At 42.3% G+C, this 288,358-nt stretch overlaps 1 protein-coding gene across 1 annotated transcript; it reads right to left on the bottom strand.

The window, feature by feature from the left end:
- Positions 1-53,095: 53,095 nt before the first annotated feature.
- Positions 53,096-209,230, bottom strand: adgra3 (adhesion G protein-coupled receptor A3). Its single transcript, XM_067989256.1, has 19 exons — positions 207,793-209,230; positions 150,961-151,032; positions 103,114-103,185; positions 99,362-99,433; positions 99,146-99,217; positions 97,733-97,893; positions 94,726-94,939; positions 93,794-93,958; positions 90,414-90,615; positions 87,973-88,122; positions 83,539-83,700; positions 83,110-83,322; positions 80,119-80,326; positions 78,337-78,545; positions 71,861-71,985; positions 70,059-70,182; positions 64,361-64,506; positions 58,884-58,979; positions 53,096-54,850 (listed from the first exon to the last, which is right to left on the bottom strand). The coding sequence occupies exons 1-19, from the start codon at positions 208,047-208,049 to the stop codon at positions 53,590-53,592; spliced, it is 3,981 nt and encodes a 1,326-aa protein (XP_067845357.1). The 5' UTR covers positions 208,050-209,230; the 3' UTR covers positions 53,096-53,589.
- Positions 209,231-288,358: the final 79,128 nt, after the last annotated feature.

The following is a 288,358-nucleotide window of genomic DNA, read 5'->3' as shown; positions in this document are numbered from 1 at the left end:
GGTATTCTGAGAGATAGGATCTACAGGCATTTGGAGAGGCAGAGACTGATTAGGAACAGTCAGCATGGTTTTGTGAGAGGAAAATCATGTCTCACAAATTTGATTGAGTTTTTTGAAGGGGTAACCAAGAAGATAGATGAGTGCTGTGCAGTAGACGTGGTCTACATGGACTTTAGCAAAGCCTTTGACAAGGTACCGCATGGTAGGTTGTTACATAAGGTTAAATCTCACGGGATCCAAGGTGAGGTAGCCAATTGGATACAAAATTGGCTTGACGACAGAAGACAGAGGGTGGTTGTCGAGGGTTGTTTTTCAGACTGGAGGCCTGTGACCAGCGGTGTGCCTCAGGGATCGGTGCTGGGTCCGCTGTTATTTGTTATTTATATTAATGATTTGGATGAGAATTTAGGAGGCATGGTTAGTAAGTTTGCAGATGACACCAAGATTGGTGGCATTGTGGACAGTGAAGAAGGTTATCTAGGATTGCAACGGGATCTTGATAAATTGGGCCAGTGGGCCGATGAATGGCAGATGGAGTTTAATTTAGATAAATGTGAGGTGATGCATTTTGGTAGATTGAATCGGACCAGGACCTACTCCGTTAATGGTAGGGCGTTGGGGAGAGTTATAGACAAAGAGATCTAGGAGTACAGGTTCATAGCTCCTTGAAAGTGGAGTCACAGGTGGATAGGGTGGTGAAGAAGGCATTCGGCATGCTTGGTTTCATTGGTCAGAACATTGAATACAGGAGTTGGGATGTCTTGTTGAAGTTGTACAAGACATTAGTAAGGCCACACTTGGAATACTGTGTACAGTTCTGGTCACCCTACTATAGAATGGATATTATTAAACTAGAAAGAGTGCAGAAAAGATTTACTAGGATGCTACCGGGACTTGATGGTTTGACTTATAGGGAGAGGTTAGATAGACTGGGACTTTTTTCCCTGGAGAGTAGGAGGTTTAGGGGTGATCTTATAGAAGTCTATAAAATAATGAGGGGCATAGATAAGGTAGATAGTCAAAATCTTTTCCCAAAGGTAGGGGAGTCTATAACGAGGGGGCATAGATTTAAGGTGAGAAGGGAGAGATACAAAAGGGTCCAGAGGGGCAATTTTTTCACTCAAAGGGTGGTGAGTGTCTGGAACGAACTGCCAGAGGCAGTAGTAGAGGCGGGAACAATTTTGTCTTTTAAAAAGCATTTGGACAGTTACATGGGTAAGATGGGTATAGAGGGATATGGGCCAAGTGCAGGCAATTGGGACTAGCTTAGGGGTATAAACTGGGCGACATGGACATGTTGGGCCGAAGGGCCTGTTTCCATGTTGTAAACTTCTATGATTCTATGGAACCTTGATGAGGTTATCACATTCCACTAAAGATAATTCAGCAAAACATCATGTGGTCTGCATTCACCAAGCTTTCTGACCATGTAATCTTGCCAACGATTTTGCTGTGAGGTTGTCCCAGTGTTTGATGTTCCAATCATTCAACTGCTAGCTCCATAAGTGCTGGCACTAGAAAAGCCATTATTGGTATCATCACTATGCTGTCTGTGGCAGCAATAGTTCATTCTCCCACAGTGTACTGTCACTCAGTTGGTTAGGATATTCTATGTCTCGCTCGATCACTTCTCTGTCTTCACATGACTTACAGACCTCTGATTCTCTTCTATTTTCCCACATTTGAAACTGGCTTGCGTGCTGACATTTCATTTTTGCTTTACAGAAAACAGCCTTCAAGTGAGTCATCAATTTAAAGTTGGCAATGTGATATTGAGGAGTTGTTACAGCATGGAATGCTTTGCCATGGGGAATAGCTGAGGTAGAGATCAGTGCTTTTAAAGCAAATACCTTTTTAAAGCAGAGGAAGATGTAGCACTACACGGACAGAGCACGGCATGGGGATTTGCTTTGGACTATTCTAGCAATGAGCAGGCACTGACGAGATGGGCCGAATAACTCCTATTGTTTTATAGTTCTATTTATGACCCAGAGGAGAGCTCATGACCATGGAGAACAGCTCAGGTTCTGGAGGAGAACTCAGATCAGGATCAGAAATGGATCTGAATGGGAGCTTGAGATGTGAGGCAATTCTGTTTGGAAGGTTGGGATATGGAGGAGGCCAGCAGAGGAGCTATAGACCTTGAGGGGGAGGGGGGAATGGGTGTTCCCTCACAGCTCATAGTCACTCACTATTAAGAAAATATTCTGAAGTGACTTTCTTGGATCCAAAGTGGATGACCTCACACGTTCCCACATTGAACTCCATCTGCTGTGATTTTGCCAACTCACTTAATCTGTCTATGTCAGAGGAACATAGGAACAGGAGTAGAACATTTAGCCCCTCAAACCTGTTGCGCCATACAATGAGATCATGGCTGATCTGTGACCTAACTCCATATACCTGCCTTAGCCCCATATCCCTTAATACCTTTGGTTAACAAAAATCTATCAATTTCAGATTCAAAATTAACAATTGAGCTAGTATCAACCACTTGTCTGCTTTGGTCCAGCGCATGGTACTGGGAGATATTCAGAACTTACTGTGCCTCCTAGCTTAGTGTTATCTGCATAGTTGGAAAACAACTCTCTATTCCTTTATCCAAGACATTAATATATATGATAAAAAGTTTAGGCGCCATTACAGATTCTTGGGGAACACCACTTCTCACATCCCACCAATCAAAGTAGATTCCCTTTATCCCTACACTCTGTACATATTGTTCTCGAAAACTGTCCCAAATACATTCTAAAAATGAATTACCTTTTACAACTTGAGCTGTTCTGCTTCTCCCATTATAACCACATTTTTTTTGCTACATGTTTACCTGATCTCCGTATTTATGCAATCCCATGTTGTATCACTATTATCTCAAGGTCTGTTGTCTACTTCCACCAGAGCCTTGCATCCTTTGCTATTCCTTAACTCTACCCATACTGTTTCAATTGCCCGATCACCCTTACTGAAATCCCTTCCTCCTACTGCTGAGATTGTGTCTTTTATCAATATTGCTACTCTCCAACTTTCCCAATTTCACCGTCCTTTCTAAAGATCCTATAGTATTGAATATTTAGTCCCTAATAATGCCCAACTTGTAGCTAGTTCTCTGTAATGGCTACTACATCATATTCTTTAAGCAGAATTTGTGCTTCCATCTCACGTTTTATTCCTTATGCTTTGTGCAGTTGTGCACAGAACTTTTATTCCCCACCTTGCCCATATTTCCTCCTGGCCTATTTCTCACACCTTTTGACCTACTATGTGTATTTTCCCCTCCCAGCCCCCTAACCAGTTTAAATATTTTCCCAATGCCCTATTTACCCTTTCCACAAGGACAGTGATGCCTCTCTGCTTCAGTTGAGGACATCCCATCTGCAGAGCCTTCTGATATTTCTCTCCTTGTCTGGTCCACCACATGGTACTGAGAGTTATTCAGAGATTGCTACCCTAGAGGTTCATAGAATCATAGAAGTTTACAACATGGAAACAGGCCCTTCGGCCCAACATGTCCATGTCGCCCAGTTTATACCACTAAGCTAGTCCCAGTTGCCTGCACTTGGCCCATAAAAGTCAGTGAGAAGGCGGGCATCGATCCCGCTACTTCTCGCATGCCAAGCGAGCGCTCTACCATTTGAGCTAATTCCCCAATTCTGCTATTTAATTTAGAATTTAACTCCTTGAAATCCTTCAAACTTACTCCTGTCTGTCATTGGTTCCCATATGAATCATGAGGGCTGCTGACCCTCCCATTCCAGAGCCTTTTGTATTTGTTGCGTGATATGCATGCCAGGAGCATACCTAAAAATGAGGTGCCAACCTGATGAAGCTACAACACAGGACTACATGCATGCTAAACAGCGGAAGCAACATGCCACAGACACAGCTAAGCGATTCCACAACCAGCGGATCAGATCAAAGCTCTGCAGTCCTGCCACATCCAGTCATGAATGGTGGTGGACAATAACCAACTAACGGGAGGAGGAGGCTCCATGAACATCCCCATCCTTAATGATGGCGGAGTCCAGCACATGAGTGCAAAAGACAAGGCTGAAGCATTTGCAACCATCTTCAGCCAGAAGTGCCGAGTGGATGATCCATCTCGACCTCCTCTCGACATCCCCACCATCACAGAAGCCGGTCTTCAGCCAATTCGATTCACTCCACGTGATATCAAGAAACGGCAGAGTGCACTGGATACAGCAAAGGCTATGGGCCCTGACAACATCCTGGGTGTATGCTGAAGACTTGTGCTCCAGAAATATCCACGCTCTAGCCAAGCTATTCCAGTACAGCTACAACACTGGCATTTACCCAACAATGTGGAAAATTGCCCAGTTATGTCCTGTCCACAAAAAGTAGGATAAATTCAATCCGGCCAATTACTGCCCCATCAGTCTACTCGCAATCATCAGCAAAGTGATGGAAGGTGTCATCGACAGTGCTATCAAGCGGCACTTACTCAACAATAACCTGCTCACCGATGCTCAGTTTGGGTTCAGCCAGGACCACTCGGCTCCAGACCTCATTACAGCCTTGGTCCAAACATGGACAAAAGAGCTGAATTCCAGAGGTGAGGTGAGAGTGACTGCCCTTGACATCAAGGCAGCATTTGACTGAGTGTGGCACCAAGGAGGCCTAGTAAAATTGAAGTCAGTGGGAATTGGGAAAAACTCTCCAGTGGCTGGAGTCATACATTCACGCCAGGCAATGACCATCTCCAACAAGAGAGAGTCTAACCACCTCCCCTTGACATTCAACAGCATTACCATCGCCGAATCCCCCACCATCAACATCCTGGGGATCACCATTGACCAGAAACTTAACTGGACTAGCCACATAAATACTGTGGCTACAAGAGCAGGTCTGAGGCTGGGTGTTGTGCGGCGAGTGACTCACCTCCTGATTCCCCGAAGCCTTTCCACCATCTACAAAGCACAAGTCAGGAGTGTGATGGAATACTCTCCACTTGCCTGGATGAGTGCAGCTCCAACAACACTCAAGAAGCTTGACACCAACCATGACAAAGCAGCCCACTTGATTGGCACCCCATCCCCCATTCTAAACATTCACTCCTTTCACCACCAGCGCACCGTGGCTGCAGTGTGTACCAAGTGCAGGATGCACTGCAGCAACTCGCCAAGGCTTCTTCGACAGCACCTCCCAAACCCGCGACCTCTACCACCTAGAAGGACAAGGGCAGCAGGCACATGGGAACAACACCACCTGCACGTTCCCCTCCAAGTCACACACCATCCCGACTTGGAAATATATTGCCATTCCTTCATTGTTGCTGGATCAAAATCCTGGAACTCCCTACCTAACAGCACTGTGGGAGAACCTTCACCATACGGACTGCAGCGGTTCAAGAAGGCAACTCGCCACCCCCTTCGCAATGAGGGATGGGCAATAAATGCTGGCCTTACCAGTGACGCTCACATCCCATGAATGAATCAGAAAAAAAATCCCTAGCCCTGGCACTTGGTAAGCAACATATCAAGGACTCCAGATCACGTTTACAAACCTTCCCCCGCCCAGACTATAGAATACTTCACAATCACCGCTCACCTGTTCTTACTATCTGTACTGTTTCCCCCATGTTTAACCACATTTTCCTCAGTACCCTGTAGGCGTTTCCTCTGTGTCATTGTTTTTGTCCACATCACTGATACCAAAATAGATATACAAACTTTCCCCCCCCCCCGAAATGTTGCTGAGAGTGTCCAGTTGACTCATGAGCTGTGGAACTTTCTGCTTGAGGAGTACTATCCTTATACAATTCGTGTATTTGTATTCACCCTGCATGGTACGCAAGTCCAGGCATGCCCACATAGTGCAAGTTACACACATCAGTCTAGAATCTGATCCTGCCATACCTATTTATATGTGTAACTCAACAGCAACAACTTGCTCTTTTATATAGGGCCTTTAACATAGTAAAACGTCCCAAGGCGCTTCACAGAAGCGTTATCAAACAAAATTTGACGCCATGCCACATAAACCGATATTAGGACAGGTGACCAAAAGCTTGGTCAAAGAGGTAGATTTTAAGGAGTGTCTTAAAGGAGGAGAAAGAGATGGAGAGGATTAGGGAGGGAATTCCAGAGCTATAGTCTAGGCAGCTGAAGGCAAGGCCACCAAAAGTGGGATGATTAAAATCAGGGATGCGCAAAAGGCTAGAATTGGAGGAGCGCAGAAATCTCGGAGGGCTGTCGGGCTGTATGAAGTTACACAGATAGGGAGGGGCGAGGCCACGGAGGGAATTGAAAACTTAATAATTTTAAAATTGAGGGGTTGCTGGACCAGGAGCCAATATAGGTCAGCGAGCACAAGGGCGATGAGTGAACGGAACTTGGTGCGAGTTATGATACGGGCAGAGTTTTGGATGAGCTCAAGTTTATGGAGGCTGCAAGATGGGAGGCCAGCCAGGAGAGCGATCGAATAGACAAGTCTAGGGAGTTTCAGCAGCAGATGAGCTGAGGCAACGGCGGAGACAGGCGATGTTATGGAGGTGGACGTAGGCAGCCTTGGTGATGGAGCAGATATGTGGTTGGAAGTTCATCTCAGGGTCAGGGTTGGGAATGGTCTGTTTCAGCCTCAGGCAGTGGTCAGAGAGAGGGATGGAGCTGGTGGCTAGAGAAGGGAGTTTGTGGCAGGGACTAAAAACAATGGCTTCGGTCTTCCCAATATTTAGTTGGAGATGTTCCTTTTAAGTTATTGTTTATTGAATAATTTCTATTTACTCACTCTAAATTTTTATGTTTACTTAAACATAATGGCAATAGAAAAAAGGGACACAAATAATATTAAGATAGAAACATAATCCATATGGATTGAGACAAAGGATAAGAAGGGATCGATCATGTTAATAGGAATATTCTACAGACCATCTAATAGTGGAAGGGAAGTGGAGGAAGAAATGTGTAGGCAAATCTATGAAATGAGTAAAAAAACATCGAATAATAATCATGGGAGATTTCAGCTACCCCCAAATAAACTGGCAAGAAGAGGTGGGAAAGGGGAATGGAGTTTTTACAGTGTATACATGACTCCTTTCTTATCCAGTATGTGAGAAGCCCAACAAGAGGGGTATCACTGCTGGGTAATGGGAAATGAACCAGAGCAGATAAGAGAAGTAAGCATAGGGGAACACCAAGGCAATAGCGATCATAACATAATAAAGTTTAAAATAATGATTGAGAAAGACATAAGTAAGACAAGGACCAAAGTAATAGATTGGAAAAAAATCTAATTTTGAGCAGATGAGAATGGAACTAGGGAAGGTAAACTGGAAAAAAATTTGATAGACAAAGAAATAGAACAACAGTGGGAAATATTTAAAATGATGTGAATTATCTATTTTGCGGTTCTAGTCTTTAAGCAAAAAGGCTGCAAGGTGTTTTGTTCCAAAGTATAATAGCTTCATTTAGAAGTTCTAAGTAACAAAGACATCAAGATACAAGAGTACAATTAAACATACTAGTAAGATGGATACAACCTGACAAAATTTATCACTGTCCAAGGCCTCGAAATGCACTTTCGAAGCTCTTGATTGGTTGAGCCGTCCAGCCTCGCTCCGAAAACGTTCTCATCAATAGCTGTACCCAACTTCTATACATTTTAAGACACTCTAAGGGTTAAATTAACCCACTCCCGGTCGTTGAGATGCAGGCAGCACATAACATTCGTGCTGCCTGCTGTTTTACATGACTGCTGCGTGCAGCCAGCCCTACCTGCACTGTTGAATGGCTGCTGATCAGCAGGGGGCCCAGATATCGCGAGTGGCCTGCCCCTCTTAAAGAGAAGGTGCACTGTGGCTGCAGGAAGTGGTGGATATCAATGGTGAAGTGAATCTGTGCTGCAATATAGTGAAGCATGGAGATTATGGGAACTCTGGAATTTTTAATGAGCAACTACTTGGCTGTTCAAAGTTTGCGGGACTCTTATTTTTTCAAAATATAAGATAAGGGTCTGAATGGAGTCTGAACGGAGACCAGAAATTACATATGTAAAACACAGCTGCAGGTCCCATCCTTATATTTAAAAACTATTCAGTTCTTTCAAAACATTGAATAAAGGTTGCTCAGCATGACACGTCCCATCACCCACCTACCAACAAACTCTTTCCATCAGTACTCAACTCTTCCAATCAGATACTTTCTGTCACCCTCACACATTACCACCGTTGCAAGCCACACACCCACAACTCACAGGTCACACACACTGGCAGCTATTCAACAATGACAACCACATCACCCAAACATCTTGCAGGACACTCACCGACACGCTTCCCGCTTTCTGGCAGGAGAAGTTGGTGCATAACAGGAGGCAGCAAGTGGTATGGAAGCTGCTGCCCTCTCTCAGGATGACAACATTCCTGCCACTCCGCCAGTGCCCTCGCTGTTGCCTGTCAGCTGTCCAAACCATTCCCTGTAGAGTACTGAAACTTTATTATAGGAACATAGGAACAGGAATAGGCCATTTCGCCCCTTGAGTCTGTTCTACCATTTAATGAGATCATGGCTGATCTGCAACCTAACTCCATATACCTGCCTTAGCCCCATATCCGTTAGTACCTTTAGTTAACAAAAATCTATCAATCTCAGATTTAAAATTAACAATTGAGCTAGCACCAACTGCGGCTTGCAGAAGAGAGTTCCAAATTTCTACCACCCTTTGCATGTAGAAGTGTTTCTAACTTCACTCCTGAAAGTCCTGGCTCAGTTTTTAGGCTATGTCCCCTCATCCTGGTATTCAAGTATAGGAGATCTCCAAAAACAGGTACAAATGCATCAGCGGCCAGAAGCAATAATTCAGCAACTAACCTGTAACTCCTGCATGATCCCTTCAAATAGCACTTGTGGGGGGCACTCCGTGCCGTTTAAGTCCTGTTCAGCTGTGCAAGGTTAAGATAGCGCATCGGCTGGACCGTGGAGTTCCAAAATCGCATCTGTCCCTTTAAATCAATGTTACACACTGATCTACCACATAATCTCCCTACTTTACATGCTGCCAGTGCTCATTAGGTGCACGTGCACAAACGCCTTTACCAATATGGCGTCCTGTGCACATCATGCCAGAAGTGTGCAACTGCACCTTGGATGCCATTTTGGGTCTTCAGGAATCTGCATAGCGCCTACACAACAGGCGCTACACAGCTCAATTTAGCCCACAGCAGCTCCAGATGGGCCATGTGCAAACATCAATAGCTTTCTCTGTCTCCAAGCTATGACTCAGTTATTAAACATTTGTTATTCACATTACTTGAAACCCCTTTATCAAAACTGCTTTCAAAGACTCCCAGGACATCTCAGATAGCAGAATAGCTGACTTTGTTAGCTTCATTTACGATTAGTTGTCTCAGAGTTATCAAGAACTCTTGTCTTTACCCAAACTAGAGACAACACCCCTTGCACATCTTATGAACAGGAGACCAGAATGACACCAGATGCTCATTTCTCAGGGAGGCCCTCTCTGCACAAGGCCATAAAAAGCTTGTTTTGGATAAACAGAAAGCCTTTGTTCACAGGGAAAACTAACAATGCTTTTCCTAACAAGCTTAACAATATTATATAGAAAGCTTGTATAACAAAAGGCATCAAGGGGTATGGGGAGAGAGCGGGAATATGGTATTGAGATAGAGGATCAGCCATGATCATATTGAATGGTGGAGCAGGCTCGAAGGGCCGAATGGCCTACTCCTAGTCCTATTTTCTATGTTTCTATGTAATGCTTTTCTTACATTCCCTTCTTTTGGGCCTACAGGGGAAATCCTTTAGGCTCACATTCCCATCCCATCCTTAGTTCACAGGTCAGCAGCACAATATATCCATTTGCACATTCAGCTTTTATACATTGAGTATACTAAACAGAGGTTAAAACCTGTGAGGGAATTCTAGCCCAAGGATGTTGTCCTACATTCTATACTGTTTCCCACCATGCATGCTCAAAGGTAGATGTCCCCTTTTCAATGTCAGCATTACGTTGTTTCATTTCAGTCTTTCAATCTTAATTTCCACAGCCCCTGGTGACTTCACATGGTCTTATCGAACGTTCTCATCTTGTCAGCATCACATACTTATCTGAGCCATTTGCTCTTCTGGTCTAAGTGGGCTGTGGACTCCTGACTGCCCCGAGAGCTCTAACTTTTGGGTGCAGAGTGCCCTATCTTTATACCATTCGGCTGTTGGGGCTGCACGTATGCATCTCTGATCTTATCTCCTACTCGTAAATTATCCCACCCCCATGCTGACTCTGTGCAAAATAACTTCAGGTCAACCATACCACGTAACATGACTATCTCATGCTTACAAGCTGCTTTTGTTCACACAGAGACAGCAACTTTGTCTCCCCCAGTACCGCCCTCTTGCTAAATGCCTTGACGCTATCTGAGATGGGATACATAATTATGCTCAGTTTAAACCATGTTCTTACATCTCCCTCCCTTTGAACCTGGGTGAAACCACTCTGGGTCAATTTTCACTTTATCCTGTAACTTTCTTCTCGGTCCTGTCTACGATCACCTTGAGTTACATTTTATTAGCATGTTTACATAAACACACATAGACATATATATATATTGCTTCTAAGTTTCATTTGCTTAATATTATACATCGTGATATAGACAGAGAAAGTGGACTTGAGGTCGAAGATCAGCCATGATCTTATTGAATGGCGGAGCAGGCACGAGGGGCCGTATGGCCTACTCCTGCTCTTATTTCTTATGTTCTAAAATCATAATACACTGTACAGAAAACTACAGTGTACCATATTATCAAGAAATCAATGGACGTAAAAGAATCTCCAGCTCTCCTTTTACTAATCTCCATCTTGTAGATATTTTTGCTAAGTATTATTTCTCCCTAGCCCTCAGTTGTCTCAATTTCATTGTTAACCCAAAGGAATCTAACCCTGAATTTTGGAAATCCAAATTTCTATGTCCTCTACTTCAATTTCAATCCTTCTGATAGGTATCAGTGTTTAACTCTGTCCTGATTGTTTCATTAATTAGTCGGTTTCTCTATGGAGCATGTGTCAGTGCCTTGCTTAAAAGGTTTTCTCACTCTCCTGTGCCACATTAACCATTTCATGTTGTGCTGTTATCAAGTAACTGAGCATGTCTGGGACACGTTCTTCATTGCATCTTCATCATGTATTTCCGCATACTAGTTGCCTCACAGGCAACATTTCACAGTTTTGATTTCCTCATGATATTGGCGAATGTGTTTTCCATGGCACACTTCATATGTCCAGTAAGATTCAATCCTGTAAGATCAACTATTCTGTTTGAAGAGTGGTTCCAATTGCTCACCAGGCCGCAGTCCTTTGTAATCATGGTCTTCATCCTGCTCTCCGTTTCCAATTGATGGCAACATACATTTATCTCTTTCATGTCCACCGTAGCCATTCTTGGGCTTTCAGGTTATCTTATCAAAAGATCGGGGGGTGTCTGGAGGTCTTTGCTTCTCTCCCCCTACAGGGTCCTGATGTCTCAGGTAGTGGCCAGGGTATCAAAAATACCATTTTCTCAGTATAGGCAAGGACACAACATCTCCGAGAGAAAGCTATCAATTAACTATTCTCAACTGCACTTCCCTGACTTTCATTAGATTGTACCAGATTGATTTCTATAGTAACTCATACCCAGGTGATCTGTGTTACTCATGGATACACTCGCACATCTTTCCCTAACCCCTTTGGTTTGGTTCCTGAAATTCACCCATAATCACCGAGGGCAATGACCTTAGAAAAATTCCCATTTGGTGGTGTAATTTCCCTTTTCTATCTTAAATCCTCAATCACTTCCTCTCATCCAATTTTACCCATCCCTTAATATATTATTTCATCTCATTTATGAGCCCTGGAGGAACTTTACTGTCCAATACAATATTTACAGTCTGGTCCAATATCAATACTTTTTTTGGTTTATTTTACTTAAATTCTTCTTGGAGCACTTTTCATTTCCTAAAATATCCTGCTACATTATGCCTGAGTCCATTCCATCATTTCAAAATGATTCCAATTCCAGAGAGCAGTATTTTTGGACTGATAGGACTTGTCAACGTACAATTTTATTCCCTCCCCAAAATACTTTCTTCCTTGATACACAGCATTGGGCAGGAACCACTTAGTTTAATATAAAAGCAGTTGAGTCTATCATTTGATTATCCCCTTAAACCACAGGCAAATTTTCCCTTCTCGAGCGCTTGAACAGCAACTCATATCAATTTATCTTATCAATTTCAATTTCAGAAACAAATTATGTCCAGGCTTTGTGGTTTTGCAGCAGAGACATAGTGCTTGTAATTACTTTTGGATTATATCTTCCCTCTCCTTTAAGCACTCTGTCTTGGAAAATAAATGGGTTAAAGCAAAACAAATCAAAACGTTTTCAAAAGAGTTTTCTTAAGTTCTTATGTTCTTATCTTATGTTCTTATGAAAGCAACTTGGATCAAGGCTGATGATTGCTTTTCCTTCTCTATGTAATTTAGAATTTTTGAAATCCAAGACTTAATCCAAAACATCACCATGCTGTGACATTTGATATCTGCCAGTGTCTGCAGATAAGGTCATAAATTCTTAACACCACTGGATCGCTCTGTAACTTTTATGTCAAAGAACTACTCTTGGTAATCCTGCACCATCAACACTCATGCAGTCCCTAAAACCATAGTCCCCTGCTTTAAAAGGAAAGAAAAACAGAAAATCTATTGTGGCTCTTCTTGAGAGCCCAAGGGGTTAATTATTCAATTCAATTTAAGGAATAATCCCTTTAACCGAAATAAATCCAGAAAAACAAAACATGAGAGAAACTGCCTACCTTCTCTGTCCTATCTTTCTCCCTCTCTGGAGCTCACAGCCTGTCTGAAATTAACCCTGTCTATCCCACACACAGATGTATGTAGGACAGCTGACTTCGAAATTTCCAACTCCAAGTCCTTCTCTTTGTGTTTTTGATTGTTTTCATCTATTCCCTCAGATAAGGAGGGTTCAGAATGTTCGAACTCCCACTCATCTTCCCATGTTATTAAAGGCCCAAAGCCTGGGAAAGTCCTTCTGGAGTCGGTGGAGGCGGTCTCGTCCTCCTTAGCTTGCACATTGTCATTGTCCATAAGCCATAAAAAGATTATAGGAACGATGAAATGTACCTTTCTGGTATCCTGTCCCTGCCACTTGTTTATTTAGTTACTATGTACCCACCTATCCTTTTTATCACCTTGAATCTTGTACACATTACGACTCAATTTGTCTATTACTGAGAAGGGTCCTTCAAATCTCTTTGCCCGCTTTCCTGTCACATTGTTCAGTTTCACCATCACCTTGTTCCCCACTTCAAGACCATTAACATAAGGACCAAACTAGTGCCAGCACTTATTATTGTGGCCAATTGATAGGCTGGAACTTAGGTACACTTGTCGTAAATGAGCGTGTGTATGTGTCCATATACACATATTAAGAACATAAGAGCAGGAGTAGGCCAATCGGCCCCTCGAGCCTGCTCCGCCATTCAATAAGATCATGGCTGATCTGATCCTAACCTCAAATCTAAATTCATGTCCAATTTCCTGCCCGCTCCCCGTAACCCCTAATTCCCTTTACTTCTAGGAAACTGCCTATGTCTGTTTTAAATTTATTTAATGATGTAGCTTCCACAGCTTCCTGGGGCAGCAAATTCCACAGACCTACTACCCTCTGAGTGAAGAAGTTTCTCCTCATCTCTGTTTTGAAAGAGCAGCCCCTTATTCTAAGATTATGCCCCCTAGTTCTAGTTTCACCCATCCTTGGGAACATCCTTACCACATCCACCTGACAAGCCCCTTCACAATCTTTTATGTTTCAATAAGATTGCCTCTCATTCTTCTGAACTCCAATGAGTGGAGTCCCAATCTACTCAACCTCTCCTCATATGTCCACCCCCTCATCCCCGTGATTAGCCGAGTGAACCTTCTTTGTACTGCCTGGAGAGCAAGTATGTCTTTTCTTAAGTATGGAGACCAAAACTGTATGCAGTATTCCAGGTGCAGTCTCACCAATACCTTATATAACTGCAGCAATACCTCCCTGTTTTTATATTCTATCCCCCTAGCAATAAAAGCCAACATTCCATTGGCCTTCTTGATCACCTGCTGCACCTGCATACTAACTTTTGATTTTCTTGCACTAGGACCCCCAGATCCCTTTGTACTGCAGTACTTTCCAGTTTCTCACCATTAAGATAATAACTTGCTCTCTGATTTTTCCTGCCAAAGTGCAAAACCTCACATTTTCCAATATTGTATTGCATCTGCCAAATCTCCGCCCACTCACCCAGCCTGTCTATATCCCCTTGTTGGTTTTTTATGTCCTCCTCACTCTCTACTTTCCCTCCCATCTTTGTATCATCTGCAAACTTTGATATGTTACACTCGGTCCCCTCCTCCAATCGTTAATATAGATTGTAAAGAGTTGGGGACCCAGCACCGACCCCTGCGGAACACCACTGGCTACTGGTTGCCAGTCCGAGAATGTACCATTTATCCCAACTCTCTGCTTCCTGTTAGATAACCAATCCTCCACCCATGCCAGAATATTACCCCCAATCCAGTGATTCTTTATCTTGAGCAATAATCTTTTATGTGGCACCTTGTCGAATGCCTTCTGGAAGTCTAAATACACTACGTTCACTGGTTCCCCTTTATCCACCCTGCATGTTATGTCCTCAAAGAACTCAAGCAAATCTGTCAGACATGACTTCCCCTTCATAAAGCCATGCTGACTTTGTCCTATTAAATTATGTTTATCCAAATGTTCTGCTACTGTCTCCTTAATAATAGACTCCAAAATTTTACCCACCACAGATGTTAGGCTAACTGGTCTATAATTTCCAGCCTTCTGCCTACTACCCTTTTTAAATAAGGGTGTTACATTAGCAGTTTTCCAATCTGCCGGGACCTTTGCTGAGTCCAGAGAATTTTGGAAAATTATTGCCAAAGCATCCACAATCCCTACTGCCACTTCCCTCAAGACCCTCGGATGTAAGCCATCAGGTCCAGGGGATTTATCCGCCTTGCGTCCCATTAATTTACTGAGTACCAATTCCTTAGTGATTTTAATCGTATTTAGCTCCTCCCCCCCTCGAGCCCCCTGTTTGTCCAGTGTTGGGATATTTTTAGTGTCCTCTACCGTTAAGACTGAAACAAAATATTTGTTCAGCATTTTTGCCATCTACATGTTTCCCACCATTAATTTCCCGGTCTCATCCGCTGAGGGACCTACGTTTGCCTTAGCCACCCTTTTTCTTTTTATATAACTATAGAAACTCTTGCTATCTGTTTTTATATTTTTTGCTAATTTATTTTCATAACCTATCTTCCCTTTCTTAATCAATCCTTTAGTTACTTTTTGCTGTCTTTTGAAGACTTCCCAATCTTCTATCCTCCCACTAAGTTTGGCTACCTTATATGTCCTTGTTTTTAGTCGGATACTATCCTTAATTTCTTTATTTAGCCACGGATGGCTGTCATTTCTTTTACACCCTTTTTTCCTCAGTGGAATATTTTTTTTTTGAAAGTTGTAAAATAACTCCTTAAATGAACACCACTGCTCATGTACCGTCTTACCCTGTAATCTATTTTCCCAGTCCATTTTAATCAATTCCGCTCTCATACCATCATAGTCTCCTTTATTCAAGCTCAGTACGCTCAGTATGCTCCATATATGTGTCCATGGTCACACTTTTGTTGAGGTCCAGAGAGGGCGCCGCCTAGCCAAAGCTCTAGCGACCACATCTGGCATCCAGTAATGACCTTGAACAGAGTATGTCCGTCTCTCGGGAGGGGGTACCCCGAAACATCCCAAGCCATACCAGCCACTCCCACTGCCTTTATAACTCGCGGCTTAAGGGTACGATTCATACACTCGACCATCCCAGTTGCCTGAGAGGTATATGGAATGTGAACTTTTTGCCTGATTCCTAGGAGAATTAATGTCTACTTCATGAGCAGTCCCCAGTGAGTGAAAACATGCTTAAAAAGTACCTTTGCAGTTTGGGTAGCTGCGGCTTGTCTCACAGGGATAGCCTCAATCCATTTGAATCCTCTGAAACAGGCCAATGTAATCAATCTGCAAATTTCTCCACGGGCCATCAGATGCTGTGACATGGCTAGAGGGCATTTTAATTCTGGGCCCAAGGTCATATTGGGCACACATGAGGCAGTCATTAATAATGGCATTCACGGTATGATCCATACAAGGCCACCACATCTGCTGTCTTCTGTACTGTAAAATTGTCCCTTCAGTTAAAGGCATCTTTGGGCCATGACCTTTGATGGCCACCTGGACTGATTTAATCCAAGGGTCTTTACCATGCATCCCTGAAGAAAGGGGATATTTCATTTTGAACTTTTCGAAAATCATGTTTTTGTCAAGAAACAATGAAACTGTTTATACAGTAACTGCTTTTTCCACTTCAGAAAGCTATGACTCATCAGGTTGAAATGCTGGAAGGTCAAAAGGTGTCAGACCAACTTCTTAAAATAACTCGTACAGTCTAAATACTTAACTTCCGCAACACAGAAGTAATTAATTACTTCTTGCTTGTCAAAACCTTTGTTGTGGGGGTGGGGGGGTCGGGGAGGAGTCAATCACAAAAGCACAAAGTGCTTTGAAGAAGTTCAAATTGATTTACAACCAGAGACCATCCTGCAACTGTAATTTGTAATTCTTTAAAGCTGCATTTTATCTTTTTTTTAACAATTAAATTCTGCATAATAAAATCTGTTAAAACAAGCAGTCATTTCAGTCATCACATTTTAAAGTATTTAGCATTTATTTAAGAGGTATCCAAAATTTATTGACTCTTAGATAGTCCAACTACAAGACATCTCCAGCTTGTATCATATTCATTCCTTTCTTTGGTCACTTTTTTTCTGACCACAGTCAATCACAAGATCAAAAGGGATGCTGTCAGTTTGCTAACAGCTATCACATTCCAGTACAACCAATATCATTAAACCAATGTCAAAATGTTAAGACATCAATTCACACTCACTGTTAACATTACACAAAAGAGAAAAACACATAACAAGTACTAAAAAGGGGGCGTAGCCTGCAACAGCGAAAAGAAAGCACTCGCAATTAGAACAGGATCTTTAAAGGGACATTACACAAAACAAAAGAACTGACTTACGACATGTACCATCCCCCTGTGGGATTTAAATTGTTCTTTAAGCTTTTCTATCTCTTTATTACATCTATCATGATGGGGTCCCTTTTGGGTTGCCTCTTTCTCTTTTCTCTTAATATCGGCCATAGTTTTAGTGGCCGCAGTCAATTCATTTGTTTTAGCCTGAGCTTTTTCTAACTTATATTTAAGTTCCTCTGACTCCGCCTGCCTTTGAGTAGTCTCATATGTTTTGCTTGCTACCTGCGTTTGCATGTATGCCACCGATCCTTGCAGCATTTCTGTGTATTTTCTGTTTCCATTGTCAGTCTTGCTACGCTCCTCCTCCTCTTTCTGTGCTTTATCTTTCTGCATTTTATTCTCAGCCTGAGCCGCTTGCAATTCATCCTTTAACCTTTCCACCTCCTGAAACTGAAACAGTAGTACCCCTGCTTTCCAATTATTACCTTTGATCTTTTTCTCCTTAGTCTGCTGAAAGTTGTCAACCATCTCCTTCAAAGACACTAAAACTTGTTGTTCATTTGTTATCACCTGAGACAGTATAAATGAGCCGTACATACTGCATGTAATCTCTTTGGAGATGTCATTGTGTCGCTTATTACTTCATTTATTTTCTCCTGAATATATTTTTTTGTTTTATCCACCAGAGTTTTTATTGGCTTTCCTTCCATCTTCCCACTACTATTAATCTCATCTGCCACGGCTGAACACTCCCCTTTTAAAAATAAAATTAAAATAAACCGTGAGCCCGTGCAAGGATATCTCTTGCCACGTTAACTAACCCACCCATCAAAAATCGTGAGTCCATGTGAGGATATAATCTCTCACCACGTTGAACAACCAACACGGTACCGCTTCTGGACTATTACACAGGTCTCCCATGACCCAAGATGCGGTGATCCCAACTTTGCTCGTTTAACATGTACAACAACCCAATTACTTATACATTGTACAAAACTATACCTTGCGCCCCATGTTGGGTGCCAATATGTGAGTTATCTCTCTTCCGGTTATCTTTTTAAGCAAAAAGGCTGCAAGGTGTTTCGTTCCAAAGTATATCAGCTTTATTAAGAAGTTATAAGTAACAAATATGTTAAGACACAAAAGAACAATTAAACATATTAGTAAGATGCATACAACCTAACAAAGTTTATCACTGTCCAAGGCCTTGAAGTACACTTTTGAAGGTCTTGATTAGATGAGCAGTCCAACCTCACTGCGAGAACGTTCGAATCACTACGAAGTTGTATCCAACTTATATATATTTTAAGATACGTTAACTGTATATGTGCCATGTGCAAACATCAATAGCTTTATCTGTCTCCAAGCTATGACTCAGTCTTTAAACGTTTGTCATTCACATTACTCAAACCTCTTATCAAAACTGCTCAGGGTCTGTGCATACGAAGACTCCATGGACAGCTCAGAAAAAAGAATACCTGACATCTTTAGCCTTCCTTATGATTAGTTGCCTCAGAGTTATCAAGAACTCTTATCTTTACCCAAACTAGAGACAACTTCCCTTACCCATCTTATGAACAGGAGACCAGAATGACACTAGATGCTCATTACTCAAAATTGCTCTGCACGAGGTCATAAAAAGCATGCTTTGGATAGACAAAAAGCCTTTATTCACAGGGAAAATTAACATAATGCTTTCCCCTAACAAGATGTGGAGATGCCGGTGATGGACTGGGGTTGACAATTGTAAACAATTTTACAACACCAAGTTATAGTCCAGCAATTTTATTTTAAATTCACAAGCTTTCGGAGGCTACCTCCTTCCTCAGGTGAACGATGTGGAAACATCGATTTTCCACATCGTTCACCTGAGGAAGGAGGTAGCCTCCGAAAGCTTGTGAATTTAAAATAAAATTGCTGGACTATAACTTGGTGTTGTAAAATTGTTTACAATTCCCCTAACAAGGTTAACAATATTATATAGAAAGCTTGCATAATGCTTTTCTTACAATCGTTGATCAATAGAGTTCAGGAGAAATATATTCCTCTAAAAAACAAGAACAAACTAGCCAATAATGAAACACCATGGATGAATAAAGAGATGAGTAAAATTGAAACTAATAAAAAGGCATACACTAATTACACAGACAATATAGGAGAGGATGGCAAAAGGGAACATGAAGGATGTTAAAAAACAATTAGGAAAGCAAAGAGGAACTACGAAATTAAATTATCAAGGAATATAAAAAGAAATAGTAAAGTATTCTGCAGACACATAAATAACAAAAGAAAAATCAGGATAGGAATAGGGCCACTAAAGGATGCACAAGATAAACTCACAGGTAATGACAGCGAAATGGCTGAAATATTGAATAGTTACTTTGCATCAGTATTTTCCAGGGAGTCTAACAAGGTGTGTATGACATTAGAAGAAGAGATCAAAAAAGGTATAAAGATATTTAAGATAGAAAGAGGGGATATAATTGATAATCAAACTTATGCATCCACGCATATTAAAAGTTAGGGAAGAAATAGCACAGGCACTATTATGTATATATAAAAATTCATTCAAAAAGAGAACAGGGAATAGTGCCAGAGGATTGGTGGACAGCTAATGTTATTCCTATATTTAAAGAGGGACACAGAACAAGTCCAGGGAACTATAGACCAGTTAGCTTAATGTTGGTGGTAGGAAAGATAATGGAATCTTTACTCAAAGATGTAATGGAAAGACATCTTGAGAATGAAAATATAATAAAGAAGAGTCAGCACGGATTTCAAAAGGGAAAATCATGCTTGACCAACCTTACTGAATTCTTTGAAGAAGTAACAGAAAGAGTAGACAAGAGTAATGCAGTAGCTGTAATATATTTGATTTTCAAAAGACCTTCAATAAGGTGCTGCATTGTAAACTCATGACTAAGGTCAGAGCATGTGGAGTCAGGGGACAGGTAGCAGAATGGATAGCAAGCTGGCTACAAAACGGAAAACAGAGTAGACATTAAGGGTAGCTACTCAAAAGGTGGGAAGTGGTGTTCCACCGGGAACAGTGCTGGGACCACTGTTGTTCACAATTTACATTAGCGATTTGGGCTCGGGAATGTGGATGACACGAAATTGGGGGTGTAGTTAATACAAAGGAAGAATGCGTCAAAATGCAAGGAGGCAATAATAAATTTGCAGAATGGGCGTGTAATTGGCAAATGAATTTCAATATAGATAAATGTGAGGTGGTGCATTTTGGTAGGAAGAATAAGGAGGCCACATATTGCTTAGATAATAAGAGTCTAAATGGATTAGAGGAACAAAGGGATTTGGGGGTTCAGATACACAAATCACTAAAAGTAGCAATGCAGGTTAATAAGGCCATTAAAAAGGCAAACCAAGCACTGGGGTTTATTTCTAGAGGGATAGAATTGAAAAGCAGAGAAGTTATGTTAAACTTGTATAGAAACCTTGGTTGGACCACAGTTGGAGTGCTGTGCACAGTTCCATATTATAAAAAGGATGTAGGGGCGTTAGAGAAGGTCCAAAACAGATTCACAAGGATGATAGCAGAACTGAGAGGATATACCTGTCAGGAAAGACTAAACAGGCTGGGAGTCTTTTCTCTAGAAAAGAGAAGGCTGAGGGGTGACCTGATAGAGCTCTTTAAGATAATGAAAGGGTTTAATAGGGTAGACGTAGAGAAGATGTTTCCAATTGTTAGGGAGTCCAAAATTAGAGGTCATCAATATGGTAGTCGCTAATAAATCCAATAGGGAATTCAGGAGAAACGCCTTTACCGAAAGAGTGGTAAGAATGTGGAACGCGCTACCACAAGGAGTAGTTGAGGCAAATAGCATAGATGCATTTAAGGGGAAGCTAGATAAGCACTTGAAGGAGAAAGGAATAGAAAGGCATGCTGATAGGGGTGGATGAAGTTGGGAGGGAGGAGGCTTGTGTGGAGCATTAACGCCGACATACACCAGTTGGGCCGAATGACTTGTTTCTATGCTGTAGGCACGTGTAACTTGATATGTAATTTAGAGTTCAGGTGAATAATTACTTAAATAAATACTTAGCTCTTTCTGGCCACCAGCACTCCTCACATGTAGGTTTTTGGATTTTTTCGGTGGTTGTAATAAAAACAATCCTGTAATGGATTATTGAGGTTTTTACTATGAAAAAGGTGGCTGACATACCCGTGAGCACTTCTAAGACGTGGTGACACCGTATACAAATTCCACGTCAACGATTCACTTTATCCTAATGAGTAAATCCAAGTATTAGGAAAAAATCTCAGCATTCATCCACTCTGAACAGGGTATAATTGTTGAAAAGTTTACAATAAAATGATCATAAAGCAGTCCAATTTTGTAAAAATCGCTAAAACTACAGTCATTTAGGGTGACTATCACAATAAATCTTAATTTATTGGAATCTTCAGGGTTGTTTTGGTATGCAGCTTTACACCTCCTGCAAATTCTTGTGATGCCTCAGATGAGGCAATTTCCATTGAAATAATGAAGTGAAAACCCTGGAACTACCTTATACAGGGTCCAATTTTGATTACTTCATTTGTGATGAGGTAATTTGAACTAGATTCTGGATTGTTTCGATTGGTAGCTGATATAAGCATACATTTTGCTCTTTTACTTCACTATGACAAAGTAAGTAGGATTTATTGTAGCTATTGTTTGCATGATGAATCAACTTATTAAAATAACTCCCAATTTACATAATCAGTTTAGCAGTTAGCTCATCAGCATTGTGTCCATGTCTCTCTGTACATAATGCAGTCTGTCTTTTTATTGAAAAAACCTTTCTTTCGAGAGATGATATAACCCAATTATTCAAGTTGTAATTTTCAGATTGCACAGTTATTATGTACTTCAATACCACTTCAATTAATATTTGAAAATGTACTTCAAGCTATTTTTTTCCTAAAGTTCTTTCCTAGACATTAATGAAGGCACCTTTGGAAAAAAAAAGAGATTTTACATAGTTTGGATAAACTAAACAGTAAGTTAATTGCCTGCTAAGTATTTCTTGTCTTTGGCAATTCATTTGTACTATTTAAAATATGTTAGAAGTATTGCACATTAATACACTAGTAAGAAATGTACAATTATTTTTATTGGTAATGTAACACCACAGGACTGTTCCCGACATAGCAGGTGTTCTAGTGAAAACAACAATCATATCAAAAGTAGAATTAGCATAATATGCCACTGCAGCAACACAAGGTATTTATGGGACATTTCTAGTGTAGCATGGTTTTAAGAAAGATATTCACACAAAATTAGATTAACTTCTTTACTCACTAGATTATTAATTAGGATATTTTAAAATTCTGTAAATATCAGTTTTACTCTGTCCCCGAGACCCAATTGCATAAATTTAAATTCATTTTTAATAACAGCAGCACTCACATTGGGTGAAAAATATTGAAGCAGAGATAAACAAATTATTGTAATAGATGCAGAATTGTTTGAAACGTATAAACTCTATGCAGAACTAGGATCAACAATTTACTAAACTCTTAAGACGCTGTCCTTCAACATACAAGTACTCTTAGATAGCATAATGGGTGAAAACCATCACCTCTCATGATTTAATATTTTCCCTACAGTTCAGAAAATATTGAAAAGATTACAAGCTGGCACAATTATTTTATTTTTGTTAACTATCTTTAAAATCATGCACAACACAGCCAACAGGACCTGGGACTGTTGTACATTTTAAGAGAAATGCTACTCATTAGCAATATACTTCCAGTTACTATGTCATACCCATTCATATTTATTAGCTATTGATTTATGGTCCCTTGATTCTACCCTCAGGTGGTATCTTCCCATAGCTAAAATTATTTCATTAGTGTGGTCATGGGTACTTTATTGGCTGTAGTATCCTTCATTAATACTGCATTTATCAAAAAAGTTGTTTTAAAACCATTTTCTGATATCAAAAAATAAACTCCAAAGTTGTGAGGCTCTGCTTGTAGTGTAGGCTTTGATATGAGACTGGGTCAGGATTTTAGGTGTGTGCACTCAACTCCCTTTGAGGTGGGCAAAAAAGGAAACTAAAGGGAGGCTGTACTGACAACAACTGTTGTTGGTTCCATGTAAAGGAGGATTTATGATATTGAAGTCTTGTACCAAAATTCATGCTGTTTGGGTGAGTTATACCACCAGTGCTCAGTTCATACAAAATGGGTGAATGTCTAATCCATTGGCATGGCCTACTAAATGTTTAATTCTTAAAGTTAGGTTACCATCCCTAAATTACATTTAAACATTTTTTGCAAGAAGCATTGGTATTTAGTTGCATCTTGCTCTTTCAAAATGTTTGTCAATCCTTCCTCAGTAAAACTTATTCCATCTCTGAAACTATCATCCCATATTCAACTTTGCCTTTCTTTCTAAGGTCCTGGAATGCATTATTACCTTGCACCCATGCTTCCACCGCTCCATCATTTCCTGCTGGAAGCCTCCCAATCAGGCTTCCATCCTGCCTTCAGCAGTGGTCAAAGTCACCAATGACATCTTAGGTCACTGACTGCAGCACATTATCCCACATTAACCTCTGGAACTCTGTTCCGCAGCATCTTCATTTACCACCTTCCTGCTTACTTTCAAGTATTGTCTTGACACAACTTCTCTTTGACCATGTTCTTGTCTCCTCCTGACCCTCTTCCCTTTTTTCGCCCTGCCAGTCAGTACCACTTGCCATCCACAACCCCGTATAGCTTTTAGAAATTCCTTGTATATAATGAATGCTAAAAGTCTTTTTGCTGTTGGTATCTGTGTAGGAAATAGGGCACATATTTAAAGATTGCTTCATATCCTAAGCCAACAGAATGAGGAAGGCGCAGATGGAAGGGTATCAGGACAAGGACAATAGGAAACAGAACAATGGCTCGGATGGTGAAGCGGAAAATTTATTCAGAGACTAGGAACATCTTTTTCAGGAGATAGATCCTAAAGCAGCAGTTAAAAATGTTGTTGGGGATGTTAAGAATGGACAAAAGGGAGATAAACTTGGGATTACTTTGGTTGGAGAGGGAAGGGCATCTGGCGAAGGATTAAAAGGGGATGTCAGATGACTTGCAATTTGAGAGAGGAATTGCTTTACTACAAGATGAGAAACAGATACCGTTAGAGGTACTTGAAAATGTTTTTATTTGTAAACATTGGAGGAGTCCTCTGAGGAATAGGAGACTATGGAAAGCTAAAATCATGAGAAGATAAAGGGAAGTTTAGAGAGGTTAAAGTGTAGAATTGAGTGGTGTGGAAGGTAAAGTAGTGAGACTGGGGCAGGAGACAATATGCAGATAGTAGCAGTCCCTTCAGTTGAAAAGGTGGAATTGTTGGATTCATACTGCGATCTGCAGATGCTGCCCTTTTTAAAAAAAACAATATAGATGCGTAACAACAGGGTAAAAGACATGAAAGAGATTTTGAAAGACATTTGGGAGGGTTAGTTGAGCAACCAATAGTCACAGTCAATGTACAAGAGAATAGAGTCCAGCTAAAATAATATTGGTAGGACTGAGGGAGAGGTCTTGTACAGTGAATACAAACAGTTCAGAAGCTGAAAAGCAAGATATCAAGTCTAGTATTTTCAGGACTACCTGTACCAGACAAGCAGAGGAAGATTAAGCAGCTGAAAGTGTAGTTGGATGTAAGAGGGAAGCATTCAAGTTTGTAGGCAAATGGGAAGCAAGTTTGGAAATGGAGATGCCAGTAAAGAATGGGTGCACTCCACTGAATTAAACTGGTGGTAATGTCCTAGCACCGGGAGTAGATACAGTTCTGGGTATGAGGTTAAATTTGTAATCTTGGAGGTCAAAGCCACTCACATTAAAGCAGATGGGAAAAGGGCTTAGAATAAATGTACTGAAGAAGCAAAGCAGTATAAAAGGGTATGCTCGAAGAGTAAATATGGATAGACTAATCTCAGGGCAGATAAGAAAAAAGTTAAGAAGGATAGTAAAGGAAAGGATAAGAGAAAAATAGAAGGGAAAAAGATATTGAGGAGTATGAATGGGTTAGGGTTGAAATATTTATATGCAAATATTCAAAGCATTGGAAATAGTCAGTGAACTAAAGGCACTAATTGGTATGGAGGGATGTGATGTCGTTTTGATGCAAATTTGACTTCAACTGGGATTTGGAATTAAATACTCAGAAATAAAATTTTCAGGAGAGGCAGAGAAGGAAAAAATAGAGGTTGTTAACTAAGGCTGCAATTACAGTCATATAAAGGATTTTTTTTTTATAAAAAGGTTATGATGCACAAATTGAGTTACCTGGATTAAGAAATAAGGGATTTTTTTTACCATATTGACTATACTTATAGCCCACTGAACAGTGGCAAGGAAATCAAGGGTAAGATTCATAGACAATGAAGTAATTTTGAAGTGTAGTCACTGTTGTAATGTAGGGAAATGCGACAACCAAGTTGCGCACATGGGGCTCGATTTTACCAGCGGGTTTCGTGTGCGTTTCCAGCGGGGGGCCCCGAAAATCCCGATATCCAGGCACGTGACCGGATCGCGCCACGATCCCGCCCACTTCCGGGTTCCCCGATGACGTGCGGGGGTGCGAGCGCAGCCCCCGCTGGTGGGAATCCCGCAGGCAATTAAAGCCAGCGGGATGCCACTTGAGTGTATTTATTTTGCTTGTTCAGGTCATTAACTGACCTGATTAAGGGACTGTGTGTGATTTTGGAGAAACATGGGACTGTTTCACACACTGGGGGAAACAGTCCTAGTTGAACTGGACGTGTTGCAGCCATCAGCCTGTGGCAGCTGCAAAGGTCCATTTGACAGGTGGGGTGGGGGGAGACCCTCAGCCATTGCAGGAGGCTGCTCTGTCACTTGGGACAAAGTGTGGCCTCCACCACCCCACTCCTGACGGTCAAAGTCACCAACCTGCACACTCACCCCGGGGTCCGGAGACATGTGCCTACCTTGCGGACCCCCTCAGATGTACATATTGCGGATGGGGGCCACCGTAGCTGCAGTCATGACCTCCTCGGAGGGCGCACAACATCGCCAGCCTCACCATCCACGCCGTCCACCTCTGACACGTGGAGCTCCACAACAGAGTGCTGTGACACATCCACCTGTACAGCAGGAGGGAGGGCTACCGCAGAGAGAGGCGCGTCGCAGAGGGCACTACCCTCGCCACAGGGTCCACAGACCGAGGCGCAGCTCCCCGGACCTCTCTGAGCAGCAGTGCACACGGAGGCGCAGATTCACTCGACATGTAGTCGTGGACATCTGCAGCCTCTTTCATGCCGAGCTGCTCCTGGCTGGCCCCAGCACCATCTGCTTACCTGTCACTGCCAAAGTCACCACTGCCCTCCACAACTTCTCCTCCGCATCCTTCCAGGGTGCAGCCGGGTACACCGCCGATGTCTCTCAGTCGTCTGCGCGGAAGAGCCCTGCAAATACACCTGCACCTACTCTGCAGTAACACAATGGGTGGCATCAGTGGTGGGTCCTCATAGTGATACCCAGGAGCGGGCATCATTGCACAAAACAGACAGGATTCGCGGAGACATGGCAGTGGTGGTGCCAATATAATGTGTGATGTGAGTTGTTCTGAAATTCAATATAGGTAACACCCATGACAAACCCTCAAACACCCTTGTGTATCCCCTTCATGCTCACGACACGTTTGCCTTACGCTGCCTACTGCACATATGTGATGCATGCCCTGTGGCTGTAGCACAGGTGGTGGCAGGTTGAGTGAGGCTGGCCGTGAGGGAGATGCACGAGAGGGTGCGTATGGGATAGAGCCATGAGATTATATGAGGATTGGGTTGCGTGTTAGTGGTGGGGTGAGTACTCGCGAGGTGAGTAGGTGCAGGTAAGATGAGGATGGGGTTTGAGTGGGTATGAGGGGTGATGTGACAGAGTGGTGTTGGCGGTGCCGAAGGAGATGTGGGGTGGGGGCAGTGTTGTGGCAGACGGAGTGTAGGGGAAAGACTACGTGTTCTCACTGTGGCTGACCTACTGCGGTCATTGCAGCGCCTCCTGCACTGTATGCAGGTGGGCGATATGTTGGTGGTGCAGGTGACTTCCTCTGCCACCTCGAGCCAGGCCTTCTTGGTGGCAGAGGCAGGCCGCTTCCTCCCGCCCGCCGGGTGGAAGAGCTCTGTCCTCCCCCTCCTCCTCACCCCATCTGATGATACCTGGGGTGAGGCATCATTAAACTGGGAGCAGCCTTCCCCCTAGGCTGCTCCATGCTGTAATGTGTTCTATTGGTTGCAGCATCTGTCAGTGGAGGACTGCCCCTTTAACTAGAGAGCCTCCAGCTGACAGATCGTACTGCACATGCGCAGCCCGCCCGACACGCAGACCAGCAGCGCGGAGCCCAGAAGAGCAGGTAAGTGGATCCAATTAGTGTGTTGCCTGCTACGATCGCGCGGGCAACCCACTAATTTCACCGAGCGTGTTGACCACGCTCCCGAAACCCAACCCGCCGGAAACCCGCAGGCCTGGTAAAATCGGGCCCATGGTCCCACAAACAGCAATGAGATAAATGACCAGGTTATCTGTTTTAGTGATGTTGGTTAGGGAATAACTATTGGTCAAGACACCTGCTTTTAATAGCGCCATGGGATTTGTCCACCTGAGAGGGCAGGTGGGGCCTCAATTTAACGTCTTATCTAAACCAACAGCACAGCACTCCCTCGGTACTGAACTGAAGTGTTAGCTTAGATTATATGCTCAAGTCTGTAGCGTGGGTCTTGAACCCACGAACTTCAGACTCAGAGGCAAGAGTGCTACCACCGAGTCAAGGCTGATGGGATAGATTTTCCAAGTACTTCACCCACCATCAGCGCAGATCGGAAAATCATAGGCAATACAATTGCACAGTGAAGACATGTAAGCAACACTGCTCCCATTGATGCTATAGAGTTGGAAGTGCTGCTGTAAGAGGTGCAGCAAAGGAAGGTTGTCCTGAAGAGCCATGTGCTTAAATGCAAATGAGGAAGAAGTGCAATGGTACCAGGACCAAGCCAAATAATGCGTGCTCCTCATTTTTGCATACATTTCTTATCCGGTCCATCAAGCATGGTACAAATCAAAGCTGGGAACTCTCGACTTCTCTGGAGGTACCATTTTAAACATTGTGCATGACCATTGCCTTTGTTCACATATACTTTTAAGCTAGATGGCACACTTTTTTTTGAAGGTGGAGATGGCAGCTGAGGAACAGCAAACAGATGCTGCGGTACCCAGGCCAAGATTTGCTTCTGCTGTTAGGTGCTTTCCTCAAGGGCATCAGCAACCTTGGGTGCAGGGGATAATTCACTTCTAATGGTCACCCACAGTATCATAGTAGATACAGCACAGGAGGAGGCCATTCAGCCCAGCTTGCCTGTGCCGGCTCTTTGAAGGAGCTATCCATTTAGTCCCATTCCCCTGCTCTTTACCCATAGCCGTGTAAATTTTTTCCCTTCAAGTATTTATCCAATTCCTTTTTGAAAGTTACTATTGAATCTGCTTCCACCACCCTTTCAGGCAGTGCATTCCAGATCATTACAACTCATTGCGTAAAAAAATGTTTCCTCATGTCGCCTCTGCCTCTTTTGCCGATTGCCTTAAATCGTGTCCTCTGGTTACCGACCTTTCTGTCACAGTTTCTCCTTATTTACCCTGTCAAAACTGTTCATGATTTTGAACGCCTCTATCAAATCTCCCCTTAACCTTCTCTGTTCTATTTAAAATAAAATTGCTGGACTATAACTTGGTGTTGTAAAATTGTTTACAATTCTCTGTTCTAAGGAGAACAACCCCAGCTTCTCCAGTCTTTCCACATAACTGAAGTCTCTCATCCCTGGTACCATTCCAGTAAATCTCTTCTGCACCCTCTCCAAGACCTTGACATCCTTCCTAATGTATGGTGCCCAGAATTGAACACAGTACTCCAGCTGAGGCCTAATCAGTGTTTTATAAAGGTTTTGCATAACTTCCTTGCTAATGTACACTATGCTCCTATTAATAAAGCCCAGGAACCCATATGCTTTTTTAAAAGCCTGCTCAATTTGTCCTGCCACCTTCTAAGATTTGTGTATGTGCACCCCCAGGTCTCTCTGTTCTTGCACCCCCTTTAAAATTGTACCATAAAGTTGTACTATAAAATTTTACCTCATTCTTCCTACCAAAATGCATCACTTCACACTTCTCTGCATTAAATTTCATCTGCCATATGTCTGCCCATTTCACCAGTCTGTCTATGTCCTCCTGAAGTCTGTTACTATCCTCCACATTGTTTACTACATTTCCGAGTTTTGTTTCATCTGCAAACTTTGAAATGATACCCTTTATACCCAAGTCCAGGTCATTAATATATACCAAAAAGAGCAGTGGTTCTAATACAGACCCCTGGGGAACACCACAGTGTACTCCCCTCCAGTCTGAGGCATAAAGTATTTCTTATTCTTCAAATAATGCAGGCATCTTGAAATGTGCACAATGAAGGCAACCTGACTACTTCCTGGATAACAGCCACTGATGTGCATGATTTTGTGGCCAGAACATTAATGAATGGGAACCCTATCTTTTCATGAGGCCTTGGGGTTGATATGAAAAGTCCTGATGTATCTTGTGAGACATTTTGCATTCGAGCAAACCCTGCCACCATTTGTAAGCTCTGTGCCCTGTCCAGCTTATGCCTCCTTTCCACAGGAAAAGTAATGAAGATGTTGCTCCTTTCAAACACAGTGTTCATTATTTGCTTGATATATGTGCACGCCAGATACTACATAAGGGGGCAAACATCACCTTGGGTTACTTAGAAGCATCCAGTAGCAAAAAAGCTTCACGTTGTGGTAACCTTCACTTCTAAGGAAGGGGAGTGCGTGATCCAGATGTTTTCTGCAGGTTATTGTGTAGCAGATGGCACAATTCTGTAATGACCTGCCTTGTGAAGCAGGCCTCTGACATGTCCAGGTACATGTGAAGAGGGTCTATGAGTGCACATCCAGTGGTAACAACTGGTGTGGCCAAAATGCCTCAGGGGCTGTTTCATCTGCATTTGTACATCCTCATGAACTCCTCTTTCCAATAGTTGTGTAGTATGTTGATATCCCTCAAAGGAATACCTATCCTCACATCTTTTTAAGATGCAATATCAAAGTCAGTAGCAACCAAGAATAATGAAGCAATCAATATTCTGGTTAGGGAAAATTAAAAATGCAAAAATGAGGGACTACACACAAAAAAGAGATCAATTAAGGCATGAAGCAAAATGCAAGAAAAAACAACGTTTATCGAAAAACCATTCTATCTTTCTTTAGGAAGCCTGCTTGAGCAAGCCAGGTTCTAGGAATCCATTGTGCTCAGTTTTTAACAGACTGTGGACAAAGCCTCATCCAAGGATGTGAAACATGGTCTGGAATCCTTCTAAATTGAATTTAAATATTAAAATGAGGCTCCACATGCCAATAGTGGGCATTGAGTGATTGAAGCATTGCTTAGGCGTTCCTGCCACGTTATTTAGCTTGCCCTTAATTGAATAAATGTTGGAGCCTTGAGCTTTGCACTTGGATCTACGCTGTTGGCAATGAACACATTGGATGTTGAGTAGGATCAGGCATCAGCACCCAATAATGCATGATGCCAATGCCAGGCCGTTGCATCTAATTGTTCACTAAGGGCATGGTATCTCCTAGTTATTGTATCCATTTTCATAGAATCATAGAAAATTTACGGCACAGAAGGAGGCCATTTGGCCCATCGTGTCCGCACCGGCTGAGAAACGAGCCACCCAGCCTAATCCCACTTTCTCGCATTTGGTCTGTAGTCCTGCAGGTCACGGCTCTTCAGGTGCACATCAAGGGTATTTTTTAAATGAGTTGTGGGTTTCTCTCTCCACCACCCTCTCAGGCAGTGAGTTCCAGACCCCCACCACCCTCTGGGTGAAAAAATCTTTCCTCATTTCCGCTCTAATCCTTCTACAATCACTTTAAATCTATACCCCCTGGTTATTGACCCCTCCGATCCACTCTATCTGGCCCCTCATAATTTTGTACACCTCAATTAAATCTCCCCTCAGCCTCCTCTGTTCCAACGAAAACAACCCCAGCCTACCCAATCTGTCATCATAGCTAAAATTCTCCAGTCCTGGCAACATCCTCATAAATCTCCTCTGCAACCTCTGTAGTGCAATTACATCCTTCCTGTAATGTGGTGACCAGAACTGTGCGCAGTACTCAAGCTGTGGCCTAACTAGTGTTTTATACAGTTCTAGGATAATATCCCTGCTTTTACATTCTATGCCTCGGCTAATAAAGGAAAGCATTCCATATGCTTTCTTAACCACCTTATCTACCTGTCCTGCTAGCTTCAGGGATCTGTGGACATGCACACCAAGGTCCCTCACTTCCTCTACACCTCTCAGTATCCTCCCATTTATTGTGTAGTCCCTTGTCTTGTTTGCTCTCCCCAAATGCATTACCTCACACTTCTCCGGATTGAACTCCATTTGCCACTTTTTTGCCCATCTGACCAGTCCATTGATATCTTCCTGCAGTGTCTACAGCTTTCCTCCTCACTATCAACCACACGGCCTATCTTTGTGTCATCCGCAAATTTCTTAATCATGCCCGCTACGTTTAAGTCCAAATCGTTAATGTATACCACAATAAGCAAAGGACCTAGTACCGAGCCCTGCGGCACCCCACTGGAAACAGCCTTCCAGTCGCAAAAACACCCATTGACCATTACCCTTTGCTTTCTGCCACTGAGCCAATTTTGGATCCAATTTGCCACATTCCCTTGGATCCCATGGGCCTTTACTTTTTTGACCAATTTGCCATGTGGGACCTCATCAAAAGCCTTGCTAAAACCCATGTAGACTACATCAATTATGCTACCCTCATTGATCATCCTTGTTACCTCCTCGAAAAATTCAATCAAGTTAGTCAGACGTGACCTCCCCTTAACAAATCCGTGCTGACTGTCCTTGATTAGTTTGTGCCTTTCTAAGTGACAGTTTATCCTGTCCCTCAGAATTGATTCCAATAATTTGCCCACCACCGAGGTTAGGCTGACTGGCCTGTAATTACTTGGTCTATCCTTCATTCCCTTTTTAAATGGTACAACGTTAGCAGTCCTCCAAACCCCCGGCACTATGTCTGTATCCAGTGAAGTTTGGAAAGTGATTGTTAAAGCCTCCGCTATTTCCTCCCTGGTTTCTTTTAACAGCCTGGGATACATTTCATCCGGCCCTGGTGATTTATCCACTTTCAGAGGTGCTAATCCCCTTAATACTTCCTCTCTCACTATGTTTATCACGTCCAAAATTTCACACTCCTCCTTAACTTCAATCTGTGTATCATCCCTCTCCTTTGTGAAGACGGATGCAAAGTATTCATTAAGAATCATACCCACATCTTCCGCCTCCACACATAGTTTACCTTTTTGGTCTCTAATAGGCCCTACTCTTTCCCTAGTTATCCTCTTGTTCATAAAGAGTGAGGGCTTGTTTATAAAGTGGACTTTTGAAGTAATCATGAGTGAAAAAAATATTAGGAGAGCTCTGATTCCTAACAGAAGATTTAGAACAAATGCTACAAAGAGGGCTGTGGATTACTGATGAAGTTTTGAAACCGGTGCAATGATCCGCTCAACCACAGTAACTGGTGGACCAGGGCCTGGTTAGATTGTAAGTTAAATGATGCCGTCAGAAGTAGCATTAATAAACACAAGCAGTTCAGTTGCCACACTGACAGTTTCCCATCTATATATTCTGCAGAACTGGAGTCTTAAATCACACATTATCTCCAAACTCTGTGAATTGCTTAGAATAATATATAAATACAAGTTATATAAATGCAAGTTGTTGTTGTTGAATAACACTGTACTATGTAGAATTGTGTACAGAGTCCAAGCATAACCAGAAGTAAGCAGTGAAAAACGTCCATGGGAAACAACTGTCTTCACAGTAGAAGTCACAAAAAATTATACCAGAAATGGTGGGGAACCGAGAGTCTAATGAGAGTGAGGAACTTAAAATAATTACTATTAGTAAAGAAAAAGTACTGGAGAAATTAATGGGACTAAAATCTGATAAATCTCCTGGACTTGATGGCCAACATCAGAGGGTTCCAAAAGAGGTGGCTGTAGAGATAGATAGTGGATGTATTGGTTATGATCTTCCAAAATTCCCTAGATTCTAGAACAGTCCCAGCAGCTTGGAAGGTCACAAATGTAACCCTGATATTCAAGAAAGGAGGGAGAGAGAAAACAGGGAACTACAGGCCAGTTAGCCTGACATCAGTTGGTGAAAAAATGCTGCAATCCATTATTAGGGAAGTGGTAACAGGACACTTAGAAAATCATAATATGAATAGGCAGAGTCAACATGGCTTTATGAAAGGAAAATAGTGTTTGACAAATATATTAGAGTTTTGTGAGGATATAACTAGCCGGGTAGATAAAAGGGAACCAGTGGATGTGGTATATTTGGATTTTCAAAAGGTATTCAATAAGGTGCCACATGAAAGGTTGTTACACAAGATAAGGGGTTGGAGGTAATATGTTAGCATGGATAGAGCATTGGTTGAAGGACAGAAAACTGAGAGTGGGAATAAATGGGTCATTTTCAGGTTGGCAGGCTGTACCAGTGGGATGCCACTAGGATCAGTGCTGGGGCCTCAGCTATTTACAATCTATATTAATGACTCAGATGAAGGGACTGAGTTTTTTTTAATTCATTGAAGGGATGTGGGCATCACTGGCAAGGCCAGTATTTATTGCCCGTTCTTAATTGCCCTTGAGAAGGTGATGGTGAGCTGCTGCCTTGAACTGCTGCAGTCGGTGTGGTGAAGGTTCTCCCGCAGTGCTGTTAGGAAGGGAGTTCCAGAATTTTGACTCAGCGACAGTGAAGAAACGGCGAAATATTTCCAAGTCGGGATGGTGTGTGACTTGGAGGGGAACGTGCAGGTGGTGTTGTTCCCATGCTTCTGCTGCCCTTGTCCTTCTAGGTGGTAGAGGTCGCGGGTTTGGGAGATGCCGTCGAAGAAGCCTTGGCGAGTTGCTGCATTGCATCTTGTAGATGGTACACACTGCAGCCACGGAGAGCCTGTGGTTGAGCGAGTGAATGTTTAAGTGGTGGATGGGCTGCCCTGTCTGGATGGTGTCGAGCTTCTTGAGTGCTGTTGGAGCTGCACTCATCCAGGCAAGTGGAGAGTATTCCATCACACTCCTGACTTGTGCCTTGTAGATGGTGGAAAGGCTTTGGGGAGTCAGGAGGTGAGTCACTTACCACAGAATATCCAGCCTCTGACCTGCTCTTGTAATCACAGTAGTTACGTGGCTGGTCCAGTTAGGTTTCTGGTCAATGGTGCCTCCCATGATGTTGATGGTGGGGGATTCAGCGATGGTAATGCTATTGAATGTCAAGGAGAGGTGGTTAGAATCTCTCTTGTTGGAGATGGTCATTGCCTGGCACTTGTCTGGCGTGAATGTTACTTGCCACTTATCAGCCCAAGCCTGGATGTTGTCCAGGTCTTGCTGCAGCGGGCACGGATTGCTTCATCATCTGAGGGGTTGCGAATAGAAACATAGAAAATAGGAGCAAGAGTAGGCCATTCGGCCCTTCGAGCCTGCTCCACCATTCAATATGATCATGGCTGATCCTCTATCTCAAAACCATATTCCCGCTCTCTCCCCATACCCCTTGATGCCTTTTGTGTCTAGAAATCTATCTTGCTCCTTCTTAAATATATTCAGTGACTTGGCCTCCACAGCCTTCCGTGGTAGAGAATTCCACAAGTTCACCACCCTCTGAGTGAAGAAATTTCTCCTCATCTCAGTCCTAAATGTCCTACCCCGTTACCTGAGACTGTGACCCCTCGTTCTGGACCCCCCCCCCCCAGCCAGGGGAAACATCCTCCCTGCATCCAGTCTGTCTAGCCCTGTCAAAATTTTATATATTTCAATGAGATCCCCTCTCATTCTTCTAAACTCTAGTGAATACAGGCCAAGCCGACCCAATCTCTCCTCATATGACAGTCCTGCCATCCCAGGGATCAGTCTGGTGAACCTTCGCTGCACTCCCTCTATGGCAAGTATATCCTTTCTTAGGTAAGGAGACTAAAACTACACACAATACTCCAGGTGTGGTCTCACCAAGGCCCTGTATAACTGCAGTAAGACATCCTTGCTCCTGTACACAATTCCTCTTGCAATGAAGGCCAACATACCGTTTGCTTTCCTAACTGCTTGCTGCACCTGCATGTTTGCTTTCAGTGACTGGTGTACAAGGACAACCAGGTCCCTTTGTACATCAACATTCCCCAATCTATCACCATTTCAATAATACTCTGCCTTTCTGTTTTTCCTTCTGAAGTGGATAACTTCACATTTAGCCACATTATACTGCATCTGCCATGTATTTGCCCACTCACTCAACTTGTCTAAATCGCCTTGAAGCCTTTTTGCATCCTCCTCACATATATTGTGAATAGCTGGGGCCCAAGCACTGATCCCTGCGGTACCCCACTAGTCACTGCCTGCCACCCCGAATAAGACCCATTTATTCCCACTTTCTGTTTCCTGTTTGTTAATCAATTTTCAATCCATGCCAGTATATTACCACCATTCCCATGTTCTTTAATTTTGCACACTAACCTCTTATGTGGGACTTTATCAAAGGCCTTCTGAAAATCCAAATAAACCACATCCACTGGTTCTCCTTTATTTATTCTACCAGTTACATCCTCAAAAAACTCCAGTAAGCTTGTCAAACATGATTTCCCTTTCATAAATCCATGTTGACTTTGTCTAATGCCGTTGATATTTTCTAAGTGTCCTGTTATCACATCCTTTATGATAGACTCGAGCATTTTCCCTACTACTGATGTTAGGCTAACCGGTCTGTAGTTCCCTGTTTTCTCTCTCCCCCCTAGTGGGGTTATATTTGCCACCCTCCAATCTGCAGGAACTGTTCCATAATCTAGAATTTTCAAAGATGACATCTAATGCATCCACTATTTCCATAGCTACCTCTTCTAGTGCTCTGGGATGCAGATTATCAGGTCCTGGGGATTTATTGGCTTTCAGTCCAATTAATTTCTCCAGCACTTTTTTTTTACTAATACTAATTACCTTTAATTCCTACTTCTCACTAGTCCCTTGGTTCCCTAGCATTTCTGGGAAGTTATTTGTGTCCTCTTCCCTGAAGACAGAACCAAAGTATTTCTTCAATTGTTCTGCCATTTCTCTGTTCCCCATTATAAATTCTCCCGTTTCTGACTGTAAGGGACCTACATTTGTCTTCACTAATCTTTTTCTTTTTACATGTTTTCTTGTAGAAGCTATTACAGTCCACTTTTATGTTCCTTGCAAGTTTATTTCATACTCTATTTTTCCCGTCTTAATCAATCTATTGGTCTTTTTTTGCTGAATTTTATCTGCTCCCAATCCTCAGGCTTGCTATTTTTTCTGGCAACTTTATATGACTCCTCTTTGGATCCAATACTATCCTTAATTTCTTTTGTTAGCCATGGTTGGGCCGCATTTCCCTTTGTTTTTTTGTGCCAGAAAGGAATGTATAATTGTTGCAATTCTTGCATTCGTTCCTTAAATGTTAGCCATTGCCTATCCACTGTCGTGCCTTGTAATGAAGCTTCCCAATCTATCATAGCCAACTCATTCCTCATACCTTCGTAGTTTCCTTTGTTTAGATTTAGGACCCTGGTTTCGGATTGGACTATTTCACTTTCCATCTTAATGAAGAATTCTATCATGTTATGGTCACTCTTCCCTAAAGGACCTCGTACAACAAGATCATTAATTAACCCCTTCTCATTGCACAATACCCAATCTAGGATAGCCTGTTCCCTGGTTGGCTCCTCAACGTATTGGTCTAAAAAACCATCTCATACACACTCCACAAATTCATCCTCCACAATATTATTGCTAATTTGGTTTGACCAGTCTATATGCAGATTAAAGTCACCCATGATTACTGTAGTACCCTTGTTACATGTATTTCTAATTTCCTGTTTGATACCATCCCCTACAACTCCCCTATAGACAACTCCCGCCAATGTTTTCTGCCCCTTGGGCTTCTTAACTCCACCCAGACTGATTCTACATCTTGATTTTCTGAGCCAATATCCTTTCTCACTATTGTTCTGATTTCATCTTTTACTAACAACACCACCCCACCTCCTTTTCCTTTTCACCTGTACTTCCTAAATATCGAATACCCTTGGATATTCAGCTCCCAGCCTTGGTCAACCTGCAGCCATGTCTCTGTAATTGCTATTATATCATATCCGTTTACATCTATTTGCAATGTTAATTCGTCGACCTTATTACAAATAAAGTGCCTTTAGATTTGTCTTTTTAACATTTTTAGACATCTTAACATTTTTTTGTACTATGGCCCTATTTGTCTTATTACCATTTTTTCTTACCCGGACCCTATTGTCTTTTGTTTGTACGCTCTGTCCCTTCCTGACACAATCTGGTTATCCTTACCCCAATCACTTTCCTGCACTGCTTTTTTGTCTTTTCTCTTTAGCATTCTAGATTTCTCTCCACCGGGACCCTCCCCCCCCCCCCCCCCGCCTTATTTAGTTTAAAGCCCTATCTACCTCCCTAGTTATTTGATTCGCTAGAACTCTTGTCCCAGCATGGTTCGGGTGTAGTCCATCCCAACGGACGGGCTCGCTCTTTCCCCAGTACTGGTGCCAGTGCCCCATGAATCGAAATCCACTTCTCCCACACTAGTCTTTGAGCCACGCATTCATCTCCCTGATTCTATTGACCCTATGCCAATTTTCTCGTGGCTGAGGAAATAATCCGGAGATTATTACCTTTCTGGTTCTGCTTTTTAATTTAGTCCCTAGCTGCTCAAACTCTCTCAGCAGAACCTTTTTCTTAGTCCTACCTATTTCATTGGTACCTACGTAGACCACGACAACTGGATCCTCCCCCTCCCACTCCAAGATCTTCTCCAGCCTGGAAGAGATGTCCTTAACCCTGGCACCGGGTAGGCAACATAGCCTTCGGGACTCATGCTCCTGGCTGCAGAGAACAGTGTCTCTCCCCCTAACTATTCTGTAGCCTACTACAACCCCCTTCCTTTTCACTCCCCCCACTTGAACAGCTTCCTGTACCATGGTGCCGTGGTCAGTTTGCTCGTCCTCCCCACAGTCCCCGTACTTGTCCACAGGGGTTGCAAGAACCTCAAATCTATTGGACAAGTGCAGGGACTGAGGCTCCTGCAATACTACGTCCTGGATCCCCGTACCTGCCTCACTCGCAGTCACACCCTCCTGTCCCTGACCACCTGTCAATTCTAAAGTATTTAATCCAAGGAGTGTGGCTGCCTCCTGGAGCAAAATATCCAGGTAGCTTTCTTCCTCCCTGATGTCTCACAATGTCCGCAACTCAAACTCCAGCTCCTCAACGCAGAGCCGAAGTTCCTTGGAATGGAACTGAACACTGTGCAATCATCAGCAAACATCCCCATTTCTGACCTTATGATGGAGAGAACGTCATTGATGAAGCAGCTAAAGATGTTTGGGCCTAGGACACTGCCCTGAAGAACTCCTGCAGCAATGTCCTGGGGCTGGGATGATTGCCCTCTAACAACCACTACCTTCTTCCTTTGTGCTAGGTATGACTCCAGCCACTGGAGAGTTTTTTCCCCGATTCCCATTGACTTCAATTCCACTAGGGCTCCTTAGTGCCACACTCGGTCAAATGCTGCTATGATGTCAAGGGCAGTCACTCTCACCTCACCGTTGGAATTCAGTTCTTTTGTCCATGTTTGGACCAAGGTTGTAAGAAGGTCTGAAGCTGAGTGGTCCTGGCGGAACCCAAACTAAGCATCAGAGAGCACATTATTGGCAAGTACCACTTGATAGCAGTGTCGACAACACCTTCCATCACTGCTGATGATTGAGAGTAGACTGATGGGGACAGTAATTGGCCGGATTGGATTTGTCCTGCTTTTTGTGGACAGGACCTATCTGGGCAATTTTCCACTTTGTGGGGTAGATGCTAGTGTTGTAGCTGCACTGGTACAGCTTGGTGCGGCTCGTTCTGGAGCACAAGTTTTCAGTACTACAGCCAGGATGTTGTCGGGGCTCATAACCAGTGCACTCAGCCGTTTCTTGATATCACGTGGAATGAATCAAATTGGCTGAAGACTGGCTTCTATGATGGTGGGGATTTCGGGAGGAGGCCGAGATGGATTATCCACTCGGCCGTCGTGGCTGAAGATGGTTACAAAGGCTTCAGCCTTGACTTTTGCACTCACGTGCTGGGGATGTTCATGGAGCCTCCTCCTCCCGTTAGTTGTTTATTATTTACCACCATTCATGACTGGATGTGGCAGGACTGCAGAGCTTTGATCTGATCTGTTGGTTATGGGAGCACTTAGTCGCTTAGCTCTGTCTATAGCATGTTGCTTCCGCTGTTTAGCATGCATGTAGGCCTGTGTTCTAGCTTCACCAGGTTGGCATCTCATTTTAGGTACACCCAACGCTGCTCCTGGCATGCTCTTCTACACTCCACATTGAACCAGGGTTGATCCCCTGGCTTGTTGGTAATGGTAAAGTGAGGGATATGCCGGGCCATGAGGTTACAGGTGGTGGTGGAATACAATTCTGTTGCTGCTGATGGCCCACAACATCTCATGGATGTCCAGTTTTGAGCTACTAGATCTGTTCTGAGTCTATCCCATTTAGCACAGTGGTAGTGCCACACAACACATTGGATGGTGTCCTCAGTGTGAAGACAGGACTTTGTCTCCACAAGGACTGTGCAGTGGTCACTACTACCAATACTGTCATGGACAGATGTATCTGCGACAGGTAGATTGGTGAAGACGAGGTCAAGTAGGTTTTTCCCTCGTGTTGGTTCGCTCACCACCTGCCGCAGACCCAGTCTGGCAGCTATGTCGTTTAGGACTCGGCCAGAAGTGGTGCTACCCAGCCACTCTTGGTAATGGACATTGAAGTCCCCCACCCAGGGTATATTCTGTGCCCTTGCTACCTTCAGTTCTTCCTCCAAGTGGTGTTCAACATGGAGGAGTACTGATTCATCAGCTGAGGGAGGGCAGTAGGTTGCAAGCAGCAGGTCCCCAGATGTTAGTGAGGAGGACTTTGCAGGGTGGACTGGGCTTGGTTTGCCTTTGTCGTGTACAATGCCTAGTGGTCCGATGCTGGGTGGTCTGTCCGATTTTATTCTATTTTTTGTAGCAGGATTGTACAACAGAGTGACTTGCTAGGCCATTTCAGAGGGCGATTAATAATCAACCATGTTGCTGTGGGTCCAGAGTCACACATAGGCCCGACTGGGTAAGGGCGGCAGGTTTCCTTCCCTAAAGGACATTAGTGAACCAGAGGGGTTTTTAATGACAATCTGGTAGTTTTATGGTCACCTTGACTGGCACTAGCTTTATATTTCACATTTTAAAAACATTTTAATTAACTGAATTTAAATTCCCCAGCTGCTGTGGTGGGATTTGAACTCATGTCTCCAGATTATTAGTCCAGGCCTAATAATGTATCCAAGTTTGCTGACAATACAAAGCTAGGTGGGAAAGTTAACTGTGAGGAAGACACAAAGAGTGCAAAGTTGATAGAGACAGATTAAGTGAGTGGGCAAGAAGGTGGTGGAAGGAATATAATATGGGGAAATGTGAGGTTATTCACTTAATAGGAAGCATAAAAAAGCAGAATTGTTTTAAATGGTGAGACACTATTAAATGTTGGTCTCATTGTACACAAAACACAAAAATTAGGAAGGCAAATGTATGTTGGCCTTTATTGGAAGGGGATTGGTGTACAAAAGTAAGGAAGTCTTGCTACAATTGTACAGGGCTTTGGTGAGACCACACCTTTGTGTACAGTTTTGGTCTCCTTACCTTAGAGGCGGTGCAGTGAAGGTTCACTAGATTAATTTCTGGGATGAGAGAGTTGTTCTATGAGGAGAGATTGAGTAAAATGGGCCTATACTGTCTGGAGTTTAGAAGAATGAGAGGTGATCTTATTGAAACACAAGATTCTGAGAGGGCTTGAAAGGGTAGATGCTGAGAGGCTGTTTCCCCTGGCTGGAGAGTGTAGAACTAGGGGGCATAGTCTCAGGCTAAGGTGTCCGCCCTTTAGGACTGAGATGAGGAGGAACTTCTTCACTCAGAGGGTTGTGAATCTTTGGCATTCTCTACTCCAGAGGGCTGTGGATGCTCAGTCGTTGAGTATATTAAAGGCTGAGATCGATATATTTTTGGACTCTAAGGGAATCAAGGAATATGGGGATCGGGCGGGAAAGTGGAGTTGAGGTCGAAGATCAGCCATGATCTTTTGAATGGCAGAGCAGGCGCAAGGGCCGTATGACCTATTCGTAAGATAAGAACATAAGAAATAGGAGCAGGAGTAGGCCAATCGGCCCCTCGAGCCTGCTCCGACATTCTATAAGATCATGGCAGATCTGATCCTAACCTCAAATCTAAAGAACACAAGAAGTAGGAGCAGGACCCGGCCACTCAGCCCCTGGGCCCGCTCCGCCACCCACAGGGCCTTGACCGATCCGAACTCAGCTTCATGTCCAATTTCCTACTCGCTCCCCGTAACCCCTAATTTCCTTTACTTCTAGGAAACTGTCTATTTCTGTTTTAAATTTATTTAATGATGTAGCTTCCACAGCTTCCTGGGGCAGCAAATTCCACAGACGTACTACCCTCTGAGTGAAGAAGTTTCTCCTCATCTCTGTTTTGAAAGAGCAGCCCCTTATTCTAAGATTATGCCCCCTAGTTCTAGTTTCACCCATCCTTGGGAACATCCTTACCGCATCCACCCGATCAAGCCCCTTCACAATCTTATATCATTTTTTCATCTGTAGCTAACTCCCCTCCAACCCATCTCAAAGACATTTAACAGATTCCTTATTCTGCCCTCCAACACACATGCAAGTCTCATCTTTCCTCTATATCTTATCGCGGTCACATTCTCTGTCTCACCTCTCAAAATCTTCTAACACAGTATTTCAATTGTTCCGAGAATTTGTTTTTCCTGATGATGTGAAATCAAGATTGAGCCTACCCACATGCATATGCAAATACATACCTCATATCAAATGATTCTCCTCGAAAGGAGCATTACTTAAAAAAAAAAGTCAAAGCAAGATCATAAGGTGAACTTCCAAGAAACTTTTGGGTATGAAATGACAAAACTCAGGTATATACTTAATATAACTTTTTCTCGATGAAAGCAGCTCCTAAAAATGCAACTGACACTCATTTAAAATAGCGGAATGTCTTCAAACTAAACTATGAAACAGATCGTATATCAGAACTTGTGAAATATTAAAGAACTTTCTTAGCTAAGCGTTGGCCAAGATGGGGGAGGGGGCTCCTGACATCTCTGCTTTCCTAGTCAACTGTTTGAAAATATTTTGTGCTGTGACACCGACCCACAGTATGGTGGTGAGGGTAGAATAGTGTAGAATTATCCCAACCTACATTTTTAAAAGATGAACAGTAGAAATATAGAATCTGGAAATCTGTCATAATACTGTGCTACACCATGCTATGCTAATGAGCTTATGTTTCAGTATTAATTTACAATACATTAAATATGCTTTTCTCTGTGAAACAAAGACTATTACTGTATATACTGATATAAGGTAACCCCGTCTATAGGCAACCTTCAAAATTCCACCCAAAAAAATCAACGACCATCATATAAAATTAGAAAGCTTCTATTCACCAAAATTCTCAACTTCATATTGACTGTTGCCCAGAAATATATTTTCTTTCTCATTTCAACCAGCCCATTCCTTTCCTCTGTTGTTTTACTTTCCTCCAGGTGCCACTCTCCCTACAACTTGCATTTATATGACACCTTTAACGTAGTAAAACGTTCCAAGGTGCTTCACAGGCGTGTTATCAAACAAAGTTTTGACACCGAGCCACTGAGAGATATTAGGACAGATGATCAAAAGCTTGGTTAAAGAGGTAGGTTTTAAGGAGCAACTTAAAAGGAGGAGAGGTAGAGAGGCGGAGAGGTTTGTTGTCCAGCGCATACCATACAGCGAGCAGCCTTTCACTGGGTGTTGATATCCAACATGATGGCCTTGGACCTTCTGACATGCCTTGAGCAATGCACCCGGAGCACGAGAAGATTATGGAAATAAGCTGACCGTGCATTATCCAATGAGGACAGCATTGCACCATTGGCACTGCAGTGGGGTGAATTATTGGCCTCTTCATGTAAATTTGTGAATCAAAACCTCTCACAGCACATATCTACAATAATCTAACCAGCAGTGCATTCTATATTCTTAACACAAAATTGATTTTGTCCATGTCCCTATCCGATAGGAGCTCAGAGACAGGCAGGGGAGTGGCTGGATTGAAGATATAGAAATTTATCTATTTTAAATAAACATTTTTTTTTTAAACTCACTTCAGGGATAAGGGTGAGTCAGTACCATCAAAACCAAACCTTAGAACTGAGTTCTGGTGAAGGGCTCACCCAATCATTAATCTGCTTTCTGTATTCGATGCTGATGAACCGGCTGCACATAAGCATATAAAACCTTAAAATTTGAGCCCAGAGACTGTTGCTGGTAATAAAGAGAAGAAATGCTTAATGTTTTTGTATGACATCTCTGTGTGCTATCACCTCCATTAAAATGGTGGACAAATTGACCGTTTACATCTGCGGTGTCTGCAGCTCGAGGAACTTCGGCTCCGAGTTGAGGAGCTGGAGTCCGAGCTGCAGACATCCCGATGCATCAGGGAGGGAGAAAGTTACCTGGACACTTTGATCCAGGAGGCAGTCACGCACCTTAGACTAAATACTGTAGAATTGGCATGTGGTCTGAGGCAAGAGGGTGTGACTGTGAGTGAGGCAGGTACGGGGATCCAGGAGGTCGCATTACAGGAGCCTCAGCCTCTGACTTGTCCAATAGGTACGAGGTTCTTGCAGCCCTTGTGGACGAGTGCAGGGACTGCAGGCAGGATGAGCAAACTGGCCACGGCACCGCGGTTCAGGGGGCCATTCAAGTGGAGGGAGTAAAAAGGAATGTGGTTGTAGTAGGCGACAGTATAGTTAGAGGGATAGACACCGTTCTCTGCAGCCAAGAGCGAGAGTTCCAAAGGCTGTGTTGCCTACTCGGTGCCAGGGTTAAGGACATCTCCTCAGGGCTGGAGAGAAACTTGGAGTGGGAGGGGGAGGATCCAGTTGTCGTGGTCCACATCGGTACCAACGACATAGGTAGGACTAAGAGATTCTGCTGAGGGAGTTTGTGCAGCTAGGGACTAAATTAAAAAGCAGAACCACAAAGGTGATAATCTCCAGATTATTACGTGAGCCACAAGCAAATTGGCACAGCGTAAATCAGATCAGAGAGATGACTGCGTGGCTCAAAGATTGGTGTGGGAGAAGTGGATTTCGATTCATGGGGCACTGGCACTAGTACTGGGGAAAGAGCGAGCTGTTCCGTTGGGACCGGCTTCTCCTGAACCATGCTGGGACCAGTGTTCTGGCAAACCGAATAACTAGGGCAGTTGAGAAGGCTTTAAACGAAATAGAGGGGGGGGGGGGGCGGGGAGGGCTCAGGTGGGGCAAAGTTTAGATTGATAAAGAGAAAAGACTAGTACAGGAAAGTGATGGGGGTAATGATAAACAGAGTGTGTCATGAAGGAACAGAGCGTACAAACATAAGAGTGCACTAGCAAATGGGGCCGGGGTAGGAAAGAACGGTAAAAAGACAAAATTAAAAGGTTCTTTATCTGAATGCGGGCAGCATTCGTAAGATAGATGAATTGACGGCACAAATAGAAACAAATGAGTATGATCTCGTGGCCATTACAGAGACATGGTTGCAGGGTGGCGAAGGTTGGGAGCTAAATATTCAGGGCTATTTAACATTTCGGAAGGATAGGAATAAAGGTAAAGGTGGTGGGGTAGCTCTGTTAATGAAGGATGAAATTGGTATAAAAGTGAGAAATGATCTTGGCTCAGAAGATCAAGATGTCTAATCAATTAGGGTGGAGGTAAGAAATAGCAAGGGAAAGAAATCACTGATGGGAGTAGTTTATAGGTCCCCTATCGTGGGTCTGAAACTACTGAATTCCTTTATAAGGGCAATTATAAAGGAATGAGGGCAGAATTGGCTAAAGTGGACTGGGTAAACAGATTAGATGGTATGATGGCAGATAAGCAGCGACAAACATTTAAAAAGATATCTTATGACTCGCAACGAAAATATATCCCTTTGAGGAAAGTCTCCACAAAAAGGTTGAACCAACCATAGCTAACTAAGGAAGTCAAGGATGGTATCAGGTTAAAAGAAAAAGCATACAACATGGCAAAGATTACTGGTAAGCCCGAAGATTGGGAAAACTTTAAAAACCAGCAAAGGATGAGTAAAAGAATAATAAAGAAAGAGAAAATAAATTAATGAGAGTAAACTAGCAAGAAATATAAAAACTGACAGTAAAAGCTTCAACAAGTATAGAAAAAGGAAGAAGGTAGCTAAAGTAAACATTGGTCCCTTAGAGGATGAGACTGGGGAAATAATAATGGAAAACAAGGAAATGGCAGAGGAATTGAACAGATATTTGGTATCTGTCTTCACAGTAGAAGACACTAATAACATACCAAAAATAGTAGAAAATCAAGGGGCAAAGGGGAGGGAGGAACTAAAAACAATCACTATCACTGGAGAAAAAGTACTAGGTAAACCAATGGGTCTAAAGGCTGACAAGACCCCTGAACCTGATGGCTTGCATCCGAGGGTCTTAAAGGAAGTGGCTACAGAGATAGTGGATGCATTGGTTGTAATCTTCCAGAATTCACCAGATTCTGGAAAGGTCCCAGCGGATTGGATAATCGCAAACGTAACACCCCTATTCAAGAAGGGAGTGAGACAGAAAGCAGGTAATTATAGACCAGTTAGCCCAACATCTGTCATTGGGAAAATGCTAGAATCTATAATTAAGGAAGTAGCAGCAGGACATTTGGTGACTCATAGTACAATCAAGGAGAATCAACATGGTTTTATGGAGGGGAAATCGTGTCTGACAAATTTATTAGAGTTCTTTGAGGAAGTAACGGGCAGGGTGGATAAAGGGGAACCAATGGATGCAGTATATTTGGATTTCCAAAAGGCATTTGATGAGGTGCCACATAAAAGATTGCTGCACAAGGTAAGAGCTCATGGTGTTGGGGGTAATATACTGGCATGGATAGAGGATTGGCTAACTAACAGAAAACAAAGAGTCGAGATAAAAGGGTCATTTTCAAAATGGCAATCTGTAACTAGTGGGGTGCCGCAGGGATCAGTGCTGGGGCCTCAACTATTTACAATATATATCAATGACTTGGATGAAGGAACATAGTGTCTTGTGGCCAAATTTGCTGATGATACAAAGATAGGTGGAAAAGCAAGTTGCGATGAGGACACAAAGTGTCTGCAAAGGGATATTGACAGGTTAAACGAATGGGCAAAAATTTGGCAGATAGAATATCATGTGGGAAAATGTGAAGTCATCCACTTTGGGAAGAAAAATAAAAAAGCAAAATATTATTTGAATGGAGAAATACTACAACATCATGCGGTACAGAGGGATGGGTATTCTCAGACATGAAACACAAAAAGTCAACCTGCAGGTGCAACAGATAATCCGGAAGGCAAACAGAATATTGGCCTTTATTTCTAGGGGGATGGTGTATAAAAGCAGGGAAGTCATGCTACAAATGTACAGGGTACTGGTGAGACCACACCTGGAGTACTTCATACAGTTCTGGTGCCCTTATTTAAGGAAGGACATACTTGCATTAGAGGCAGTTCAGAGAAGGTTCACTAGGCTGATTCCAGGTATGGAAGGGTTGGAGGAAAGATTGAACAGGTTGGATCTATACTCATTGGAGTTTAGAAGAATGAGAGGAGATCTTATTGAAACATACAAGATTCTGAGGGGACTCGATAGGGTCGATGCTGAGAGGATGTTACCCCTCATGGGGGACTTTAAAAATAGGGGGCATAGTTTCAGAATAAGGGGTCACCCGTTCAAGACAGAAATGAGGAGGAATTTCTTCTCCCAGAGGGTCGTGAATCTTTGGAATTCTTTACCCCAAAAAGCTGTGGAGGCTAAGTCATTGAATACATTCAAGGCTGAGTTAGACAAATTTTTGATCAGCAAGGGAGTCAAAGGATATGGGGAAAGGGCGGGAAAGTGGAGTTGAGGTGAAAATCAGATCAGCCACGATCTCATTAAATGGCGGAGCAGGCTCAAGGGGCCGAATGGCCTACTCCTGCTCCTATCTCTTATTGTCTTATTTATCAGCTATAACAGTAATTTCTCGCCTTTATACTCTTTTGACCCAACCTATCCTGGATATAAAAATCAAAGGCATGAGCAGTGGCATAGAGTGCTGAGAAAAGATAGAAAGTGGAGATGATCTAGCCCTGAGAGTCAGAGACAGGTGGAAGATAAAAGAAGTTGATCCCAAGAGAGGCAGAAAGTTACAAACTACTCTGGTCAGATATCTGTAATGAGAAAAAAAAATCCAAGCTCACACTAGGGGTACGTTACAGGCCACAAGCTCAGCATAAGGAGGCTAGTTTGCTCTATGAAGAGTTAATGAGGCAAATGGGCAAGTTTAATTAACCAACTACAAACTTGGAAAACCCAAGAACCTTATGTCAGAATTGGTAAATAACCGTTCAGTCATGACTGCTTCACAGGAGCAGTGTTTGCCTTGCCTCTGCATTTTAATGGACAATGATACTAAATACTACCTACTACATCTGGTGTCAAATCTGCACTCTCACCATCATAAAAATATGTTTGCAATACGTAAAGATTATCGTCAAAATGATCAGGGATCAGCTATTACTATTGCACAGACGTCCTTTCACTGGATCTGCTCGGGGCCCCGTGCACTTGCACGGTCCTAATGCTGCCTTCGCAGCTTCATGACCCAGTGCATCATGAAAGCAACGAGGTAGCACTCATAAGAACGCAAGACCTAGGAGCAGCAATAGGCCATATGGCCCCTCAAGCCTGCTCCACCAATCAATCAGATCATGGTTGATCTTCGACCTAAACTCCACTTACCTGCCTGATCCCCACATCCCTTGATTCCACTAGAGTCCAGAAATCTGTCTATCTCAGTCTTGAATATATTCAATGACTCAGCATCCACAGCCCTCTGGGGTAGAGAATTCCAAAGATTCACAACCCTGAGTGAAGAAATGCCTCATCTCAGTATTAAACAGCTGAACCCTTATCCTGTGACTACGCCCCCCTGGTTCTAGACTCTCCAGCCATGGGAAACAACCTCTCAGCATCTACCTTGTCAAGCCCCCTCAGAATCTTGTATGTTTCAATTAGATCACCTCTCATTCTTCTGAACTCCAGATAGTATAGGCCCATTCTACTGAACTTCACCTCATAGGTCAACCCTCTCATCCAGGAATTAATCTCGTGAACCTTCGCTGCACCGCCTCTAAGGCAAGTATATCCTTCCTTAGATAAGGAGACCAAAACTGTACACAGTACTCCAGGTGAGGTCTCACCAAAGCCCTGTACAATTGTAGTAAGACCTCCTTACTTTTGTACTTCAACCCCATTGCAATAAAGGCCAACATTCCATTTGCTTTCCTAATTGCTTGCAGTACCTGCATGTTAACTTTATGTGTTTCTTGTACAAGGACACCCAAGTCTCTCTGAACACCAACTTTTAATAGTTTCTCACCATTTAAAAAATATTCTGTTTTTCTATTCTTCCTACCAAAGTGAATAACCTCATATTTCCCCACATTATACTCCATCTGCCACCTTCTTGCCCACTCACTTCACCTGTCCATATCCCTTTGCAGACTGTGTCCTCCTCACAGCTTACTTTCCCACCTAGCTTTGTATCATCAGCAAACTTGAATACATCACACTCGGTCCGCACGTCTAAGTCATTAATATAGATTGTAAATAGCTGAGGCCCAAGCACCGATCCATGCGGCACCCCACTAGTTACAGCCTGCCAGCCTGAAAATGACCCGTTTATCCCAACATTCTGTTTTCTGTCCGTTAACCAATCCTCTATCCATGCTAATATGTTACCCCCAACCCCATGAGCCCTTATCTTGTGTAACAACCTTTTATATGGCACCTTATCGAATGCCTTTTGAAAATCCAAATATACGACATCCACTGGTTCCCCTTTATCTACCCTTATAGTTACCCTCAGAAAACTCTAATAGGTTTGTCAAACACAATTTCCCTTTCATAAAGCTATGATGACTCTGCCTAATCATATTATGATTTTCTAAGTGCCCTGTTTCCAGCATTTTCCTGACGACTGATGTCAGGCTAACTGGCCTGTAGTACCCTGTTTTCTTGAATAGCAGGGTCACATTTGCTACTTTCCAATCTGCTGGGACCCTTCTAGAATCTAGGGAATTTTGGAAGATCATAACCAATGCATCCACTATCTGTCGCCTCCTCTTTCAGATCCCTCGGAAGTTGGCCATCAGGTCCAGGGCATTCATCAGCTTTTAGTCCCATTAGTTTCTCAAGTACTTTTTCTCCACTGATATTAGTTACTTTAAGTTCCTCACTCTCACTAGACCCTTGGTTCTCCACTAGTTCTGAAATGTTTTTTGTGTCTTCTACTACGAAGACAGATACAAAATATTTGTTGAACGCATCTGCCATTTCCTGATTCCCCTTATAATTTCTCCTGTCTCAGCCTCTAAGGGACCAACGTTTACTTTTGCTACTCTCTTCCTTTTTACATACTTGTGGAAGCTCTTACAATCCGTTCTTATATTTCTTGTTTACTTTCATTTTCTATTTTCTCTCATCAAATTTTTAGTCGTCCTTTGCTGGATTCTAAAACTCTTCCAATCCTCAGGCTTACTACTCTTCTTAGCAACATTATAAGCCTCTTCTTTTAATTTAATACTATCCTTAACTTCTTTAGTTACCCACTTTTCCCGTGGAGTTTTTATTTCTCAATGGATTGTATATTCGTTGAGAATATTGAAATATATCTTTAAATGTTTGCCATTGCTTTTCAACCGTCATACCCTTTAATTTGGTTTTCCAATCTACCTTAACCAACTTGCCCCTCATACCTAAGTAATTGGCTTTATTTAAGACTCTAGTTTCGGACTTAAGTACGTCACTTTCAAACTCAACACAAAATTCTATCATATGATGATCACTCTTCCCCAGAGGATCTCTTACTGTGAGATTACTAATTAACCCTGTCTCATTACATAATCAGATCTAAAATAGCCTGTTTCCTGGTTGGTTCCATGACATATTGCTCTAGGAATCCATCTCCTAGATTGAATTCCTAGAGCAATATGTCATGGAACCAACCAGACATATTACTCTAGGAATATGTCTGATTGGTTTCATGAATTCATCCTCCAAACTACCTTTGCCAATTTGATTTGCCCAGTCTATACGAAGATTTGACTTATTAGTCTTAAATGACCCAGGCAAAGTACAGGAAATGGAAGTCATGGCACTCTTTGGGGACAGCGACCACAGAATGATCAAATTCAATATGATCTGGGATCAGATTAGAAGGATGAAATTCAAAGAATATACCTAGCATTGGCAAACCGACTAAAACAGCATGACCCTAAATACATTTTTTTTTAAATTAAAAGGGAAATAAAGAGGAACGGAGCAAATATATGAACATGCAGAAACACATCGAAGATAGAGAGAGCTTATGGCAAAAACATAATAGTAAGAAATTCCTACGGTACTTCAACAGTAAGAGGGCGACAGAAGAGATATCAGAACCAAAAAACATGCAAATGGACTTGAAACAGAAGATGAGCAGAAGACAGTAAACATTTTGAATGTTTACTTCCTCCAAATATTCACAAGGGTGACATGATCCACTCAAGCAGAGATAATCAAAGCATAATTAATGAATTCAATGTAAATACAATGGAAGTCATGGGTACATAAAAATGGCTCAATGTAAGATGTTAAGCATTCAGTAAAAACACATTTTAAAAAGACTGGCTCAAGCACCCTGATCTGTGTAGGTTCCTGGATTAGCCAGCAGATGGTGAGCACTTGCATAACTACAAACACCAGCCGTATAACAGAAGCTGGAAAGTTTGGCACAGCTGCCTTCGCAAGAGGGGAATTGGAGGGAGGGGTCCCTGGCCCAAACAAGTCATAGGTGTGGCCACTGACCCCTTCCTAAGGAGACTGCTTAATTTTATTTTTAAAAAAGTGTTTACAAACCTGTCGGGATCAAAGCCACATTCACATTCTGGACCCCAGGTGGCTCAACAACCTGTCTGTTATCAACACTGACCATACACCAAGATCTTGAACAGGCCTGAAGTGTGGGAACTTAGATGCTTGGAGTCCCCGCCTCCTTATGACAGTGGTTTTACAAAGGGCAGGTGTAGACAGTAAACCCTAGATTAGGGAGTATGTGCTTCCATAAATCAGCATCCAGCAGCTGTCATCAAAGCCTCCGTGTTTCCCCATTTAAAGGACATCTATATTCATCATGATGTAAGGACCTGTGGAGGATGTACTGTCTACAGCGATTTGGTTGCAGAAATAAGTTGTTGTTCCAACTAGTGGAACCAATGTCCATACGGATTTGGTGTGTGCCTATGCTGTGGTCTGGAGCATGGTGAGTGATGCTACTCAAGAGCAGTTTCTGGTGCTTGTTATTAGATAATCATTAGTCAACTGAATCTTCCTGGGGATGGGGTGAGTAAGTGGGTTTATTTGGGATAAATCTGATTCCAAAATGATATGCTTGAAGATGGGAGTTTGGAACAGAGTCAATCCTTGGTGGCAGACCTAGTAATCCAATACTGCAGCCAGGTGAGTGTGCAGTACTCTAGGGTACTGCTGACAATTGCCCAGCCTGGCTCATTGATGTGACTGGTGGGATAGAATGGTCAGTGGGTGCTGGAGTTCTTCCTACTTGGTTCCAACCAATAACCTAGGAGGTAGGATGATCCAAGCTAAACAAGCGCATCAGTGCTCAATGGTGTTTAAGTTCTGGTCTTAAACATGGGTGATGAGTTTGTGTGTGTTAGACACCCTGCTGACCAATAAAAAGGTAATCGGATAAATGTGTTCAGCCTTGGTGAAAGGTCATTTAATGCACCAGGCTATCTGAAATAATATCTTGTTATCAAATAGAAAGGTAGGATTCTTTCTTGCATTTCATAAAGTTTCAGTACTCAAGTCCAATAAGAGAGAGAAAAGCATCAGAAAATACAAGTGTTAAACTTTGTTCAAACTCAGTTGAGAGGAGTGCAACAGTGGTTGTGACAGTTGAAACACTAAGTGTGTGCAAGGAACCTAAAGCAGTGGTATGAGTGGAAAGATGTGGGTTGTCACTCCCCAACTCCCCACTCAGATTTCTGATCTCAGCTGTGCCATTATCAAGAACCTCTAAGCAGAAGTACAAGCTTCCAAATGATCTGAGAGGTGTAGAAAGGAAAGAGAAAATAGACATGTGTGTTCAACTTTGGTTTTATAGCTCTTTGCACAACCTTGCGTGTGATCCATCTTCTCTATCCCTATTTAGTGGATGCTCACTTACGCTGGGATATGGTTCCATCCTCTAGTAACTTACTCAAGTGGCCATTTATGTGTTGGCAGGCTATTTGTCCATGAGGGAACATAATGGCTGACCTGAATTTGGATCACATCAGATGTGTTCAAATGCAAACCTTCTGAAAGTGCTGAGGGAGTAATGGTTGGTTGCAGGAATCCAACTAATTCTTCCCTTTTTCAGCTTGGAGGGGGGGGCGGCGTATTTAAATCAATTTCAAGACCACCACTGCTAATTTGGCTGATTTCAGCTCTCTCAGTAATAACATGGGACCTTTCTGGTCTTTGCCTCAGAACCACTGCATACATACATTGATCCACAAAATCATCAGGTAAACACGAGACACAAAAAACTATAAAATACCCAGAGCATACATGTTTGTCAAATGTATCTGTAATGTTACAAATTGAGAGCAATGCAATAAAAATAAATGCTGAATCAATTTGATTTTCTCAAACATGTTGTAACTCATACCCATGTCACAAGGCAAACCTTTTATTACGTAGAAAATTACATGCCCAGAATGTTGATATTACCCAATGCTTCTGAGCTCCATTATTCATGCAATTTTATGTATAAGTTTAAGAACATCCAGTACTGTGTAACAAAACAGGACTAAATGCTACAAAAATAGAAACTGTGAAACTGTTTTCATTGCATTTTCACACAAATGATTGAGAGATTTGGGTCACTTAAAAAGGTATAAAATAAGATACAAGAAAATTAAAGCTTCACATATCAGATATTAGACTGTACCTTCAGTTTCATTACACAATGTAAAACAATCTTGTAAACATTTTTACAATAATTTTAAACTGAAAAGGAATGCATATCACAGTTTTGTTTTTTTTTAAATTGGAGTTTTTGCAAACTACACAGTAGTTTCATTTCTCCAAAATCCAGTTCTGATGTTTCCAGTGCTGTCTGCATTTAGCAAGGGAACATCTTGCCCACTGCCTTTCAGCAGTCCATTTTGACTAGCCAAATTAAGGCCATAAGATTTATGGTTCTCAAGTTCAACCACTATGGGCTGTGGCAAGCTGTCTTTACTGCTACTGATTCCATCCTTTACTATATTTTGATTGCATTGGGTCAGTGTGTAACTTACATCACTACTGTCAGGTTGGCTGTGGCTTTGATGACGTTCTCTAAAAGCAGAGCGAGACCTTCTGCTCCCATGATGACTCTCGTGGTTACTGTGTCTACTCCTTGGCTGGCTATTGTGAACACTTCCTTCCACACTTGTAGGAACATCATATGCATATTCTCTTAACACAGTCAGCCTGCTGTGTCGATGAGCTTGGTGTGCCCTAGTCCGGTTTTTATGATGCCTGTTCACTTGTCCATTCGAACGGTATGGCACTTCCACAGGAGCAACATGCATCTTCAGATCATTGTCCAATGAATGTTCTGTAAGGCTGTTGTCAAGCTGCGTTGGTCTGTTACTTGCCAAAGGAACAATCTGGTTCTGTACTGCTGCAGCGTGAATATTAGTCAGCTTACATCCTTGGGACAGTTTGTTGTTGCTGGATGCAGTCTTATTTGTACAGGAGGACTCTGCGCTACTGTTGGCGAGTTTTGGGGTTTCTCCATTAGCATGACTTGAATCAGTGGGCTGAACATTAACCTGCATAGAGTAAGCACTCCTTCCTGGACAGCATGTCGTCATCCAACATCGTCGTACGTCTTCTCTGCCAATGCAATGGTGAAGTACAAGAAATGCACCCAGACTCAAAGCTGTGGCCCCAAATAGACAGCTAAAAATAAGATCCATAGGATAGTACTGGGAAACTGCTAATGCGCCAGATACCCACAGGGCAATATACATAAACAAAGACAGACATGCACCAAGCAGCTGTGCTTGAAATGTGTGCTCATTCTCCAGTGCAGAGGATGAAACTACAGAACAATTTGCCTGTGACGTCGAGGCTGAATCATTAACGTGAGACTCTCCATGGTCTGTGCTTGCCAAACACTGCTGTTCTTCTGCTGCTTCCTTCAGTTCATATTTGCGTTCTGGATGTTGTTTAAGTTGCACAAATATGCTAAGAAAGTAAATGCAGTTTATGAAGATGATGAAACCCACAGGTCCATAAAATGCCCCTAAACTTGGTTCCCAAGCCATCCAACAGCTGGAAAACAAAAACATGAAACATAATTCTGTTAGAATAGGAGTTCAATTGAATTCAAATGCATATCATAATCCAGCAAAAGGATTTGGATTAACTCTCAAAACAATGCACTACCAAAAAGGACAAAATCTTAGTTTAAGATTATCAAAATTGGAGAAACAAGTTATTTTAAAACTGAAAATTCAATGATATCTGACTTTGGTTTGTCTTGCCAGCCAGATTTTCTGAAATGAGTTTCAGCAAGAATTATTAAAAAATCAGGTCACTTATCCAGTTTCAATTTTGATACAGGATTTCATTTTTAAAAAGTTTTCCAATAAATCCAAATCTTTCATATGAAAAAACTGAAGTGATCGAGAAACTTAAGATAATATGGAACTGGGAAAGAATAGCAGTTGGTCTCTAACTTTGAAAAGAAAATGTTTTTTTTCTGATTGACAACCCCCATCTCAAGTTAAATATTCATACAGGAACAAGTTATGTGCCAAAATATGATACATTTGGGAGCTTTGGAACAGATGCAATCACAGTGACACTGATCCTTTATCTTTGCAATCTGTAATTCAGAATGGAGCTAAGATAGTCTTGAGGGAAGAGTGTTATTTTGTCTATGAATAATCAGTACTGTATCCGTACTTGTTATCTATTGAAAAGTTTGCCAACTGCTAGAAAAAGGGAAATGCATCCAAAAACAGTAGATTAGTACATTATTGATTTATAATATGGGGAAGCAATGAGAAAATAACCCAGATGCATTGTATACATTTTTCATAATGGCAACCAGGTCCTCCAAAAATAATTCTGGATCGTCCTGATTCTTTGAACATGGTCCAGTGTCCATCTGCGAACAGGACCATCACTATCTTTATTGATGTGTATGTGGGATGGGGGGGTTGGAGGCTGGAAAAGAGATCACATGGAGATAAATTTTGTGCCTTGTATACCAATCACTCAAAGGTCTACAATCCCCTTCTGGTCATAACTTCACTTCCTTCAGTTAGAGGGGGCAGCAACAAGACTACAACTGCACCATACCACCAAAGAGATAGAGGCATGTTTAAATTTTAATAGCTCCAACAGCCCTAGGTGTTTATAGAGATGTGACTATGTTCAAAGATGAGGAAGACCATTCTTACAGCAGGCAATCCAGCACTTTATCTTTTAAACTTTAAAAATTATGGGATTTCTGCTTACATTAATATCTTTTTATTTCAGAATTAAAATTAGATCTGACAGAATAAGTTACAAACTGTTACAACATTTTTGAAAGAAAATACAATTGTTTTACTGCAAGGCAATTTAAAATTTAATTCCGTCATTCCCCTCATATTAAAATGACTAGCCTCGTTAAATCCGTTCATAAAGTTAATATGATTTGTGCAGTATACTTTGATCACCACTAGATGATGCAAGTTCGCCTTGTAAAAATTCTGAACTATGCTCAGACATCTAATGGTACAATAAAAATGGTTATTATTCAAGTGTAAGCCTGAATAGTGTGTTGGCAGCTATTTCTGCATGAGGGCATCACTCAATGTCTACATTGGCACTCTCCTCAGACCATGTGGCACTAAGACACTTATACATGCCTTCATCACCTGCAGACTTGTTGATCTCTTTGCCAAACTCCATCATTCATAAACTCCAGTTCTTCTAAAACTCTGCTGCTTGTATTGTATCCCATACCAACTCCTGGTTGCCAATCAATCAATTCCTTGTTGGCTTACATTGGCTCACATTGGCTCCCAGTCCCCCAGCACTTCAATTAAAATTCTAATCCTCATCTTTAAATCCATCCATGACCTCATCCTCCCTATCTCAGTAACCTCCTCCAGCCCTACAATATCCCTCCCTAAATTCATCATTCCTCTTAACTCCAGCCTCTTGTGCATCTCCGTCACTTCACCTCACTATCGGTGACCGTGCCTTCAGCCACCTAGGTCTCATTCTCTGGAATTACCTCCCTAAACCACCCTGCTGCTTCACGACCCTCCTTAAAACAACTTATTTGACCAAGCTTTTGGTAACGCCTGCTAATCTTTGGCAACATTCATTTTTCTTCATGTCACTGTGAGGTGCCTTGGGATATTTTTCTATATTCAAGGTGCGCTATATTCAAGGTTCTTAATATGAATTACTGTTGTTGCAGTAGAAGTCAAGGGGACGCGAGGAATCTTGGTTGATATATTTCTCAAAAGCCAGAGGAGTGGAACCGAATTATAACGTCATGCTATCTGTCTGGTGGAAATCATAGAATCGTAGAAAAGTTACAGCACAGAAGGAGGCCATTAAGCCCATCGAGTCTGCACCGGCTCTATGCAAGAGCAATCCAGCTGGTCCCACTCCCCCGCCCTTTCCCCGTAGCCATGCAAATTTTTTCCTTTCAAGTACTTATCCAGTTCCCCTTTGAAGGCCATGATTGAATCTGCCTCCACCACTCCCTCGGGGAGTGCATTCCAAATCCTAACCAATCAGCTAGCTCAGTTTGTGTTGAGGACAGAACTTGGGACCTTCCTGGTCTGCACAGCTTAGTACAACACTAGGTAGTGCATTCATCAAAAATGCTTTTTTTTAGTTCACATACAATGTCAAAGCAAACACAGATATTACAATAATAAAGCTACTCAAATGTCAGTAGTAGCTTTATTACTGTAACATTAACCACTTTGTTACAAATCAAAATTTCTCTTTCCTTCTCCCTCTATTTTAACTGAGTTTATTTCTATGTAATGCAACCAATTCTCTCTTTCATAGATTTTTGTTTAAAAAGAGGTGAGAGCCAAATGCAGAAAAACCTAGTTTTTGAGTGGCTGAAAACCAGCTCTGAAGGCCGACAGTTTCATTAGTGAGGCCTACAAAGTTGACCTTACTGCATCATACACACAGCCAAGTCAATGTTAAATGCCAATTGTCACAGTTTGTGATTTTACCATTTTTTTCCCCATGAAACCCAGAAATGAGGGGGCCAGTTTTCATGGCCTTCACCCGACAGGAACAGGGCGAAAATGGCAGCGCGCCACTTACCGCCCCATTCCTGGTATGGCTGCCACATCTAGTTCAGGGCCTTCAATGGGACGGTCCATATCTGTAATATGCAAATCGGGTTCCTACACCGGTTGTAAGACTCCCATGCAGTTCTGAGGTACTGATGGGTGGAGTGCACACTACACACACTTCAATCATTGGTACCAGGCATTGAGCAGCCTAACCAGCTGTCCTTAAAGGGACCACCACATGAAGCTCAGAAAAAGGTACGTTTTTTAAAAAATTGTTTGGCCAGGATAATGATTTCAATATTCAAGCCTTACTGAATATAGGAAATCCTTTCTACATTCTTATTAGTAGTACTTACCTCGCAACTTAAACACCTCTTTACCCTTACAAGTCAAAACTAGAGATTTTTTAAAAATCTATTGTTGGGATGTGAGCAATCTATATTGCCCACCACTAGTTGCCCTAAGGTCATGAAGAGTCAACCACATCTTGTGCAGTCATGCACAAATCGGGTAGGGGTAGCAGATTCCCTTCCCTTGGAAACAAGTTGGGTTTAATGACAAAATAGCAGCTTCCATGGTCACTTAATCTAGATCTAGCCCACAAATCCAGATTTACTGAATTCAATTTTAAGCTTGCCATGGTGGAACTTAAACTTATTACTTCTGAGTTGCCAGTCCAGTAACATAACCACTACAATACCATGATATTAGAATTGAAATAAGCAGTTTTGGGATTCTACTCATCCCTAGATTTTAGTTTTAAAGGGATTTCTAATAAGTTTGCCAAACACTCTACAGAAGTAAAAAGCAGCTCACAAAGTAATGGTAAGTATTAAATTGACTCCCTGAGCTCATAACAGACTCGAATAAGCTATGTTCTGTTTGATACAGCATTTATCCACATCTGAGAGGTCCCACTTAAACCTTTAGGGATTTTTTTTTCATCTCTTCCCAACTCTGACCAATTCCACCAAACACCACCTACTTAGCACAATTACCTCAGCCATAAATCTGAAAAATGAGTACAGTGTACTTACTATGGTGCATTTATTTTACTTCCATAATTTTTAATATTAGCTGCTGCTGTGATGCCGCACACAATGATAGGAATTCCTCCACCAATGAGATAGAACCTTTAAAGACATGATCACAAGGAAAGGTGTTAAACAAAATGCGTGTCTGGCTTCCTTACGGTAGTTAGGTTGACCGTTGTACAAGATTTTTAAAAAACTAGTCAGTGATATGGTATACACATTTATTTTGGATAGTCCAAATCAGATTTCACCACATAATGGTAACATTTTAATTGCTGCTCGACATATAATGAAATTCTCCTTGGTCTCTGCTCATTAAGCGAGTAATGGACATACATTAACCCAAATTTCAACCAACCTGTGGTTCAATCAATTTGTAGGTAGCATGTTACTTTACAAAACACTAAATATACATTTAAAAGGGAGATTACAATATTTTAAGATTGTTTAGTATACATTATTCTAATTCTTAAGTGGCATCAAAATAATTACTATCTACACATTTTTACACTAGAAGCCTGTATCCAGCCCACTTATTGTTTGTATGGATAAAGAAAATGCTGGAAATCTGAAATAAAATTAGGTAAAGCTCAAATACAAGTTAGAACTGAAGATGATTCAAATCCAAAATGTTAATCTTTCTTCATTCCCTTTCAAAGTGATGAGCCTGTGAGACATTTTCTACATGTTGAGTTTCTTTTCTAAAATGTATTCATTTTCCAGCTACACTTAACCTTAGGTTAGATCATCCATCTTGCATTTAGTATTTTATTACAAAATTACATTTTTTTTCACATATTTCCAATCCTTTAAGTCATTTAATACTGTACTTCATTTAACAGAAGCAAAGTTTGAACCCCCTTTAGAACCAGTTTGAGGGCATCGCTTAAAGTTAAAAGTGTGATCTTTGACTTCCACCCGAACAGGCACAAAGTCGGCAGAGTGGCTGTGCTGGCATGAGGCCAGAGCTATCACAAGGCCTGGGCCTCATTAACATGCTGCCAACAAGCTGCGGCCATCCTGCTGCAGCTTGTGGTTGTGGGAGGGCGGGAAATCGTAGGCTCCGATGCTGAGCCGGCCTGCAGGGAGGTTCTGGGGTGGGGGGGAATCTCGAATGGGCCGGCACTCCTGCTTCTCCCACCAAAAAATGTTTTCATTTTCTTGGGGCTTTTTTTTTGCCTGGCCACCAGCGGTCTCTTTAAAGACAGCTGGTTAGGCTGCTCAATGCCCGGTACAAATGCATGGAGCATGCACCCTCTGCAGATATTTACCTGAAAATTGCAATCAAGGTTCTACAACCAGCATAGGATCCTGATTTTCATATTTAAGCAGCCTCCCAATTGTTTCAGGTGGGCTATCCAGAATGAGTGACAAATTTCTGAGCACATAATATATGCTACTTCATACAGCCAAGGAATTGACATCCAAGGTGCACTGTGGAAGCAGGCGAGCAAGAGGAGACTCGAGGGTTTTTATACTTAGGTGCTAGACACAACTTTACATTTTCCATAGGTGTTGCTGGGGAGGCTGTTAATGCTCAAGATGAGTGATCTTGGATGCATAATATAAAATGATGCCGACTGAACAAAGTATATTTAAAAGTGCATTTTTTGGGTCAGAATAATGAAAATAAGATAGTTTTGAAAGTTGTGTATAACATTAAATGTTGGCTTTAGTTTATAGTCTGCATATTTTAGTGGCTTTAAATTGAAAATATTCCACATTATCAATATAACATAGATGCTTTGAAAATCACAGTCCAACAAGCTCTTCAATATTGATTATAAAATCAATCCTGGGAACAGATGGTAAATCTAAAAAAAAGTTCAAAACCACAAGCCATAGTTATGAACATACAAATTAAGAGCAGGAGTAGGCCATTCGGCCCCTCGAGCCTGCTCTGCCATTTCATAAGATCATGGCTGATCTGATTGTGACCTCAACCCTACTTTCCTGTCCACTTACTATAACCTTTGACTCCCTTGTTAATCAGGAATCTATCCAACTCTGCCTTACAAATATTCAATCACCCGGTCTTCACCGCGCTCTGGGGAAGGGAGTTCCACAGACTCACGACCCTCAGAGAAAACATTTCTCCTCATCTCTGTCTTAAATGGGAGACCCCTTATTTTTAAACTGTAGCCCCTAGTTCTAGTCCCTCCCACAAGGGGAAACATCCACTCAGCATCTACCCCTTCTAGTCCCCTCAGGATCTTATATGTTTCAATAAGATCACCTCTCATTCTTCTAAACTCCAATGTATACAGGCCCAACTTGTCCAACCTTTCCTCATAAGATAACCCCCTCATCCCAGGAATCAGTCGAGTGAACCTTCTCTGAACTGCCTCCAAAGCAATTATGTCCTTTCTTAAATAAGGAGACCAAAACTGCGCATAGTATTCTAGATGTGGTCTCACCAATGCCCTGTACAATTGTAGCATCTCTACTTTTATATTCCATTCCCCTTGCAATAAATGACAACATTCCATTTGCCTTCCTAATCACTTGCTGTACCTGCATACTAAGTTTTTGTGATTCATGTACTAGGACACCCAGATCCCTCTGTACCTCAGGGTTCTGCAATCTCTCTTCATTTAAATATATTGCTTTTCTATTCCTCCTGCCAAAGTGGACAAGTTCACATTTTCCCACAATATACCCCATCTGCCAAATTTTTGCCCACTCACTTAACCTACCTATATCCCTTTGCAGACTCCTTATGTCCTCTTCACAACTTACTTTCCTACCTACCTTTGTGTCATCAGCAAATTTAGCAACCATACATTCAGTCCCTTCATCCAAGTCATTGATATGGATTGTAAATAGCTGAGGCCCAAAGCACTGATCCCTGTGGCTCTCCACTCGTTATATCTTGCCAACCTGAAAATTACCCATTTATGCCTACTCTTTGTTTCCTGTTAGCTAACCAATCCTTTATCCATGCCAATATGTTACCCTCTACATCATGAGCTCTTATTTTGTGTAGTAGCCTTTGATGTGGCACCTTGTCAAAAGCCTTCTGGAAATCCAAGTACACCACATCCACAGGATCCCTTTTATCCATGTTGCTTGTTACTTCCTCAAAGAACTCTAATAAATTAGTCAAACACGATTTCCCTTTCACAAAGCTATGTTGACTGCCTGATTGCATAGAGATTTTTTAAGTGCCCTGCTATAATCTCCTTAATATAGATTCTAGCATTTTCCCTATGACAGATGTTAAGCTAACTGGCCTGTAGTTTCCTGCTTTCTGTCTCCCTCCTTTCCTGAATAGAGGAGTTACATTCGCTATTTTCCAATCTGATGGGACCCTTCCAGAATCTAGGGAATTTTGGAAAATACCAATGCATCTACTATCTCTGTTAAGACTCTAGGATGAAGTCCGTCAGGACCTGGGGACTTGTCAGCTTTTAGTTCTAATATTTTTTTCAGAACCCTTTCCCTGGTGATTGTAAATGTTTTAAGTTCCTCCCTCCCTTTCAGCTCTTGATTCACAATTATTTCCGGCATGTTACTTGTATCCTCTACAGTGAAGACGGATGCAAAATCTCTGTCCAATTCATCCGCCATTTCTTTATTATTAATTCTCCATTATTAATTCTCCAGACTCTCTCTCTAGAGGACCAACGCTCACTTTACTTACTCTTTTTCTTTTTAAATACCTTTAGAAACTCTTACTATCTGTTTTTATATTTCTAGCAAGTTTTCTCTCATACTCTAATTTCTCCCTCCTTATTATCCTTTTAGTCATTCTTTGCTGTTTTTTTTAATATTCTGTCCAATCTTCTGACCTGCCACTAATCTTCACGGAATTGTATGCTTTTTCTTTCAATTTGATACTGTCTTTAACTTTCTTAGTTAGACACAGATGGTACCCCAGAGTCTTTCTTTCTCACTGGAATGTATCTCTGCTAAGTGTTATGAAATATCTCATTAAATGTCTGCCACTGCATCTCTACTGATCTATCCCTTAACCTAATTTCCCAGTTCACTTTAGCCAGCTCTGTCTTCATGCCCTCATAATTGCCCTTATTTAAGTTTAAAACACTAGTCTTAGACTTACTCTTCTCTCCCTCAAACTGAAAGCAAAATTCAATCATATTGTGATCACTGCTACCTAGAGGCTCCTTTACCAGGAGGTTATTAATTAATCCTGCCTCATTACACATTACCAGATCTAGAATAGCCTGCTCTCTGGTTGGCTCTAGGACGTGCTGCTCCAAGAAACTGTCCTGAAAGCACTCTATGAACTCATCTTCCAGGCTACCTTTGCCAATCAGATTCTTCCAACCTATATGTAGATTAAAATCACCCATGATTATCGCTGTTCCTTTCTCACAAGCCCCCATTATTTCTTCCTGTATATCCTGTCCTACAGTGTGGTTAGTTAGGGGGCCTATAAACTACTCCCATAAGTGACTTCTTGCCTTTACTATTTCTCATCTCCAGCCAAACTGATTCTACATCTTGGACTTTAGAACTAAGGTCATTTCTCTCTATTATACTCATGTCATCCTTAATTATCAGAACTACCCCTCCACCTTTTCCTAGCTTCCTATCCTTCCGAAATGTCAAGTACCCTTGAATATGCAGGTTCCAGCCTTTATCATCTTGCAGCCATGTCTCTGTAATGGCTATCAGATCGTACATATTTATTTCTATTTGAGCAATCAATTCATCCATTTTATTATGAATGCTATGCGCATTACGAATTAATAATTAATTTTTAAAATAGAAACAGACAGGTGCTATGATGTCTCAACATTGAACGAGACATCAAAAGCAACATCCTTACATTTAATGTGCAAATGTTGTCCTACATTATTAATGAACTATATGCTGAGTATATAATATTGAAAATAGTTTGTAGGCTCCTCTGTATACAGGACCTATTTTATTAGAATGTCCATGCTTACAAAAAATTTTTTTTTAAATATACATAACCACATATTAAAAGAATATATTTTCTCCTGATTATCCACAGTATCATGTTTTGTTGATTTTCTCCTTTTCATATTTTCTTCAAGTCATTAGCTATCAAAGGATTTACAAATTTATTTTTGATCTATATCTTACCCCGGTCTCATCCTCAGTCTCCTCTCTCAAAACTGAGCTCAATATCTTCTAACATAGTATTCCAATGGTTCTGAGAATTTGTTTTACTGATGTGAAATCAAGATTGAGCCTACCCACATGCATATGCAGACTCATACCTCATATCAAATGATTTTCCTTGAAAACAGCATTACTTAAAAAGAAAGTCAAGGCAAGATCATAATGTGAACTCCAAAAAACTTTATGGTATGAAATGACAAAACTCATATATACTTAATGTACCTTTCCTCATTGAAAGCATCCCCTGAAAATACATTTGACTCATTTAATATAATGGAACATCTTCAAACTTCTGTATGATCCAGTACTAAACTATGAAACCAATTCATACTTCACAAGTACTGATGTACAAAGAACTTTCTCACCTGAGCATTGGCCGAGGTGGGGGAGGGGGCTCCTCGGGGTCCTGACATCTCTTTGCTTTCCTGGTCAACTGTTTGAAAATATTTCGTGCTGTGACACCGACCCACAGGATGGTGGCGAGGGTAGAATAGTGTAGAATTATTCCAACCTACATTTTAAAAGATTAAAAGGTGAGGAACTATAGAAATATAGAATCTGGAAGTCTGTCATAATACTGTGGTGCTTATGTTTCAGTATTAATTTACAATACATATTAAAGATGCTTCTCTCTGCAACAGTGAAATGAACACTATTTACTGTACATACTTGTATATAATTTAACCAGTCCACAGGCAACCCTCAAAATTTCACCCAAAATTCAAAAGACCCTCATATAAAATTAAACAACTTCTAGTCATCAAAATTCTCATCTTCATATTGACTGTTAATCAGAAATACATTTTCTCTGCTCTTTGCCATTTCAACCAACCCATTTCCATCTACTGCTATATTTTTCTCTTCCAGCTCTGATATTTAAATTGCAACTCTCCCTCCTGATTTTAAATCCTAGCTTTAAATAATTTTTCCCTGCATCCAATCAATACGCTGCCTGATTTTAAATCAACAGCCTGGAGTGAGGTCAGAAGTAGGAGTTGCCATTGAATTATTGCAGCATTTAAGCAGCAGAGTGGATCGCATTCCTATCAGCTGTCACTCCTTCACCACTGTGGTACTTAAATGGGCATTCTTTCCCAACTCTCAACTTCAGATCAGGGCCCCACTGATTATTTAAAATCAGAGACATTCCAGCAGCATAGATATACTAAGGAGAAATTTAAAATCATCAGCAGGACCCAGCACAGATGTCCAGAAGAGGAGCTGCCATTTAAATGTCAGACCCCTGGAGGTGTGAAGCCGATCAGAACAATAGCTGATGGGAAGTGGATCCACGCTTTTGTAGAAATTGCTCGACTAGGTGGGAAACTGGAAGGAATATATGACCTGTTGATAAGATGACTCTTCACCCATTTTGAACTTCAAATAAGGACATACTTTTCCCATCTTATGTACTGGTATATAGGGTGCTAATGTTATTAAACAATGCAATATCACTTCAGTTCAAATGACGTGATTCAGTTTCAAAAGGTTGAGTTAACAAACTGATTATCAATGCACTATAGAAAATTTGCATGCATGCCAATCTGTTTCTTGTGCTACTGCTAATTTAATGCCTCAAGCTCCTCCCACAGCTATCACTGCTAGTTATAGCCCTGTAACCACTAATACTTCACCCAACTGTTAACTAGCTCAAAATGCTCTCTCCAAAACAAATCACGTTTTAAAGAACAACTTCTATACTTGTGCTGCATATGGTAAAAAAATGTTATACCCCAGCATTGTGCTTTACTGAATTCCCAGTGGGAACATTGTGATTGCACGAAAACAGCACATGCTTGCCATTACATGTTACTGAAATCCTGCAATGCAATGGGAGTTTATGTTCACTACTGTTTGCATAAACACCAGCTAATGATAAAGTCCCGCATAGAACTTACTGAAACCACCCAATCAAACTCCACCTGAATGTATTTTACAAACACATCTTGCAATGCATTTCATGGAAGTAACAGATTTTAGAATGAATTTGGTATCGATAAACTGATTCTCACAGTTTATCATCACAAACTTCATATGTGCTACCTTGAGTGTTATCTTGACTGCTTTACCTGTGTGGTTTTTTTTGGATCGATACATATTTACAAAAGCATTACATTCCAGTTCTACACAGTATCGTGTGCACTCTTCTGAGTGTTAACGCACTCATATTTTATCGTTGTTCAAGGCTAGCCAAGATTGTGCTCTGATGAGGTGTCATCTAGAGTACTGTGTACACTTCTAGTCACCACAATACAAGAGGCCATCCAGGCTTAAAGGTGGCGCAGAGGAGAGTGATCACTGATATTAGAAGAATGAGCCCTGAGGAGCAATTAGGTAAGCTGGGGCTCTTCACCCTCAGAAGCAAATGTCTTAGAGGGGACCTAATATTTAAGATACCTAACAGGATGGAAAAGTAAACCCAGAAATGTTTCAAAATTCTCAACGAATATATATTCCATTGAGAAATGAAAACTCCACGGAAAAGTGATCCATCTGTGGATAACTAAAGAAGTTAAGGATAGTATTAGATTAAAAGAGGTGGCTTATAATGTTGTGAAGAAGAGTAGTAAGCCTGAGGATTGAGATGGTTTTAGAAACCAGCAAAGGATGACCATAAAACTGATATAGGGAGAAAATAGAATGAGAGTAAATGAGCAAGAAATATAAAAACAGATTGTAAGAGCTTCTACAAGTATGTAAAAAGGAAGAGAGTAGCAAAAGTAAACGTTGGTCCCTTAGAAGCTGAGGCAGGAGAAATTAAAATGGGAAATAAGGAAATGGCAGAGATGTTAAATCAAATATTTTGTATCTGTCTTCACAGTAGCAGACACAAAAAATGTACTCGAAATAGTGGGGAACCAACAGGCTAACGAAAGTGAGGAACTTAAAGTAATTAATATCAAGAGAGAAAAATTACTAAAGAAACTAATGAGACCAAAAGCCGACAAATACCCTGGACCTGATGGCCTACATCCTAGGGTTCTAAAAGAGGTGGCTGCAGAGATAGTGGAGGCATTGGTTGTGATCTTCCAAAATTCCCTAGATTCTAGAACGGTCCCAGCGGATTGGAAGGTAGAAATGTAACCCTGCTATTTAAGAAAGGAGGGAGGGAGAAAACAGGGAACTACAGGCTAGTTAGCCTGACATCAGTCATCGGGAAAATGCTGGAATCCATTATTAAGGAACTGGTAACAGGGCACTTGGAAAATCATAACATGATTAGGCAGAGTCAACATGGTTTTATGATAAGGAATCGTGTTTGACTAATCTATTACAGATTTTTGAGGATGTAACTAGCAGGGTAGATAAAGGGAAACCAGTGGATATTGTATATTTGGATTTTCAAAAGGCATTCGATAAGGTGCCACATAAAAGGTTGTTACACAAGATTAGGGCTCATAGGGTTGGGGTTAATGTATTAGCATGGATAGAGGATTGGTAATGGACAGAAAACAGAATGTCGGGATAAACATCTAATTTTCAGGTTGGCAGGCTGTAACTAGTGGGGTGCCGCAAGGATCAGTGCTTGGGCCTCAGCTATTTACAATCTATATTAATGACTTAGATGAAGGGATCGACTTTAATGTATCCAAGTTTGCTGACAATACAAAGCTAGGTGGGAAAGTAAGCCGTGCGGAGGGCATAAAGAGTCGGCAAAGGGATATGGACAGGTTAAGTGAATGTGCAAGAAGGTGGCAGATGGAGTATAATGTGGGGAAATGTGAGGTTATTCACTTTGGCAGGAAGAATACAAAAAGAGAATATTTTTTAAAATGGCGAGAACTATTAAATGTTGGCATTGAGAGATTTGGGTGTCCTCGTACAGGAAACATAAGAAAAGCCATTTAGGAATGCAAACGGCATGTTGGCACTTATTACAAGGGGGTTGGAGTACAAGAAGGAAGTCTTGCTACAATTGTACAGGGCTTTAGTGAGACCATACCTGGAGTACTGTTACATTTTTGATCTCCTTACCTAAGGAAGGATATACTTGCCTTTAGAGGCGGTGCAACGAAGGTTCACTAGATTGATTCCTGGGATGAGAGGGTTGTCCTATGAGGAGAGACTGAGTAGAATGGGCCTATAGTCTCTGGAGCTTAGAAGAATGAGAGGTGATCTCATTGAAACATACAAGATTCTGAGGGGGCTTGACAGGGTAAATACTGAGATATTGTTTCCCGTGGCTGGAGAGTCTAGAACTAGGAGGCATAGTCTAAGGTTAAGGGGTCGGCCATTTAAGACTGAGATGAGGAGGAATTTCTTCACTCAGAGGTTGTGAATCTTTGGAATTCTCTACCCTAGAAGGCCGTCAGTCGTTGAGTATATTCAAGGCTGAGATAGATACATTTTTGGACTCTATGGAATCAAGGGATATGGGTATTAGGCAGGGAAGTGGAGATGAGGTCAAAGATCAGCCACGATCTTATTGAATGACTGAGCAGGCTCAAGGGGCCGTAAGGCCTACTCTTGCTCCTATTTCTTATGTTCTTATGTTCAGAGTAATACTTTCAGATAAGGCAGAACAGCAGGACACAGATGCAAGGTTATGAAGTGAATATTTAGAATAAATGTCAGCAAGTATTTTTTCCACAAAGGGTGCTAAACAGCCAAAACAGGTCAACGAGAACAATGATTAAGGCTCATTTCAGAAACAACGTAATGTTTAATGGGTAGATGGAAGGGTTGGTACTCTGGAAGGACAAGATCACAAGGCCTCTTCACCCAAACCCATCTTGTGACTGATACCACAAGTTGAATACAGGTAGTACTTCACATCATTAACAATGAAAGTACATAATTTATTTTAATAATTTTGTTTGTATGCAGTACTGTTCAGAGCATATGAAAAATACAGTTGCCATGAATTTCCTCAGGTATTCTCCCTGTCCTCCACCATAAGTTTGGCAGAAACTCTGGGGGTAACTTTCAACTTTGCTGGGGATGGAAAACTGGTGGTATCAGGTTGGCCGCCCTATCAGGTGCAGAGTATAACAGATGGCCAATCCAATCCCGCCAAACGTACAGTGGCGGAACTGGGGAAGGCCAGAGGAAATTCAACCCCCTTGTTTTCCAAAAATTCTAATGGATGAAATTCAATGTGTGTGCGCCAATGTCTTGCACATTGAAAGAAAACCGACTCAAATTGTGTCAAACCAGCTAGGGCAGAAGCTGAATGAAGTTTAGGAGGGATAGTAAACTCAACAGTGACCATGTCCAATCACTGCAGAGTATCAATAAACAAAGCAAACAGGGAATGCCAACTCTGTACAGGAACATCACCCTCCATATCCCAAACTATCCATGAGCAATATCATGGGAGATCTACAATAGAAAGTGTTCTCCACTTAGTGGATGCTGTTTGTCCAGACAATTGGTCAAACAGCACCTACCCAAACCCTTGACATACAAGTTATTTTACTTGGATTTTAATATACCCCAGGCTGATGGGATTAAAATATCTCTACCAAGTGAGATCATTTTAGGTATTCCTAGTTTCCAGTGGGTGAAAGTCCACATCACAAAATTACCAAATTAGGGCTCTTTCTTAGAGGTCGCAAAGAGAATTTGACAGAGTATTGGAACATTTCATGATGGTGCTGCAATTGTTACTTTTTTTTAGGTTGGGGTCAAACCATGTTTTGAGGTACAGCTTCATTCTATATGCAACTTGTACTTTACCAGATTTAGGAGTGCTGATTCTCACACTGACATCTTATACTAAAACTGGAAAAATGTTCTGTTTACCAGAACTGACAACCCTCATTTTAATGAGCACAAAATAATTTTCACCAAGCATTGTGCTGCTCACACAGCTGATCTCCAATGTCTGTGGTGATAAGACCCCATTACACCTAACTATTTTTAACCAAGTTCAATTATCCGAAATCAAAAATGAGTATGTGCTCCAATCAATTACCCTTCAGAGATGTCTAGTTTAAGTAGTATTGTTTTTTAATCTGGAATTTCTCCACTGGTATTAACAAATATTCCTATTGCAAAGTGTTACTTTAAAAAAAATCCCATTATATAGCGCCTATAAAGAGATGAGAAATTTTTGCTTACCGCTTGGCAAACACTAATGTTCCTCGTCCGATTGATGCCGCCTACAAACACTGCACACGTCAGGAAAACGTGAAAGCAGAAGTTAACCAACATGTGCCAGCTCTTTCGGCTGATCCGGACCGCACTGTCAAACCAGAACAAATCAACAGAATTGTTACCAAATGATCACAAATCAATTTAAATAACATTTGTAACTCTTCTTTTCCACTTTTCCTCCCACGTTGGTCAGCTCAGCAGAACTGCAGTTTGCTTCAACAGCAACAGTTTTCCAAGGGGCAGTCATTCTGCTCAATGACACGTGTAACTTGCCTTTACGATATAGTATTGAATAAATTTATTCCATCTTTGGATTCCCATTGCATTGAGTTCACTATTATTTGCTAAGGGACAGTACATTTTTGGAAAGTCACTGATTTAGGGGTTAAGTTTGTTATTATCCTGCATAAATACAAAGTTCCCATTAAGGTTTTTTTTTGGTTAAAGTGCAAAGCAATTATAAATTTGATTACAATGTAATGAAGTGTTTTAACTTGTTGAGCTTATAACTCATTGGATGGCAGAACAGGCTTGAGGGGCTGAATGGCCTACTCCTGTTCCTATGTGTCCATGATCAGCCAGTAGGAAGTGCTGAAGTGCAACCAACACCTTAACCTCTGCCAATTCTTTTCTCTTCTCATCTCATCTCATCTCCTTCTCCAACCACCCCCCCCCCACCCCCCACACACCCCTGTCACCCTTTCAGGATAGTCAACTCATTCAACTGAAATTAGCCACATGCTGTCTTGGGATAGTCCACCTGCAAACTTTACCTGAGATTCACCTTGTGTCTATGTCTATTGGGTGGCAGACAAACATCTTGTGGCATGGAGCATTTTTAATATATTAACACATGTCACAAATGTGCGGATAGCTTGATTTTGCCAATTGTCAACAGAACCCTGTGTTTGACATAGGGAAGCCGTAGGAAAGATTTATGAAACTTCCAACATGATCAAGTATTTAAGTTATTGAAGTGAAAAATTAGGGTTTATAGACAAACTGCCATACCTCTTTCCTCCTCACCCCCCCCCCCCCACCGCCATTGTAACATGAGTGAGTTTAATACATGGCAACAGATGTATTAAGCAAATGTTCTGTCACAACATATTTTACCCTTTATTTGTATCTAATCACTTTATATTTACAAAACAGTATTAAAAAGTAATGGAGTGCTGAAAGAAGTACATTACAGAACAAAACATGACAGAAATCGTTTTTTTTTTATTTTATAAACAGGCCTGGCAAGTGAAGTGGGTTACAAAACTGTGCTTTCACCTCTGGCTCTTGAATTCAAGTCCAGCCCAGTCTCCTCTCAATCAACTATGAGGGTCTTAAGTGAAATATGTTTTGCACAATCTCACTCTGATTTCTAGTGGGCATTACTTCATGACATAATCTGGCTCTCAGAAGCCAAAATGTTCACTGGTGTGGAAAGCAGATTGGCTTGTTTATAGTCTAGGTACTTTTCTGAGCTTAGCACATCATTGGGCTGCATTAAGGTGCCTTTCCCCACTTCTAGCTCATGTCATGCCAAATCTGAGCAAACTTGATACCATTACGGAGTATCGAAACTGGAAACCCAGTAGTGCTATCCCCCACCTTGCTGAGCACATATTTTAAATAGTGTATTTCAAATTCTACTGCAAGTGAGTTTGGGTTGAGTTTAAATGATAGAATTATTTTTGCCAAAAAAAAGTATCATTTGCATTACTTCAGACCAATGCCATGATTGGTTCATAGCATTAAATAAGAAAAGGCATTACCTGTGGTAGTATATGTAGCTGGCAATGATTATGACCAAACAAGTAAGCAATACTGCTGCAGCAACATAAACTACTGGATGCAAGAGGTCTACAGATTGCAGAAGGAAATCAGCACCAGTCAGATCCTGATGGGCACAAAAAACAGTCAAGCATGGATTAAATGTAGAAAATAGTGCAGATTTATCGGGGGAAAAGTGATGGCCAAAAATAGCAAAAGTGTTTCCACAAGTAGGGCAGTTAGGCAGTTCACAAGAGAGAAGCTGTAGCAAGTTACCCATCTAACCAAATCTACCTGAACAAGCATATGGAGGTCTTGATTTAATATTTCGTTGAAAAGTTGCACTACCAAAAATGCAACATTCTCTTAGTAATGCACCAAAGTGTCAGCCTAGATTATGTGCTCAAGTCTTGGAGTTGGATTTGAACTCAACCTTCTTACTCAGGAGCCCCTTGCACTTGGTTTTAGAGGTGAGTGTGGGAGGCATCTGGGATGTAGGTTTGAGAAGGCAATTTCGCAGAGAAAAGGAGTCATAGATTGCTCCCGCCTTCCATGGTAATCCTGGAGTATTAGAAGGATTTGATTATGGAGAGTAAAGTGCAATAATGCTCGACATGCTCCAGCCAAACATGGCATTGGCCAACCAGCTGTGTGCCAGGTGCACTCAAGTCTGTGGCATTCAAACTTAAGGGTGAGGAAGGTGGGAGCTATACTAGGGAAATGAAGGGGTGAGATGACGAGTAACTTGGTGGGGATGACAGTACTGAACGCAGAAGTGAGGGAGCTGTTTAGAAAGTTAACAGCACCAATAGCGTCATGGTGGATCAGTGGTAACAGGGGAGTTGGGAGTTAGAGTGAATTGGTGAGGAAGCTGGGGAGGCAATTGTTTTTTCAGGGATGAAGGACAAGGGCAGGGAGATGATGCTAGTAAGGAAGAGGTTGAAGATGGCCAGATAGTGATAAAGATCTTAAAAGTGGCAAGGCCATGTGGGATGATAAAGTCAAGAGGTGCGGATAGGAGAGTTGGTGTGAAGGGTGAAGGACATAGTGAAGATAATAGCATATGTAATTAAGGAGAATGAAGCCACAAGATAGAGAGACATGGGTGAAGGGCAGAAAGCAATGGTAGGGGCAAAAGCAAATTTCTCGGACTGGAAAAATGTGAGTTTTGTTCAGGAATCTGTATTGGGGCTGCTCATATTTATTATAACCATAACAGATCTGAAATAGAGTGATCAATATTGAAATATGCTGATCATAAAGTGAGGGGGATGTTAAATTGGGATGAGGAATGTGAAAGACTGCAGGACGACATAGTTAGGACAGATAAGTGGCCGATGCAGTTTCAGTGTATAAAAATGTTATGTAATACATGTTGATATTAATAAGGGAACAAAATGCACCTTAAATAGTAAAACTTTCAATGGAGTAGAGGAGAAGATAAACAGGTTATTTTAAAGGGGCGGGGCATTTAGTAATATAAAAAGGCAAACAAAATCCTTGGTTTTGTATCTAGAAGCAAAAAATATAAAAGGTTGAACCTGTACAAGAGTTAGACAACAACTGGAGTACTGTGTTCAGTTTTGGACACCCTAGCATAGCAATGATATTAAAACAATATAAAGAGCACAGTGTAGTTTCACTAGGATGTTACCAGGGATAAGGCATTACAGTTATGCAGAAAACCTTGAAGTTGGGGCTTTATATATTAGAGCTGAGACAGTTAAGGGATGACCCGATAGAGGTCTTTAAGATCATGATTGATTATGATAAAGCTAAACAGTGATAGACTGTTTTCACTGGTCGGTAAGACAATAATGGGGGGACATAAATTTAAGATAACCACAAAAATAATTAAAGGAGGTTAGAAAAAAATTTATTTAAGAAACAAAGAACAATCTTGCATTTATATATCACCTTTCACGTCCTCAGGATGCCTGAAAACACTTCATGGCTAATGAAATACTTTTGTAATGTGGGAAATGCAGCAGCCAATTTGCAAACAGCAAAGTCCCACAAACAGCAATGAGATAATAACCAGGTAATCTGTTCTAATAACGTTGGTTGAGGGATAAATGTTGGCCAGGACAACTCCCCTGTTCTTCTTCGAAAAGTGCCATGGGATCTTTAACGTCCACCCAAGAGGGCAGAAGGGGCCTCAGTTTAAAGTCTAATTTTAAAAAGACAGTATGACATTCCCAGTGCTGCACTGAAGTCGCAGCCTAGATTACATGTTCAAGTTTCTGGAGTGAGGCTGTATCTTTCAACCTTCTGGCGCAAAGGCAAAATTGCTGCCACTGAGCCTAGGCTGACACAGAGGATGGTTAAAATGTGAAATTCTCCACAACAAACCATTGTTGAATCAGATTCTATAAATTCTTTTAAAAAGGAATTAGATAATTTCCAGAAAAAGGGAAACATTGAATGGTATTGGGAGTGAGCAGAGGAGTGTGATTAGACACCTGTGGAGAAAAGTACATGCACAGATGTACCAGGTACGGTAGCATAGTGGTTATGTTACTGGGCTAGTAATCCTGAGTCATGAATTCAAATCCCACCACGGCAGCTGGGGAATTTAAATTCAATTAATTAAATAAAACCTGGAATTTTAAAAAAAATAGCATCAGTAATGGTGGCCACGAAACTACCAGATTGTCGTAAAATCTCATCTGGTTCACGAATGTCCTTTAGGAAGGAAACCTGCCATCCTTACCCGGTCTGGCCTATACGTGACTCCAGACCCACAGCAATGTGGTTGATTCTTAATCACCCTCTGAAATGGCCAACTCAGTTGTACAATCTTGCGAAAAAGTCATAAGAAGAATAAAACCGGACGGACCACCCGGTATTGGACCACTAGGCACCGGACACGACAAAGGCAAAACACCAAGCCCAGTCGAACCTGCAAAGTCCTCCTTATTAACATCTGGGGACTTGTGCCAAAATTGGGAGAGCTGTCCCACAGACAAGCCAAGCAACAGCCTGACTTGGCCGTACTCACAGAATCATACCTTTCAGCTAACGTCCCAGACTCTTCCATCACCATCCCTGGATGTCCTGTCCCACCGGCAGGACAGACCGACCAGAGGTGGCGGTACAGTGATATACAGTCAGGAGGGAGTGGCCCTGGGAGTCCTCAACATTGACTCCGGACTCCATGAAATCTCATAGCGTCAGGTCAAACATGGGCAAGGAAACCTCCTGCTGATTACCACCTACTGTCTGAATCAGTCCTCCTTCATGTTGAGCACCACTTGGAGCACCACTGAGGGTAGCAAGGGCACAGAATGTACTCTGGGTGGGGGACTTCAATGTCCATCACCAAGAGTGGCTCGGTAGCATGACTATCGATCGAGCTGGCCGGGTCCAGAGGACACCATCCAACGTGTTGTGTGGCACTATCACCATGCTAAATGGGATAGATTCAGAGCAGATCTAGCAGTTCAAAACTGGGCATCCATGAAGTGTTGTGGGGCATCAGCAGCAGAATTGTATTCCAGCACAATCTGTAACCTCATGGCCCAGCATATTCCTCACTCTACCATTACCAACAAGCCAGGGGATCAACCCTGGTTCAATGAGGAGTGTAGAAGAGCATGCCAGGAGCAGCACCAGGCATATCTAAAAATGAGGTGCCAACCTGGTGAAGCTACAACTCAGGACTACATGCATGCTAAACAGTGGAAAATTAAACAACTAACGGGAGGAGGAGGCTCTGCAAACATCCCCATCCTCAATGATGGCGGAGTCCAGCACTTGAGTGCAAAAGACAAGGCTGAAGCATTTGCAACCATCTTCAGCCAGAAGTGCCGAGTAGATGATCCATCTCGACCTCCTCCCAATATCCCCACCATCACAGAAGTCGGTCTTCAGCTAATTCGATTCACTCCACATGATATCAAGAAACAGCTGAGTGCACTGGATACAGCAAAGGCTATGGGCCCCGACAACATCCCGGCTGTAGTGCTGAAGGCTTGTGCTCCAGAACTAGCCAAACTGTTCCAGTACAGCTACAACACTGGCATCTACCCGACAATGTGGAAAATTGCCCAGGTATGTCCTGTCCACAAAAAGCAGGACAAATCCAATCCGCCCCATCTGTCTACTCTCAATCATCAGCAAAGTGATGCAAGGTGTCGTTGACAGTGCTATCAAGCGGCACTTACTCACCAATAACCTGCTCACCGATGTTCAGTTTGGGGTCTACCAAGACCACTCGGCTCCAGACCTCATTACAACCTTGGTCCAAACATGGACAAAAGAACTGAATTCCAGAGGTGAGGCGAGAGTGACTGCCCTCGACATCAAGGCAGCATTTGACCAAGTGTGGCACCAAGGAGCCCTAGTAAAATTGAAGTCAATGGGAATCAGGGGAAAACTCTCCAGTGGCTGGAGTCATACCTAGCACAAAGGAAGATGGTAGTGGTTGCTGGAGGCCAATCATCTCAGCCCCAGGACATTGTTGCAGGAGCTCCTCAGGGCAGTGACCTAGGCCCAGCCATCTTCAGCTGCTTAATCACTGACCTTCCCTCCATCATAAGGTCAGAAATGGGGATGTTCGCTGATGACTGCACAGTGTTCAGTTCCATTCGTTACCCCTCAGATAATGAAGCAGTCCGTGCCCGCATGCAGCAAGACCTGGACAACATCCAGGCTTGGGCTGATAAGTGACAAGTAACATTCGTGCCAGACAAGTGCCAGGCAATGACCATCTCCAACAAGAGAGAGTCTAACCACCTCCCCTTTACATTCAATGGCATTACCATTGCCGAATCCCCCACCATCAACATCCTGGGGGTCACCATTGACCAGAAAGTTAACTGGACCAGCCATATAAATACTGTGGCTGCAAGAGCAGGTCAGAGGCTGGGTATTCTGCGGCAAGCGATTCACCTCCTGACTCCCCAAAACCTTTCCACCATCTACAAGGCACAAGTCAGGAGTGTGATGGAATACTCTCCACTTGCCTGGATGAGTGCAGCTCCAACAACATTCAAGAAGCTCGACACCATCCAGGACAAAGCAGCCCACTTGATTGGCACCCCATCCACCACTCTAAACATTCACTCCCTTCACCACCGGCGCACCATGGCTGCAGTGTGTACCATCCACAGGATCCACTGCAGCAACTCATCGAGGCTTCTTCGACAGGACCTCCCAAACCCTCGACCTCTACCACCTCGAAGGACAAGGGCAGCAGGCACATGGGAACAAAACCACCTGCACGATCCCCTCCAAGTCACACACCATCCTGACTTGGAAATATATCACTGTTCCTTCATTGTCGCTGGTTCAAAATCCTGGAACTCCCTACCTAACAGCACTGTGGGAGAACCTTCACCACACGGACTGCAGCGGTTTAAGGCGGCTCACCACCACCTTCTCAAGGGCAATTAGGGATGGGCAATAAATGCTGGCCTTGCCAGCGACGCCCACATCCCATGAACGAATAAAAATGACTTGATGGGGCTGAATAGCCTGTAACATTCTATGATTCAACAGCTACACTCCCCTCTTGGTTCTCCCACAAAGTTGCACCTTACCCCTGCGCCCCCACCCCCCATTCCCATGCCATACTATCCCGACTGCGAAACCTTGGCCTCCCAAATACAACAATACCCAGGGCTCCACCCCACTATTCCTGAATCCGTCACGCCATTGCTCCAAGATCTCAACCACCAGTGTCCCCACACTTCCAATACTACCAAAGTCAAGACCAACTGTAGTCTTCAGGTGAAGAGTGATTACAGGATACAGGGTAATTGGACCAAGGTGCATAGATGTAATTCAGTCAGTTTTGAAATATAATTGCTTTTCTTTTTACAGCAAATTTTGATTTTATAATATTTATAATGAAATAGCAAAACTTGCTTCAATTTGGGAAGCAGAGAAGTACAACTGGTTAGAACATAGAAGTTTCTCTGCAATACAGGCTGAGAAGTTGAATATAGCAAAACTGTGGCACTACAGAGACTGGCAGTAGGTTGTAATTACAGTGTGACACATCTACATAAGCAGTTTCCATTATAAGTTAATAATGGAAACTGCTTAACACTGAAGTGTGACAAAACAACATGACAACAGGAATTAAGGTTTTGTAGACAGGAATATATTTATGTATATATATTCAACCATCACATGCTCACAATCTGATTTTACAGGGTTTTTTTAATAAATAAAATTGAAAAACTGTGCAAGTACAAGATCCATAGTGTGCAGGACACCACTAAGTTTGAAAAGAGTGACAAAGTAAATTGGGAAGTGGTGATCAGGTAACACTGTCCTTGGGTAACTTGTAGCTTGTAATAGGAAGGGAAGACTGAGGCCAATAGAGTTCCCCAATTTTGAGGTCAATGGTAACAATGAGCTATGTAGGAATGCTTTCAACAAGGATAGAGGGGTTGAAGAGTATGTAGGTTGGTTTATTTCTGGTTTAGAAGGAATTCTGAAGTACTGAATTGTTGTATCTGTAGCTTACCATCAGCACTGCATAGTTGTTCAGCGAGTAACACTGCATTGTGGTGACATTCTCATCCGATGTGACAATCTGGCAGCCATCAGATAGCCATCCTCCATAACCATTCAGAAGGTTGAAGTCCCAGTATGCTGCAACAGCATCTACCCCATGTGAAATACGACGCAGCGCAACAGTGATGGGTTGACTGAGAGAATACAGACTGTTGCCATCTTTTAAAGAAAGTCAAAGCAATATTACAAGGATCAGAAAACAATAATAAGTAACACATGGATAAACATGTACATTATAAACAAGCTGCACTGACTTTTCTCACTGTTGGCTTTTAAAAAAAAAGTGTTATTCTCCCACACAACTGGAAATAGCACTAACAATTCTTATCTTCGACAAGATTGTGTGGTCTGATCTGCTAGGACATTGCACGTAAATAATGGTGAGCACCATTAGCTGTCTGCCTCACCACTGAAATGCATTGAATGGTGTGAAGTTGCTGTATTTACACGGTTCATACGAACTAAACTGGCCACAGAAAGTCAAGTCTTGTCCATTTCAGTCCAAGTACCCTTTTAACAACATGATGAGAGTTAATTACTGCCAGTCAACCCCTCTGACACTGAAACTGAATTATTACAACTGTGGAGTCTCATTCCTTCAGGTTTTAATTGTTGTTGGAGACTTTAAAAATGTAAAGTTTTATATTTTAATTTTTTTTAAAAACTTTTCCTTTCTGTCTCTTTTTTTCTCTTTTAATCCAATTATTCTTTCCCTCTCTGTATCTGATTTGACATTAAATTCACCCACTCTAATTTATACTTCCTTCTCAGTCCTTGCACTGCTAATTTCATAATCTTTCAATCTGATAGGCTAAGGAGACACACAGTTGCTTGCCCTGTTCATTCAGGTCCCAGATTCCCTGTGCCCCTCGCTGCAACATTATCAGCTCACACTTTCAGCAACTTGCCACACAAAAAATTTAAAAACCTAAACATGTACGGGCAAGTATAACTAACAGCAGAAGCCATTAGATGCCCTGCTACAGCAAATTATGGCTCGTCATAATTGCCCAACAGGCAACAAGAGTTATTGGAGTAGTAAAAAGAGAAAATGCTGGAAAAGCTCAAGCAAGTGAGGCAGCATCTGTGGAGAAAGAAACTCACTTGCTGAGCTTTTCCAGCATTTTCTGTTTTTATTTTGGATTTCCAGCATCCATAGTATTTTGCTTTTGATTGATTGATTGAAGAGTGGTATAGGCGGAGCCATACACAACAAACTGACAGAAGATGAAGGTCAAAACAAAAATACAGAATTTCATCAATAAAGAGAGAAAGACATCAATTTAAGAAAATAAAGCATTTGAGAAAATGCTGTTTTGAACTGTTCAAAACATCTGCTTGCACACCATGACCAGTTGTATTGCTTTCAAATATCAAGACTGTAAAGTGAAGCTGCTTGGGCAGAAACTAAGATGACCAGAATCAGAAGGTGGAAGCTTTTGTAATAGTATCTATGTCCCCTGTACTTCTATCTTAAGATCCGTTATTGCAAACTTTTCAATTTAAATCATAGTAAAATAACTGCAAGATATCTATGCGGATGGTAATTTTTAAAAAATGCAAGTACAAACAATGCTGTGAACTAAGTCTCTTCTCTGTCTGCCGCTCCAGTGCTTTATTCTTTGTCATCTGAAGTACATCATTCATTATTAGTGCTCTAAAATATTTGATGAAAACAAAAATGAAAAAAATGGCACTTAGACATTTTGAATGCACACTCCCAGATTCCTACCTATCTTCGTATAGATGACCGGAGAGGCCACAGTCCGTCTCTTTCCATCATCTGCCAAATTTGTAGAATTCCCAGTGCTTGGAAAAAGTTTGCCATTCCGGAAAGCAATAAGCTGCAACTTGTAGACTGCATCTTCCATTTGGGTTGGTACAGGATTATGGGCAAACAAGGATGGTGGCAACTGAACAGATGCCTCTGCAACAGTGTTCTATAGGGTGTTTAAAATAAATAGTTTGAGAAGTGTCACACAGAATATGCTGCAATTAGTCATAGGCTACAAACAACAGCCGTGTGTTTTTTTAAAAATTCATGGTATTGCCCTATAAAGGGAAGTGGCATATCATATCATTTTACTTTCCAGCCAAACATAAGGGCATTGGATGAAGTTTAAAAGGAAACCAGCACTGAAGAAAGTGGATATTGAGTATTGTACCTGACAATTACATGAGATGCTGCAGTCAGTCTCCTACTCCACTTATTAGTGGGAGAATGATCACACCATTGATCAACCTCCACTCTATCCAGTGCTAGTTACCCAACGTCCGTCTCCGATTCCACTTTATACTTACATATAGAGGTACCTCCCTGCTATAGGTGAGTGTGTGAGGTACACTGAAGCACAAATATTTCAGGACAATCAGTTATCTATTTTATGAGTACCACTGATTCAACATTCAGACTATGTACAAAATTAAACTGTTCAGTTGTCGAAGACAAAATTATGGTAACCTTGAAGAATTTCAAACTGATCCTTCTGTACTAATTAGAGGCAGAAAAATTCAGATTAGAACTTTGCTCATTCATTTTACAATATATTAAATGTCTATTAATGTCAGAAGAGCTAATCAAGATTGACAAGAGCAGCAGTTTTTCCCCATCAATTAGCACTTCTAAAACTAGCACTACATAAAATCATCCTACAATTGATATTAAGTAGCACTAGCTACTATTGAAGGCATCTATTAGAGGAGTTCACTAACTGACATTGCCCATGTACAATCATGAAATCTTTTAAAAGAGCCATAATCTTCACCAGGCAGAACACATCAGATTGATTAATTCTGATGGAGCAAGGAATATTGATTTTGTGCAATGGTATGGTCTCTTGTGCAGGTTGATATCACCTTTTACAAGACTTTTTTCACCATTGTAAGGCACACTACATGGCCAAGTTTCACACTGTTGTAACTTTCCTCTATAGCTACAAAGCAGTCACCCCAACATCGCTGTACTAAAGACATGGAATTATATTAAAACTCAAAGTCATATGCTCTGTAGTGAAGACATTTAAAAATATCACATTCCAACCCAGAGCTCTCAGACATTTTGTTTCTAAAGTCAACCAAGTCCTCACACAATACCTGACTGCCATAAACAGAACTGCTAAGTTCCAGCCCCAGACTCCTTGGCCAGCCATGATTTCTGCAACACATGTTGACTAAATTGCCAGTATATAGTCTGGATCATTGCATGCAACAGGTATTCCTTTACAATCCTTAAATTTACTATTTTTCTGTTATATATATATATATATTTCTAAATTTCAACTCACATTAGTTGCTATTATATTAACAGACCAACACACAGGTCCTGGTCCAATATGAAATATTTACACACAATTAGAACTTTGCTACCTGCATCATAGTTGGGCCCTTTTATTGGACAAATGGAATCCATCCAGAATTTCCATTCTTTTTCTCGAAAAGCAAATATTTAATATAACTAAGTGCTGCTAAGTGCATAAGTATCTTGCCAAAAAAAGTTACACTCAGTTCAGATTACAGCTGATAAATCATTATTTCTGTAAGCTCACCTTTAACAATATCTAAGGCATATAGTCTTTTGTGCTTCAACACTCAAATCTAAAGCTGCAGGTGACCAGATATTTTACTGTTTTCTCTCTCAAATATATTAATTAAAATAATAATGAATTCCTACAAAAGATACTGATCAAAGCTTTGGCATAATGTCAACAGCGGAAAAAATTTAAAATAATATAAAATACAATCAGATTTTATTCAGGATTACAACACGTTTTGTATAAGGCTGAATTGAAACCATATGCTTGTGCATAGTCATAAATCATTCTTCAACATAAGCAGTTGGGTTCTGCAATCAGCTTTCATTCTTGGACTGAATACAATTAAGTTTCCCTGCATCCAACATAGATGCAGTCAATTGATCCATAAATAAAATAAATTAAAATTTCACATCAACATTTTTACTCAGTTTTTAATAAACTTATTTACGGTATTCTGTGTTCACAGAGCAAGCAATGTCTGTGCTGACCAATGGAACACTTTTCTGCTTTAATCAACATAAAGCACTTCCAGGCTAGGTATAGAGCAGGTAGAGGCAGAGTAAAGCTCCCTCTACTTTGAGCTAACAAAGTGTCTTGATAATAACTTCTAAAGAACAGCCCCACTGTACAAGTGTGGTGTTTTCCATTTCCCATAACAGCCATCCTTACAATCTCGGAGATTTCCAACGTAGTTCCAGTTAACACTAAATTAACTGTAGATTTTATGTAAAGGATCTTAACAGCCAGCAGAGTGAGGAATCTGGAATGGATTCAGAAAGTTCTACAGGTGAAAAACAGTGTAATAACTCCAGAACCACTTAGTTCTCTTCCTGCTCCCCTAGAAGTTTATTACAGTATTTTAACAAAAGCACTCAACAATAAACGGAAAAGTTGATGCATTCATACATGTTGCTGAAAGGGCGGAACACACAAATGTCTTACCAATAATTACGGACAACCTAAGGAAGTTGACGGATTATTTGGTCAACCTCCATGAACATTCTTTTAGTTTAGAAAAGCTCACAATTTCAGTGTTGTTAGATAATTGCCTTACTTCGCAAAACCTCTTCTTGAGCATTAATCAAGACAGTGTTACCAGAACAATTACATTCCAAATACACCGCAATTAAAACTTAATATAAAATAATAAGTTGTAAAGGCATTTTACTCACCCCTAATTACTTGCTTACCTTGATTACAAAACTGGAAAGTGTGTTACTAATATTGCCAGGGCTGCATTTAAAACTGAACTGTTTGTCCAGGTTGCCATCAGGGTCTCGTCGCCCGAAGTCAGCAAGTCCTGTTCGGTCTGCCATGGCTACCTTCTGGAATACAGTGCAAGTCATTCCAGTAAAGCCATTGGCCTTCACCACAGAAGCTTCCATTGCAATATTTGGCGAATACTGTAGAAACATTAGACAAGTTGTCAGCAGACACACCTACACAATGATAAACATATTTATTTAGGGGGAAAATCTTTAACAATGAAACTTGATGGTTTAGCAAAAATGATTGAGCAAGGCTCGTGGAGGCACGGAAGGAATGCAATATTTTACAGCTTTGTTTAACAGGTACTAAAATTGCAACAGCTACAAAATATTTTAAAACCCTCTTCTTACTGTGGAATAAATCTGGGCTCCACTGGCTAGCCTGTAAGTAGCAATGCGTTGTAAACACTGAACAATTCGAGTGCAGGCTTTTGCTTCCCATTGAGCCATCCAGAGAACATGTTCATCTGCTAACATGATATTACTAGCAATATCCACCATGACGTCCCCAAGCTAAAAGAAAAACATATTTTTAATTAAAATCATTTACAGCCGTAATAAAAAATGTAATCCTTTGACAGAAAAATTATTCTGCACCATTAAAACCCAAGTTGGGTCAAAACTGACAAACAAACAAAATACAAACAGTGACATTATTTTTGTTTGAAAACATTGAGTCCAAAATACCCACTGTACTGTCACACTGCATTTTCTTTCACAAATGGGATGTTCATATCAAAACTGGCATTTTTTTTTAATAAAAGTTCTCCTGCCAGAAATGCAATACAATCTTTATGATGCCATACAGATTTCATGAATTCCATTCAATGCGTGTTCTTGCCAGGTCTCAAAACATTAACCAATATTAATCTGTCAGTTACAAAATGATCTGTTGTCTGTTAGCTAATTGGACAAGCAGCAATATTTAACTAGTCTCTTAACTGAAATGGAACTCAAGTATCTTATCGGCCCATACCCAATACCCTCCCTCCAAACAATCAGATTATGTTTTTACAGTTGTTAATTCATAACTCACTTTTTATGGTGTGGATTCCAACTGTTTTATATCAGCCAGGATTACATTGACCCATCAATGGAAATCACAAAACAATAAAAACAAAGCAGAGCACTGGGGTTGAAGGTGGTTTCTCAGACTGGCGGAAGGTGAGAAGTGGTGTTCCACATGGATCGGTGCTGGGACTACTATTGTTCACCATTTACATAAACAATTTGGACTTGGGAATCTGAAGTCCAATTTCAAAATTTGCAGACACCACCAAATTGGGGGAGTATAGTTAATATTGAGGAAGATTGCGACAAAATACAAGATGTTAACAAACTTGTAGACTTGGCATGTAAATGGCAAATGAATTTCAATATAGACAAGGGTGAGGAGATGCATTTCAGTGGGAGGAATAAGTCGGCCATATACTCCTTGGAAAATAAGAGTCTAAACGGCGTAGAAGAGCAAAGAAATCTAGGGGTACAGATTCACAAATCATTAAAAGTAGCAATACAAGTTAACAAGGCCGTAAAAAAAAAAGCAAACAAAGCACTGGGGTTCATTTCTAGAGGGATAGAATTGAAAAGCAGAGAAGTTATGTTAAACTTGTATAGAACCTTGGTTAGACCACAGTTGGAGTACTGTGAACAGCTCTGGTTTCCATATTGTAAAAAGGATATGCAGGCATTGGAGAAGGTGCAAAAAAGATTCACAAGGATGATATCAGAACTGAGAGGATATACTTATCAGGAAAGACTAAACATCTAGGGCTCTTTTCTCTTGAAAAGAAAAGGCAGAGGGGAAGATCTAATAGAGGTCTTTAAAATTATGATGGGTTTGGTAGGGTAGGCGCAAAGAAAATATTTCCGCATGTGGGGGAATCCAAAACTAGGGGTCATAATTATACAATAGTCACTAATAAATCCATTAAGGAATTCAGGAGAAACTTCTTTACCCAGAGAATGGACCTTGCTACTATATGGTGTAGTTAAGGCGAATAACAGATGCATTTACGGGGAAGCTAGATAAGTACATGGGGGAGAAAGGGAGGGGTATCCTGATGGGGTTGGGGGCAGGTGGGAGGTTAAAATAGCTTTTTGGAGTGGCACCCCACTTAAAGCTGGCAGGCCGATACTTAAAGGGGCAATGTACCTTATTGAAATAGCTGAGGTACTTAATTTTTTTGTGTATTACAACTTTATTGCACTGCTTGTGGGCCAGGAGGAGCAGGAGTGCTTCATCCAGCCCCAACAAGCTCACCTGATGCAACATGACCCCACGATTGGCTGACCTTCTCTTCTCCCTCCCCCCCCCCCCCCCCCCCCCCAAACCCCGATGCTGGACCCCTCAATCTTCCGTAGCTGGACCCCCGATCTTCCAATACTGGACTCCCTCAGCTTCAAGGTGCACCCGATGGCAGCATTCTGGCTGCCTGATGCATAGGTAACCCAGAAAGTCAAATACATACCTTCAACGGAGTTGTGATCGCAGATTGCGACACGCTCGTTTGGCTTCTGGATTCCCTAGGTGAATATCTACCGATGCGCTGGGTTCCCGGCTCCCAGCTCAAATCATGCCCATAATCTAGGCTGACACCTCAGTGCAATACGGAGGTGGCGCTGCACTGTCAGAGGTGTCAACTTTCGGATGAGAAGCTAAACCGAGGGCCCATATATCTTCTCAGGTGAGGGTAAAGGATCCTGTGGCATTGTTTGAAGAAGAGCAGTGGAGTTCTGCTGGGATCCTGGCCAACAGTTATCCCTCAACCAATGCCTAATACTTCATTGCTGATCATGGGACCTTGCTATGTGCAAATTGGCTGCTGCATTTGCTTCATTATAAGTGACTACACTTCAAAAGTACTTCATTGTCTGTAAAGTGCTTTGGGGCGTCCTGAAGTCATGAAAGGTGTCATATAAATGCAGGTTCTCTCTTTCTTAGATTTCAATTCTTATTCTCTTCAATTATTCTGCTTTATCTTCCTTATTGTATTTTTGTCTACCAGCTCTTTTATCCATCTTCCTAAGTCTTTTATTACCTAACTGAAAACTAAAAGGAAAAGTATGCTTGCATTGGATGGAGGAAACTTGTTCCAGCTGCACTCCTAATGTGCAAAATAAAAATCCTGGTACTGCTGTGTTAGATTGCAACTTTGGTTTCATTTTGGAAATACAAATATCAGGGCTACTAATATAACACATTAAATTAAAGTAGATAATTCAGCCTAATAAGTCACTCCTTCCACACACCATATTCAATTTGTCCTTTTGTAGATCCTGCCCCTTAATTTAATCGCCCTTGGGAAACTTCTGAAGGACTTCTCACCGACCCACATGAAATGAAAATTTAGAATAATTATCTCCACATCTGGTTGCCACAAATCTTGACAGCAAGTTATTTATCAAAGATTTAATATTTGTTTGACAAATAGAATATCGCAAAACTCTGAAAACGAAACTATTCTATGGGAAATAATGTTATATGTATTAGCTCCTCAGCAGATGCTACAAAAGCCTACTAGGTAAGTTGGTTAGCAATCACAACTAGTAATAAAGAGCTCCACAACTTCCATATCAAGTTGTGCTACCTATATGAAAAACAGAATTAGATTTCTGCAATTGTAAATGGTTAAAATAATTTTATTAGCTAGTATGACACTTAATAAATTACAATAACCTGTACTAAAGCACTAGACTTACTGTCCGATCACAATAGGAAGCCAAGCATTTAAACAATTTTTTTCAAGGACTCTTGTCTAAGAAAAACTGACAGCCTCTGAATTGCTAAGCTGAGTAGAGCTCAAAGTAAAAATGAACCACATTTCATTCAGGCACCACTGATCAATAGAACACAATCTAAATGACTTTGCCTGACAATATGCATTTCCAGACACTGCACACAAGTAAACCAATGCATAATCAAAAAGTTCAGATGGAACAGATCTATTTTCCCTTAATGGAATTTCTTGCTTGTCGATTTTCTAGAGGATTATTTATGTAAAAATAAACACAGAGAGATGCAAGAGATTTTAAAGTTAAGAAATTTAAAATGTTGTGGTAAGATTGCAAAGCTAGGTAATAAAAGATTGCAAAGCTATCTTACATGTAGATGGAAACAAAGATACAAATACTTTTACCATCCTTAATTCTGAATGTGACTTTCATCCTAATATATAACACACACACGCGACTTAGACACACACGTGATTTTGGCACTCATCTGTCTTTTAACGATGCTACTTTTAATGCTTTATTTTCTGCAGCTCATTACATACATTTAAGATGGTTTTACATTTAATTAAAACACATTTGTAGGCATAGCTAAGTGACATGTTTTTTCACATCTCCAGGTATCCTCTCTGTATAATACAAGAGTTCTTGATCCAACTTCTACAGGATACAGACAGTCACCTAAAATTCAACAGAGGTCGTCAATCTCATTCAAGGTCGTCAATCTCATTCAAAGAGACTGAGGACAGCAAGAAATAGAAAAATTCATACTGGTGCAGCAAGAAGTCTTCATCTGTGGTTGGGGTTAAGGTAAATTGGTGGGACAGAGCAGAAAGACTTTTACTCAACAACTTGCCATTCTGTATCTGATTTAGAAGTGCTTCATATTTGTATCAAGTGATTCATATATAAAAAAGTAGAAACATGGCCCATTCTACAGACAAAAGATACCTCACTTTTATCAACAATAATAATTGCAAGAATTTTATATGTACATTATGCATAAATATTTACAGGTGACTTACTGATAATGAATAATCACAAACAACTCACCTCTTTGTATTTCTCTGCAAATCTGCCAAACTTTTCAATCATTTCAGCCACAAAGATGACATCCATCTTATCTGAAAAGTTTGAAGCTTCCACAGTGTAGGCCAGAAGTTGTCGTGCTGTTGCCACAGCATTTGTAAGATTCAAAGGCATCTGTTTATTTAAAACCAAAAGAAAATAGTACTGCTATAATACTCAGTGCCAGAAAGTTTGTTGTAGCCAATGGATTAACCCAGATAAACAATTCACCAAGATTTTGCATAAAACCACATTTTACATTTTATATTGCATTCACCACCCTTAATATAAAACACCCAAACCAGAAAACTCCTAACTGTTGTGTTAACGGCACTAACAAAAATACATCAGGAGAAACGTTCCAAGAATGCATTGTACCAGCTCATAGATTCATCGTGCATCCTAAAAGAAATACTTGTATTTATATGGTGCCTTACCACACTGCCAGAATATCTAAGTGGTTTGCACAATGAACTATTGCAGTGCAGTGAGCGTGCAAACAAATGCCACAGCCATTCTTACAAACATCAATGAAATGCATTTTTGGTGGTATTGATTGGGGTCTGGATTATGTGCTCAAATCCTGGTGTAGTGTCTAAACCCACAACCTTTAGAACCAGAGATAAGAATAATACCTGGAAAGTCAAGCTGACACACAATCTACAACATGCAATAATAAATGGAGCTTAGCAATGACAAACTGTTGTTCAACTACAAAAAAGTATCCTACGTATCACATTTTTCTAATGTCGCTGTATTATCAGTGACTACCATGAACATTGTAGAATCATAGAAAGGTTACAGCATGGAAGGAGGCCATTCGGCCTCTGAAGTCCCTTTAGTTTATATTGCCTCTCCTCATTCTTCCTACCGAAATGTATCACCTTGCATTTTTGTGTTAAATTTCATCTGCCACATGTCCGCCCATGCCACCAGCCTATCTATATCCTCTTGAAGTCTATCACTATCCTCCTCACTGTTTACTAGACTTCCAAGTTTTGTGTCATCTGCAAATTTGGAAATTGTGCACTGTATACCCAAGTCCAAGTCATTAATATATATCAAGAAAAGCAGTGGTCCTAGTACCAAACCCTGGGGAACACCATTGTACACCTCCCTCCAGTCCAAAAAACAACTGACCACTACTGTTTCCTGTTACTTAGCCAATTCTGTATCTATGCTGCTACTGCCCCTTTTATCCCATGGGCTTCAATCTTGATGACAAGTCTATTATGCGGCATTTTATCAAATGCCTTTTGAAAGTCCATATACACGACATCAACTGCATTGCCCTCATCTACCCACTTTGTGACCTCATCAAAAAACTATCTGGTTAGTTAAACACGATTTGCCTTTAATAAATCCGTGCTGGCTTTCCCTAATCAATCCACACTAGTCCAAGACACTGCTAATTCTGTCCCAGATTATCGTTTCTAAAAATTTCCCCACCACCGAGGTTAAACTGACTGGCCTGTAGTTGCTGGGTTTATCCTTACACCCTTTTTTGAACAAGGGTGTAAACATTTGCAATTCTCCAGTCCTCTGGCACCACCCCCGTATCTAAGGACGTTTGGAAGATTATGGCCAGTACCTCCGCAATTTCCACCCTTACTTCCCTCAGCAATCTAGGATGCATCCCATTCGGACCAAGTGACTTATCTACTTTAAGTACAGCTAGCCTTTCTAGTACCTACTCCATCAATTTTTAGCCCATCCACCATCTCAACTACATCTTCTGGCAGCATCTTCCTTGGTAAACACAGATGCAAAGTACTCATTTAGTACCTTGGCCATGTCCTCTGCCTCATGAGTCGATCTCCTTTTTGGTCCCTAATCGGCCCCACCCCTCCTTTTACTACCTGTTTATATGCTTGTAGAAGACTTTTGGATTCCCTTTTATGTTGGCTGCCAGTCTATTCTCATACTCTCTCTTTGCCCCTCTTATTTCCTTTTTCACTTCCCCTCTGAACTTTCTATATTCAGCCTGGTTCTCACTTGTATTATCAACCTGACATCTGTCATACGCCCCTTTTTTCTGCTTCATCTTACTCGCTATCTCTTTCGTCATCCAGGGAGCTGTGGTTTTAGTTGCCCTACCTTTCCCCCTTGTGGGAATGTACCCGAATAATCATCTCCTTAGAGGCCACCCATTGTTCAATTACAGTTTTGCCTGCCAATCTTTGATTCCAATTTACCTGGGCCAGATGAGTTTTCATCCTACTGAAAATGGCCCTCCTCCAATTGAGTATTTTTACTTTGGAGTGGTCCATGTCCTTTTCCATAGCTATTCTAAACCTTATGATACTATGATCGCTGATCAGATTTTCATTGTTATGTTTATTTTCTAAGTGAATTTACTATATAAATTTAAGTATATACTTATAGAGCATGAGGTAATTTCAAATAAGCGAGCACACATTATGTACCTGGTTAAACATGTAAAGCACCCGTGTAACATCATTTGCATACTGACATCGAGAATAGTTGTCATCGGACCAAAATCCTCCTCGGTCACACTTGCGCCAAGCCTTCCTTTCATCCTGAGAGCCACCAGGATATATACCAGTGCCTGCAGAGTAACGGGTACAGAGCAGGTAGGCAGTGATGCCAGCCAGTGTACGAGGCCACCTGTATGTAATAAAATTCTTCCATTTACTCAAAATTAAGCTCAAAAAAGAAATTTAAGATTAGTTTTTTGCTTGTTATGAAAACTTAAGTTTATTTTAAATCAACAAGGGGTTAACAGTTCTAAGCCTATCTAGTCTATGACAATTTTGAACATTTGTTGAAAGCTCTTCAATTTGAAAAAAACTCACGATTCCTTCACCTATAGAATTGTAAGGGAATTAGTGGAAAGTTTCTACAACATTACTTACTGCATTACACTAGAATTGAAATGTTAAACTGACTGGTGCTGGTAAGCCTATAGCTGAAGAAATAGAAAACCAATCAATTTGCACCTTAATTTTAACATGATGCAATATTACATATCTACTGAAATAATAATGTCATCGTTTTTAAGTATTGTGGAGCTCATAACTATGTACAGTGTAGCTGGGTTAAATTAAATCCCACTGTTTACAAACTGGAAGCTACATAGGACTTTATGACCTAACATCACCCATTCTTTTCAAATTCTGTAACAGTCGACCACTCAAAGCCACCACACAAAATCATGACTTTTGTTCGGTATATAGCTATTGCTATGGGACAGAATTGGAGGAAAAAATGCTACTCAAGCAGCAGCAAAAGTATGAAATCAAAAATACAGATCAGAAATTAGAATGCAAGAAGTTAGAGTTACAGGAAAACAGCACAAATAGAATGAATGGGAGAGGGACGAATAAATATGCCACAGTCTAAATCTCTTTAGCAGCATAAGGACCAGCACTGCATTTTTTAATATTCTGGGATCAAGTTGACACAACATAGTGTACAGTGTAGGAGACCGTTTAAAATTATATAGTAAAATGTACCAATGATCCAGGATGTAAGGGGGGGAACTCTTGTGTCGACTTTTATAATGAACACAGTACTGGAGCTGGTACTTTATTAAACAGCTTCAAAATTTACAGCCTAAACGGAAGGTCTCATTGTGTGGTGACCAGAGCAGAATTTCACAGATTGGACCTGCTTAGGAAATTGGAGCTTTTTTGCTTCACCAATTTTCTCCTCTCCTCTTCTGCAGGTATTGACTCCTTGCTGGTGTACAATAACACAGGCATCAGGTGCCCTATGGTCCCTCACCTGAGTGGCCATTATTTACACGAGTTTTGCCAGCAAATACTGACCAGCTATTCTAACATGAGGCCTCACAGTCAAGCCCAATTCTCACCTCCGGTGTTCAGACATGCATTCGTCCAGCTCTTCCTGCCTAGTGTGACCGATTGTAATACCCCTCTTACCCTCATGGGTGAGATGTGCTATTTCAGTACAAATCAAAAATTGAACAAGGGGAAATCCTAGTTTGGATGACTCAGCTACTGGAACTTAGGATATTTGCGTATGCAAGAGAAGTAAATATTTATTAGTAGATCTCTTGTGGCATTGCTCATGATTCAGAGGATACACCATTTTATAACAATAGAGGCTCAATATATGAAATGCACAATGAAAGCCTCCCATCTTCCACCCTCCATAAACTTGAGCTCATCCAAAACTCTGCTCCTCATATCCAAACTCATACCAAGTCCCATTCACCCATCCTCACTAACCTACATTGGCTCCCGGTCCACCAACGCCCCAAATTTAAAATTCTCATCCTTATGTTCAAATTCCTCCATGGCCTCCCCCCTCCCTACCTCTAACCTCTTCCAGCCCTACAACCCTCCAAGAAGTCTGTGTTCCTCCAACTCTGGCCTCCTGTACTTCCCCCATTTCCTTTGCTCCACCATTGGCAGCCATACCATCAAGGCCCTAAGCTCTGGCGAGGCAGAGGCTGAACATTAAAATATAGCCAGTCAACTTTTACCGCTAGATGTTGACCAGTAATGAACAAAACTCAAAAAAGTGAACACTGTGCCTGCCATATGGGTCAGTACAGCATGTTTTTATTGCTTTACATATTACAGGAAGCGTTATAGAAGAAGTTGAAGTCTGGAAGTACCATTTTGTTCAGTTCAAAATTAACCAGCTTCCTGATTTAACATTGAACCCAAATTTCCTGTCAAAATAATGGAGAGGCTAATGGCGCTCACTATTATTTATGCGTAAATGGTACAGCAACTTCAGATGAGGAGCAGATGCACGGTGAAACATGGAAATCCAAAAGTTGCTGTCCGAGTTGCACTGCTCCGCCGTTAGCTTCGTGAAAATGGTATTTTGTTGTCTGCCTCACCGTTGACATGCATTGAATGTCATGAAGTTGTTGTATTTGCGCTGTAGGTATGAACTAAACCATCCACAGATATTTAGGGCAGATGCCGTTAGATGCCCCGCCACAACAAAATCTGGCCCGTTAATTACCCTGGTGAGCGAAAGTTATCAGTTCCACCTACCAGAAGTTTGGCTAGGCATACAAGGCACATGCAAAGGGTATGCAAAGATAGAGTTCATTTCAAAAGGGAGCTCTATCCTTACAACCCAGCTCACGTTATTGTATAATTAGATACTGGGCTGTATGCAAGAACTCCTGAACGTAATGCACCACTCCTTCAGTACTGTACTCAAGTATCAGCCCAGATCACGTGCTCAAGTCCTGAAGTAGGGCTTGAACCCACAATCTTCTGACATAGACCAGAGTTCTACTAACTCAGCCAAGCTGAAACAAAATTCTGTACTGTAACCCAAGAGCATTACACCATTGCAATGTCTACTCGAAGAACTACTGTCCTACCTTTTTTACTGCCATTATCTATGTATATTTAGAAACTTAGCACTTATTGGTCATTTAGATAACTGATTACATGTGCCCAGAAGAAAAATTATCTTCAACTTAACCAAGTTACTGTAGAATAACTACACACAGCTTAAACTATCTTCAAGCTTTAGCTGCTTAAATTCTTAAGACCCCATTCCAGTACACATTGACAATTTTTTTTTGTCGAAACTCATTTTTAGTGAAGGTCACACATATTTTGAGGCTAGTTTTCAAATATGCAGTATCTCAATAATGCCTTACAGCCAGCAATTCTATCATTGCAAACTCATTAACTGTAATCAATAGTGTGATGAGCTACATTATGTCTAGTTATAAAGAAAGCACTTCAGCTCCAGACAATAGGGCTATTGAGAAAAGGACTCCACCGCAGATATGAAACCTTCTGCCAGTCTTTCATGAAAAGGCTCTTTTGTGCAAGTTCATTACCTGAAATCCCCTTTGTTATTCATCACCATCTCTGGTGGGCAGTACTTAGCTGAACTCTCCAAGACAACTATGTCAACTTGTTTTGTGTTGTTTCCACGTTTGGTTTGGACATGACATTTCCAGTTTCCAGTGGAACCCATTTGGATATTTGAGATAGTTAGGGCACTGCATTTAGAAACAGTTACATTACCATTCAACAGAAACATAGGAAGGAATACTCAAAGTTTGGACATAACTGCACTTTGAAAAACAGAATACTTCATCTTAGTGTAAATATCCACAGCTGCAGGACGTATTAAGTGCAAGCATACCATGTTCAATAACCATGAACTCAATTTTGAATTGGTTCAGTGCTTTAAACAGTATTATTTTATGCTGAAAAGAGAGAATATAACTTTGAAGCAGTGTAAAATCTTTAAGGATCTTAACCCAATGAGCACAAAATGTATACTTTTCTAAAAATCCAGTGTTTTGCAATAAATGTTTGCTGGAGTCCAAAAATAATACTGAATTCCTGGCAATTTAATCTGCATTTACAGGACACTTTCATAGAGACCTGAAAAAGCTTCTCATTGGAGCATTACAATGTAGTAAGATCATATCTTCTGCTTTTGAGCAAATTTTGAGATTTATGAATGGTACAAAAACTACGCTAAGCAGTGTGCAAATGGTGGCATCATATCCAGATTTAATGTTCTGAAATATAATAACTCAATGAAGTGGACTAGAAAGACAATTTAAAAAAACACTAAACTGATCTTCATAAAACCAAAAGCTGCATGTTTTATGAAAATAATAGAATGTTTTACAGCCTTGAAGATCTATTTTAAATATAAGGAAAGAGACCTTTATCCATGACTAAGATGATACATATTGAGTAAAGACTCTCTCTCTGAATTCTAAGATGTAAATTACATAAGTTAATTTCTTACCTTGCAATGAAGGAACAATTATGGATCATATTTTTTTCAACAAAAATTCCTTGGGACTCATCAGTTTCCACCATCTTTCCATCCTGATACCAGAGCACTTGCATGTCCTGGTCAATGTAAGAAGCCATACACTGGAAAGGGAGACTGTCTCCCTCAAAGACTACCTGACGATGGGAAGGGGTCAGCTGAAAGGATGGCAACTCAAGAGGAGCATCTGCAATAACGACAAAGATTTGTTAAAAATAAAACCCATTCCACACAAACTTCAGTTAGCTTACATAATATAATTACATTTATAAAATACAAAATAAAATTCACAAAAAACACTAATGTGCTAAATCCAGTAAGTGACTTGGAACCATAGGACCTGAGCCTATTCATTGTAGCTCTGTAGGACATGTGTTCCAGCATCACCAATTTGAAACTAGTAACAAATTGTATATGAACTGCAAATGAAGCAAAGTTTGGGAAACAAACTCATTTAATAGACAACTGAAAAACCAAAAGAAAATCTAAAAGATCAGCGATGTACAATGCAATTATGGAAAAATTAATTTTTTTTAGCTGCAAAGACTAGAAGTGCTCAAAGTATTCTTGATTCTTGTAATTAAGTGTTACTCCACATACACTGGTAATAACTCAAAGTCAGCGAAGCCCATGAGAAAATACATTTTCCGAATAGGTGTTCCAGGATTTAGACAGGAAACATATTTATGTCTCTTACCTTGTGACCGCCCCCCCCCCCCCCCCACCTCCATATCCCTAAAAGTGATTGCCATGCATTACACAATGGCCCGGAAATTGCGCTGAGTGGCGAACGAATGTCGCTCGTTAGTTATAAACTCACCCACAAGCTATTCGTGGGCTTTAGTGTGGGAACGTCCTCTAATGGTGAGCTGCAAAAAGTGCAGCATCCTTTCCTGGGCTTCGAGCTGCGACAGCAGGGACAAGATCTCTCTCCCCACAACCAATCAGCTTGAAGCAACCTTGACAAGTGTCAGAAGTTAGAACTTCCTGGTTCAGCCAGAGTCCGAACCAGGAAGTGAAAGTTACAACAGTAAATTCAATGTGAAATCAGTTAGAGAAAGCGAAATAAAGAGAGGGTAAGAAATACTGAATTAAAAGACAGACAGGCAGAAAAAGGAAAAAAATGTTTTAATTTAAAAATTGTTTTTTTATAAATGTCCAACAACAATTAAAATTGGAAGTAATGAGACTCCACATTTTTAAATGTTAATTTTCAGTGGCAGGGAGGTTGTTTGACAGTCATTAAGACTTACTACACCTGTAAAACCTAGTTTAGATCTAAAAAATCCTGCGTACCTTTTTTTTTTAAATGGAAAGATTAGTTTGTTTCCAGCTGGTCCATTCATTCAGCCGGTGAGCTGAACTTCCGGCACAGCTTTCAAAGGAGCAGGGTAAATGGTAGTGCAATTTCCGGATTTACGCGTTTGATTGCACATGTGCGCTCGCTGGAACTTGCTCTTCCATTTGCCCTGAAATAACGGTGAGCCCTGTTTGCATCACCATTATTTTATGAGCAATTTCCAGGCCAATGTATTTTTCTTATACATGTTACTTTCCCTATTCTATCAAAAACAGAAGTCAGAATTTTTGAATGGCCTCAGGCATGTAACTGCAAGTCTTTACACAGAGAGAGGAATGCAACAGCAAAGATAAGGACTGAGTGGCACGTTAGTGTCAAGCACTCTCAGCTGTTGTGCTACTTACCGCATTCTCCCACTCAGCATCAGAGAATTTTTCTGAAATGAATTTGGGAGGAGGGAAAAACAAGTTTGGTGCTTTATAGTATTCTGCAGTGCACTAATGAGAGCTGCAACTGAAGGAATATAAATCTTACTGAAGAATAACACAATCATTAATGAAAGCAAGCCATCTGAAGAACCTGAATTGCAGCAGCATCATCATTAACATCTGCAGAACGAGCAAAATCTCCATGTAACTTCAGCCAGTGCTCAGTAAAAGATTTCCATATAACTCATTCAAGTTGGATTTTCAGATGCCTCGAGTGCAGTCCACTAGTGACTGTGCTGCTCTTAAGTAACATTAACATTACTTCTTTATAGCTCAGCTTCAGAACGTAACTGGTCCAACTTCCAGCTCAATATAATTAACAATCTCTCAGAGATCGAGTTGGAGTGTGCCACTTCTTAGTATAGTGCTCACAGTGCCATCTTTACCCACTTGGTAATATTACATAACTGATACCCATGATCTGCTCCGGTGCCTAGCCCCTAATGTTGGATGACCAAAACATGGCCCATGAGCCAATGTCCAGCCCCTAATGCCTCAGTTATTTCTTATTTGTGCGCATAACTTTCTTTTGCTATTGGCTTGAGAATTTTGAACCTCCCGGGCATGGGGGATTGGAAAAGGTGACTTCCTCATTGGTGGATCTAGACCAATGATGGAGTAGCCTTTATCTATCCTTTGGACCGGGAAGTTCAAAAAGCATCTTTGTACCTTCGGAGAGCAGACAGTGACAGAGATCATAGAGGTGGCAAGTAGAGTGGGCAACGTAGGAGCAGACCATGCCAGGAAGTGCACCAGCAGCATTATTGGAATTTATTTAAGTGAATAATGGAGAACAACATAACGTGTGTGTACATAAAAATATGATGCTTTGCTCAGTTACGTGTCATTTAAAACAGAATATTCCTATGAGGATACATAAAAGGTACATTTAACTGGATAAACTAAGATTATGCAAGATGTTGGAGTCTAATAAAATTTATTATTCCTTAATGTTAGTTCCATGGCAGTCCAAGTTTCAGAGATCGAACTTACAGATTTGCATTATTGGGGAAACACAATTTTGGAATTAACCAAACTGATCATAATTAATGTCATTCCTAATGATTTAAGAATTAGTTGTTCCAAGTTTTGTAAAGTAAGACGTCTTCCCTCCTTTAATTGCCTTATTACACAGGTAAAGAGAAGAGTTACATTAAGACTACTTGTACAGAGCTTAATCTTGAATTCTTACCACAAGTCAGAAGTTCTTCCATAACACTTGTCACAAGCTGACCTTGCAGAGACTTTGGGTAGGCACATTTAGTTTCTCGTACAGTTATATTTTTAGTCTTTGTCCACTGAATCATCCAAAGCAAGTTGCAATCGCACAAAAGATAGTCTGTCTGAAATTCTCTAACAATGACAAAATTAAATGCAATGTTTTTAAAACAGCTTTTAGTTTACAACAGTCGCTCTCTCAAGATACTCAAGTTACAAAAACCCCCTAGATCAACTCGATTGATAAAGGGCACCGAAAACATGTTTGATGGACCCACAGAGCAGGTATTTAAATTAATTTTTTGTTTATCAATGTTTTCTAACAGTATCATGTGATATTTTCCAATTTTATTGTCTGGAATTATGCAGTTCTGTCAGAATGAGATAGCCAATAAAGACTTTTTCTGGTATGCAATTAGTAGTTGCAAAATATTCAAGTCAACGATAAAATTAAACTACGTTAAAACTTGTGACGATTTGAGAAATTGACAAAATCAAATATTATTTACTGTTGTGACCGTTACAATATGTAATTTAGTGGCCAATGCAATGGTTAAAGTGGAATTTGTTAAGAGGGGGTACATAAACCCTGTTGGCCTTTCAGACCCTTTAACCCCATCTTTTGTCATCAGTTTTTTTCCTCATGCGAGGTAAAGATTCTGTCCTCCCCTGTATCAGTCAATACTATATTACTGGAGGGGAAAGAAATGTAAACATTTTAAAGAGAGAATCCTTCCTTTTCGATTGATTTGCTCAATGCCAAATATGGGATGCAGTCCCTGACCTTTGATATACACAGGGAGGCAGATTTGTCCAGCAGTTCTCCCGATCTTTCAAAGTAACTCCGGTGGAAGGCCGGAGAAATGACCATAAACGGCCATTTGCGCCTTTTCTTTAGGAGTTCCGCTGATCTTCTGCCAAGGTTAGTGGTAGATCTGGAGAACCCCCACGGAAATTCTACCCCAGGTTTCAATCCCTATTTACCACTAGGGCATACATTTTTTTTTAAATGCAAAAGTAGTGAATTTTTCCTTGCTCTGTGGAACAGTGCAGAACACATTACATATACATCTCCTTATTTAATAACTTTGTACATGAATTGTACAAAATTATTCAACATAATTTATAATTAGCCATATTAAATTCAACACTTCAGTTTAACCATTACTTTTCTCTCTGGAATATAAAATAAATACATGGGTTAACAGTGAATGTTTTAACACTATTAGGGAGAAACATATTATTTAAATAGAATGGTTATCGCACACCTGATAAGTTTCTTGTCACACCATGATGCAAACATTACAGTAAGTGGAAAAATCAAGATATAGATACAACTTTAAGTGAGAAACAACCAAGAAATAAGTAAACTCAGTTTATCACTTACATGTATTTCAGCGACAGAAAGTTCTCAAATGTCCCTTTAGACAATGTAGAAAACAGGTTTCCTGAAAGGTTTCTGAAAAAAGAAAATCAGTTCAAAAAAATTAACTGTGCTGTTTCATTAAGTGCACAAAACACATAGAATGTCAGGATCAAAACAAAATCAAATTATATACTATTTTAGAAGCAAAATTTGAATAGATTCAAACTGATCACTTACAGTCGGACAAGATTTGACAAGCCTCTGAACATTTCCCCATTTAGACAGCCTATCCTGTTGTTAGATAAATCCCTGCAAGAAAAAAAAAATCACCCAGGTTATGTCAGTTAACTTACGTAATCGGAGAGGCTTTTTTCCTTTTTGTAGCGTGTCTAATCTTATGAAGGCACACACCCATGCATCACCTTTCCCTCCTTTGTTGGATTCTCCTCTCCTAGCACACACAGTTCCACCACCGGCCAGCTGCCAAGAGGCATCCAACAGCATGTTGGTGTAGATTCCCATCGAACTTTCCCCTTCTCCAATGCAGTAATATTTGAACTCTCTTCAGCAAGGCAGCTAAGATCAAAAGCTCAGGGCAACTGAGCCTGTGACCAACAACTCTCTGACCACCACGCCAGTTACGAAGGCCATTCATAAGCTAATGTGTTCTCCACTATAAATACTATTAGCAGTTATTTACGAACAAGCATTAGTTTCACTCAGATGGTAGCACTCGCATCTGAGATAGAGTGGGTTTAAGCCTCACTTCAGAACAGGAGCATATAATTAAGTTAACACTTCAGTGGCGTACTGAGGGAATGCTGCAGTGTTGGAAGTGCCATCTTGAGGATGAAATGTTAAACTGAGGCCCCATCTACCTGTACAGGTAAATATAAAATATCTTATGGCACTACTCAAAGAAGAGCAGGCAGTTTGCCCACCGTCTTGGCCAAAATTCATTCTTCAACCAAAACCCCCCAAAAAAGCCAGATTAACTGGTTCATTCATTTCATTCGCTGTTTGCGAATCCTTGCTATATGCAACTGCCTGCTGCATTTGCCTACATTACAGTACCTACTCTTCAAAAGCAATTCAGTGGTGTGAAGCACAAAGACACATCATGAGGACATGATAAAATGCTATATAAATGCAAGTTATTTTTTAATATTACCTGAACAGAAGGATCAGAGCTAAAGCTAGTTTATATTTGTCCTCACCTTTGATGCAGTAACTTAAAAATCAGCTGTAGTGGGGGCAGGAAAGGTCATCCCCTGATCCCCGTGCGTGCATGTGTGCAGGAGAATGTCAAAGAATAATCCATAACATAATGAAATCTGGTGTGTGCAGACTTGCAATAACCTGCATATTAAGTTAAGTTTCCCTGATAGCCCAGTATGAAATTGAGCCACACAGTCCAGAAAGCCCCAAGTTCAATCTCCAATCTGTAATTAGCTGATCAAAACTAGGGCAGCAGTACCTGTGCTACCGGTGGCCTCAGTAATGCTGGGTTTGGGCAGAAGAACTATCAACGTTCTCACTCCTAATCATTATCCAGTCATCTATCGCCGGAAAATCCATATGTGGATAGGATCTGACTCAGAGTATTTGTGGAAGGTATCAAGGAATGGTCTGCATCGACAGAAACTATATCCTTGCAAGGCGCAGTAGCATCAGAAAAAAAGAGGAGCAACATATGAAGCCAAAACAACAACTTGTGTATTAAGCTTTTTTGGGGGGGGGGGGGGGGGGTGGTGGTGGTGAAGGAAGGAAGGGAAGATTGGAACGTTAGTCAGTTTTTTCTTCTATGATAAAAGAGGTAACTCATGGACAAAAAATGTTTTTCTCCCTCCTCCTCTCTGATAGGTTGCCACTCTCCAATTCTTTGCATGTCTCCCTCTATTTTTCTCTCTCAGTTCAATTTTAATTTGCTGAAATTGGCGTTAATGGGACGGTAACGGCCTCAAAATGGCGTGGTTAGACTTACCGCCCCATTAACGCCGATGATCGGCCCACTGCCACTTTCAGAGGGGCCTACCACTGCCAGAGCCTGCCTGTTTCAGGTGGTAGGCCCCATATAATATGTAAATCAAGGTCTTCTGACGTACATACGATCCTGATTGCCATTTTAGGATAGAATTGGTTGCAGCGTACGCCGTGCACGGTGAAAAGTTTCACTGGCGATAGAGCCAAAAAGGCATTGAAAAGGTAAGATTCAAATCATTTCTGTGGAGCCAGGAGGAGCAGGAGTACTTCTCCGTGCCCCACAATATAATCTAGGCCACTGCCACTCCACAATCGCAAACCCCCCCTCCCGCTGCCAGGCCATCAGCCTCTGAACATGCCGATGTTGGGCTGGCTTGAATCCAACAAGGTTCTTTGGGATGCCAATTTAGTAGCTGGTTCTATTTAAGTGAGGCCGAGGCCGAGGCCTTAAAATAGCTCCAACCTCTTCACCCATGGAATGGGCGGATGCCAGCGTGCTCCACTGGCCAGCTGCCCAGAAGTTAACCCCTCTTTCTGTATGGCTCTCACACACTTTCTCTTGTTATCATCTTCATATCTATATATCCCCATTTTCTCACTTTTGTTATCCCTCATTCTGCAAGTCTTTTTTCTTTTGGACTCCTCTTGCTTTTTGTACACGTCTCACTCTTTATATGTTTCTTAGTTTCTTTCTCTCTGTATGCTTCTCACACATTATACTCTACATGTTTCTTTCTTTAGATCTCTTCCTTCTTTTCCCTTTCGGAGACCCAGAGGCAGACCTGAGGCTTCAGACCTTCCGACAGTCAAAAAAATGATCTCCTCCCTCTGTACAAAATCGTGGCTCTTCTCCTGTGCATTCTCAAACTCCATTAGAACAGTCTAACCACTACAGAAACATTAGAGTCAAATAATTTACTAGAAGCTCCCATCACTATTGCAGGCTACCTCTCCTGATCCCAGCTTTTACATTTTTTTTTAGAAAAACTGGGAGACTGCTTGCAAAAGGCAAAGGAAGAGTTAAATCCTGATGTAGCACTTGGCCCAGATATCTCTTTTGATAAACCGTTCCCAGGAAGTTCATAATGCCAAACAGTTTAAAAGTAAGCAGCACTCAGTATCTCACATCCACCTGCTGCAACATGCGCACAAAGAGAAACAAAGGATCTGAGAGAAACAGAGGCTGGGGCTTGGGGGTGGAAGTGAACAGGGTATCAGAATGGAACGTGTGAATGGCAGGCAGAAGTGGTGGAAAATAGCAGTATACTAATAATAGCTCACAACTTAGGCTGTCAACCAATGAATTCTAAAGAAATCATGTTGAAATTAAGGATGGAAAGGCTGATGAATGAATGCAGTTTTTAAAGATCTTAGTAGCCATGTCACATATTGAATTAACAAACCTGCTCAATACAAACCTCCTGTTATAATTAACTTGAATCTACAGTATCACTTCTCTTTTAAGTTCATATTGGAAAGTACTCACTTTGGTTAGACAAATACCATTAAATAAACAACTGAATTTTGTAGCTCTACTTTTACTTATTGGCACCTCAGTCTTCTAAGTTGGTGGAAAGTGCCAGGTTTGGACTGTACCAGCAGCAAGGATGACAATCTGGGAAAATTCATACTTTAGGTTCAAAGCCCTAATATTTTGGTGACAGTATACAACTCAAGATGCATTTTTACTCTAGGTCCTAAGCTAAACCCAGACCAAATGAAACGTTGGGTGGAACTTCCAACTTTGTTGGGGGTGTAAAATGGGCGATATGAGATCGGCTGCCCATTATTCCAAGCCATTGAAGTCAATGGAAATGAAAATCGGGTGGACTTATAATGGGCGACAGGTCTGATAACACCTATTTTACACCCCCACCAAAGTTGAAAGATCCAGCGCTTGAAACTTGCTCCAAAGCAGCACTTTTCTGTTCATGATACCAACTATAGAAACCACAATAGGTTGTTTCTACCTCATACTTGCATGCATCAAGTATTTCAATACTCACAGTCTTTTCAGTGCTGAAAGACCCCAGAAAGCACCTGATTCTATATTACTGACTAGGTTGTTCCTCACGTCTCTGCAAGAAAAAACAATTATTAATTGTAATAGTTTAAATTCCAATTAGTTAGAACACAAGGACTGTCCCGTCCTTTCTGAATGACCCAGTACTAAAAATCCAGAACTCTCACTTGCTAAAAGTAAAGTACAAAATATCAATGAGAGAGCATGTTTCATCTAATAGCTCCTCTTTCAGGGATGGATAGCTGGCTCAGAATATACGTGCCAATCAATAAAAGTGTTTTACTCATGTAATTTATTGATAACATTTTGTTAAAGATTTAGATGTGTGGCTAAATTACAATTATGGTTACTATGGTCAAACACTAAATGTAATGAAATAATCCAAAATCTTTTTTAAAGTGGCTTTTAAGGGGAGTACAATTAATGAGACTCAGATATATTTTTATCAATGTATTTAAAGAAAACACATATCAGAAAGACCACAGGAAAAAAAAGTGTGCACCTGCCACTTAAAATCACAACAGTAAAAATGTGGAAAATAATGTAAATAGTTACCTTGTTTTAACAATATGGCATCTTATATGTTATTAGTGCTCTGATTACTGGTTTACTGAATGAAGCAAATTTCTTCACATTTTGGAGCCACATTCAAAAAAAACTTCAATAGCAACTGTGCTCAAAAGAGAAGCAAGTAGTCTGGAACATGCATTGCCCAGTTGATTAGATTCAGAGGCAAGAAAAAAAAATATTTTCTTGCTATTTTGGAAATGTATGATCATTTCACAAAAAATAACCTAGATTTATTGCAAAATATGCATTTTCTGGATGAGTTTAGCTCTTACTTTGTTCTGCAAACTGGTATCTTATCCAAACAAAAATAATTGGCAGACCATTTTCAACACTGAACTCAGTCATGATGAAAGTACATGAATTCTAAATGAATAAAATCAATCTAATGTTCCTTCTCTCACAAAATAAACAGAAGCCAAAAGGATGATAAAAGAAATGAGACTGAAGGAACTGTAGTAATAACAAAAATCACAAGTTGACTGACCAACTTAGTGGAGACTGGGGAAACTCTTTTGTCAAGCATAAATTGATAAATTAGCCCAGTTTATTAATTTACACTATTACAGCACTGTAACTGCTTGATACGGCAGCCAATGATTTTAAAAGGCCCCCTCCTACCCTTTCTCTCCCCACCTAGTCCTAGAAACAAATTGAAGCTTGCCTCAATGATGGGAACCATATGGTCTGAAAGTGAACATTTCTGCTTATTATACACTAAAAATTTGTATCCAGCATAAAACCTATATCTGTATTTGAACAACCAAAAAAATGATTTTCCATTGCATTTTTAAAAGTACTATGGGAGGTTCTGATTTTTCCTGCTTAGCTAAGTGCACTTTCAGCTCTACATTTCTCTTCATTCAGGAATTTGAATACAAACTTCAGGTTACTTGTTGGGGTTACCAGGCCGTGGAAAAGGGGGGGGGGGGGAAAGAGAAAAAGAGAGAGAACTTGGATGGTATGCACATAAATGTGACCTCCCCCTCCCTCCCCCATGGAACATTGAGGCTTCAAAAGAGAAAAGGGGAAACAAAGTGCTTACAAAGAATCCAAAATTTGCACAGCTCTCAAATTTATCATCTTCTACTACCACCTAAGTGCATGCGACAAAAATAAAACATGGCACTTCATTTTACACGTGTTTAGACCCAAAAACTGAAGTCATTTTACATTTGAGACCATCTCTCACAAAAATGGAAACTCTTTACATTAACTGCTGCCACTTCTCCATTTTTTGCCTCATATTTTAGCCTGATGATAAATTCTTCAAAAATTCACAGCAGAGTGTCAAGAGGCCATGATGCAAACACAAACATATCACTGAAAAGCAATCTCTTTGATGGCCTGTGCTGTACACTGCAGCGTAATCCCAGAGTGGCAAACTTCATTGTAAAAATGTAAGCACTTCATTTTATCTTGTTAAGACATGCCAAATCGTACACATTTCCAAAATATGATAGCTGCTGAAAATGTCAAAACTTAGATAAAAGTACTGGAATGTGGAGACAAAACAGTCTCAAAATGCTGGCATTTAGCTCTTGACACTGTAATTGAGAACAACAGAACACTGGATGAATTGTAGGTACCAGAAGTTTACGAGGTCATTTATACCATAAAATAAAACTATTGTTTTAAAACAGAAGAGACAAAATAAGACAAGATATTACTTTGAAAATGTTTTATTTTTAAAATCTTTTCTGAACTCTTTAAAGTAGAAAAGCCGCATCTATTACAGTGTATACAGCAAAGCAAAATGAACTCCATCAGAAAGGGAAAAGAGCCACACGTTATTTTCATCATGCTGTCAATCGTAAGCAACTTGGATGATGTTTGGAACATGGTAACCTGCCGGCTGCTCTGTTGTTCACCTGGTGAAATACTGAGAAAAGGAAGGTCTGCAGGGGAAGCACTGGTTCAGTAGGTTCTGCTGAAGTGATCACTTAAATTCAAGCATTGGAAAAAATAATGATAGCTGCTGCCATCAGATCTGAAATTCTCAAATAATCTTTCACTAGGATCCATAATCCTTACTTTAAAAGGAGATATCAGATTCATAAAAACTGTAAACTGGTCTGAAGGCAGAAGAATGTGATCTGGACAAAAATCTCTAGCTCCTGCTGAGGTTGTAGTTGGAGATTCCCATAATAGACTGAATCCCAGCCATCGTATTGAATCATAGAAAATTTACGGCACAGAAGGAGGCCATCCGGCCCATCGTGTCAGTGCCGGCCGAAAATGAGCCACCCAGCCTAATCCCACTTTTTCCAGCACTTGGTCTGTAGCCTTGTAGGTCACGGCACTTCAGGTGCACATCCAGGTACTTTTTAAATGAGTTGAGGGTTTCTGCCTCTACACAGGAACAGGAGGAGGCCATTCAGCCCCTCGAGCATGTTCTGCCATTCAACGAGATCATAGCTGATCTGCGTCCTAGCTCCATCCACCCACCTTGGCTCCGCATCCCTTAATACCCTCGGCTGGCAAAAATCTATCAAACTCAGATTTTAAATTATTAATTGAGTGAACAGCTTTTGTGGGAGAGAGTTCTACATTTCTACCACCCTTTGCATGAAGAAATGTTTCCTAACTTCTCTCCTAACAGCCCTGGCTGATTCTGTCCCCCTTGTCCTAGGCTCCACCCACCAGCGAAAAAAGTTTCTCTCTATCTACCCTATCAATTCTTTTCAAAATCTGCTGCAGGAATCTGCTGGTTGACTTCAGGCAAGGCTCTAATAAGCCAATCATCCAGGTACAAATTTAGGTGGAAAAACTGCATCCCAAGATACCCAATGATAGGAACAGGTATTTTCTGTAAACAATGGGTGCTGAGGGGAGGCCTAAGACAAATACCTTATACTGGTCAATCTACCCCTTAACATTGAATTGGAATAACTTTCAGTGGCTTTTCCATGAGAACATGGAAGTATGCATCTTTTAGGTCTAAGGCAGCTAACCAGTCCCTCTGGAATACTGCCTAGATAATCCGTGCATAGTGCGGTATGTCCAGGTTGAATTTCTCCCATTTTAGGATTTGATTGACTACTTCATGATCTAATTTGGGCTTTTGGGGGACTTCAAAGCGCCCGGGTAGAAACCTGCTCTCACCTATTCAAGGTGAACTCTTTTTAAATCCATGCTAATACAATAAGTTCGTCTAGCTCAGTTAACAATTAAAGGGGGTGCAGGAACAGAGAGACCTGGGGGTTCACATACACAAATCTTTGAGAGTGGCAGGACAAGTTGATAAGGCTATTAAAAAGGCATATGGGATCCTTGACTTTATAAATAGAGGCATAGAGTACAAAAACAAGTTAGTTATGGTGAATCTTTATAAATCACTGGTTAGGCCTCAGCTAGAGTATTGTCAAATTATGGGCATCACACTTTAGGAAGGATGTCAAGGCCTTGGAGAGGGTACAGAGGAGATTTACTAGAATGGTACCAGGGATGAGGGTCTCCAGTTATGTGGCGAGACTAGAAAATTGTTCTCCTTAAGGAGAAGGGGAGATTTAATAGAGATGTTCAAAATTATGAGTGGTTTTGAGAGAGTAGACAGGGAGAAACTGTTTCTATTGGCAGGAGAGTCGGTAACCAAAGGACATAGGTTTAAGATAATTGACAAATGATCCCGGGGGGGGGGGGGGGGGGGCAGGGATAATGAGGAGAATTTTTTCTTTTACACAGCGAATTGTTACGATCTAGAATGCACTACCTGAAAGGGTAGTGCAAGCAGATTCAATAATAACTTTCAAAAGGGAATTGGATATATACTTGAAAAGGAGAAATTTGCAGGGCTGTGGGGAAAGAGCAGGAGAGTGGGACTGTTTGAAAGAGCTAACCAAAGACCCGGCACAGATGCGATGGATCGAATGGCCTCCTTCTGTGTTGTATGATTCTATGCTTCAATTATGCTACTATGTTACAGTGCCACTGATCTGATGAACCCACAAAGTCTCAGACATGTGCTTGTGAAATGAAGCAGGTAACCCTCTTGATTCTCTCTAGGACCCATACATCAGTAGTCATGCAGTTATTGCCACAAATTTCTGCAGGTGACCACAGACTCAGATCTCAAGACAGAGGAGAATATCCAGTACGATACATGGTGATCAGGATTCAAAGATGCAAAAACGAGGGGATGCTGTATGTATTTTGTTATGGACAGCCAGTGGAACAAAAAGAGGCTATGGCTTAGCAAAGCTTTACCACAGACTAAAGGAGGATTCTTAAGAGGGATCTTAGATTTCCTAACCAACTTTGTCACAGCATGCAAATTAAGCTGATTTTTCTTAAGATTCTTGCAATTCCTCTACCTATCCTGCAAAAATACAAAAATACTTTTCCTGTCAAATGGTGATTGTAATGGCTGCTGCTATAACTCCCATGAGACTGTCTCTAAATGCAGCCTTAACAGTTTGGTGAGCAACACACCAAAAGCCATAGATCTTGCTCTCAAATCCAGGTGCAGACTGCTTTCTCCTGCTCTAGTACAATACCTGTATTTGATCCTACAATGTGTGGAGGATGAAGAATGAAGAGCAATTACCATTGAAATTAAAAGACACTGCTGTGTCTTTGTGACTGCTGTATATATTTTAAAGACTGAAATTAGTGAAGTACTTGACAGGTTAATTTGTCAATTATATTATATTCCCACTGATCCAAAGTTATTAAATAGATCTACTTACCAGAGGTCTTCATAAATTTACCATTTTATTTCTGTGTCCACACACTGATGGACAAAAAGTCATAATTCAAATTTACACATAATTGAAGAATAAGTCTCACCATAGTACATGTAACTGGAAGCTTGCTGCTGTAGCATGCTTTTGCTTGACCTGCACATACATGACCTAGCTTTTTCCCCATAAATATGCTTACATTTTTGATATAGAACAAATGTACAGTACATTAGCGCTGAATTTCAAATTAGTGTAACTGCACTGCCACCAGCTTTGCAGTCACATTGTGCTGACTCTAGTATAACAGCAGCATTAAGTAGCAAAGGCGATTTCTGTAGACGCTAATATTTTTGGATTATAAAAACAAAAACAGCACATATTTACATAATTCTACAATTGATGGATTGGTCCAGTATTCTTCAGCTAACTGCACCCACATCTCCCTCGTTGGCAACTTAAAATTTCAGTCCACAATCTTTTTGAACATCTTCTAAGTAAGAGCCATTTTTCAACAAAGAATTTTGCGCAAGTTGTCCGATACAAAAACAAAAATCACGCAACTGTAATTCTTCAGTGGCAGTTTCCTGTCTATTATCTGGTCTCCTTTTCTAAGGGAGGATATACTTGCCTTGGAGGTGGTGCAACGAAGATTCACTACATTGATTCCTGGAATGAGAGGGTTGTCCCATGAGGAGAGATTAAGCCTATACTCTCTGGAGTTAGAAGAATGAGAGGTGATCTCATTCAAACATATAAGATTCTGAGGGGGCTTGACAAGGTAGATACTGAGAGGTTGTTTCCCCTGGCTGGTGAGTCTTGAACTAGGGGGCATAGTCTCAGGACAAGGGATCAGCCATTTAAGATGAGTTGAGGAGGAATTTCTTCACTCAGAGGGTTGGGAATCTTTGGAATTCTCTACCCCAGAGGGCTGTAGATGCTAAGTCGTTGAGTATATTCAAGACTAAGATAGATTTTTGGATTCTAGGGGAAATCAAGGGATTTGGGGATCGGACGGGAAAGTGGAGTTGAGGTCGAAGATCAGCCATGATCTTATTGAATGGCGGAGCAGGTTCAAGGGGCCGTATGGCTTACTCCTGCTCCTGATTCTTATGTTCTTATTTTCTTCAGTACTCAACTTGTGTGTGTGTTTCTGGATCAGCAGTGAAAACAGACAGTCCTAAGCAAAAGTAGCAGCAGAGTCCAGTAGTGCAGTCCTGTGCAAGCTTCATCGTTGCACACAATCAAAGGTGCCTTTTTTTTTTATTCGTTCACGGGATGTGGGCGTCGCTGGCAAGGCCGGCATTTATTGCCCATCCCAAATTGCCCTTGAGAAGGTGGTGGTGAGCCGCCTTCTTGAACCGCTGCAGTCCGTGTGGTGACGGTTCTCCCACAGTGCTGTTAGGAAGGGAGTTCCAGGATTTTGACCCAGCAACAATAAAGGAACGGCGATATATTTCCAAGTCAGGATGGTGTGTGACTTGGAGGGGAACGTGCAGGTGGTGTTGTTCCCATGCGCCTGCTGCCCTTGTCCTTCTAGGTGGTAGAGGTCGCGGGTTAGGGAGGTGCTGTCGAAGAAGCCTTGGCGAGTTGCTGCAGTGCATCCTGTGGATGGTGCACACTGCAGCCACAGTGCGCCGGTGGTGAAGGGAGTGAACGTTTAGGGTGGTGGATGGGGTGCCAATCAAGCGGGCTGCTTTATCTTGGATGGTGTCGAGCTTCTTGAGTGTTGTTGGAGCTGCACTCATCCAGGCAAGTGGAGAGTATTCCATCACACTCCTGACTTGTGCCTTGTAGATGGTGGAAAGGCTTTGGGGAGTCAGGAGGTGAGTCACTCGCCGCAGAATACCCAGCCTCTGACCTGCTCTCGTAGCCACAGTATTTATATGGCTGGTCCAGTTAAGTTTCTGGTCAATGGTGACCCCCAGGATGTTGATGGTGGGGGATTCGGCGATGGTAATGCCGTTGAATGTCAAGGGGAGGTGGTTAGACTCTCTCTTGTTGGAGGTGGTCATTGCCTGGCACTTATCTGGCGCGAATGTTACTTGCCACTTATCAGCCCAAGTCTGGATGTTGTCCAGGTCTTGCTGCATGCGGGCTCGGACTGCTTCATTATCTGAGGGGTTGCGAATGGAACTGAACACTGTGCAGTCATCAGCGAACATCCCCATTTCTGACCTTATGATGGAGGGAAGGTCATTGATGAAGCAGCTGAAGATGGTTGGGCCTAGGACACTGCCCTGAGGAACTCCTGCAGCAATGCCCTGGGGCTGAGATGCTTGGCCTCCAACAACCACTACCATCTTCCTTTGTGCTAGGTATGACTCCAGCCACTGGAGAGTTTTCCCCCTGATTCCCATTGACTTCAATTTTACTAGGGCTCCTTGGTGCCACACTCGGTCAAATGCTGCCTTCATGTCAAGGGCAGTCACTCTCACCTCACCTCTGGAATTCAGCTCTTTTGTCCATGTTTGGACCAAGGTTGTAATGAGGTCTGGAGCCGAGTGGTCCTGGCGGAACCCAAACTGAGCATCGGTGAGCAGGTTATTGGTGAGCAAGTGCCGCTTGATAGCACTGTCGACGACACCTTCCATCACTTTGCTGATGATTGAGAGGAGACTGATGGGGCGGTAATTGGCCGGATTGGATTTGTCCTGCTTTTTGTGGACAGGACATACCTGGGCAATTTTCCACATTGTCGGGTGGATGCCAGTGTTGTAGCTGTACTGGAACAGCTTGGCTAGAGGCGCAGCTAGTTCTGGAGCACAAGTCTTCAGCACTACAGCTGGGATGTTCTCGGGGCCCATAGCCTTTGCTGTATCCAGTGCACTCAGCCGTTTCTTGATATCACGTGGAGTGAATCGAATTGGCCGAAGACTGGCTTCCGTGATGGTGGGGATATCGGGAGGAGGCTGAGATGGATTATCCACTCGGCACTTCTGGCTGAAGATGGTTGCAAACGCTTCAGCCTTGTCTTTTGCACTCACGTGCTGGACTCCGCCATCATTGAGAATGGGGATGTTTGCAGAACCTCCTCCTCCCGTTAGTTGTTTAATTGTCCACCACCATTCACGACTGGATGTGGCAGGACTGCAGAGCTTTGATCTGATCCGTTGGTTGTGGAATCGCTTAGCTCTGTCTATAGCATGTTGCTTCCACTGTTTAGCATGCATGTAGTCCTGAGTTGTAGCTTCACCAGGTTGGCACCTCATTTTTCGGTACGCCTGGTGCTGCTCCTGGCATGCTCTTCTACACTCCTCATTGAACCAGGGTTGATCCCCTGGCTTGTTGGTAATGGTAGAGTGAGGAATATGCCGGGCCATGAGGTTACAGATTGTGCTGGAATACAATTCTGCTGCTGCTGATGGCCCACAGTGCCTCATGGATGCCCAGTTTTGAGCTGCGAGATCTGTTCTGAATCTATCCCATTGAGCACGGTGGTAGTGCCACACAACACGTTGGATGGTGTCCTCAGTGCGAAGACGGGATTTCATCTCCACGAGGACTGTGCGGTTGTCACTCCTACCAATACTGTCATGGACAGATGCATTTGCGACAGGTAGATTGGTGAGGACGAGGTCAAGTAAGTTTTTCCCTCGTGTTGGTTCGCTCACCACCTGCCGCAGGCCCAGTCTAGCAGCTATGTCCTTCAGGACTCGGCCAGCTCGGTCAGTAGTGGTGCTACCGAGCTTGCTACAGTGCACATGGTTTGTGGACTCAACAAATTTGATAATTTTGCTCATAAAATTGTCTTTCTTGCTCTTTTCAGCATGGAGAAAGATAATTCATACATATAAACTTCCAAAAATAGTTACAATAAAATGACAGAATAAATTGCACACGTTCTTCAAATAAAAAGGGGGGGTGGGGGGGGTTAAAAAATTAAATTGAAGTACCAGGAGAATGTACAACAATGCTGGGCAATTTCATTTCCTTGCCCATGGACAATTGGTGGCAGCAGGACAGAACTGCAATTTTACAATGTGGCAAGGTTTCCCAAGGTCCAAGAAGTCAATGTTGCCACCTCCATCAATAGGAAAGGATTCCAATCTCCATGTGCAGCTCATTTGTGACCAGCTTTCCAGGAAGCTATGATGCCTTCATGTTTGCAATCTTCCATCCCAAAAAAGGTCGCTCCTGGGAGAATGAGGTTATCCTCCGCAATCATAACTGACGACACCTATGCAACATCTCAGGACAAGATGAGCATTGGTACAATGAGGTCCATGCAGCTACCATGGTCATAACTGAACACCTCATTGGCATGTTATAGGTGCTTTTTATGCACTTGGATCAACCTGGAGACCATGCAATACAGTTCTGCAAGGTTCTCAGTAATCGTGGTTTTGTGCTGCTTTCTGCACAAACTTACCTAACAAAGAATGCTCTTCATGGATGCCCCGGAGGAGAAAGGCACAGCAGGAAACTAGTTAGAGGATCAACAGCCTTAAATGGATGTGGTGGAGACTCATTGCTGGCTGCAAGAGACATTTGTTCCACTGATATAGGAAGCCTTCACTTAACTTCCATATCTGGCCAATGTATTAACAGTCCTGTCGAGATCTTGCCCCTTTCCTCCACAAAGTGCCACCATCTGCAGCCACTTTTTTGTGCCAAACTTTCTAAATTTTTATTCATGCTACCTAACGAAAGCAACTAAAAGAACCTTTATAAAATACTGGTTCGGCCACACCTGGAGTATTGAGCCCAATTCTGGGCACTGCATTTAGGAAGGATGTGAAGGCCTTAGAGAGGGTACAGAAGAGATTTACTAGAATAGTTCTAGGGCTGAAGGACTTCAGTTATGTGGATAGACTGGAGAAGCTAAGGTTGTTCTCCTTGGAGCAGAGAAGGTTGCGAGGAGATTTGATAGAGGTACTCAATCATGAAGGGTCTAGACAGAGCAGATAGAGAGAAACTGTTCCCATTGGTGGAAATGTCAAGAACCAGAGGACATAGATTTAAGGTGATTGGCAAAAGAACCAAAGGTGACATGAGGAGAAACTTTTTTAACAACACAGCGAGTGGTTATGATCTGGAATGCACTGCCTGAAAGGGTGGTGGAGGCAGATTCAATCATGGCTTTCAAAAAGGAAATTGGATAAGTACTTGAAGGGAAAAAATTTGCAGGGCTACAGGGAAAGGATAGGGGAGTGGTACTAGCTGAATTGCTCCTGCGAAGAGCTGGCACAGACTTGATGGGCCCAATGGCCTCCTTCCGTGCTGTAACCATTCTATGATTCCAACCACCACATTTTTCCAAAAACAAATTCTGCATGCAAAACAATTTTTGTACCTCCATAATTTTATTGTCAATTCACACTGGCTGTATATGTTCCTAGTCCTTCTCATCACTGTACTTCTCTAGGTGCTTGTGGTGTGAAGTATGCAAGAGACAGCACCATCATCTGAACGTGTGCCTGCCATGCTACTAGCACTGGACACTGGGTCTACATGGCAACAGATCTGCAGGAAAGCAGACCCAATGGTACCATTGAGATCAGTGAAGCCCTGCCTCAGCATTGTCTGCAGCCATGTGCCAAGCGTTTTGAAGCTGGAAGAGATAGCCTTTTCCACTCTGGTACCCCAGACCCCTATGGCAGCAGTTCCATCACCCATTGAGGAAGCACAGGCTGCCAAGAGTGTCTGCTGAAGATGTCCAAATGCTCCAAGGTAGATTGCAATGCTGTTTATTTGTTCTCCAATGTTCTGCACTTCCTGCTACTGCACTCCTCCACTTAACCCACCATTTGCAGCACACTGTTCAATATATTCCCTAATGCCTGCACCAATGCTTGATGCTCTACCAGCAGCGTTCTTTAAAAAGCAAGATTCAAGAGATCCAGATTACCAGGCTCTTTAGCCAAGTGGACATCTCCTGACTTTCTGGCAGCAACATCTTCCTCCACATGTGCTACCATCAGCTGCTCTTGCTCATTTGCACCCGTCAGTCAGCCGGCAGTAGTGATCTTTTCACTATTGTTATTGATTGACAGATTACTGGTAGTCCTGGCACAGAGATCAGAGAGAGGGGACAACGGAATATAGTCAGCCAGAAAGGAACAAGACACAACCAATAGACAAATCAGACAGTGGAGTCAGAAACCCAGGATAGACAAAACACCTATGCATTAATTCTGGATGTTGTCTCTGTCTGCAAATGCCCTATAACTAAGCACCTTAAAATAAGTATTTCCTATAATTACCCAAGTGCCACAATAATTGGATTTTGTCTTTCATGTTATTAAAACAAGACTAACCATATTTTTTATAATATATATATATATATATATTTATTTTTTCAGTACATTTCAAACATGTAGACTACCAAAATATTTAAAATTGGGAAATAACTACCAATCAATACACTAGTTGCTTTGTTGACTGAACCAGTGAAAATGTTTAAGTCCAAAAGGCGACGGAGTGTGAAACTGAATGCTCTTCCCGTAACCTGAAGCTTCAAAAAGTACTGAAGGATGTAGAAGTCCTGCTTAAAATGGATAAAACTCACCCCACAGGCGGGTGAGTGAGTGATGTGCCCAAGACTCAGAACTACAAGTTTTAGAAGTGCCCAGAGGCAATTAATAGGAAAAGTTTGTTTAAAAACTTGTTGCAACGTGTACATAGCATATACTGTACAGCACTTCAAGAAAATCTGTATGTAGCTAATTTTCAACTTAAAATATTGACTGTTTTGTTTCTGCAATGTATGCCTTTTATGTAGGTAAAGCATGCAAATGCTTTCAAAACAGCAGTATTCTTGATCAAACTTTCCATTCCTCTGCACGTGCTCTGAAAATTCATCTCAAGAATGGAGTCTAGTATACAATTGGTGCTTGTGATTTAACTTAACCATTGTAAACAATTTTACAACACCAAGTTATAGTCCAGCAATTTTATTTTAAATTCACAAGCTTTCGGAGATTTTCTCCTTCCTCAGGCAAATGTTTCAAGATCTCCTTGAAGCCTACGCATTTATACATATTGAACAATAATAAATGGTGTTTACAGACTGCCTCTGCAACTGCCCGTTGCCAAGGCAATCACCGTGTTCAGACAGAGAGGTGTTACCTGCAGAACCTCCGAATACACATTCAATAAAAAAACAAACAGGGAAAAAAAAAACAGAGAAAAAAAACACAGAGAGAGGCAGAAACATCCGGAAGGCAGAGAGAGCCAGCAAATGACCCATTATATTAAAAACAGATAACATTTGTTCGCTGGTGGGGTAACGTGTAGCGTGACATGAACCCAAGATCCCGGTTGAGGCCGTCCTCATGGGTGCGGAACTTGGCTATCAATTTCTGCTCGACGATTTTGCGTTGTCGTGTGTCTCGAAGGCCGCCTTGGAGTACGCTTACCCGAAGGTCGGTGGATGAATGTCCATGACTGCTGAAGTGTTCCCCGACTGGGAGGGAACCCTCCTGTTTGGCGATTGTTGCGCGGTGTCCGTTCATCCGTTGTCGCAGCGTCTGCATGGTCTCGCCAATGTACCATGCTCTGGGGCATCCTTTCCTGCAACGTATGAGGTAGACAACGTTGGCTGAGTCACAGGAGTATGAACCATGCACCTGGTGGGTGGTGTCATCTCGTGTGATGTTGGTATCTGTGTCGATGATCTGGCATGTCTTGCAGAGGTTACCGTGGCAGGGTTGTGTGGCGTCGTGGACGCTGTTCTCTTGAAAGCTAGGTAGTTTGCTGCGAACGATGGTCTGTTTGAGGTTGGGTGGCTGTTTAAAGGCGAGTAGTGGAGGTGTGGGGATGGCCATAGCGAGGTGTTTGTCCTCATTGATGACATGTTGAAGGCTGCGGAGAACATGGCGTAGTTTCTCCGCTCCGGGGAAGTACTGGACGACAAAGGGTACTCTGTTGGTTGCGTCCCGTGTTAGTCTCCTGAGGAGGTCTATGCGATTTTTTGCTGTGGCCCGTCGGAACTGTCGATCGATGAGTCGAGCGTCATATCCCGTTCTTACTAGGGCGTCTTTCAGCGTCTGTAGGTGTCCATCGCGTTCCTCCTCGTCTGAGCAGACCCTGTGTATTCGCAGGGCCTGTCCATAGGGGATGGCCTCTTTGACGTGGTTAGGGTGGAAGCTGGAAAAGTGGAGCATCGTGAGGTTGTCCGTGGGCTTGCGGTAGAGTGAGGTGCTGAGGTGCCCGTCTTTGATGGAGATTCGTGTGTCCAAGAAAGAAACTGATTCTGAGGAGTAGTCCATGGTGAGCTTGATGGTGGGATGGAACTTGTTGATGTTATCGTGTAGTCTCTTTAGTGATTCCTTGCCGTGGGTCCATAGAAAGAAAATGTCGTCGATGTATCTGGTGTATAGTGTTGGTTGGAGGTCTTGTGCAGTGAAGAAGTCCTGCTCGAACTTGTGCATGAAAATGTTGGCGTATTGGGGTGCGAATTTGGTCCCCATGGCTGTTCCGTGTGTTTGGGTAAAGAACTGGTTATCGAAGGTGAAGACATTGTGATCCAGGATGAAGCGGATGAGTTGTAGGATGGCTTCCGGAGATTGGCTGTTGTTGGTGTTGAGTATTGATGCTGTCGCAGCGATGCCGTCATCGTGGGGGATACTGGTGTATAGTATCCCCCACGATGACGGCATCGCTGCGACAGCATCAATACTCAACACCAACAACAGCCAATCTCCGGAAGCCATCCTACAACTCATCCGCTTCATCCTGGATCACAATGTCTTCACCTTCGATAACCAGTTCTTTACCCAAACACACGGAACAGCCATGGGGACCAAATTCGCACCCCAATACGCCAACATTTTCATGCACAAGTTCGAGCAGGACTTCTTCACTGCACAAGACCTCCAACCAACACTATACACCAGATACATCGACGACATTTTCTTTCTATGGACCCACGGCAAGGAATCACTAAAGAGACTACACGATAACATCAACAAGTTCCATCCCACCATCAAGCTCACCATGGACTACTCCTCAGAATCAGTTTCTTTCTTGGACACACGAATCTCCATCAAAGACGGGCACCTCAGCACCTCACTCTACCGCAAGCCCACGGACAACCTCACGATGCTCCACTTTTCCAGCTTCCACCCTAACCACGTCAAAGAGGCCATCCCCTATGGACAGGCCCTGCGAATACACAGGGTCTGCTCAGACGAGGAGGAACGCGATGGACACCTACAGACGCTGAAAGACGCCCTAGTAAGAACGGGATATGACGCTCGACTCATCGATCGACAGTTCCGACGGGCCACAGCAAAAAATCGCATAGACCTCCTCAGGAGACTAACACGGGACGCAACCAACAGAGTACCCTTTGTCGTCCAGTACTTCCCCGGAGCGGAGAAACTACGCCATGTTCTCCGCAGCCTTCAACATGTCATCAATGAGGACAAACACCTCGCTATGGCCATCCCCACACCTCCACTACTCGCCTTTAAACAGCCACCCAACCTCAAACAGACCATCGTTCGCAGCAAACTACCTAGCTTTCAAGAGAACAGCGTCCACGACGCCACACAACCCTGCCACGGTAACCTCTGCAAGACATGCCAGATCATCGACACAGATACCAACATCACACGAGATGACACCACCCACCAGGTGCATGGTTCATACTCCTGTGACTCAGCCAACGTTGTCTACCTCATACGTTGCAGGAAAGGATGCCCCAGAGCATGGTACATTGGCGAGACCATGCAGACGCTGCGACAACGGATGAACGGACACCGCGCAACAATCGCCAAACAGGAGGGTTCCCTCCCAGTCGGGGAACACTTCAGCAGTCATGGACATTCATCCACCGACCTTCGGGTAAGCGTACTCCAAGGCGGCCTTCGAGACACACGACAACGCAAAATCGTCGAGCAGAAATTGATAGCCAAGTTCCGCACCCATGAGGACGGCCTCAACCGGGATCTTGGGTTCATGTCACGCTACACGTTACCCCACCAGCGAACAAATGTTATCTGTTTTTAATATAATGGGTCATTTGCTGGCTCTCTCTGCCTTCCGGATGTTTCTGCCTCTCTCTGTGTTTTTTTTCTCTGTTTTTTTTTTCCCTGTTTGTTTTTTTATTGAATGTGTATTCGGAGGTTCTGCAGGTAACACCTCTCTGTCTGAACACGGTGATTGCCTTGGCAACGGGCAGTTGCAGAGGCAGTCTGTAAACACCATTTATTATTGTTCAATATGTATAAATGCGTAGGCTTCAAGGAGATCTTGAAACATTTGCCTGAGGAAGGAGAAAATCTCCGAAAGCTTGTGAATTTAAAATAAAATTGCTGGACTATAACTTGGTGTTGTAAAATTGTTTACAATTGTCAACCCCAGTCCATCACCGGCATCTCCACATCATAACTTAACCATGACAGACATGAATAGCTTATGCTCCATTAAACATAAATCCCCAATGTGCATTCTATTCGGAAAAACACAGATTATTAGTTTTAAAAAATCGAATTTAGTTTAGGTTAGATTTCTTTCCTTCCCTTGATTTCAGCCAGAAATATTGGAGCAGATTTAATGAAATTTGGGAAGGAAGATGGAATGGGGCAAAATTATTAAAAGGAAGGTTTTAAATTACAAAGATGTTAACATAAAAAGGATACAGATTGTGTCAGCTTTTAAAAAAAATTCTGGTGGGAGACCAATGGAGATGTAAATCAAGTACAAACCAAAAGTCTTTATCAAACCTTTTGACGGCAAATACAATACAAAACAAAAATGTTCCACAGTATCTTTCAGACATATGTAATTTGTTCTCTTAAAATTTCTCGTGACCCTGCTCAGCCACTTAACCTATCAGATCATCCTGTGCGTTTGGTTCTTTAATCTTTTCTTGATTTATAACCCTTGTAATGACAACTTTAAGTGAGTTAAAAATACAGAAGAATGACTGTGGTATAGTCAGGGTGCACAGCCTGTCCTATCTTAAAAGACAATTCCAAGGGCATATCAGTTAAGTTTGCACCCAGAACAGTGTTAAGTTTAGAAACAATGAGAGGTTAATTCTCATATAAAGAGTAATAACACTTTTTAAATTGTACAGTGCAGATAATCTTTTGTGAAGTTATTGGTTTGGAGATTATACTGGGTGGGCAACAAGGCCTTTGCATCACCAGTAAACCATTAAGTTTATATTGTAGCATTCACCACTCCAATGGCAAAACCCCCCTTTAAATATTTTAATATTCTATCGACAGTTCGTCATGATGTGCTTGGATTAGTTTTTTGCTTCCCCACTCTCGGGAATGTATTTAACAAAATTATGATTATGCGTACACAAGGGATACAATATTTGCACCAACTATAAAATGCACAAGCAATCAACTGTGAATGTTAAGTCCAGTTGTTACTTGTTATATAAACACATTACACTGGAGTTTGGATGGAATTTAGCTTATGCAATGACTAAATGGCTGATATTTTTTCCCTTTAATACAGTGAAAACCGATTTTCCCCAATGAACTGATCAAGTTGCCTGTCAGGAGTCGCAGCGGAGTGTTTTGTACACCTCCCTGTTTCAGCGGTATCCTAGCCCATTATCTGTTGCCATTTGTTAGCTGTTCCAGCAACATGCAAGTTGAGATAAGGCTATGAAAGATCGAGATTTTTTTTTGGCAGGGAGGCATACAATCTATTCTTTGTCCACTGCACTGCAAATCCCTTTGAGACATTTCTCTGCACTTGTTGTTGTAAAATATAAACCAAATTCTACCCCACTCATAGCTCAGCTATTAGACCAGGAGTGAACTTGTACAGAAGGTTGGTTAGACCACACGGAGTAATGTGAACAGTTCTGGTCTCCATATTATAAAAAGGATATAGAGGCACTGGATAAGGTGTGAAAAAGATTTACTAGGATGACACCAGAACTGAGAGGTTTACCTATTAGGAAAGATTGAATAGGCTGGGGCTCTTTTCTCTCGAAAAAAAACTGAGGGGTGACCTGATAAGAGCTCAAAGATTATGAAAGGGTTTCACAGAGTAGATGTAGATAAGATGTTTCCACTTGCGGGGAGACCAGAATTAGCGGCCATAAATATAAGATAGTCACTAATAAATCCAAAAGGGAATTCGGGAGAAACTTCTTTAACCAGAGTGTTTAGAATGTGGAACTCGCTATCACAAGGAGTAGTTGAGGCGACCAGCATAGATGCATTTAAGCGGAAGCTAGATAAACACATGAGGGAGAAAGGAATAGAAGGATACGCTGCTAGGGTTAGATGAAGTAGGGAGGGAGGAGGCTCGTGTGGAGCATAAACACTGGCATGGACCTGATAGAACATAAAAACATAAGAAATAGGAGCAGAAGTCGGCCATCTGGCCCCTCGAGCCTGCTCCACCATTCAACAAGATCATTGTTGATATTCTACCTCAGTGCCATTTTCCTGCACTATCCCCATATCTCTTGATGCCTTTACTATCTAGAAATCTATCAATCTCTGTTTTGAATGTACTCAATGCCTCCACAGCCCTCTGGGGGAGAGAATTCCAAAGATTCACCACCCTCAGTGAAGAAATTTCTCTGCATCTCAGGTCTAAATGGCCTACCCTTTATTCTGAGACCGTAACTCCTGGTTCTAGACTCCCCAGCCAGGGGAAACATCCTCATGGCATCTACCCTGTCGAGCCTGTAAGAATTTTGTATGTTTCAATGAGATCACCTCTCATTCTTCTAAACTCTAGAGATTACAGGCCTCGTCTACTCAATCTCTACTCAAACAACAATTTCGCCATCCCAGGAATCAGTCTGGTGAACCTTTGTTGCACTCCTATGGCAAGTATATCCTCACTTAGGTAAGGAGACCAAAATTGTACACAATACTCCTTGTGCGGTCTCACAAGGCCCGAAATAATTGCAGTAAGACATCTTTACTCTTGTACTCAAATTCTCTTGTAATAAAAGGCCAACATACCATTTGCCTTCCTAACTGCTTGCTGCACCTGCATGTTAGCTTTCAGTGATTCATGTACAAGAACACCTTTGAACATTATATTTCCCAGTCTCACCATTTAAAAAATACTCTGCATTTCTGTTCCTTCTACAAAAGTGGATAACTTCACATTTTTGCCCATTATATTCCATCTGCCATGTTCTTGCCCACTCACTTAGCCTGTCTATATACCCTTGAAGCCTCTTTGCATCCTCCTCACAACTCACATTCCCACGTAGTTTTTTTTGTCATCAGCAAACTTGGAAATATTACATTTGGTCCCCTCATCTAAATCATTGCTATAGATTGCGAATAGCTGGGGCCCAAGCACCGATCCCTGCGGTACCCCACAGTCACAGTCTGCCAACCTGAAAAAGACCCGTTTATTCCTACTCTCTGTTTTCAGTCTGTAAACCAATTCTCGATCCATGCCAGTATATTACTCCCTATTCCACATGCTTTAACTTTGTTCACCAACCTCCTGTGTGGGACCTTATTGAAAGCCTTCTGAAAATCCAAACACATCACATCCACTGGTTCCCCCTTATCTATTCTACTAATTACATCCTCAAAGAACTCCAATATGTTTGTCAAACATGATTTCCCTTCCATAAATCCATGTTGACTCTGCCAAATCCTATTATTATTTTCTAAGTGTCCTGCTTTCACATCCTTTATAATAGATTCTAGCATTTTCCCTACTATATATATCAGGCTAACAGGTCTGTAGCTCCCCATTTTCTCTCTCCCTCCTTTCTTAAATAGTGGGGTTACATTTGCTACCCTCCAATCTGGAGGAACCATTCCAAAATCAAAAGAATTTGGAAGATGACAACCAATGCATCCACTATCTCGAGAGCCACCTCTTTCAAAACCCTGGGATGTAGATCATCAGATCCTTGGGATTTATTGACTTTCAGTCCCATTAATTTCTCTAACTACTAATTTTTTTTTTACCAATACTAATTTCATTCAGTTCCTCATTCTCGCCAGACCCTTGGTTCTCTAGTATTTCTGGGAGGTTTTTTGTGTCTTCTTCCGTGAAGACCGATACAAAGGGCTCGATTTTCGCACCCTAGATCGGGTGTGTTCGTGGCGGGGGGGCTGCGAAAATCAGGGATTCCCGGGGCGGGTATGGAGCCCGGCTCCAACCCGCCCATTTCCGGGTTCCCCAGTGACGCGCGGACATGCGCGCGCAGCCCCCACGTGTGGAACTCCTGCCGGCAATTAAAGCTAGCGGGGTGCCACTTAAAGTACTTAAGCAAGTACTTCAGGTTGTTTACAGACCTGATTGATCTGATATTTTAGGAGGGCTGGGATTTTGAAATTAACGGAGACTGTTTCCCGTACTGGGGGAAACACTCCCAGTTCAAATGGACGTGTTGCAGCCATCAGCCTAAGGCAGCTGCAAAGGTCCATTACAGAAGGTCACTCTGTCACTTTGGACAAAGTTCAGCCTCCACCACCCTCCTCCTAACAATCAAATTCACCAACTTGCACACTTACCCCGGTGTCCAGACACATGTACCTTGCGGACCCCCTCAGATGTACATCTTCCGGATGAGGGCCGGCCACGCCGTCCAACTCTGACACGTGGAGCTCCACAACACAGTGCTGTGACACATCCACCTGCACAGCAGGAGGGAGGGCAACGGCAGAGAGAGATGCGTCACAGAGGGCACTACCCTCAGCACAGGGTCCACAGACCAAGGCTCAGCTTCCTGGACCTCTGAGCAGCAGTGCACATGGAGGCTCAGAGTCACTCGACATGTAGTCGTGGACATCTGCAGCCTCCTTCATGCCGAGCTGTTCCCGGCTGGCCCGAGCATCATCATCTTACCTGTCGCTGTCAAAGTCACCAATGCCCTCAACAACTTCTCCTCTGCATCCTTCCAGGATGACACCGGGGACATTGCCGACGTCTCTCAGTCGTCTGCACAAAAGAGCCCTGCAAATACACCTACACCCACTCTGCAGTGACACAATGGGTGGCATCAGGTGTGGGTCTTCAAGGTGATCCTCAGGAAAAGGCATTATTGCACAAACCAGACAAGATTTGCAAAGACGTGGCAGTAGTGGTGACAATATAATGTGTTGTGAGTTGATCAGAAATTAAATATAGGTAAACACCATGACAAACCCTCAAACACCCTTGTGCATCCCCTTCATGCTCACGACACGTTAGCCTTAAGCTGCCTATGGCACATATGTGATACATGCCCTGTGGCTGCAGCACAAGTAGTGGCAGGTTGAGCGCGGCTGACCGTGAAAGAGATGCATGAGAGGGTGAGTATGAGATAAAGCCATGAGATTGTATGAGGATTGGGTTGAGTGGTAGTGGCGGGATGAGTACTGGCGAGGTGAGTAAGTGCAGGTAAGATGAGGATGAGCTTTGAGTGGGTGTGAGGAGTGATGTGATAGATTAGTGTTGGCAGTGCAGAAGGAGATGTCGGGTGGGGGCGGTGATGTGGCAGACGGAGTGTAGGGGAATGAGTAAATGTACTCACTTCGGCTGACCTATTTAGGTGATTGAAGCGCCTCCTGCACTGTATGCAGGTGGGTGATATGTTGGTGGTGCAGATGACCTTCTCTGCCACCTCGAGCCAGGCCACTTCCTCCCGCCCGTCGGGGGGGGGGGGGGGAAGATCTCGGTCCTCCACCTCCTCCTCACCCCATCCAATAAGACCTGGAGTGAGGCATCATAAAACCTGGGAGCAGCCTTCCCCCTGGGCTGCTCCATGCTGTAATTTTGCGTATTTTCTGCAGCGTCAGTGGAGGACTGCCCCTTTAAATAGGGCTCCTCCAGCTGACAGCTTATGCTGCGCATACGCAGTCCGCCCGCTGTGCAGCTTACCAGCGGGAAACCCAGAAGCACAGGTAAGTGGCTCCAATCAAGCTGCAATCGCGTGCAGAGCACCCCGATTTCACTGGGTGTGTTACCCATGCGTCCAGTCGGCCCCCCGCTGCGAACCCGCCGCCCTCCTAATATCGAGCCCAAAGTATTTGTTTAATTTCTCTGCCATTTCCTTATTCCCCATTATAAATTCTCCCGTCTGCCTGTAAGGGACCCACATTTGCCTTCGCCAGTCTTTTCTTTTTTACATACCTTTAGAAGCTTTTACAGTCCGTTTTTATCTTTCTCGCTCGTTTACTCTCATATTCTATTTTCCCTTTCTTTATCAATTTCTTGGTCCTCCTTTGCTGAATTCTAAAATGCTTCTAATCTTCAGGCTTACTGCTTTTTCTGGCAACTTTATATGCCACTTCCTTTGATTTAATACTATCTTTAATTTCTCGTTAGCCACAGTTGGACCACTTTTCCTGTTGGGTTTTTGTGCCTTAAAGGAATATATATTTGTTGCAAATTATGTATTAATTCTTTACATCCTAGCCATTGCCTGTCTACCGTCATACCTTTTAATGCAGTTCCCCAATCAATCACAGCCAACTTGTGCCTCATACCTTCGTAGTTCCCTTTGTTTAGATTTAAGGCCCTAGTTTCAGATTGAACTACATCACTTTCAAACTTAAATGAAGAATTCTATCAATTTACGGTCACTCTTCCCTAAGGGCTCCTTTACAACATTATTAATTAACCCTTTCTCATTGCACAATACTAGATCTAAAATAGCCTGTGTTCCCTAGTTGGTTCCTCAACATACTGATCGAGAAAACCATCTCGTATACATTCCAGGAATTCGTTCTCCACAGTATTAGTGATAATTTGGTTTGCCCAATCGATATGTAGATTAATGTCCCCCATGATTACTGTATTACCCTTGTTACATGCACTTTTAATTTCCTGCTTTATACAGTGCCTTACATTACCACTACTGTTTGGTGGCCTTGAAACAACTCCACTAATGTTTTCTACCCCTTGCTGTTTCTTAGCTCCACCCAAATTGATTCTACATCTTGATCTTCTGAGCCAAGATCCTTTCTCACTATTGTACTGATCTCATCCTTTATTAACAGCACTACCCGACCTCCTTTTCCTTTTTGCCTGTCCTTCCTAAATGCCGAATATCTTGAATATTCAGTTACCAGCCTTGGTCACCCTGCAGCCACGTCTCCATAATGGCAATGAGATCATATCCATTTATTTCTATTTGTGCCGTCAATTCATCTACCTTGTTGCGAATGCTGTGTGTGCATTCAGATAAAGTTCCTTTAATTTTGCCTTTTTAACATTTTTTCCTATTTTGACTTTATTTGCTGCTGGTCTTTGTTTCTGCTGCCTTCCAATTTCACTTACTACTTTTCTGCCTTCCACTTCCAACTTTGTTACTCTCCCTTCCGAATCTCCTCAGGTTCCCATCCCTCTGCCAAGTTAATTTAAACCCTCCCCAACAGCACTAGCAAACCGCCCCGCAAGGATATTGGTCCCAGTCCTGTTGAGGTGCAACCTGTCCAGCTTGTACAGGTCCCACCTCCCGCAGAACCAGTCCCAATGCCCTGGGAATCTAAAGCCCTCCCTCCTGCACCATCTCTCCAACCACGTATTCATCTGCTCCATCCTCCCATTTCTATACTCACTGGCGCATGGCACTGGGAGTAATCCGGAGATTACGACCCTTGAGGTCCTGCTTGTTAATCTCTTTCCTAACTCCTTAAAATTTGCCTGCAGGACCTCATCCCTCTTTCTACCTATGTCATTGGTACTGATATGGACCTCCCCCCGCCCCCCAGAATGTTCTGTAGCCGCTCAGCGACATCCTTGACCCTGGCACCAGGGAGGCAACATACCATCCTGGAATCATGTCTGCTGCTGCAGAAACGTCTGACTGCTCCCCTAACTATGGAATCCCCCATCACTATTGCTTTCCTGACCTTTCTCCTCCCCGATCCTGTACATCTGGGCCACCCATGGTGCTATGGTCTTGGCTCTGGCTACACTCCACAGAAAAACCCTCTCCCTCACCTGAATACTGGTTGGAGGGCGAGATGTCCTCAGGGGACTCCTGCTCTACCTGCCTGCTCCTCCTGGTCTGTCTGGCAGTCACCCAGTCCCTCAAGCTGCAGCGTGACCACCTCCTAAAATGTGCTATCCACGTAGTTCGTCACTGCAGAGCATCTGCGCGGTTGCCAGCTGTTGCTCAAGCTCCAAAACCTGGAGCTCGAGCTCCTCTAGCTGACGACACTTCCTGCCCCTGTGGTTGTCCAGGACAGGGAAGCGTGTTGGGCCAAATAGAATGTACAACACAGAAACAGGCTATGCAATTCTATGTAAAGCGATCCAGGTTTGATTCCTGGTCTGTGCTGAGTTGCTTGATTTCTACTGGGCTGCAGTACAAATGCAGTAATTAATGCTAGTGCCCCTGGGTTTGGGGAGGGGGTGAGGGAAAGGAAGAAGTTGACCAGAGTTCCCAACCCCAAAATTAGAGTAGACAGCTCCATTTGAGCCAGCACCATGATGATGATTCACGTGGCCTCCTTCTGTGCAGTAATTTCTCTGATACAGAAGTCAGTGAGAGACTCATCTCTATATGTGCACCAGTAGAATAGCTAAGTTTCCCAGTTAGCAGAAAGGAGATTGGTCATAATTTTTTTCAATTCTCCTTAAATATGTAAATTTTGCCATGAGTCTGGAGAGTAGCTGATGTAACACCCTTGTTCAAGAAGGGGAAGAAGGATAAACCAGTAACAATAAGCCAGTTAGTTTAAAGTCAGCTGTAACAAAATCTTAGAATCCATCATTTGAAATAAAATTAGTGAGCATTTAAAAAATGCATGGGTTCATTCAGGACAGCCATAGATTTGTTAAAAGCAAGTCTTCTTTGACAAATTTAATACGGTTTTTTTTGAAGAAATGACTGATTACATCTATTGCATTCCTTTTATCTAGGCAATCTATATAAATTATTTGGCTGAGGGGACCAAATGTAATATTTCCAAGTTTGCTGATGGCACAAAACTAGGTGGGAATGAGAGTTGTGAGGAGGATGCAAAGAGGCTTCAAGGGGATACAGACATGCTAAGTGAGTGGGCAAGAACATGGCAGATGGAATATATGTGCAAAAATGTGAAGTTATCCACTTTTGTAGGAAGAACAGAAATGCAGAGTATTTTTTAAATGGTGAGAGACTGAGAAATGTTTATGTTCAAAGGGACCTGGGTGTCCTTGTACATGAGTCACTGAAAGCAAACATGCAGGTGCAGCATGCAATTAGGAAGGCAAATGGTATGTTGACCTTTAATACAAGAGGATGTGAGTACAGGAGTAAAGATGTCTTATTGCAATTATACAGGGCCTTGGTGAGACCGCACCAGGAGCATTGTGTACAATTTTGGTCTCCTTACTTAAGAAAGGATATACTTGCCATAGAGGGAGTGCAACGAAGGTTCATCAGACTGATTCCTGGGATGGCGGGATTGTCGTATGAGGAGTGATTGAGTAGACTAGGCCTGTATTCTCTAGAGTTTAGAAGAATGAGAGGTGATCTCATTGAAACATACAAAATTCTTACAGGCTCGACAAGGTAGATGCCAGGAGGATGTTTCTCCTGGCTGGGGAATCTAGAACCAGGGGTCACAGTCTTAAAATAAAGGATAGGCCATTTAGGACTGAGATGAGGAGAAATTTCTTCAGAGGGTATTGAATCTTTGGAATTCTCTATCCCAGAGGGCTGTGGAGGCTCAGTCATTGAATACATTCAAAACAGAGATTGATAGATTTCTAGATATTAAAGGCATCAAAGGATATGGGGATAGTGCAGGAAAATAGCATTGAGGTAGAATATCAGCCATGATCTTGTAGAATGGTGGAGCAGGCTTGAGGGGCCAGATGGCCTACTCCTGCTCCTATTTCTTATGTTCTTATGTAATGCATATGGATTTTTAGAAAGCATTTGATATCATAAATATAAGACAGTCACTAATAAATGCAATAAGGAATTCAGGAGAAACTTGTTTACTCAGAGTGGTGAGAATGTGGATATCTTAATAGGGTGAGATGAAGTAAGGTGGGAGGAGGCTTGTGTGGAGCATGAACACCAGCATAGACCTGTTGGGTCAAATGGCCTGTTTCTGTGCTGTAAATTTCTATCTAATTTCCATGTGAGGTGTCTCTCAGGAGTCCGAATGACCTCCTTCTGTGCAGTAATTGCTCTGAAACAGAAGTCAATGTGGGACTCAGCTCTGTTTATGCACCCGCAGAATAGCGGAGTTTCCCAGTTAATTGCTCTGTTTGGCAATGATCTCTCAAGCATCAACTGGTATTTCACTCAGTTGAGACACAACTTTCTACTGGCGGTCAAACAGAGCTGATAAAAAGATCACAACATTTTATCAGGACTCAGAGGTCATGCCACCTAACTAGAAGGATAAAATTTGGTTGTCCTGCTAAATCAGAGGGTTCAGCCACAGAATGCATTAAGGGAAATAGGTTTCCAAATATAAAGCAGGCATCCAACTTAAGTGGTTTCTACTTTAATGCAAATGCAGATTTAGATTTCTGTGCTGAGCAACAAAAGGACTTAAGAACTACATAAGGTTAAGCAATTGCTATTTAGTTAATTTCACAGGAGTTCCCAAGCTCTATAGATATTCTAGAAACTGTTGTGGAACATAAGCCTGGAAACACAGGTTGGATGTTTCTTTTGAATGTTTACTGACAGTGAATTGTAACACACTGTGATGTGGCACACGGCACCTTAAGGAAAATTAACATTATTTTTGATCCATTGATTGAGCTCTATGTTCCAAGTCCCGCATCTCTAATTATCAACTTTATTGCAAAACTGTTTTTTCCTTTTTCAATTTTTTCCTGAAAGTGCTGACTTATGCTAGTTTCACAGGAGCTTGTTTCCCTTCAGTTACCTTGTCAAGTAATCACACTTCATGTGTCAGCCTAAGCAACAATAGCTGCAGGTTATTTAACTACAGAAGGCATCGCAGGAGTCTGATCCTGTTTGCTCACATTTTCTAGCACAGGTTCACTGGTAGTAATCAAGAGAGCAAACCAAGGCTGATGTTCCCTGCCCTAGTCCATAGGCACCAAAGCCAACTGTAATCTCCTTGCAGTCAAACTAGTTGAAATCAGCTAACTCAGCACAGACTGGGAACTGAACCAAATACCATCATCAAGTCTACATGGTTCAGTTACATGCTGGCTTTATAACTCAACCATCTTGGGTACATTTATGAACTCTTCACTTCTGCTATTCAGCAATATTAGTGTTAGGCACAATGTAATGGTTACAATTTTATTTCAATTGAATTACAAAACAGCAACACCCTTGGACGGCTGACTAATGCACACAGATGGGTACTCAGGGATTTACCTTTTTCTAAATTAATTGCTCCAATGCATATATTTGCAGCTTTATTTAAAAAAAAATTGAAAACCCAGAAAATTAATTGAATTCACAAAAATTTCTGAAGAAACTGACTTTTCTTATGTCAAATGTTTGTATCATTTATTTTGTTAAGTTCAAGGCTGTGCTAGATAGATTTTTGGACTCTAGGGGAAATCAAGGGATGTGGGGATTAGTAAGAAAGTGGAGTTGAGGTCGAAGATCAGCCATGATCTTACTGAATGGCAGAGCAGGCTTGAGGGGCCCTATGGTCTACTCCTATTTCTTATGTGCTTATATGTTACATCATTATGTGGTTCAGAAATTAAATCACATGACAAAAGAGCAGATGGAATTAAATCTGCAAAAATTCAATTGCTTAAAGCAGATAAGAAATGTAACTCTGAAAGTCCACCCAGAAGAAATAACACAAACTGGGGTAATAGTGCAAAGCTCTGAGGTGGCCTCTGGAATGTTTGTTACGTTAGTCGCACCTGCAGTGTCAAGGAACCTTAAAGAAACAGCCATATGTCTCGTTCCTGCAGTCAGCGTCGAGACATTCCATTAAAATAAACCAACTCTGGAAATTAGGTTTCTGAAATTTGTACTTTTGCTGCAGCATCAGGCACCTCTTGTTTTGACGTGAGTGGGCTAAGCACTCAGCTACTCATACAAGTTAGCAATATGATTTCTTTAATCACTGGTCTTAAGTACCTTCCTCGGGCATCAGGGAGAGCCCATTAACAACTTGGATTTCTGTAACACCTTTAACGTAGTAAAAATGTCCCAAGTTGCTTCACAGGAGTGTTATCAAACAAAATTTGACACCGAGCCTTAGCACATATGACCAAAAGCTTGGTCAAAGCAGCAGGTGTTAAGGAGCAACTTAAAGGAGAAGGGAGAGGTAGAAAGGGAATTCCAGAGCTTAGGGCCTAGGCAGCTGAAGGCACAGCCACCAATGGTGCAGCAATGAAAACTGGGAATGTGCAAGAGACCAGAATTGGAGGAGTGCAGAGACCTTGGAGGGTTGTAGGGCTGGAGAAGGTTACAGAGATAGGGAGGGGCGAGGCCATGGAGGGATTTGAACGCATGGATCAGAATTTTTTTAAATCGAGGTGTTGCCGGACCGTGAGCCAACGTAGGTCAGCGAGCACAGAGGTGATGGGTGAATTAGGATACGGGCAGCAGAGTTTTGGATAAGCTCAAGTTTACGGAGAGAAAATAAAGTTGTGAATTGAAGTTTTCAAACTAGATGCACAGAAGGCTGTACATGCTTAGTTCTTTGTTCCTCCAATGCTATAACATCCAATTGAGCAATGAAAATTGGGTATTACAGAACTGCTTCTATTTGAACCATTTCTATAATATGAGCAGGTCCTGGCAATGGTCCCTATAGTTTTGCTGCAAAGTTTAATATCTTTAGTTTTAGTTTCTCTCAGAAAACATTATCCAACAGTTTAAAAACAAAATTTTAATTAATATAAATATGTTTCATCACCACCACCAAATATCAACAAGATGCTAAGGAAACATCAGCCTTACCACAGGGAGTAGAGAATTTATGCCTGTCTGACATACGTGGCCCGTGTTACTAATACATCATGGGTTGTTTTAGAAATGTAAGGAGTCGCACAACACCAGGTTATAGTCCAACAGCTTTATTTGAAATCACAAGCTTTCGGAGCTTTGCTCCTTCGTCACTCACCTGACGAAGGAGCAAAGCTCCGAAAGCTTGTGATTTCAAGTAAAGCTGTTGGACTATAACCTGGTGTTGTGCGACTCCTTACATTTGTCCACCCCAATCCATCACCGGCATCTCCACATCATGTTTTAGAAATGGCTGCTGACATAGCTCAGGCATAAGTCGTGCCTCTGCTCAAATAGAGATAATTAACTTCTCTAGTGCATATGGTACATTCTTATCACAGAACAATTCTCAAATTCAATTATCTTCTGTATGACTAACCTAGTGCAAGCTGTCTCAAGTTATATCTGTTCAAACCTGTTAAAATACTAATTATCTGGACTCGCTATATGTCCATTTAAAAATTAACTGAGGATATATTTAAAGCAGCTGCACTGCTGAACTGATGTCGCAATACAGTATAACGCAATACAGACCTAGCCTAAAACAAATGTTAAAAAACATTCTGAGACATCCAGTCTTGACCTGCAAGCACATATCTCAGTCATCATTAATAGAGGAAAGATGAAAGAATTTGCATTTATATAGCACCTGGTCACACCTTTGGGACATCTCACGTTATCTCCCATGCAATTAATTAGCTTTTTGAAGTGTAATCACTGTTATTATGTAGGGACTCCTGGCAGCCAATTTGTGCACAACAAGCAGCGATTAAACTGTCTTCTGTGGTGTTGGTTGGACACAGAGAAATCTCTGCTGTTCTTTAAATAGTACCGTTGGGATCTTTTACGTGCACCTTAACAGATAGATGGAGCCTCGGTTTAATATCTCACCCATAAGATGACACCTCCGACAATGCAACACTCCCTCAGTAATGCACTGCAGTATCAGTCTAGATAATGCATTGAAGTCCTTGGGTGGAGCTTGAATTCGTGATTTTAAGACTCGTAGGAATATAGGAACAGGAGTAGGGCATTCTGCCCCTCGAGCCTGTTCCGCCATTCAATGAGATAATGTCTCATCCGTACCCGAACTCCATTCACCTGCCTTGGCTCCATATCCCTTAATACCCTTGGTGGCTAGCAAAAATCTATCGATCACAGATTTAAAATTATTAATTGAGCTAGCATTTACTGCTTTTTGTGGGAGAGCTCCACACTTCTACCACCCTATGCATGAAGAAATGTATCCTAACTTCTCGCCTGAATGGCCTCTGATTTTAAGGTTATGTTCCCTTATCCTAGACTTGCCCCACCACCAGAAAAAGTTTCTCTCTATCTACCCTATCAATTCCTTTCAAAATCCTGAAAACTTCAATCAAATTTCCCCTCTATATTCCAGGGAATTGAAGCCTAGTTCATGTAATCTCTCCTCATAATCTAACCCTTGGAGACAAAATCATCAACTGAGCAAAGTCAACACTAGTGAAACTTTCACTAAGTGCTCCAAACATAAAACCATCACCTCAATATCCAAAATATGCACACACCACAAAGGTTATTCTGGAAGCCACTTTAGCTCAAAGCACAAAAACAACACCAACAAAAGTTAGCAATTCAAATTCCCTATAGAAGTCAATAGTCTAGTAGTTGTAAATTTTGCCTGTAAAATGCCACAGTACAGAAGGAGTGGACTACAGATCCAGATTTTCAACTAACACATCTGCAATTCCCTAGTACAGTTACATGCCACAGAGAAGGAAAGAAATCAAATCTAACCGATGGTAGTGTTAGAAGGTAAAATAGTGCCATTATCTCTGGAATTCCAAGTATCACCTAAATAAATGGCTTTTTCTGGTGCAGGAGGCTGGAGTGTTATCAGGTATTCATTTCAAAGTCAATTTATTGCAATTTTCATCATCTGACTCACACGATTGCGTAATACCTTCCAACCAACGTTTTGGTTCTGTATACACACACACAAAACCGAACACTGTGCTGTATCCCAGCTTATAGTTTTATACATGCAGGATAACTAAATATTGAATGGCTCTCAGTAAATTTAGAGGCTTTGATAGTGAATAATTATTGTTGGAACTTTCCTCTTATGGAATATGAAGTTTCTCAACTGGATGACAGTCTTGTAATTTGTTAACCATCCAGTATACTTTAGTTTCCAAGTAAGCACCACGGGTTCACAATAATACCACTATAAAAAGGTCAACCAATCTCTCGAGTCTATTCCTACCCATTTCTACTGTATTCCTACTATTCCTAACTAGCTTCTCAACCAGATTAGACTATAACTTTAAAAAGCCAACAAATAAAATATTAACATGAATGCGCTTCAAGAATGCAACACATCTTGGCATTGAAATTTCTGTATAATATTCCTCCCTTAAACTCGGTCTTCTCAAACTACCACCTCATCCCCCAACCTTTCTTTTCTTTTTATTATGTGTCCACCTCTCATCACTCCCTTTTCAAATTCCTTCAGTCCAGTTTCCATTCTGGCCATAGTTAACAACAAAATCCTTTCTAATTGTGACCGTGGTGCCTTACCCTCCTTGAACTAAGCAGCATTTGTCCTGGTTAATCATTTCATCCTTCTCCTGGTGTCTCCTTTGTGAGCCACCTCCTCAGCACCAATCTACGTGTCCCAACAAAGTCATCAATTCATATTGTCAATGGCTTCTCTTGTGCCCATTTGGTCACATCCGGTATGCTCCAAAGTTCCATCCTTGTTCCATTCCCACTTTCATTCCTCAGCTATATGCTGCTTTTCTGGGACATCACCTGTAATCAGGTCAACTTCCATATGTACATCGATGGTATCCAACTTACCTCTTCACTGCCACCTTTGATTTTATGACTACTGCTGGGCTGTGAGACTGATTAAATGATATCAAGTACTGAATAGACAAACTTTCTTCAGTGCAACAATGACAAGCCCAAAGCATGATGTTCAACTTTGCCTGAAAGTTTGTACCTTGAACATCCATTCCATCTCCCATCCAGCTGTTGATCATCTGAACTCAGATACATAATCTCCATTTCCTGTTTGACTCTGAGCTCAACTTCAAGCCCACATCCAGCATGAAGACCACTTACTTGCACTTCAGAACATCAGCCACCTATGCCCCTCACCCAAGCGACACTTTCATCACCTCAATACTCAAATACTCCAGGGCATTCCTCACCAACCTCCCCAACTTCAGTTTGTATTAATTCCAGCTCATTCAGAAACATGCAGCCAGTATCCTATCCTATTTTAAGTTACTTCTATTGTTGCTGATCTCCATTGGCTCTTTGTCATCCAGCATATCGGCTTTAAAATCCTGGTCTTTACCTTCAAATCTCTCCATGGCCTTGCCCCTTCCCATCTCTGCAATCCTACATCCCAACTTGCACCTTAGCAACTTTTCCCTCCTATTTATTTGATTGTACTTTCTGTTACCTTGCTAAAATATTCTCTGCCATCCTGTTCATTATGGTGTCAGCCTTGGCCAAATAGTAGCACTCTCACCTCCAAGTCTGAAGGTTGAGGGTTCAAGTTCCACTCCAGAGATTTGAGCAAATAATCTAGGCTGACACTTTAGCGCAGTACTGAGGGAGTGCTGCACTGTCAGTGGTGCCATCTTTCAGATGAGATGTTAAACCAAGACCCCATCTGTCCTCTCAGGTAGATGTAAAAGATCCCATGGCACTATTGGAAGAAGAGCAAGGGAGTTCTCCCCAGAGTCCTGGACAACATTTATATCTTTAAACAACATCACTAAAGCAGATTATCTGGTCATGATTTCACTGCTGTTTGTGGGACCTTGCTGTGCGCAAATTGGCTACTGTGTTTCCTACATTACAACGGTGATTACATTTAAAAAGGCACTTAATTGGCTGTAAAGCACTTTGGGTCATAGTGAGGTTGTGAAAGACACTAGGTAAATGCAAGTTATTTCTTTCTTATTGTCTACCATTCATTCCAACTATAAAGCACCTTAGACATGTTATGTGAAAGGCAATATATATAGGTACGTTTCCTTACACCAATTTGTGAAGTATCTTGGGATGTTCCTTACATTAAAGGCACTATACAAGTGCATGTTGTTGCTTAACCCACATGATGCACTCCTACACAACACTACATTATAAAATTACAAACAAAAGAAATTGACTATACCTCTGTCTTTATTACATACACAAGTAATTTTTAAACTTTCTGTATCTAGCGTATCAGGGGTCAGGTTGGTACTGACGGCAAAGGGATGGGGAAAACAAGGGCTAGAGGCCTTTTACAATTTTTCACTCATCTGAAATGTCAGGAAATTACATTTTGACACAACTGGCATCTAAAAGATTAGAAAAAAAATGTAACTTCAATCAATGTGCAAACATACTGGCCAGCTAATACTGAAATGTCCTTACTTTCAATAGAAGTATGAATTGATTCGGTCAGAAATATTGAGCAATAGTTAGGAAACTAGATTTTTTGCTGCAAACAAATGTGCCCTAGGATAGATCACAGTACACTCGCAAGGTTTCACATCAGTGAATGGTTGAGATTTTGACAATTGCATCTACATCATGGAGATGGGAGCGGAGATAAATTCAGCTGTAACAATGTCAGCTGCTGAAATATTGTTCATTTCATATCAATATTGAAGGGAAAATCTTTGATGTCTACATTGTATGGACAAATAACCAAGTCAAGACACAAAGTAAAGAATGAAATCTCCTCTACCATTTGGCTTTCCTATGGGCAGATCCCTATTATAGACCTGGATAAAAAGCAGTGCCTTTCATAACAAAACCTTATAGATAACTGTAGGATAGGTGCTAACATGTTAAATAGTTAATCTAAGAGATAAATAGTGAATCATTTTTTCTGTTTTTTGACTTTTGAAGGAAAATATGCTTGAAGTAGCATCAACTCCCTTCCAAAGATCGTGATTTGTCATCACCAGTTGGAGTAAAGAAACTAAAATGCAGTCAGTCAAGGTTAGGCTGTTTTCTTTAACCCTACAACACTATTTACTATGATTCATTCAATAACAATAAAACAAAATAAAAAACACAAAATGATGAAAACACTCAACAGGTCAGGCAGTGTGGAATGCCTTTTGGAATTTATTCAGAACTGCTTCCTGGATCCGTTATGTTTCGAGACTAACAATGAAAGAAGCATTGCTTGATTTCATTCTGGGAAAGGAGATAACACAGGCCTTGGCCTCAATTTTTTAATTCTCCTTAAATTTGTAAATTTTGCCATGAGACTGGAGAGCAGCTCATATTTACCCCTTTGTTCAAAAAAGGGAAAGAATAAACCAGGTAATAATAAACCAGTTAGTCTAATGTCAGTTGTAGCAAAATCTTAAAATCCATAATTTAAAAATGCATGGATTAATTCAGGACAGTCAGCATGGATGTTAAAAGCAAGTCTTGTTTGACAAATGTATTAGTTTCTTTTGTAACAAAATGACTGATTGGATAAATTAAAAGGAAAGCAATAGATGTAATGCCTATGGATTTTCAGAAAGCATTTGATGAGGTTTCCCTTTGGAGGCCCACTAGCAAAAGTTGGACACATAATATAAGAGGAAATGTAGCAGCATGGTTAGAAACTTGGTTGGCATACAAGAAGCAAAGGGTTAGCATAAATGGGTGCTGCTTGGATTGGAAAGGGTGTTTCCCAGAGGTCAGTGCTGTGTCCACCTTTGTTCTCGATGTATACAATGATTTGGACTTAGACATAGGGAACATAATATTGTAATTTGCTGATGATACAAAATTAGATAGTTTGGCAAAGAGTGAGGAGGACCACAGCAGGTTTCAGGAGGTCATAAAAGGTCACCAGAATGGGCAGAGGGGTAGCAAATGCAATTTAATATGGAGAAGTGTTGTTTTTGGTAGAACAATAGAGGAATGGGGGGGGGGGGGGGGGGAGTTTGCCTAATGGAAAGATGCTGAAGAGAGTGGATGAACAGAGACACCTAGGGGTTCAAATACATAATTCCCTGAAAGTGTGAATGCAGGTAGAATAAAAAAAGGCCAATAGCATTCTGAATTTCATAAATAGAGCCATAGAGTAAAAATGAAGTAATGAGAAATTTGTACAAACTATTGGTCAGGCCACAGTTAAAGTACTGTGTGCAGTTTTGGACACCCCATTATAAAACCATAGTGAACATACAGAGCAGATTCACCAGAATGATGTCAGAGATTGAAAATACAGTTATGAGTGGAGACCTTGAGCTCTGGACTACTTCCACTGGAGCAGAGATGGCTAAGAGATTTAATAGAGGTTTATTTTAAAATTATGAACTGTTTTGATATGGTGAATAGGGAAGTCTATTTCCTCTTGAAGGATCTAAAGATGCTGCCTGACCTGCTGAGTATTTCCAGCATTTTCTGTTTACATTTTTGAACAATTTCCTCTGTTTGAGAAGTCATCAATTTGAAATGGTCACTTAGAAAGTGGGGAGAGTAGTTGGAGAATTTTTTTTTGAAAGAAGGTTGTTGGAAAATGGAATACTTTGCCACAGAGAGCAATTGAGGCAGAGACCAATGCACCTTCTAAGGGAACATTGAAATATTTGAAAAAGAGGACATTGCAGGGCTATGGGGCAAGCCGGGGCAGTAGGAATAGATTTGGATTGCTTTAGCAAAGTCGACATAGATATATAATTTGAAGCAACTTTCAATTCTCTCAAAGATTTTATTCTGCCAGTTCAAAAATCCTATCATCTGGGACTGAAATTATGAATTTTGAGTAAATGATCCTGAATGACTATTATAATAACTCACAGCACATTTATAGTTTGAATATTAGTAGAATAAAAAGATTATTTTTGTGGATGAATTTTTTCCATTGCTCTTTACTTTTCTTGGGTCTCCTAGAATTGTACCTTACCACAACTGGGGAGATAACAGACATCCAGGCCTCTTGACAATGTCTCTAAGACCAGATACTAAGGGGTGCTCAAGAATGGCCCAGGTATCACTCACCCTCTCCCCCTGTTGGGAACATGATTGGCAATTGTTTATGGTCTACTCTACGGCAAAGCTGAAATTGGGTTCAGAGGCACAAACATCTTGTCATTCTAAGCCACGCACAATGCTACTTTAAAATGTTGTGATGTGGAGATGCCGGTGATGGACTGGGGTTGACAATTGTAAACAATTTTACAACACCAAGTTATAGTCCAGCAATTTGCTGGACTATAACTTGGTGTTGTAAAATTGTTTACAATTAAAATGTTGTGCCACTCAAGGTCAGTAACTGGGAGAGTTCCGTGCTGCTGCTTTTTTTCGCCCCGATCTGCCAGCTGTAAAACACACTTGCAGCCTTGAAATAGATATGATCTAGACTTTTAAAACAAGTCATCGGAGTGGGAATGACGAGTGAGATTCTCCAAGGATCTGTTCTGAAACCCATAGCTGCTCACACTATTCATAATGAACTGAAAGAAGATATTTCCAGTTATATGAGTTGCTGATAGTGCCAAACTATATGTTTAAGACTTGAATGTTTATGGTGGACAATTGGTATAGCCATTCATCGCCAGATTTGGCTGGACCACATAAAGCACTATCGGGTCCTGCTCTCCTGCCAAAACTGCTCACTATTCCAGGATCATCCTGGAATAAGATGACCCTCAGCTTCTCCTCGCCACTACAAACCACCTACTTAATCCCCTCCCCCGCTACATCTATCCTCATCTCCAACAAGTGCATGGAGCTCATGGGCTACTTTGTCACCAAGATTGACAACATCCGTTCCACTATCTCTGCCGCTTGCCTCTCCTCCCCAGCCCACTAAGCCAAACTTCCCCTACGGTTCCCCCCTGCCCTAGCCCTGAACACGCATCTTTCTCTAGTTTTTCTCCCATCTCCCCATATGCCCTCTCCGAGCTCATCCTTGGAGCTGCTCTCATTCCATCGTCATAACTTGGCTGGAAGTGCGCAGAAACCCTCTTTATGCATGAACAGCATCTCCGGCAAAGTTATGACAGCAGAGCAGGTGCAGCTTCAAGGAAATTCTCAGCCATAGAGTAATGTGTGTGACAAGGCATTCCTTTGGTCACCACACATTGAGATATAATAAATACACGTGTGAAGATTTCTCCTGGCCGGTATTTCTAATGAAATCATAAGCATATTCTTATAGAAAATGTTCTTTTAGACATGCTTACGATTTGCCTAGAAATAGCAAAAATGAGAAAGGCTTCACAAATATATTTATAATGCTGCGATACAAAGCAAACAAAGGAATTACCCCTACGTGTTCTGATAATACTATGAATTAATGTGAATGTAGCAGCTCCACTTAATTTACCTTGAAAATGAATTCAGAACCAGCATTAAAGCACTGGGACTTTAGAAAAATGCACATTATTTGACCAGAAATTCTAGACAACAGAACTAAATAAAAATAGGACTAGTTGTTTGAATTCTATATTTGGATTAAGCATATATTTAAATGAAATTGAAAAATTTCCTTCTAAGTTATGCAATAATATTTTCATTTCACTTGCTTGGAATTATTGGAACTGAGCAGAAACCCAGAAACTTCACTTTTATGTAGGTAGTTTTTATTTAATTTTGGGACAGTCTTCATCACCTTTAGGTTGGGTGTGTCTATCTAAAGGAAATTTGAAGTGGTGGGGGAATGGAATTTCATCTTCCTGTAAATAAAAACTAGAAGCAATTTCACTGTTTTGCTTTTAGTTCATATTTTTAAACCCAAGATGAAATGCCTCTGACTTGATTTTTCCTTCATAATTGAGAGATTATGCAATAATTAAATTAAAACTGGGTTTAGGACCTAAATAGTCTCAAGGCCAATATTCTTTTGATGGCATTTCTCACACCTTTGTGAACATTTAGCAGTTTGAAGCACTTCAATTCATAATCTCATTCTTTCTTTGAAGAGTTCTGAATACCTATTTCAACTCAGATCAAAAGCTGGCTTTCACTCCATCTACGTTCTCCAGCAGCATTTCAGACAGCCGTGGACTGCTGCCTAGGGAAAACATTCTCAATAGGTTTTTCACCGTGTTGAAAGGAACTGTTATCATTCATGCAGCATGAGTGGAGGAAACAGGAAACCCAAAAAGCAAAGTTCATTCCTTTTGCCAATTCCAAACTTAACACCCACATGTACACATTAATTACATTAGCTATGGAAATTTGGAAGGGGTAAGAGAGAGAAAAGGGAGACCATGCTGGTGCGAGTGAGAAAGCACAAACACGTGTAAGATTGTGGGGGGGGGGAACGCAAGGGAGAGAGCGCAAGGGAAGAAGAACGCAAGCAAGTGCATGAGATAGCAAGCGCGGGGACAGAGTTTAGCCTCACATAAAATTATTGTAAGCAAGTAAAATTCACTACATTACTTTAAAAAGACATTGAAAAGCATTCAAGACAATTACACATTTGTTTCTAGGAAACAAACAATTCAAATATTAAAAATTAAGCTTAAAACTTTTCCAGTGTCTAATGAGTAATAAATGGGAGGTAATCCCATTTCCACCTACAATATGAACATAATATAAAAGTGAAGCTGTTTTACATTTGACAGAGTTATACTATTGAGCTGTAAACCCATGCTATACAGACTGGATTAACACTACCCTAACATGTTTCACACAAGACCACTGGAGAGAAGACACTTTCATTCCAGCACTCTGGGCTGGATTGATGCTCATGTTGCAAGGTGAAATGATGAGGCTCCAGTAAGATTTTTTTTTAAATACAGTTTACTAATACCTAATCTGGTTCTTTGAAATATCAGAAATGACTTACGTTTCAGATTAAAAATTAGGATTTCCACCAAGGGAATACTAAATACAGCATTTGTTCTTTCAGTAAAGGTATGCGCCACACATGAATACCCAAACCAATTAATTAAACAACTAATGGGAGGAGGAGGCTCTGCAAATATCCCCATCCTCAATGATGGCGGAGTCCACCACGTGAGTGCAAAAGACAAGGCTGAAGCATTTGCAATCATCTTCAGCCAGAAGTGCCGAGTGGATGATCCATCTCGGCCTCCTCCCGATATCCCCACCATCACAGAAGCCAGCCTTCAGCCAATTCGATTCACTCCACGTGATATCAAGAAACGGCTGAGTGCACTGGATACAGCAAAGGCTATGGGCCCCGAAAACATTCCAGCTGTAGTGCTGAAAACTTGTGCTCCGGAACTAGCTGCGCCTCTAGCCAAGCTGTTCCAGTACAGCAACAAAAGAGCCGAATTTCAGAGGTGAGGTGAGAGTGACTGCCCTTGACATCAAGGCTGCATTTGACCGAGTGTGGCATCAAGGAGCCCTAGTAAAACTGAAGTCAATGGGAATCAGGGGGAAAACTCTCCAGTGGCTGGAGTCATACCTAGCACAAAGGAAGATGGTAGTGGTTGTTGGAGGCCAATCATCTCAGCCACAGGGCATTGCTGCAGGAGTTCCTCAGGGCAGTGTCCTTGGCCCAACCATCTTCAGCTGCTTCATCAATGACCTTCCCTCCATCATAAGGTCAGAAATGGGCATATTTGCTGATGATTGCACAGTGTTCAGTTCCATTCGCAACCCCTCAAATAATGAAGCAGTCCGACCCAGAATGCAGCAAGACCTAGACAACATCCAGGCTTGGGCTGATAAGTGGCAAGTGCCAGGCAATGACCATCTCCAACAAGAGAGTGTCTAACCACCTCCCCATGACATTCAACGGCATTAACATCACCGAATCTCCCACCATCAACATCCTGGGGGTCACCATTGACCAGAAACTTAACTGGACCAGCCATATAAATATTGTGGCTACGAGAGCAGGTCAGAGGCTGGGAATTCTGCAGCGAGTGACTCACCTCCTGACTCCCCAAAGCCTTTCCACCATCTACAAGGCACAAGTCAGAAGTGTGATGGAATACTTTCCACTTGCCTGGATGAGTGCAGCTCCAACACTCAAGAAGCTTGACACCATCCAGGACAAAGCAGCCTGCTTGATTGGCACCCCATCCACCACCCTAAACATTCACTCCCTTCACCACCGGCGCAGTGGCTGCAGTGTGTACCATCCACAGAATGCACTGCAGCAACTCGCCAAGGGTTCTTCGACAGCACCTCCCAAACCTGCGACCTCTCCCACCTAGAAGGACAAGAGCAGCAGGCACATGGGAACAACACCACCTGCATGTTCCCCTCCAAGTCACACACCAGCCCGACTTGGAAATATATCGCCGTTCCTTCATCGTCGCTAGGTTCAAATCCTGGAACTCCCTTCCTAACAGCACTGTGGGAGAACTGTCACCACACAGACTGCAGCGGTTCAAGAAGGCGGCTCACCACCACCTTCTCAAGGGCAATTAGGGATGGGCAATAAATGCCGGCCTTGCCAGCGACGCCCACATCCATGAACGAATAAAAAAAACACAATTCAGATTGGATGACAATTTTGCCGAACACCTGTTTTCTGTTTTTGTTTCGAATAATTGCTCCTCAGGTCAGAAACTATTATATCATTTCATGAACCAAATTCATAAGCATGGGGCTTGAAAGAAATCCTGGAGGATCCACGGGTTCTGCTTCTCTTCTGTTCTCTCCTCTCCTCTCCCCATTCCCTCCTCCCTCCCCCCTCCCTCAAAACCACTGCTACAAAATAGGGAAAATGGAAGTAAGTTAGATGGAAACATTTTGTTTTGCCAACTTCACACATAAACAATGAGTAGGTGCACCAGACCTCAAGAATTGGCCATCCAGGTCCAAACGAACCCAGGACTCTGCCTGAGTTGATAAGTGGCAAACATTACCCTTAATTTAATGGCTTTTTTTCTTTCATTCAGAATTAAAACAAAAATAAAGATCAGATTAATTGTGTTCAGAAGTGTGATAAATGGTTAACCAACAGTGATATGCTCACCAAGGTCTGTTCCCTGTGGCTCCTGCTGAAACTAAAGTTGACCACCACTGCAAAAACAAGAGAACATCTGGGCGACCACTGTGCAACCAAATTCAGATGAATGAGTTGCATTAAGAATGTAAGAATGGGACTTAAAAAGGTGACCTCTGCTATCAGCTCCAGGGTTTAACAGTCAGTAAGCTCCCCGCCCCCCACAATGCCATAAATTTAAAATTATCATCCATGTGTTTAAATTGCTTCATAGCCTCACCCTTCCCTATCTCTATAAACTGTTCCAGCCCTACAACATGTCATTAGCCACAGAGGCCGCAGGAATTCCCTCCCTGAACTCTCCTCCTCCCCTCCATAAGACCCTGCTTAAACCTACCTCTTGGTCACCCCTCCTAGTATCTCCCTTGGCTCAGTGTCCATATTTTCCTTACACCTCTGATGTGCTTTGGGATTTTTTTCTACATTAAAGGCCCTATATAAATGCAAATAATTGTGATTGTGGTTGTGCTGACTGTCATTGGTGCCCACTTTTAATACAAATTTTAATTAGATTTGGAATTAGGCCCCTGTATATCATATCAACTCAAAAGGACAATTTGGAAGAAACTTCTGACAATTCAGTACAACTATTCTCTAATAGAGAGTAACGCCTTGCACTACTGTACCATGAAGATTGCAACAAGACAGTTAAATATTGCATCCCTGCATTCTGCTGCAACCATTCTTTACATTGCCAATGGCCATGAATCTCATGTGCCCTATGGCTACGTGGTGTTTTCAAATTTTATAATTTATTTATTTTACATCCTTCAGTACAATCCCAGCAGATTTGAAAACTAACCAAACTAGTTTAAGTAGAGGTAGATCTCGAACTCACAATGGTATCTCTCTCCACAACTTTTCCCAACTTCACAATATTGCTACCCTTTCCTCACACACTCACAAAGCTAGATTTACACAACAGGAGCCAGAGCTCATTAGCATTCCTTAGCTTCATCAGCACTGAGGAGTACAGAAATTTCATGTCCACCTTTACCTATAATTCTCAGCTTTTTGCCTCAGAATAGCAAGTGAGGAGTCTAATGCAAGAGTTCATGGAGGCAAATGGGGTTTACACAACTCTCCAACTGAAGTTACAGCGGACGATCAGGAGAACCCCACCCGGAAATTCACTCCCAATATGCCTGTTTCAATTGGTTGTCTTGTATGTGGTAGGTGAAATATTATGAAAGGACAATAGAAATGGAAGAATTTTCCTTTGATTAGTTTACAGTGCATTCTGATGAACTAAAATTTGCTAAATGAACGAAGATTGCTCAGAGCTATAGTTAGAATGCAGAGAGCACATGGTAGCTCAGTGAGCTGGATATATGGCAATTAGTTGCAAATCACTCGATTGGCACATTTGAGAGGTTGTTAATAGATGTGCAAGTTTTGGCACTTAATTAGCTTGTCTATCTGCTTTCACTGCATCTAGAATAAGCTGTATAAATTAAAGCTATATACATGCTGAATTGCAAGCATATCGGTATGTAATTTTAGAACTCAAGATGAAAATTATGTTTTCTTATTTTCAGCTCTTTCCTACATTAAGTAAAAGTTATTGAAAAACTGAATGATCAGTTTGAGCCAATCAAACGTATAAATAATAAGCATGGATTTCCTTTCCCACCCCTCCCCCAAGTTTATATAAAAATCCATCTTCACTAACTGAGGATTAAAAGGCAATTTATATGCCATAAATGGGATGATCTGAAAACTAATTCAACACCATCACTCATGACTAACCGCCAGTTTCACGAGTGGAATTACAGATCACTTCCCATTTCTTGTTTTGTATTCTGTTTATACCACACTTTCGCTAAGTAATCAAAATGATAAAGTTAGAAGAAATTTTTATTTTTTAAAACAGAACCTGACGTGCAGATTAAGGAACGATTCTGGTGATGTCATTATGATACTGCTTTTCTTTTGTACTGCCAATTGCTCTCAGTTGTGACATCTCCAAGTATTTCATGGAGCTGTCACTACATTTGGAAAAATAGTAAATTATTATATTGGACAAATTATCGTCATCATATCATCACTCACTCAGTACCGAGGCCAAGGGTAAAAAGGAGACAAAAAAGAGATCTTGGCAAGGAAACCTGGGGGGTCTTTGAAGGGCAGGAGACAACAAAAACCTTAAAAAGGTCAAAGGGATGAAAGAGGACAAGATACCCGAAAGAGAAAAAGTTGCCTGACAAGTAAAAGAGAAAAGCTAAGATGGTAAGAAATGTAGGTTTGTTGAGGGGTGAAAAAGTTGCCATTCATGATCCAAGTTTTTGCAAGACCCTGGATTGTCAAGGGTCATCTGCAACTGAGGTCACAGTCGGAAAAGCCTTGCTTACATGGTACTAAGTTTTCTGTATGGCCATGCAGAGTGGTCCATTACTGGAGGACACACAGGAGTGGGGGATCTCAGGAGGAAGGTATTAGAGAAGAGGGGTGGACAGTAGGTTAGAGACGTTAAAGACAAGGGCTGGGAAATGGTGATAGGTAGGAGAACTCCGGTCCAGAGTGGGAACCAATATTCGTGCATGTGGGTCAGAGGAAGCCTCAAGTTAAACATACTCGCAAAAAAGAAAACTAAACATATCTAGGGAAGTCCTTATAGTGAAGTTATTCATTGTGAAGGCTTAAAAAAAAATCCAGGAATGCCTTTAGGGTTGCTGATCAAGCTGCTGTGATGAAGGATTTGTTTGATGGTTGAGTGATGTGGCTATTCCCCTGATTGCAGTCTGAGGCTGTCTGGGAGGAGGTGGGTCAAGGCCATAGGGTAGCCAGTCTGGGTAGTGGGCGGAGGCTGCTTTTTATCAGTGGGCAGAGACTTCCAGGGATATAAGAGACAGTGGTGATCCGGGGGCTGCCTGGTAGACATATCCCCAGACGGAGTCAGGCACATTGTAGTACGGGGCTTCAATCCCGGTCCAGGGTTAAGGACATCTCCTCGAAGCTGAAAAAGAACTTGGAGCATGAGTGGGAGGATCCAGTTGTCATCGTCTAAGTAGGAACCAGCAACATAGGTAGAACTAGGAATGAGGTTCTGCTGAGGGAATTTGAGGAGCAAGGGTCCAAATTAAAAAGCAGAACCTCAAATCTCTGGATTACTCCCTGAGCCATGTACATATTAGCATAGGGTCAAACAGATCACAGAGTATTCCACCACACTCCTGACTTGTGCCTTGTAGATGGTGGAAAGGCTTTGGGGAGTCAGCTGGTGAGTCACCATAGATTACCCAACCTCTGACCTGCCCTTGTAGCCACAGTATGTGTGTGGCTGGTCCAGTTAAGTTTCTGGACAATGGTGACCCTCGGATGTTGATAGTGGGGGATTCGGCGATGGTAATGCCGTTGAATGTCAAGGGTAGGTGGTTAGACTCTCTCTTGCCGGAGATGGTCATTGCCTGGCACATGTCTGGCACGCATGTTACTTGCCACTTATGAGACATATCCCCTGACTCCGTCTGGGGATATGTCTACCAGGCAGCCCCCGGATCACCACTGTCTCTTATATCCCTGGACGTCTCTGCCCACTGATAAGCCTAGATGTTGTCCAGGTCTTGCTGCATGCAGGCACGGAGTGCCTCATTATCTGAGGGGTTGCGAATGGAACTGAACACTGTGCAATCATCAGTGAACATCCGCATTTCTGCCTTATGATGGAGGGAAGTTCAATGATGAAGCAGCTGAAGATGATTGGGCCAAGGACACTGCCCTGAGGAACTCCTACAGCAATGTCCTGGGGCTGAGATGATTGGCCTCCAACAACCACTACCATCTTCCTTTGTGCTAGGTATGACTCCAGCCATTGGAGAGATCCCCCACCCCCCCCGATTCCCATTGGCTTCAATTTTACTAGGGCTCCTTGATGCCACACTCGGTCAAATGCTGCCTTGATGTCAAGAGCAGTCACTCTCACCTCACCTCTGAAATTCAGCTCCTTGGTCCATGTTTGGACCAAGGCTGTAATGAGGTCTGGAGCAGAGTGGTCCTGGCGGAACCCAAACCGAGCATTGGTGAGCATGGTATTGGCAAGTAAATGCCGCTTGATAGCACTGTCGACGTCACCTTCCATCACTTTGCTGATGATTGAGATTAGACTGATGGGGCGGTAATTGGCCGGATTGGATTTGTCCTGCTTTTATGTGGACAGGACATACCTGGGCAATTTTCCACATTGTCTGGTAGATGCCAGTGTTGTAGCTGTACTGGAACAGATTGGCTAGAGGCACAGCTAGTTCTGGAGCACAAATCTTCAGCACTACAGCTGGGATGTTGTCAAGGTCCATAGCCTTTGTTGTATCCAGTGCACTCAACTGTTTCTTGATATCACGTGGAGTGAATCGAATTGGCTGAAGAATGGCTTTGGTGATGGTGGGGATATAGGAAGGAAGCAGAGGTGGATTATCCACTCGGCACTTCTGGCTGAAGATGGTTGCAAACGCTTCAGCCTTGTCTTTTGCACTCATGCTGGACTCTGCCATCAATGAGGATGGGGATTTTAGATCTAGTATTGTGTAATGAGACAGGATTTATTAGTAATCTTAGAATAAAGGATCCTCTGGGAAAGAGTGATCATAATATAATGAATTTCATATTGATTTTGAAAGAAACTAGGGTCTTAAATTTAAAAAAGGCAATTATGTAGATATGAGGGGCAAGTTGGCTAAGGTAGATTGGGAAATTAGATTAAAAGATTTGACGGTTGATATGCAATGGCGAACATGTAAAGAAATAATTCACAATTCACAACGAATATACATACCCTTGAGGAATAAGAACTCCACAGGAATAATGATCCAAACGTGGTTAGCTAGTGAAGTTAATGATAATAATGGATGAAAAGAAGTGGCTTAGAATATTGCCCAAAAGAGTAGTAAGGCTGAGGATTGGGAGAGTTTTAGAAATCAGCAAAAGATAATCAAGAAATTGATAGAGGGAGAAAATTAAATAAGAGAATAAACTAGCAAGAAATACTAAAAAAAAAACAGGCAAGAGCTTCTACAAGTATATAAAGATGGAAGAGATTAGCACGGGTCCCTTTGAGGCTGAGACAGCAGAAATTATAACAGGGAATAAGGAAATGGCAGAGACGTTGAATATTTTATATCTGTCTTCACAGTAGAAGACACAAAAAACATACTAGAAATAGTGGGGAACCAAGGATCTAATGAGAGGGAGGAACTTACTGTGATTAAGATTAGTAAAGAAAAAGTATTAGAAAAATTAATGGTACTAAAAGCCAACAAGTCCCCTGGACCTGATGGTCTATATCCAAGGGTTTTAAAAGTGTGTAACTAGCAGGATAGATGAGGGGGAAACCAGTGGATGTAGTACATTTGGATTTTCAAAAGGCATTCGATAAGGTGGCACACAAGAGGTTGTTACACAAAATTAGGGCTCATAGGATTGGGGATAATATATTAGGATGGATTGAGGATTGGTTAACGGACAGAAAGCAAAGTAGGAAAGTAGGAATAAATGGATCATTTTTGGGTTGGCAGGTTGTAACTAGTGGGATGCCGCAGGGATTGGTGCTTGGGCCTCAGCTATTTACAATCTACATTAATGACTTAGACGAAGGGACCGAGTGTAATGTATCCAAGTTTGCTGACGATACAAAGCTGGGTGGGGAAGTAAGCTGTGAGGAGGACGCAAAGAGGCTCCAAAGGGATATGGACAGATTAAGTGAGTGGGCAAGAAGGTGGCAGATGGAGTATAATATGGGGAAATGAAAGGTTATTCACATTGGTAGGAAAAATAGAAAAACAGAATATTTTTTTAAATGGTGAGAAACTATTAAATATTGCTGTTCAACAGGATTTGGATGTCCTTGTACAAGAAACACAAAGTTAACATGCAGGTACAGCAAGCAATTAGGAAGGCAAATTATATGTTGGCCTTTATTGCAAGGGGTTTGGAGTACAAGAGTAAGGAAGTCTTGCTGCAATTGTACAAGGCTTTGGTGAGACCTCACCTGGAGTACTGTACACAGTTTTGGTCTCCATATCTAAGGAAGGATACACTTGCTTTAGAGGCAGTACAACAAAGGTTCGCTAGGTTGATTCCTGGGATGAGAGGGTTGTCCTATGAGGAAAGATAGAGTGGAATGGGCCTATACTCACTGGAGTTTAGGAGAATAAGAGGTGACCTCATTGAAACAGATAAGATTCTAAGAGGGCTTGACAGGGTAGATGCTGAGACATTGTTTCCCCTGGCTGGAGAGTCTAGAACTACGGGACATTGTCTCAGGATAAGGGGTCAGGCATTTAGGACTATGAGGAGGAATTTCTCCACTCAGGGTCGTGAATATTTGAAATTCTCTACCCCAGAGTGCTGTGGATGCTCAGTTGTTGAATATATTCAAGACTGAGATTGATAGATTTTTGGACTTTAGGGGTATCAAAGGATATGGGGATCGGGCAGGAAAGTGGAGTTGAGGTTGAAGATCAGCCACGACCTTATTGAATGGTGGAGCAGGCTCGAGGGGTCGCATGGCCCACACCTGCCCCTATTTCTTATAATTATCTGACTTTGGTTCACAACTGTTGTGATTTGTACTGCTTTGTTCCTGTGGGATATCTCTCACTTCTTGAAGGGTTTGGTATACTGTCTTTTTGCCACAGTCATGACTCAGATTTGGCACCTTTCACACTCTGCTGCGAATCAATGTCAGGGACGTGGTCAACCAGCTTACTGACTCCCTTCGAGAGTCAGTTTCTTTCCACGGCCAGTGTTTGGGTGAACTTAATCACAACCAAGCACATTAGGAGGGGAAGCAGGCATAAAAGTGCAGCGACGTGTGGAAGAACAGGCAATTGGAGCAGGACACAGCACTGGAACACAGCTTAGAGACTAGAGAGTGGCAGAGGCAGGCAGCATGAGCGGTGGTGGAATCGTATCCTGGTGAGCACAGGCATAGTGTCTACTTGTGGAAAGTGGGGCAACAGGAAAAATGCAGCAATAGGAAAGTTGCTGTCCTGGATGCTTGAGAGGATCAGTCAAATATCATGCCAATTGGATGACAGGAATATGCTGGTCTTGGTTGTGTGAAGTGTGAAGCTCGAGAGTGAACATTTTGGCTGGCTGCTGTTCTCGTGGTCACCGAGGTCAGACTGCTGGAACTGCACAAGGAAAGCCCAGCAAGGTGAGACTGAAAGCAGAGTGATGAACCTGCTGAAATTTACAGGGAAGAGTGAGGCAGCTCTAATCTCAGGTTGGACGGACGGAGGCAAATGAGGAAGGCTGCTGTGGGAATTAGAGGGCAGCATTCTAGTGAGGCACCACCTACTACCATTTCACATTATTTAATGATCCAATTATTCTCCAAGGTTATAAATACAATAGTGCTACAAAAGCAAAACAATCCTCAATAAATTTATGTACCTGCCGATACTTTTTTAAAAATTGGCAACTGATCTTCACACCACATCAATATACATTTATAGTACACAATGTACATGCTTTTGTATAGAGTGAGATTTACTGAATGGAGTGCATTGTAGGTGATCCTGATTTACCAAGTCCAGGAGGTAGCGGTGTTAATGCTTATTGCTGTACTTTACCTGCTTTGTCAGTATCTAGTGAGCTTTTGTTGTGCCACCAAAGCTTTGGAAGCTACTCTATTCAGATGCCTTCAAATACTTCTATCTGTAAATTCATTTCATTCCAAGTACTGAACAACTTTATCAAGACTTTTTATCTGTCAGCTTGTAACGTTGAAAAATCACATCAAGGAGATATTGCTCAGGGTGGAACAATTTTGTTTGTGGATTTACTTAGATGAAAAATCTTTATCAAGTGAAAAATCATATACCCAGCTGACTTTTTAAAAAAGTTGATACTTACAATCTCTCCAGGTATATCTGTCCAACAAATGAGTGATTCTTCAACTCTGTTAATTTATTGTTGCTCAGGATCCTGTCAAGAAATCAAAATTGAAATAACTAAAAATATCCACTGATTCAATATGCATTACAGACTTCACAACTATCTATATTAAAAATCTTGCATATGACATACACTTGTCCATATTAACCTTACTTCCTGTGTCACAATTTTTTCAGTCATACTTTGTGATAACATTTATAATGGAAACATTTTGCATAATCAACATTTCCTGCCATACTTTTAATTGCAGGCCTCCTGACAGTAGTGGCATTGTTCCACCTCCCTGGTATTTCCATCACCCAAATACTCTGCCTCATGCTGCAACAGTCTGTAAGAGGCAACTGCGATCTTCATCCTTATGTGAGTTTGTATGAGATTGCAATATTGTCGTGCTCTCTGAAACTGTTTTCTATCAGCTCATCTTCTCCAACATATTTTATAATTATATTAAATTAAATGTACTATTTATTGCAAGAATGTTTTAGTACTGCCAAAATGTCTCTGCCCTCTTCTCTGACCTGACCTGACTCTGCCATACTCTGAATGTCACCAATTGTGTCCTGAGCCCAGAGGCCTATTCCCTATATTGGCAAAGTATTACTCCCTGCTTCCTGCTCAACACCACTCTGCCCTGTTGTAACATAAATTATTGCCCTAGCCCTACTCCCACTGCCACCACAGCCTTGCTCTTCCCTTAAGAGATCTTACTGGTTACCATCCCAACCTGGCTTTACCCCGCTCTGATTCCCACAGAAACACTCCTGGCCTACTCCTGACTTCATGCCACTCATTGTCACCACAGTTCTGCCAGCTCGTCACTGGGCTCTAAGGTCTACTCTCTATAGTGCCATGAGAGTGTACCTGCCCATTACCTCCTCAACCTGGCTGTGCCCTGCTGACTGCCACCAACTGCCTGATCCGGAGGTAGACTCTCTCTACTGCCACAGTTTTCCTCACCACTTCTTCCCCAATCTGAGTCTGCTGCACTCCCATGAATTTCCATTATACCAACACTGCTCCACTGGTATGGATGGGAAATTTGCATGATTGGTGGTGGGAGGGGCACAGCGACTGACTCGGGGTTTGGGGGGGGGGGGGGGGTGGGGGGAGGGGGGAGGGTAGAAAGAGATGCCGCAGTGCTTCAGTAAGGGGAGGAGATAGAAATGATTTCCGACGTTAAAAAGATTTATATGCTGCCAGTTTTTTTTAAAACCATTTAGACAACTCACATTTTTTACGCAGTACATATGATTTACTCAAGTCTCAACTCTGGGAATTCAACGTTTAGTGGAGCTACCATTTAAGAAAAGTTGATTCAATTTCTCAGACATTAAGGACTCCATTTTTAAAAACCTTTGACAGATATCCACTTTTTAAATGCTGAGCAGATCCCAATTTTTTCTGCACAAACAGGTCTAATTATTTTTTTTACAAATTTTAACTGTCCCAATTTGGTTAAGAGTTTCACTGGTCCATTTCTTTCTTAAAAAACATTGAGGTTTCAATTTTTCCAGGTTCGATGAAAGGCATACCTGCACTGGCCCTTGATGATCATTTTGTGCGGTCCCAGACCAAAAAGCAGTAATGCTGTCACGTAACATTACCACCATCCTACAAGAATTGGCGGTCATGTAACTTTGCCTCACAGCACTATTGATAGGCACCGTATCAATCGAATATTGTGGCCCACCTATGGATTTTAACATAATAGATTAAATCCCAGTTCTCTCTTTGCTATCTACTACTTCACTGCTTTTCCAAATGTATTTGTTTCATTCATTCTTCAACTTGTTTTCCACTGATTTACTTCTTTTCAACTTTGCTAACCCATGCTATTTCCCACTACCCAAGAAGCCTACTACCCTAGAGACTACCATTTAATATCCCCTGTCCGAGAACCCCAGAAGCTGCCATTTAATCCCCACTGGAGAAGCCCCCATTTATCTATTTCCTATTTTCCTGATTTTTTTTTCCATCTCCCTAACTGCATCATTCCCAGCTGCTGGGGAAGCCACCACTATTGTCAAGGCCCCCAACAGTGCCTTCCCACTACCAACAAGCCCAAGCCATTCCCCACTACTAAAGATCCCCGCTACCCGACGTGCTCGCACCATTTTCTACAGCATCCTACTGCTTCCCCACTGCCTTAGACACCAGCAGCTGTCTTTATTTAGTCTAAACATCTTCCCCGCAAGCTTTCCTCATTTATTTCATTTCTGTCCACATTGCCAGATTGCATTTCTTCCCAACTAACTTTGCTAATTTATTTTCTTTCTCTCCAATTTCACAACTGAGTTGATTTAAAGATTTTTTTTTTTAAAAACCACATTTGACTTCATGCTGGCTCCCTGCAGCCTGAGAAGACGGCTGCCAAGTTCATGCAATTAAAATTTCTTCCCCAGTTACCATTTGCTTTATCCAACTCAATTGCTCCTTTTATTTCATTCAGGACAAGCCAGTTGTATTGAATTGCATAAAACAAACTACAGGAGATCTACTACTTACTTAAGTAATGGGTGAAAATGTCAGCATGCTGAAAATCTCATAACAATTAAACTGAAACTTAGTGTCACAATCTGGGCAATTTAGTGCCAGTTGTCAGTGAAGTTACCCCACTCCATCCATGGTTATGATGAAATCTAATCAACGCTAGTCACAACTGATTCATTCATACTCTAAAATCAACTGCTGTTTGAAGCAAAAGAACAATCCAACCTCCTTTTGCCACAATATCAGGGTTCAATACTCATTTTGCATTACTTATAGTACTTTGCTAAATCTCTAGTCCTATAGGAGACATTTGTTCGGCAACTTCCACATTACAGAAACAACAGTTACTTTTGAGTCGTGTGACTGCATGCAAGGATCTTCAGCTTTGGTTATGGCATAACTGTTTACAATTTTAAAACATTATGTTCTTAAAGTACCAATATTAGTTTCACATCACTAGGAAAGTTATCTTTGATCTCTCACTTATGCTTATAATAACTGGTCTTTACCTGTCCAAATGTATAGTATGATGCTGTTTCACAAACTGGAAGACAGCAGCCTGCCTGCTGCTCAATACTTTCAATAGCTTTTACTATAACCAGTTTTTACTTATTCCTGTACTGTATCCATAGTGTTTCTTTTATTATCTTTATGGCTCAACACTAGTTTCCCACCTTTTTATAATCAGTAAAAAACCTTAAATAATATTCCGAAGACCAATCACATATTTTTATGTCTAACAAAGAACTCCAATAAAATTGCATCTTACTGCACTAAAAATTCTGAAAGTGGCACATTTAGTACTACAGCTCCATTTTTTTTCCCTTTTTCATAAAATCAGATTGGTTGGTTAGAAAATGTCCATTCAGGGCATTTAATTAAAAAGTCCACAAAATAACAACTTGCATTTATATAGCATCTTTAATGTAATAAAAATGTTCCAAAGTGTTTCGCAAAGCTGAAAACAGACGCCAAGCAGTAATGGGAGAAATGTTTAGGGAGGTGACTAAAGTTAAGTTTTGAGGAGGTTTTTGAAGGAGATGAGAGGGGTCCACAGGGCCTTCAATCAATCATCTTGGCCCAACAATCAAGAGCATCTCCGTAAACCACTACTCCAAAATTAGAGGCTTCCCTTCAATACACCAACTTAGCAGTCAGGAAAGAGCACAAGAATTACTGTTTCAAATCCTACATAAGAAAAATATAGCTTGAATCAAATATACAGTAATACCAAGGTATTTCAGCTACATGAAACAGATATTTGAAAGAACCGTTTCCATTCAAAACAATTAAGTTTGTTTAAAAAAAAGTTTGCCTATTCTTCAAAAAGTAATTCACTAGATGTGAAGCACTTTGGAATGTCCCAAGGACATGACTATATAAATTCATGTTCGTTTTAGCCATTATCTGCAATTAATGCAGCAATGAATAGCTGCTTTTTATAATGCATATACTGTTGCCTAAGTTAAATGGTGAACCTGTCCTTACTTTCCACGTGTCTTAAGGAGACATACTTAACAGGTTCTAGGGCAAGAAACTGTTATTTAATATTGTAGACAAAATTGACTCTGATGATCGCAACAAACGTATGTCAAGTAGAACTTATATCATTTGGATTCTTAATGTGAAAGTTTGTACCAACATATCTCCCCTCCAATGCTTTCCTTGAATAGTTTTTAAAATCTGTTAAAATACAGTAAATGAGATATTACAGTCATACACCAGTGGGTTGGATGAAATCTAATTCTGTTTGTACAAGAATGTGAGCTGAATAGCTGCAAATTGAGCCCAGCTATCAGTCAAAAGACCCTGCCATATTCAGAGGTGATTGGAGAAAACACACACAAGCTACTTTACGCTTGAGTGCGATAATAAATAATGGGGAATGCTCTCCTAGCTTGTATTGGTACTGTGAAGAAAAAAACATAGCTAGACTGATTGTCATGTTTAAAACTTTATATATATTGGAGTTGACCTTTCTTCAGCAAGTACCTGTGCAATGATGAATGAAGAGAAAACAGGAAGAAAGCCACACATTTTCTGAAACTTGTCCCATAGCCAAAAGGGGAGGGGAAAAATCAAAAAAATAGCAAGAAAATTGATAGGTACATTTAGTGTCTATTTTGAATACTAAATCTAGTATCAAAGTTCCCAGGACAGTGGGGGGCCAGGATACAGGATATGATTCTTAGAAGCAGAAACTTTCAACAATTTTTTGCGGGGTAGGAGACATAGGAGGGAGGGGAAGAAAAAGTGTCCTATAACTTTGGTGTATTTATTCATGTATTTTCCAATATTTGAAAAATTTCAATATGGTGGGGTGCATGTTTTAAATTCAAAAAGAGTACCTGGTGCTTTAAACAAAGGGAGGGGCAGTACTTCTAATCCAAAGTATATTCCCTATAAACATTTTAATGGGAAAAAGTCAGTGAATGTCCCCTCCTCGACAGGAAATACTCTTGGTTGATCTGTTATAAAGGCAGTTAGAGACCTGTCACATTAGCTCTCCCAACCAGAAAAGAACCGCTCACATGACTCAAGTCCCAGCTGGTTCCAAACTCTATATTTATATTTGAGCACTAGGATCAGCAGACCAGAGCCAAAAAAGGATACTGATCCTTGCTCAGTTCCATGGCTGTCAGCCAAAGGCAGATGTGATGGAGAAGTCTTCTAGTCTCCTGGGGGATCATTTTACATCATGTGAAATAGAGAATTCTTCCCCAATGAGAAAATTTATATTCAGACTTTATTTTTTTTTAAATTAAGAAAGCTCTGAAATAATTGTCTAGGACAAGTTTTACTTGAGCAATGTAATACAGAAACACATTCATAATGTGGTTTAGAGTTCAGAATTTGTAACAATTCAGCCTCTAGCAGTTTGTTGCCTTTTTCCACATCCAAATTCAAACTTTTGCCTGGAATTGGAAGGCCTTTTTAGGATTTTGTTACTCAATTTAATTTTGCGTAAAGATAATAAAGTAAACCTTTGAATCGCATTTAAACATATTGGTTACTAGTCCAATGCAGCACTCCCTAAAAAAGCATAATTTTCTGTAGTAAAAGTGCAGTAATCAGCTAAAACTTGCACTTTTACAGTGCTCAGACTGGATAGATGAAAATGGACAGAGTGAAAAGGAGAATAGGTACAATGGATTTAAAAGGCAGAACCATAAAAGTCTTTAGCATGATTTGGAAAGCACAGAGGTAGGAGATAAGGTGGAGGGGTTTTAGAAGGGAGTTCCAGAAAGCCAGGGCAAGAAGGGTAAAAGAATACTAATGGTGGGGAAAAAAGTGGAAAAACCAGGAGCAAGCAGAGGAGCAAAGGATGAAAGCAGGGACACAAGGCTGGAAGAGGTAAGGCAAGGCAAAGCCATGGAGAAATCTGAAGGAGTGTGTAGGTATTTTCAAACTGATGTGTAGGAACAGAGAGAGCCTGGTGAGTACTAATGTAGTGGAAGTGCAGGGCTTGGAGCGAGTAAGACAAGTTGTGGCATTCTGGATGAATTGCTGCCTGTGAAAGGTGGAAGCAGGGAGGCCAACTGGAACAGCATTTGAACAGTCAAACCTTGAGGTAACAAACATGAATTAGAATTTCTGCAGCAGAAAGGGAGGGGGAAGGAGACTGGCAATATTATGAAAGTGGAAGGCGGCAGTCTTGGTGACAGGGTGGATGTGGGGAAGGAAACTCAGCTCAAAATCTAAAAAGTTTTCCAAAATTAAGATGGAGTAAGTTTTGACTTATCCAAGGCTAAATGTTGAATAGACAATTGGAAAGCCCAACAACTTATTTGGATTCAAAAAAAGGAGGCATAAATTACATAGAACGTACAGCATAGAAACAGGCCATTCGGCCCAACAGGTCTACGTTGGTGTTTATGCTCCACACGAGCCTCCTCCCACTCCTCCTTCTAGCCCCATGAAGGTAAAGTACAGCCATATAATATTTGCAACCTGTGCTTCTAGATGATGACACCAAGGGGAAGCATCTAGATAAGGAAGAGGAGGGCTAGATGGATCCTTATGGGATACTGGTGGTTTCCATGCAGGGATGCAGGGTGAAATCGTTTGAGGATTATGTAATACTGGCGTTTGCACAAATATGAATAGGCACAGCATTAAGGAGAACTACACGTAAAAGCTGGTCAAAATTTGGATCTCTCTTCCGCATACGGCAGTTGATGCTAGCTCAACTGTTAATTTTAAATCAGAGATTGATAGATTTTAGTTAACCAAAAGGTATTAAGGGATATGGGGCTAAGGCGAGTATATGTAGTAAGGTCACAGATCAGCTATGATCTCATTGAATGGCGGAACAGGCTCAAGGGCCTACTCCTGTTCCTATGACGATTGAGGAAAGACAGAGGAGGATAGGATCTCATATCTCCTTTTTCATTTACGTTATTCATAAACTTTAATACACATTATATTTCCCATCATCTGACTATATAGCATCTGGAATGCAATAATACTCTTTTTGGCTTGCAACTTAAGGCATATTCTCCACAGAGGTTTTTAAACATTCTAGCTGCTCCCTGGCTCATTAACCTCAACTAGTGTTGTCCCAACTGAGTGAAACTATCAACTTCAACAGGGGCGAAAAACATGCAGTATCAGATCAGCTGCCCATTACAACCCCTCCTGATTTACATCAATGGGAAGGAAAAATCGGGAGGGGTGCATAATGGGCAGCCAATCTGATATTGCACATTTTATGCCCCCGCCAAAATTGAAGGTTCCGCCCTATGCTTATTCACAAGAAGGAATCAAAGTCAGAACCAGTTAATTATAGGCTAGCATTACTACTACCATTTGCGTCAAAGCTCAGGAAATCCTTAATGACTGAGAAACTACTGCAATATCTCAGTACTAACCTGCTATTTGGACACCAATTTAGCTTCAGAACAATATTGGTCACCTTCGAATGCTCTCAATTTACAGTCCAGAAATGGAATAACTCATTTGATGCTTGTTGCAAATTTACAGCAACAGCCTTCGACACTATTGCTAGATATGGCATTCTAGCTTTACTGAGAAGCTGACATAACTAATAAGCTGCTAAACTGGATACATAAATTCCTGTGAAGATGGAAACATTAACTTATGATAATTGGACATTCTTTGTTTTATTGCAATATCTCAGTTCAGGAAAGTGAGCTTGGATCCACTCAATTTTATGCCTGCATCAGTGGCTGTGGATGCAATTAAAACTGTGATTCTTTTTACTGTTGACAGATTGGTTAACTCTCCAGCTAAAAGACAACAGCAACCGAATGCAGTTACCACTGGACAAAGAGTGAATAAACATTGCATTGTCATCAACTATTCAATAACTTTGCCGAGATAGATTAATCTTATTACCTGTTCTCCCTAGGATGATTTCATTTTCAAATCAGCACATTTGTTTGGTAATTACTTTTTATTTGCACTGTGGCAATCAAGTGCCACAGATATCTGGAAAACTAGTAAAAGTGTCGGGATCCTCAAGAAAACCCAACCTGTCACTGTCAGCAACCTCAGCATTACACAAAATAATTATCCAATGGAACACTGTAGGACTTTCAAAAATGGGAATGTTCGCTGATGATTGCAGTGTTCAGTTCCATTTGCAGCCCCTCAGATAATGAAGCAGTCCGTGCCCACATGCAGCAAGACGTGGACAACATCCAGGCTTGGACTGGGAAGTGGCAAGTAAAATTCGCTCCAGACAAGTGCCAGGCAATGACCATCTCCAACAAGAGAGTCTAACCATCTCCCCTTGACATTCAATGGCATTACCATCGCCGAATCCCCCAACATCCTGGGGGTCACCACTGACCAGAAACTGGACCAGCCACATAAATAGTGTGGCTCCAAGAGCAGGTCAGAGGCTGGGTATTCTGAGGTGAGTGACTCACCTCCTGACTCCCCAAAGCCTTTCCACCATCTACAAGGCACAAGTCAGGAGTGTGATGGAATACTCTCCATTTGCCTGGATGAGTGCAGCTCCAACATCACTCAAGAAGCTCGACACCATCCAGGACAAAGCAGCCCACTTGATTGGCACCCCATCCACCACCCGAAACACTCACTCCCTTCACCACCGGCACACAGTGGCTGCAGTGTGCATCATCTACAGGATGCACTGCAGCAATTTGCCAAGGCTTCTTCGACAGCACCTCCCAAACCCGCGACCTCTATTACCTAGAAGGACAAGGGCAGCAGGCACATGGGAACACCACCTGCACGTTCCCCTCCAAGTCACACACCATCCCGACTTGGAAATATATCGCCGTTCCTTCATCGTCGCTGGGTCAAAATCCTGGAACTCCCTTCCTAACAGCACTGTGGGAGAACCTTCACCACACGGACTGCAACGGTTCAAGAAGGCGGCTCACCACCACCTTCTCAAGGGCAATTAGGGATGGGCAATAAATGCTGGCCTTGCCAGTGATGCCCACATCCCATGAACGAATAAAAAAAAACTAGTTAGCAGGCAAAAGGGAAAACTCATTTCATGCTCCTGGACTCAATACTGTTCAAGACATGCAGAACAGTACTTGTGATTAAAATAGCCTATTCCACAACAGTGTGCAACATCTACATCAAGGAGATGAGGTTAGGTTGTTGCTCCCCATCTGATAATGCCTGGAACAGGACTACAACAGTTGTTAGTGGCAACCTTCCAGGTTTATGTCAAGAACACAAGAGCTATGCCAGCTACCTTCAATATTCTGCACCAATCCAAATGTACACTCAAAATGCCAGTGGTAAAGCTTCAGATACAATTTCTCCTGAACATGGCGGTCTTTTTCAGGGGCACAGTCTGGAACTCTGTTCCTTGCATCCAGAAGTTTTAATGCAGCACTACCATCACTTTCTGAATCAGGCTGTTAGGCCGTGCACTGAGCAGTGAAAAATCTGTTACCCATTGCAATGAAGTAAAAGATCTCATTTTTTTAAAAAAAGATGCACTACAGCATAGCATTCCTTCTACACTTAAATACAATCTCTCTGGGTCCTTCCGTGCTCCTAGCAGTGAGAGCTAATTTTGTAAGACCTCTATCTATGGCACACGTCACTGCCTAACCTCATTATGCTATCTAATAATGTGAAGCATTTGTGCGAAGTTAAATTTTCTAACTTCCTTTTCTCCCTTCCCAAATCACCTCTAAGATAGTCAAATATCAACACATTTAACTGAACAGTACTTTTTGTGATCAGTTTCCCAACTGCTATCCAGGGTACTGGGTATTCAAATTAATTAATTTAAAATAAGGAAATGAAACAACAAAAGACAAAGAGTCGCACTACAGCACAGCCTGCCTCCTACACTTCAAATGTTTATTCCCCTGGAATGTGAGCTTTTGATTAGGATCGTGGATATTGTTAAGTCCTAATCTGTGGAAAGATTCGTATTTTTGGTTGCCTAACAATTTTTGTAACAGCTGATCTTAATTCTCATCTATTTTAAGTTGGTTTCCTTCAAACTGCATAAGGGCTTGGACTAAATATTATTTCAAAACAGGATGAAATGTCTAAAGATAATGTTTATCACTCAGGTAGCTTGAAGTTGTTCCTTTGAAAATATTTTTCAGAACAGGATATCAACAGGATGACATCTACAATATGTATCTGACAGAAAAACACAGCAATATTTTGTTCAGACAGATTGCATAATGAAATATGGCACTGAAAAAAGAGTCAATGAAGAGGTCAGACATTTCAAAACTTTCTAGATTACGTTCCCAATGTTGTTTTGAACAGAAAGATTTCAGACCAAAAAAGGGCAATCGATAGGAGGGTATTGAACTTGCTTTTATATAGCACCATATCCACATAGGAATGCCACAACGCACTTAACACAATGAAATTACTTTTGAACTGCAGAGAAGTTTTGCTATATAAGCAATTGCAGCCACCATTTTGTGCCAGCAGTGCCAACATGCCACAATAAGAATAGCCAGCTAATCCATTATTTGTGGCACTGATTGAGAGGGGAATGTCAGACAACATTAGGAGAACTCCCTATTCTTCCAATAGTGCCACCTGAGCAGGTAAATGGGATCTTGATTGAATATCTCATCAGAAGGTTGGTGCTTCTAACAAGTCCTATTTTCAATGCTAAAGGTGCTATATAAATGCAAGTTGTTTCTTGTTACAATAAGTAGTTGATAATTTCAGTGTATGTTTCCTTTGTTTGTCGTCTAGTATTCTGGATAAGAATATTGTGGGATAAAGGCCCGATACCAGGACTTGAGCAAGTAATGCAGGTTGAAAACATCCCACAGTGCTGTCAGAGGGATAAAGAATAAGTAAATAAATAATGATGTGGAGATGCTGGTGATGGACTGGGGTGGACAAATGTCAGGAGTCTTACAACACCAGGTTATAGTCCAACAGTTTTATTTGAAATCACAAGGTTTCGGAAGCTTCCTCCTTCGTCAGGTGAGTGTAGGATTCCATAAAGGTATAGCATATATAGTCAGAGAACAATGCCTGGTGATTACAGATAATCTTTCCAACTGCCCGTTATCAAAGCAATCAAAGGAGTTGAATAGTGTTCAGACAGGGAAACGTTACATACAAGACTACCGAATACACAAACGGTCACAACACAAAGACAGACAGAGAGAGAGAGACACATACTCGAAAGGCAGAGAAAGAGATAGAATGACCAGTCATTCTACCTTATTCCCATTTCCCTGTCCTTTTTGCAGTCCTCCTTTTTAAATATTTAGCAAATTTCCTTTTGAATGATGTGTATTAACTACACCCCCCAATTTGGGGTCATCCGCAAATTTTGAAATTGTACTTCGAATCCAAATCATTAATGTGAATCATGAATAACAGTAGTCCCAGCACTGATCCCTGTGGAACACCACTCCCCACCTTTTGCTAGTCTGAGTAGCTACCCTTAACCCCTACTCTGTTTTGTTTTGTAGCCAGCTTGCTATCTGTTCTGTTACCTGTCTCCTGACTCCACATGCGCTGACCTTAATCATGAGTCTACAATGCGGTACCTTATCGAAGGCCTTTTGAAAATCCAAATATATTAGATGTACAGCATTACCCTTGTCTACTCATTCTATTACTTGTTCAAAAGAATTCAATAAGGTTGGTCAAGTATGACTTTCCCTTCTGAAATCCGTGCTGACTATTCATTATTATATTTTCGTTCTCTAGATGTTTTTCTATTACATCTTTGAGTAAAGATTCCATTATCTTTCCTACCACCGACATTAAGCTAACAGATCTGTAATTTTTTGGACTTGTTCTATCTCCCTTTTTAAATATAGGAATAACATTAGCTGTCCGCCTGCCCTCTGAAAAAGAGAATAGTGCCAATCAATTTTTATATATATTAATAGTGGCTCTGCTATCTCTTCCCTAACGTCTTTTAATATGCACGTATACAATCCATCCGGACCAGGGGTTTTATCCTCTCTATGTTTGATTAGTTTATTATTCCCCCCCCTGACTTTCTCTCTTAAATGTCTTGATATCTTTTTTGATCTCTTCGAATGTCTTGCCCACCTTGTTAGTCTCCTTGGCAAATACTGAGGCAAAGTAACTATTCAATATTTCTACCATTTCGCTGTCATTACCTGTGAGTTTATCTTGTGCATCCCTTAGCGACCCTATCCTTGACCCAATTTTTCTTTCGTTATTTATGTGTCTGTAGAATACTTTACTATTTCTTTCGATATTCCTTAATAATTTAATTTTGTAGTTCCTATTTGCTTTCCTAATTGTTTTTCTGACTTCTTTCCTAACCTCTTCGTATTCCCTTTTGTCATTCTCTCCTTTATTGTCTATTTACTTAGAATATGCCTTTTTCTATAGCTGCAATTTTACCCTTATCCATTTATTCATCCATGGTGTTTCATTATTGGTTAGTTTGTTTTTAAAGAGGCATATATCTCTCCTGCACTTTATTGATTACTGTTTTAAATATTTCCCACTGCTGTTCCATCAACATTTTTTCCCGTTTACCTTCCCAAGTTCCATTCTCATCCCCTCAAAATTAGCTTTTTTTCCCCAATCTATTACTTTGGTCTTTGTCTTACTTATGTCTTTCACAATCATTATTTTAAACCTCATTGTGTTATGATTGCTATTGCTTAGATGTTTCCCCTATGCTTACTTCTCTTATCTGCTCTGGTTCATTTCCCATTACTAGATCCAGCAGTGATTCTTGTTGGCCTTCTCGCATACTGGGTAAGAAAGGAGTCACGTACACACTGTAAAAACTCCATTCCCCTTTCCCTACCTCTTCTTGCCAGTTTATTTGGAGGTAGTTGAAATCTCCCATGTTTATTATTCAACGTTTTTACTCATTTCATAGATTTCCCTACATATTTCTTCCTCTACTTCCCTTCCACTATTAGGTGGTCTATAGAATTTACCTATTAATGCAATCGATCCCTTCTTAACCTTTGTCTCAATCCATATGGTTTCTGTTTCTATCTTATTACTTATGTCCCTTTTTCCTATTGCCATTATGTTATCTCTAATTAGTACAGCTACTCTACCCCCCCCCCTTTCCTTCCCTAACCTTCCTAAATATATTTCTAAATACTGGCAATATTTAACTGCCAGTCCTGTTCTTTAATAAAAACAGAAAATGCTGGGAACACTCAACAAGTCAGGCAGCATCTGTGGAGAAAGAAACAGAGTTAACGTTTCAGGTCGATGTCTTTTCATCAGAACTGGAAGAAGTTAAAGATTTTTAAGTTTTTAAGCAAGTACAGAGCCAGGGAAAAGGTGTGGGGTGATGAGAGGAAGGGGAGGAGCAGAAAGAACAGAAGGTCTGCAATAGGGTAGAGGGCAAGAGTGATTAAATGACAAAAGGGATGATGGTGCAATGCAAGGAGGGTGGTCATGGGCCAAGTAAAGAAACAAAAAGGATGGTTCTAGAGGAGCTGTAAATGGCAACAGCAGAACCATTACCAACACCTATTGTCCTGTTCTTTACGTAGCCATGTTTCAGTTAACCCTACTGCATCTGACTCTTCACTATGAATTATTGCCTCCCGTCACCCAGTTTTGTTTCAGATGCTGTGAACATTACTGTACAGGCACTTTAATTTGTCTTTAATAATTGTTTCCCTCACTTTATTTTTAAACAGTCATCTTGTACTTATTTATGTGCTATAACTGTATTTGTTCCCTGACTGTTTATGTTACCCTTGATCCTTACCTTGGTCTGACCTTTTGTCTCATCTCCCATTTCTTTTATCTTCAGACTTGTTATTTTCACTAGATCCCTCCCCATCTTACTAGTTTAAAGTCCTTTCCACTGGGGCACTGGTTCCATTCCGGTTCAGGTGGAGCCCGTCCCAGTGGTAGAGCTCCTTCCTGTCCCAGTACTGGTACCAGTGTCCCACAAAATGAAACCCCTCCTTCCCACACCACTCTTTCAGCCATGCATTCAACTTCCTGATCTGTCTATCCCTATGCCAATTAGCACGTGGCTCGGGCAGTAATCCCGAAATTACCACCAGTGAGGTCCTGTTTTTTTAAATTTAGTTCCCAACTTCTGATATTCTCTTAGCAGGAACTCCTCCCTTTTCCAGATATAATAGAATTATCTGAGATCCAGATTATATTTAGTAAATTGATTTAGCTTGAATTTAGATTAATTTGTAACTAATTAGTCTTGTTTTTGTTTATTAACTACTTTATTTCAGTATCCCCTTAACGCCTATTATTTATGTATACCAGATTTTTATTTAATGCAATTCAGATCCCTTTAATGTTGGTATCCTCTATTCAGTTAATTTTAATCCCCTTAGGTATAATTAATAACTGACTATTTATGTAGTTACTTATTTACTGTTGTCCCTTGGTTTAAATCACTTAGCACTTCCTTCCCCCCCTCATCAAATTCCTGTTGTCACTCTGTTTAGCAAGTAGATTCACCCAACTCTCACAAAGCTCAAGGACTCACCCATTTCTTTCTGTACCTTTCTCCAGTGCTACAATCCCCCCCAAACTGTTCGTGCCTTCAGCTGCCTAGGCCCCACACTCTAATTCCCTCCATAATCCCCTCTGCCTTTCCACCTCCCTCGCCTCCTTGAAGATCCTCTTTAAAACCCATCTCTTTAACCAAGCTTTTGGTCACTCTTCATAATCTCCTTCTTTGGCTCAATGCCCATTTTTGATTATGCCTCTGTCAAGCGCTTTAGGGTGTTTTTCTACGTTGAAGGCACGATATAAATGCAAGTTGTTGTTGTAGTGAGTTCAAATCCTTCTTGTACAATAGACCTGTTTCAAGAGGCACATTTCACCTCACAGATTAACAAACATTTGCAAATGCAAACTTGTGTTGAACATTTGTTTAAAACTTGCAACTTAATTTCGGGCCAGCAGTGAAAAGTGCCTCTAATAAAACCAGCAAATCCCCTTTAGTTTAGGTGATTTTGGCAATTCCCAAGGCAAAAACCACAAACAAAAAATTAGCGGCAAAATCAACTGCAATAATGTCAATTAGAGGTGAGATAATTAAAAATTACAACACAAAAAGGAAGCCAATCAGCACATCATGTCTATGCTGCTGCTAGTTCTTAACCTGGAGCAATCTACCTTATTCCCATTTCCCTGTCCTTTCTTTTTGCAGTCCTCCTTTTTAAATATTTAGCAAATTTCCTTTTGAATGATGTACAGTTTCTGCCTCAATCATCACTTTTGATAAATATTCCATGTTCTACTAATCATGTGTGAAAACTTTTTTCTAACTTCCGCCTTCTTCCAGTGATAATCCTGAATCTATGGTCCTTTGTTACTAATTTACCAGTCAGTGGAAACTATCTTTCACTGTTTACCCTCTCAAAAGCGGTCACAATTTTGATAACTTCTGTTGGAACCACCCCCCTTAATCCTCTCCATTAATGAAAAAAGTCACAATTTTTCTTAATCATTACAGTCTCTCTATGTCCTTCAGGACTCGGCCAGCTCAGTCAGTAGTGGTGCTACCGAGCCACTCTTGGTGATGGACATTGAAGTTCCCCACCCAGAGTATATTCTGTGCCCTTGTGCTTCTGCCAAGTGGTGCTCAACATGGAGGAGGACTGATTAATCAGCTGAGGGAAGGCGGTAAGTGGTAATCAGCAAGAGGTTTCCTTGCCCATGTTTGACCTGATGCAGAGAGATTTCATGGGGTCCGGAGTCAACGTTGAGGACTCCCAGGGCCACTCCCTCCTAACTGTATACCACTGTACCGCCACCTCTGGTGGGTCTGTCCTGTCGGTGGGAGTGGTGATGGAAGAGTCTAGGATGTTGGCTGAAAGGTATGATTTTGTTGGCCTGTAGCCTGTTGCTTGACTAGTCTGTGGGACAGCTCCCCCAATTTTGGCACAAGTCCCCAGATGTTAGCGAGGAGGACTTTGCAGAGTCGACTGGGCTTGGTTTGCCTTTGTCGTCTCGGGTGCCTAGTGATCCAATGCCGGGTGGTCCGTTCCGTTTTATTCTTATTGCGACTTTCTGTAGCAAGATTGTACAACTGAGTGGCTTGCTAGGCCATTTCAGAGGGCGGCTAAGAGGCAACCACATTGCCGTGGGTCTGGAGTCACATAGGCCAGGCCAGGTAAGGACGGCAGGTTTCCTTCCCTAAAGGACATTGGTGAACCTGATGGGTTTTTAAGACAATCCAGCAGTTTCATGGCCACCATTACTGGTACTTTTTTTTAAAATTCCTGATTTTATTTAATTAATTGAATTTAAATTCCCCAGCTGCTGTGGCAGGATTTGAATTCATGACTCTGGATTATTAGTCCAGGCCTGAATTACTAGTCCAGTAACATAACCACTATGCTACCGTACCCTACCATGTAACACTTCTTTGCTATAACATTCAACGATCCTATATATAAACGTTAGAATCCAATTAGCCTTTTTAATAGCTTTTTCTACCTGCACCCTATCCATCTTTAAGCATCTCCATATCTGCACCCTTAAATCTCTCAGTTCCTCCACTTAACAGTGTATACTTTCTCCATTTTCCCTCCTATAAGACCCCTAATTTGATATCTACAAACTTTTATATCATTTCTATTATGCTTATGTCCAATAATTTATATACAAATGGAAAACAAAAATAAGGTCCTAGCATAGATTCTTGGGGCACACCACTACTAAATTCTTGCCAGCTCAAAAAATATAATTTATCCCCTACTCTGCTTTTTGTCTTCCCGCCATCCCTCTTTCTCAGCAGCTATAATGCCTTTAATACCACATTCCACAAATTTTGCAACTAGTCTCTTATCAAAAGTCTTCCAGAAATCCATATTTACAACATCCATTCCCTTTATCTAAACACTCTGACTTCCTAAAGTATTAAAAAGAAATTAGTACAGCACAATCTGGCCTTTACCATGCCTTTCAACATATTCACTAATTTCATCCAATATTATGGATTATAGAAGTTTACCCACAACCAAGGGAAGACTAACTGGCCTAAACTGTCCCAGCTTATCTCCTTTCCCTTTCTTTAAGAACGGTGTAACATTTGACACCTTGTGTCTTGTCATAATTTCCATTTCCAAAATATTTGGGAAAATATGGTCAGTATCGCAGCTACCTTCTCCCCAAACTCCTTTCGTATTCGGAGATGCATGCCATCTGGGTCTGGTGACCTTTCTACTTTTAGCCCCATTCATTTCTTTTAATAGTTTACTTCTGACTATTTATCACCAATTGTGGCATTTCCTACTTTCCCCTTTCTCTGTAAAAACTGAGGCAAAAAAATGTATTAAGCACCTCTGCCATTCTCTCATTTTCATGGTGCCTCCTTAATCCAACTTGACCCTCACTGTCCTTGGGATGAAAAGTTAAACCAAGGCCCCATCTGCCTATCCTGGCGGACATAAAGGCACTATTCAAAGAGGAACTGTGAGTTCTCCACGTACTGGCCAATTTTAATCAACACTCTGTTCAATAATCTCATTGCTGTTTGTGGAATCATGTAAATTGGCTGCAGCATTTGTCTACCTAATAAAATTGAATTTATTTCCAGTCCCATCTGCAGTAAGGCTGTATAAAAGTAGAGTTCATTTACATTATGGAAAAAGCACAACCTTGTATTTATGTTCAATTACAGTAAAAACACAGAAAAACAAATAACTTTTGATTGTGACCAAACTAAACAACAAAAAGGTAATTTGGAGACACTCGTCTTTAGTCCAGTGAACATTAATAGTTCTTTCTTTCTGATAAAGATCTGTAGTGCAGATGCATAGCTGTTTAATTACCTGCCTGGAGGAGATGATCAAGATTGATGCCTAAGCACAGCATTTTTTCTATACTAGCAGACTGGCATTTACATGACCCTCATAAAACAAAGAGGTTTCATAACACTAAGTAGAGACAAGGTGCTTCCTGCAGTAGGAAAATTTGCTTGTTCAATTTTTTTTAAAGTAGCTTTAAGAATATAGGATGAGAAAGGGTTAGAAAGAGAGAAGAAAATAAAGATGACCAAAAGTGAATTTAAAATGAGCAAAATTCAACAAATTTGAGAAGGTGTGCTGGGAGTGGAAAAGGAAGGGAAAGGGGAAGGGGAAATAAATACTGCCAAAATTGAGTTTAGATTGGCAAAATGGAAAAAAGATTTTGTTTTGAGTACTTTGCTTTGAAGTAGAAACTTTTGTTAACTGCATGGCTATTTGCCAGACAGTTCCTTTGTGCTCTTCATAAATCAACTGCTGCCTTTGGTGCATGTCTCATCTATCAAGTAGTTAAGCACAATCCGGAGATGAGCACTTAGCCAAACAAACTCAAGGTTACTTCACCCAAAGCTTCAAGTCCATCTGATACCATTTGTTGGGGGGGAAAAGTTCCGTTCTATGTATTTGTTCCTCAACCTTTCCTATTACACTACAGTGCCCAATGAAGTCATGGCTTTTGGTTGAGTAAGCGACTGCATATTGCAGCTCGAATCACAACAAAAGATGTTTTTATGTTACGAAAGTCCAACTACAAATTTAGGGTTCTCTGACTTTCGGCTGCACTTTAAAATAGAAATGATTCACTGAGGATAATTGCAGCACCGATGAAAAATGGAGCACTTTTAAAGCCATTCATGTTCAGAAAGAAGGCATGTATATCCCTAGAGTCACAAGGGCACATGGCAAACAAAAACAAAATGGATAACTGGTCATATCCAAAGACAGATTAAAGTGGAAATATTGTAACAGGTACAAGGCAAATGACTTGAAAAAGGATGGGCATCAGACTCAGACATTGTTGCCCTTAGCTATCAGATTAGCTGAAAGGGCAATGGAGAAGAGGGCTGCAGATAGGTATGGTAGTTACAACAATGTCTTTCAGCTATGTCAATAGTCAGGGGGTCATTAAGGGCCATTGAGGTATTCTGAAGGGTAACGTTGGATGGAGTCCCAAGATGTGGCTGAGGTTCTAAATGGCTCCTTTGGATCAGTCTTCACTAAAGATGATGCTAGATTACCAATTCTGCAACATAGGTTGATGCTGGGGAAATTGTATACACTGCATGTGCTATACTGCAGGACATACTGTCAGCTATTAAGTCCAAGCTTTTGGGGTAGGCTGAGGTCATCACGAAAAAAACTTTAATGAAGGTTTTAAATATATGAAAAACACAATTCAGAAGATAAATGTAATGATATGTAACTTTGAATTTTTTGTTTAAAAAAGCCAGGAAGGGGTGGTAGGTGGAAAAAAGACTAGGAGAAATATTTTCACACAGCATGTTATGATCTAGAATGCATTGCTTCAAAGGGTGGTGGGAGCAGATTCAATAGTAATTTTCAAATGGGAATTGGATATATACTTAAAGAAAAATTTGCATGGCAATGGGGAAAGAGCAGGGGAGTGGACCTAATTGGAAAACTCTTTCAAAGCGTTGGCACAGGCACAAAGGGCCGAATGGCCTCCTTCTGTACTGTATGATTCTACGATTCCATGAAAATCTTAGTTTGGACACTAGAGTAAAAATGGCAAATGAAAACTTTTCATAGTATGCGGTGTTATTTTTCTTAGGGAGGGGAATGATACAGCACCATGTAGTGGTGTGTCCAGCAAATCATAAAATTAACAGAAAAGTCTGTTATGACACCTACTGGTGTCACTGGAAATATAACAGCAAGTAGGAATCACTATGGAAAATGTTTATAGGGCAGTTTTCAAGGGAACACATGACCCCCATATGAATTTTATTAACTCAAAAGGTTAGAATTTTTTTTTGCATGTACAAGGTTAGAATTTGTTTGCATGTGCAGGGCATTACCATGGGTCTCGACATTCCTCGTACTCTGTTCCTCTACTCAAGATTCTTGTTATTTAGGGTTAACTTCCCTTCCCTGTTTTACCTCAATGTACCACTTTACATTTCTCTGCAAGAATAGCATCAGTCACATATCAGCCTAATCCCCTACCCTGACCTGACCTTCAACCTCCTACATTTCTCCTCACAACTTCCCATGCCCCTTAATTTGGTATCAGCAACCTGGACAGACACAAGAGGAAGGATAAATGGAAAATGAGGTCCAGCCACAAATTCCTAGAGAACACCTTACCCTCATCCTGCTAATCGGAAACATCCATTTACCCCTAGTCTCTCTGTTCCTAAGACAAGTGTTTATCCATGTAACTAAATTCTCTTTACTACCATGTGCCTTCATTTTTGCAAAAAGTTACTTATTCAAATCCCTTCTGAAAATCTACACATACACAACATCCACTGCATTCGCTTTATATACACTAATTTCCTGCGGGTGCAACAGCCTCTGTGAAATATTTGATTCCTTAAAAATGTTAACACGATCAAATGCTTTCATTTTCTTCTCTCTCCTCTCCCCCAGCACCCCCCCCCCCACCCCCAAAAAAGTTAGAACATTAAAATATTCACAACTAAACACAAATACTGCAATGTAGTTCCAGTACAGCTGGAAGTAGAATAAAACAAACAATTAACTTAATATCATACCTTAGAAATCAATTCAGTGAGCAATACCTTATTAAAACATAGACTGACTATATCAGGAGCAATGCTAATCACAAATCTCTTAGTACACCTGAAGTCTAAACCATATGCACTTCAATGTCATTTCATATCTTTTAAGGAAAACGGATGCAGAGTGGAAGTTGTACAGTGCCGCCGCCGCCCCCACCCAACTTCTCTCATTTGACTCAATATGATACAGCAGTGTAGGCTGTATCAATGGAGGTCTGAAAAGGATCAGGTCTACACTGTAGGATTTTTAAATGAAAGAAAAATTAGACTTGATTGTGTAGTTGCTAGGTCATAACATTGAGTTCAATCACAAGACTCACAGCTGCAGATTTGCCCAGCAGGTGCATATCACTAGGGTTTATACACCACCAGCGAGGGACTTTCCAATATTTAATTATGGTGTACAAATTTCAGCAGCACATAATTACACAGGAAGCTCCCGATTGTTACCCTGGAGGTCTGATAATCCAGGTAATTAGAATATTCAGTAATTTAAAGAAACTAAACAACCTGCTTCACCATGGAGCTATTAATATTGCCCTGCAGTGAAACACTATTAAGTTTGTTACATATACTCCTAAAGCTAATAGTAATTTAAGGTCTGTACTGCAAGTATTTACTTGCCTAAAAACATATCATTTCCAAAGCAAATATCTAAATCTAGCTGTGGAAATATAAACAACAATCTAAAATGGCCTGTTGGATGGTCCACATTGATGGCACTGAGAAGAGGTCTTGCATTCTCAGAATTTTAAAAGGTTTTGCACGCTCAGAGGCTCCTAAAATATCAAGAAAGAAGGATCAATGCATGAAAGCAAGCTCCAAGAAAGAAGCAAAACTCAAGACTTGCCCTCAGACAGGGTAGACCTCTGGGGCAAAACTTAAAGCCTTTAGTCTGATTGTAATTGAGCAAAAGGTCAGCTTCACTGCTATGAAAGAAATGAGTAGGAAAAACTACATCTGATCATGCAATATTAAAAATGAATAATTAGCTGTGCTTCAGTCATAAGAAAATCAAAGTGAATGATCATATATGCTGACAATATCCATAATACAAACATTTAAAAGGTTATCAATTTTTCATATTCTAAGTAACTGAATTTGAATATTTGAACATTCCATATAATCCTGCACTGTACATCAACATGCAATCAAAGAAAATTCAACCACATTCTAATTAGTAAAAGTCAAATCTTGGAACTACTGTGATAATCAAGCTGAAACTTGAGTGGTCAAATAATGGAATTATGATTTTCCACGTATCGAGTTCTCAGTTTTAGCATCAACAGTGTGATGAGGTAGATTTGCCTTAGCCCTGTATCCTGCAGCTGATTGGACCTGGGATATCTCCTCTGGTCAGGGATGGTGGTTGGCAGTAAGGCACTTGAAAAGAAAAACTAAAATATTCTTTAGCCTTTTGAGTGCCAACAATAAGTCCCCATCAGGGCTGCCAGAAAGAATTCATTGAGCAATAACGCTTTCGGCTTTTAAAATTGCCACAAAAAAATTATCTTTTATACAACCACATCAACTTTAACTTCTAGGCCTTGATTGATGCAAAAAAAATCCAGTAGAATCTATTTTCAACCAATTGGGGCCATTATTTTGTGTATCCCACCTCAAATGTGCAGTGTGGCACCAGATGTTTAGGTAAAGATAAAAGCTACAAAAATAGTTGCAACAGGATACATTAAATAGAAACAAAATTAAAGGAGATATAAATTAATTAAAATAGAAAATAGACTGTCAGAACGATTGGGTCAGCAAAAATGTTTGAAATTGTTTTAAGTGTGTTTTAGTTGTGTTTCAGTTAATATTACAGTAATAAAGCCAATCCTGGTGTGTGAGCTGCACCTGGCAAGAGTTAAAGGTAAATCAATACCTTAAAAAAACCTCCTCACACTTATTGAACACTGATTGATATTCAGATGCTTTAACTATACCAGACCAAGACTCCATCTCTTTCCCTGGCCACTGTCTCAGGCTGAACCAGACTGTTCACAAACCTCAGCATCCTATTCGACCATGAGCTAAGCTTCTGAGCCCATATACCTCTATCACAAAGACTGCCTACTCCCACCTATGTAGCATCACCCATCTCTGCCTCTACCTCATTCCATCCACGATTGAAACCCTCATCCATGTCTTCGTCACCTCCAGATTTGACTATGCCAACATTATAATGGCCAGTTTCCCATCTTCCACCCTCCAGAAACTTCAGCTCACCTCTGCTGCCTATATCCTATCCTCCAAGTCCCCATGCCCATCAACCCAGTCCTTGCTGACCTACATTGACTCCTGATCCCCAAAGGCCTCAAATTTAAAATTCTGATCCTTGTGTTTAAATCCCTTCATGGCATCATCCTTCCTTATATCTAACCTCCTCCAGCGCAACAACCTTCAAACTCCCGAACACTCCCTTTCTCTGATTTGGGCCACTTGAGCATCCCCACTCCCTTCACCCACCATTGGCAACTGTACCATCAGTTATCTAGGCCCATGGTCTAACCCCCTCCACCTCAACCTCTCGCTATTCTCCTTTAAGACCCCCCCACCCCAAGTTTCACCAAGCTTTTGGTAACCCCTCCTAATATCCCTTTCTTTGGATCAGCATCCATTTTTTCCTTATGCCTATGTGAAGTACCTTGGGATGTTTTTCTGCGTTAAAGGCATTATGTAAATACAAGTTGTTGTTGAAGTCTTTCTCAATTATATTTAACAGTGGGTATTGATGAGTCTTCCTGATGAAAGATTATGCTTTGTGTATTGCAAGCACAAATTACTTGGAACGAATCAACACCCTAGGCATTTTTAGAAGTCAACCAAGAACCACAATGACAATATCAGTGAGTTGAAGCTATTGTACTGTAGGAGCAGAGTTTTTTTTATAAAGAGAGAAAGCAAGCAGCATTTTTGTAAGTCAACAATTTGGGGCATCAAATTAGTAAAAATGTCCTTTTCTTTCGTGCCTTTTTGCCTGCAACATCAGCAATGTGCACACCGTTTCAGGTGAGGTATAAAGCAGGCATTTCTTTCCCATCCCATTCAAATTTCCTTTCATTTATCATTTTCCCTTTACCAGTCTTTTCATTGATTCATGCTGCAGTATTGTTTTACAGGCAGCTTCCAATCAAGTGGCTGCTCTTCCTGCACGAGTCGAGACAGATTGTTGCAGACATGGGGAAAACCTGAACTTGCCTCATCGAGAGTCCACAGACCACCTACTTGCAGCAGGCATCAGTGGATGGCAATCATAAGCAGAAACACTGGGAGAATACTTTGAACACCCACTGGATTTTCCTCTCATTTATGAAACTGCTGTCTATTCCTTGTACTAATTTGAACATGAGCCATTACCACATATATTAATGCTGTGCTGTGCAGGGCAACAAAATCCTCAAAAAAAAACTTATACTATTTAAAGTTTTAGGTCTTTATATGGAACCACATCAAACCACATCCCCATCTCACTTATTCAGTGCTGCAACACATTCCCTTCTGCCTCAGCACATTAAAGGAACTACTCAGCACATTAAAGGAATTTGCAAGGCAGCCCCTGCTTTGACACTGATGAGCAATTGCAAATTATGAAGAGCATTTTTAGCTCTTCTCACAGATATATGTAATTCAAACATAGCAAATAATATAAACAGTACATTCCTTCAAAAATTAAAAAGTAGAATTTATTCCACCCATTATGTAATCCCTGTAGTCAACAGTTCTCGACTGATTATAATTAACAGCAGTTGCCTATGTTCAGCAAAATATAGCTACCTTAAAATGTACTTAAAACACAAATGATGGGCATTATTAATGCTCATCATCTATCCTTCCCAGAAGTAAGAAAAAAAACCAAGGTAAGCTTTACATGTCAGAAAACCTACAGCATTTTCCACAGATCCACTTATTTATACCATTCATATTTAAAACCAAAATAGAATTTAATGATTCCTTTTCTGTACAGTCACAACATAATTGAACAAGCTATTTAAATGAGGAGCTCTACAACTGTCATTTGGATAAATTGAGAACAGTGTAATTTATGTTTATATTACACGGACAAAGATTTCTCAGTTTAAAATTAAAGTCTGATATATGATGAGCTCCAGTTTTGCCCATGACAGAACCTTTTTCCAGGATCACTTCTATTCTATATTTGAACATTCAGTATGTTCTCCTATCATCCCCTCACCCAATTAGAGAAAATCCTATGCAGAACAAACATTGCCCTCAACAACTGCACTAACAAGAAGCACAGACGGTCCAAACTAACCAATGAATATAGCCCGTGGTCGCAATCATAACATGGTCAAAATCAATTCCCCCCCCCCACCCCCAGTATTCTTCAGTAAAAGTCATGACTTCGTTCTAAACCACAAAGCCTTAATCTGCAGTAGTATGCCTCATCTCCATTTGAGTCTTTTGAACCTATTCAAGCTTTAAACTGAGCTTCTAATCCCATATCTTCTCCATCACCAAGACAGACTACTTCCACCTCTGAAATATCGCCTGTCTCCACCTCTGCCTCAGCTCATCTGCTGCTTAAACCTTCATCCATGCTTGTATTACCTCTAGACTTGACTATTTCAACGCTCTCCTGGCCAGCCTCCCACCTTCTACCTTCGTAAACTTGAGCACATCCCAAACTCTGCTGCCCGTATCCTGACTTGCACCAAGTCCCATTCACCCATCACCCCCGTGCTGCTGACTTATATTAGTTCCCAGTCCAGCAATGCCTCGATTTTAAAATTCTCATCCTGGTGTACATATCTCCCCATAGCCTTGCCCCTCCCTATCTCTGTAACCTCCTGCAGCCCAACACCCCTCCAAAAACTCCAATTCTGGCCTCTTGTGGATCCCCAATTCCCTTTGCCCCTCCATTGGTGATCATGCCTTCAGTTGCCTAGGCCCTAAGCTCTCCGTCTCTCTACCCTCCTTTAAGACGCTCCCTAAAACCTACCTCTTTGACCAAACCCTGTCCTAATAGCTCCTTACATGGCTCGGTGTCAAGTTTTCTGATAACTCTCCTGTTAAGCATCTTGGGACGTTTTGCTACATGAAACATGCTGTTTAAATGCAAGTAGATGTTGTTGTTAAAGTAAACAAATATGCCATAGGATTAAACAAAAATATACAGATTTGACCATCAGATATTTTTTTTTATTCGTTCATGGGATGTGGGCGTCGCTGGCGAGGCCGGCATTTATTGCCCATCCCTAATTGCCCTTGAGAAGATGGTGGTGAGCCACCTTCTTGAACCACTGCAGTCCGTGTGGTGAAGGTTCTCCCATAGTGCTGTTAGGAAGGGAGTTCCAGGATTTTGACCCAGAGACGATGAAGGAACGGCGATATATTTCCAAGTCGGGATGGTGTGTGACTTGGAGGGGTGGTGGTGTTCCCATGTGCCTGCTGCCCTTGTCCTTCTAGTTGGTAGAGGTCGCGGGTTTGGGAGGTGCTGTCGAAGAAGCCTTGGCGAGTTGCTGCAGTGCATCCTGTGGATGGTACACACTACAGCCACTGTGCGCCAGTGGTGAAGGGAGTGAATGTTTAGGGTGGTGGATGGGGTGCCAATCAAGCGGGCTGCTTTATCTTGGATGGTGTCGAGCTTCTTGAGTGTTGCTGGAGCTGCACTCATCCAAGTAAGTGGAGAGTATTCCATCACACTCCTGACTTGTGCCTTGTAGATGGTGGAAAGGCTTTGGGGAGTCAGGAGGTGAGTCACTCGCCGCAGAATACCCAGCCTCTGACCTGCTCTCGTAGCCACAGTATTTATATGGCTGGTCCAGTTAAGTTTCTGGTCAATGGTGACCCCCAGGATGTTGATGGTGGGGGATTCGGCAATGGTAATGCCGTTGAATGTCAAGGGGAGGTGGTTAGACACTCTCTTGTTGGAGATGGTCATTATCCAACAAGCAGACCCAGCATTATGCGCAAGTGGAATTATTTGGTTGGAGCCATTCACTGAATAAATATCATACTCCCTTGTTCCATACATATATCCTATTTCCTATTTCCCACCTCAGTAAAGCAGTCAGAAAAAAAGCTCTAAGCTCAAATCTAAGAATTCTCAGCTTTTAAAATTAAAATCAGTGATACTTTCGATGCCCAACTGCATAGCTCAAAGGTAGAACTTTAAAAAACAATCAAGACAGTCCATGGATGTCTTTTATATCCCTCCTACAAAGTAACGATCTTGGTAGAGAACGTGGGCAGGCAACCTGCTAATAGTAGATGGCAAAGAAAAAGAAAATTACACACAGACATGCACTAGCCAATCTCTTGCGTTCTATGAGTTGAGATAATGGATACCACCAACAATGGCAACATGGATCAACTTTAGGGAGGCAGAGCACATGTGCAGAGGGGAGACCTAAAAGGCAAGAGGGGGGAATAAAATCATGATGATGTGGATCATAAGAGCAGCATCAAAGGGTACAGAGCTAGCGCATTAGTGAAGAGTGAGAAGCATATGAGCTCTGGGAATGCAGGAGGCAAGGCTGCAAAAGGATACACCTATAGATAAAGAATTTGGTGAACATATGATGAGATGCAGTCATGGTTGGTTTTGTATTTGTTTTCCAGAACGCAAATGTTGTACGTATTCATTATGTTATGGATGTTATTTGTAAGGTATAGAGCAGGTTAGGTGAAGAACGTATACTATAAGCTATAATATATTAAAATTGTGACCACACACATTTCTTTTGTCACACTTACTCCCTGTATCATGATTTTGTCATGCCCATGACAATTGTAACACCTGTGATAACACCCAAGTGCCTTACTTTTCAAAGATAAAATAATCACTATTTAACTTGCAGTGCAGATTTCCCAGCCTTAGGTGGTGCTGTTTCATCTCATCTCACCTCACCACCGACCAAGCTGACCTGCAGGTCTCTTTGGCTCCCAGCTCTGTCCTCCCTCCCATTTAAAGTCTGCCTCCCTCCCTTTGTCATTGCCATATTACAAAACATTAAAAACTTACTCACTGAGCTGTTCAAGCCCTTCTCCCAGCTCTGCCCCACCACAAAATTTCACTTACTGGACCATTTAGGCCCCATTCTCAATTCTGCCTGCCTGCCGCTCTACCTTCCTTCCCACAGTGTCCTTCCTGGTCTTCCTATTTCTTCAACCCGAGCAGTCATTTTCTTCAGCAGCCCTGCTCCCAATTTAAAGCAATTTGGGACGCCCAAGGTCGTGAAAGGCGACACACTTGCACACATGGATGTTGGGTCAATTGAAATTTTCAAGACAGATCAATAGATTTTTGTCAGTTAAGGATATCAAGTGATATGGTACAAATGTGGCTAAACGGAGTTGAGGTTCAGGTAACCCATGATCTATTTGAAAAACAGAACAAACTCGCAGGGCTGAATGGTCTACTCCTGTTCCTATGTTAAAACCATCCTTGATTATATTACCATCACCCATAGTAGCCAAAGGACTGATTAAGAAAGGGAAGATTATGAAAATAAATTAGCAAAAAATATAAAAACAGATAGCAAGAGTTTCTATAGTTATATAAAAAGAAAAAGGGTGGCTACGGCAAACGTAGGTCCCTTAGAGGATGAGACCGGGAAATTAATGGTGGGAAACACGGAAATGGCAAAAATGCTGAACAAATATTTTGTTTCAGTCTTTACGGTAGAAGACACTAAGAATATCCCAACACTGGACAAACAGGGGGCTCGAGGGGGGGGGGGGGGGGAGGGGGGGAGGAGCTAAATACGATTAAAATCACTAAGGAATTGGTACTCAGTAAAATAATGGGACTCAGGGCGGATAAATCCCCTGGACCTGATGGCTTCCATCCTAGGGTCTTGAGGGAAGTGGCAGTAGGGATTGTGGATGCTTTGGTAATAATTTTCCAAAATTCTCTGGACTCGGCAAAGGTCCCGGCAGATTGGAAAACTGCTAATGTAACACCCTTATTTAAAAAGGGTAGTAGGCAGAAGGCTGGAAATTATAGACCAGTTAGCCTAACATCTGTGGTGGGTAAAATTTTGGAATCTATTATCAAGGAGACAGTAGCGGAACATTTGGATAAACATTATTTAATAGGACAAAGTCAGCATGGCTTTACGAAGGGGAAATCATGTCTGACAAATTTGCTCGAGTTCTTTGAGGACATAACGTACAGGGTGGATAAAGGGGAACCAGTGGACGTAGTGTATTTAGACTTACAGAAGGAATTCGACAAGGTGCCACATAAAAGATTATTGCTCAAGATAAAGAATCACTGGATTGGGGGTAATATTCTGGCATGGGTGGAGGATTGGTTATCTAACAGGAAGCAGAGAGTTGGGATAAACGGTTCATTCTCGGACTGGCAACCAGTAGCCAGTGGCGTTCCGCAGGGGTCGGTGCTGGGTCCCCAACTCTTTACAATCTATATTAACGATTTGGAGGAGGGGACCGAGTGTAACATATCAAAGTTTGCAGATGATACAAAGATGGGAGGGAAAGTAGAGAGTGAGGAGGACATAAAAAACCTACAGGGGGATATAGACAGGCTGGGTGAGTGGGCGGAGATTTGGCAGATGCAATACAATATTGGAAAATGTGAGGTTATGCACTTTGGCAGGAAAAATCAGAGAGCAAGTTATTATCTTAAAGGCGAGAAACTGGAAAGTACTGCAGTACAAAGGGATCTGGGGGTCCTAGTGCAAGAAGATCAAAAAGTTAGTATGCAGGTGCAGCAGGTGATCAAGGAGGCCAACGGAATGTTGGCATTTATTGCCAGGGGGATAGAATATAAAAACAAGGAGGTATTGCTGCAGTTATATAAGGTATTGGTGAGACCGCACCTGGAATACTGCATACAGTTTTGGTCTCCATACTTAAGAAAAGACATACTTGCTCTCGAGGCAGTACAAAGAAGGTTCACTCGGTTAATCCCGGGGATGAGGGGGCGGACATACGAGGAGAGAGTAGATTGGGACTCTACTCATTGGAGTTCAGAAGAATGAGAGGCGATCTTATTGAAACATAAGATTGTGAAGGGGCTTGATCGGGTGGATGCGGTAAGGATGTTCCCAAGGATGGGTGAAACTAGAACTAGGGGGCATAATCTTAGAATAAGGGGCTGCTCTTTCAAAACTGAGATGAGGAGAAACTTCTTCACTCAGAGGGTAGTAGGTCTGTGGAATTTGCTGCCACAGGAAGCTGTGGAAGCTACATCATTAAATAAATTTAAAACAGAAATCGACAGTTTCCTAGAAGTAAAGGGAATTAGGCGTTACAGGGAGCGGGCAGGAAATTGGACATGAATTTAGATTTGAGGTTAGGATCAGATCAGCCATGATCTTATTGAATGGTGGAGCAGGCTCGAGGGGCCGATTGGCCTACTCCTCCTCCTGCTCCTATTTCTTATATTCTTATGTTCTCAGTATCACAGCTTCTTTCCTTAAGCTGAGACAAGACAGTGGATGTCAGATAAACAACTTTCCCCCATTATGCAAAATATAAAAACTCAAATCTATGTATATCCAGCTCACATTTGACAAGCAACCCGCCACTCTGCCCTGTGTTCCTTTCTAGTGTTGCTCTGCCCACCATCCTTCATGTGACAGGTTCACTCTCATATACCGGCACGCTGCACCAACACTTAAAAATACAGTCTGGGCTATCCATACCTCCCCACAGTTGCCAGTTGAAAATATGGCTAACTATCCTTAGCGACTCACTTCCCCATCATGGCACACCATCTACTACCTGAAAGCAAGAGAAAAAAGAAAACCAAAGAGAAAAGCATAAAAAACAAAAATGAGAGAAGCAGAAGAGGCACTGAGGACCGACAAGACAATGACAAAACACACACACACACACACACACACACACACACACACACACACACAATGAATGACCTCAACAGGTCACAACTGGCTACAATTTCCTGGATTTGCCTATTTAGAGCAGTTCCACAAAGAGACACGCCAAATTAACAGCTCAACATCAGAAACATGTTCCAGGTCTCAGATTAACTGAGCAGCATGGGAGATCCAATGGTAAATAGTTTATTTAAAATCATTTTTTGCTTTTATATTTAAAAACACAGCTTTCATGATTATTCTTTTGATGCCATTTTCCCTATATTTTACAGGACTTTTCAAAGTGTGGCTCATTTTTCAGCATAAAACTTAGAAGTCTCTTAATAATTATGTGCACAATATATGAAATACCTTTGCAGTGTTTATTTCCACAAACAAAAAGGGAAATTATATGTTATGCAGTGCATACGTATAAACGTAGATTAAGCCAAATTGAAGATTACAGATCACTTGCCACACTCTATATACAATTCAGCTTGGGGTGTTTACAGTACATACACATTACAAGTATAGCGTTGGTGCAAAATGGTTTCGGCTTCACACCAAAGCTAAACTTGGAAAGTGTAAATTGAGCATCAAGGCCTGTAACTGTTGCTTAATTGAAGCACAGTGAGACTACCTCTTCCAGAGAATCTCACTGCATTTAGCTCTAGTGTCAGGTTGGAGCCCCGATTCCAGATTCAGGCTACAAATGTAGCATTGATGTGAAGCAAAACCACTTTGCACTGATGATATTGTGTTAATGCACCCTTACAAAGTTTCCAAAATGGATGTCAAATGCTGCGCCACACAATGAGGTAAAATTAATGAACAAAAAGTTCCACATACCCCATCAAAACATTATATATCCTTGGAAGAAACAGTTTCTGATTAGTTTTCTACTACCCACCCCCCTTAAAATTCCAATCCTTTTTTAACTAAAATTAAATTAGTCTGTAACAATTACAGCATCTCATTCACAGCAGAGTTTCAATTTTTCAGCTTTATTGCTCAAAGGTGGGGCAGACATACATGGCTTTGTCAGACAATTCAGACATTGATTAATGGTAGAGTAATTCACTGAAGAGAAAGAAACTTTACTGTAACAGATTGACACACATGTTCAAATTTAAGCAGGAAACAATCTTGACTATAACTGCGATACATCAATTGAGCTAAAATAGCTAACAGCTGTATAAACAGTGTAAAAGACTCAAATGTGCACCCAGCAAAGGCCCAGCAAGTATTAATAATGTCATATCATTTTTCTAACAGCTTTCCATACAGGCAAAAATATCCAAAATGAAGCATTTCAAAACAGAAACCAGTTTGTGCCCTTTCCAAATTCTATAATTATTTCAACCCGAAAGAATTTAACTTTCAAAAGGGAAAAACAATAATGAAAGCCATCTTGCTTCTAAATCAGCCCAACTATGCAGATCAATGGATGGCTGATTTTACACAAAGACCTAAAGTTGACAGATTGCTGGAAAATAAACTGTTCAGTCTTAACATGGTGAACCAAAGCGCAAAATGTGATTAATCTTTTTCCCCTCCCGTTCTCAACTTGTTTTCTACTTTGTGACAGAAATGTCAACTCTATCATAAAAAGGAATGGTGCGTTAATAAAAATTTGTAGGATCTGCTGGATCACAGAGAAGCAAATATAAAATTACAAAAGCCAGTTAACTACCCAGTGCTTGTACAGACATGCTATTTCCTCTGTAGCAAATTGGCTGTTTTCAAGCATTGGATCAACTGGCTCAGTTCAGGCTTGTTGTAAACATTTTGCAATGCTTCCTAAATAACTCTATACATGTATCTTCATTTTAAACAAAAAAACATACTAGACACATGTCTCCAGTTCTTTTGAAAGGTCAAACCCAAACATGAACCATTCTTTTTCTTTTAGCTGCTGATTGGCCTGCTGTGCATTTCCAGCATGTTTTTTTATTCCAGATTTCCACCATTTATGTTTTCTCTTCCTTTTTATTTCATTGGTTCACCTTTTGTTGTGCAGTATAAACTTATCAAATTCTAAATGCCAGAAGGCCCCGATACGAAAAAAAACCTATCAGGCTGTAATAGCCTTTCTGCTAGAATTTATTCTGAGTCCACATTGTAAACGTGGATTCGCAATTCTGTTCTTAGCAACCTTTTTGTTGTCATAGCGATACTCAAATCCCACGAAATGCAAATCACAGCAAGCACATCATCTCCATGAGTAAGCACTGGTCTGCATGTGCAACAAGAACTGGCGATCCACGTTACCAGATGGGATACTAAGTAGAGGGTATGGGGCAGAATGACTGTCCCAACAATGAAGCTTTACAGTGTCAGTGTTTGCTAGTTGTAAACAATTTTACAACACCAAGTTATAGTCCAGCAATTTTATTTTAAATTCACAAGCTTTCGGAGGCTACCTCCTTCCTCAGGTGAACGATGTGGAAATGGAAACCATTTCCACATCGTTCACCTGAGGAAGGAGGTAGCCTCCGAAAGCTTGTGAATTTAAAATAAAATTGCTGGACTATAACTTGGTGTTGTAAAATTGTTTACAATTGTCAACCCCAGTCCATCACCGGCATCTCCACATCAGTGTTTGCTAGATAATTTATATTTAAAAAGTCAGGATTCAGGAATTTGTGCGAGGGAAAGATGGTTCTCCAAAAAGTAATGGAAATTGCTAGTTAGAAAATATGGTTAGATACAAGGAAATCTAACAACTCTAATTGTTGCATTTGGTATAGTTGTTCTGGGTGTCTCTTTGTTGATGAGGTCACTGAGTACCCTGGCAGAAAGAAAACCTGATGAATCTCCGTCCAAATAAAATATTCAACCTTTTTTTCCAATGCCAAGGCTAATTTCTCTGAACATATTTTTCAACATTTCTGATTACAGAATGTGGGAGTATTTAAATAAATACTCCCCCCCCCACCCACACTCCCACTCTCCCCTCCCCTCCCAACTTTCCTTCCCCTTCAATGGAAACTTATCCTTCCCCTTTCTTCAAAGTTGAGGTTTTTAAAAAGAATCAGAAAATTTCCAGTGAAATTAGATTTATTTTCTGGACAAATAGAAATCACAAAAAAAAAAATCCAGGTCTATCTCATCACATTAAAATCATTTGAAACCACAATATTCCATAACCTAATCAATGAGCATCTTATGCTTTAATACCACCCCAAGTGATTAAGTAAACCATAAGATGAAACCAAACAGCAGCTTCCCACACTACAGGCACATGGCAACTAACTGAATGAAATTTAAATGATAATTATGAGAACACAAGTTCATATAGTCAAGCAAAGTAACTATGATGCATATTAATTTCATAGTGGCAAGTGAGATACTTTCTGATTTCGGAGTTAACTTGAATTTTTTTTTAAATCTAAAGGCGTAAAACTCAATCATAACTCCCTTTATATCGTCCATTATAAACTAATTAGGACTGTGCAGTTATAATTTTACAATGGAATTCTACTGATAACCAAATAGACATATTAAGCATCTTGTCTAGAGAAAAAATAAACGGACCAATGTGCAACCATGCATTCAGTACCTTGCACTTTAATGTGTTGGCACTGCACTGAATGAGCCCCAGTTCACGTGACTGAATACTGACATTACTCATAGTAATTTCATCGGCCAACCACAAAGGGCTAAACCCATTTTATTGTTTTGTTATGCAGCCCAATTTACAATGAGACCTGAATAGTAAGTATACAAAGTACAATAGCCACTTTCTCAAAAAACAGTAGATTTATTTGTTTAAAATACTTTAAGAGCAGCGATCCCTACAGGTAACAGATGCACTGATTGTAGTGGTTAAATAGATTGGAAATGAAGTGCAATAATTATGAAAGTATTTAATACAGCCACAACTGTTCACGTGCTGTATGTGGACTTCATCTACACTCTCAGCACTGGTCACAAATATTTGGTGCAACTTTCTTTTTGAGAGCATAAAACAATATTTTTCAACTTATTTCTCCCCCCACACACACTTTTCTCTCATTTTCTCAAACAACTGCAACAAATAAGGTGCACAACACAGAAACCAAAAGGGAAAAGGGGAGAAAAACACATGTAAAAGAGGGAATCTCATTTTTGAGAAAAACTTGATACAAATGATATGTAAATGTGCTCTGCCACAGAGATGCAGGTCCATGGCTGCAGTCCTCACACTACATATTCATCATGTGGAGATGCCGGTGATGGACTGGGGTGGACAAATGTAAAGAGTCTTACAACACCAGGTTATAGTCCAACAGATTGGACTATAACCTGGTGTTGTCAGACTCCTTACATACATAGTCATCACCTTTGCCATGTCATTCGATAGTGCAGTATACCAAACGTACCTGAAGTACTTCCTTACACATTGGGGTAAGGAATTGAGGATCTAAAGCAAATATTGGAGGGCTCCAAGTGAAGGACAAAATAGGCAAAGACCTGCAAATAATAAGTGTAAAACAAGAAAAGGCCTTTTGACCTTCACTTTCCAACAGCTAAGTGCAATTTATATTATCTTGAACTGGACCCAATTTGTTTAATCTCCTGAGAGGTGAATAGCCAGACTCACAATCTCCAAGAAGCCTCTCCATGACCCTCAAAACGCAATCAAGCACAGACTTCAAAAGCTAAATCAATGCAAACTTGTATGTTGTCAAAGAGGGGAACACTTTTTAGGATGCATCCCAAGACTGCTCCCTAGGTCAGTATGTTTCTGGTCCAACGAGAAAAGAAGCATTGTTCGAAGAATCAAAGGTTGCTGGAATGGGAAAAAGAAAAGGAAAGATTCAGTGGGATAAGAGGAGACCTGGTCCAAATTAACTGGGTAGAAAGTTAGCAAACAGGATACTGGATGAGCAGTGACGAATCTTCAAATTTAAGATGGATAGAATACAATAGATATACTATATTCCTATAAGACAAAAAGGAGGCACAAAGAATTGGGTTCCATGGATAAACAACTAAAACAAAAACTTAAAGGAGAAGAATGATAAAACTATAGCTAACAATACTAATGGGGAGGTGGAAAGGGAGATCAGAAGGGCTAAAAAGGAATAAGAAATGGGCCAGCAGATAAATACAAGGAATTTTATATGCATAATATTGAAACAGAAAAAGTTGAGAGAGTAGGACCACTCAGGGATTACGGGGAAAATCTGGTGGAGGAAGATAGAGATATTAAATAAATATTTTGCATCAGTTTTTACAAATGATAGTGTAAGCAAAAATGTAGGTATACTAGAGAAGGATATGGAACAATTGTTAGAAATAATTGTAGAAAAGGAATTTGGCCAAAATTGGGTGGCGCAATAGGTTAAGCACTGACCTTTCACCTCTGGGGCCTGGGTATAAATCCAGCTCAGATTAATGGGATGAACGTCTCCTCTGTCTGCTGAATTTTGCTTAAGATGCAACAGGCCAGTACAGTGTGAAGTCCAAAAGTGTAGTTTAGTTCAACATTGAGGCACAATTGGACTGGCTTTTTTTTCTATAATTAAAGTTTGCTTGAAGAAAAGTTTGATTTTTGCAAGGAATGGTGTGAGTCGGAGTTCAGGCTAGCACTATATACATTTTTATGTTAGACACGGAAGGATGGTGGTGCAGGGGACCCTCATGATGTATGTGGAGTGCGATATATGAGCCATACAGATCCTCAGCATATGCAGGGGCAGCACACCTGCACTACGTGTTGGAAAATTAATTCTCTGGAGCAAAGGATCCCTGTGCCTGAGCAGCAATTGGCCATACTTTGCAGCATCAGACAGCATGAAGAGTTTCTGGATTGTACTCTCCAGAATACAGTTACCCAAAAGGCTGCTAGACAAAGGAAATAAGGAAAGCAAAGAGAGGGCATGAAAAAATATTAGCTAGTAAGATTAAAGAAAACCCAAAGATGTTTTATCAGTACATTAAGAACAAGAGGATAGGTAAGCAAAAGGTGGGACCTATCAGGGATGATAAGGGTAACTTGTGTGTAGAAGCAGAGGATGTGGGTAGGGTTTTAAATGAATATTTTGTCTCCGTATTCACAGAGGAAAGGGATGATCCGGACGTAGTAGTTAAAGAGGAGAGGTGTGAAATATTGGATAAGGTAAACATTACGAGAGAGGAAGTACTAGACGGACTGGAATCCTTGAAAGTTGATAAGTCACCAGGGCCGGATGGATTGTTTCCTAGGTTATTGAAGGAAGCCAGGGAGGAAATAGCAGATGCTCAGAGGATCATTTTCCAATCCTAACTAGATACAGGGGAGGTACCGAAGGACTGGAAGACTGCAAACGTGGTACCATTGTTTAAAAAGGGTACGAGGGAAAGGCCGAACAATTATAGGCCGGTCAGTCTTACCTCGGTGGTGGGCAAACTATTAGAATCAATACTGAGAGATAGGATAAACTGTCACTTGGAAAGGCATGATTTAATCAGGGATAGTCAGCATGGATTTGTTCAGGGAAGATCATGCCTTACAAATCTGATTAAATTCTTTGAGGAAGTGACAAGGAGGATTGATGAGGGTGGTGCAGTGGATGTAGTCTACATGGATTTTAGTAAGGCACTTGACAAGGTCCCACATGGCAGACTGGTCAGAAAGCTAAACTAGCAAGGGATACAGGGAAATGTGGTGAATTGGATCAGTCACAGGAAACAAAGGGTAAAAGTCGATGGATGTCTTTGCGAATGGAAATCTGTTTCCAGTGGTGTGCCACAGGGCTCAGTGTTGGGTCCCTTGCTGTTCGTGGTATATATTAATGACTTGGACTTGAATGTAGGGGGCATGATTGGCAAATTTGCAGACAACACAAAAATTGGCCGTGTAGTTGATAGTGAAGAGGATAGCCGTAGACTCGAAGATGATATCAATGGGTTGGTGGAGTGGGCAGAAAAGTGGCAAATGGAGTTCAACCCAGAGAAGTGTGAGGTAATGCACTTAGGGAGGGCAAACAGTAAAAGGGAATACGCAGTAAACGGGAATATATTGAGAAGGGTAGAGGAAGTGAGAGACCTTGGAGTGCATGTGCACAGGTCCCTGAAGGTGGCAGTACAAGTAGATAAGGTTGTGAAGAAGGCATACGGAATGCTCTCCGTTATTAGCCGAGGTATAGAATACAAAAGCAGGGATGTAATGATGGAACTGTATAAAATGCTGGTAAGGCCACAGCTGGAGTATTGTGCGCAGTACTGGTCACCACTTTACAGGAAGGATCTGGAAAGTGCGCAGAGAAGATTTACAAGAACGTTGCCAGGGCTTGAAAATTGCAGCTACGAGGAGAGATTGGATCAGCTGGGGTTGTTTTCCTTGGAGCAGAGAAGGCGGAGGGTAGACTTGATTGAGGTGTACAAAATTATGAGGGGCCTAGATAGAGTATACAGGAAGTACCTGTTTCCTCTAGTGGAGAGTTCAAGAACTAGAGAACATAGATTTAAGCTGATTGGCGGAAGGATTAGAGGGGACATGAGGAAAAACTTTTATACCCAGAGGGTGGTGGGTGTTTGGAATTCGCTGCCCAAATTGGTGGTAGAGGCAAGGACCCTCAACTCTTTTTAAAAGTACCTGGACCTGCACCTAAAATGCTGTAAGCTGCAGGGCTACGGACCGGATGCTGGAAGGTGGGATTAGAATGGGCACCTGGTTGTTCTTCGAGTCGGCGCGGACATGATGGGCTGAATGGACCCCTTCTGTGCTGTATCTTTTCTATGGTTCTACAGTTCTGACTAGACAATTTAGAAACAGAGAACCGAATGATCATCCACAGGAGCAGCAGAGGAAGACAGGAGTCACAGGTGCAGGGAACAAGAGTTGCTGGAACTGTCCAATGGACACATAGTGGTTGACAAGTACGAGCTGCACAATGACAGTGACTCAGAAGAGGCTGGTCCTGAGCAACATTGTGGCACCGTAGATCAAGGGACTACTGAAGGGCAGCGAGGCGGTGAGAGGCAGGTAAATTATAGCAGAATGATAATAATGGGAGATTCTTTCGTCAGGGGTAAAGACAGACATTTTTGTTTGCAGTCATGACTCAAGACTTCTGAATGATATGTTGCCTACCTGGTGCCAGGGTGAAGGACAACATGGAACGGGTGTAAAACTTCTTAAACGGGAGGGATAGCGGTCAAAGGTAATAGTCAGTTCGAACCAATGATGTAAATAGAAGTACATTTGGAGGTGTTGCAGAGGGAGTATAAAAAGTTAGGCACCAGCTTGAAAAACAATACCTCAAGGCCGGTAAGCTCCAAATTGCTTCCTGTGCCATGCACTAGATAAGTAAAGGAGGAAGATTAGGAAGGATAGTGTGTGGCTTCGGTGCTGGTACTGCTGGGGGGGGGGGGGGGGGGGGAAGGTTCACATTCTTAGGGCATTGGATTAAGTTCCGGAATAAGGGACAGTTACACTAAAGGGTTGGCCTTCATTTGAATTGAAGTGGTATCAAAGTTCATGCAGATAGAGTAAATATAGAAATGGGAGAGGGTTCAATCTATTATGGCAGGTGCTGGGGAAAGTCTAGGTTTGTGACTAGACAGGGCGAGCAGGATTAATAAAGCTATAGGAACAGAAACACAAGGCTTAGCTAAAATAAAGAGAGAAAATATCAGAGAGGAAAGTGATAGAAACAGGTTATGAAATAGTAAGAGATAAAAACACTGTTGTAGAAGGGGCAAGGGAGATTAAAAGAATGCAGTGAGGGAACCAGGAAAAAGAATAAGGGTCAAAAAATTGGAGTCAGAATTGAGTGGTATACAATCAGTATTCAAAACAAAAATGGAGAGTTAGAAGCATTGATAACTATGGAGGCATAAAATATAGTAGCTAGAATAGAGACCTGGCTTAGGTTTGTACAGGACTGGGAACTTATTTCTGCTTACAACATTTTCAGGAGAGAACAGGAGGGGTAGCAGTGGGAAACATTTAAAACAGTGATCAATGGGAGTCCAGGAGAAATATATACCACTAAAAAGCAAGAACAAACTAGTCAGTAATAATATATCATGGATGAATAAAGAAATAAGGGCAAAATTGAAACTATATGAAAAAGCATACACCAAATGATTGGATGACAAAAGGGAATACAAAAAAAGCTAGGGAAGAAGTTAAAAAAAAATTAGGAAGGCAAAGAGTAACTATGAAATTAAATTTATCAAGGAATATCAAAAGAAACAGACACATAAATAACAGAAGAAAAATCAGGATAGGGATAGGGCCACTAAGGGATACACACGATAAACTCACAGGTGATGACAGCGAAATGGCAGAAATATTAATTACTTTGCCTCAGTATTTACCAGGGAGACTAACATGGTGGGCACAACATTATAAGAGATCAAAAAAGATATAAAGACCTCCAAGATAGAAAAGGGGGAGACAATTGAAAAACTAACCAAACTTAGGGAGGATAAAACCCTGGTCCGGACGGATTGCATCCAAGCATATTTTTTTTTAAAAAGTTAGGCAACAGATAGCAGAGGCACTATTACATATATATAAAAATTCATTAGAAAAGGGAATAGATCCAGAGGACTGAAGAACAGCAAATGTATTTCCTATATTTGGAAAGGGAGATAGAACAAGTCCAGGGAACCATTACCCAATTAGCTTAACATTGGTGATAGGAAAGATAATGGAATCCTTACTCAAAGATGTAATAGAAAAACATCTAGAAACCGAAAATATAATGAATTATAGTCAGCACAGATTTCCAAAGGGAAGGTCATGCTTGACCAATCCTACTGAATTCTTTGAAGTAGTAACAAAGGATAGATAGGGTAATGTAGTAGATGTAATATATTTGGATTTTCAAAAGACCTTCGATGAGGTACCGCATTGTAGACTCATGGCTAAGTAGCAGAATAGATAGCAAGCTGGCTGCAAAACAGAAAACAAACACTAGGGGTTAAAGGTAGTTATTCAGACTGGCGAAAGGTGGGAAGTGATGTTCCACAAGGATTTGTGCTGAGACCACTGTTGTTCACCATTTACATAAACGATTTGGACTTGGGAATTGGAATTACAATTTCAAAATTTGCAGACAACACCAAATTGGGGGTATAGCTAATACTGAAGAGGATTGTGACAAAATACAGTAAGATATTAATAAACTTGCGGAATGGGCGTGCAATTGGCAAATTAATTTCAATATAGATGAGTTATTACATTTTGGTAGAAAGAATAAGGGGGCCATATACTGCTGGGATAATAAGAGTCTAAATGGGGCAGAGGGATCGGTGGGGGGGGGGGCACAGATATACAAATCACAAAGTACTGATGCAGGTTAATAATGCCATAAAAAGAGCAAACCAAGCACTAGGGTTCATTTCTCGAGGGATAGAATTGAAAAGCAGAATAGTTATGTTAAACTTGTATAGAACCTTGGTTACATCGCACCGAGTTCTGGTCTCCATATTATGGAAAGTATATAGAGGCACCGGAGAAGGTGCAAAAAAGATTTACTAGGATGATACCAGAATTGAGAGGTTATATCCATCAGGAAAGATTTAGCAGGCTTTTCTCTGGAAAAGAGAAGGCCGAGAGGTGACCTGATATAGATCTTTAAGATTATGAATGGGTTTGATAGGGTAGACTTAGAGAAGATGTTTCAACTTGTGCGGGAGACTAGAACTATAAATACAAGATAGTCACTAGTAAATCCAATAGGGAACTCAGGAGAAACTTCTTTACCCAGAGAGTGGTAAGAATGTGGAACTCACCACCACAAGGAGTAGTTGAGGCGAATAGCATAGTTGCATTGAAGGGGAAGCTAGATAAACACAAGGGAGAAGGGAACAGAAGGATATGTTGATAGGGTTAGATGAAGTAGGAGGCTCGTGTGGAGCACAAATACCAGCATAAATCTGTTGGGCCAAATGACCTGTTTCTGTGCTGTACATTCTATGTAAAAAAGGATTCGATCACAGTGGTAAAACTGAAAGATGTCCTGGGAGTTGTGTTAAGACAAAATCTATATGGATAGAGTTAATAGGAAGGGATATTATATATTTCTCAGTATGCATTACTGAGCACCAAACAGGAGATATGACAGAATCACGGAATGGTTACAGCACAGAAGGAGGCCATTCAGCCTGAGCCGGCTCTCTGCAAGAGCAATCCAGCTAATCCCACTCCCCCGCTTGTTGACCTGCAAATTTTTTTTCCTTCAAGTACTTATCCAATTCCCTTTTTAAAGTCATGATTGAATCCGCCTCCACCATCCTTTCAGTGTATTCCAGATCATAACCACTCAAAGGTTTTTCCCTCCTGTCGCCTTTGGTTCTTTTGCCAATTACCTTAAATCTGTACCCCATGGTTCTTGACCCTTCTGCCAATGGGAACAGTTTCTCTCTACTCTGTCTAGACCCATGGCTTTGAACACCTCAATCAAATCTCATCTCAAACATCTCTGCTCTAAGGAGAACCACCCCAGATTCTCCAGTCCATCCACATAACTGAAGTCCTTCATCCCTGGAACCATTCTAGTAAATCTTTTCCACAACCTCTCTAAGGCCTTCACATCCTTCCTAAAGTGCAGTGCACAGAGTTGTGGCCGAACCAGTGTTTTATAAAAGTTCATCATAACTTCTTTGTTTTTGTGCCCAATGCATCTATTTATAAAGCCCAGGATCCCGTATACTTTTTTAAACCACTTTCTCAACCTGCCCTGCCACCTTCAGCGATTTTTGCACATATATCCCCAGGTCAAGAAAGTTCTACTGAACACACTTCAGAAATTCTTCCCTCTCTCTGCCCTTTTCACTATTACTATCCCAGTCTATAAAAGGGAACTGGGAAATTAGGTTAAGGGATAGGTCAGTAGAGATGCAGAGGCAGACATTTAATGAGATATTTCATAACACTCAGCAAAGATACATTCCAGTGAGAAAGACAGACTCTGGGGGGGGGGGGGGGGGGAAAGGACGTACCATCCATGGCTAACAAAGGAAGTTAAAGAGAGTATCAAATTGAAAGATAAAGCATACAATTCCGCGAAGATTAGTGGCAGGTCAGAAGATTGGACAGAATATAAAAAACAACAAAAAATGTCGAAGAATAATAAGGAGGGAGAAATTAGAGAACGAGAGAAAGCTAGCTAGAAATATAAAAACAGACAGTAAGAGTTTCTACAGGTATTTAAAAAGGAAAAAAAGAGTAAGTAAAGTGAGCACTGGTCCTCCAGAGAGAGTCTGGACAATTAATAATGGAGAATAAGGAAATGGCGGATGAATTGAACAGATATTTTGCGTTCGTCTTCACTGGAGAGGATACAAGTAACGTGCCAGAAATAATTGTGCATCAAAAGGTGAAAGGAAGGAAGGAACTTAAAACATTTACAATCACCAGGGAAAGGGTTTTTAAAAAAAATTAGAACTAAAAGCTAACAAGTCCCCAGGTCCTGACAGACTTCATCCTAGGGTCTTAAAAGAAGTGGCTACAGAGATAGTTGGTACATTGGTATTAATTTTCCAAAATTCCCTAGATTCTGGAAGGGTCCCATCAGATTGGAAAATAGTGAATGTAACTCCTCTATTCAAGGAGACAGAAAGCAGGAAACTACAGGCCAGTTAGCTTAACATCTGTCATACGGAAAATGCTAGAATCTATTATTAAGGAGATTATAGCAGGGCACTTAGAAAATCTCAATGCAATCAGGCAGAATCAACACGGCTTTGTGAAAGGGAAATCGTGTTTGACTAATTTATTAGAGTTCCTTGAGGAAGTAACAAGCAACGTGGATGAAGGGGATCCTGTGGATGTGGTGTACTTGGATTTCCAGAACACTTTTGACAAGGTACCACATCAAAGGCTACTACACAAAATAAGAGCTCATGGTGTAGAGGGTAACATATTAGCATGGATAAAGGATCGGTTAGCTAACAGGAAACAGAGAGTAGGCATAACTGGGTCATTTTCAGGTTGGCCAGACGTAACAAGTGGAGCGCCACAGGGATCAGTGCTTGGGCCTCAGCTATTTACAATCTATATCAATGACTTGGATAAAGGGACCGAATGTATGGTTGCTAAATTTGCTGATGACACAAAGGTAGGTAGGAAAGTAAGTTGTGAAGAGGACATAAGGAGTCTGCAAAGGGATATAGATAGGTTAAGTGAGTGGGCAAAAATTTTTTTTTTTTTTTTATTCGTTCACGGGATGTGGGCGTCGCTGGCAAGGCCGGCATTTATTGCCCATCCCTAATTGCCCTCGAGAAGGTGGTGGTGAGCCGCCTTCTTGAACCACTGCAGTCCGTGTGGTGACGGTTCTCCCACAGTGCTGTTAGGAAGGGAGTTCCAGGATTTTGACCCAGCGACAATGAAGGAACGGCGATATATTTCCAAGTCGGGATGGTGTGTGACTTGGAGGGGAACGTGCAGGTGGTGTTGTTCCCATGCGCCTGCTGCCCTTGTCCTTCTAGGTGGTAGAGGTCGCGGGTTTGGGAGGTGCTGTCGAAGAAGCCTTGGCGAGTTGCTGCAGTGCATCCTGTGGATGGTGCACACTGCAGCCAGAGTGCGCCGGTGGTGAAGGGAGTGAATGTTTAGGGTGGTGGATGGGGTGCCAATCAAGCGGGCTGCTTTATCTTGGATGGTGTCGAGCTTCTTGAGTGTTGTTGGAGCTGCACTCATCCAGGCAAGTGGAGAGTATTCCATCACACTCCTGACTTGTGCCTTGTAGATGGTGGAAAGGCTTTGGGGAGTCAGGAGGTGAGTCATTCGCCGCAGAATACCCAGCCTCTGACCTGCTCTTGTAGCCACAGTATTTATGTGGCTGGTCCAGTTAAGTTTCTGGTCAATGGTGACCCCCAGGATGTTGATGGTGGGGGATTCGGCGATGGTAATGCCGTTGAATGTCAAGGGGAGGTGGTTAGACTCTCTCTTGTTGGAGATGGACATTGCCTGGCACTTATCTGGCACGAATGTTACTTGCCACTTATCAGCCCAAGCCTGGATGTTGTCCAGGTCTTGCTGCATGCAGGCTCGGACTGCTTCATTATCTGAGGGGTTGCGAATGGAACTGAACACTGTGCAGTCATCAGCGAACATCCCCATTTCTGACCTTATGATGGAGGGAAGGTCATTGATGAAGTAGCTGAAGATGGTTGGGCCTAGGACACTGCCCTGAGGAACTCCTGCAGCAATGCCCTGGGGCTGAAATGATTGGCCTCCAACAACCACTACCATCTTCCTTTGTGCGAGGTATGACTCCAGCCACTGGAGAGTTTTCCCCCTGATTCCCATTGACTTCAATTTTACTAGGGCTCCTTGGTGCCACACTCGGTCAAATGCTGCCTTCATGTCAAGGGCAGTCACTCTCACCTCACCTCTGGAATTCAGCTCTTTTGTCCATGTTTGGACCAAGGCTGTAATGAGGTCTGGAGCCGAGTGGTCCTGGCGGAACCCAAACTGAGCATCGGTGAGCAGGTTATTGGTAAGGAAGTGCCGCTTGATAGCACTGTCGACGACACCTTCCAACACTTTGCTGATGATTGAGAGTAGACTGATGGGGCGGTAATTGGCCGGATTGGATTTGTCCTGCTTTTTGTGGACAGGACATACCTGGGCAATTTTCCACATTGTCGGGTGGATGCCAGTGTTGTAGCTGTACTGGAACAGCTTGGCTAGAGGCGCAGCTAGTTCTGGAGCACAAGTCTTCAGCACTACAACTGGGATGTTGTCGGGGCCCATAGCCTTTGCTGTATCCAGTGCACTCAGCCGTTTCTTGATATCACGTGGAGTGAATCGAATTGGCCGAAGACTGGCTTCCGTGATGGTGGGGATATCGGGAGGAGGCTGAGATGGATTATCCACTCGGCACTTCTGGCTGAAGATGGTTGCAAACGCTTCAGCCTTGTCTTTTGCACTCACGTGCTGGACTCCGCCATCATTGAGAATGGGGATGTTTGCAGAGCCTCCTCCTCCCGTTAGTTGTTTAATTGTCCACCACCATTCACGACTGGATGTGGCAGGACTGCAGAGCTTTGATCTGATCCGTTGGTTGTGGAATCGCTTAGCTGTCTATAGCATGTTGCTTCCGCTGTTTAGCATGCATGTAGTCCTGAGTTGTAGCTTCACCAGGTTGGCACCTCATTTTTAGGTACGCCTGGTGCTGCTCCTGGCATGCTCTTCTACACTCCTCATTGAACCAGGGTTGATCCCCTGGCTTGTTGGTAATGGTAGAGTGAGGAATATGCCGGGCCATGAGGTTACAGATTGTGCTGGAATACAATTCTGCTGCTGCTGATGGCCCACAGCGCCTCATGGATGCCCAGTTTTGAGCTGCTAGATCTGTTCTGAATCTATCCCATTGAGCACGGTGGTAGTGCCACACAACACGTTGGATGGTGTCCTCAGTGCGAAGACGGGATTTCATCTCCACGAGGACTGTGCGGTGGTCACTCCTACCAATACTGTCATGGACAGATGCATTTGCGACAGGTAGATTGGTGAGGATGAGGTCAAGTAAGTTTTTCCCTCGTGTTGGTTCGCTCACCACCTGCCGCAGGCCCAGTCTAGCAGCTATGTCCTTCAGGACTCGGCCAGCTCGGTCAGTAGTGGTGCTACCGAGCCACTCTTGGTGATGGACATTGAAGTCCCCCACCCAGAGTACATTTTGTGCCCTTGCTACCCTCAGTGCTTCCTCCAAGTGGTGTTCAACATGGAGGAGGACTGATTCATCAGCTGAGGGAGGACGGTAGGTGGTAATCAGCAGGAGGTTTCCTTGCCCATGTTTGACCTGATGCCATGAGATTTCATGGGGTCCAGAGTCAATGTTGAGGACTCCCAGGGCCACTCCCTCCTGACTGTATATCACTGTACCGCCACCTCTGGTGGGTCTGTCCTGCCGGTGGGACAGGACATACCCAGGGATGGTGATGGAAGAGTCTGGGACGTTGGCTGAAAGATATGATTCTGTGAGTATGGCTATGTCAGGCTGTTGCTTGACTAGTCTGTGGGACAGCTCTCCCAATTTTGGCACAAGTCCCCAGATGTTAGTAACGAGGACCTTGCAGGGTCGACTGGGCTTGGTGTTTTGCCGTTGTCGTGTCCGGTGCCTCGTGGTCCGATGCCGGGTGGTCCGTCCGGTTTTATTCTTATTATGACTTTTCGTAGCGAGATTTTACAAATGAGTGGCTTGCTGGGCCATTTCAGAGGGCAATTAAGAATCAACCACATTGCTGTGGGTCTGGAGTCACATATAGGCCAGACCGGGTAAGGGCGGCAGGCTTCCTTCCCTAAAGGACATTAGTGAACCAGATGGGTTTTTACGACAATCCGGTAGTTTCATGGCCATCATTACTGATACTAGTATTTTAATTCCAGATTTTATTTTAATTAATTGAATTTAATTAATTAATTGAATTTAAATTCGCCAGCTGCCGTGGCGGGATTTGAACTCATGACTCTGGATTTTAGTCCAGGCCTCTGGATTACTAGCCCAGTAACATAACCACTATGCTACCGTATGGCAGATGGAGTATAATGTAGGAAAATGTGAACTTGTCCACTTCAGCAGGAGGAATAGAAAAGCAGTATATTATTTAAATGGAGAGAGATTGCAGAACTCTGAGGTACAGAGGGATCTGGGTGTCCTAGTACATGAATCACAAAAAGTTAGTAGGCAGGTACAGCAAGTGATTAGAAAGGCAAATGGAATGTTGTCATTTATTGCAAGGGAAATGGAATATAAAAGTAGAGATGTTTTGCTACAGTTGTACAGGGCATTGGTGAGACTACATCTAGAACACCGTGTGCTGTTTTGGTCGTCTTATTTAAGAAAGGACATAATTGCTTTGGAGGCGGTTCAGAGAAGGTTCACTCGACTGACTCCTGGGATGAGGGGGTTATCTTATGAGGAAAGGTTGGACAAGTTGGGCCTGTATACAGTGGAGTTTAGAAGAATGAGAGGTAAACTTATTGAAACATATAAGATCCTGAGGGAACTAGAAGGGATAGATGCTGAGAGACTAGAACTAGAGGCCACAGTTTAAAAATAAGGGGTCTCCCATTTAAGATGGAGATGAGGAGAATTTTTTTTCTCTCAGAGGGTAATAAATCTGTGGAACTCCCTTTCCGAGAGAGGCAGGGTCATTGAATATTTTTAAGGTGGAGTTAGATAGATTCCTGATTAACAGGGGAGTCAAAGGTTATAGTAGGTAGACGAAAAAGTAGGGTTGAGGTCACAATCAGATCAGCCATGATCTTATCAAATGGCAGAGCAGGCTTGAGGGGCTGAATGGCCTGCTTCTGCTCGTAATTCGTATGTCCATATGTTCGGATAGTTGAAGTCCCCCTTTATCACCACTCTATGGCTCTTGCACCTCTCTGTAATTTCACTGCAAGTTTGCTCCTCTATATCCTTCCCACTAGTTGGTGGCCTATAGAATACACCTAGTGGCACCTCTATTGTTTCTTAACTCTAACCAAATAGATTCTGTCCTTGACTCCTCCAGGACATCCTCTGTCTCCAGCACTGCAATATTCTCCTCATTCAATGCTGCCACCCCCCCTCCTTTCTTTTTTTAAAAATATTTGTTCATGAGATGTGGGGGTCGCTGGCGAGACCAGCATTTATTGCCCATCCCTAATTGCCCTTGAGAAGGTGGTGGTGAGCCGCCTTCTTGAACCGCTGCAGTCCGTGTGGTGAAGGTTCTCCCACAGTGCTGTTAGGAAGGGAGTTCCAGGATTTTGACCCAGCAATGATGAAGGAACGGTGATATATTTCCAAGTCTGGATGGTGTGTGACTTGGAGGGGAACGTGCAGGTGGTGGTGTTCCCATGTGCCTGCTGCTCTTGTCCTTCTAGGTAGCAGAGGTCATGGGTTTGGGAGGTGCTGTCGAAGAAGCCTTAGCGAGTTGCTGCAGTGCATCCTGTGGATGGTACACACTGCAGCCACTGTGCACCGGTGGTGAAGGGAGTGAATGTTTAGGGTGGTGGATAGGGTGCCAATCAAGCGGGCTGCTTTGTCTTGGATGGTGTCGAGCTTCTTGAGTGTTGTTGGAGCTGCACTCATCCAGGCAATATTTCCGTGTATCCAGGCATCTTTCCTTCCCTATCTTTCCTGAACACTTTGTATCCAGGAATATTTAGTACCCAATCCTGCCTTTTTTTGAGCCAGGTCTCCGTTATTGCCACATCATATTCCCATGTGGCTATTTGTGCCTGCAGCTCACCAACCTGATTTACCACGCTTCATGCGTTTACACACATGCACTGTAAACCTCAGACCTTCTTGTATTCTCTCTAAGATAGAGGGAGAGATCAGCACACAGTTCAGAGAGATCTGCAAGAACAACAGGGCAATAAAGTTTGGTGATTTTAATTCCCCCAAGATAGACTGGAATAAAGCGAATGCATGTAGTCGAAGAATACATCCAGAACTGCTTCCTAAATCAGTACTTTTCTAGTCCCAGAAGGAAAGGATAGCTTGATTTCATTTTGGGAAATGACTGATATGAAACTAGGAGAACAATTGGGAAAAATTGACCACAACATCGTTACATTCAATGTATAAGTAGAAACGGTTATGAAGAGTCAAAGGGTTGTGAGATAAGAAAGGATCTAGCCCAAATTAACTGGGCAGAAAAGTTAGCAAACAGGTTGATGGATCAGCTGTGGAAATCTTCAAATGTGAATGGTGCCATAAGACTGGAGGATTGCAAATGTTACACCCCTGTTCAAAAAAGGGGAGAGGGATAAAGCCAGCAATTACAGGCCAGTCAGCCTAACGTCAGTAGTGGGAAAACCTTTGGCGACAATAATACAGGACAAAATTAATTGGCACTTGGAAAAATATGGGTTAATAAATGAAAGCCAGCACAAATTTGTTAAAGGCAAATCATGTTTGACTAACTTGATTGAGTTCTTTGATGAAGTAACAGAGGGTTGATTAGGGTAGTGCGGTTGATGTGTATATGGACTTTCAAAAGGTATTTATAAAGTACCACATAATAGACTTGTTGGCAAAATTGAAGTCCATGGGATTAAAGGGGCAGTGGCTGCATGGATATGGAATTGACTAAAGGTCAGAAAGCAGAGAGTAGTGGTGAACGGTTGTTTTTCAGATAGGAGGGAAGTGTGCAGTGGTGTCCCCCAAGGGTCGGTGTTGGGACCACTGCTCTTTTTGATATATATTGGTGAACAGGACTTGGGTATAGGGTGTTACTAATGACATCACTCGATAACTTCTGGTGGCCATACTGGATTACAAGTATTTGAATGTTGCTTTCAGATTTACACAATCTCATTCCCAGCACGAAATGTTGAGTTCTGAGATAAGCAACAAAATTGAACAACTCTGAAGCAGGTACAATTCTAAGTATGATATATTTAGTACATCGGACTAATATAAATTGTCAGGTCAGTGTAGCTTTACCCTGCCTCTAACACTTGACGCTTTCCCAAAGTAGAATATACTGTCGACATTTAAAATGATTCCATGCAAGCTCTGTATTTTACCTCAAAATAAGTCCAAGATAGTAATCAAAACACTTAAGCAGAACTATATAACCGTTTTTTTTACAAAATCTAGCTCCACGGGGAACTCAAATCATCCCTAAACAGCAATATTTTACACAACAAGCGTTTGGATCAGTTGCTGTACTGTACAGTATTTTTCTTTCACATATACACCGACTGGTGGGATTTACCTTACAGCTGTGTGACATCTCCTGCCTGTTTCTGGGCCACATGGCAATGGAGCAAATCTGACTTATTTATCCCGGATAGAAAAAGCAAAGTGGGTGAAGCACAAATAAACATCCCAGAGAGGCTTCAGGTAATGCAGCTGTTTGTTTTGCTTCAGATGGGTGGATTGGCAGATTTATCAACAGAGACCATAAATCATGCTTTTCACCCCTCCCTTTGAAGGTATGTTTTAGTTCTGAACTGTATCGCTTCATGTTTGCAGCATTTTTGTTTTATGCTGATATGCGTGGTCAAGGAAGGACAGTGTGATACAGACCCTGTGAACGATAACTATAAAGGTTATTTACGAGGTCATTCTGCCTTTAACTTTCACTGAAATACACTGCCTGAAAGGGTGTTGGAAGCAGATCCAACAACAACTTTCAAAAGGGAATTGAATAAATACTTGAAGGGGAAAATTTTGCAGGGCTATGGGGAAAGAGCAAGGGTGTAGGACTAATCAGATAGCTCTTTCAAAGAGCCGGCACAGGCATGATCGGCCATATGGCCTCCTTCTGTGCTATATCATTCTATGATATGTATAGAGTAGAACATTTATTTCTATAAGGCATAAAGGATGTGCATCATAGAAGAGAGTTCCTTAGATACATTGATTAAAACTAAACTGAAATGTGAAGTCTTCTAAAGCCATATAAAAAGTAAAAAAATAGTTGGAGATGGTGTAACCACTCAGGGATGAAGTAAGGAGTCACATTGTAGAGGATGAAGTTATGGCTCTGATATAAAAATAAATACTTTACAATTTGTTTTATGAATAACTGTGGTACTGAGAATGTAGATGTACCAGGAAGAGGATATGGAACAATTGTTGGAGTTAACAGTAGAAAAGGAACTGGTTCTGAAAGTTAGCAGAACTCAGGCATGTCCTTGTGTCCTGATGACATATACCCCAGGCTGTTCGAAGAAGTCATAGAGGAGATAGCAAGGACCGAAACATTTCAACTCTCCTTACTGGACTCCTTACTAACACCTCTGTCGATTAAGGATAAACCAAGTAACTAAAGCCCAGTTAGTTTAACGTCTGTTGTGGGGATATTTTTAGAATTTATAACTAGAGATAAAATTAGTGAGCATTTAGAAAAGCATGGGTCAATCAAGGAAAGCCAGCATGATTTGTTAAAGGGAAGTCATGTTAGACAAATTTAATATTTTTGAAGAGAATACCAATGCAGTATGGATTTTTAAAAGATATTCAATTGGGTGTGTCACAAGAGGTTTGTTAGAAAACATTCAGGTGCATGGTATAAGAGGAAAAATAGCAGCATGTATATAAAGTTGGTTGATGTACATGAAACAGTTAGGAGAAATGGTTGGAACTGGAGTACCCCAGGGGTCAGTGCTGGGTCCACTTCAGTTCTCTTTTTACATGCACTTGGGCACAAGGAACACAATCTCAAAATTTGCTGTCACAAAAGCAGGAGGTCCAGCAGCAAGGAAGGCTGTAAAAGACTTCAGAAAGATATAGACAGGTTAGTAGAATGGCGGCAGATTGAAATTGAATGAGGACAAGCGTGAAGTACTTCATTTTGGGAGGAAAACAAGGAATAGGTGCATATACTCAATGGAAAGACATTGAAGAATGCAAACAAAGAGACCTAGGGGTTCAAAAACATAATTCCCTGAAAGATCCCTCACCAGAGGTCTCTACCACCGAAATGGGAACACCATCACCTCCAAGTTCCCTTCCAGGTCAGACAACATCCTGATTTGGACATACATCATTGTTTGTTCATCATCGTTGCATTAATACACTGCAATTCCCTATCTAACACCATTGTTGGAGCACCATAACCACAAGGACTGCAGCAGTTCAAGAAAGTGGACCATTTTTCAAGGCAAGTAGGCATGGGCAATAAATGCAGCCTTGCCAGCATCGGCCCACATCCTGAGAGCAAATTAAAAAAGGTAGATCAAACCATAAAAAAGGCCAATAGCATTTTGGGTTTTATAAAGAGGGGCATTAAGTACAGGGGCAAAGAGCTTATGATAAATTTATAAAGGCAAGTCTAGGCCGTGGTTAAGAGTACCCTGTTATAGCCCTAGAAAGCATACAGCTAACAGGAGATTTAATGGAGGTTTTCACAATTATGAAGGGTTTTCATAGGATGAAAAATCCAATGTTCTCTGACTGGGGAGTCAGTGATAAGGTGTCAACAATTTAAGACTCACTAAAGGTCAAGAGAAAAGATTTTACAGAGATTTGTTGGAGCATGAGAAGTTTTGCCACAGGGAGCAATTGAGGCAAAAACCATTGCATCTTTTAATTGAAAAGTATATAAATTTTTTAAGCAGAGGAAGATAAAAGGTTATGGAGAAAGAGCAGGGCAGTGGAATTAGTTCTGGATTGGTCTAACAAGCCGGCACAGAAATGACAGGCAGAATATCTTCCTTCTGTGATGTAAGTTTCTATAATTCTATCCCTTTCATTACCTAGTGGTTAAATTCAGCACAGCAAGAACTCTGCTGAAGAGCAGCACACTCCTCCAACAATCTCTGAGATCAAGTCAATCGGCAATAGACAAGTTTGTCACAATACGAAAAACAAACTTGGAACAGTTACTTAGTTCTAGAAACCAAGCTGTGAGGTTTAACCAATGATATCCTGTTAATGCTCCAATGATAAAAGATACGGTATTGCTTTCCTCAAATCAAGAAGCTAAATGCAAGTTTCACTGATCCATTTCCAAGGGTATTAGGCGATCTAATTTTTTGATAAGGTTACAGTTTTAAGGCAGAAACTCCAAAATAAGGCATTGGAGCCTGTAGTATTCCCTTTAACAAAATGTGTACTTGGTAATATGACATCTCAGTTATACTTTCATATTAGTATCGCCTGGTTCTTTTTTCTTCTCTACAATTTCTGAAGCTAACTTATCTTTTCCTTTGAGATGTAATACCAGTACTTCAAATCATTAACTCTCCAAGTGCCTCCTAATGAACAAAATATTCAGACAGTTCTCAATATATAAAACATTTCAAATATCCTTGCATCTTTTTGTAAGCAAGACTATGATATAAACTGAGCACAATTTGTCTCATTGAAGCTTTATACAGCATACATCATCACCTTGTACTTGTACTATATGCAAGCAGATATTCACACACTCCAATATTTGATTCATCTTGGCAAATATTGCCACACATTATCCTTTCAGTACAAAGTCAAACTCATACTACACCCCAGTCTTTATCCTGCTCCAACACATCTGCTTAAGTCTAAATTCCTTTGAATAGCACCTTTATCTGCAGATCTTGCTTTCCCACACTTGGGTATCATCTGCTAACAATATCCTCAGAGCAGTCATTAATAACTCTGAACAACAGCCACAGTACTGTGGGACTCCACTTACCACCACTGAACTGGAACAATTCCCATTGACTAATTGCAGCCTCCTATTATCTAACTAGATAGCAACCTTTTCCATAGCTTTAAGTCTGTTGTGAAGGACACTGTCAAATGGTTTCTGAAAGCCAACAGGCATCAACCACATTATCTTCATGCATGAAAATGTATGCATTTGTTATTGTAAGTTTCTGTTCGACATTCAACCTATAGAATGCCTTGAATCTGAACTAGCCCCACAGACCCAATGAGTTCAACATACAGTAGATATTAAATCCAACGAAACTAGAAATTGGTTTATTCAATTGAGCAGTTATGGATGTGTGGCATTCTACTGTAATTGTGGTTCCAGATTTAAAAAATTCTTAATATCAGATATAAATCATTTGACAACTGTTATAGTAAGATTCACAAAAGATTCAGATTGTATTGGCATCTTCTCATGAAGGATAAATTGCAAGCCAATATATTAAAAATATTAAAGTCATCACTATTTCAGACGTCGAACAGAACAATTTTCATCTTCGACATAAATGGATTGGCCTATCTGATGGTGGAAAAAATAGCATGTCCTAAACATTGAGAAACTGAAACCTTGTATGACAATTGCAATGCTAATGTATACTATCTAACAGGGCTGCCTTATTTCATTGGGAGAACCCTGGAAGAAGAATGCATTCTTTAAAGATCACTTTGCCATGTCCTTCTCATGATCTTTTAATCCTAAATGCTCGCCATGTCAGCAAAATTACTCAATTATACCAGAACAGTCCTCTAGTATTTACTTACAGCTGCACGAACCTAAACGATCATTTTTTTCCTGGAGGTTCAAGCACTTTGCTACCAAATTTAGAATCTAATTTCTAACCAGTTTCTAATAGTTGCAGATCAACATACACAACATAAACAATTCAATTTACTTCTGTCATGTTATACATCAGTTACATAATCCAATGTATGCTAAAGTGAACCTGGTACAGTCTCCACTATGCAGACACTTCATATGACCAGTCACAGAGTTCTGATACTTCACCACTCTGGTCGTGAATTTTCTACCAGCACACCAGTGCCTGATCTGATATAGGCAACCTCTAATCGTCCCCTCACTCATTTCCAAACATAAGGACTTGCACAACACCAGGTTATAGTCCAACAGTTTTATTTTAAATCACAAGCTTTCGGAGCTTTCCTCCTTCGTCAGGTGAGTGCACTCATTTCCAGACCACAGATACAAAATATATCCTTCCTCCGGGTCTCCACAATCAGTTATTAAAATTCGAAGATCTCCAGCAATAAATGCTGCACTCACAATTATAAGTATCTTCAAAAGAATCATCATGGTAGATAAAAATAAAATGCCCAAATCTCAATCTACTTCTGTGACGTGGATTTGAGAGTGGTCTAACTAGAACATATTTTGATATTTGCCTGCCCGCAACTGCTGGTACACACCACACTATCCATACAACATATTTACTGACTCAAGATATGACTGGACACTCTGAGAAGATAATATTCAGTTCACATCTTCATATCTAAATAATGCACATAACATTTTTTGAAGCCATGAAATCCTCCTTTTTCTCCTCTCACATATTTCTGGACCACAGATCTTTAATACAAGATGGTAACTCACTTCCAAACCTCTGCCGATGCCACTCTTCTGCCAGTCACTAGCTGCACGCAGGTGATTTTCCTTCCCTGGTGCAGCTCAGATCATAAACTGAGCAGAATGTGGGAGGGAAATAAAAATGCAAAAAAATACAAACTAAACATCCTGAATAGTGCCTTAACACAATGCCTACATGACATTTCAGGTTCAAGTCAAAGTTCTGTGATGAAAAATTCCCAGTTATTGGACATCCTTTTCTTATATTGCAGTTCAGTGTTTGAGTGCCATAATGGGAAAAAAAAGTTAGGCTGCTAGAGGGAATGAGATTTGATGTCCCAAATGGCCTGTTATAGGTCTTGACTTTTCCTATGCTTATATTTGTAAGATTGGTATTATATTCCAAAGAATGTAGCTAGGATGTTAAATAATTGCACAAAAATCTCATGCTCCAAACAATTTTGTATTTCACAGGTTTATCTTAGTTACAAGTGTTATTTCAACTGCACAATGCAGACTTTTCCAATTACCTGTTTGCAGTTTGTGTGTTTTTTTTTAAAAAGAGCATTCCCCAGCTTTTCTCAACGTATTAGCACATTACATTGATTACTGTTGCCTGAAGCACATGAATCCACAGAGTTGTTAAAGTATTGTTGGGCATAGCCAAACAGAATACTCATTTCACAGTTAAATCACGTGCAAGAAAAACTTCATTCAAAATCATAAACAGTCTTCCTACCACATATATAAAAACTTTTTTGAAAAAACATATTCTATGCTGCATTCATACTGCACATGTAACAAAGCAGTTTCAGCTCCACACCGATGCTAAACTTGTGCAGTGTGAACTGGGCTTCAAGGCCCAAATTGACTCCAAACCGAAGTGGAACAAGTTAAATTCAGGCCACACATATGCTACAACTGCAGTATCAGTGCAACGGCAAGCAACTTCACACAGACATTGCGGTTGTTGTTCACTGATGATGCATTCTAACATATAGTACAATATCTGTAGACAAAATATATAGCTGCACCGCCCCAAAGCAGTTAATGGCCACTATCAATATGTGGAATTTATTTGGAAAATTAAGTGTACTGTGCGGATGAGACTATGAAAATGTGAATTCAATTAGTTCTAGGAACTGGATATCATATGAGCACTCTATAATACGTGCATGTTATCTAGAATAGGCAGAGTCCCTTTAATGCAGAAAACAGATGCAGGTGCTTGTTTTAGCGACAGCCTTTTCTGTGACATTTTAGTAAAACAATACACTAGGCTCCCTAGATCACAAAATTGTGCACCGTTTTACATATTTATAGGTAAGGTAATTGCAGTGCCCCCCCCCCCCCCAAAAAAACAACCACAAAAAGAACTAGATCTTTCAAGTGAGAATCTGGTAAATTACTAATTGTAAATAACTCATGGGAGTGAAAGGAATATGCAGTTAGAGGCAAGTAAATCATTTGTGGGTTTCTAAAGCACCCCTGCAGAAGAAAACAATGTTAGAAAGAATTTTTTTTAGGAAGTGTATATTGTGCCATTCTAGGCTATCCACAGCTTCTTAATTTTGATCGATCGAGAATACGGTTATACATTATACAAAGATTGGGGCATCTGCAAAACATTGTACAATCGTTGAGGGGGAAAAGTTACTGCTTCTTCACTAAATAATCATTTGTTCTTTGGCATCAATTACATGGGCTTTCAAATCTTAGGTGCTGTAGTCCTTTCTTACCATTAAGAATTAAATGTTCAGAAAGCGACCCAAAAAGTTTAGACTGTTCCGTTAATTCGCCACAACTTAAAAACCTTTAGAATACAAAGTATCGCTGCCGATTTCTTTGCAACGGTTGTGAAGACTTCATACTTACAAAGTAACTGTCCTGTTGGGAAGGGTGTCTGCTGGGAAAAGCTCAGTCAGCTCCAAATTAGTACACACCACTTTCTTGTCCGCTGTCCCGGGGATTGGGGTGGCTACCGGAGAGGAGGAAGAGGAAAGTTTCCCGGTGTTTTTTGGACGTTCATCCAAGCGTTTACAACCATTCGGTACCGAAATACAACCACCGACCACCAGCAATAAAACCACTCCTGACAACTCCACATACACGTCTGCGATACGAGATTTCATTTTTGTGGTGTATTTTGATACACTTACAAACTTCAGCAGTCGTTAATCCCAGTAAAAGGTACAAACTTTCCTGGGGTTTGTGTTTTTTTTTAAAAAGAAAAACGAATGGAAAGCCCTTCAGCCCAGGGCCTGCAATGAACAGTAATTCTCCATTCAAAGCCTGAAATGCAAGTGGCTAAAAACAATGCCCGTGTCCACAATCTTCATGCACACGGTTTGGAAAACTTAAACGTCCCCGAATGCATCGTCGGTGGGCTCCTGTTCTTCAATCGGCTTCATTTTCTTGCTTAATGCCGGTTCCCACCCGGAATCAGTCCGCATCTCTTTGTGTCTCTCGACTCGAGCAGCAGCGTCTTCACCAGCAACATCCAGGAGAGAAACCCAGAGAGGGAGGGAGGGCGAGAGAGGGCGAGGGCGAGGGCGGAGGAGTGTGGCCGCACCAGCCCAGCACCGCCAACACAAGCCGGCGGGTCAACCAGCAGCTACCGAACGGCAACCAGAAACCAGCAGAGCGGAGCGGAGGCGAGGCGGCGCCAGCAGCCCCCAGCAGCACCGACCCAGCAGGCACACAAAGAAACCCCGACCCTTCACACATTCGCCTTCAGCTTCCCCCCCACCCTCCAACAATCTCTGGGGAGGGGGGCCCGCAGCTCCAGCCTGGACCCAAACTTTTTTCCTTTTCTGAAGTAAGTAGAGTTTGGAAAGAGCCAGTCAGGAAGGACTTCAAACGTGCATTTGAAACTTTGCGTCGCTTCGGCGGAAATTTTTTTTTTTAAAAAGCACAAGGTCGATGCCGTTTTTGCTTTTATACTTTTTTTTTCCCTATCTGGTATTTTCTGGGTGTTGAGGGAAAGGTGGTGATTTTGGTTGTTTTTCCCCCCTCTCTCTCTCTCTCCTCCTCCCTGACACAGCACGGGTCGTGCAGACAGCTTTGTGCTGCTTGTGTCCGCCGCCGCCTTTTGTTTTGCAGCGAGCTCTCTCCTGAAAACTTGCCCGTCAGTGAAGAGCCGATTCCTGACCTGCTGCCTCCATATTGAACTGCTTCCAGGACGTCATCCACCCCTGTGGACACCTCCTCTTGGTCAGTGGGTCAAAAGAACTCAATGTTATCACTTTAGTGAAGGGATATGTTTCAATCCGTGGGACAACGATAGCAAAACGGGCACGTGTCTCTGAAGTTCACTAGTTGCTATATGGTTGCACTTTAATCTGTGAACCGCCGAGAGTCAGTCGCTGTTTAGAGCACACCAAGAAGTCCCGCAGTCCTTCATCAACACAATAAAATTATTATTTGACTTTATTTGTTTTTTTTTAAATAAAGCACACCCTAACCCCCCCCCCCCCTTATAAAAGGGGGCTTAAACACACAAAACAAAATCCCCAGAAAAAAACGAATAATCCAATGAGTAAAAAAAACACAATAGTCTACTCTTTTTAATTGACCAATAAGGAGACACTGGAGAGAAAAAAAAGGAAAAAAAAGTCCCGCAGGTTAACTGTGTCCAGGCCACGGATTTGTGAATTAAAATTCCCCCAGTTTCTGTTTCCAGCGTCTTAAAAGTTTGAATTAAGTTGTGAATCTAACTCCACGTTTCCTACATTACAACAGTGACCATACTTCAAAAGTACTTAATTGGTTGTAAAGTGCTTTGGGAGGTCCTGATGTTGTGAAAAGCGCTATAAAAATGCAAGATATTTTCCAACATAAGAAAGGCCACTGGTCTTTTCTCTAAATTACCCTTTAAGAGACACTGGGTTGCCCCAGTATCAACCCAAAGAAAAAGAAATCTAACAAAAATGCCCCCTTTTTAGAGGGGCACAAACAACAAACACCTAAATCATACCAAAGAAAGGAAACTTTTCAAATTAAATATTATTTTCGTTATCCACTACACACTCTATTCCCTCCGGTACACACTCCATTCCCTCCGGTACCCACTGGACACAGAAGGCCTCAAGCGTACCGGCAGACATCGCATGCTGCTCCTCCAGGGCTACCCGGGTGCGGACAAAGCCGCAGAAGTGGCAGGCAGCCAGAGCGACCACCCCCAGGGGTGGCAACCAACCTGGACCTGTGGATGGCCACCTTGGCCAGGCCCAGGAGCAGACCCACAAGGAGGTCCTCCGACTTGCCAGCCCCCCCTCCGCACCGGGAGGCCAAAGATCAGGAGAGTGGGACTGAAGTGCAACCAGAAGTTGAGGAGCAGCCTCTTCAATTAATGGATCAGGGGCTGCAACCTCTCACACTCCATGTATACGTGATACACAGACTCATCCAGGCCGTAATAGGTACAGGTGGCAAGGCCACTGGTTTATGGTGACTGAATGAGTCAAATTGTTTTTACCTCATGATTAGATTCTGTGATGTTTACCAGTGTTTGAGGAATTGCATTTTGGAATTTCATCCATTCAGAATTGAGGCGTGATGCCTCAATAACCTACCTGGTTGCTCACTCCAAGCAAAAATAGGTTTTATCAAGTAAAGAGCTCACTGCAAAAAATTAGATAATATTCCTGCTGTCTTCTTCGATATTGAAGGACAAACAACGAGAGCCAGGAAACAAAGGTTCAGGCTAAGAGGAGGGAATGTGCACAGATTGTTTAGATTTAACTACTTTACAGAGAGGATGGTGAAAACATGGAATAGATTACCCAGGAGGTAGAGAGAGTGTGGAAAAAATTAAGGGAGAATTGGGCAGAGATTGAACAATGGATCCTGGATACACCAGGTTGGAATCTTGATTTTTCAAGTGAGACTTCCTCAGCTGCGGTTTACATTCAGCATTAGCAATGCGACAGGCCTCATGGTAGGGTTGCCAACTTTGGTTGGAGACATTCCTGGAGGTTTGGTCATGTGATGTTCTGACCATGTGATGCCTGATCATGTGACTTCTACAAATGTTATTGCATTTACCTTATAAAGATTGGTTCCCCTGTCGTTCTATATCTTTGCTTGTGGTTTTGTACCAGAAGTTTCGAGAACTGGGAGGCTACCCATGAGCAGGTGAAGAGGGGAAACCAAGGGTGAGGGAGTGATTTTCAGAGGGAAAATCAGAGGTGGGAGGAACTTTGATTCCACCAGTAACTAATGGTAACTCACTGAAATTGGTCTGATAACTAATAGTTATACTGGTAACATTCAGATTCTCCTTATAACCAACAATAACTCACTAATCATCTATATGTAACTGGTAGTAATAAGTGTAATGCCCTGATATCCTACCTGTAAATAGTAATAATCCTTGCACCTGCTGATATTCACTCTGAAAACACAGACAGAAATCCCCTACATTGAACAAGGAGTGGTCAGGCTCCCTAGCTAATGCTACTTTTAATAGGCCCTATCTTGTACTCTGATATGGACTTTGGTTCCGTGTGAAGGTGATAACTCTAAACTGGGAACCTCAGTCAGAGCTGATCAGTACTTGGATTTCACACATCAAAACTGACCCATACAGACTGAACTGAACCAAACTGAGAGATTGCACAAAGAACAGCAGGCTCAGTGTTTGGGGCACTTCTCACAGGGCACATCGTCCTGAACTCAGCTCAGCACCAACATTTCTAAACCTCTCCCTGGGCTCAGTCTGAATAAAGGAAAGTTTTCATAGAATTATAGAAATTCAGGAGAGGAGGAGGCCATTTGGCCCTTGGTGCTGGTGTTCCTTCCTGTAACCTCATTCCCCACAGATTCTTCTATATTTCTCCTTTTCAAATAATTATCCCCATGCTTTTTAAATTAAGTTTTAGGGGTCGATTTTAGGATGGCCGAACGGGTGCATTGGGGGTGGGGGGGCTTGTAAAATCGGGGAATCCCGGAGCAGGTCCGGAGCCCGGCTCCAACCTGCCCACTTCCGGGTTCCCCAGTGATGCGTTCGGGTGCGCGCGCAGCTCCCGCATGCGGGACTGCCACCGGCAATTAAAGCCGGCGAGATGACAATGTAAATACTTACGTACCTAGTTGAGGTCTTGACAGACCTCATTGACAGGAGTTTTTAGCAGGGGTGCAATTTTGAAGGATCCTCAGCACGTTTCACGTGCTGTGGGAAACACTCCTTGTGGGGTCAGACGTGTTTCAGCCAGCAGCCAGTGCGATTTTTTGACAGTTGGGGGCACTACCTCATTTATTGCAGCAGGGCACTCTGTCACTTCAGACAAAGTTTTGGCTGCAACACCTTTGTCTTTCCACTCAAGATTATTAATTTATACCCTAAACTCTGCTGTGCAAACACATTTACCTACTTTGCGGACCCCCTCAAACTCACACCGTCAGGATGGAGGACGCCATGGCTGCATTCGTCACTTCATCCGAGGACGAGCAACATCACCAGCCTTGCCAGGCATGCCATCCACCTCCGCCACGTGGAGCTCCACAACAAAGTGCTGCGCCACAGGCACCTGCACAAAATAGTCATGCAACTACACATACATCCACTCTAGGGTGACCCAATGGGTGGCAATAAGTGTGGGTGTTCATGGAGAACCTCATGAAAGGGACATATTGCACAAGCCAGTCAAGAATGGCCAAGATGTGGCAGTAGTGGTGACAATATAATAATTAATGTGAGTTGTACCAAAATCAAATATAAATAAAAAACATGACAAACCGTCAAACACCCTTGTGCATCCCCTTTGTGCTCACGAAACATTTGCCTTACGCTTCCTACTACTCATACGTGATTCATCCCCTGCGGCTGCAGCAGAAGTAGTAGCAGGTTGGGTGATCAGAGGGTGAGTATGAGACAGAACCATGAGATTGTATGAGGATTGGTTTACATAGAAAAAAAAACATAGAAAATAGGAGCAAGAATAGGCCATTCGGCCCTTTGGGCCTGCTCCGCCATTCAAAATGATCATGGCTGATCGTCTAACTCAGTACCCTGTTCCCGCTTTTTCCCCATATCCCTTGATCCCTTTAGCATTAAGAAATATATCTATCTCCTTCTTGAATACATCTAATGACTTGGCCTCCACTGCCTTTTGTGGTAGAGAATTCCACAGGTTCACCACCCTCTGAGTGAAGAAATTTCTCCTCATCTCGGTTCTAAATGGCATACCCCGTATCCTGAGACTGTGACACTTGGTTCTGGACTCCCCATCTAATCTGTCTAGTCCTGTTAGAATTTTTTATGTTTCGATGAGATCAACTCTCATTCTTCTAAACTCTAGTGAATATAGGCCTAGTCAACCCAATCTATCCTCATACGTCAGTCCTGCCATCCCAGGAATCAGTCTGGTAAACCTTCGTTGCACTCCCTCCATGGCAAGGACATCCTTCCTCAAATAAGGAGACCAAAACTGCACACAATACTCCAGATGTGGTCTCACCAAGGCCCTGTATAACTGCATTAAGACATCCCTGCTCCTGTACTCAAATCCTCTTGCAATTAAGGCCAACATACCATTCGCCTTCCTAACTGCTTGCTGCACCTGAATGCTCGCTTTCAGCGACTGGTGCACAAGGACACCCTGGTCTCATTTCACCTCCCCTTTTCCCAATCTATCACCATTCAGATAATAATCTGCCTTTCTGTTTTTACAACCAAAGTGGATAACCTAACATTTATCCATGTTATACTGCATCTGCCATGTTCTTGCCCACTCACCCAACTTGTCTAAATCACATTCCACCCCAGCTTTGTGTCGTCTGCAAACTTGGAAATGTTACATTTAGTTCCCTCATCCAAATCATTGATATATATTGTGAATAGCTGGGGCCCAAGCACTGATCCTACGGTACCCCACTAGTCACTGCCTACCACCCGGAAAAAGACCCGTTTATTCCTACTCTCTATTTCCTGTCTGTCAACCAATTCTCAATCCATGTGCTTTAATTTTGCACACTAACCTCTTGTGTGGGACCTTATCAAAAGCCTTCTGAAAATCCAAATACACCACATCCACTGGTTCTCCCCTATCTATTCTACTAGTTACATCCTCAAAAAACTCCAATAGATTTGTTAAGCATGATTTCCCTTTCATAAACCCATGCTGACTTTGTCCAATCCCGTTAATGCCCTCCAAGTGTTCTGTTATCACATCTTTTATAATTTTCCCCACTACTGATGTTAGGCTAACTGGTCTGTAATTCCCTGTTTTTTCTCTCCCTCCTTTTTTAAATAGTGGGGTTACATTTGCCACCCTCCAATCTGTAGGAACTGTTCCAGAGTCTATAGAATTTTGGAAGATGATCACCAATGCATCCATTATTTCCAGGGCCACTTCCTTTAGTACTCTGGGATGTAGATTATCAGGCCCTGGGGATTTGTCAGCCTTTAGCCCCGTTAATTTCCCTAGCACTAATTTTTTACCAATACTAGTTTCCTTCACTTCCTCCCTCTCAGTCGACCCTTGGTTCCCTAACATTTCTGGGAGGTTATTTGTGTCCTCCTTTGTGAAGACAGAACCAAAGTATGTGTTTAATTGTTCTGCCATTTCTTTGTTCCCCATTATAATTTCCCTCATTTCTGACTGTAAGGAACCTACATTTGTCTTCACTAATTTTTTTCTCTTGACATATTTATCGAAGTTTTTACAGTCAGTTTTTATGTTCCCTGCTAGTTTACTCTCATACTCTATTTTTCCCCTCTTAATCAAACTCTTTGTCCTCCTTTGCTGAATTCTAAACTGCTCCCAATCCTCAGGCTTGCCGCTTTTTCTGGCAATTTTATATGCTTCCTTTTTGGATCTAATACTATCCCTAATTTCTTTTGTAAGCATGGTGCTGTTTTGCACCAGACAGGAATGAACAATTGTTGTAATTCCTGCACACGTTCTTTAAATATTAGCCATTGCCTATCCACCGTCATCCTTTTAGTAAAGTTCCCCAATCTATCATAGCCAACTTGCACCTCATACTCTCTTAATTTCCTTTATTTAGATTCAGGACCCTAGTTTCGGATTCAACTCTCCATCTTAATGAGGAATTCTATCATGTTATGGTTGCTCTTCCCAAAGGGACCCCGCACAACAAGATTGTTAATTAATCCTTTCTCATTGCACAATACCTAGTCTAGGATCGCCTGTTTTCTAATTGGTTCCTCAACGTATTGGTCTCGAAAACCATCATGTACACACTCCAGGAATTCCTCCCCCACAGAATTATTGCTAATTTGGTTTGACCAATCTATATGTATATTAAAGTCACCCATGATTATAGTTGTACTCTTCTTGCATGCATCTCTAATTTCCTGTTTAATGCCCTCCCCTACATCTCCACTACCGTTTGGGGGCCTATAGACAACCCCCACCAACGTTTTCTGCCCCTTGGTGTTTCTTAGCTCCACCCATACAGATTCCACATTGTGATTTTCTGAGCCAATATCCTTCCTCACTATTGCATTGATTTCCTCCTTTACTAACAACGCTACCCCACCTCGTTTCCCTTTTTGCCTGTCCTTCCTAAATATTGAATACCCCTGGATGTTCAGTTCCCATCCTTGGTCACCCTGCAGCCATGTCTCCGTAATTGCAATTATATCATAACCGTTGATATCTATCTGCGCTGTTAATTCATCTACCTCATTGCGAATGCTCCGCGCATTAATACACAATGCCTTTAGACTTGTCTTTTTAAGATTGCTAGTCATCTTAGTTTTATTTCACTCTATGGCCCTATTTGTTTTTCACGCTTGTTTTCTCTGTCTTCCACTATTGCTCCTTCCCTTTCTGCCTTTTTTTTATTCGTTCATGGGATGTGGGCGTCGCTGGCGAGGCCAGCATTTATTGCCCATCCCTAATTGCCCTTGAGAAGGTGGTGGTGAGTCGCCTTCTTGAACCGCTGCAGTCCGTGTGATGAAGGTTCTCCCACAGTGCTGTTAGGAAGGGAGTTCCAGGATTTTGACCCAGCGACAATGAAGGAACGGCGATATATTTCCAAGTCGGGATGGTGTGTGACTTGGAGGGGAACGTGCAGGTGGTGGTGTTCCCATGTACCTGCTGCTCTTGTCCTTCTAGGTGGTAGAGGTCGAGGGTTTGGGAGGTGCTGTCGAAGAAGCCTTGGCGAGTTGCTGCAGTGCATCCTGTGGATGGTACACACTGCAGCCACTGTGCGCCGGTGGTGAAGGGAGTGAATGTTTAGGGTGGTGGATGGGGTGCCGATCAAGCGGGCTGCTTTGTCCTGGATGGTGTCGAGCTTCTTGAGTGTTGTTGGAGCTGCACTCATCCAAGCAAGTGGAGAGTATTCCATCACACTCCTGACTTGTGCCTTGTAGATGGTGGAAAGGTTTTGGGGAGTCAGTAGGTGAGTCACTCGCCGCAGAATACCCAGCCTCTGACCTGCTCTCATAGCCACAGTATTTATATGACTGGTCCAGTTAAGTTTCTGGACAATGGTGACCCCAGGATGTTGATGGTGGGGGATTCGGCAAGGGTAATGCCGTTGAATGTCAAGGGGAGGTGGTTAGACTCTCCCTTGTTGGAGATGGTCATTGCCTGGCACTTGTCTGGCGCGAATCTTACTTGCCACTTATGAGCCCAAGCCTGGATGTTGTCCAGGTCTTGTTGCATGCGGGCTCGGACTGCTTCATTATCTGAGGGGTTGTGAATGGGACTGAACACTGTGCAATCATCAGCGAACATCCCCATTTCTGACCTTTTGATGGAGGGAAGGTCATTGATGAAGCAGCTGAAGATGGTTGGGCCTAGAGGAACTCCTGAAGCAATCTATCCTGTTTCCCCCTCCTCTGTCTCCTTGCTCAGGTTCCCATCCCCCTGCCATTCTAGTTTTAAACTTCCCCAACAGCACTAGCAAACACCCCTGCGAGGACATCGGTCCCAGTCCTGCTCAGTTGTAACCTGTCCCGCTTGTACAGGTCCCAATGTCCCAGGAATCTAAATCCATCCCTCCTACACCATCCCTGCAGCCATGCATTCATCCGGTCTGTTCTCCTGTTCCTATACACACTAGCACTTGGCACTGGTAGTAATCCTGAGATCACTACCTTTGAGGTCCTGCTTTTTAATTTATCTCCTAACTCCTTCAATTCACCTTGCAGGACCTCATCTCTTTTTTTACCTATGTCGTTGGTACCAATATGAACCATGACTACTGGCTGATCACCCACCCCCTCCAGAATGCCCTGCAGCTGCTCCGTGACATCCTTGACCTTAGCACCAGGGAGGCAACATACCATCCTGGAGTCACATTTGCGGCCGCAGAAACGCCTATCTGTTCCCCTTACAATTGAATCCCCTGTCAATATAGCCCTGCCACTCTTATTCCTCCCCTCCTGTGCAGCAGAGCCACCCATGGTGCCATGAACTTGGCTCTTGCTGCTTTCCCCGATAAGCCATCTCCCCCAACAGTATCCAAAGCAGAATATCTGTTTGAGAGGGAGATGGCCCCAGGGGACTCCTGCACTACCTGCCTAGTCCTTTTACTCTGCCTGGTGGTCTCACCCATTTCCTTTCTGCCTGCGTAATCTTTACCTGCGGTGTGACCACTTCACTGAACGTGGTATCCACGGTAATCTCAGCATCACGGATGCTCCACAGTGAATCCACCCACAGTTCCAGCTCCGAAATGCGGTTAGCCAGTAGCTGCATCTGGACACACTTCCTGCACACATGGTCGCCAGGGACACTGGTAGTGTCCATGACTTCCCACATAGTGCCGAAGGGGCATATCACGGGTGTGAGCTCTGCTGCCATGAATTGCCTTAGATTTACACTGCGTTTACCTCTCGGACTCTCCTCTCGCTCTCGGACTCTCCTTTTACACTGCGCTCACCTCTCGGACTCTCCTTTTACACTGCGCTCACCTCTTGGACTCTCCTTTTACACTGCGCTCACCTCTCGTACTCTCCTCCCACTCTCGGACTCTCCTTTTACACTGCGCTCACTACTCGGACTCTCCTCTCGCTCTCGGACTCTCCTCTCGCTCTTGGACTTTCCTTTTACACTGCGCTCACCTCTCGGACTCTCCTTTTACACTGCGCTCACCTCTTGGACTCTCCTTTTACACTACGCTCACCTCTCAGACTCTCCTCTCGCTCTCGGACTCTCCTTTTACACTGCGCTCACTACTCGGACTCTCCTCTCGCTCTCGGACTCTCCTCTCGCTCTTGGACTTTCCTTTTCCACTGTGCTCACCTCTCAGACTCTCCTCCCACTCTCGGTCTCTCCTTTTACACTGCACTCACCTCTCAGACCCTCGGACTCTCCTTGAGTTGGGTGGTAGTGATGGGATGAGTAATGGGAAGGTGAGTAAGTGCAGGTAAGTTGAGGATGAGGTTTGAGTGGGTGTGAGGAGTGATGTGATAGAGTAGTGTTGGCAGTGCAGAAGGAGTTGTGGGGTGGGGGCAGTGATGTGGAAGACGGGGTGTAGGAGAATGAGTAAGTGTACTCACTTCGGCTGACCTAATTAGGTCACTGAAGCGCTTCCTGCACTGTATCCAGGTGCGCGATATGTTGCTGCTGCTGGTGACCTCCTCTGCCACCTCGAGCCAGGCCTTCTTGGTGGCAGAGGCAGGCCACTTCCTCCCATCCGCCGAGTAGAAGATCTCCCTCCTCCTCCTCACCCCATCCAGTAAGACCTGGAGTGAGGCATCATTAAACTTGGGAACAGCCTTTCCCCTGGGCTGCTCCATGCTGTAATTTTGGCTGTTTGCTGCAGGAATTGGAGGACTGCCCCTTTAAATATGGCTCCTCCAGCTGACAGCCTGTGATGCGGGTCCGCAGTCCGCCCACTGCGCAGGTTTCCCAGAAGCCAAGTTAAGTGACTTCAATTTACTCGCGATCACGTGGGGAACAGACCGATTTCACTGGGCGGGTTACCCACGCACCCAGTTGACCCCCCCCCGCTGCCAACCCGCCTCCCTGGTAATAGAGGGCCATTGTTCTAGAAAACTGTCTCGAAGGCCTTCCATGAACTCACCCTCCAAACTACTTTTGCCAATTTGATTTGCCCAGTCTGTATGAAAATTAAAGTCCCCCACGATTAATTGCATTACCCTTGTTACATGCTCCTCTAATTTCCTGATTTATACTCTGTCCAACACTATAACTACTGTTAGGGGGCCTATAAACTGCTCCCACCAGTGTTTTCTGCCCCATGTTATTTCTTAGCTCCATCCATATTGATTCTACCTCCTAATTTTCTGAGCTAAGATCCTTTATCTCATCCTTCATTATCAGGGCTACCCCACCCTCCTTTTCCATTTTGCCTATTTTTTCTAAAAGTCAAGTACCCTTGAAAATTTAGTTCCCAACCTTGGTGACCCTGTAACCATGTCTCAGTAATGGCTACTAGATCAAACCTATTTATCTCTACATGTGCCATTAATTCATCTATCTTGTTACGAATACTTCATGCATTCAGATAAAGCATGTTTTATTTTTAACTTCTTACTATTTTTCCCTGATGTGACCTTAGTCATTAATGCCCTATTACCTTTGTTAAACTCTCTGTCCCTTCTTGACACACTCTGGCTTGTTTTTACCCAAATCACTACTCTGCTCTACAGCCTTGACTTTTCTCTTTAGACTTATAAATTTACCCTTACCTGAACCCTCCCCCCTCCCCCCACCACCCACACCCCCCCACTTATTAATTTAAAGTCCTATCTACTGCCCTAGTTATTCGATTCGCCAGAATACTGGTCTCAGCCAGGTTTAAGTGGAGCCCGTCCCAATGGAACAGCTCCCTCTTTCCCCAGTACTGGTGCCAGTGAAATGAAACCCTTGCTTCCCACGCCACTCTTTCAGCCTCGCATTTAACCATCTAATCTAATCTGTTTGTCCCTATGCCAACTTGCACTTGGCTCAGGTAGTAATCCAGAGATTAATACCTTTGAGGTTCTGCTTTTTAATTTGGACCCTAGCTCCTCAAACCCCCTCAGCAGAACCTCATTCTTAGTTCTACCTATGTCGCTGGTTCCCACATGGACCACAACAACTGAATCCTCTCCCTTCTGCTTCAAGTTCTTCTCCAGCCACGAGTCCTGTGTACTTTGAGCTTGGTTTGCAGGCTAATACCCCTGTTGTCCCAAAGGCAGTAATGGCGTTTGCCGAAAGCTAAGATGGCTTTGACGATTCTGCAGGATGCTTCTGTACCGATATAGACTTCTCTAGACACAGTGCTACCCAGGTAGGTGAATCTGTCCACAGCCTGAAGCATGTGATCACTGATAGTAATGATTTTTTGGATTGTAATCCTTGCTCGGGTCTGATTTGAAGACTACTACTGTCTTTTTAAGGCTGATAGTCATGCCAAATTGAAGGCAAGCTGTTTCTAGGTGGTTCATGATTGTTTGCATATCATATTGGAACTGGGTCACAACAGGACAATCATCAGCAAATAGGAGTTCACAAACAAGCTTCCAGCATCTTTGATTTAGCTTGTAGTCTTCTAAGGTTGAAGAGCTGCCCATCAGTCCTGAATCTGATCTTGACTCCTATTTTAAGGTTATTGAAAGCCACGGGAAGCATAGCAGCAAACAAAGGCTGAAGAGTGATGGTGCAAGAATGTATTCTTGCTTGACACTGTTTGTAACAGGGAAAGAGATGAAATTGTCCCCATCTTATATCACTCGAGCCATCGTGGAATTGTTTGACCATTTCAATTAATTTGTCTGGACACCCAAACTTGGGCAGGACTTTGCAGAGACCTTCTGTACTGACAGTGTCAAATGTCTTTGTTAGGTCAATAAAGACATATTAGAGGTCTACATTTTACTCTCTACATTTTTCTTGGAGCTGTCTGGCTGTGAAGATCGTATCAGTTATGGCTTTTGACTTTCTGAACTCATCGACTGGTAGGATTTTTTTCAGCAACGTGTTGAATAAAGTAGTTGCCACTCGCTTCGTCTATCTCAGCTGGGATAGCATCAGAACTAGAGTTTGTAGAGATATTGAACATATTATCAGGGTTCAATTTATTTATTTCTTATGAATCTTGAATATAGCAGATACATTATCACAACCCATTATCGTATTAGTATAACAAATGATTATGTGCATACATCGTGACTCAATTGTTGAGGGAATGTGACTAACGCTGTGGCACAAAAAGAAGTGCCTGCACTTCAAACACCTCTAGGAACTACTTATCATAAAAATCTTTTGTCTAAGATTTAATTGGTATTGGTTTCTTGAATTCTGCCATGGATTAAAAACAAGCTTCATTAACAGAAAATTGTTCCAATTGTTGTTTATTGCAACAATTAATTGGTTTGTCTGAAAAAGTTAGCTGGGAGGGCCCAATCCATTCATTTCAAATTCAGACGTTGTATGTGATTTGGTCAGACATGTTTGATTGTCCTTTCTTTTTCAAGTAGCAGACAGTTAATTAAATTCACAAGGTCCCAGTAACTACTTTGATATATTTTTAATACCAGGTATTTTTTAAATCAGAGAGTCTGTCTGGAAACTTGAGAGATGACTAAGCTGGATAACTTCCGTAGTTGTTGACAAAAAGACTAGGTATGAAAGGGTGTGAAAATTAATTTTAGCATAGTTTTGTACAGTACTTCAGAATTATTTCTTTCTGTTATACGGCATCCATTTCGAAGTTGTTGGAAATTGATGTCACATGATAAAGTGGGTTCAGATGATTGTGATTCTGTGTAGCTGCTTAATTCATCCATGATCCATCAAGATTTTTAAATATAAAGAGAAGATAATCCTGTGTCAAGTTACTTACTATTTTCATCTAAAAACATTTTTTAAAAATGGACAAAACAATATTAAAAAACTTCAAGGCCAGCTTATTATCTTCCCACTATTCCTACTGTCTTTGCATGAAAACAGTGTTCTTATTACATTCCAAAAAAACAACTGGGGCTTTTTAATGTAGGAGTTTGAAAATGTTGAACACTGAATGAAATAAAGGCTGATAAAATCAAGGAGAATGAGAACCTTCTATGATCTGCATACCACGAAGACCTTGGAGTTGGAGGTGTGCCAGACAAAACAGAAGACATACTCATGAGGCTCGATAAGAAATTAAGAACAAATAATATAATATGGAAAACAGATTCCAGTGAGAAAAGTCTAAGGTTGATTGTGTTACCTGAAGCAGAGGAGAGGGATGTTTAGACTGGGTACCACAAAAATATTTTCATACTTTGATAGATATTCATAACCCCAGATCAATATTGAAAATATGCATTACATCATTTGACCTAAGGTATGAGTTAAAGAATGCACAAGCGTCATGATTTTTCAGGTTCATGATCAAGTCCAGATTTCAACAACCTTTGGGGGGAAGAAAGATTTCTACTTCCAAAAAGTACACCTTGTATTCCTTCTAGACATATCATAGGTGATACAAAATAAACTTGATCATGTAAAAAGGATCATTCTCTTTGGAGGAATCTATTATCTCACCCTTGGCTCAACATGGCAGTGGCTTTTCAGGAAGGGCTAAGGTATTTCAAATGAGTGAAAAGAGTTTGGTCACATAATTCCCTTACTTTTTGCTACAGGAACCATGGGGGTGAAATACTGAAGGATGCTGATGTTTTAAGATATCTTAGGATGTTTCCGACTGAAATAAATGGAATGTATATGTCAAGATTATTGTTCTTTCTTATTATAAGAAAGGAAAATACTGACCCTTGTACATAATCAGTAAAAATTAGCCCGAGATTAATTACAATCCCTTTAAAGCGAGAATCTCCTTTATTTTGTGAACTGGATAGGAAAAAAGAAGAGGAAAAGAAAGACTGAAGAAATTCTTCTCCTTTGTTAATTTATATATCAGAAGAATCATAACATACACAGCTTAGCAATAATAGCTGAGCAAGTGAAAGGGGTTCCCATGAGGAACAGGTTAGACTGACTATCAACACCCTTTGGGATTCAGAAGGAAAGGAAAAATGATTAAAGTTGCTACTATATAATCAAAAGGATTAGTGGTTGGAATTAGTGCTACAATATTACCCAGCTAATCATTGTCAGAATGTAGCAAATATGGGGGAAGTTGGGTATTTCTTAGTCCTCCCCTTGGGACAGGGTAAATGGGCTTACTCCATTAGGAGCAAGTTTATTAATGCAAACTGTATTAGTTATTATCTGCCATGGTTTCATGATTATGTTAAGGAGATGCTATTGCATATGTCTAGAGATATGCCAGAGAACAGGTCAGATACACAGGGCAAACCTACACTTTCACAGGCTTCATGCATTATTTTGGTATAGTAATATATGGCAGGTAACAAACCAAAAGATTGTAATATTAGAGGTCTTCATAAAATTGTAAAGCAGTATGACAAAAATGTGTTTTTGTGTGCATTAGATTGTTGATTTGAATTCCTTATTATGAGTAACCATACACACATGAATATTTATGGTTCCTGTGAGCTTTCTCTTCAAGATACAAAAAGACACATTGTCATTCCAGCAGGTGAAGTTCAATTAATATGGTCTGAGCCTTGGTTTCTGTCAAACAATGGGGAAACGTATATGTATCAGTAAATCTGTGACTTATACCTGTTGAAACAAAAGAGTGGTTTTAATATGCTAATGTTGATTGAATGTAGAGGTATTGGGTTGTAACTGTTTTATAGTATATTTAATGGCATTCCAATTATCAGATATTTCAAACTGGGAAACAAGCACTCTCTGTAAATGACAGAATAGATAAAGAGCTATGATAATTATGGGAAATGCAGTTCTTTGTGGACATACTTCGTGTCGCCTTCACAGGAATTAGATTGATACTTCTGCGGGTGAGTTTACCTCAAGGTAGTCAACAATCCACCACCAGCAAAGCGTTTGTGCTAAGCACAGTCATTGACCCGAAACGTTGGCCCTAATATTACCAGGGAGGCGGGATGGCAGCAGTGGGGGGGAGGGGTGGCGACTGGGCGCGTGGGTAACCCTCCCAGTGAAATCTGTCTGTTCCCCACACGATCGCGGGAAAATTGAAGCCACTTACCGTGGCTTCAGGGTTTCCCATCATCAACCTGCGCAGCGGGTGAACTGCACACCCGCATCACAGGCAGTCAGCTGGAGGAGCCCTATTTAAAGCGGTAGTCCTCCAATAATGTTCTGCAGCAAACAACCAAAATTATACAATGGTGCAGATCAGGGGAAAGGCTGCTCCCAGATTTACCGATGCCTCACTCCAGGCCCTACTGAATGAGATGAGGAGGAGGAGGGATATTTTCTACCCGGCGGACGGGAGGAAGTGGCCTGTCTCTGCCACCAAGAAGGCCTGGCTCGAGGTGGCAGAGGAGGTCACCAGCAGCAGCAATGTCTCCCGCACATGACTACAGTGCAGGAAGTGCTTCAATGACCTAACTAGGTCAGCCAAAGTGAGTACATTTACTCATTCTCCTATACTTGATCATCCACATCACCGCCCCCACCCCCACAACTCCTTCTGCACTGCCAACACTACTCTATCACATCACTCCTCACACCCACGCAAACCTCATCCTCAACTTACCTGTACTTCCTCACCTACCCAGTACTCATCCCACCACTACCCAACCCTCATACAATGTCATGGCTCTGTCTCATACTCACCCTCTGATGCATCTCTTTCACGGTCAGCCTCACCCAAACCAATGCATTCAGCGGTTGGCCACGTCACCATCCCTCACTCACGCCTCTCTACTTTCTCCCCTTATAGGAGAAGAGAGCCCAGAATGCACGGGAGAGGGCGAAGACCAGAGGGGGGCTGCAACATCTGGTCGTCCTCACAGACGTGGAGCAGGAGGTTCTGGAACTAAGCCGTACCCTTGAGTGCCTGTCAGTCGGGGATGCCGAGACTACCACTCGACAAACGGTTGGTGACAGAATTTTAACATTCAACATTCACAATAGCAAATAATGTTAACATGCCTTTCCATCTTCAGCACCTTAACATCTGTCATCATGCTGAATACTGCCTTCTGTTCTCTTACAGGGCCTTCAGCGACCACCGTGACGGCGGAGGGCGATTCCTCAGAGGACCAGCCGGCCTCTGAGGGGGCACCGTCACATCTGAGCGAGCCATCCACCAGCGCAGATACACACATCTCAGTGGATCCCTGTCCTCACTTAGTTGGGGTCGCACATGGTGAGTCACCACACATATGTGAGCATGAGCAGACACTGGTGGCAGGGGCAGCTCTGGAGAGTCTGCGTCGGTGGGAGCACTCTTCTCCAGGCTCTGCTCAGCTGGACACAGATGCTGAACCCTGGGGGCCATCCATGAAAAGGAAAATGATCGACGGGCAGCAGCGCATAAGCGAGGTGCTGGAACAAGTGCCACGCACTCTCCACAATCGCGCAGAGGATGGAGGAGTCCAACTCCTGCATGAGTGGAATGGTGAACAGGTACAGGAGCGAATCTCTGAGATACCGTCACAGGGACGTGAGGGCATCTCTGAGATAGTGTCGCGGGTAAGTGCGGGAATGTCTGAGATGGAGGGAAGGCTAGCCTTCATGGAGCTTCAAGCACGGCTCACCATTGATTCCATGGAGGCCCTGACAATGGCCCTTCGGACTCAGGGTGAGCAACTTTCTGCCGCCTTAACAGGCAGGCAGATACTCTGGCACTGGCCTTACAAGGCTTCACACATGTCCTCCAAACTATCGTCCAGCAGGGTGGTGTGGGCCTGGCCCAGGAGAGGGATGATGGCGAAAGGTGACATGGAAGTGGGGACGCCACTCAAAGCACCACCACGTCTCACCTGTTGCCCCCCCTTTCAACCACTACCCGCAATGCTGCCTCCTCTCCAGGTGGCCGAGTCTGCCCTTGCACAGGTGCAGGTGGAGCAGTCTTTGGAGGGGCCCAGAGGCATAGGCCCAAAGCATCTAAACAGTCAGGGCATGAACAAGAGCAACCTGCCACTACCTCTACTGCAGCCACAGGGGAAGCACCAAGTAGGAGTAGTCGGAAGCGTAAGGCAAAGGTTTTGTCAGCACAAAGGGGATGCACAAGGGTGTTTGACGGTTTGTCATGTTTTTTATTTATATTTGATTTTTGTTAATGGCACATTAAATGTTATTAATGTCACCACTACTGCCAGGTCTTGGCCATTCTTGACTGGCTTGTGTAATAAGTCCCTTTCATGAGGTTCACCATGAACACCCACACTTGATGCCACCCTTTGGGTCACCCTCCAGTGGGTGTATGAGTAGTTATACGACTATTTTGTGCGGGTGCCTGTGGCGCAGCACTTTGTTGTGGAGCTCCACGTGGCGGAGGTGGACGGCGTGCCTGGCGAGGCTGGTGATGTTGCTTGTCCATCGGATGAAGTGACGAATGCAGCTATGGCACACCCCCCCCATCCTGACGGTGTGAGTTTGAGGGGGTCCGCAAAGTAGATAAATGTGTTTGCACAGCAGAGTTTAGGGTATAAATTGAGCATTTTGAGTGGAAAGACAAAGGTGTTGCAGTCAAAACTTTGTCTGAAGTGACAGAGTGCCCTGCTGCAATAAATGGGGTTTTCCCCCCACCTGTCAAATAATCCTTTGCATCTCCCACTGGCTGCTGTCTGAAACACGTCTGCTCCAATACGGAGTGTTTCCTACAGCACGGGAAACACACTGAGGATCCTTCAAAATTGCACCCCTGCCAAAATCTCCACTCAATGAGGTCTGTCAAGTACCTCAAGTATCTAACTAACTATCTAAAGCAGCATCCCGCTGGCTTTAATTGCTGGTGGGCGTCCCGCATTAGGGAGCTGCGCACACACCCGAATGCGTCACTGATGAACCCGGAAGTCAGCGGGTTGGAGCCGGGCTACAAACCCGTTCCGGGATTCCACCATTTTAGGAGCCCCCCACCCCCAATGCACCCGCTCGGCCATCCAAAAATCGGCCCCGTTAACTCTGTTTCTCCCTCCACAGATGCTGCCTGACCTGCTGTGTTTCCAGCATTTTCTGTTTTTATTTCCGATTTCCGGCATCCGCACTATTTTGCTCTTGTTTCAAGGGTCTATGTTAGTTTGACGCTTTGATGCTGGGCTCACATATTGTAGCTCGGCATGGAGAATGACCAATTTTTTAAGATCCTGATTGTTGGACACTCAATGGTGAGAAAAAACATCCCTGATGCAGCCCAATGCCAATGGTAGCTTCAGCAAGAGCTAGGATTGGGAAATAAGGTGGAAAAAAACTTCTATAATCATTCCAATAATTTTAATAACTGACAAAGTAAGTTTTGGGAAGAGTGGAAGGAAATATAAATAAATTAATAAAAGTTTCCGAGACAAAAATTATGGGCTCGATTTTCGGACCCCTGAGCCGGCGGGTTCATGGTGGGGGGGCTCCAAAAATCGGGGATTCCCGGGGCGGGTCCGGAGCCCGGCTCCAACCCGCCCACTTCCGGGTTCCCCAGTGACGCGCTTACATGTGCGCGCAGCCCCCGCATGCGGGACTCCCGCCAGCAATTAAAACTGGCGGGATGCCACTTAAACTAATTAAGTAGGCACTTCAGGTTGTTAGCAGACCTGATTGACATGATATTTTAGGAGGGGTGGGATTTTGATCTCAACTGAGATTGTTTCTGGTACTGAGGGAAACACTCCCAGTTGAAATGGACGTGTTACAGCCATCAGCCTGTGGCAGCTGCAAAGGTCCATTTGACAGGTTGGGGGGGGGGAGACCCTCACTCATTGCAGGAGGCCACTCTGTCACTTTGGACAAGGTTTGGCCTCCACCACCCTCCGCCTATCAATAAAATTCACAAACTTCCACACTTACCCCAGTGTGCAGACACATTTACCTACCTTGCGGACCCCCTCAAATGTATATCTTCTGGATGGGGGCCGCCGTAGCTGCAGTCATGACCTCCTCAGAGGACGAACAGCATCACCAGCCTCGCCAGCCACGCCGTCCAGCTCTGACACGTGGAGCTCCACAACACAGTGCTGTGACACATCCACCTGCACAGCAGGAGGGAGGGCAACCGCAGAGAGAGATGCGTCACAGAAGGCACTACCCTTGCCACAGGGTCTACGGACCGAGGCTCAGCTTCCTGGACCTCTCTGAACAGCAGTGCATACGGAGGCTCAGAGTCACTCGACATGTAGTTGTGGACATCTGCAGCCTCCTTCATGCCGAGCTGCTCCCGGCTGGCCCGAGCACCATCTTCTTACCTGTCGTTGTCAAAGTCACCACTGCCCTCAACAACTTCTCCTCCGCATCCTTCCAGGGTGCCACCGGGGACATCGCCAATGTCTCTCAGTCATCTGCACAAAAGAGGCCTGCAAATACACCTACACCCACACTGCAGTGACACAATGGGTGGCATCAGGTGTGGGTCTTCATGGTGATCCTCAGGAAAGGCATTATTGCACAAACCAGACAAGATTTGCAAAGACGTGGCAGTAGTGGTGACAATATAATATGTAATGTGAGTTGATCAGAAATTAAATATAAGTAAAAACCATGACAAACTCTCAAACACCCTTGTGCATCCCCTTCATGCTCACGACACGTTTGCTTCACGCTTCCTACTACACATATGTGATGCATGCCCTGTGGCTGCAGCACAGGTAGTGGCAGGTTGGGTGAGGCTGACCGTGAAAGAGATGCATGAGAGGCTGAGTATGAAATGGAGCCGAGATTGTATGAGGATTGGGTTGAGTGGTAGTGGTGGGATGAGTACTGGCGAGGTGAGTAAGTGCAGGTAAGATGAGGATGAACTTTGAGTGGGTATGAGGAGTGACGTGATAGAGTAGTGTTGGCAGTGCAGAAGGAGATGTGGGGTGGGGGCGGTGATGTGGCAGACGGAGTGTAGGGGAATGAGTAAGTGTACTCACTTCGGCTGACCTACTTAGGTCATTGAAGCACCTCCTGCACTCTATGCGGGTGCATAAGATGTTGGCGGTGCAGGTGACCTCCTCTGCCACCTTGAACCAGGCCTCCGTGGTGGCAGAGGCAGGCCACTTCCTCCCGTCTGCTGGGGAGAAGTTCTCTGTCCTCCTTCTCCTCCTCCTCACCCCATCCAGTAAGATCTGGAGTGAGGCATCATTAAACCTGGGAGCAGCCTTTTTGCAGCCTGTAATTTTGCCTATTTTCTGCAGCATCAGTCAGTGGAGGATTGCTCCTTTAAATAGGGCTCCTCCAGCTGATAGCCTATGATGCGCCTGTGCAGTCCACCCGCTGTGCAGCTTTCCAGCGTGAAACCCGGAAGCAAAGGTAAGTACCTTCACTTAAGCTGCGATTGCGTGCGGAGCACCCCAATTTCACTGGGCACGTTACCCACACGCCCAGTTGACCCCCTGCTGCCAACCCGCCTCCCTCCTAATATCGGGCCCTATAAATCCATCATGGGGAGTGGAATATTTCACTTCGTAAATAATTGAGAATAAAGGTTTTGCGGAGGGAAGAACAAACAAAATAACTTGCATCTTAAGCAGGTTTTGTAAAGTGATAGGTAAATCGTACATTACAATATATGTGGGAAGCCTGAATCTTTCAATAATGTTTCATATTTTTATCTTGTGTCAGTGATATCAGTGTCGGAGGCATTCAAGAAGGAGATAGTGGATGTTCAGAGCAAATATGTTCCCACAAAAAAAAGGGTGGGACTCCCAAACCTAAAGCCCCCTGGGTGTCAAGGAGCGTACAGAGTAAGATAAGGCAAAAAAGGGAAGCTCATGTCAGATACCGAGAGCTCAATACTGCAGAAAGCCTAGAGGAGTTTAGAAAGTGCAGGGTTGAAATTAAAAGGGAATTATGAAAGCAAAGAGAGGGCATGAAAAATATTGGTAAGTAAATTCAAGGAAAACCCAAAGATGCTTTATAAATATGTAAAGAGCAAGAGGATAACTAAGGAAAGAGAAGGGCCTATTGGAGTCCAAAAAGGTAACCTGTGTGTGGAGGCGGAAGACATGGGTATGGCTCTTAATGAATACTTTGCACCTGGCTTCACAAAAGAGGGGGATGATGCAGTCAAGGAGGAGGAGTGTGAAATATTGGATGGGATAAACAGTGAGAGGAAGTATTAAAGGGCTTAGCATCTTTGAAAGTAGATAAATCATCAGGCTCAGATGAAATGTATCCCAGACTTTTACGAGAAGCAAGGGAAGAAATAACAGAGGCTCTGACGATCATTTTCCAATCCTCCCTGGCTACAGGCATGGTGCCAGAGGATTGGAGGACTGCTAACGTTGTATCATTGTTTAAAAAGGGAGAAAAGGATAGACCGAGTATTTACAGGCCAGTCAGCCTAACCTCGGTGGTGGGCAAATTATTGGAAAAAATTCTGAGGGACAGTATTAATCGTCATTTAGAAAGGCACGGATTAATCAAGGACAGAAAGCATGAATTTGTCAAGGGAAGGTCGTGCCTGACTAACCTGATTGAATTTTTGGAGGAGGTAACAAGGAAAGTTGATGAGGGTATCACGTTTGAGGTAGTCTACATGGATTTTAGCAAAACTTTTCACAAGGTCCCACATGGCAGACTAGTCAGAAAAGTAAAAGCCCATGGGATCCAAGGGAAAGTGGCAAGTTGGATCCAGAATTGACTCAGTGGCAGGAAGCAAAGGGTAATGGTCAACCGGTGTTTTTGTGACTGGAAGGCTGTTTCCAGTGGGGTTCCGCAGGGCTCAGTACTAGGTCCATTGCTTTTTGTAGTATATATCAGTGATTTAGACTAAAATGTAGGGGGCATGATTAAGAAGTTTGCAGATGATACAAAAGTTGACCGTGTGATTGATAATGAGGAAGAAAGCTGTAGACTGCAGGAAGATATCAATGGACTGGTCAGGTGGGCAGAAAAGTGATAAATGGAATTCAATCCAGAGAAGTGTGAGGTAATGCATTTGGGGAGGACAAACAAGGCAAGGGAATACATAATAAATGGGAGGATACTGAGCAGTATACAGGAACAGAGGGACCTTGGAGTTCATGTCCACAGATCCCTGAAAGTAGTAGGACATGTAGATAAGGAGGTTAAGAAGACAAATGGAATACTTTCCTTTATTAGCCGAGGCATAGAATATAAGAGCAGGGAGGTTATGCTACAACTGTATAAAACACTAGCTAGGCCAGAGCCAGAGTACTGCGTACAGTTCTGGTCACGACATTACAGGAAAGATGTGATTGCACTAGAAAGGGTACAGAGGAGATTTACGAGGATATTGCCAGGACTTGAGAATTTTAGCTATGAGGAAAGATTGGATAGACTGGGGTTGTTTTCTTTGGAACAAAGGAGGCTGAGGGGAGATTTAATTGAGGTATATAAAATTATGAGGGGCCTAGATAGAGTGGATAGGAAGGACCTGTTTCCCTTAGCAGAGAGGTCAAAAACCAAGGGCATAGATTGAAAGTAATTGGTAAGAGGATTAGAGGGGAGTTGAGGAGAAATTTTTTCACTCAGAGGGTTGTGGGGGTCTAGAACGTACTGCCTGACATGTGCTAGAGGCAGAAACCCTCATCACATTTAAAAGTACTCGAATATGCACTTAAAATGCCGCAACCTACAAGGCTGCAGACCAAGAGCTCGAAAGTGGGATTAGGCTGGATGGCTCGTTTTCGGCCAGCACAGATATGATGGGCCAAATAGCCTCCTTCTGTGCCGTAAATGTCTATGATTCTATATGTTGCTTCAGTAAATTTGCTGTATTGCAGTGAACAACAAACCTTGTCACATTTAGACTGTGAAAGGAGGATGGTAATCATCAGAAAACATACTCTAAGTCTTGGACAATGTCATGTGAGATCTACTTGTACAGTTGGAAAATATTCCATAAGGTAAAACTAATTCAGAAATGCTGTTTAGGATAATACACAGTGGAGTTGAGGAGAGAGACTTATTTAGGAGTTTATGGACATAATAAATAATAATTTCATTTATATAGCACGTTATCATGTTAGAACATCTTGAAGCACTTTACAATATGATTTTCTTTTCGAGTGCATTGACTGTTGTCATGTAGATATGCTTATTGATATGACAGGAATCCCATTAGCACTCTGTCCAGAGGTCTGCTAACTAACTCAGCAGTACAAACACAAGACAGATCATGCTGTCGTACTTACTGACACAAACTGATTAACTATAACAACTTGCATTTTTATGGTGCCCCTCATGTGCGGAGGGGAGGCGTGGGGAGATATCTGAGTGCTTTACAAAGGGGAAAGGCAGTTGACAAATGGGAGGCGGAAAAGATTAAAGAAGGGAGACCGAAGTTATGGTCAAAGAGACAAAATGTAAGAGGCTTTTGAAGGAAGGGAGAGGAGTTGCGATGCAAAGTGGTTTAGGCTGAATATCTCAGAGAGCAGAGCTGTGGTGAAGTGAGGAGGAAAAAAAATCACAACTTTACCGACCCATTTCCATCCCATCTTCCAATTACACCAACATTCCCATCCTCTTGCCCATACATATAGCCTAACACAGCTCACCAGGCACCATCTACAGCCCCAACCCCGGGTACACCCTCACCTGATAGCAGAGACCACAAAACACTTCCAGAACCCGACCAAGGTCTTGCTTGACAACAAGAAAAAAAGTTTAATGGCATAGCCTGGGACCACTAATTCTCACTCTGCCATAAGTGCTCCTCGGTGTCAGGCTTGCCCCGAGTACTTCTATTTTCACTCTATTCAAGCACTTCCTGTTCCTCACTTTGTCCTGAGAACTCCCCTTTCTGCCCTGACTGCTCACCGCCTGGGCTTTGGCTTCTCCCTGCTCTCAGATCACAATCTACCTCCCCGCCCTGTTTGGAGCTGGAGACGTTCGTCTAATTGACTAACAGTTCAGCACAGAGGGTAATTTTAAAACAAATGATTCAGTATTAGAGCTTTGAGCAGTAGAAAAAGTAAAGACTGCTGCCTGCCAAAAAGCAGGTGATTGCCTGCTGCCCACTCACTGGACTGTTTTGATACTGCACTCCCTCTGGTCTGCATGTAATTGCTCCTGAGAAAATAAAACGGAGTGAGAATGGAAAAAAACCCAGCAATATAAAAGGAGGGCAAAAGAAGAATAAAAAGCAGAGGAGTAGGGGTAAAGCAGGGATGGAAAAATAGACAAAAGAAAACTAAAGGGAGGAAGGGAAGCTGGGCACGAGATGAGAGAGAAAAAAAGCAAAGAATTATTTTTAAAGAAGAGGTGAATGTGAGGCGAGTGCATCTTCCTTGGTCTCCTTGTTCAACCCCAGTATCACCATATCGGACCTAATCTGCGTTGGCAAACAATTTCTACTATAAATATATATGTGTTATACCTCTGTTACTTATTTGATTGATTACCTATTGTTAAATTGTTAAATGAATTCGCTAGTGAGATTGTTACAATTAGGAATTATTGGCTATTTGACCTAGCAGGGATTTGTAAGCTATAAATGGTTCTGGTATGAACTCAGGTTCAGGAATGTTCGGGGTTAATTATCGATGATCCCACAGTGGGAGGTAGACTGGTGCCACCAAGACCAAGAGGGGATTGGTATGTTAATGAGTTCACCCAGGAATTAATAAACTAGCCATTGAAATTGTCATTCATAACAATCTGAGATAATAGGTAGTTTGTTCCAGTAGGACTTCCAGTAGGTATTCACACATGAGATGGTGGGAGAAACTTTGTTCTTGCCACACTTGGGAGGGCAGTAGTTGGGTTAATTGGCAGTCCTACAGGTCTACCCCTGAACAGGGAAAGAGTGAGAGGTCAAACCACCAACTTCCTGTTCAGAGCAGGTACAACGGAACAAAGCCCCAAATGTTCAAGGTCAGTTGGTAAGGCCTTGGCCAATCGACTGTAAGAATTGAGATTTGATCTGATTCAGTGATAGGGCTGATGCAAAGAAAATTCTCGTTACCCCTACTAGAATTTTATACGTTCCAGTGAGATCACTTCTCATTCTTCTGGAGTTTAGAAGACTGAGAGGTGATCTAATTGAAATGTATAAAATTCTTAGAGGGCTTGACAAGGTAGAAGCTGAAAAGCTGTTTCCCCTGGCTGGAGAGTCTAGAACTAGGTGGAATAGTCTCAAGATAAGGGGTCGGCCATTTATGACTGAGATGAGGAAAAATTTCTTCACCCAGAGGACAATGAATCTTTGGAATTCTGTACTCCAGAGGGCTGTGGATGCTCAGTTGTGGAGTATATTCAAGACTGAGATCACTAGATTTTTGGACACTAAGGGATAGGGCGGGAAAGTGGAGTTGAGGTCGAAGATCAGTCATGATCTTATTGAATGGCAGAGCAGGCTCAAGGGGCTATATGGCCTACTCCTGTCCCTATTTCTTATGCTCTTAAGTAATAGCGACAATGTGGCACGATTTCTTTTTCACGGGGGACTGAAGTTCAGTTAAAGTAAAATGACATTCACTATAACTGCTGCTCTGTACATTAATGACTGTACAGTCATAGAATTCTAGAATGATAGGGAGCAGCGATCATAATATCATAAGGTTTAGAATAGCGATGGAAAAGGACAAGGACCACTCTAAAAATACTCAATTGGAGGAGGGCCAATTTCAGTGGGATGAGAACAGATCTGGCCCGTGTAAATTGGAATCAAAGATTGGCAGGCAAAACTGTAATTGAACAGTGGCCTCTAAAGAGGAGATGGTTCGGGTACAGTCTAGGTACATTCCCACGAGGGAGAAAGGTAGGGCAACTAAAGCCAGAGCTCTCTGGATGACAAACTAGATAGAGAGTAAGATGAAGCCGAAAAAAGGGGCGTATGACAGATGGCTGGTTGATAACACAAGTGAGAACCAGGCTGAATATAGAAAGTTCAGAGTGGAAGTGAAAAAGGAAATAAAAGAGGCAAAGAGAGAGTATGACAATAGACTGGTGGCCAACATAAAAGGTAATCCAAAAGTCTTCTACAGGCATGTAAGTAGTAAACAGGAGGGGTGGGGCCGATTAGGGACCATAAAGATCTACTCATGGAGGCAGAGGGCATGACAGAGGTACTAACTGAGTACTTTGCATCTGTCTTTACCAAGGAAGAAGATGCTGCCAGAGTCTTAGTAAAGGAAGGTATAGTTGAGATAGTGAATGGGCTAAAAATTGATAATGAAGAGGTGCCAAAAAGGCTACCTGTACTTAAAGTAGATAAATCACCCAGTCCCAATGAGATGCATCCTAAATTGCTGAGGGAAGTAAGGGTAGAAATTGCGGAGGTACTGGCCTTAATCTTCCAGTCATCCTCAGAAACAGGAGTGGTGCCAGAGGACTGGAGAATTGCAAATGTTACACCCTTGTTCAAAAAAAGGTGTAAGGATAAACCCAGCAACTACAGTCAGTTTAACCTCGGTGGTGGGGAAACTTTTAGAAATGATAATCTGAGACAGAATTAACAGTCACTTGGATGAATGTGGATTGATTAGGGAAAGCCAGCACAGATTTGTTAAAGGCAAATCATGTTTAACTAACCAGATAGAGTTTTTTGATGAGGTAACAGAGAGGGTAAATGAGGACAATGCAGTTGATGTGGCATATATGGACTTTCAAAAGGCGTTTGATAAATTGACGCATGGTAGGATTGTCATTAAGATTGTGGCCCATGGAATAAAGGGGGCAGTAGCAGCATGGATACAAAATTGGCTAAGTGACTTTAATTATCCCAATATAGACTGGGACAGTAACAGTGTAAAGGGGAAACAGGGGGAGGAATTCCTGAAATGTGTTCTGGAACAGTGTGTATCCAGCCCAACCAGGAAGGAAACAGTGCTGGATCTACTTCTGAAGAGTGAAGTGGGGCAGATGGATCATTGGTTCCCACATGGACCACGACTTCTGGCTGTTCCCCTTCCCCCCCTTAAAATGTTCTACATCCTCTCAGTGATGTTCTTTACTCTGGAACCAGGGAGGCAACACACCATGCGGGACTCCCGTCGGCTGTTGCAGAAACGCCTGTCTATCCCCCAGACTATCAAATCCCCTATAACAACTGCATTTCTTCTGCCCCCCCGCCAATGCAGCCGAGTCTCCCACGGTGCCGTGGATTTGCTCTTGACTGCACTCCCCCATGGTGTCATCATCCTCACTGGTATTTAACACTGAATATTGGACTGTGAGTGCCACACTCCCAGGGGACTTCTGCACTGCCTGCCTGTTCCTCTTAGTCTGTCTGATAGTCACCCATTCCCTCTCCGCCTGAACTCTCTGTAGCTGCGGGGTGACCACCTCCTGAAGCATGCTATCCAGGAAATTCTCAGCTTCCTGTATGCACTGTAGTGACACCAGCCGCTCCTCAAACTCAGAAACTCTGAGCTCGAGCAGTTGGCTGCACTTCCTGCACATGTAATTTTCCAGGACACACAAAGTGTTCTGGAGTTCCCACATGGCACAGGGGCCCCAATTGTCCTGGCATGTTAGCTAACAGTTATTTAAACTGTTTGTTTAGCCTTAAGGCACTTTACTGTTTATCTGACACTAAAAAACTGACCAACCTCTAAAATACACTAACCACTAATCTTGTAATTGTTTCAATTACTATCAGCTTTCTGGTAATTTTGGAGTTGTTCGAATCTTTTGTTTCACCATACACATTCTCTGTGTATTCTGTTACAAAAAAGTTTAACAAATAAATGAAAAACAAAAAAATAATTAAAAAAAGATAAAATATGAAAAGGACAAAAAACCAGCACTGACAATGTACTAGGAAAATTGAAATAAAAAAACCAGTCAAAGAGTGAGTGCCCTTTAAGACCATCATCACGCACGGCCTTTTACAGCCACTCCAGATTGGCAAGCAGACTGCACAATGCAATTCCTTCATGTTTAAATATTTAAATTAAACTCTTACATATCTTATGCTCGCCAAAAGATCACTCACTGCAAGACTTGGCTGGGGATCCCACAAAAGAAATTTCCCACCCAGTTTTCTTGCCCCTGCTCACATGTTCTGCATTGACAGGAGCATACGTGTTGGACACAAAATATGCCACGTGTAAGTATGCCATGTAATAAACTATCAGTTTCTCATGTTACCGGATAGCTTCAGCAATGGCCTTGTTATCTTTCACAGCCTCATCAACAAATTCTTATGACAATGAACATACAACATTTTCTTGACAACCTTGATAATGCGATGGTGATATATTCCCCTGGAGTCCTCTTCAGATTAAGGGAGTATGGATTCATGTGTAAGTCAGAAATAAATTCAACACGTATAAGAGTTATATCATATGATATACCGCCAGAAATTGCCAAAAAAAAATTTGCTGTGTTTGAGGCTACTAATGCTGTAGTTTCCCAGTCACAGTTCAGATGAAGGATTATGTCACTTCTACAGATTGTACTCTGAATCTGGTCATTTTGCCAGGGGCTGTCAAGCAGAAGAAAGTTGTTTACTAAAATGGGACCAGAACAGAAAATAACCTTGCAGGATTGTACAGCATAATCAGTCAAATATGAAAACACAATGTGGTGGAAAAAGATGGATTAAGGTTTCAGATATCAGCCTTCATCAGAACAGTTTCAGCATTTGCCGTTATTATGTTAGATTTCCAGCATTTATGGTTTTGTTTTTACCATATTCAGTCTATTATATGTCCCCACATTTCTGCTAGGGTTGGAAGGAGAAAATCTGCATTTACTGAGGTGAGAAGGTAGGGAACTCCAAAAATAAAACTGGAGAGGGGATGAAGCACAAAAGAAAAAAAGAACCCAATACATGGGATTATAAGGCTGGAAATCCATGTACCTGGCAGGAGAGCAACAGAGGGCTGCACATTAGCCCAGGACCTGACCTTCCCGATAGTTTCCGTGAGGTCTTTTTTAAGACAGAGCTTCTGCCCTCCCCGAACAAGAACACTGGCATAACTGAGGATGTGGTTGAGGAAGGAGAGTCCCAGACTACAAGTTTTTTTCATTAACAGCCTGATAGGACATCAGCGGGCAGGTACGCCAATTAAAAGCAAGATTTCTGGCTGTCAATCAGCAGAAATATGCTGTACAATCCTGCAAGGTTATTTTCTGTTCTGGTCCCATTTTAGTAAACAACTTTCTTCTGCTTGACAGCCCCTGGCAAAATGACCAGATTCAGAGTACAATCTGTAGAAGTGACATAATCCTTCACCTGAACTTGACCTGGGGGTCAAGTCCCAAATCATGGTCTGGGGTCCTGAAGATATTTTTTGTGGATATTTTTCCCACCTTACTATGAGGGCTAATGGGACACTTAGGCCATGTTCCTCAGCAACCTCCCCCACCTCCAGACTCAGCACCATTCACCGGAATTTCTGGCCTCCTCAGGTAAGTGGGCACCCAAGATGCACCCTTAGTGATGCAGCTAACTGCCTGGAATGTGCTAATGGGGAGACTTCAGTGGAACTAAAATCAATCAGGTTCTAGGAAGGGCGGGTGATCCACTTCACCAAATTACCGCCCAGGCACTAAAGTTGAAAATGAGCCCCCATCAGTTGGAGAACAAGCAACCTGATCAATACCTCAGTCAGAAAATGCAGTACCTTTTGTCTTTTCCCTGCATATCTTTTCATTACTGTATGTTAAGGTATTTTTAAATTGATACAAACGGCATCATGACAGCGGTGCTCAAATGTGAGCCCCTGGAGTCAAGCTCTCATTTTTAATTTAGCAGTGTGTCTCTAGTGATTGCAATGTCCATTAGAGGACCAGTACAAAATAATTTTTTTGCATTTACAATGGCTGCTCGTGGGATGTAGGAAGCATAAGGCTTCAGATGACATATGGATGTTAAGTTTCTCTCCTTTATCTTATTAGATACTGGTGGTGCATGAGCACTGCAATCTAGCCTTTAAGAGAACATTACATCAGCATATAAACATGTATCCCTATCTCTGTAGCCTCCTCCTGCCCTATAAACCTCCCCTCCCAGTATAGTCTGTTCTTCTGACTCCAATCTCTTATGCATCCCCCCCTCCATTTACCCCACCACTGGCGGTTGTCCTTTCAGCCACCCAAACCCCATGCTCTGGAATTCTCTCTATAAACCCCTTTGCTTCTCCACCTCCCTCTCCTCCCTTAAGACCCAGTTTAAAATCCACCTTTGACTAAGCTTTTGATCACCCCTCTGAATCTTTGCTTCTTTGGCTGGTTATCCAATTTCTTTATGCCTCTGTGAAGTATTTTGGGACATTTTTCAACTTTAAAGGCACTATTGTTAAAAAAAATAGAATATTATTAAGGGTAAGGCTGGTTAGAGATGAAAAAGGAAATCTTCTGGAGGATGAAGGGATAGCAGAGATACTAGATGAATACATTCCTTTTGCTTTCATAGAAGACTGTGGTAGTGGGAATAAAATGTTCAAGAGGAGGAAATAGATCAAATAGACAGATTAACTATAGATATGGAAGGAATATTGGAAAAAAATAGTGGAACTCAAAGTGGAAAAGGCACTGGGCCATGCTGCCATGCATCCTAGAATGCTGAGGGAAGTTAGAGAGGAAATAACAGAAGCTGCGACCAAATTTCCTTGGATATGGCAGTTGTGCCAGAAGACTGGAGGGTTGCCACTTTAATACCTTAGTTCAAAAATGGAGAGAAGCATAAACCAGATAATTTTAGAGCAGCCAGTCTAACATCAGTAGTGGATAAGCTTCTTACTGGATAAAATTAATACTCACTTTGAAAGATATTGGTTAATTAAGGACAGCCTGCATGGATTTGTAAAGGGCAAGTCATGTCGGACAAATTTAATAGAGTTCTTTGAGGAAGTAACTGAGTCTATTAATAAAGGAAATGCAATGGATGTTGTGTATGTGGATTTTCAAAAGTCATTTGATAAGGTGCTTTGTTGTATAGGAGGCTTGTTGACAAAATTAAGGTACATGGTATTAAAAGGAATATGGCAACATGGATAGGAAGTTGGTTAAAGGACAGAAAACTGAGTAGTGGTTAACATAAGAACATAGGAAACGGGAGGAAGAGTAGGCCACATTGCCCCTCGAGCTTGCTCCGCCATTCAATCAGATCATGGCTGATCTTTGACCTGAACTCCACTTACCTGCCCAATCCCCATATCCCTTGATTCCCCTAGAGTCCAGAAATCTGTCTTTCTCAGCATTGAATATATTCAACAACTCAGCATCCATAGCCCTCTGGGGTAGAGAATTCCAAAGATTCACAACCCTCTGAGTGAAGAAATTCCTCCTCATCTCAGTCTTAAATGGCCGACCCCTTATCCTAAGACTATGCCCCCTAGTTCTAGACTCTCCAGCCATGGGAAATAACCTCTCAGCATCTACCCTGTCAAACCTCCTCATAATCTTATATGTTTCAATTAGATCACCTCTCATTCTTCTAAACTCCAGAGAGTATAGGCCCATTATACTCAACCTTGCCCCATAGGACAACCCTCTCATCCCAGGAATTAATCTAGTGAACCTTCGCAGCACCACCTCTAAGGCAAATATATCCTTCCTTAGATAAGGAGACCAAAACTGTATGCAGTGCTTCAGGTCACCAAAGCCCTGTACAATTGTAGTAAGACTTCCTTATTTTTGTACTCCAACCCCTTGCAATAGAGGCCAAAATTCCATTTGTTTTCCTATTTGCCTGCTGTACCTGCATGCAAACTTTTTGTGTTTCTTGTAGGTGGACACCCAAGTCTCCCTGGACACCAACATTTAATAGTTTCTCATCATTTAAAAAATATTCTGTTTTTCTATTCTTCCTACCAAAGTGAATAACCTCACATTTCCCTGCATTATATTCCATCTACCACCTACTTTCCCACTCTTGCCCTCCCCTTAATGGGTGTTTTTCAGACTAGAGGATTGTAAACTGTGGTGTCCTTCAGGGGTCAATGTTGGACCACTGCTCTCCTCAATATATATTAACAATCTGGATTTGGTATGGGGCACAACATCAACATTTTCAGATGATGCAAAAAAAGGGAATCTAATTAACTGTGAAGAGGACTGTAAGCAACTTCAGGAGGACATAGACAGGTCAGAAGATTGGTTAAAAAGATGTCTGATTTGAATATAATGCTGATGCAAGGTGATACATGTTGGGAAGAAGAATAAGGAGAGGACATACACACTAAATGATAAAACTTTAAAAGCAGTAGAGGAGCAGACAGATTTAGAGGTTCAGATACACAAACCTTTAAAAGTGGGATAACAAGTTGATAAAGATGTAAAACAACATTTTGAATCCTAGGTTTTATAAATGGGGGCATAGAATACAAACAGAAAGAGGTAATGCTAAACCTCTGTCATTAGTCAGGCAGCAGTTACAATATCGCATCCAGTACTGGATACTTTACTTTAGGAAGAATGTAAAAGGATGCAGAAGAGATTCATGAGGATGACAACAAGGATGAAAGACTTTAGTTATGAGAAGGGATTAGAAAAACTAGGGCTTTATTCATTAGAGCAAAGAAGGTTAAAAGGAGATCAAACAGAGGTGTTAATTGATGAAGGGTTTATGTACAGACCTCCCCACTTCACTTGAATGATTCGGAGGCATTGGAGAAGGTGCAAAAAAGATTTACTAGGATGATACTAGAACTGAGAGATTGTACCTATCAGGAAAGATTGAACAGGCTGGGGCTCTAAGAGAAGACTGAGGGGTGACCTGATAGAGGTCTTTAAGACCCAGGGACTTAGACGTAGAGAAGATGTTTCCACTTGCGCAGGTGACCAGAACTAGGGGCCATAAATATAAGATAGTTGCTAATAAATCCAATAGGGAATTCAGGAGAAACTTCTTTACCCAGAGTAGTTAGAATGTGGAACTCGCTACCCACAAGGAATAGTTGAGGTGACAGCAGAGATGCATTTAAGGGGACGCTAGATAAACACATGAGAGAGAAAGGAATGTAAAGAAATGCTGACAGTGTTAGATGAAGTAGGGAGGGAGGAGGCTCATGTGGAGCATAACAACAACTTGCATTTATACAGTGCCTTTAACGTAGTAAAACGTCCCAAGGCACTTTACAGGAGCGATTATCAAACAAAGTTTGACACCGAGCCACATAAGGGGATATTAGGACAGGTGACCAAAAGCTTGGTGAAAGTGGTAGGTTTTAAGAAGCCTCTTAAAGGAGGGTACAGAGGTGGAGAGGTTTAGCGAGGGAATTCCAAAGCTTTGGTCCCAGGCAGCTGAAGGCACGGCCACCAATGGTGGAGCGATTAAAATCGGGGATGCGCAAGAGGCAAGAATTGGAGGAGCGCAGAGATCTCTGAGGATTGTAGGGCTGGAGGAGGTTACAGAGATAGGGAAGGGCGAGGCCATGGAAGGATTTGAAAACAAAGATGAGAATTTTTAAATCGAGGCGTTCCCGGACTGGGAACCAATGTAGGTCAGCGAACATGGAGTGATGGGTGAACGGGATTTGGTGCAAGTTAGGATATGGGCAGCAGAGTTTTGGATGAGCTCAAGTTTACAGAGGGTGAAAGATGGGAGACCGGCCAGGAGAGCATTGAAATAGTCAAGTCTAGAGGTAACATAGGCATGGTTGAGGGTTTCAGCAGCAGATAAGCTGAGGCAGGAGTGGAGACGGGCGATGTTATAGAGGTGGAAGTAGGCGGTCTTGGTGATGGAGCAGATATGTAGTCGGAAGCTCATCTCAGGTTCAAATAAGACGCCAAGGATGAGAACAGTTTGGTTCAGCCTCAGACAGTGGCTAGGGAGAGGGATGGAGTTGGTGGCTAGGGAATGAATTTTGTGGTGGGGACTGAAGACAGTGGCCTGGACCCGTTGGGCCAAATGGCCTGTTTCTGTGCTGTACATTCTATGTAATTCTATATATTGTCCTTCCAGGATTTCCCTTCTTTAGGTTAACCCTTTTCCTTACTCTTGTTTTTGTGTTTTCTGGCAGATGCACGATGTTGATGTTTAATTTGTGTCCACATAAGAGCCACTTCAGCCACTTTGAATAATTTATGTAAGATGACTTTGCGACTGAAATTGGATTGGTTTCAGTTACAACTACAGTAACACTTTCACCCTCAATGGTGATTAAAAAGAAAAATATTGACATGGATTCAAGGAAATCCAGATGTAGTTCCCTCCTTGAGCTGAGCTGGCTGCAATACCTGATGGTATTATAATGAATGATACACCATTGTATGGTCTACAGTAACCATTTCAACATTTTATTTTTATGGTTCCCAAAGTCACACCTGGAGTATTGTACGACCACACCTGGAGTATTGTGTGCAGTTTTGGTCTCTTTACCTAAGAAAGGATATACTTGCCATAGAGGGAGTGCAGCGAAGGTTCACCAGACTGATCCCTGGGATGGCAGGACTGTCGTATGAGAAGAGATTGGGTCGACTAGGCCTGTATTCACTAGAGTTTAGAAGAATGAGAGGGGATCTCATTGAAACATATAAAATTCTGACAGGGCTAAACAGACTGGATGCAGGGAGGATATTTCCACTGGCTGGGGGTTCAGAACGACGGGTCACAGTCTCAGGATACGGGGTAGGACATTTAGGACTGAGATGAGGAGAAATTTCTTCACTCAGAGGGTGGTGAACCTGTGGAATTCTCTACCACAGAAGGCTGTGGAGGCCAAGTCACTGAATATATTTAAGAAGGAGCTAGATAGATTTCTAGACACAAAAGGCATCAAGGGGTATGGGGAGAGAGCGGGAATATGGTATTGAAATAGAGGATCAGCCATGATCATATTGAATGGCGGAACAGGCTCGAAGGGCTGAATGGTCTACTCCTGCTCCTATTTTCTATGTTTCTATATCTTTCTAAAATTTCAATTTGACCTTTTGTTTCTGTTGGCCAAATGTCATCTGTAAGAAGTAAGATATTTTATCTGTTATTAGTGTCAGTGAGGATTGACAGACTGAATTGTTCACTATAATTCTGAACCCTTAAGGTCTCACTAAAAATTAGTGCAAAATAATAGCTCAGCTATGGGAAGATATACTGCTGTGTAACATAATAGGGTCTGAGACAAAAATGAATCCAGAAAGCAAGAATACTGTAGATGTTTTGGCATTGCAAGAAAAAGTGGATAATCTCAAAAATGACAGGAGAAAGAAGAATTCATTCACATCTGGCATGCCAGAAGGTGTAGAAATTAATCAACTGAGGCAGATTTTACTGGTCTCTGACTGCAGCTGGAATTTTACCAGAGACTTTTGAAATTTGACAAATATAAAACTGTTCTGTTTGGAACAGGAACTAAACAAGCCGGGAGATTCAAGCAGGGCTAAAATGGTTCCATTTACTTTTAAAAGTAGCTATTATCTGTTATTCGGCTTCGTGTGGCAAACGTGCATGACCGGCTGAGTGGCAATTATATTTGTATATTACAACATACATAGACAATTATACAAATACCATGGGGTAAACTTTCATCCACACCACCCAGGTGGTAATCTAACGGAGCGGATCATTGCTCATTGTAGAACCTGGCCACTTTCAACGAATGGGCGATCTGCTGAGCCAGATTACAACAGGCAGCAAAGACAAAAATTTATCCCCATATTTCAAAACAAAACGGAAACATAAGAAGTCCAGAGCAGGGAGACAGTTATTTTGTTACACTAATCCTAATTCATGCTTCATCTAAGTGTAAATTCAGTGCCAAGTTTACAGTCTAACACTACCAAGTCTGAAATTGGCACAACTAGGCCATTTCTGATGAGACCCATCTAAATATCTGATGCTGAGGTAATACTATACTAATCCCACTGTAATAGCTGGAGTCAGCACAACACCCCATAAATCAGTATCGAAATGTATTGAAACTAATGAATCTACTTTCTGGTACGAGTCTGATGTCCCAGCCAATAACACTACACCAGTGAATAGATTTAAATTTGTATGGACTTGAAGTGAGCTGTACCTTCTGACTGCTTCATTTCTTTCAAATGCCATGGCACATACACAGGCAACATCATTGTTGTTTGTCCGTAGTTGTGTGTATACAGCAGTGCTCTGGGTTTAAGAGGAAATTGATGGGCTACTCTAATGGACAGATATAAGCTAGCCAGCATGAGTGAGGTAGTATTGCTTAATATATCTCATTTGCACTGGTACTGTCAGTATAACACCAGCATTAGATTAACACGTAATGGGGCCAATTCTTGGATTTTTGTTTGCTCCTCTAAATGCTCATGTGGAGAAGCCAGTAGGCAGAAGGCTGGAAATTATAGACCAGTTAGCCTAACATCTGTGGTGGGTAAAATTTTGGAGTCTATTATTAAGGAGACAGTAGTGGAACATTTGGATAAACATAATTTAATAGGACAAAGTCAGCATGGCTTTACGAAGGGGAAGTCATGTCTGACAAATTTGCTTGAGTTCTTTGAGGATATAACGTATAGTGTGGATAAAGGGGAACCAGTGGACGTAGTGTATTTGGACTTCCAGAAGGCATTCGACAAGGTGCCACATAAAATATTATTGCTCAAGATAAAGAATCACTGGATTGGGGGTAATATTCTGGCATGGGTGGAGGATTGGTTATCTAACAGGAAGCAGAGAGTTGGGATAAATGGTACATTCTCGGACTGGCAACCTGTAGCCAGTGGTGTTCCGCAGGGGTCGGTGGTGGGTCCCCAACTCTTTACAATCTATATTAACGATTTGGTGGAGGGGACCGAATGTAACATAGCAAAGTTTGCAGATGATACAAAGATGGGAGGGAAAGTAGAGAGTGAGGAGGACATAAAAACCTACAAGGGGATATAGACAGGCTGGGTGAGTGGGCGGAGATTTGGCAGATGCAATACAATATTGGAAAATGTGAGGTTATGCACTTTGGCAGGAAAAATCAGAGAGCAAGTTATTATCTTAATGGCGAGAAACTGGAAAGTACTGCAGTACAAAGGGATCTGGGGGTCCTAGTGCAAGAAAATCAAAAAGTTAGTTTGCAGGTGCAGCAGGTGATCAAGAAGGCCAACGGAATGTTGGCTTTTATTGCTAGGGGGATAGAATATAAAAACAGGGAGGTATTGCTGCAGTTTTATAAGGTATTGGTGAGACCGCACCTGGAATACTGCATACAGTTTTGGTCTCCATACTTAAGAAAAGACATACTTGCTCTCGAGGCAGTACAAAGAAGGTTCACTCGGTTAATCCCGGGGATGAGGGGGCGGACATATGAGGAGAGGTTGAGTAGATTGGGACTCTACTCATTGGAGTTCAGAAGAATGAGAGGCGATCTTATTGAAACATATAAGATTGTGAAGGGGCTTGATTGGGTGGATGCGGTAAGGATGTTCCCAAGGATGGGTGAAACTAGAACTAGGGGGCATAATCTTAGAATAAGGGGCTGCTCTTTCAAAACTGAGATGAGGAGAAACTTCTTCACTCAGAGGGTAGCAGGTCTGTGGAATTTGCTGCCCCAGGAAGCTGTGGAAGCTACATCATTAAATAAATTTAAAACAGAAATAGACAGTTTCCTAGAAGTAAAGGGAATTAAGGGTTACGGGGAGCGGGCAGGAAATTGGACATGAATTTAGATTTGAGGTTAGGATCAGATCAGCCATGATCTTATTGAATGGCGGAGCAGGCTCGAGGGGCCGATTGGCCTACTCCTGCTCCTATTTCTTATGTTCTTATGTTCTTATGTAACCTCTCCTACAGCAGCCTGTGTCAGCATTGGAGGAGCAGGAACCTGCTGGCCAGTAGGTCAGCCCCAGGGCTCTTTCAAATACTGAGGACAAGCAGACCTCACAGGGCCTGCATGCAAATAGGGTTTGATGTCTGAGTATCAACATTCTTTGTAGACATTTGAGAGTGTGCCAAGCAACCTGCAAAATTTGGGGGGGGGGAGTATGGAGGAGTTCGTGAGCCATATCTGTACAGTGCTTTATGACTGCCTAACCAAGCTGCAGAGCACCAGGGGGAACATGGCCAATCCATGGCCTGCTACGGTGCGGCCCCATTGACTGAGGTCCTAAGCACAGGCATTGTTTCATTAGTGAATGCTCTGATAGTAGTTGTAGAGGTCTTAGATACCAATATACACCAGTCTGCTTTATTCAAATTCAACAAGTTGGGGAATCTAATTGAGACAGCCATAACATAGGGCTTCAACTACCTCATAGCTGCCCAATGGTCTGGTCTCACGCAGATCACCAGCCATGCTGCTTGAGGGCCCAGCAGTAGGGAAATGGCAGGAGTTGGCACAGGTGATAGAGTTGTCTCTCTATGGGTGATGCCACACCAATACCACCCAGCTGCGCTGCTGCTCAAATAACTCAGATGTGACCATTAGTGAGCAAAACCAGGCAGCCATTGCACTGTTACCTATGGCACCAGGAGCTGCAGGAACATGCAGGGAAGGGAAATAAAATTGGGATAACTGGAATCGAAATGTGTTCTGATAGTTCATATGGGATGATGTTGCCTAAGATAGTAATGCAGGAATGGAATGGTATCCATTGTACTTGATATAAGGCTGAGTGCAATAGCGAGCATTCTTTATTGTTCCACTTTATTGGAAACATGGCTTATTGGGAAAATGGCTCTTTGCGTATTATTTGGCGTAGGCATTTAAGTGAAGGTGTTAGCAATAAGGGACTCTCCTAAGATTTTTCTTGTCTGAAAATGAGGTTATGTACACATGCCCTTAGGCTGTGTGTCAGTGTCCTCTTCTGCCATTGGTTGTGGATGGGTCTTTTCCACCTGGATGGAGAAGTTGTGCAAAAAGCTGCAGAGCAGAGTGATCTTGGAGATCTTTACCAGCGTATACTGCAACTCCCTACTGGAAAAACCTCTGTAATCAGTCAAGGCAATGGAGTCTTTGCTTCAATAACCCAGTAGCTTGCTCCGTGTGATCCTGGTAGCAGCCTGGACCTTATTCTACAGCTCTTGTTTGTGGCTGTCTCAAGGAGGTCATGAGCCACGGCAGAAGAGGATCATTTTGTTCCCTGGGCAATCATCTGTCTGATCTTCCTGGCATTTCAAATAATAGTGGCAGCGTTGATTGGCATCAAGTAAAGGAATTGTGACTGCTATCAGGGCAGCAGGCATTCACGATTCTGTGCCTATAGTCACAGACCAGCTGCAAGTTAATGGGATGGTTCATGAAGGGAGTGAGATTGGAGAGCAAAGTTCATATGCTCCTCATTCAGGTAAACATATTTTAAAAACTTACCTTGTTGCTTGCGGCCTAACAGGAGGTCCCTTTAAGGACCGCCTGTTAGGCCGCATACAGACCTGGTTTACCTGAGTTTAACCTGTACCGGCTGCATCAGGGCAAACCAATCTTGCAGTGGGAACCCTTATTTGCATATGCAAAGGGACAAACGCCTGATTCAGGCATATGCACTGCACACCGATTTTTTTAGCCAATATGGTGGACTTCCGGCTCATAATGAGCGTGTGCTTCATGCCATCCATATTAGAGGCTTAGAAAGCCATTTAATGCCTGAAAAATGGGCACTGTGTGGCTGAATTTCTATTCCATGGTTTATAATCATGAGTTCTTGGGTTGTCCACTGGTGTCTTTTCCTGAAGATGATGGGCGCTAAATTGGCGCACGCACATTTCCAGCGTGACGTGTGCCGGATGCCATCTTGATATAAGAGTTAGCGCATGAGCAAATACCGAACGCCAGAAGCATATAAAGTAGGGAGAAAATGGATGCAATCAGTGTGCAACACTGATTTAAAGTGATAGACACCATTTTGGCACTTTACGCTCAACTCAATGCACAGTCTTAACCACGACCATCTGAACATGTCTTAGAGTGCCTGGAGGACCCCCACCAGAACTATTTAAAGGGACCATGCAGGATTTACAGGTTGGTGACTGGATTATTGCTTCTGGCTGCTGATACATTTGTAACTGTTTTTGGAGGTCTCCTATACTTGGATACTAGGACGCAGAGACATAGCCTAACATTTAGAGCCAGGACGTACAGAAGTGAAATTAGGAAACACTTCTACACGCAAAGGGTGGGAGAAGTTTGGAACGCTCTTCTGTAAACGGCAATTGATGCTAGCTCAATTGTGAATTCTAAATCTGAGATTGATAGATTTCTGTGACCCAAGGGTATTAAGGGATATGGGGCTAAGACGGGTATATAGAGTTAGGTCACAGGTCCACCATGATCTCACTGAATGGTGGAACAGGCTCGAGGGGCTAAACGCCACTGCCACTTGCTGCCTCCTGTTATGCGCCACCTTCTTCTGCAAGAAAGCAGGACATGTGTTTGCGTGATGTGCCTGTCATGGTTGAATAGCTGCCAGTGTGTGTGACCTGTGAGTTGTGGGTGGGCAACAGTGGTAATGCAGGGTGAGAGGAAGCATCTGATTGGAAGAATTGAGTACTCATGGAAAGAGTTTGTTGCTTTGTGGGTGATGGGGGGTGTGGTGTGTGGAGCAGTGGATGCAGCTCGTGGTGCAGTTGGTAGGAGATGCCACTTGACAGTTGACCTCACTCACCTTGACCATTCATGTCAAAGCATTTATCTTCTTCCTGCACTGCAATACACGTTCGTGGTGCCATGCATTGACTTTGCCTCCCACTGCCTCCCACTGCCTTTTGGCCATTTGTCTGGAGGGCCTCTTGCCTCTTGCCCTATCAAATTTTTCCGCCAATGCGCCTTAATGAATTAGTTCTTCCCATCCAATTAGTGCTATGGAATAACCAAAGAGATTTCATATCCTCCTCACTTGGTTAGCTGCAACTTGTACAACAGCAGTAATTGCCAAGATTCCTGGACAGTGTCTTAGCAAAATGAAGGCTTGAGCAAAAGGCAACAGAGACAAAAAAAAGTATGCAAGATGTTCAAAGCAGAAGCAGAGAATAGCTCAGTGCAAAAAAATAAAATCACATTTCAATATTCAATCAAATAACAACAGCAGACTACCTGTAGGAAACACACGAACGCAGGCCAGGCCTCTTTTCCTGTCATGTGTCCATTTTATATGGATGAGCAGCACCCTGGAGGAGAAGCCTCACCTAAACTGGTGATTTGCGAAATTCGCAAAAGGGTAATGGAGGATTTGCTTTCTAGTAATGTTGCTTCTTTGTTCATATTAAGATCACCTGCCAGAAGATCAAGTGGCCCATAAATCAGGTTCTCTGTGAATTGGGGGTATTGGACTGAGGGTCCTCAACAAGTTGACCCTTTAGTTCATTAACATGAATTCCTTTATCTGCTTTTTAATGGAGGTATTAACCTATTTAAAATAAGGATTTCACCAAAAGGTGTGCAAAGGGGGCGGGGAAAAAGAAGATGAAATGACATTTGGTCACAAGTTATGATCGTCTCTGTTGTCGACAAAGCCAAACTAGAACTTGAAGGAGGGAATCAAAAGCCTTTGTCACTTCAGCAATACGTGGATGCATTCAATAATGTCAGATCGGCAATAATTACAGCTGTAGGTGTAATCCAAGGAGAAAAGAAAGAAAGACAATCAACTGGACTCAGCTACTTCATGCAGAATTTTTCTTTCAGCAGCTAGCGAAGAAAGAAAAAACCTTAGAAACAAAGATGAAGATGATGAAAATTTAATTTTTTACTGTTCAGACATATTCTTGACTATTTGGAAATGTTCTAATAACAAGAAACCTGGACAGCTTTCATTCAGAAATGCTTGAATAATCTGGATATTTATAGGTGATTGAATGCTGTGTGAAATATAATGGTGCCTGAGCTGCTGAGAGTATGCAAATGTCATGCCAAGGAAGGCATTTAGTCAGAGATGAATAATGTGGAATGAGTGATTGGATTAAATGTCCTGGAGTTTTGCTCAATTGCGTGTTGGGAGAGTGGGGCGTGTAAGATGATAGTATCCTCATCCCAGTGACTGGAATTATCATAGTCACAAGTGAAAAGTGTGTTATATGCTCACCAGAGTTTTTACATGCCAAAGCAACTAAAAATATTTATTAAGAATTAAATGGAAATATGAAGCACAAAAGAATTTGGCATTTTTTCTCATACAACACAACACATAAATATAATGGGTTAATCAGTTGTTTCAATAACTTTCTTTGAAAAAATGTAATAATCTTTCTGTATCTCCTTGGGGCTTGTGGTCAATTAGAAATGAATCATGACGTACATAACACAAGTTTCACATTATAGAGCTTGCCTTTTGACCCTTCTCTCAGAACTCAGATTTAGCTTCTGAACTGTTTCTAAGCTGCTTCTTTTGATGTCAAAAATTCCAATGACTCAACCTAGCAGATTGACAGTAGAGATTGTTTTTGGATATCTGTACGTGGATTAATTGGCAAACATACGAATCTTCACAATATCAGTTCAAAAGTATAACATTTACTAAAATACAAGTGGGGATTTTAACCCGACACGGCTGGTGGAAATTGGGCGGGCAGTTAAAATCGGCCAGGAGACTTACCCACTGATGATGTCCCGCACTGTTCCCGCTGTCTTCCACTTTAACCTGCTCTTCTGGACAGGCAGCAAGGCACTCGCCTGAAGTCGGCAGGGTCCCTTAAATAGGCAGATCGGGCTCCGATGACATCATTGAGCTTCGACTGTAATTTTAACTGATGGCCTGAACGGTGAACTCATTGTAACTTTACCACCAGGCGAAGATAGTGGGAAGAGGATCCGGGGCAAGAAGGGGCTTAAACAGGTGAATTTAATTTTTTTTTTAACTCTCCTTGTGGAGCCAGGAAGAGCATGAGTGCTCCTTTGGGATCCACAAAGAAATTTTAGGCCACCCTTGCCCCTTCTCGAATGCGAACTCCCTCCCCTGTGACTTATCTGATCGTTTCTTTGGTCCTGGCCCCCACCCCTGCCCCCCACCATCCACCTCATTCCCACTCAGACCTACAGTTACCTACAGAAACTAAAATACATTTTCACCTGTATAGTTTCATAGCATTTAAATCATATTAGACAAACAGAATAGACAAAATGAGAACAAAAACAGAAAATGCTTTAAACATTCAGCAGGTCAGGCAGCAGCTGTGGAAAGAATAGAGGAGATAATGTTTTGGGCGTGTATACTTCTGTTTTAACAAAGGGTACACAACTTAAAATGTTAACAGAGGTTCCTTATGAGTTACAAGACATTCATTATTAGTGTGGTGGAAGGCCTATGAGGACAGCCTGCAATTCCTTACGATGTCATCAACTTAAGACAACCAACCATATGGGTGATAGTTGACAGGCGTGCCTCATTTTTCATTCAAAAGAGAAAGATTCAGTGAGTCTCACAATGGGAGGGTGAGAATCAGGATGACTGGAAGGTCCAACAGTCCTGGATAAAATTTCATGTCAGTCGATCAGAATAAGTAATACACAGGAGATCTGTTGTTCCTTTTTTAATTCTATAATATAATGGAAATTTGTAGTGTTAAAAACTGGCCGGTGTATATATCTCACTGGTATTTTTAATGTGTGCGTTGGTTCTAACGAATTTGTAAACCTGTTTGCAAACAATACGTAACATTTGTTAAAACTAACGCAGAAGAAAATATCAATATCTCTGTTTGTTATCTCATTCACTAAAGTTTTCACGCTATTCTGTTCTTTTTATTCCTACAAGAAAATATTTTTTGGTGTAGCACCAATGATTATTTCTATCAGGAATATCAGATTTTAAGTTAACACGTCCTTAACCCCTTATCTATAGTTCTGGATCAGAACAAGAGCACCCTCTGCTGGTGGATTGAATTAACTGTTTCCCTTTAGTATGTGGCAAATTGTTGCCTTAAGGCAGAACAGCTCATAACATATAAAATGATTATATGCCACAATTAAAATCTCTAAAAGTTATTTAGTGTACCATAGTTCAGAAGGAGTCTATATGGTAGTCTTCAGCCAAGAATTATCCTTTAAGAACTGCTGGCTGGCCCAGTTTTCCAATTGGTAGCCAATAAGATTGAGGACCAACTCCATGTATGTTTTCCATGCATAGACAGCCCATTCAAATGATGGGCAGGGGACTAATTTAGGCCAGCCCATCTCACACCAGGTATGGTTACATGTGTCCCTGATTTTCAGAGACTTGGAAAAACAGGGCTACAGTCTATGAAATAATTCCCAATTTAATTCCCATTTCTCACCAGTGATCAGCTTTGTCAGGTCACTTTCCTCCAACTATTGTATAATCCCTCTTAACACTGACAAACATGATTCCCATCCTTTGATGTCAATGCAGCACCACTTTATTTTGTTGCATTGAGGGGAAGTTCCATACAAATTATCTGTCTCCACATCACTGGATGATATATATTTCAGATTTTTAAAGTTTCTCCTTTATTTTCTGTTACAGGAGGTGAAACTTATTCCTATTTTCTAAGCAGCTGGCACTCTTATTTCATTTAATCTTCGTGAATAGAATCAGCGTTGGTGATGAGGGAATATAATTTTGTTGCCACGGGATTTAAATCTCTCAAATATGAATCGTCAGTTTCAGCATCGCCTCAAACTGGATTTGGGGCATATATGATTGAGCATGGGTGGTCCACAAGGCTGTGGAGACATTTGTTTTCCATAGGAAGAATATTTTAGGTTATTGTTTTATCCGATTTTGAGCCACATTGAAAACAACTAGTCAAGAGAAATATCAAAGGATTAAAGACAGAATATACATGTTATCACAGCTGGGATCATCATAGCAATGGCAACATCATTACCTTATCAACAGTAGTGATGAAACTGAAGTGCTGTGAGCCAATGTTTGCCTTTAAGACCAGACTTCCTTTCATGGTGAGAACTGAAAAGCTGAAACACACTGCCTGCCAAATTCCTTGGAGCCGCTCCCGCTGCACCGGCGTTACTTCGCCGGTAGTGCGATGGAAACCCGGTTTATGTATGTAAACAGATTTTCTGTCACATTTCCGGTGGAGTGGGAGCTGCTCTGAAGAATTTCCCATTTTTCATTGTTGTAACAATCTGAATATTCAACTTTGATCAATGCAGTTGGTAAATTCAAGTTACTGCAGTTGAAACTGTTATTTTTTCAATTGATATCAGTGTTGGATAACACATTTAAAATGTTGTAAATGGCATCACGTTGCTCTGTCTTGTATTTATCATATTGTGATCTAACACCTGTTTGAGGCTCCCTTTGCAAAACTGGATTGCGCATGACTGCAGCATGCGCCGTGCATGTTGTGGTTAGTTTCTTCAGGCACATGGCAGCCAAACCAGAGGACTCTCCTTATGATCTCAGCGGACCAATTTTATGTGGTCCTGCTACCGCCCTCTTTAGGTGCGTGCAGCGTAAGCTGTACTTGGGCTGCACCGCGATTCAGAGACTGTCCAACTCTCCAACAATGGCTTCTCTTCCCACCCCACACCATAAGCTCTGGAGTCCCCAAAGATCTATCCTTATCCCTCTTTACTTCCTCATCTACATGCTGCCCCTTGGTGACATCATCTGCAGACATGGGGTCAGCTTCCATGTATATGCTGATGATAACCAACTCTATCTCTCCACCACCTCCCTTGACCCCTCTACTATCTCTGTGTTGTCAGATTGTTTGTCCAACATCCAGTCTCGATGAGCGCAATTTTCTCCAGTTATACATTGGGAAGGCCGAAAACATTGTATTCGGCCTCCACCACAAACTCCATACTCTCACCACCGATCCCATGCCCCTTCCTGGTCACTGTCTCAGACCCAACAAGACTGTTTGCAACCTCGGTGTTCTATTCAACCCTGAGCTGAGCTTCTGGCACCAAAGACCGTCTACTTCCTTGTCTGTAATATTGCCCCCCTCTTCCCCTATCTCTACCCATCTGCTGCTCAAACCCTCATCCATGTTTTGTCACCTCCAGATTTGACTAGTCCAAGCTCTTCTGACCGTTTCCATCCTCCACCTTCTGTAAACCCCAGCTCATCCAAAGCTCTGCTGTCTATATCCTAGTCCACACCATCCCACTTACCCATCACCGCCGTCCTTGTTGACCTACAATTGGCTCCCAATCCCCCATTGCAAATTTAAAATTCTCCCTCTCATGTTTAAATCCTTTCATAGCCTTGCCCCTCATACCCCTGTAACCACCTCAAATCCTACAACTCACTAGAACTCTCCATTCCTCTGACTCTGACCTTCAGCCATCTGGGCCTTAAACTCTGAAATTCCTTCCCTAATCCTATCTGCCTCTCTACCCTCCTTTAAGGCCCTCCTTAAAACATACCTCTTTCACCAAGCCTTTAGTTACCCTTCCTGATATATCCTTCTTTGGCTCTGTGTTACTTTTTGTCTGATTGAGCTCCTTTGAAGCACCTTGGAATATTTTCCTACATTAAAAGGTACTATATAAATGCAAGTTGTCATTGCGTTTGTCCACATAATAACAGTCTTCTCTACAAAAAGTAATTCACCGTGTGAAGCCCTATCAGATATTTCTGAGAGACATGGGGGTAAATTTTAACCCGCACAAATGGATGGGTTAGGGGTGGGTGGGGAGTAAAAATGCTCCGTTTTCAGAGCGGGACAGCATCCCAGCTCCAACATGCCTGCTTCTGGGTTTAACCCAGGCAGGTTTGTCTGTGTGTGGAGAGCAGACACCAGGAAGTCCTGCCCCCATTTAAAGCTGAAGGACTGATATTTAAAAGAGCAATATACCTCATTGAGATACTTGAGGTACTTAATATTTTGTGTATTGGACAATTAAAATGAATTTAACCGTACCTGTTCGGGTTTCCCGTCGCTTCCCATTCACTTCAGGTGGCAGCAGGCAGGAAGGGACGAATCCATAAGGTGAGTTCTTTTATTGCACTGCTTGTGGGCCCAGAGAAGCAGGAGTGCTTCATCCAGGCCCAACAAGCTCACCTGGTCGATAGGACCCCTGCGATTGGCCTCTCTCCCTCTCGCCCTCCCCCTCCCGATGATGCCACCCCCACGTGGTGGACCCCGCTTACCTCCGACTCTTCACTTGACCTCCAGTGACCTCCAATCTTCTTAGCCCTCACGATCATCTTCTCAGCCCCTCGATTTCTTCCTCAGACTCACTCCCACCTCTGATCTTCTCCCTGGCCTATGATCCCTCCCTCCCTCTGATCCCTGACTGCGGCCTGCGGCAACTGGCCATCCTGGCTGACAACTGGGCGGGCATGCAACCCGGAAGTGCCATTGATGGGCCTCCCCACCCACTTACCTTCCAGGCTTCGCACCCAGAAATCTCCCCTGCACCCCCCCCTTTCCGGGCTGGAGGTTAAAATTTACCCCATGATAAGACAGCATAGAAATGGGAGGCTTTATTTTTACCTGAATAAATTGCATTGATTCAACTTAGCCCATCACTAGAAATCATAGTATCACCATATCATAGCAGGTACAGCACAGGGGGAGGCCATTCAGCCTATCGTGCCTTTGTCGGCTCTTTGAAAGAGCTATCCCCTGCTCTTTACCCATAGCCCTGTAAATTTTTTCTCTTCAAGTATTTATCCAATTCCCTTTCGAAAGTTACTATTGAATCTGCTTCCACCACCCTTTCAGGCAGCGCATTCCAGATCATTACAACTCGCTGCGTAGAAAATTGTTTCCTCATGTCGCCTCTGGCTCTTTTGCCGATCACCTTAAATCTGTGTCCTCTGGTTACTGCTCCTTTTGCTGCTGGAAACAGTTTCCCCTCATTTACTCTGTCAAAACCGTTCATGATTTTGAACACCTCTATCAAATCTCCCCTTAACCTTCTCTGTTCTGAGGAGAATAACCCCAGTTTCTCCAGTCTCTCCACATAATTCAAGTCCCTCATCCCTGGCACCATTCTACTAAATCTCTTCTGTACCTTCTCTAAGGCCTAAAGTGTGGTGCCCATAATTAATCACAATACTCCAGCTGAGGCCTAACCAGTGTTTTATAAAGGTTTAACATCACTTCCTTGCTTTTGTACTCTATGCCTCTATTAAAAAAGCCAGGAACACATATGCTTTTTTAACAATCTTCTCAACTGGACCTGCCACCTTCAAAGACTTGTGTATGTGCATCCCCAGGTCTCTCTATTCCTGCACCCCCTTTAAAATTGTACCATTTAGTTTATATTGCCTCTACACATTCTTCCTACTAAAGTGCATCACTTCACACTTCTCTGCATTAAATTTCATCTGCCATGAGTCTGCCCACTCCACCAGTCTGTCTATGTCCTCCTGAAGTCTGATACTATCCTCCACTTTGTTTACTACATTTCCGAGTTTCGTGTCATCTGAAATTACACCCTCCATACCCAAGTCCAGGTCATTAATATATATCAAAAAGAGCAGCGTTCCTAATACCGAACCCTGGGGAACACCACTGTATACTTCTCTCCAGTCTGAAAAACAACCGTTCACCACTACTCTCTGCTTTCTGTCCCTTAGCCAGTTTTGTATCCACGCTGCCACTGTCCCTTTAATCCCATGGGCTTTAATTTTGCTAACAAGTCTATTATGTGGTACTTTATCAAATGCCCTTTGAAATTCCATATACACATCAACCATAGTATCCTCATCAACCCTCCCCGTTACTTCATCAAAGAAGTCAATCAAGTTAGTTAAACATGATTTTCCTTTAACAAATCTGACTTTTCATCAATTAGCCCATACTTTTCCAAGTGCCAATTTATTTGGTCCTGGATTATTGTCTAAAAGTTTCCCCACCACCGACGTTAGGCTGACTAACCTGTAATTGCCAATCTTTTAAGTACCCTTTCTTTATTTTTATCCTATCCAATAATGCTATTACCTCCTCCTTTAATGCTAAAATGGCAGCATCCTCTTCTCTAGTGAAGACGGATGCAAAGTATTCATTTCGTGCCTCAGCCATGCCCTCTGCCTCAACAAGAAGATTTCCTTTTTTGTTCCTAATCGGAACCAACCTTCCTTTGACTAGCCTTTTACTATTTATAGGTTTATAAAAGATTCCCTTTGGATTTCCTTTTATGCTGCTAATTTATTCTCAAACTCTCTCTTTGCCCCTCTTATTCCCTTTTTTAGATCTCCTCTGTACTTTCTGTATTCAGCCAGGTTCTCTACTGTATTATGAACCTTACATTCGTCATAAGCTTCCTTTTTCATTTCATTTTAAACTCTATATCTTTAGTCATCCAAGGAGCTCTAGCTTTGGATATCCTTCCTCTCCCCTCTCATAGGAATGTGTCTACTCTGTACCCAAACCATTTCCTCCTTGAAGGCCTCCCATTGTTCAGTTACTGTTTTGCCGACCAATTTTTGATTCCAATCCACCTGGGCAAGATCACTTTTTAACTCACTGAAATTTGCCCTTGTCCAGTTAAGCATTTTCACATTTGATTGTTCCTTGTCCTTTTCTGTAACTATTCTAAACCGAATGATATTATGATCACTGTTCCCCAAATGCTCCCCCACTGAAACATACTCCACCTGCCCCAATTCATTCCCCAGAACTAGATCCAGCATGGTTTCCTTCCTGGTTAGACTGAAAATATAGTGTTCCTGAAAGTTCTCTTGAACACATTTCAAGAATTTATCCCCTCTTTGCCCTTTACACTGTTGCTGTCACATCCATATTGGGATAATTGAAGTCCCCCATTATCACTACCTTATAGTTCTTGCATCTTTCTGTAATTTGCTTGCAAATGTTCTCCTCTATCTCCTTCCCACTATTTGTTGGCCTATAGCATACACCCAGTAACCTAATAGCTCCTTGATTGTTCCTTAATTCGAACCAAATAGATTCTGTCTTTGACCCTCTCAACTACATCATCCATTTCCAGTGATATAATAGTTTCTTTGATCAACCCCCTCCTTTCTTTCCTTCCCTATCTTTCCTGATACCTTGTAGCCTAAAATATTAAGCACCCAATCTTTGAGCCGGGTCTTTGTTATTGCCACTATATCATCGTCCCATGTGGTGCTTTGAGCCTGCAGCTCACCAACCTTATTTACCACGCTACATGCATTTCTGCATATGCACTCCAATCTCATCTTAAGATTGCCTCACATTTACCCCCCTCTGATCCCTCCTATTTCTGAACTATTCTTTACTTTAGTGCTACTTGTCCCTCCCAGTCCTCTATGCATCTTGTTCCTCTTTTTTCATTCGTTCATGGGATGTGGGCATCGCTGGCGAGACCAGCATTTATTGCCCATTCCTAATTGCCCTTGAGAAGGTGGTGGTGAGCCGCCTTCTTGAACTGCTGCAGTCCGTGTGGTGAAGGTTCTCCCACAGTGCTGTTAGGAAGGGAGTTCCAGGATTTTGACCCAGCGACGATGAAGGAGCGGCGATATATTTCCAAGTCGGGATGGTGTGTGACTTGGAGGGGAACATGCAGGTGGTGTTGTTCCCATGTACCTGCTGCTCTTGTCCTTCTAAGTGGTAGAGGTCGAGGGTTTGGGAGGTGCTGTCGAAGAAGCCTTGGCGAGTTGCTGCAGTGCATCCTGTGGATGGTACACACTGCAGTCACTGTGCGCCGGTGGTGAAGGGAGTGAATGTTTAGGGTGGTGGATGGGGTGCCAATCAAGCGGGCTGCTTTATCTTGGATGGTGTCGAGCTTCTTGAGTATTGTCGGAGCTGCACTCATCCAAGCAAGTGGAGAGTATTCCATCACACTCCTGACTTGTGCCTTGTAGATGGTGGAAAGGCTTTGGGGAATCAGGAGGTGAGTCACTCGCCGCAGATTACCCAGCCTCTCAACTGCTTTTGTAGCCACAGTATTTATATGGCTGGTCCAGTTAAGTTTCTGGTCAATGGTGACCCCCAGGATGTTGATGGGTGGTGGATTCGGCAATGGTAATGCCGTTGAATGTCAAGGGGAGATGGTTAGACTCACTCTTGTGAGCCGGCAGTTTGTGGTGTCGATGGTAGCCATGATGTGGAGATGCCGGTGATGGACTGGGGTTAACAATTGTAAACAATTTTACAACACCAAGTTATAGTCCAACGATTTTATTTTTAATCCCACAAGCTTTCGGGGGCTTTCCCCTTCCTCAGGCGGTGTGGAAGTGACAATTTCGAATCCTTCGCATTTTAAGATCACATAACAAAGCCTGGTGATTACTGCCCGTTGCCAAGGCAATCACAGTGAGCAGACAGAAAGGTGTCATCTAACAGGCCACTGAATATACAAACCCCCAAAAAAAAGGAAAAAACAAAAGAAAAAAAAAGGAAAAAAAAAAGAAAAAAAAAAGAGAGACAGAACGAAGACAGTCAATGACCCGTTATATTAAAAACAGATAACATTTGTTTGCTGGTGGGGTTACGTGTCGTGTGACATGAACCCAAGATCCCGGTTGAGGCCGTCCTCATGGGTGCGGAACTTGGCTATTAATTTCTGCTCGACGATTTTGCGTTGTCGTGTGTCTCGAAGGCCGCCTTGGAGTATGTTTACCCGAAGGTCGGTGGCTGAATGTCCATGACTGCTGAAGTGTTCCCCGACAGGGAGAGAACCCTCCTGTTTGGCGATTGTTGCGCGGTGTCCGTTCATCCGTTGTCGCAGCGTCTGCATGGTCTCGCCAATGTACCATGCTCTGGGGCATCCTTTCCTGCAACGTATGAGGTAGACAACGTTGGCCGAGTCACAGGAGTATGAACCGTGCACCTGGTGGGTGGTGTCCTCTCGTGTGATGGTGGTATCTGTGTCGATGATCTGGCATGTCTTGCAGAGTTTACCGTGGCAGGGTTGTGTGGTGTCGTGGACGCTGTTCTCCTGAAGGCTGGGTAATTTGCTGCGAACGATGGTTTGTTTGAGGTTGGGTGGCTGTTTAAAGGCGAGTAGTGGAGGTGTGGGGATGGCCATAGCGAGGTGTTCGTCATCATTGATGACATGTTGAAGGCTGCGGAGAAAATGACGTAGTTTCTCCGCTCCGGGGAAGTACTGGATGACGAAGGGTACTCTGTTGGTTGCGTCCCGTGTTAGTCTTCTGAGGAGTTCTGAATGGAACTGAACACTGTGCAATCATCAGCGAACATCCCCATTTCTGACCTTATGATGGAGGGAAGGTCATTGATGAAGCAGCTGAAGATGTTTGGGCCTAGGACACTGCCCTGAGGAACTCCTGCAGCAATGCCCTGGGGCTGAGATGATTGGCCTTGAACAACCACTACCATCTTCCTTTGTGCGAGGTATGACTCCAGGCACTGCAGAGTTTTCCCCCTGACTTCAATTTGACTCGGGCTCCTTGGTGCCACACTCGGTCAAATGCTGCCTTCATGTCAAGGGCAGTCACTCTCACCTCACCTCTGGAATTCAGCTCTTTTGTCCATGTTTGGACCAAGGCTGTAATGAGGTCTGGAGCCGAGTGGTCCTGGCGGAACCCAAACTGAGCATTGGTGAGCAGGTTATTGGTGAGTAAGTGCCGCTTGATAGCACTGTCGACGACACCTTCCATCACTTTTCTGATGATCGAGAGGAGACTGATGGGGCGGTAATTGGCTGGATTGGATTTGTCCTGCTTTTTGTGGACAGGACATACCTGGGCAATTTTCCACATTGTCGGGTAGATGCCAGTGTTGTAGCTGTACTGGAACAGCTTGACTAAAGGCGCAGCTCGTTCTGGAGCACAAGTCTTCAGCACTACAGCCAGGATGTTGTCAGGGCCCATAGCCTTTATTGTATCCAGTGCACTCAGCCATTTCTTGATATCACATGGAGTGAATCGAATTGGCTGATGACTGGCTTCTGTGACAGTGGGGATATCGGGAGGAGGCCGAGATGAATCATCCACTCGGCACTTCTGGCTGAAGATGGTTGCAAACATTTCAGCCTTTTCTTTTGCACTCACGTGCTGGACTCCGCCATCATTCAGGATGGGGATGTTTGTAGAGTCTCCTCCTCCCGTTAGTTGTTTAATTGTCCACCACCATTCACGACTGGATGTGGCAGGACTGCAGAGCTTTGATCTGATCCGTTGGTTGTGGAATCGCTTAGCTGTCTATAGCATGTTGCTTCCGCTGTTTAGCATGCATGTAGTCCTGAGTTGTAGCTTCACCAGGTTGGCACCTCATTTTTAGGTACGCCTGGTGCTGCTCCTGGCATGCTCTTCTACACTCCTCATTGAACCAGGGTTGATCCCCTGGCTTGTTGTTAATGGTAGAGTGAGGAATATGCTGGGCCATGAGGTTACAGATTTGCTGGAATACAATTCTGCTGCTGCTGATGGCCCACAGCGCCTCATGGATGCCCAGTTTTGAGCTGCTAGATCTGTTCTGAATCTATTCCATTTAGCACTGTGGTAGTGCCACACAACACGTTGGATGGTGTCGTCAGTGCGAAGACGGGACTTTGTCTCCAAGAGGACAGTGCGGTGGTCACTCCTACCAATACTGTCATGGACAGATGCATTTGCGACAGGTAGATTGGTGAGGACGCGGTCAAGTAAGTTTTTCCCTCGTGTTGGTTCGCTCACCACCTGCCGCAGGCCCTGTCTGGCAGTTATGTCCTTCAGGACTCGGTCAGCTTGGTCAGTAGTGGCGCTACCGAGCCACTCTTGGTGATGGACGTTGAAGTCGCCCACCCAGAGTACATTCTGTGCCCTTGCTATGCTCAGTGCTTCCTCCAAGTGGTGTTCAACATGGAGGAGGACTGATTCATCAGCTGAGGGAGGGCGGTAGGTGATAGTCAGCAGGAGGTTTCCTTGCCCATATTTGACCTGATGCCGTGAAATTTCATGTGATCCAGAGTCAATGTTGAGGACTCCCAAGGCCACTTCCTCCTGACTGTATGTCCTCTCTAATGTTTCATCCTGGTGCCCATCCCCCTGACAAATTAGTTTAAACCCTTCCCCACAGCACTAGTTGACTTCCCTGTGAGGACATTGGTCCCAGCTCTGTCCATCTTGTACAGATCCTTCCTACCCCAGAACTGGTTCCAATGCCCCAGGAATCTGAAGCCCTCTCTCCTGCACCATTGCTCCAGCCATGCATTAATTTATCTTATCCTACTATTCCTATACTCACTGGCGTGTGGCACGGGAAGTAATCCAGAGATTACTACCTTTGAGGTCTTGCTTATTAACTTCCTCCCTAGCTCCTGAAACTCTGACTGCAGGACCTTGACCCATTTTCTTCCTATGTCATTGGTTCCCACATGGACCGCGACTTCTGGCTGTTCCCTTCCCCCCCTCTCAAAATGTTCTGCACCCTCTCAGTGGTGTCCTTTACTCTGGCACCAGGGAGGCCATGCAGGACCCATGTCAGTGGTTGCAGAAACGCCTGTCTATTCCTCAGACTATCGAATTCCCTATAACAACTACATTTCTTTTGCCCCCCTGTGCAGCCGAGTCTCCCACGGTGCTGTGGATTTGCTTCTGTCTGCACTCCCCCAAAGTGTCAACACTCTCACTGGTAATACTGGTTTGTGAATGCCATACTCCCAGGGGACTCCTGCACTGCCTGCCTGTTCCTCCTAGTCTGTCTGGTGGTCAACCACTCCCTCTCCACCTGAACCCTCTGTAGCTGCGGGGTGACCACTTCCTGAAACGTGCTATCCACGAAACTCTCAGCTTCCCGTATGCACTGTAGTGATGCCAGCCGCCCCTCAAGCTCAGAAACTCTGAGCTCAAGTTCAAGCAGTTGGCACCACTTCCTGCACATGTGGTTTTCCTGGACACAGGACGTGCTCTGGAGTTCTCACGTGCAACAGGATGTGCATGCGATGGGTCCCAGATGTCCTGGCATGTTAGCAAACAGTTATTTATACTGTTTGTTTAGCCTTGAGGCGCTTTACTGTTCATCTGACACTGAAACAATAACCAACCACTAAAAAACATTAACCAATGAACTCAATACTTACTGACTTGTCCTTGGCACTCCTCCTTGCCTTGTTTTGATTCCTTGTGCGGCTCCCTTTATGCTCCGCTCAATCTTAGTTTATAGTTCTTGGTTTGAATCACTCAGCATCTCCTTCCCCCTCTTCACCTAATTCCCAGATTCACCAAATTCCCATTTGAAAGTCCTCACTCTGTTTGCACTTCACTCCTTTAGGGGTTCACTTTCTGTCTTTCCCAAACTTTGTGCTCAAATGATTGACCTATAATAGACATTTACTGAGTGTAAATCTAATGAAGCCTTTTGTAATAAATTCAGTTCCTGCAAGTGTCTTGGTAATAAAAAATCATCTCGATGCTGGCTAAGTTCTTTTTTAGATAAACCCGAACTATATCATGAAAGTACTTACAAACTCTCATTATAATTTGATTGAGCTGAATAATGCTACTTTTTGAAAAAGAAAATTGCTTCTGTTGCTCTCCCAAAACTAAGATTGTCATGAATTAAGTTTGTAGTCCCAAATGTTATTCTGCAAGTCACACATTTTAATTTAGTTCTTGTTCACGGCTGTTGGGTTTATCCTGTACAGTACTTTCCCCATTGACTTGTCACACATGCATATCAAATATCATGTCTGTTCTTGCGTGATTGTCTGTGGAGACCCCAGAATATTAAAAAAATCAAATCAAAGGTCTGTGCTCCGAAGCTGAAGTGCTGAAGTAGCTGTTCTTCCAATCCTTTCCCAGCCCCCACTACTCTACACACTCAACTCTGATACTTGCTAATTTCCTCATCCAGTAGCATTGCACTCCAAGTGTAAGCAACAAAACCAACTCCTGCTGGTCTCCCAATCTGGTCCTGATGCCTGTTGCTATCCCAATCCACTTGACTCCCATGAAAATGTTTGCAGATAATTGGGTGTGTGGGCAGTTGAGGTTGTACTGTAATGATTTCTTACTTGTTGAACAGCTGTAGATCTACTTGTTAATCCTGAAATGCCAATTGAAAGAAACTGCTAATTATTATATTGTTGCTCTTTAATCATTACTAATTTCTACTCATGTTGCTTTCACTGTTTTCACTGCTGTTGTTACATAAGCCTTTTCAGTAGCTGTTATCCCATCATTGAAATGTCATGCAATTTCTCTGGTAGCTAAACTGGCTTACCTTTACAAAGCATTCAATACCTTTGCAGCTCCATCTCTTGTCCATCTTCTACTCACAGTCATGTTTCAGTAATCCTGATAATGCCAATATTTATGTTAGCTGAGGATATCTGTAAGTCCATAAACATATTCCTAGTACTTCTTTCAGTATCATTGAAACTTACGTTCAGGAGAAAAGGTATGAATACAAAGGGCTAGAAATTGGTCATCAGTGCGTCCATTTTCTGAATGGTAAACAAGGCCAAAAATGACTAATTTAGCAGGGCTATGCCCTGCGCCTCATGAATGCCAGAAAAATGTCCGATGCTAAATCGGCATCGGACGATTTTCAGGTGACCGAGGCGTCCACCTAAAACAGTTGTTAGGTTCCTTTAATATGCTAATGAGGGGCTTAATGCCTGTTTTAGGATCCCTCAGGGAAATTGGGCTGCCCTGAGTGCAGCAGGTGTCGGAGCTGCTTTCTGCAGGTTTTCCAGGCCTGGATGTGGCTGCTGTCAAAAAGGTAAGTTTAATTTTTTTTTAAATGCATGTGGAGCCAGGACGAGTAGGAATGCTGACAGGCAAGGGTCCCGGCTCCAAAGCACTCCTGCTGACTACTGATGGCTGCAACTGGCCCCCCCTCCTGCTGTCCTCAGGGCCACTCCCAGCAAAGCAAGAAGTCCACAATTGTTGTCTGAAATGGAAGAGCTGCCTGTGGTGATGCGACAGGCGCTGGCAGCTCGGTCAAATTATTTAGATGAGGCCCAATTTCGGGCAGGCCTTGGGCCTCCCATTTCGATTGCGTGCTGCCTGTGCAGCACCAATTCTGGGCCAAAAACAGGCCCAGACGAATTTCTACCCTAAAGGGTTAAATCAGGTGTTATCTAGGTTTCCATATTTAACATTTTTTGTAATGTTACAGAAATATATTTTGGATGACTTTTTAAGAAATAGAGACGGTGTGGTGTTTTATGACAAGAGGCCAATCATTATAATCTTGTGCTGGCAAACAGATGGTCATCCATATTCTGCGAGGAAGCAACACACACCCAAATATAGGCACTGTTATTGCTCTGACATTCCTTGCCTGTCATCACTCAGGTTAGTGCTCATAATACTCACTGGTTAGTTAAGTCGTATGAGTATTCCTGTTTAGATAACATTCCAGTGAGGGCCTCCCTGTTATCAATGTGTTGTATGCTTTTCCAATGCTTGGTGTTCCTGCAGCACAGAGACTAAAGTGCAATGCTTTAAGATCATACCATAATGAGTTTCTAAGGGAAAGACTTTATCAAGCTCCAGAATATGTAATCAGACACCCTTAACAAATAGAAATGGCATCTTGTGGTGCAGTCTAGATAAAAATGACATCAATCTTAGCACAAGTATTGAAGTACAATAATAGAGGGTAGCAAGTAAACACACTGCAACTCAGTTTACTGAAGTAGATGAAAAGTTATGGCAAAATTTGAAAAATGAAAAAGAATCTATTGAAAGAGTCTTAAACTTTTTTATTTGATGTAACAGTTCTACAATTCTTATGTATTTAGTAATAACCAAGAGATTAACAATTACTTTGACATAAAGGCTAACAGAAATTGGACTTTGGAATAATTTATATCTCCATAATTAGCATATGTACACCAGAACCTATTAAAATATGCCACTCCTTAAAGTTGGCTTATTTCTTATCAGTACACTTGTAACAGTAATTACTTGTAGCAGCACAATGTAAAGGAAACCTTTATAATAAATGTTTTAAAATTTAAATAGAAAAACATTCTGATCTGTTTCTTCTGGGAAAAATATCCCATGTCTATCAGAATGTAACTATGACTATATAGCATGAATTTTTCACCCAGAGTGATGGAATGAAAATGTCCTTTTCCGGATGGCTGTAAGAGGCCCAAGAGAAATGAGGAAAGACACTTTATATTCAGTAACAAGACAGCAAGAGTCCACAGCACAAAACAATCTCTACTTCAGTACTAATTGGCACTAAACTGGCAAACTCGGAGAGAACACAGTTACACTGAGAAATGGAAATATGCTCATGAAGTTGGGCTACTCTTTTGAGGCTGAGGGTTAAGGCATTTCTCTGGGTTGAGTAATGTAAGATTGCATGGTCTCACAATGTGCCTTATTCTACAATTGGCTTTGCTAAAACTGACGTCAGAGTGCTTGATACTAATACATGGTGTAACTAACATTCTGTAGCTTCCCCTTCTCGACAAGCTCAAAAAACGATTTCAGCTCAACCAAAAAAACTATTGAACACTAAATCATGTAAGTGGGCACTTTTACACTAATATATCATCTTTAAATATAGTTCTCATAAGAACATAAGAAATAGGAGCAGGAGTAGGCCATACAGCCCCTCGAGCCTGCTCCGCCATTCAGTCAGATCATGGCTGATCTTCAACCTCAACTCCACTTTCCTGCCCGATCCCCATATCACTTGATTCCTCTAGAGTCCAAAAATCTGTCTCTCTCAGCCTTGAATATAATCAACGACTCAGCATCCACAGCCCTCTGGGGTAGAGAATTCCAAAGATTCACAACCGCCTGAGTGAAGAAATTCCTCCTCATTTCAGTCTTAAATGGCCGACCCTTTATCCTGCGACTGTGCCCTCTAGTTCTAGACTCTCCAGCCAGGGAAAACAAGCTCTCAGCCTCTACCCTGTCAAGCCCCCTCAGAATCTTATATGTTTCAATTAGATCACCTCTCATTCTTCTAAACTCCAGAGTATAGTCCCATTCTACTCAATCTCTCCTCATAAGTCAACCCTCTCATCCCAGGAATTAATCTAGTGAACCTTCATTGCATCACCTCCAAGACAAGTATATCCTTCCTTAGATAAGGAGACCAAAACTGTACGCAATACTCCAGGTGAGGTCGCACCAAAGCCCTGTACAATTGTAGTAAGACTTCCTTACTCTTGTACTCCAACCCCCTTGCAATAAAGGCCAACATGCCATTTGCTTTCCTAATTGCTTGCTGTACCTGCATACTAACTTTTTGTGTTTCTTGTACCAGGACACCCAAGTCTCCTTGGACACCAACATTTAAAAGTTTCTCAACATTTAAAAAATATTCTGTTTTTCTATTCTTCCTACCAAAGTGAATAACCTCACATTTCCCCACATTATACTCCATCTGCCACCATCCTGCTCACTCACTTAACTTGTCTATATCCCTTTGCAAACTCTTTGTGTCCTCCTCACAGCTTACTTTCCCACCTAGCTTTAAATCATCAGCAAACTTGGATACATTACACTGGGTCCCTTCATCAAAGTAATTAATATAGATTGTAAATAGCTGAGTCCCAAGCACTGATCCTTGCGGTACCCCACTAATTACAACCTGCCAACCTGAAAGTGACCAATTTATCCCTACTCTCTGTTTTCTGTCTGTTAACTAATCCTCTACCCATGCTATTATGTTACCCCCAACCCGATGAGTCTTTATCATAGAATCATAGAAAGGTTACAGCATGCAATGAGGCCATTCGGTCCATCGAGTCTGTGCTAGTCCCACTCCCCTCACCCTATCCCCTTGGCCCTGAAAATTTTTTCCTTTCAAGTACTTATCCAGTTTCCTTTTGAAAGCCACGATTGAATCTGCCTCCACCACCCGCTCTGGTAGTGCATTCCAGATCCTAACCAATCGCTGTGTAAAAGAAGTTTATCCTCATGTCACCTTTGGTTCTTTTGCCAATCACCTTAAATCTGTGTCCTCTGGTTCTTGATCCTTCTGCCAATGGGAACAGTTTATTTCCATCTACTCTTTCTAGACCTTTCATGATTTTGAATACTTCTATCAAATCTCCTCTCAATCTTCTCTGTTCCAAGGTGAACAATCCCAGCTTCTCCAGTCTATCCACATAACTAAGTCTTTCATCCCTGGAATCATTCTAGTAAATCTTTTCTACACCCTTTCTAAGCCCTTATCTTGCATGACAACCTTTTATGTTACACCTTATCAAATGCCATTTGAAAATCCAAATATACTACATCCACTGCTTCCCCTTTATCTACCCGCCTAGTTACATCTTCAAAAAACTCTAATAGATTTGTCAAACACGATTTCCTTTTCATAAAACCATGTTGACTGTGCCTAATCATATTATGATGTTCTAAGTGTCCTGTTAACATTTCCTTAATAATGGATTCCAGCATTTTCCCGACCACTGATGGCTAATTGGCCTGTAGTTCCCTGTTTTTTCTGTCCCTCCTTTCTTGAATAGCGGGGTTATATTTGCTACCTTCCAATCCACTGGGACTGTTCTAGAATCTAGGGAATTTTGGAAGATCATAACCAATGCATCCACTATCTCTTCAGCTGCCTCTTTGAGAACCCTCGGATGTAGGCCATCAGGTCCAGGGGATTTATCCGCTTTTAGTCCCATTAATTTCTCAAGTACTTTTTCTCTACTGATAATAGACGGCAGGAATCCCGGAGTCATCTAGATGCACGGGCCGTTCCCAAACCCAGAAGTCCCGCCAGCAATTAAAGCCGATGGGACGATATTTAAAGCAGTAAATCAAGTACTTAAAGTACTTGAAATGTCCATAAATCCAATTAAGAATGAAGACAAGCGATTTCAACGCTGCCTCAATGTGTTTCCCGTGCTGTGCGAAGCGCGCAATGGGAAAGTAGTCGGGTTTCAGCCGGAAGCCATTTGGACATTTAAATCCCTGTTTGACTGATGGGGATAAAAGGTCAGTTATTGCAGCAGGGCACTCAGTTCTCTCAGACAAACTTTTGGCTGGGAGATCTTTATGTTTAGACTGAAAATTCTTGATTCACACTCACAATTGTTCTGTTTACACATATTTACCAACTTTTCGCTTCCCTCAAACTGACATCATCAGGATGGGGTGCGCGATGGCCGCATTCACATGTACAACTGAAGAGGAGCAACATCACCAGCCACACCAGGCATGGCGTGCACTTTCGCCACTTGTAGCTCCACAATACAGTGCACTTTCGCCACTTGTAGCTCCACAATACAGTGCTGCGCCATAGACACCTGCACAAGAACAGAGAGGGGAACGACAGAGGGACCGATGTCTCAGGAGGCACTAGCCTTGTCAGAGGGTCTACAGACCAAGGCTGAGCTTCCTGGACCTCTCTGAGGAGCTGTGCCTATGGAGGCTGAGAGTGTGTCGCCAGATGGTTGCAGACATCTGCAGCCTCCTTCACGCCGAGCTGCTTCTGACTGGGCCTGGCGGCATCTCATTACCCGTCGCTGTTAAAGTGACCACGGCTTTCAACTTCTTCGCCTGCGGATCATTCCAGGGTGGCCACCGGTGACATCGCTGGGGTCTCTGTCATCTGACCACAAGTGCATAAGACAGGTCACCGACGGTTTATTTTGCAGGGCCTCACACTACGTCAACTTTCCCATGGATGACCTCAGCCAGACGGAAAGGGCAGTGGGTTTCCACTCTGTGGCTTGCTTCCCATGGGTACAGGGTGCAATCAGTTGCACGTATATAGCAATCCGAGCACCTCCATACAAGCCAGGACTGTTCATCAACAGGAAGGGATATCACTCGATCAACGTGCAGCTCGTTTGTCACCACCGCAAAAGATTTCTTCACGTGTGCGCCAGATTCCCTGGCAGCTGCCATGATTCCTTCATTCTGAGGGAATCCAACATCCTGGCCCTCTTCCACACACCAAACAGCCTTAAGGGCCGGCTCCTCGGGGACAAGGGATACCCCCTGCACACGTGGCTCATGACACTTCTGAGGAATCCCATCAGCGAGGAACAGCATCAATACAACGACAACCACATCGTCACCAGGTCTATAATTGAACATGCAATATGACTGCTGAAGATGTGATTTCGATGCCTCGATCTTTCTGGGGAAGCGCTTCAATACGCACCAGTGAGAATGGGTCATGTTATAGTAGTGTGTTGTGCCTTGCACAACAGAGAGTGGTACCAGTTGATGAGGCCCCATGCCCTCATCTAGCAACTACATCTGCCATGAACATTAAGGTGGAGCAGTAGCAGAAGCAGCAGCATGAGGTGGAGGAGGAACCTATTGGCAGAGCAGCGGCTCACCTGGCTGCTCGTGAGGCCAGGAGTCACTGATATATGAACGCTTCCCATAAGGAGATCACAAAGTGAGAATAGTCCAGTCCTCAGACCACCTGGAAAGAGCTTGAAGCTCAATCTTTCCATCGCAGACATTCCGCACTTACCTGCGACACTATCTCAGAGATTCCCTCACGTACCTGTGCCAGCATTCCACTAATGCAGGAGTGGGACTCCTCCATCTTCTGTGCTGTTGAGGAGAGTGTGCGTGGCACCTGTTCTAGTACATCGCAAATGTGCTGCTGTCCCTCGATCATTCTCCTTTTAAAGGATGGCTCCCGGGGTTCAGCATCTGCATCCAGCTGAGCAGAGCCTGGAGAGGAGTGCGCCCACCGACGCGGACTCTCCACAGCTGCCCCTCCCACCAGTGTCTGCTCATGCTCCCTTGTGTGTAGTGACTCACCAGGTGCCAACCCAACTAACTCATTACTAGGACCCACCAAGGTGTGAGTATCTGCGCTGGTGAATGGCTCGCTATGATGTGACCCTCAGATGCCGGCAGGTCCTCTGTGGAATCGCCCTCTGCCGTCACTATGGTCATTGAAGGGCCTGTAAGAGAAAAGAAGGCAATATTAAGCATCATCACAGATGTGTCAAGTTGCGATAAGCATACTGAGGTTTTCAACATGGCAAGCATTGTTAACATCAATTCATATTGCGTGTGATGAATGTTAAAGTTGTGTCACCAGATGTTTGGGGTTGCCAGTCTTAGCGTCCCCGACGGACAGGCACTCGGGTGCGGCTGATCTCCAGGGCCTCCTCCTCTGCCTCTATGAGGACCACTACTTGTTGTTGCCCCACCCCAGTCCTCGCCCTCTCGCGTGCATTTTGCGCTTTCTTCTCCTACAAGGGGAGAAAGTACAGACATGTGAGTGAGTGTGGGTGATGTAGTAAGCTGATGAATGTATTGCTTTGGGTGAGGCTGACTATGAAAGAGATGCATCAGAGGGTGAGTACCAGACAGAGACATCACATTGGATCAGGATTGGGGTGAGTGGTAGTGGTGGGGTCACAAATGGGGAGGTGAGGAAGTGCTGAGGAAATGCAGGTAAGCTGAGGATGAGCCTTAAGTGGGTTTGAGGGTTGATGTGATGGAGTAGTCTTGGCAGTGCAGAATGATGTGAGGGAAATATATCAATGATTTGGATGAGGGAACCAAATGTAATATTTCCAAGTTTGCTGACGACACAAAACTAGGTGGGATCGTGTGATGTGAGGAGGATGCAAAGAAGCTTCAAGGCGATTTAGACAAGTTGAGTGAGTGGGCAAATACATGGCAGATGCAGTATAATGTGGATAAATGTGAAGTTATCCACTTCGGAAGGAAAAACAGAAAGGCAGAGTATTATTTAAATGGTGATACATTGGGAAATGTTGATGTACAGAGGGACCTGGGTGTCCTTGTACACCAGTCACTGAAAGCAAACATGCAGGTGCAGCAAGCAGTTAGGAAGGCAAATGGTATGTTGACCTTCGTTGCGAGAGGATTTGGGCACAGGAGCAAGGATGTCTTACTGCAGTTATACAGGGCCTTGGTGAGACCACACCTGGAGTATTGTGTGCAGTTTTGGTCTCCTTATCTAAGAAAGGATATAGTTGCCATAGAGGGAGTGCAGTGAAGGTTCACCAGACTGATCCCTGGGATGGCAGGACTGACAGATTGGGTCGACTCGGCCTGTATTCACTCAAGTTTAGAAGAATGAGAGGGGATTTCATTGAAACGTATAAAATTCTGACAGGGCTAGACAGACTGGATGCAGGGAGGATGTTTCCCCTGGCTGGGAGGTCCAGAACGAGGGGTCACAGTTTCAGGATACGGGGTAGGACATTTAGGACTGAGATGAGGAGAAATTTCTTCACTCAGAGGGTGGTGAACCTGTGGAATTCTCTACCACAGGAGGCTGTGGAGGCCAAGTCACTGAATATATTTAAGAAGGAGCCAGATAGATTTCTAGACACAAAATGCATCAAGGGGTATGGGAGAGAGCAGGAATATGGTATTGAGATAGAGGATCAGCCATGATCATATTGAATGGCAGAGCAGGCTTGATGGGCCGAATGGCCACTCCTGCTCCTATTTTCCATGTTTCTATGTTGGGGAGGGGGGTGATGTGCGACACGGAATGGAGGAGAATCAGTAAGTGCACTCACTTTTGCTGACCTTGTTAGGTCATTGAAATGCGTCCTGGACTGGACCCAGGTGCAGGATATGCTGCTCCTGCTCGTGACCTCCTCTGCCACCTAGAGCCAGGCCTTCTTGGTGGCAGAGGCAGGGCGCTTCCTCCTGTCGGCTGGGTAAAGTAGTTCCCTCCTCCTCCTCGCCCTGGCCAGCAGCACCTTGAGTGAGGCGTCACTGAATCTTGGAGCAGCTTTACCCCTGTGTTGCTCCATTGTGTCTCCTTGCTCTTTGCTTCAGCAAAATCCATCGGAGCAATGGCCCTTTAAATCTAGACGCGCCAGCTGACAGCAGGTCATGTGGGTGTGCAGTCCGCCCACTGCGCCACTTTCGGACGCAAAACCCGGAAACAAGTTTATTGGCCACCAATTAAGTTGCAATCATGTGGGAAATGGTAAGCTTTTATTATTTGGGTTACCCTGGTGCCCAATCCCCACCCCCGGCTGCCATCTCGCCTCCCTTCTAAAATCGTGCCCCATGTCTCTATAAAGGCTGTTAGATCAAGCCCATTTATCTCGATTTGTGCAACTAATTCATCTTGTTACGAATGCTCCACGCATTCAGATAAAGAGCCTTTAATTTTGACTTTTTATCATTTTTTACTGCTTTGACATTACTTATTGATGCTCTATTATTGGTAAACACTCTGCCCCTTCCTGCCACAGTCTGCTCATCTTTACCCAAATCACTACACTGCTCTGTTGCCTTGACTTTTCTCAGTAGATTTCTAAATTTCCCCTCACCTAACTCCCCCCCCACCCCCCCACTACTTTTTAGTTTAAAGCCCTATCTACAAACCTAGTTATTTGATTCGCCAGGACACTGGTCCCAGCCTGGTTTAAGTGACTACAAAGTATTGCTTCCATCGGTAATCCATATTCAACATTAGTCTCAATTATATATAGCTTGATGTTAATCTGGAGAAAAACACCAACAACATCTAGCACCTGTAACATAGAAAAATATCCCAATGTATGGAGATAGTAATGGTAACTAAAAGCTTGGTCAAAGAGGTGGGTTTTAAGGAGGACCTTAAAGGATGAGAGGGATGTGGAGGGGTGGAGAGGTTCAGGGAGCAAATTCTAGAGCATAGGGCTGGAAGGTTGAAGGCACAGCCACCAATGGTGGGGTGAAGTGAGCGATGCACAAGAAGTCAGAGTCAGAGGAACGCAGAGTTCTCAGAGGGTTGTAACGTTGGAGGAGGTTACAGAGATAGGGAGGGGTGAGGCAATGAGGATGTCATCAGCGTACATGTGGAACCTGATCACATGTCTTTGGATGAATTCGCCAAGGGGAAGCATACAGATGAGGAAGAGGAGGAAGTCGAGGATAGATCCTTTATGTAACGGTGTGGGTGGTGGGAAGAGAAGCCATTACTACAGATGCTTTGGCTATGATTGGGGGAGTGTGGCATTGGAAGAGTATGGTGTGGTTGACCGTGTCAAAGGCTGCAGAAAGCTATGTTGAAAATATTTTATCTATGGGTTACTTAGAAATGGCAACAAATTTATTCCACAAAATAAGAAAAGCAAACCAAATTCCGCTTCAGACCTCATTTAAATGCCACCGGCAAGCTTCGGGTGCCAAACGGTTGCTCCGCTACAGATTGCCGGTCGGGAAAGGTGGGATGTCGGCAGGCCTGTCTAGTTTGGGAAGGCGGTAGATGATCCCGGGGTGGAGAGTCCTTGAATGTGTCAGCAGCGGGCTGAAATTTTTTTGTGGGCACAGAAAGAGAACTTCTGCTTCTCCTGGGCCCACAAAAATAAAGACTGAATATTTCTTTGGCCTTTTTTTTTGAGCGGCCTCTAGTGGTGCCTTTAAAGACCACTAGTAAGGCCGCTTAAGACCTGGTACAACTAGGCAAAGGATGCGCAGCACAAGCTCCACCCATTTGTACCTGAATTTCTTATTCAGGGTCCTATCACCAATGTAGGACATCAGGGGTCTGCAGCCATGCATCCCAGAGATCGTTGTTCAGCTCTCATCATATATTTGAATTTACCCCAAGGAGACAGGGATCAGCTAGGAAATTATAGGCCAGATAGTCTTACTTCAATTGTTGGTTAATTGCCAGTGGTAGAATTTCCTCTTCAGTTACACTGGTAATGGGTGGGAAATCCCGGAAGTGGTGGGAAGCTGGTGGAGTGGATCCCTGCCCGATTTTCTCACTTGCTTACCCAGGTTATGCTGATTTACTGGCAGAAGTACTAAAAATTATTAAAAAAAGAGACACTCGTCGAGAAATTGAATAACGCTGCGCCCATTTTACGGGGGTAAAACGGCCCCCAAGGGTCCAATATGGCATGTGCGCACTCATTCCATGCCGGAAGTGTGCTGCCCACCATGGTGATAAAGGCTCCTTTGTAGGCATCCAGGGAATGTGCCTGGAACAGGCGTTAGTCCCTTTGCATATATAAATAGAGGGCCTAAAGTCTGTTTGATGCCTCCGTTGCAAAATTCAATTGCGCATGAGCAAACCAGGGCTGAGCTTTGTAACTTACCATAATGCTCCTCTCAGTTCCACATTAAATCTGTGGACCACTGCACGTCCCCCTCCTGATTACCTCTCCTGAGGATATCGGCCAGTGTCAGGAGCCGGACGATCTTGCTGCCTCCTGAGATTAGCGAGTTGGCTTTGGGGCCGTGACTGGCGCCTGCAGCATGCCGGTAATAAGGAAATGAGGCTGGCAGACCAATTTGCTGTGGACCTGCCACTGGCCTGCACGGGGATCATGCCATGATTCGGATGTGATCCAGTTTCTAGGCCTTTATTTACAAATCTCCTACCTTACCTAGTGCAGTCAATTGCTAGGCATGGCAGCAGATTTTTTTAAAAATTTAATATATAATTTTGATTATTTCTGTCAGCAAACTGGTGTAACAGGGATCTGTAATGGGGCTCAGCTTTTCACCATATATATTGATGACTCTCTGAAATAACAGAGAGTTGTATATCTAAGTTTTCAGATGGCGCTAAATTAGGAGGCACAGTAGGTTGTGTGGATGGGAGCAGGAAGTTGCAAAGGGACATAGGCAGGCTAGGTGATTAGTCAAAAATGTTCCATTATCATTGTATTATGCAATTACCAGGATGGTAGAAGGCGAACTGGATGGACCATGTTTGTCCAGCAGTTCCTATGTTTCTATGAGTAACCAAAACTATGGCATATTGAGTTCAATGTGGGGAAGTGTTAGGTTATCCATTTCAGATCTGAGAAAGACAAACTGAATATTTTCTTAATGGTGAGAGATAAGGAGCAGAGGGGCCATGGAGTTTCAGCTGCACACGTCATTACAGGTGGCAGCACCAATAGATAAGGCAAATGGAATCCTTGATTTTGTATCTAGGGGTTGTTTTGACTTTGTGCGAACGTGTAAAATGGGTGATAATGAATCGGCAGCCCATTTTACACCTCTCCTGATTTTTACTTCCATTGAAGTCAGGAAGAGATGTAAAGTAGTAATAATAGTGGTCCTAACACTGATCCCAGGGGCATCCGACTCAGTGCTTGACATGACTACTCTAATTAGTACCCATTGTTTTCCACACTCCAGCCAGATTCTTACCCATACCCACCCTTCAGCCAGATTCTCATCCATACCCACCCTTCAGCCAGATTCTTATCCATACCCACCCTTCAGCCAGATTCTTATCCATACCCACCCTTCATCCAGATTCTTATCCCCACAGCTTTGAGCTTAATTAGTAATCTTGCATTTGGCACTTTATCAATTGTCTTTTGGAACAACAACAACTTGAATTTATATGGCACCTTTAACATAGTAAAATGTCCCAAGGCGCTTCACAAGAGCGTAATCAAACAAAATTTCACACCATACCATATAAGGAGGTATTAGGACAGATGACCAAAATCTTGGTCAAAGAGGTAGGTTTTAAGGAGCATCTCAAAAGAGGAGACAGAGGTAGAGAAACAGAGAGGTTTAGGAAGGGAAATCCAGAGCTTAGGGCCTAGGCAGCTGAAGGCATGACCGCCAATGGTGGAGCAGTTAAAATAGGGGATGCGCAAGAGGCAAGAATTGGAGGGGGTCAGAGATCTCAGAGGGTTGTGGGGTTGAAGGAGGTTATAGGGATAGGGAGGGGCGAGGCTATGGAAGGATTTGAAAACAAGGATGAGAATTTTAAAATCGAGGCATTCCCGGACCAGGAGCCAATGTAGGTCAGTGAGCACAGGGGTGATGGGTGAACGGGACTTCGTGCAAGTTAGGATATGAGCCGCAGAGCTTTGGATGAGCTTAAGTTTATGGAAGGTGGAAGATGGGATGCCAGCCAGGAGAGCATTGGAAAAGTCCAGTCTGGAGGTAACAAAGGCATGGATGAGGGCCTCAGCAGCAGATGAGCTGAGGCAGGAGCGGAGACGCGCGATGTTCCAGAGGTGGAAGTAGGTGGCCTTGGTGATGGAGCGGATATGTGGTGGAAGCTCATCTCGGTCAAATAGGACGCCAAGGTTGCAAACGTACTGGTTCAGCCTCAGGCAGTGGCCAGGGAGAGGGATGGAGTCAGTGACTAGGGAACGGAGTTTGCAGCAGGGACCAAAGACAATGGCTTTGGTCTTCCCAATATTTAGTTGGAGGAAATTTTTGCTCATCCAGTACTGGATGTCGGACAAGTGATGTAAGTACATAACATCATAGGGTTTACCATAGTTGACTTGGGTTGTCACCTCCTCAAATCAAGGAGGTTGTTCTTCCCTATCGAAAGCTGTGTTGACTGCTGTTTACTCGGTTGTTGTTATACAGATAGTCCTCAGGTTTATTCCTGACAATCCATTCTGTTACCTTACATGAAATTGAACAAACACAAATGGGTCTGTTGTTGCCTTTGTCTGTTTTGTCACCCTTTTTGACTATGGACACCACGTTAGCCTGTTTGCAATCTATTGGTACCTACCCAGTGTTCATTAACTCCCTCACAATGATTGTCAGTGCCTCGCAAATCTTCTCACTAGCCTCTCTCAACATTCTGGGATAAATGCCGTCTAATCCTAGGAATGTATTTGCTTTAAATCCTTTCAGCTTGTCTAGGACGTCAATCTCATTTATACTGTTATAGGTAAGATATCAAGGTAATGGAAAAGGTGCAGCATAGATTTACAAGGATATTACCAGAGATGAAGGGTACAGTTATGAGGAGAACTTTGAGAAGTTGAGGCTTTCTTCACTAAAGCTAAGAAGGTTAAGAGGTGGCCTTATAGAGTTCTTCAAGATTATGAAGGGTCAAGATAAGGTGAATCGTGATAGAATGTTTCCACTGGCCAGTGAGATGTGAATGAGAGGGCACATGTTTCAGACAATCACAAAGAGACTGGTTTGAATGTGGAATTTTCCACCACACACTATTGTTGAAGCAAAATCCATCAATTATTTTTTAGAATTAGAAAGTTAATTGAAAAAGAGGAATATTAAATAGGAGATGAGAGTAAAGATCAGACCAAGGTAAGGATCAAGGGTAACATAAACGGTCAGAGACCGTAAGTACAAAATGACTGTTAAAAATAAAGTAGGAGAACAATTATTAAAAACAAATTAAATTGCCTGTATAGTAATGTGCACAGCATCTGAAACAAAATGGGGGAACTGGAGGCAATAATTCATAGTGAGGAGCCAATGTAATAGGGATAACTGAAACATGTTTACATAAAGAACAGGAATGGCAGTTACATATAGAAACATGGAAAATAGGAGCAGGAGTAGGCCATTCGGCCCTTCGAGCCTGCTCCGCCATTCAATATGATCATGGCTGATCCTCTATCTCAATACCATATTCCCGCTCTCTCCCCAAACCCCTTGATGCCTTTTGTGTCTAGAAATCTATCTAGCTCCTTCTTAAATATATTCAGTGACTTGTCCTCCTCAGCCTTCTGTGGTAGAGAATTCCACAGGTTCACCACCCTCTGAGTGAAGAAATTTCTCCTCACTTTAGTCCTAAATGTCCTACCCCGCATCCTGAGACTGTGACCCATCGTTCTGGAACCCCCCCCCCCCCACCAGCCAGGGGAAACATCGTCCCTGCATCTAGTCTGTCTAGCCCTGTCAGAATTTTATATGTTTCAATGAGATATTGCAGGATATAATGCATTTAGAAAGGATAGGGAAGGAAGAAGGTGGGGGTGGGGGGTGGGGTGGGGGGGGGTAGCTGTACTAATTAGAGACAACTTAATGGCAATAGAAAAAAGGGACATAAGTAACACTAGGATAGAAACAGAATCCATATGGATTGAGACAAAGGATAAGAAGGGATCGATCATGTTATTAGGCATATTCTACAGACCACCTAATAGTGGAAGGGAAGTGGAGGAAGAAATATGTAGACAAATCTATGAGTAAAAAAACATTGAATAATAATCATGGGAGATTTCAACTATCCCCAAATAAACTGAAAAGAACTGGTGGGAAAAGGGAAATGGAGTGTTTACAGTGTGTACAGGAGTCCTTTCTTACCCAGTATGTGAGAAGCCCAACAAAAGAGGAATCACTGCTGGATCTAGTAATGGGAAATGAACCAGAACAGATAAGAGAAGTAAGCATAGGGGAACATCTAGGCAATAATGATCATAACATAATAAGGTTTTAAAAAATGAATGAGAAAGACATAAGTAAGACAAAAAACAAAGTAATAGATTGGAAAAAAGCTAAATTTGAGGGGATGAGAATGGAACTCGGGAAGGTAAACAGGAAAAAAATGTTGATAGACAAAGAGATGGAACAGCAGTGGGAAATATTTAAAACAGTGATCAATAGAGTTCAGGAGAAATATATTCCTCGAATAAACAAGAACAAACAAGCCAATAATGAAATGCCATGGATGAATGAAAAGATAAGGGTAAAATTGAAACTAAAAAAAATGGCAAACTCTAAGTAAATAGACAAAAAAGGAGAGGATGATAAAAGGGAATACGAAAGAGGTTAGGAAGGATGTCAAAAAAAATTAGGAAAGCAAAAAGGAACTACGAAATTTGTTATCAAGGAATATAAAAAGAAATAGTAAAGTATTCTACAGGCACATAAATAACAAAAGAAAAATCAGGATAGGGATAGGGCCACTAAGGGATGCACAAGATAAACTCACAGGTAAGGACAGCAAAATGGCAGAAATACTGAATATTTACTCTGCCTCAGTTTTTACCAGGGAGACTTACAAGGTGGGTATGACATTAGAAGAGGAGATCTTCTATGAAGACATTTAAGATAGAAAGGGGGGAGATAATTGATAAACTAATCATACTTAGAGAGGATAAAACCCCTGGTCCAGATGGATTGCAACCATACATATTTTACTGGCAAAAGAAGTTAGGGAGAAGATAGCAGAGGCACTATTACATATATATAAAAATTCATTAGAAAAGGGAGTAGTGCCAGAAGATTGGTGGGTAGCTAATGTTATTCCTATATTTAAAAAAGGAGATAGAACAAGTCCAAGGAACTATAGACCTGTTAGCTTAATGTTAGTGGTAGGAAAGATAATGGAATCTTTACTCAAAGATGTACTAGAAAAACATCCAGAAAATGCAAATATAATAAAGAATAGTCAGCACGGATTGCAGAGGGAAAGTCATGCTTGTCCAACCTTAATAAATTCTCTGAAGAAGTAACAGAAAGAGTAGACAAGAGTAATGTAGTAGATGTAATATATTTGGATTTTCAAAAGGTTTTCGATAAGGTACCACATTGTAGACTCATGTAGCAGAATGAATAGCAAGTTGGCTACAAAACAGAAAATAGAGAGTAGGGGTAGCTACTCAGACTGGTAAAAGGTGGGATGTGCTGTTCCACAGGGGTTGGTGCCGGGACCACAGTTCTCTGCAGCCAAGAGCGAGAGTTCCAAAGGCTGTGTTGTCTACCCGGTGCCAGGGTTAAGGACATTTCCTCAGGGCTGGAGAGAAACTTGGAGTGGGAGGGGGAGGATCCAGTTGTCATGGTCCACGTAGGTACCAACGACATAGGTAGGACTAAGAAAGAGGTTCTGCTGAGGGAGTTTGAGCAGCTAGGGACTAAATTAAAAAGCAGTACCACAAAGGTGATAATCTCCTGATAATTACCTGAGCCACAAGCAAATTGGCACAGGGTAAATCAGATCGGAGAGATGAATGAGTGGCTCAAAGATTGGTGTGGGAGAAGTGGGATTCGATTCATGGGGCACTGGCACCAGTAATGGGGAAAGAGGGAGCTGTTCCATTGGGATGGGCTTCACCTGAATCATGCTGGGACCAGTGTTCTGGCAAACTGAATAACTAGGGTGGTAGAGAAGGCTTTAAACTAAATAGAGGGGGGGGGGGGGGAGGACTCAGGTGGGGCGAAGTTTAGATTGATAAAGAGAAAAGACAAGGAAGTAGTACAGGAAAGTGATAGGGGTATTGATAAACAGAGTGTGTCAGGAAGGGACAGAGCGTACAAACATAAGAGTGCACCAGCAAATGGGGCCGGGGTAGGAAAGAATGGTAAAAAGACAAAATTAAAGGTTCTTTATCTGAATGTGTGCAGCGTGACCAAGGTTGGGAGCTAAATGTTCAGAGTTATTTAACATTTTGGAAGGATAGGAAAAAAGGTAAAGGTGGTGGGTAGCTCTGCTAATAAAGGATGACATTGGTATAGTAGTGAGAAATGATCTTGGCTCAGAAGATCAAGATGTCGAATCAATTTGGGTGGAGGTAAGAAATAGCAAGGGAAAGAAATCACTGGTGGGAGTAGTATATAGGCCCCCTAACAGTAGCTACACTGTAGGGTAAAATATAAATCAGGAAATAAGGGGGGCTTGTAAAAAAGGGAATGCAATAACCATGGATGATTTTAACTTTCACATAGATTGGACAAATCAAATTGGCACAAATAGCCCTGAGGAGGAGTTCATAGAGTGTATTAGGGACTGTTTCTTAGACCAATATGTCAGGGAACCAACCAGGGAACAGGCCATTTTGGATCTGGTAATGGGTAACGAAACAGGATTAATTAATAATCTCAAAGTAAAGGATCCCTTGGGAAGCAGTGATCAAAACATGATAGAATTTCACATCCAGTTTGAGAGCAAGGATCTTGGGTCTGAAACTAGTGTATTAAACTTAAATAAGGGCAATTATAAAGGAATGAGGGCAGAATTGGCTAAAGTGGACTGGGTAAACAGATTAGATGGTATGATGGTGGTTAAGCAGTGGCAAACATTTAAAAAGATATCTTATGACTCACAACAAAAATATATCCCTGTGAGGAGGAAAGACTCCACAAAAAGGGTGAACCAACCATGGCTAACTAAGGAAGTAAAGGATGGTATCAGGTTAAAAGAAAAAGCATACAACATGGCAAAAATTACTGATAAGCCCGAAGATTGGGAAAACTTTAAAAACCAGCAAAGGATGACTAAAAGAATAATAAAGAGGGAGAAAATAAATTATGAGAGTAAACTAGCAAGAAATATAAAAACTGACAGTAAAAGCTTCTACAAGTATATAAAAAGGAAGTGGGTAGCGAAAGTAAACTTTGGTCCCTTAGAGGATGAGACTGGGGAAATAATAATGGAAAACAAGGAAATGGCAGAGGAATTGAACAGATATTTTGTATCTGTCTTCACAGTAGAAGACACTAATAACAAACCAATAATAGTAGAAAATCAAGGGGCAAAGGGGAGGGAGGAACTAAAAACAATCACTATCACTAGAGAAAAAATATTAGGTAAACTAATAGATCTACAGGCTGACAAGTCCCCTGGACCTGATGGCTTGTATTTGAGGGTCTTAAAGGAAGTGGCTACAGAGATAGTGGATGCATTGGTTGTAATCTTCCAGAATTCACTAGATGCTGGAAAGGTCCCAGCAGATTGGAAAACCGCAAACATAACACCCCTATTCAAGAAGGGAGTGAGACAGAAAGCAGGTAACTATAGACCTGTTAGCTTAACATCTGTCATTGGGAAAATGCTAGAATCCATTATTAAGGAAGTAGTAGCAGGACATTTGGAGACTCACAATACAACCAAGGAGAGTCAACATGGTTTTATGAAGGGGAAATCGTGTCTGACAAATTTATTAGAGTTCTTTGAGGAAGTAACAGGCAGGGTGGATAAAGGGGAACCAATGGATGCAGTATATTTGGATTTCCAAAAGGCATTCGATAAGGTGCCACATAAAAGATTACTACACAAGATAAGAGCTCATGGTGTTGGGGGTAATATACTGGCATGGATAAAGGATTGGCTAACTAACAAAAAACAAAGGGCTCGATTTTACCGTCGGGTTTCCTGTGGGTTTCCAGCGGGGGGGCCCCGAAAATCCCGATATCCAGTCACGTGACCAGATCGCGCCACGATCCCGACCACTTCCGGGTTCCCCGATGACGTGCGGGGCTGCGTGCGCGGTTCCCGCTGGTGGGAATCCCGCAGGCAATTAAAGCCAGTGGGGTTCCACTTGAGTGTACTTACCTTGCTTGTTGAGGTCATTAAATGAGCTGAATCAGCTGTCAAAACAGGAAGTGTGGGATTTTACCTTCAACACAGAGTGTTTCCCACACTGGGGGAAACAGTCTCCCTCCAACCAGGCGTGTTGCAGCCAGCAGCCTGTGGCAGCTGCCAAGGTGCACTCCACGGGGGTGGGGGGGGTGGGGGGAGAGCCCTCACCCACGCAGGAGGCCACCGCGTCACATAGGGCAACCCCTGCCCCCCACCACCCCCCGCCAAGCCAGAGGACAGACCGACGCGAAACCGCAGCCCCAGTCCGAGGAACCACCCACCTACCCTGCACAACCCCTCAGACCAACACCTGCCAGATGGGTGGTGCGTGGACACCCTCGGAGGACGAACAGCATGACCAGCCCCAGCAGCCTCGCAGTCCACGCCGTCCGCCGCAGAGACGTGGAGCCCCCCAACACGGTGTTGTTGCACGCTCACCTGCACAGCAGGAGGGAGGGCTACCGCAGAGAGAGACGCATCGCAGAGGGCACTACCCTCGCCACAGGGTCCACAGACCGAGGCGCAGCTGCCCGGACCTCTCCGAGCAGCAGTGCACAGGGAGGCGCAGATTCGCTCGACATGTAGTCGTGGAGATCTGCAGGCTCTTTCATGCCGAGCTGCTCCTGGCTGGCCCCAGCACCATCTGCTTACCTGTCGCTGCCAAAGTCACCACTGCCCTCCACAATTTCTCCTCCGCATCCTTCCAGGGTGCAGCCGGGTACACCGCCGATGTCTCTCAGTCGTCGGCGCGGAAGAGCCCTGCAAATACACCTGCACCTACTCTGCAGTAACACAATGGGTGGCATCAGTGGTGGGTCCTCATAGTGATACCCAGGAGCGGGCATTATTGGACACAACAGACAGGATTCGCGGAGACATGGCAGTGGTGGTGCCAATATAATGTGTGATGTTTGTTGCTCTGAGATTCAATATAGGTAACACCCATGGCAAACCCTCAGACACCCTTGTGCATCCCCTTCATGCTCACGACACGTTTGCCTTACGCTGCCTACTGCACATATGTGATGCATGCCCTGTGGCTGCAGCACAGGTGGTGGCAGGTTGAGTGAGGCTGGCCGTGAGGGGGATGCACGAGAGGGTGCGTATGGGATAGAGCCATGAGATTGTATGAGGTTTGGGTTGGTGTTAGTGGCGGGGTGAGTACTGGCGAGGTGAGTAGGTGCAGGTAAGATGAGGATGGGGTTTGAGTGGGTATGAGGGGTGATGTGACAGAGTAGTGTTGGCGGTGCCGAAGGAGATGTGGGGTGGGGGCAGTGTTGTGGCAGACGGAGTGTAGGGGAAAGACTACGTGTTCTCACTGTGGTTGACCTACTGCGGTCATTGGAGCGCCTCCTGCACTGTATGCAGGTGGGCGATATGTTGGTGGTGCAGGTGACCCCCTCTGCCACCTTGAGCCAGGCCTTCTTGGTGGCAGAGACAGGCCGCTTCCTCCCGCCCGCCGGGTGGAAGATCTCTGTCCTCCCCCTCCTCCTCACCCCATCTGATGATACCTGGGGTGAGGCATTATTAAACTGGGAGCAGCCTTCCCCCTGGGCTGCTCCATGCTGTAATTTGTTCCATTGGTTGCAGCATCTGTCAGTGGAGGACTGCCCCTTTAACTAGAGAGCCTCCAGCTGACAGATCGTACTGCGCATGCGCAGCCCGCCCGACGCGCAGACCAGCAGCGCGGACCCCGGAGGAGCAGGTAAGTGGCTCCAATTAGTGGATTGCCTGCTACGATCGAGCGGGCGCGGAGGCCACGCACCCGAAACCAAACCCGCCGGAAACCCGCAGGCCTGCTAAAATCAGGCCCAAAGAGTCAGGATAAAAGGGTAATTTTCAAAATGGCAATCTGTATCTAGTGGGGTGCCGCAAGGCTCAGTGCTGGGGCCTCAACTATTTACAGGATATATCAATGACTTGGATGAAGGAACAGAGTGTTTTGTAGCCAAATTTGCTGATGATACAAAGATAGGTGGAAAAGCAAGTTGCAATGAGGACACAAAGTGTCTGCAAAGGGATATTGACAGGTTAAGCGAACGGGCAAAAATTTGGCAGATGGAATATAATGTGGGAAAATGTGAAGTCATCCACTTTGGGAGGAAAAATAAAAAAGCAAAATACGATTTGAATGGGGAAATACTACAAAATGCTGCGGTACAGAGAGATCTGGGTGTCCTCGTACATGAAACACAAAAAGTTAACATACAGGTGCAGCAGGTAATCCGGAAGGCAAACGGAATATTGGCCTTTATTTCTCGGGGGATGGAGTATAAAAGCAGGGAAGTCATGCTACAACTGTACAGGGTGCTGGTGAGATCACACCCTGGAGTACTGCGTACAGTTCTGGTGCTCTTATTTAAGGAAGGCAGTTCAGAGAAGGCTCACGAGGTTGATTCCGGGTATGGAAGAGTTGTCTTATGAGGAAAGATTGAACAGGTTGGGTCTATACTCATTGGAGTTTAGACGAATGAGAGGAGATCTTATTGAAACATACAAGATTCTGAGGGGACTCAATAGGGTAGATGCTGAGAGGATGTTATCCCTCATGGGGGAATCTAAAACTAGGGGGCATAGTCTCAGAATAAGGGGTCGCCCGCTTAAGACGGAAATGAGGAGGAATTTCTTCTCCCAGAGGGTCGTTAATCTTTGGAATTCTTTACCTCAAAAAGCTGTGGAGCCTAAGCCATTGAATACATTCAAGGCTGAATTAGACAAATTTTTGATCAGCAAGGGAGTCAAAGGATATGGGGAAAAGGCGGGAAAGTGGAGTTGAGGTAAAAATCAGATCAGCCATGATCTCATTGAATGGCGGAGCAGGCTCGAGGGGCCGAATGGCCTACTCCTGCTCCTATCTCTTATGGTCTATGGTCTTATGGTTCACAATTTACATTGACGATTTGGACTCAGGAATCGGAAGTACAATTACAAAATTTGTGGATGACATGAAATGAGGGGGGGTGTAGTAAATTCAAAGGAAGAATGTGTTAAAATGCAAGAAGACATTAATAAACTTGCAGAATGGGCGTGTAATTGGAAAATTAATTTCAATATAGGTAAGTGTGAGGTGGTGCATTTTGGTAGGAAGAATAAGGAGGCCACTTATTGCTTGGATAACAAGAGTCCAAATGGCATACTGGAGTAAAGGGAGCTCGGAGTACAGATACACAAATTACTAAAAGTAGTGACGCACGTTAATAAGGCCACTAAAAAGGCAAACCAAGTACTGGGATTCATTTCTAGAGGGCTAGAATTGAAAAGCCGAGAAGTTAGGATAACTTGTATAAAACCTTGGTTAGACCACACTTGGAGTACTGTGCACAGTTTTGGCCTCATATTATAAAAAGGATATACAGGCATTGGAGAAGGTGCAAAAAAGTTTCACAAAGATGATACCAGAACTGAGAGGATATATTTATCAGGAAAGACTAAACAGGCTAGAGCTCTTTTCTCTAGAAAAGAGAAGGCTGAGGGGTGACTTGATAGAGGTCTTTAAGATAATGAAAAGGGTTGATAGGGTCGACATAGAGAAAATGTTTCCATTTGTGGGGAAGTCTAAAACTAGAGGTCATCAATATAAGATAGTCACTTAATAAATCCAATAGGGAGGGAGGACGCTCATGTGGAGCAAAACGTTGGCATAGACCAGTTGGGCCGAATGGTCTGCTTCTGTGCTGTAGACTCGATGTAACTCAGTGTAAAGGGTATGAGGAGCGATCAAGAGAGTAGCATTTGACTGGGCAGCTCCTGTGGAGAAAGAGTTGACCAGCCAAATGCCCTGTTTCCATAACTGACTGTATCTTTTGAAAGTTAGAATAAGTGTCGCTGGTAGTGTGTTAATAATTACTGAGATTCCCTCACACAGAAAAGTTTGAAAGCTACTGGGGGATCATTTTCTAATCACATGCTGACAGTGGAGAACATAGTCCACTGGCGTTGCAAAACAGAAAACTGCAAACAGCATGCCTGAGATTGTTCGATCTGCAATGCCGGTAGGCAAGATTCCACACAGAAGCAAGCATTAGCAGTTCTCACCTGGCCACCAGAGGGCGTTGCAATACATCGGGCACACTGGGTTTCTTTTAAAATGTTCATCTGTTTGTATTGTTTTTGTTATTTTAAACCCATTTTTAAAGTATCATTTTTGTTTTTTTTCCCTTTTTAATTTCCCTCAGGCTAATAAAAGCTGAATTGTCCCTGCTAGACTTGGTTTAACAGTAGGGCATGATGGCATTTCAGGTTGATTTTCTCTCTTTCCCTCTAGGAAAAGACCTGATTTTACTCTCCGTTGTGCCTGGACTGCATTCATTTGCCAGGTGCTACAGAAAGATAAAGAGGGTGGAGACCTGTTATGTCAGGTCTCCACCCTTTCAGTGTTGTCCTAGAATTTCTGGGGCTTCCTCAGAAGTTCTGATCTGGAGGTTCTGTATGCAATAGTTGTAAGTGAAGCGTTCCCTTGGAAATAAGGTGGGAGAGGGTGCTCCCGGCCCTCCTGCCTCACTTTCCTCACCATTCAACCAATGGGCGTCCATTATGAGGGGCAGCCGAAGAAGCTGAACCAGGGACCTCCTCAGATTGGGCAGCTTGAGGGGCAAGCAACAAGGAAAAAGAGAACAGAAAGCCTTCTTGCTAATGATCCTTGGGCCTAGAGACCATTCGGCTGCTGTTCTCCAGTAGCAGCCGGAAGGTCCTGAGGCCAATGATTAGTCAGCAGCTGCAGGCCTCTCAAGGCTGCAGCTGTGTCTCTGTTCCCAACCTTATTTCCTAGCGTAAGGCCCTATCAGCGGATGGGCCTGCGCTGGGGATGCAACCGGGCCAAGCTATCATCTGGCCACCAATTTTGGGTGCTCTGAAGTCTGTCCAACATCTAGGCAAAGCTGAGAGGAGGAATGTTTGGGCCCTTGTTTTGGCTCACAACTTTCCCCTGATGGCACAGCCAAAATTCATCATTTATTGCAACATCACATGCATGCCAACAATGCTCTGCTCTACCTCTTCTTCTTGTCCACTG

The sequence above is a fragment of the Heptranchias perlo genome, chromosome 1 (assembly GCF_035084215.1).
Source record: "Heptranchias perlo isolate sHepPer1 chromosome 1, sHepPer1.hap1, whole genome shotgun sequence".
NCBI classification, from domain to species: Eukaryota; Metazoa; Chordata; class Chondrichthyes; order Hexanchiformes; family Hexanchidae; genus Heptranchias; species Heptranchias perlo.
This window is presented reverse-complemented; position numbering and strand designations above follow the sequence as displayed.

Bases quoted from the DNA above. Each gene is read 5' to 3' on its own strand.
- adgra3 (XM_067989256.1), bottom strand. From the start codon at position 208,049: ATGAAATCTCGTATCGCAGACGTGTATGTGGAGTTGTCAGGAGTGGTT. The intron at 83,701-87,972 runs GTGAGTTGTTTG...TTTTTCTTTTAG, and splicing joins TTGCAGAGAAATACAAAGAG to CTTGGGGACGTCATGGTGGA. The intron at 58,980-64,360 runs GTGAGAAAGTTC...ATGTCTTTAAAG, and splicing joins CCACCTCGGCCAATGCTCAG to GTTCTATCTCATTGGTGGAG.